The sequence below is a fragment of the Eleutherodactylus coqui genome, chromosome 5 (genome assembly GCF_035609145.1).
Source record: "Eleutherodactylus coqui strain aEleCoq1 chromosome 5, aEleCoq1.hap1, whole genome shotgun sequence".
In the NCBI taxonomy this organism is placed as follows: domain Eukaryota; kingdom Metazoa; phylum Chordata; class Amphibia; order Anura; family Eleutherodactylidae; genus Eleutherodactylus; species Eleutherodactylus coqui.
The window spans coordinates 45,322,529-45,586,143 of record NC_089841.1 but is presented as its reverse complement, the minus strand read 5'-3'; the positions used below and the strand labels follow the sequence as shown (position 1 = coordinate 45,586,143).

The window sequence follows — 263,615 nt, the reverse complement described above, 5'->3', positions numbered from 1 at the left end:
GATCTAATCAAAATGCTTACTTACACAGTGCTGATGGCGGGGGAATTGAAAACCAAGCAGGGAGATAACAGCTGGGAAAAGTCTGAAGCAGCTTGCCGCACCGCCGGGGAGACCATCGCGCCGGGGACACACACGCTGGCTGGGAGGTGAGTATTGCATTTTTTTTTAACCTAGTATATACTCGAGTATAGCTCGGCTTTTACTCGAGTCAATACGGTTTACCATTTTTTTGTGGTAAAACTTATTGACTCGGCTTATACTCGGGTCGGCCTATACTCGAGTATATACGGTAATTCAAATGAGAAATTAATAAATATAGAGTTATAATTTAGAAATGTTTGAAGAATAATTATACCAAAGCTAAAAAATATAATTTTCAGAACTGATAGAAAATGTAAATTGTATTTACAGAAAGGTGTGAAAAACACAAATATGATAACGTAGAAAATAGAGAAAATAGAAAATAGAGTGAAAGAGGCTTATAATTAAAATTCAAGCATTAGAAGAAAATAGTGTAAAAATAACAAAACATATAAATTGTTCTTGAAGGGATAGAACAAGAAAATTAACTATTTAAAATCTTAAAATATTTTTTTAAATGCATCCCATCTAGGTGATGTGTGTGTCCATATAGCGATTTCCTCTAATTACAGTAAGAGTATGTGGTGCAGAAATGCAGTCCCTCAATATAAATGGTAGTTATTATATCCCACAACATTGGGGGATTTAATTCCCCGGCCAAGAGGCGAGCAGCCCTATTGCAATATCCTAAAGAAAGACCGGAGGTTATTTGCCTCCAAGAAACTCACTTCTCGGCCTCCTCAGCACCCAAAAACGCAGCGATATTGCGGCATTAAAAAAAACCGCTAATGGGTAAAAGCCCTAAAGGTGTATTTTCATGGTTCAGAAAAGCTGCCGAATTTTTTCAGAGCAGCAAATCAATAGTAAATTTGCTTTCAATGTTAACCCCCTCTCTTGTCAAGGTGGAATCTGTTCTGAAGATACACAGAATAAACTGCCATGCTGTCGCACTATTGGTCAATGTATGCAGCAGTTTTTGTTTGCAGTGTGTGCATGCGATTTCTAATATCCCAACCACAATGCTTGTACTGTAAATGCTCTTCTGCTGTCGAAATTTCACAGCATTTTTATGTGATCATACCCTAAGGCTAGTTTCACACTGTCGAGGGCGATATCAGGCCGTGAATCACGGCCGCATATCCCCCTCGCCAGCCATGTGAAAGCCCCAGTGATGCGAGGCATTTTCTTTTAAAACAGCCTCACATCACTGCAGGGCTGAGGGGAATCCCCGCTGCAGCTGTCACAGCTGCAGCAGAGTTCTCCCATTGCTTTCATGGGGCTGGGGCTGCTGCCACCAGCCTCATTGAAAGCAATAGGTGATATCGCAGGAAGATAGAACATGCTGCAGTGTGTTTCCTGCATAGCATCGCATCCTGGCGCCATACAGGAAGACATCACTCATGTGTATGACCCCATTCAAATGAATGAGTTTCATTTGACGGGCATGTGAAACTGGCCTTATAGTTCATTGACATGCACCCAGATTAGGTGTTCTGTGCCTTAGGCAAGTTAAGCAAATTATACCTCTTGCCCCCTCTGTAACTCCCTGAATCAATTAAAAGCTACCTTAGGCGAGCTTCACACGACCGGATTCCTGTTACGTTCACACGGAGCAAATCGCACACACTGAAAGGTATTTACTTTCGCTTTTCCCTTCACACTCGCTAAAACGAACTGCGTATTCCGCGAGCAGAGGAAAAATTGCAGCATGCTCTATTTTGCTGCGGACTCCGCATGGACAGCCTCCGCAATTAACATTGTTTATAGGGCGTGGGTACCCATGTTATTGCTTTGCGACTGCGCAAGGAATACAAATATTTAAAAAAAATCTGTACTGTGCATGACCACCTGCGAGCCTCCACGGTCATCCACATTACAGATTTTGCAGGTACGCACTACATGTATATAGGCCATCCCTGTTGCAGGGGTATGCGGGAGAGGTCTAGTGGTACTTTGGCCACGGTCGCATGTGTACCTCCGGGTAGGAGTCCGGTAAGTGCCACCATGACAACTGACGACTCTACCCCCCCTAGCTCCTCAACTTGGGCCTCGTATCCCAAGTGGTCCTTTGGGACAACACACTCTCACACAGTTTAAATAAAGGAGGTCACAGTTCATCCTTCTAACTATACACTAATGGTCAGTAGTTGATTATAGGATACAGAAAGTAATGGCAGCATCCTCCCAGCAGGAAGATATGGTACCGGCTGTAGCTTGTCATGTGATTATCTGATGCATCATAGGAGTGTAAGCAAAGCATAGAAAAAGAGAGCAGTGAGCAATCTCAGCATGAAGATGGTGCCTGATAAGCATCATACAGGAGCCTGCACGGCATGGAAGTGAATGCGATATACTGTGCCTAGAAGACATCATGAGTGTGACAGACAGGGGGTGGGCAGGAGTGGAAAAATGTGTTTCGCTAGAGTGTCCCTTTAAGTGTTAAAAGAAAAAAATAGCTAACTCCTTAAAGATGTCATTCTCCCTAAACTATTATACTATTTTAGAGCTCTACCGATACGGGTGCCCAGATACATGCTGAAGACTCTCACAATCCACCTTATATAGACATAGACAAAAGGGAGGTTTAGGAGTTCCCAATTACTTAAAATACTAGCAGGTGGCCCAGGTGGCTCAGCTAGCTCTCTTGCACTCCACCTCTAACACCCCTCTTTGGGTATCCTTGGAAGCAATTGAAATACACCCCGTTACAACCGACTCCATTTTATGGATACCGCCCAAACATAGGCCTCCAATCACTAATCCCATCATTAGCCACTCTCTTCATATCTGGGACTCTATAAAGTATTTAGGGAAGCTAATATCTCCCCATCTACCTCTTATGCCACTTTTGAGAACCCTATGTTTCTGCCGGGAATGGAATCGTCCCAGTCGTTTGGGAATTGGACGAAGTCAGGCCTCATCAAACTGTATCATTTGCTTTCAATAAATGGACCCACTCCTTTTCCTATCCTGCAGGAACGATTTAACTTACCGCCTTCGGAAATATTCCGATACCTGCAGCTAAAACATTTTATATCCTCTTTCCTCAAAAACACGCGCTCTCCACTGGCCTTAACTCCATTTGAGAGATATTGTCCTAAATATCCGCACGCAAGAGGCCTTATTTCGCAGATTTACTCTGGATTGGTACATTCCTCCTATGGTACACAATTGCCGTACGTAACGCGCTGGGAAAAGGACTTCGGCGAAACGCTCTCTGAAGAAGACTGGACCCAGATATGGGCGTCTACTAACAGTAGCACCAGAAATATTTAAAATTTGTTCCGCTGGCACTTAACCCCAGATCGAGTAGCCCATGCAATATTCGGACGTTCTCCCAACTGTTTCCGTGGATGTTTAGTTTCGGTGGATATGCTCCACATCTGGTGGTCCTGTCCTCGGGCTAAGAGGCTATGGATTCGAGTTTACTCCTTCATATACTCAGTCACAGGCCACATCATACGCAAAAACCCTTGGCAGGCGCTGTTAAATAAACGCATAAACAATATCCCCCCTGACTCTAGGAAGGTAATCTCCTTCCTTTTTCTGGCCACAAAACAATTTATTGACCAATTGGTTGCGCAGTGAGGTTACTTTACTGGGGTTAAGCGCAGGATGGACTGGTATCTAATAAATGAAAAGCTGACCTTCATTCTAGCCAATAGGCACGAGAAATTTTTGAAAATTTGGTCCCCATGGCTAGATTACTCCTGCCCTTCGCGAAATAATAGATTCTTAACCTCCCTGTAAAAGAGAAGAATAATAACTGCCTACTAATTTACCAACCTATAGCCCGAGACTGTCCTCTGCAGTGTCCACCCCATGGGAAAAACTCTCCCTGTCTTAAAAGTCACCCCTCCCCCCTTTCCTATCTTTTCCTAATTCTTCCTGATTTCTCCCTAAATCCAGGCCGTTCGTATTCTGTTACTCTCAATTACCAGTCTAGCTTCAAGATTGGACCGGGACACTAAAGAGAAGACTACTCAAAATTTGCCTATGAGATGTCTTTTCTCCTCTCTTTCCCCCCAATCTATATCATTGCAAACTGCTTTTGTTACATATTAAGGATACTGTGATGCATTTCCGTTAAATGTTTATTACATTATTGTAAACTTTGAAAATCTCAAATAAAAATGTACAGTATTAAAAAAAGGTGTTAAAAAAATTAGTGATAAAATTGTACCCCTCTCTCCTGAGAGCACCATAAAAGTGCAGCCACTCTCTTGCTGGTCCTTCTCTGGTTCATGCTGTCTTAGAGGGTAGAGCCGATCCTCATTACCTTTTTACTTTAGCGGCTCCCAGCCACTCTGCTGAGCAGCTGATTGGCTGTGCTAAGCTCCACCCCTTCTGTCAGACAGGGAAGTGGAGTGACAAGAAGCTGGCCATGCCCAGAACTGGGTGCACAGCAGTGAAATCCAACACAGGAAGCACCAGACAGTACTAGTGCTGCTCAGTGCGGTTTGTGTAAAGGACTGCCCCTCCAAAGATTGAAGCCCCAAATTTCTCGGTGCCTCAGGTGCCCTATAAAAAGAATTAATGCTGCGCCACAGAGCAAGAGCGCAACCGCTTGTATAACAAGCAGAGGTGCTGCCAGGAGTGCAGTATGAGAGGTGCAACAGTCTGCAGGTAGCGCCAGAGCTGCAAGAGAGACCGCCCAGGGAGCTGTGCGAGAAGGTGCTGCTGTTGAATACTGAGGTGCAACAGACTGCTGAGAAGCTGCTGAAAGGTGCAATAGCCTGCAGAGGGCCAGAGTCTGCCAAGGAGGCTATTTATGGGGCATCCAGACTGCTACAGGGATCCAAGTAGACTAATGAATGTTCCTGATCCTGAACTAACCTGGGCCACTCAAAGTGCGTACTCTCACACAACATTCTGTAAGTGAGGCTGACTTCAAACTGACAATAGGTGTGCAAACCGTTAAACAATAAGCCTCTTGCTCTGGACTGGAACTGCACTATTGGCTTGAAGCTAAGAATTGAGGGATGCAAGCCTACACATTATCAAACATTGTGCTTCAAGTTGACTGTATTACTAGTAGAGGTGAGCGAGCATACTCGGAAAAGCACTACTCGCTCGAGTAATGTGCTTTATCCGAGTATCGCTGTGCTCGGGTCTGAAGATTCGGGTGCTGCTGCCGCTGACAGGTGAGCCGCAGCGGGGAGCAGGGGAGAGCGGGCGGGAGAGAGGGAGAGAAAGATCTTACCTCCATTCCTCCCCGCTCTCCCCTGCAGCTCCCCGCTCCGTGCCGGCACCCGAATCTTCAGACCCGAGCACAGCGATACTCGGATAAAGCAAATTACTCGAGCGAGTAGTGCTTTTCCGAGTACGCTCGCTCATCTCTAATTACTAGCAATAACCCCTTCAAGATCAGACTGCGCAATTTATATTGCTGATCTTACAGCATTATTGATTATGTTTCCTGTAGTATTGCTATCTTGCACTGTACATAAAGTATAGCTGAGGTTTTAGTTAGCATTAGGTAAATCTACAGTAATAGTTAAATTGCTTGTTATTATTACATTATTACAACTTTTCATTTCTTTATTTGCAAATGAATATTGTGTAGTTTTGTAACTCCTTCGGCTGCATCATAGCTTGAATCTGCATTACAATACCACCGCCTGCAACCGCCTGTATATTGAAGTAGTAATTTAGTAATGACAGCGATCAAGGAAGCAGTACATAGATATACATGCACAGATGTAGTCAGTTTAGCATGACTCACAACCTACTAAGATGACTCTCTGTACCACAGTTTATTTGCCCTCTCAATTGCTTTGTTATGATAGGATATGCTAACGAGCTTTCCAATGGCTTCAGATAAGAGAACTTGTCACAAAAAATTATCACAGCCAAGTTAAAGGAGATGTCTCGAGGCAGGAGTGGATTTTTTTTTTTTGCCCAGTCCCCCTAATTAAGCATACATTACTAAGCCCCCCTGTAAATGACTTTTCTAGCTGGTTTGTACTTACAGTTCCAGCATTTCAGCAACTTATAAAAATTTTCCCAAGATGGCCGCCGGCTCTTTTCCCGTCGCTTGCTGTAGCCCGACGTGCGCGCTCCCGAGACGCTACCAGCTGTGTCTCCCTGACAACCAGACGCCCCGCAGCCGCCGACCGGACCCCTGGAGTGAACACGGCCGACCAGTCACCCACCGCCAGGCAGCAGGTAACCGGCGCAGCCCCCCCCCCCCCGGCACAGCGACAGCCCCCCCATCGCAGCGACAGCCCCCCCGGCGCAGCGGCAGCCCCCCCCATCGCAGCTACAGCCCCCCCAGGCACAGCGACAGCCCCCCCATCACAGCGACAGCCCCCCCCATCGCAGCGACAGCCCCCCCATCACAGCGACAGCCCCCCCCATCGCAGCGACAGCCCCCCCATCACAGCGGCAGCCCCCCCATCGCAGCGACAGCCCCCCCATCACAGCGGCAGCCCCCCCCATCGCAGCGACAGCCCCCCCATCGCAGCGGCAGCCCCCCCCATTGCAGCGACAGCCCCCCATCACAGCGGCAGGCCCCCCCCCCATCGCAGCGACAGCCCCCCCATCGCAGCGACAGCCCCCCCATCGCAGCGACAGCCCCCCCGGCACAGCGACGACAGCCCCCCCCGCCCCCGGCGCAGCGGCAGCCCCCCCGGCCCATCACTTACCTGGACGGCAGGACGGCAGGACAGCTGGGCGGCTTCTCCGGACAGCTCGGCAGCCCTGCACCTTCCTCTAACAGAGGATGGTACAGAATGGCCGCTCCAGCGCGCTCCCGAGCAGTGACAGCTCGTCTGCGCATGCGCAGAAGAGCTGTAGCGTGGAGCACACTGAAGCGGCTCGTGCTGAAAGGAGAAGACCGGACTGCGCAAGCGCGTCTAAAAAAGCAAGCTGCCAGCGAATTTAGACGGAACCATGGAGATGAGGACGCTAGCAACGGAGCAGGTAAGTGAATAACTTCTGTAAGGCTCATATTTAATGCACGATGTATATTACAAAGTGCATTAATATGGCCATATAGAAGTGTATAACCCCACTTCGTTTCGCGAGACAACCCCTTTAAGGCCCATTTAGACACAACGACTTTCGCTTAATATTCACTCAAAAGCCATCTTTTGAGCGATAATCCTTGTGTGTAACTGTCCTGACATCATGCAGTTTTCGGTAAGCCGTCGCTCATCACTGTCTTTCAGGGATTCACAGCGGGATACAGCTGATACTATTGTTTCAGCTGTATCCTGCTCCCTGATGACAGGCTGGGTATGAAGAACAGAGCGGTGCAGCTGTGTTCTCCATACCTAGCACGGGGCGCTCCGTGCAGTAAACAGCTGGATGCAGAAGACAAGCGGGGGCAGCCTGCTTGTCTTCTGCATCCTCCGCTCAGAGCGCTCAGCTGTATAACAGCCAGGCGCTTGGAGCGGGGAACAGCTGGATGCAGAAGACAAGCAGGGACACCCCGCTTGTCTTCTGCATCTTCCGCTCGCAGCACAAAGTGATCTCTCAATGTTTGAGCAATTATTTTGCGCTGTAAATGACACAACAATTATCGCTCAAAAGACATCTTTTGAGCGATAATCGTTGTGTCTAAATGGGCCTTAAAATGTGATAACATCAGCGCATTAATTAATACAGTCAAACCTCTTGTTTAGTTGTCTTCTAGTTTTGCCAGTTTCCAGTTTCGCTGATTTTTCAAGCTAGAATTTCGCCTCCAGTTTCACTGGCTGCTTCTAGTTTCGCCGATTGGCTATGATTGGCTAAGAGGGCTGTCACTCAGCCGATTCAGCCAATCAGAGCAATGTCTTGCTGGGAGGCAGGGAATTAAATCCCCGTCACTAGCAATAGATGCTTTGCCGGCTTGACAAGCGCCTGGCAGCCGGCCAGAAGCTCCGAAAGCAGCGGTGGGGACCCAGACGGTCGACCTGAAAGGTGAATATTGATGCCACCTGCAGTTCTAAGTAACACCGCAGATAACTCACAGAGATAACTCTTAGGATAACAATGTCACCAGCAGTCCTATGTAACAGTACAGAGAACACACAGTGATAGCTCTTAGGACAGATAATGCAATAGATGTGACCTGCAGTCCTACGTAACACCGCAGATAACACACCGCTCTACACGAGGCTACTTTTTTTGTATTAAAAACCATATTTGTTCTTTATTAAATGTGGTTTGGTGTGTTTTTTTTTTGGAATGTTTAGAATGAATTAATTGGATTTACATTGATTCCTATGGAAATAATTACCTCGAGTTTAATTGGTTTCAAGTTTGGCCGATTGCTTTCAGACGGATTACCAATGAAACTAGAGGTTTGACTGTATATACACTATGTGGACATAAGTATTGGACCCCTATCAATCCTGCGCTGTCATGTGAAGGGGATATGCACATCGGATGTGTGAGCATTAGGTATAAAGGAGAGGATCACACATCATATCCCAGTGCAGAAACCATCCGGTGCCCCTAGGTGTAGAGCTGACAAACAGGGTCTGGTGGTGGGATGTCACCAGGTGTAGAGCTGACAACGGGGTCTGGTGGTGGGATGTCACCAGGTGTAGAGCCGACAACGGGGTCTGGTGGTGGGATATCACTAGGTATAGAGCTGACAATGGGGTCTGGTGGTGGGATGTCACCTAACAACCAATTGTAGTAACCCAGAGCATCCTACAGGGCAGTCCTTAGGTTAATAGGTCCTAGGGACCTCACTATGAGCCCTTAGAGGGAAATAGCAGGCACCCTTCAGTGCCCTTTTTATTGGCTGCCTGCAGCTAGTTTTTGGGTTGGTCAGCCCCTCCAGATTGTAGGATTTATGTTACTGGGGGAAATTGTCCAGGGGACTTAGAGAGAGGAGAAACTGAGAGAGCCCTGATGATTGGTGGAGTGGGAAGAGTCAGTGGAAGCTCAGGAAAAGAAGCTGGTGAGGAAAGGGAAAAAGAGAAGTGCATACAGGAGATAGTGAGGATGAAAAGAGCATGCTGAACAAGGGGGAGAAAAACCCACGCTGGGGAGTGCCAAAGCCCACAGCTTGGAGAGGAGAGTGCAGAAGCCCACACCGGGAGAGAAGAGTGCAGTAGCCCGCTGCAGGAACACAAGTCTTTTTCAACCCTGCCAGGAGGCATCTGATCCAGGGCAGACCCTCGGGAAAACTGGAAAGCAGTGAGTTAGCATTGTACTCAGTCATCCAGTCTAAGTAAACTGAGTGCCTTCAGATTTACTGTTCCACCATCTGACTTGTCTCTTCATTCCACCGAGGTACCATATTACATTAAGGCACTGGCGTCACGAAGCATCAAGACTAATTTCCTTAGCCAAAAACCCCATTACAGTCCAGTCTGCAGCTTGAACTACCCACATAGGCCGGGTAGCCATCACCATGACAAGGCAAGAATTGCCACCCCACTCAAGCTACTCCCCTCCAACTTCAGTTCGTTGCACAATCAGCACGGGACATCACAGCACTTTTGGACCTTCCAAAGTCCACAGGTGGCAATGTTATTGCATAATGGAAACCATCTGGTGTGTGCAGTGAAACCACATTCAGGGAGACTCGTAAACGGTTAGAACATGGACAATGAAGCCTTATACAAGCTGGGAAGGCATCACCATACATCCTCGCTCAGGAGTTCCCACAGGTCATTATAACATCCAGTAGTACCAGAACCATCCGTAGGGAACTACATGTGAAGGGTCACCATGGACGAGCGGCTGCACACAACATCACAACAGTGAATGCACAGAGCAGCCTGCGATGGGGCTTGGAGCGTCAGACTGTAAATGCATGGAAGCAAGTGTTGTGGACAGATAAATTACAGGCACCATCTTCCAATTGGATGGCCGCACTTTGGTGTGGTGATTGTCTAGAGAGCGGTTTCCACACAACTGCATCATCCCAACAGTGAAGTTTGGGGGAGGTTCTGTTGTGGTATGGGGGTGTTTCTGCTGGGAAGGACTAGGACCATTGGTTATAGAGAAGTCCACCCTCAACCACAATAGGTACAGAGACATTCCGGACAATGTGGCACTAACTACCCTGTGGTAAAACTTTGGTACAGCTCCGTGTCTCTACCAACCGAGCACCATGTTATACGGCAGGTAGGGTTGAGGTTTGGTTTGAGAAGCTGAACGTCTACAAACTTCATTGACCAGCCCAAAGTCCAGATCTCAATCCCTTCGAGCATCTTTGTGACAAACTAGAACACCGTATCCATGCACCCAACACGCCCATCATCCCCCGCATCACTATCTGAAGTTCTCTTCAAGGAATGGAGGCAAATCTCTCCATACATCTATGAGAATTTGTTGTAAATCAGCCTAGAAGGGTTACTGCAGTCATTGAGGCCAAAGGCGGCCCAACACCGGATGGAAAAATGTATTCTCAAATCTCAGGGCCCTAAAGGCTAAATCTCAATACTTTATACACATTTGCTATTGGCAAAGATATGCCACAGTTCACTTCCCGTTTTTGACAAAAACAAAATCCTCTATCCTATCCTTATCACCCGAAGATTGGTCGGATGTCATCGAATCCCCCCTCACAGTTTCCCCTGCTGCTAATAATAAATTAAAACATCTTTTTATCATACACCAAGCATATCTCACACCTAGTCGTTTAGTTAAGATGGGGAATACTCCTACGACTTCCTGTCACAATTGTCGCCAATCAGGAGCGAACTTTTGGCATCTAAAATGGGAATGCTCTTTTGTCAGCCTAGACCCTAAATTTATTTTATTTGGTTTGCTAGCAGAAGAACACTGGTCAAAATACGTATAGAGTTTTCATAAAGAGGTGTTATTTTCGGCACGTAAAACAGTGGTTATGCAATGGATGGCTGCTGAGCCACCTTCGGTATCACGTTGGATCCAGATGGTTAAGGGTGCATTCAGACGACTGTATATCGGCTGGGTATTCACGCCCAGCCGATATACGGCATCTCTCTCTGCAGGGGGAGGAGGCTGAAAGAGTCGGGAGCAGTGCACTGAGCTCCCGCCCCCTCTCTGCCTCCTCTCCACCCCCCTACACTATTTTTAATGATGAGAGGCGGGACGGGGCTAATTACTGGAATTTAGCCCTGCCCCCGTCCCACCTCCTCTCATTGCAAATAGTGCAGAGGGGCGAAGAGGGGGTGGAGAGAGGGCGAGAGCTTAGAGCACTGCTCCTGGCTCTTCCAGCCTCCTCCCCCTGCAGAGAGAGATGCTGTATAACGGCTGGCGTGAATACCCGGCCGATATACGGTTGTCTGAATGCACCCTAACACTGTAATTCCTACATCCGTAAACATAGATGTTGACATGCGTACATACGTCTATTGGCCATGATATATACAGGAGTGATCTGATGACATCATCACTCCACTGTACATGATGCACATGGTACAGTTATTCGGGGTCAGCTCAGGTCGCATCAATATACAGAGAAGCAGCGTCTTCAGTTATTTTCTGAAAAAGACCAAAAAAATAGAAGATCCTGTAAAGTTCTCTTAAGGAAACAAAGAAATGTATGAAATGTAGATCTCAGTGTGATATATCACTTCCATCCATGTCATCTCATAGCTGACTGTCACTTTAATGAGCGTCCCCGGGTACATTGTGATATAATCGCCACCTGCTGGCACCGTTACATGGACTTTGTCCTCGCTTCCAGTTACTTCATAAAAGACCCTTTTTTCCCACAATAGGATGACCTCATGCATTCCTTCATCATCCTCACGGACCCATGTCTCCCCCTAGAGCTCATTCATAGGCATTACACATTCTTCCATTCCTGCCTCTCATATGTGATATCACTAAGTGTTTCTGTGCAAGAATGGGGAGGGATACTGTTTCTCCTTATGGAGAGTATCAACTAGGTGTAAGGAGGCTTAAAGACCATGCAGTGCTCCTCTGGGACCTTTGGTATGCAAATTAGAGATGGTATAATGCCTCTGCAGCGCCACCTATTGGAAGCAGCTTTACTATACGTCAATAGACAGCCTTGTAACAGGCCTTGTAACATGAATTAGCATAGAAGCCAAACCAGAGACTTCTGAAGAAAAAGAGAAATAGTACCCACATCATGGGCCAAAGTATGAATTTGATTGACATCCTTTATTACACAATGTAACAATAAAACAGACAGAAGAAACATACATAAAAAGGAAAGCCAGTGTCCATATGTAGTGGCCCAAAGTTAGAGGCACTACAGCATAGAATGGTAGAATGGTAGAGTTGGAAGGGACCTCCAAGGTCATCGGGTCCAATCCCCTGCTCAGTACAGGATTCACTAAGTCGTCCCAGACAGATATCTGTCCAGCCTTTGTTTGAACACTTCCATTGAAGGAGAACTCACCATCTCCTGTGGTAACCTGTTCCACTCATTGATCCCCCTCATTGTCTAATATCTAATTTGTGTCTCCTCCCTTTCAGTTTCATCCCATTGCTTATAGTCTTTCCTTATGCAGATCAGAATAGGGCTGATCCCTCTGCACTGTGACAACCCTTCAGATATTTGTAGACAGCTATTAAGGCTCCTCTCAGCCTTCTTTTATGCAGGCTAAACATGACAGGATGCCTGGGCATGACACAGTTCCAAAGGTTTTTGGATGTGCCAGCAGTCCTGTATGTGGCAGGGAGGCAGGGAGGAAAGAGGTGCCACATGCAGGACCTCTGGCACATCCAAAAACCATTAGAATTGTGTCACCATCAGGCATCCTGTCATGTTTAATCCAGCCGAACTGACGAAGGGGGTTGACCCCGAAACGCGTATTCACTTGCTGATTCTTTATGTTGGTAAATAAAAAAGAAGTTCTTTCACTATCGCATCTTGGACCTTTAGCTATCAACTAGCATAGAGTGTTGCGCCTTCACCACCAGTATTTTACCACATTCTCTTTAGCTCCAGATTTGGTTGGGATCAAGTTGGTCGTAGGCCAGGAAAGACGGAGAAGGGTTGAGGAGAAGCAAGAGAGAGAGAGAGAGCACATTGTTTAAGACTCCACCACTGAATATAGGTTCCTCGAGAAAAGAGAGAAGTAGAGTGGATAGATATAAACTTTTGATGAGACCGTCTACAACTTCGTTAAATCTAATGTCAAGGTATTGCATGGAGATTTGTTCATTTTTCCCTGTTGGATTGTTGGACTACCTGTCTGAAGTAAACTGTGTGCCTTCAGTTTAGCTCCATTTCTCTGGACTTGACTCTTTATTTTATACATCACATCTCCTTATCATTAAAAAAGGCACTGGCGTCACATGACATTTTAGACTTCTCGGTGGTGTACCACCATTTTTCTTCGCTCTTAGGATTTTCATTGGAGCCTTCCGACCCGCTGCGTGCGTCATCATCCCTCCAGTCGGAGGAGTTACCACCATGACAAAGAATCGGTGCACCCGCTCGGGCTCCTCGGGCTGATGGCAGACCTCAGCAGGGGTTCGGGCCGGCTGCACATACAGGCAGTAAACATGGGTACAAATACACTCTTTGTCCAAATCCCGCCTCTAGAAGAAGTTGTCATTTTGCTGCAAAACTTGGCATGCAGTTACATCTCAGGCAGATTTGTAAATGATTAGAGTTGTGGCGTGATTAGATGATGCACGCACACAGTCCTCTTCCGTAGAACAGCGCTCCACGGAACGGTTACTCACCCAATCCTATGGACGCAGTTGGTGCTCCGTGGATGGGGGTCATAATGGTGGTCCCCTAGGCTTCAGGATACCTGATTTCAGAAACAATACGAGAAACCACGTAATCTTGTGGATATGATACCTTTTAATGGCTAACAAAAATACATGATGTAATAATAGCGAGCTTTCGTACCAACGCAGGGTTCTTCTTCAGGCTTATGGATTGGATCTGAAGAGGCATGGATATTTATACACACTTATAACATACATACTTATGACAAGGCACAGATATGGATGTGATTGGTTTGCACTTAAAAGGAATTCTGCAACAGCAAACAAACTTTTTTTGTCTAGGCACTGATAGCGGAGTGAAAGTTTTATGGTCCCTAAATTACTGTTGGAGGGGGGGGGGAGGTCAGCAGGCTAGATGCTACAAGAGGTACACTGACATTTTTATCTAAACACTGATAAGAGAGTGAAAGTTTATGGTCCCTGAATTACTGTTGATGGGGGTCTTATCTGTATAATGTCTCACAATTCCCATTCACGCATAAATCCTGGGGAATAATTTAACCCAGTATTCAGCGTGTCAAAGGTTGTTATCAATTTATATTCCCAAATTCTTCTGTGGTTTTGTGACTTGAAACCACCCTTCAATATCAAAACCCTCATATCTCCTATGTCATGTCCATGGTTAGAGAAGTGCTCAGCCACAGGTAATTCTCTTTTTCTGTGTTCAATCGTGTGGCGATGAGATCTCATCCTGGCTTTCAGTTTCTGTCCTGTTTCTCCAACATAAATACCCCCAACAGGACATTTACTGCACATGATCAGGTACACAACATTGGACGTAGAACATGTGAATGTCCCCGGGATCTTACAATCCTGCTGTGTGTTGGGGATCAGTGTTTAGCTAAAAATGTCAGTGTACCTCTTGTAGCATCTAGCCTGCTGACCTCCCCCCCCCCCTCCAACAGTAATTTAGGGACCATAAAACTTTCACTCCGCTATCAGTGCCTAGACAAAAAAAGTTTGTTTGCTGTTGCAGAATTCCTTTTAAGTGCGAACCAATCACATCCATATCTGTGCCTTGTCATAAGTATGTATGTTATAAGTGTGTATAAATATCCATGCCTCTTCAGATCCAATCCATAAGCCTGAAGAAGAACCCTGCGTTGGTTCGGAAGCTCGCTATTATTACATCATGTATTTTTGTTAGCCATTAAAAGGTATCATATCTACAAGATTACGTGGTTTCTCTTGCTGGGAACAATCTACTGGCTAACACGGTACCAGTGACGGATCTCAGTGCTGAAGAGTTGGCTGCTTACTTCAAAAAGAAAATAGACGACATCCGTCAGGAAATAACTTCCCAATCCCAGACTAGCCCTGACCCTAGTCCTGTCAGCACTGCATCTAGCTCCTGCTCACTGTCTGTACTCAGACCAGCGACAGAGGAAGAAGTCTCCAAATTGCTCTTCTCTGCTCGCCCCACCACCTGCGCTAGCGACCCTCTCCCCTCACACCTCCTCCGTTCCTTCTCCCCAGTGGTCATCTCCCATCTCACCACTATATTCAACCTCTCTCTGACCTCTGGCATCTTTCCCTCTTCTTTCAAACACGCCATCATATCCCCACTGCTAAAGAAACCGACTCTGGACGCGACTGATGCTGCCAACTACAGACCCATCTCAAACCTCCCCTTCATCTCCAAACTACTAGAACGCCTGGTTTACTCCCGCCTTGTAAGCTATTTATCAGAGAACTCTCTCCTAGACCCCCTACAGTCTGGCTTCCGACCTCAACACTCGACAGAAACTGCCCTTACTAGGGTATCCAATGACCTACTGACAGCCAAATCGAGGGGCGATTACTCCCTACTGATCCTCCTCGACCTTTCTGCAGCGTTTGACACTGTTGACCACAAACTCCTCCTCAGTATGCTACGCTCCATTGGCCTAAAGGACACTGCCCTCTCCTGGTTCTCCTCTTACCTATCTGACCGCTCTTTCAGTGTCTCCTTTGCTGGCTCTACCTCCCCTCCTCTTCCCCTTGCTGTTGGGGTCCCCCAGGGCTCGGTCCTTGGCCCCCTTCTCTTCTCTATCTACACAGCCCCTATTGGACAAACCATCAGGAGTTTTGGCCTCAAATACCACCTGTACGCTGATGACACCCAGCTATACACCTCTGCCCGTGACATCTCTGCACCCTTCCTCCAAAACATCACTAACTGTCTGTCCGCTGTCTCTAACACCATGTCCTCTCTCTACCTAAAACTAAACCTCTCTAAAACTGACTTACTGGTATTTCCACCCTCCACTAACCGACCTCATCCTGACATCTCCATCTCAGTGTGTGGCGCCACCATAACTCCTAGACAACACGCCCGCTGCCTTGGGGTCATATTTGACTCTGATCTCTCTTTTGCCCCCTACATCCAATCTCTTGCCCGAACATGTCAGCTGCACCTCAAGAACATCGCAAGAATCCGCTCTTTTCTCACTGTGGAGACGTTAAAAATGCTTATTGTCGCCCTCATCCACTCCCGGCTCGATTATTGCAACTCGTTGCTGATCGGCCTCCCCTGCACCAGACTCTACCCTCTCCAGTCCATCCTGAATGCGGCAGCCAGGCTCATCTACCTGTCCAGCCGCTACTCGGACGCCTCTGTCCTGTGCCGGTCACTGCACTGGCTGCCCGTTAAATACAGAATTCAATTCAAACTCGCTACCTTCATCCACAAAGCCCTCCACAGTGCAGCGCCCCCCTATATCGCCTCCCTCATCTCAATCCATCAACCAGCCCGGGCTCTCCGCTCTGCTAATGAAACCAGACTGAGCGCCCCTTTAATTCGAACTTCTCATTCCCGCCTCCAAGACTTCTCCAGAGCAGCACCGGTCCTCTGGAACGCACTACCAAAGGCTACCCGAGCAATCCAGGACTCGCAGAACTTCAGGCGTGCTCTAAAAACGCACCTCTTCAGGGAGGCATACCGCATTCCCTAAACAAACCTCTCTGTACTCCGCCTGATAACATGCTCCCTGACCTACTGACTGCAATCCCTGCTAGCCATCATAAACCGCTCCTGCAGTCACACCGTTTCTGCCGTCACACGGCTAAATGTCTGACCATTGTCTATGTGTATAGCATCGCTCACTCTCCACCTCGCCATACCGTGCACATCTCCAGCCCCTTTACCTTCTGTATCACCGCATTACTTGTAGTATGTAAGCTCGTTGGAGCAGGACCCTTACCCCTATTGTTTCCATCAACTGATTACTATATGTAACCGTGGTTCTGTAATGTTTGTATTTTGTCTTTCTGTATTCCCCCCTGTCTATGTAAGCGCTGCGGAATATGTTGGCGCTATACAAATAAAGATTATTATTATTATTATTACCAGATCTTTTTTTCATTATACCTAATGGAGGATACCAGAATGTACCGTACAAAAATGGAACTGAAACATCTTCTGAAGAAGTTGGCATAACTGGACAGCGACATTTTCTTTCTAACCAGATGCAAGAAGGAACATCTAATTCCCAAAGGACTCTGCCTAAAGAACCCAACTTTGCACACTTACAACACTCGTTATGCACAACGTCTTTGCTACAGGACTTCTGAGAGACTGCGGAATCACCTTATCCATGTCTTCTACAGCAACAAGAATAAGGCCCTTGTGGATATACAAACTTTAAGAAATACACTTACAGAGGACGTGAACCTGGAAATGCAACACTTTTACACAACACTACGATGCTGCCTTATCCAGAACAAGGAAAAGAAACTCCAGAGACTTTGACTCAAAGCAGGCCTGTACCCAAACACGGATCAGGAGCACCCCGAGTCTGGCAGGATGGAACAGGACCCCCAACGGGACACGGACAAAGGTAAAGTCAGCTGTGTTATCAATCTGTCATCTCACAACCCCAGTAAGGTGGAGCTCAGTGTCCTCTCCAGGTGACTTTCTTTCTGTCCCACTAAAAAACTTGACAAAACAGAACTTTGTAGTGACATGGAGGAATATTTCAGAAGACTAAGACTGAAAGAATTCTTTCATGATAAAGAGGACACAAGACTTTCAAGCACACAAACACAGGAGAAACTTGGGGCCAAAAAGAAGTCTGATTGGACGCCCCCTCCTGGCCGGAATCCCACTTTGGACAAATACATAGACTCCTTTAGGCATGCGGTGCAATCCACTATACTGGACAAGCATTAAAGTGAAGCATTTAATATCAATATGCAGGAAAGAAGGGCCATCCATGCACTTAAAAGCAACAAGGAAATCACGATTAAGCCTGCGGATAAAGGTGGTGCTATAGTCCTCATGAACACATCGGACTACAAAAAAGAAGCAAACAGACAGCTGACGGACACCAGATACTACACCAAACTGAATCAAGACCCGATTCAGAAATATGTGAGGAAATTGAGAAGGGTCATCAGAAGCCTGTCTGTGGGCTCCACAAAACTTCTGGACTTGATACCAGAGAACCCCAAGGTTGGAACATTCTACATGCTTCCAAAACTACACAAAGCTTGCAACCCAGGAAGGCCGATTATCTCAGGTGTGGGAACCTTCACTGAAGGAATCTCAGGATGGGTGGAAGGCATCCTCAAACCACTGGTGAGAAACACAACCAGCTACCTGCAAGACACCACAGACCTACTGAACAAACTGTCAACCGTAGGTCTCCCCCCCAATGGCACCATCCTGGCCACTATGGATGTGGAATCCTTGTATTCCAACATCCCACACGAGGATGGACTGACGGCCTGCCAGGCGCACCTTGAGGCCAATGGGGTCGCCTCTGATGCAGTGCTGCAACTCACAAGATTCATTCTCACACACAATTATTTCTCCTTTGGCAAAGAGATATTCCTGCAACTCACGGGGACTGCCATGGGCAGTAAAATGGCACCGCAATATGCCAACCTTTTTATGGCAAAACTGGAGAGTGACTTTCTGGCCTCCTGCCCCAGCAAACCATTGGCCTACTTCAGCTACATTGATGACATCATGATCATCTGGACCCACACCAAACAAGAATTAATAAAATTCCATGAAAGATTCAATGCATTCCACCCCACCATAAAACTGACATTAAGCTACATGCATACAGAAATCAACTTTTTGGACACCACCATAAAGATTTTAAACAACTCAATACAGACATCCCTATACCGAAAACCGATTGATCGGCCCACATACCTCAGATGGGACAGTTTGCATCCTAAACACATCAAAAAGTCCATTGTCTACAGCCAGGCCATCAGATACAACCGGATCTGCTCCAACCCAACAGACAGAGAGGAACATTTGTACCATCTTAAAAGAACATTTATAAATCAGGGCTACCATCCCACCTCAATTGATGACCAAATCACCAGAGCCACCAGGATACCCAGAAGTCAACTACTCCAATACAAGGAGAAGGAAAGAAACAATCGTGTGCCTCTAGTAGTGACCTACAATCCGCAACTAGAGGTACTAAGGAAAACCGCAAGAAAACTCCACCATACCCTGCACAAGGATGACCGTCTGGAAACCATATTCCCGGACCCTCCGCTTCTGTGTTACAGGCAACCTCCTAACTTGAGGAACTTTATAATCAGGAGTGCATTACCCTCTGACACACAAAAAGGAACTTATCCCTGTAATGTAAGGAGCTGTAAGACCTGCTCACATGTACTGACTGCGGACAGGATACGGATCCCCAACACACAGCAGGACTATAAGATCCCAGGGACATTCACATGTTCCTCGTCCAATGTTGTGTACCTGATCATGTGCAGTAAATGTCCTGTTGGGGGTCTTTATGTTGGAGAAACAGGACAGAAACTGAAAGCCAGGATGAGATCTCATCGCCACAGGATTGAACACAGAAAAAGAGAATTGCCTGTGGCTGAGCACTTCTCTGACCGTGGACATGACATAGGAGATATGAAAGTTTTGATATTGAAGGGTGGTTTCAAGTCACAAAACCACAGAAGAATTTGGGAATATAAATTGATAACAACCTTTGACATGCTGAATACTGGGTTAAATGGTTCCCCAGGGTTTATGCGTGAATGGGAAGTGTGAGACATTATACAGATAAGACCCCCATCAACAGTAATTCAGGGACCATAAACTTTCACTCCCTTATCAGTGTTTAGCTAAAAATGTCAGTGTACCTCTTGTAGCATCTAGCCTGCTGACCTCCCCCCCCCCCCCCCCCCGCTCCAACAGTAATTTAGGGACCATAAAACTTTCACTCCGCTATCAGTGCCTAGACAAAAAAAGTTTGTTTGCTGTTGCAGAATTCCTTTTAAGTGCAAACCAATTACATCCATATCTGTGCCTTGTTATAAGTAAAATGTGATTGTTCTCAGTAAGAGAAACGAAGTAATCTTGTAGATATGATACCTTTTAATGGCTAACAAAAATACATGATGTAATAATAGCAAGCTTTCGTACCAACGCAGGGGTACTTCTTCAGGCTAATGGATTGGATCTGAAGAGGCATGCATATTTATACACACTTATAACATACATACTTATGACAAGGCACAGATATGGATGTGATTGGTTCGCACTTAAAAGGAATTCTGCAACAGCAAACAAACTTTTTTTGTCTAGGCACTGATAGCAAAGTGAAAGTTTTATGGTCCCTAAATTACTGTTGGAGGGGGGAAGGTCATCAGGCTTGACTTTCTACAAGAGATACACAAATATTTTTAGCTAAGCACTGATAAGGGAGTGAAAGTTTATGGTCCCTGAATTACTGTTGATGGGGGTCTTATCTGTGCAATAAATATCTCACACTTCCCATTCACACATAAATCCTGGGGAATAATTTAACCCAGTATTCAGCGTGTCAAAGGTTGTTATCAATTTATATTCCCAAATTCTTCTGTGGTTTTGTGACTTGAAACCACCCTTCAATATCAAAACTCTCATATCTCCTATGTCATGTAAATTGATAACAATATAAATTGATATGTTATAAGTATGTATAAATATCCATGCCTCTTCAGATCCAATCCATAAGCCTGAAGAAGAACCCTGCGTTGGTTCGGAAGCTCGCTATTATTACATCATGTATTTTTGTTAGCCATTAAAAGGTATCATATCCACAAGATTACGTCGTTTCTCTTGCTGGGAACAATCTACTGGCTAACACGGTACCAGATCTTTTTTTCAGAAACAATGCAATCACTGGTGCTCTGATGGCGGCGAATTCTGCTATAAGCTGAGGTCTCCAGAGACCTACTGAAGACCGTCTACATTTTGGTAAGGCGCCAACAACAAACCAAAATGGTGCAGAACACCGCTACATATACTCAGCCTCAGGATGCCCATCTTGGTGCACATGTGACCACCACCACATGACCCCCTCTCCCTTCTAGCGCCACACATCCTGGCATGCAATATGAGCATACATCACTAAGTGGCAATCTGACATCAGGAATAAACCCATACGGGGCCCTGACATATCTAACTAGGCAAAACACGCAGGAAAAATTGCGCACAACACTTGTTCCCTCTTCAGGTGCAAGATACAGGAAACTGGTCATTTGCGCATGGCAGACAAACACGCCCTGATTTAAATGGCTTTTTAGCCCAAAGAAGACCACATGTGTTCTTTTTCCAGTGGAATTGCACATTTGCACATGCATTGAGCGTGCATTTGTGAACCTCCCATAGACTTCCATGCGCAGGAAAATAGAGTAAGTGCAACACCTCAGAGGTGTGACCCTGGGCACCTAGCTAATGTGCAGAGCTGGGAGGGATACGTGCTGTCTCGTCATGGTGGCACTTACCAGGCTCTGGTCCCTGAGGGATGCCACGCAGCCAAGGCCATAGCAGGATCGCAGACCAGCTTCGACACTCCTTTGGGAGGGAGTGTCAATAAAAGGGATAAGGGGAGTAGTAGTATATATCACTCGTGACGCCACCGTTCCCATACACCGATATTCTATGCGGTGGAGTAATAAACACAGAGACTTGTGTATAGTACCTCAGGTCCCTAGGAACGGTTAGGGCCTGGTATAACTTTTACTTGGCAATAAACTTGTATAACAGGTAATGCAGATACAATTCATTTTACGTACTGACAGGCTATAGCTCAGAGGTAGGGAGGATACACAGGATGAATACAGTTCTACAGTCCATGTTATCTGTATGTCACCGGTCCTGGATTGGGAGCACTCTGGAGAAGGAAGGGGGTTAGGGGTTACTCCGCATAGACTCTGAAAAACACTTAGGAAGGCTTAGCCAATATACACCCCGCACAGCAAACGCGTGGGTGTCTCATTTGAGTACCTCTGTGCGGTGATCCTAATTACAGACGGCCGCACAGGAAAAGCCTGTGGTGTGATTGGGTAGAGCGCTGTCTCTCTCTCTGTTGCTGGGACTAATTCCTTTCACAGCCACACTCCAAATGCTACGGGATGTCACTCTTCTTCCTCCACCTTCACCTACATGGAAACTGAAGGTCCTTCTATGCGGCTCTGTGTTAGCACTCTGTTGCAGGCAAGATGAAAGACCTCTTCTTGCTCTCAGACACTCACATTTATCACTGCACTTGTACCACATGACAAGGCAAACTGATACATTCAGCAGACAGAGGTGACAGGCAATGATTTTATTGAAGTTAACCCTTGAGACGCTGCAACTGTGCAACGTACATACAGAAAATGACATGACAACTTTGCACAGTGCATCCACAAAACATGTATGACATTTATGGAGGGGACCTGGATGGTGTTCTGGGCCACTACACAAGTCCTATTTTTTTTTTGCACGTGCACAAAACCGGTAAATGTGTATGTAATCATTGATATCAATGGGTTCTATTCTCTGCGTATTGCGTAGGCAAATTCTGCACATGCAAATACGCTGATGTGAAGGAGCCCTAAGACTCCTTTTAGACAGAGTTCTACATTGTTTCCATGAGCAAACGATAACAGAGTTCACTCAGTCAAATAAATAATTCGTAAATGCGTTTCCAATAGCGTTCGCATATCGTCCAGCCATTTAAGTTCACAGAACCAATGAGCCAAAAATGATTTTTATGTTTGTGTAAATGGAACAACGGCCGAGCAGCAAACAAATTCTCTTCAGTGTTCAATCATCGGCCGTGTTTACACTGAACGTTTAGCATTCAAATTCGCGCGATGCAACGATTTTTTGAATGATGTTAAAGGTCTCCAACCGCCGCGAGCTGAGAATGTGATTTATTAGGAAATGCTTGTTAACGTTTATTTATGACATTTTAGTCACATGCAGAATAAATACAGTCCCGCCCTGAGAACAGCCCTGTCTACTACCGCAGGAATGTTAGGTGGGAAGGGAACAGTCAGGGAGGCACTAATGACTACAGCCAAAAAAAGCAGAAGAGCGTTCTGTCTCGTATGATGCTGAGAATGGAGATAACGGCAAATACTGATAGAGTAGACACACTGAATGGCAGTCTAGTCTTGACCCCCTCTTGTAGTGTGTTGGACCTACATTAACCTTCAGAACCGCAGTGATTTGTCGTGGTGTAGATCCCACCAGGTGATTACATCGTTCTGCAGGTATATCGGCCCCTGCGGACAGGAAACTTCATGTAGTCACTGCAGATTAGATGGAGCTGCTGACATGTTCTGAGCAGCTGACAGGAAGGGGTCATCGATCCATGCTGCTTGTGCCAAATTCTGAGCTCCCATCAGCACGGGGCAACAGAAATCTGGATCCATCTGACCAGGAGATGTTTTTCCGCTGCACAGTGATACAATTTTTGCGCTCTTTTGCCCCCCTGGAGTCTCGTCTTTCTGTTCCTCTTACACAGAATGGCGCTGGAACTGCTCGTCTGCTGTTATAGCCCATCTGTGCTAAGAAACAGCAAGTTGGGTGATCAAACACGTTAGTTGGAGTACCAGCATTGTACTTGGCTGCTCCTGACTGTGCACTGTGTTTTCATCAGAACGATTACTGACACCCTCCTCTGACCCCTTTTGGTGACCAGCTGTTTCCATCCTCAGGGTCACCTTTCACAGGATGTTTCCCTTCATCGCACCATTCTTGGTATACACTCCACATAGTTATACGGGGAAAAAACATGCGGTTGGCAGTGACATTCTGACCCCGGTTAGTCTAGCACTGATGACCCGGCTTCGTTGGAAGTCGCTCAGATCGCTGGATTCCATCTAGTGTGGATTCACACTGAAACTGATCAACGGAAAAATGTGTCACATGATTTCATGCTGCACTTCAGGGTCACGAGGAGAATTTCCATACAGGAATGAGCCAATCTATATCATATTCATCTATATCTATCTATCTCTTTCATATCTATCTATCTATCTATTTATCTATCTATCTATCTATCCATCCAACCATCTCATATCTAGCTATCTATCTATGGCCGCCTGCAGACAGCCGGGTCGGATCCGACTGTGAGAATTCTCACAGCGGGACCCGAACGCCTGCAGAGAGCAGCACGGCACTCACGTGCTCCAGCTCTTTCATGTGCCGGCTGCCGGGCAGCCGGCGTATGCGCAGGCCAGAGCCGGAGGCCAGGGAGTGACATTTCTGTGCAGGGCTCGCAGAGCCCCGCACAGAAATAGAGCATGCCGCGGTTTGTTTTCTTTGCGTGCTTTCGCGCGGACAAACCGCGGCCGTCTTCAGCTGCCAGGGCTCAGCCACGTCCTGTCTGCGCTGTCACCGACTCTGCAATGCAATTCTTTGAGCAGGCGGTGAATTAAAATCCCCGCCTGCTGAAAGAGTTGCTTCTGATTGGCTGAGGTGCTCAGCCAATCACAGGCAGCTCTCACCTGTCACTCATTCAGGTTTTTAATTCCCCGACTGCTCAAAGAACTGCATTGCAGAGCCGGGGACAGCGCAGCAGGACGCGTCTGAGCCCTGGCAGCTGAAGAAAAGGTGAGTATGTGCTTTTTTTTATTTTTACACTAGTTTGCCTTTTTTTCAGGGGAGGGCTTATAATTAAAGCTCTTCCCTGAAAAACAATCACAGGATCCCCTACCATAGCTGTCAGCTGTCACAGCTGTGGTAGAGAATTCTTTATTCCCTGCAGAGATGAAGAATTCCTTTGCTGCATCTGTCACATCTGTGACAGGTGAAGCAGGGAATTCCTTATTCCCTTCAGGGATAAAGAAAACATCTGCCGCATGTGGCAGATGTGTTCTTCATCCCTGAAGGGGACATGGCAGCAGTGGACAGGTAAGTATATATAAATATATATAATTTTTTAACACTAATATGGTTGTTTTTCAGGGAAGGTCTTATGGTTAAAGCTCTTCCCTGAAAAACAATTAAGGGGTGCTGGCAGACCATTGCTTTTAATGGAGTCGCCTGTGATGCACGCATGTCCTATCTTTACAGGTGCGCGCCTGTAAAACACGGACATGTGCACACACCATAGGGAATGTATTGGCTGTAATAGACGCGTGTTTTTGTGCGTGCAAAAAAACACGCTCGTGTGAAGCTACCCTAACCAGCTAATTTATAGTCACAACAAGAAGAAACTTTATTTAGGTTATAAATTAGTGATAAGTAGGTGCAAGAGAGGAGAGAGTAGAAGGAAACTAATGGTCACCATGACGATCGCGGAATCCGCAATTCAAATCCGGTCGTGTGAGACCGGTCTAAGGGTTCACACCCACTGGTGTTTTATTCTCTTTTGCGCTGCGAGAGCAAGTAAAAACATTCGCCTCACAGTGCAAGAAAAACACTGTAATATCGCCAATGTCTTCAATGGGGCCAGTGGCAGCAGCGTTAGCCCCATTAAAAACATAGAGAGAATACTGCGGTCTTCTGCCACGGCTGTGGCAGAAGTCCTGCATGCTATCCCATTGCTTTTAATGGGGTCGGCGCTGCTGCCGGCTCCATTGAAAGCTGTGGTTTGTGGCAACCCCGGCAGCATGATTTGCGGGGAAGGGCTTGAAATATAAGCCCTTCCCTGAAAATCATCCTTGGCCAGATTTAAAAAAATTACTCACCTCTCCGCCACTCAGATGCGTCCTCCGGCTGGCTCCCCTGCACTGCTGTCCAGCACTTTCAGCAGCCGGGGATTTAAAAATCCTCACCTCCTGAAAGGGCTGTTCTGATTGGCTGAGTGCTGGACAGCAGTGCAGGAGAGCCAGCCGGAGGATGCATCTGAGCGACGGAGAGGTAAGTAAATTTTTTTTTTATCCAGCTAATGATGATTTTTCAGGGAAGGGCTTATATTTCAAGCTCTTCCCCGAAAATCATACTGCGGGGGTTGCCACAAACCACTGCTTTCAATGGGGCCAGCAGCAGCGCCGACCCCATTGAAAGCAATGGGATAGCATGCAGGACTTCTGCCACAGCTGTTACAACTGTGGCAGAGGGGTACTTGATCCCCGCGCTCCCTGCGGGGATGAAGGAAACTCCTGCCACAGCTTTCACAGCTGTGACAGCTGTGGCAGAAGTCTGCGGTATTCTCTCTATGTTTTCAATGGGGCTAGCGCTGCTGCCGCTCGCCCCATTAAAAACACTGGCGATATTACAGTGCTTTTTCTTTCACTGCGAGGCGAGTGTTTTCATTTGCTCTCGCAGTGCAAGAGAGAATAAAACACCACTGGGTGTGAGCCCTAAAGTTAATGAAGTTGGACCATTTTAACCAAAAATGATGATTCATTCAATCAAATTTAACAATAAACGATTGTTTTAGCTGGCCAATGAAAGACAAATTTTGCCACCCCTAAAGTGTCCAAAGCCTTTAATCCTTTTTCGATCCAAAAATCTGTGCATCAGAGGAAAAGACACCGGAGTCTAATATAAGGACCATCAATGTTTCACATTGTGTAAGAGCTGAATAGTGTATTTCTTTCAATGTCAATGTAAATTTTATTTCATGACCAGCACTGCCATCTGGTGGTTACTTCTAAATATTACATGTGTACTTATAAATTGACTTTCCATGTTACCATGTGTTAAAGTTAACCAGTCGCCGGCTATGAGCACCATAAACTAACTTATGATGCTCATCAGGCAGGATCCCCGGAATGTGGGAAGGTATTTTTTATAGCTGCCTCCTGATACTTGTGCTGTTACCCCAAAAGTCCGTGCATGGATGTGCATTCAGAGTGCAGACCATGTCATTGGACTGAAAGTTGAAGGCTATGTGTGCACGCGGTCATAAAGATCAATGGGAGCACTGCCACAGTCATTAGCTCTCAGTCCGATGACATGGTCTGTGTGCTAAGTGCACAGTCCGTGCAAGGACTTTCGGGGTAACAGCAGAGGCATTGGGGGGCAGGTAAGTATAAAAACTACCTCCCTGTACTCCTGGGATCTTGCCCTGTGTGCACCATAATTTAACTTATGTTGCTCATAGCCAATGACAGGTTCCCTTTAATGGGTTTTCTATTGACTATTAATAAAGCTTAATCTCTGTATTAATGAAATGTTCTAGAGCTTTCTAATACAATTTAATGATTCAGTTCCTCCCCTTGTTTCTGTTCAGAGGCAGTAGCCTTGTACATAATCAGTCCTGCTCTCAACTGAGAAGTGGATACAGTTGTATCCAGTCTAGACAATGCTCTGTGAGCTAAACAGCCCGGACTCCAGGCTGATACATTGTACATAGCTAGTCCTGTTCTCAGCTGAGCAGTAGATATAATTGTATCCTGTGTAGACAATGCTCTGTGAGCTAAACAGCCCGGACTCCAGACTGATACATTGTACATAGCTAGTCCTGCTCTCAGCTGACAAGTGGATACAATTGCATCTGGCGTGGACAATGCTCTGTGAGCTAAACAGCCCGAACTCCAGACTGATACAGTGTACATAGCTAGTCCTGCTCACAGTGGAGAAGTGGATAAAATTGTATCCAGTGTAGACAATGCTCTGTGAGCTAAACAGGCTGGACTCCAGACCGATACATTATACATAGCTAATCCTGCTCTCAGCTGAGAAGTGGATACAATTGTATCCAGTGTAGACAATGCTCTGTGAGTTACATACCCTGGACTCCAGATTAATACATTTTAGCAAATTAGCAGGGGAGATTTGTGCAGCTGCCGCTGATATGGTTTAGCTCATAGAGCATTGTCCAGACTGGACACAATCGTATCCACTTCTCAGTTGTGAGCAAGCCTAGCTATGTACAGTACAGGACTACGGCCTCTGAATAAAAACAGTGTTCTGATTAACTGACAGCAAGCATGTATGTTGAAAATGATATAGAACTGAAACATAAAGGAGAGAATTTCCTTGCACCAAAAAGTTGCAATTTTGGCACAAGCAACAGTTATTCAAGGACTGTAGAGCTGGATAGCACCATTAGTGTGGAGTACTGTGGCGTATGCTTGTCTGTTGGGGGTGAGCCCAGAACGACCCCTGCTGCAGCAGGGAAGACGGAGAGAGAGGGCCCAGTAGACAGCAGAGGGCCAGGGAGTTCTATGCTAGCATGGTAACAGCCCTGTGGTAAAGGAGGCCAATAGTAAGTGACCTCGAGAAAGAGCAAATCGCCTGTGTGCAAGAGGAAATGAGGTTGCCTTCTGTATAACCAGAAACGTTGCAGACCAGAGTGCCAGGTAAAAGCTGGATCCATAGAAGAAGAAAAGGCAGCTGGGAGAGCAGGGCTAGTGCAACAACCTGGCCTATGTGCCAGTCCCTGGCAGCACTGAGTAGCAGGAGTAGAGCTGCCCCTGGCTAGTTAAACATACATCTGCAGAAGACCCTGAACTGGAGGCACTACAGGTGTGTGACATCAGCCCCAAAGCAAGGTGGTCCCCATTCAAGTACTGAGCCAAGTACCCATATTACAGAAAGATGTTCATGGGTTGAAGTGGGAATCCAGCAGAGGGTTGTCCGTGTACCGGAGGGTTAAGTATTGATCACAGTGAGTGCAAGGCCTAGCAAACCAAGGGCATCTGGTGTAAGCAATCACGGATACTGAAATTCTTATGATACTGCCAAGTGGACTTACTAGAGACTAACTATATTTTAAGTTCTAGTATACACAGACTGTTAGTCCATCTAACTATAAGACTTGTTGGCAAACTGTGACTGTTTATTGATGCAACCTTGTAAAGTTTAGCTTCCCGTGGAGTGAAAGCATGTATATATGTAAAGTTTTGTCATTGCTTCTGCTTGCCTTATTTTAATACCAAAGGTAACAACCTGCATTCTCGTACTATTTTTCTACAATATAGAAAACTAGTAGACCAAGACAGCAGCCCCATTAGAGCCAATATGGTGGACAGGAAGCAGCTTTGTTTTCTGTCGAATATTTAAAGCAGGAGGATTGGGTCCAAAGTTGCCACCCCTCTCCCTGCCGCTGTGTTGCTCCCTGAAACAGGATGATGATGTCACATTCATGATGCACAGACGCAGTGGTCATCTGTTCATCAACGTCACTTCACCATTGAGACTATTGATTGGCTGCAGTGATCATGTCAGCAATGAATGTGACATCACCACTTACTGTTTAGTGGGGGACAGAGCAGGGGGACCGTGTCAACATAGAATGTGAATAGATTTCGGGGGCTAGTTTAGGTGTATGACCTGCGGTCTAATTAATTTTGGGGTCCAGTCTGGGGTGTGGATTGATCTATACTGATTGTCAAAAGTAATCCCTCTCCTAGAAGAAGTGGTCCGAATATAATGAAACTTTCTCTGTGTGATTGTAACATTGATTACAAGTTATTAAAATATCAGAGCAAAAGAAGAATTTATTGTGGAAAACTGACCCCCTGAAGGGAGACTCTAGTACCCTGTTGTACCACCTCTAGATTGGATACAAGATGTGGTACAGGCAGGCATGGAGGCTCTAGTACCCTGTTGTACCACCTCTAGATTGGATACAAGATGTGATATGGGCGACCATGGAGGCTCTAGTACCCTGTTGTACCGCCTCTAGATTGGATACAAGATGTGGTACAGGCAGGCATGGAGGCTCTAGTACCCTGTTGTACCACCTCTAGCTTGGATACAAGATGTAATACAGGAGGGCATGGAGGTTCTAGTGCCCTGTTGTACCACCTCTAGATTGGATACAAGATGTGATACAAGCAGATATGGAGGCTCTAGTACCCTGTTGTACCACCTCTAGCTTGAATACAAGATGTGATATGGAGGGCATGGAGGCTCTAGCACCCTGTTGTACCGCCTCTAGCTTGGATACAGGATGTGATACGGGCAGGCATGGAGGCTCTAGTACCCTGTTGTACCACCTCTAGCTTGAATACAAGATGTGATATGGAGGGTATGGAGGCTCTAGCACCCTGTTGTACCGCCTCTAGCTTGGATACAAGATGTGATACGGGCAGGCATGGAAGCTCTAGTACCCTGTTGTACCACCTCTAGCTTGAATACAAGATGTGATATGGGCAACCATGGAGGCTCTAGTACCCTGTTAGGCCACCTCTAGCTTGGATACAAGATGTGATACGGGCGGGCATGGAGGTATACAGGTTCTGTATGGTATCCTGTGGCATATCACTCTACATTAGATGCAATTGAATCTCTAGATCGTGAAAACTCGTAGGTTGTCAAGTTGGTGTCCCAGATGGTCCCATACGTGTTCTATTGGTGATAAATCTGGTGACCGGCAGCCACAGAAGTGTGACAATGTTGTGGGGGCTTCCTGTGACCCCCTTGTGTGTGCGGCTGAGCATTATCTTGTTGAATGCCTCTTGGAAGCCGCCATGAACACATGTGGCTGCAGGATGTCCTGAACATATCGCTGTGCTGTCATTGTCCCTTGTACCACTACTAGGCGATGGCCCCTCAGACCATCACACCAGCAGGGGGCAGTGTGCCGCTCCACAACAAAGGCAGGATTGAGGCGCTCACCCCGAGGTCTCCATACATGAACATGGACGTCATCAGTGCCCAAACTAAACCTGGATTTATTGCTGAAGACAGCCCAAGTCAACTCCGTAGCAGTCCAGCTTTTTCGTTCACTACACCACTGCAAACGGAAGCAATGGTGGGTGTCAAAGGCCGTACATGTAATGGGTGCCGTGAGACCAAATGTCCTTCAGACAAGCACATAGAAATTGTTTTGACAGACACAGGGTTGTAACGATGGCACCACCTGTCTCTAGATGGCGTTCAACAAAATAGTTGGAGCTTCTAGTTATTATTGGATGATCAGACAATCCTCTCTACTGGTGGTCTGTCGGGGGTCCTGAGCCTGGTCACCTTGTGTGTCCTCACACATCCACTGGTCCCAACACCCCCTAACAGTCTGGTCAGACGCTCCTCTTTACTGGTGGTCTGTCGGGGTCCTGAGCCCGGTCATCTCTGTGCCCTCACACATCCACTGGTCCCAACACCTCCTAACAGTCTGATCAGAATGGTTGGTGGGGGACAATTCATCGATACGACCATCCAGCTTCTCACATCCCAATAATGCGCCCCTCTCAGACTCTGGTAACGGGGTGAAATCTCTTCTTTGCGTCGTAGAGGCGTCTAGTGGCCAACAAGCTCTACATAAGTGGAAGAAGAGGCCACTACACACAAGGAGCTCCGAGAGCCTCTTATAGGCCAGGAGGGAACCACTTTTAGGGCCTCCAGTGACAAGACCGTTCATCTAATCACCATAACTCATCATTTGTATATCTGCCTGAGATGGAACCGCAGGACGGGATCTGCAGCAAAATGATCATTTCTTCTAGGGGAGGGAGTGTTTTCCTTGACAAAGAGTGTACATTACTCTCTATACTTTATACTGTTTCTATATCTCATCCATTCTACTAAAGTCAGCTGCAGAGATCTGTGATAGGAGACTCTGTAGTACAAACAACATAACGACGTGTCACCAGATGATTCAGCTAGTAGCATTTCAATTTTGTCTTCTAATGCGCCTCCCGACAGATCAGTAATCGTTAGTCCCTCGCTGCCATCTCCATAGGAACTATTGCATCAGATAGTGAGCACCGATGATTTATTTATCAGCAGAGCACAATGAAGTAAAAATATGTGATGTAACCAGCCGTCCCGGAGTGAATTCTGCGGACTTGACTAAGAAGTTTTGTTGTATTCCCTTTCTTCTCCACACCATGCTGACTGGGTTTCCATGGGAGCTTCATATTCTTTCTGCTTATACCACATCTTTTATCATTGTGAACTGCTGCAATATGTTTATTCACATGTGAGAACATTTCGGTCAGTGGAGCTGCCATCCTCTAGTTCTTGGTGGTCAGTGCAATATTCAGTGGACTGGTGTCCCAGTGGGCTGATCTGTAACCCCTGATGGCCAATTAATCTGATCTGTAACCCCTGATGGCTATGTGTTATGGTGTGTAATCCCTGGTGGCCAAGTGGTCTGCTCTGTAATTCCCAGTGGCCAATAATCTGATCTGTAATACCTGGTGGCCTAGTGGTCTGATCTGTAATTCCCAGTAGCCAATAATCTGATCTGTAATACTAGGTGGCCTAGTGGTCAGATCTATAATACCCGGTGGCCTAGTGGTCTGATCTGTAGTACGTGGTGGCCTAGTGGTCTGATCTGTAAACCCTCATGGCCCAGTAGTCTGATCTGTAATCCCTGCTGGTCTTGTGGAATGATATGTAATCCCTGGTGGTTTGATCTGTAATTAGTGGTCTGATGTGTAAACCCCGATGACCCAGTAGTCTGATCTGTAATCTCTGGTGGCAGGTGGCCTTGTAGTATGATGTGTAATCCCTGGTGGCCATGTGGTCTGATTTGTAATCCCTAGTAGCCTAGTGGTTTGATTTATAATCTCTGATGAACTCAGTAGTCTGATCTGTATTTTGTGTTGGCCCAGTGTTTGATCTGTCATCCCTTATTTGTTAGTGATTTGATTTGCAATGCTTGGTGGCCTAGTGGTCTGATCTGTAAATGCAGATGGCCCAATAGTCTGATCTGTAATCTCTGGTAGCAGGTGGATTTGTAGTATGATGTGTAATCTCTGGTGGCTCAGTGGTCTGATCTGTAATTTTTGATGGTGCATTGGTTTTATCTGTAAATCTTCAAGGCCCAATGGTTTGATCTGCAATCCCTGGTGGTCCAGTGGTTTGATCTGTAATCCCTGATTAGCCAGTTATTTGATTTGCAATCTATCATGAGCCAGTAGTTTGATTGATAATCTGTGTTGGCCTAGTGGACTGATCTGTAAATCCTGATGGCCCAGTGTTCTAATCTGTAATCCCTGATTAGCCAGTGATTTGATTTACAATCCCTTACAAACCAGTTGCTTGTGCAGTAAATCTTGGTGAACCAATGCTTTGATCAGTAATCCATGGTAGTCCAGTGGTCTACTTGATGGCCTAGTGGTCTATTCTGTAACCCCCCTTGGTTTTGTAGTTTATAGAGGAGTGATCCTTGGTGGAGCAGTACTCAAATTTGGAAACCCTGCTGGGCCAGTGGTTTGATCTATCTTTGGTGGTATAACAGTTTGATGTGTGTCCCTGGTGATCTAGTTTCTGATTTGTAGTTTCTTGAGGCCCATTGGCCAGAACTATAAACCTAAGTGGCCTAGTGGTCTGTAATGTAGTCCTTGGTGGTCTGCTGGTGGTTTTATCTGACTCATTCCTTGGGTCCTGATCAATGGTTCTTGATGGTAGGAACAATCATTTTAAATAATCATTAATCGATTCTGCAGATTTTAATGAGATTTACTAATAATGTAATGTGCTTGGAGGCTGCAGACATGTCAGATATCTGCCTTCTAGCACTAAACAATTTTCAATGATTACAGACACTCTCAGCTACCTGCAGCAGCCACCACTAGTGGGAGCTCATTGCATACAAATTTATATTACTGCCCCTAGGGGGAGCTCACTGCATATAGATTTATACAGCCAACTCTAGGGGGATCTCACCACACAACAATTTGTAAAGCCACTAGTAGAAGTAGTTCACTGCATACAGATATATAGACCTACCACAGGGCGGAGCTCACCGTATACAGATAGTCCCCTACTTGCAAACAGGTTCTGTTCCAGGAGCCTGTTCGCAAGTCCATTTGTTCGCAAGTCGAACAAATGGTTGTATGGAGCGGGATCGCGGGTGGATCCCGCTCCATGCAACGTCAGGTGCAGACTGTTCTTACAGCGGACACCCGGCGGCAGCAGTTCCGATGAGCCACACCGCTTGTCGAAACTGTTAACACTTTAAATACCGCTGTCAGAGTGCAGGCTGTTCTGACAGCGGTATTTAAAGTGTTAACAGTTCTGACGAGCGGCGCGGCTCGTGGGAACTGCTGCCGCCGGGTGCCCGCTGTATGAAACAGCCTGCACCCGGCGTTCAGGGGGCCCGTACAGCCTCCCGCGATGAGATCACGCGACACTGTGCAGTTGCTAGACAGCCGGGGACCTCCTGAAAGGCCTTAGTGCTGCCTATGCAGAGTGCCCATCAAGCGCACAGCTTGCTAGGCGCTCTGCATAGACAGCCCTAGGGCCTTTCAGAAGGCCCCCGGCTGCCTAGCAGCCGCGATGTGACCAGACAGGCTTCTATCAGGCTTGATAGAAGCCTGCCGGGTCCCTGCACAGTATGATGTAATGCCATAGCATTACATCATACTGTGCAGGACAGATAGTTCGTATCTTGCAAAGTTCGTAAATCGAACGTTCGCAAGTCGGGGACTATCTGTACAGATATACACAGCCACCACTATGGGGAGGTCCCTGTATTCAGATATACGCAGCCATCATGAAGAGGAGCTTACTGTATAAAGATTTATATAGCCACCACTAGGGAGTGTTCAATGTATACAGATTTATATAGTCTCCACTATGAGGAGCTTGCTGTATAAAGATTTATACAGCCACCACTAGGGGGAGCTCATTGTATACAGATTTATACACCACCACAGGTAGGTGCTGACTGCATACAAATCTATACTGCCACCACTAGGAGGAGCTCAGTGTATACAGATTTATGCAGTCACCACTATGAGGAGCTCGTTGTATACAGATTTATACAGGCACCTCCACGGGGGAGCTCACTGTATACAGATTTATACAGGCACCTCTAGGGGGGGGAGCGCACTGTGTGCAGATTTATACAGGCAACACTAGGGGGAGCGTACTGTATACAGATTTATACAGGCACCACTAGGGGGAGCTCATTGTATACAGATTTATACAGCCACCACTGGGGGGAGCTCATTGTATACAGATTTATATAGGCACCTCTAGGGGGGAAACGCACTGTGTGCAGATTTATACAGCCACCACTGGGGGGAGCGCACTGTATACAGATTTATTCAGCCACTACTAGGGGGAGCTCACTGCATAAAGATTTATATACCACGACTAGGAGGAGCTCATGGGGCACAGATTTATACCTGAACCACTAGGTGGTGCTAACTGAATACACTTTTTGAAAGCTCCCCTACTGCTCAGAAAATCACAGCACCTCTATATATTATGAAATTAATCTGGTCCAAGCTTTGCTAAGATGACTTTTCATTTCTGTGTAAACCCCACCCCAATAGGGATGCACTTACTGCTTGAACACATGGTTTTGGACTTAAAGGAGATGTCTCGAGGAAGCAGTTAATTTTTTTTTTTGCCCAGTCCCCCCCATTAAACATACATTACTAAGCCCCCCTGTAAATGACATTTCTAGCTGGTTCGTACTTACCGTTCCAGCGTTTCAGCAACTTATAAAAGTTTCCTCAAGATGGCCGCCGGCTCTTTCCCAGTCGCTCGCTGCAGCCCGACGTGCGCGCTCCCGAGACGCCGCCAGCTGTGTCTCCATGGCAACCGGACGCCCCGCAGCCGCCGACCAGACGCCCCGCAGCCGCCGACCAGACGCCCACCGCCAGGCAGCAGGTAACCGGCGCTAGCCCCCGGCTCCCCAGCGCTAGACCCTCAGCCCAGGTGAAGGCCCCGGAGCCCAGCGCTAGGTTCCGGAGCCCAGCGCTAGTTCCCCCGGCCTAGCGGCAGCCCCCCCCCGGCCTAGCGACAGCCCCCCCATCGCAGCGGCAGCCCCCCCCCCGGCCTAGCGACAGCCCCCCCATCGCAGCGGCAGCCCCCCCCGGCCTAGCGACAGCCCCCCCATCGCAGCGGCAGCCCCCCCCCGGCCTAGCGACAGCCCCCCCCATCGCAGCGACAGCCCCCCCGGCCTAGCGCTAGTTCCCCCATCACAGCGGCAGCCCCCCCGGCCTAGCGCTAGTTCCCCCATCACAGCGGCAGCCCCCCCCCCCCGGCCTAGCGACAGCCCCCCCATCGCAGCGGCAGCCCCCCCGGCCTAGCGCTAGTTCCCCCATCACAGCGGCAGCCCCCCCCGGCGCAGCGACAGCCCCCCCCCGGCGCAGCCCGGCGCAGCGACAGCCCCCCCGGCGCAGCCCGGCGCAGCGACAGCCCCCCCCCCCCCCGACCCATCACTTACCTGGGAGGCTTCTCGGGGCTGCTGGGCTGGGCTGGGCTTCTCCGCGGGGCAGCTCCAGTTTCTGCACCTTCCTCTAACAGAGGATGGTGCAGAATGGCCGCTTCAGCGCGCTCCCGAGCAGTGACAGCTCGTCTGCGCATGCGCAGAAGAGCTGTAGCGGGGAGCACACTGAAGCGGCTCGTGCTGAATGGAGAAGACCGGACTGCGCAAGCGCGTCTAAAAAAGCAAGCTGCCAGCGAATTTAGACGGAACCATGGAGACGAGGACGCTAGCAACGGAGCAGGTAAGTGGAATAACTTCTGTATGGCTCATATTTAATGCACAATGTACATTACAAAGTGCATTAATATGGCCATACAGAAGTGTATAACCCCACTTGGTTTCGCGAGACCACCCCTTTAAGGGGGTTTTCCAGGCAGCGCCAGTTGTCAGTGCCAGGGTACCCCGGGGTCAGAGCGGAGGGCACTGCTCCAACCCATGTAGTGGCTGGCACTCATAATTGCAGGCAAAGCTCTGATTGAAATTAATGGGAGCTGCTCTTGTGATTGTAGACTGGGGCCCCACGGATTTCAGTGGGAACTGCACCTGCAATTACGAGCGCTGGCCACTACACAGGGGTCGGAGCAGCAGCTTCTGCCTCGACCTGTATCCTGGCACTGCTGCCTTTAAACAACATGTCAGATACCAGTACATTTGGTGCAGTAATAGAGAGGCTTACGTCCTTTCTTTGCTATGAGGCACTATGATTTCTGCGCATGTTGCTGATTGATGGAGGTAATATTTGCTTATCATTACACTTGATGAGGTTTCCCCATGTTAATTCTCTATTTCCTGCCTGACGATCATCATGACTATCAAATCTCATATTAACAACGCCTAAAAAGGAGTGGAGTATAATAATTGTGTTATGTGGAAGAGCAAATCAGCGGCAAATAATAAAACCTCTCGTTTTAATAAATGTAATGTAATAAACTGTCGGCAGAGGGGAGCCGGCGGTGTCTGCAACCGCGGGTTATGTGACAACGAGATCAAGGGCTCATTGTGCAATGCAGTTATGGCCGAGGGCTATGTAACAATTCATATATCCAGTGTTCGCTCAGGACACAAAATACCTGTCAGGGCACGGAGCGTCCGAGGAGTCATGTGGAATAGGACAGGGTTATTACAAACGATCTTCCTGATGTGAACCCCTTATAACTCCTATTAATGACACTCAGATATCAATGGAAATAGAAACTCAAAAAGTTTTCTTGCACAACATCAAAAATGTTTTCCCCACCAGAGGTGTCAATGTGACCCCCTTTGTCACTGGACACACATGGAGCCTGCAGCCAAGGTCCTGCCATACATGTTGTAGCACATCACGACTGACTGATTGATGCAATGGCTTCTGTGATGCGTCCTCGCAGATCATGGTGAGTGGTAAGAGTGGCATCAGATCGCTGGATTCACCCATCTAATGTGGATTCACACTGAAACTAATCTATGGAAAACTTGTCATGTGATTTTATACTGCACCCTGGGCGGGAAGCACCAATTGTGAGATAGACGGGGGCTATAATAAATGGCCGGTAGGTAAAATAAATTGGCCAGTCAGTGTACATTATATACCTGCAAAGTGTATCTGCAGACAGTTCCATTGATGACCATTAGGTGGCGCAAAGTAGTAGGTCAAAATCAGACATCTTAAATATGTAGTTTGCTTCTGCTATTTTTCTGACCTTTCATTCATATAGCACCAACATATTCTGTAGCGCTGTACAGAGAACGCACCGCAGTCACAGAATAATTGACATACATGTACTTCATAATTTAGTGCTCTATCTCATGCCAAGTTCATGAGAAGCCAAAGGGGCACTCTAGGCAACACTGAGGGGAGGAGCGTGACACAAAGACTCTCTTTGGTGATTTTTGAACCCCTGTGTCATTCTCCACCTTCTCAGGCCTTCCTTAGGGTGTACTTGGAAGCATGTTGGGGGTTGTAGCTTTGCTACAGGTTGATACCACAAAAACAGGGGATTGTATAAATGTGCAGAAAAAGAGACATTTTGGAATTGCTTTGGGTGGGGTTCCTAGGCCAAGCAGTGACATGCCTTAAAGGTGTTTTCCAGGCAGCACTGGCTGCCAATGCCAGGTTACAACGGGGTTGGAGCAAAAGCCGCTGCTCCGACCCCTGTGTAGTGGTCAGCACTTGTAATTGCAGGTGCAGCTCTTATTGATTTCAAGCAGAGGAGGAGCAGAAGTATTACAGATATAAAGCAAAGATAAGTGAGCAATCTGAGTCAGCGTGCGAGCTGTATGCTAAGTGTGCTGTTTCTTAAGTGTGTGGCTTGGGATTAGTAAAATTCCTGAGTGCATTTCCCTGTTTTATTTGCATTTGTTTATTTGTGTTTTATATCAACTCATAATAATCTTTTAGTACATTGTGTTGAGGGTGAATATTGGAGGGTTATATTGTTACATTTAAAAGCACATATAGTCTGTGAGTTTCAGTCCTCATTGCTTTGCACAGGTGATTAATTAGGGGTGGCGTTACCCATTCAGGGTGTGATACATTGCAACTGTGGAACTTTTTGTGTCCTTTCCAAACAAAGAAGGAGCAGAAGTACTATGAATAAGTGCTATACAAAAGAAACATAAGTGTGCTGTATTCTAAGTGTGGCTGTCTTAAGTGTGCTGTTTCTTGAGTGTGTGACTTGAGATTAGTGACTTTGGATTCAAGGACTTTCCAAGAGTCACTTGTATTTAATGACTGCTTGTTTATTTGAATTTTTGCATAGATTACTATTATCTAATCTATCTGTGCAATCCACATTTATGGGCCATTTACACAGGATGATTATTGCTCAAAATTCACTCACAGGTTTTTATTGCTAACTTTCAGTCAGCTTACAAACCATCGCTGGATCACGGGCTTGTCATTCTGGGTAAAAGCTCTATACTCAGCGCTTCACATAAAAGGTGAAGCACTGAGCTAGAAGTCAGGAAGAAGCCAACAATCCAGTGATGAAGTCTGTCATTGTAAATGCTCTGAACGAGCGCTCACGACCTTCACAGTGACGTCACCACTCGTGCAGTTGTTTACCCGACTGTTGGCCCGTGTAAAATGGCCATTGGAATGTGCTCCATGATTGACAATACCGTCCAGTGTACATCTTGTGCCATGTATGCAGTCCTTGAACAGCTAATCGAGATTGCATACTGCTGTACGAAATGGATCCAAATACATGCCTTGCAACACTGAGATACATTGGCATCATGGAAAGGAGTTTGCTGCTCACTGAGTAGGCACTCGCTGGGGTAGATGTGGATGTGGATGCTAGCAGGGGAGTGCAGGATGAGCAGGTAGCTAGCTGGGTTACAGAAGGAGGGGTAGAGGGAAGAGAAGTAGGGAGGCTAGTCCTGAACTGTCACACCGCAACAGGTTTGCAAAGTTGGCAGATAAGAGGAATGCCATTATAGGATTAGCACTACTGGAGCATAATATGCCCTCTGACCGCCATGGGGATCTCTGATCAAGTAAGAAGGGGACTAGGAGTGCAGGACAGGCTAGACAGGTCCTAGTAGTGGGAGACTCAATTATTAGGGAGATACATTACAGATCAAGGTGAGAGATTACTGGGATGGGCTGGTGAGGACCCAGTGATTATGGTACACATTGGCACCAATGGCAAAGTTAGAGGTAGGTGGAAGGTTCTTAAAAACTATTTAAGGGAACTTGAATGTAAGCTTAGGGCAAGGACTTCCAAAGTAGTATTTTCTGAAGTGCTGCCTGTACCACGTGCCACACAAGAAAGGCATCATGAGATTAGGGAGGTAAACAAGTAGCTCCAGAGTTGGTGTAGGAAGGAGGGGTTTGGGTTCCTGTAGAACTGGGCTGACTTTGCTGTTGGCTACAGGCTAGAAGGTTGGAGGAGCATTTAAACTAGGGATTGTGGGGGAGAGATAGAGGGGAAGACAGTATAGACATTGACCTGGGACTAAATAGTGGAACTGGGGATGGAGTGCTGGGAGAGGTTAGTACAGTTAGCACTGGCAGAATAGTTAATAGGGATACAATTAATATAAAAAATAACCAAAAGCTTCTAAACTGTATGGTGACTAATACTAGAAGTCTGACCAATAAAGTAAACGAACTGGAAGTAATAATGTCTGAGGAAAACTATGTCATAGTGGGAGTAACTGAGACCTGGTTGGATCAAAGCTGTGACTGGGCGGTGAACTTACAGGGTTACAGTCTGTTCAAAAGGGATTGTAAAAACCGGAAAGGGGTTGGTCTTTATGTAAAATCCTCATAGGGGTTTTCTATAAAACACCAAAAATAAGCTACTGAAAATTTATTATTGAAGCAAATAGATGAAGCAGCAAATCATAATGAGGTGATTGTTATGGGGGCCTTTAACTATAAACAGGCAAGCTGAAAGCTGCAGGTCTCATAAAGGTAACAAGTTTCTGTTGATTACTAAAGATAATTACCTCACCCAACTTGTATAGAACCAGGCTTGGGGGACGGACATTTTTGACTTATTAACGAATATACCTGACAGAATAACAGAGGTGCAGGTTGGGGGTCACATGGGAAATATTGACCACAATCTAATAAATTTCCACTTGTCTTTCAAAAGGGAGTTTTATCAGGGAGCTACGAATGTACTAAATTTTAGGAAGGTAAAGATTTACCAGCTCAGAGATGCCCTAAACCATATTAAATGGGATAATGTCCTCAAAAACAAGAGTACAAGGAACCTTTTAAAAACATTTACTTACTATGAGAGGTTCCTACCTTACAGGAATAAAAAGGTTATGAATAGGAGGAAACCAATGTGGCTCAATAAAGATGTAAAGGAGCAATAAAGAGCAAAAAGAAAACATTTAAACTACTAAAACAAGAAGGCAGCAAAGAAGCACTAAAACCTATAAGAAAAAAAAATGTAAAAAGCAGATAAAAGCAGCAAAGATGGAGAAAGAGAGACTCGTTGCCAATGCGTGTAAAACTAACCCTAAACGGTTCTTCAACTACATAAATAGTAAAAAAGATTAATATGGAAAGTGCTGGCCCTTTAATAAATAATGTAGGAGAAAGTTCTCCGGTGTATTCACAGGTGAAAATGAAATGTCAGGTGAGATTCAGAGTGATAAAGTAAACTCTCCACTAAATGTCACTAATCTAACGGCTCATTCACATGGGCATATTGTCACCGCGTATTACACACGGGTATATCCCGCGGGTAATGCGCAGTCAATGGAGTCAATGAAAGTCAATGAACTTTCATTGTTTCATACACACCTGCAACACTGCGTATCGATATGCAAGAGAAAGAAATTGCAGAATGCTCTATTTCTCTGCGTACCATGCAGCGTGAGTCCTATACCTAGTATGGGCAGCGTATGATATGGTGTCTATACGCAATGCATTGCACATGGAACGCATTTTCACATGCATTCCTGCGCTGAACAAAGCGGGGAATTAAAAAAAAAAAGGTCACACTGCGCATATCCGCGTGTGAGTGGTGCATGGCCATTCGCAGTGCACTCGGAGCCTATATGCAGTCTCTGACTGCAGAGCGCATGCCTGTCATCTGTGACAGCTGCAGAATTCTTTCATCCCCGCAGGGGACATGGCAGCGGCAGACAGGTAAGCATATATATATTTATTTATTTTTTTTTTTTTTAACACTAAAATGGTTGCTTTTCAGGGAAGAGCTTATATTTAAAGCTCTTCCCTGAAAAACAATACAGGGGTGTCGGCAGACCATTGTCTTCAATAGAGCCACCAGTAGCAGCTGCGGCTCCATAGAAGGCAATGTGTGCATTCCCTATGGTGCACGTGTGTCCTATTTTTACAAGCGCACGCCTGTAAAATACGAACATGTGAACGCATTGGATGTAATATGGTATGCACGCACAAAAACACACTCGTGTGAGGCCACCCTAAGTCTTACTTTTATTGTGCGTAAAATGTTTGAAGGGTTTCTAAGAGATGCCATCCTGAAGTACTTCAAGGAAAATGGCTGTAAAACTCCGTATCAGCGCTTTTTTGTTTTTTTCACTTTTATTTTTAGCCCCTCACTTGCAAAAAAATCATAATTTTTTTAGTTATTTCAGTGATTGATTATATGAGGGCTTGTTGTTTTTTGCAGGATGAGTTGCATTTTTTTAATGTACCATATAATGAAATGAAAAACTTAAAAAAAAATTCTAAGTCGGGTGAAATGGCCAAAACAAAACTGCAATTTTGCCGTTTTTGGGAAGGTTTTCTTTTTATGGCATACATGATATTGCAAAAATGAGGTGATAACTTTATTCTGTGGATCAGTACAATTACAGTAATACCAAATGTATGTAGTTTTTTATGTTGTACTACCAATGAAAAAATTGTTTTGTGTCGCCACGCTTTGACCAACATAACTTTTTAATTTACCATTGATGGCATTGTGTGAGGGCTCGTTTATTGTGGGGTGACCAGTTGTTTTTATTGGTACCATATTTATGTACATTAGTTTTTTTGATCGCTTTTTATTCAATTTTTTTTCTAGGAGACGGGACCAAAAAGGTGCAAATCTGGCATTGTGTATTTTTTTCTGATACCATGGAAAATGCAAAATGTGCTATTTTAATAAATTGCACATTTACAGGTACGGCAATACAAATTTTTAATTTTTTGTTTTTGATATGGCAACTTGGAAGATTTTTTTTTTCAATTAAAATTTTTTAAAAATTTCCAATAATTTAAAAAACTTAGTCAATCTTATTTTTCCTTTTTTTTTTGACCCCATCGAGGACTTGAACTGGTGATCACTTGATCGCTTATGCAGTTTAATGCAATACTTCAGTGTTGCAGTATATCAGCATTTTATAGCCATCATATTAAGTAACAGGCAGGGCTTAGAAAAGTTTTCCTGGCAAAAATACTATTGATGGCACATGCTGTTAGCTCCATAATACACAGGGGGTCGGAGAGGAATCTGTGGAAGCTGCTGCTCCGACCCCTATGTAGGAGCCGACTGGGGTCTCATTAAAATTAATAGTAGTTGCACTTGCAGTTACAAGCACTGGCCCCTACATAGGAGTTGGAGCAGCGGCTTCAATACCAACCCCTCTGTATAGCGGTACTGACAGCATGCTCACCCCTCATCTGATCGTCCAGATTCAACTCTTGATGGCCTATCCTAAGGACATGTCATCAATAGTATCTGTACCTGGAAACCTCCTTTAATAGGTAAAATTCCATGGTAACTCTGAGGGCTTTCAAAAGGCCCCAGGCTACCATGGTAACTAAATGGCAGCCATTGATCTTGTTGCTGGAGAACAAACAGATGACAGAGGGTGGGGGTTAACTTCAGTGATCAGAATTATCTCTGATCCCAACAGTTGTGGCCAGGAGCTTAACGCCGATTCACTAAGGAAACAGTTAACCAAAGCATCTACACTGCATCTGTCCAAGCATTTTACATGTAAATACCAGTGTTCGGCACTAGAGGGCGACAGCTGTAACTATAATAATTCACACATTATATCTTTTCCCTGAGTCTTCGATGTAGTTTGGTTGTGACTTGTGTACCAATAAGTGCTATAAACAACCTACAGTGTGCAAATCATCCAACGTGATGCTTCTACATGATATTTGTAATAGATTCCTGAGTTTGGGTCAGGCTGGAATGCCCATCCGTATTATGGATGCATAAATGCGCCCATCATACGCTCGTGTGAAACAGGTCTTACTGCAGTCATCATTTGATTTCTATGCTTCTGCAAATATTTTATACTTTCCTACCAAACCTAATGGGACACCTGAGCAAGAATCAAAAGTAGTATTTATTTCCATATGTTACTACTTAGTGAGGCTCCTTCAGCCCCAATGACATCGGATACTCTCTGTGGCATACTTTATACTAACGTCTGATACACTTCAGCTGGTATTTCCCTCCATTCATCCTGCAAATGTCTGTAGAGTTTCCTGACCCGACATTTCAGTTCATCCTAAAGATGTTCAATAGGATTAAGGTCGGGACTCTGCATCCAATCCAATCGAGGTACATCCAAATCCTCAAACCAACGTAAAACAGCATTGGATGTGTGACAAGGCGCGTTGTCTTGTTGGGAGTATGGCCGACCAGTCCCAGAGTTTTGTCACATTGTTAGCGGCACATTGTTGCCTACAATGTCTGTGTACACCTCCGTGTTCATGGCTCTTGTCACTGCAACCAACGGATTGAGACCATGGTAAAACATCCGCAGACCATAATGGGACCTCTGCCATGCTTACCTGTCAGCACAACACACTCAGGCAAAATGTGTTCCCCATGGCCTTCCACACCAGGTACCGCCATCTGATGTGAAGATGCAGTAAGCGCTGTGGAATAAGGTGGCGTAATACAAATAAAGATCATTATTATAATGTGATTCATCACTCCATAGAATGTTCTTCTATTTCTCAGCTGTCCAATGACGACGCTCTTTGCGCCATTGTAGATGGGCCGATGCATTGCACTTCGTGATGGATAGCTTGCGTGCTTTGGCATAACCCATATATCCAATAGTGGGCAGTTCCCCGGGGTCTCCAGGGGTCTGCATCTTATGGAGCATGGTTTAGGACACGTGACATGCTAAGAAGACACAATCCATTCTACTGATAGAAATGCCCAAATACTTTTGTATATGGATGCTTGCTAAGCTGTGACTCTCCAGCTGTTGCAAAAGTACAACTCCTATCATGGCCTGACAGCCATGGGCTGTCAGAGAACGATAGGAGTTGTAGATTTACACCACTTGGAGGTCCCTGGATTGGGGGACTCATCATACTGTACATCATCCTGTACTATAAATGTAGGACCAGTAATCCCATCCATACAGCTGAGCGCATGTCTCCTGTCCATGGTACTGAATACAGTGAACGCTTATTATTACAGTATTTGCTCTTGGACACTGAAGAATTGTGTTTGCTATGACCCCTTCATCGGAAGATCGCTGTGGGTTGTGTTGACATTTGCACTATTTTTGCTCTTCTCTTTCATCATCCACCATCCAGTCTCTTGCTAGTCCACGCTAAGGTCCTCCTTTGCAACCATTTTCATTACTTCCGTACATCTAAAATACCACATTTGCAACTTTGCAAAGCTTGCATGGAACATCTCCTTCTGTTTTATGTATACAGCTCCTAGGCAGACCTATGTGTCTCCATGGTAACAGACTACAAACAGTCGCTGTGCGGTCTGATCCTGCGGCCATACTCCCTATATCTAGCTAACAGGCCAAATGTAAGTAAGCAAGTTGGTGAATGAATAGATAGCAGAGAGTATGACTGCAGGATTAAAGATTCATCCGTTAGCATGGACACTAGCAATGAGCACATTTTTCAAAGGTTGGGTTCGGTTGGTTTGCTGAACTTCGGAAAAAAGTTTGGTTTGGTCTGAATAAGTTCAAGCCCCCTATGGGGGTTTAAAAAATGATAAAATTAGTAAAATGAAGCTTTTTCAAATTACAAAAAAAAAAGGTAAAAACAAAACTCTTTTACATCAAAAAATAAAAAACTGGTATTGTCGCGTTTATAAAAGTCCAATTTATTAATATACCACTTTTTTAATCCCGCACAGTGAACGCAGTCAGAAAAAAGTATGCAATGCCAGAATTGCACTTTTTTGGTTGCCCCGAATCCCCGACTCATAAAAAAATGAGATAAAAAGCAATCAAACTGTTGCATGTACTCCAAAGCGGTATCATCACAAAATACAGGGTGCCCTGCACAAAACGAGCACTCGCATAACCCCATTGATGATAGAATAAAGAAATTATGGCGGTGACACACTATGGCAACAGAACGCAATCTTGTTTTTAAAGTGGATTTTTTTTAAAGTAGTACTACATTAAGAAAAAACTGTGTATGCTGAATATTGCCCAAATCGTACTAACCACACAGTAAGGATAACATGGCATGGAGCTGTGCCATTAACATCATAAAAGCAACCCCCCCCCCCCCCCCCCCTCCAAAAAAGGGCAATAGTGCTTTTTCTTTGGCATTCCTGCTCACTCAGAAATGTTCTAATACATTATATGGTATGTTCAATATCGCCACTGAAAATTACCACTGGTCCTGCCAAAATCGAGCCCTCATGTATCCATGGTTTCAGAAAAATAAAAGCTCTATGATTTTCTCAAAGTAGGGAGAAAAAAATGAAAAAGAGAGAACAAAAATGAGCTGCAATAAAAGGGGTCAAAGGGGTCTTCCAGAAAACTACTATTGATGACCTATCCTTAGGACCCTGACTGACCAGCTAATTGGGCGTATGCTGTCAGCACTGCGATTCACAGGGATCGGAGTGGAGGCTACTAGAGATGAGCAAGCATACTCGCTAAGGGCAATTGCTCGAGCGAGCATTGCCCTTAGCAAGTACCTGCCCGCTCGGAAGAAAGGTTCGGGTGTCGGCGCGGGGAAGCGGTGAGTTGCGGCTGTCAGCAGGGGGGAGCGGAGGGGAGAGGGAGAGAGAGATCTCCCCTCTGTTCCTTCCCGCACTCCCCCGCAGCTCCCTGCCAGCCACCGTCACCCGAACCTTTTCTCTCGAGCGGGCAGGTACTCGCTAAGAGCAATGCTCGCTCGAGCAATTGCCCTTTGCGAGTATGCTCACTCATCACTAGAGGCTACTGTTCCAACCCGTGTAGTGGCCAGCGCTTGTAACTGCAGATGCAGCTCCCATCTGGTATAAAAAAGCCAAAAGGCTTGTTCTTACCCCTTTGCGTGACCTTTGGTGGATGATTTTGGCGTCATTAGATTTGTGACATCCTTACCACCGCCGTAAAATCATAAAATATAAGTTTGATATATTGCATCCAGGGATTTTCACATGGAGGCTGAAAGAATCCCCTGTCGCACTGGACACAGCCGCGGCAGGGGATCGCGATGTTCTTCCATTGTTTTCAATGGGGCAGGGGCTGCTGACATTGAAAACAATGGGCGATATCACAAAAAGGCAAGAAAATGTTGCAAATGTGAATAAACCCATTTTATGGTCGTGTAGCGAACATCGGGTCAATCTAGTTGATTTAAATGAGTCCACAGCCTGCAGTTCAGGCACTGACCACTGCGGTCAGAGAGTGGCTTCCACTCAAAACCTATGTATTATGACACGGACAGCATGCGCCCGCTCCGCTGATCGTCTGGGGTCCCGAGGGGCGACCTCAGCCGATCAACTTTTGATGACCTATTCTATCAATGTATTTTGAGTGAAAAAACTCTGATTCACTCAAAGTCTAAAAAAAAAATTAATTGCAAGAAGTGCAAAAAGTAAACGCCAAAGTTAAGCCTGCAAAACAACTCACAGCAAAATAAACATGTAACACGTGTAAATATCATTGCGAATTTGTAGGCTGCTTCGTGATGTGTGATCTCGTTCATAGTCAGTGGCATCCTTGTCAGTCCAGGCCCGTGATGGCGAACCTATGACACGCGTGTCAGCACTGACACGCATAACCATAGTCGCTGACACGTGGCCGCTCACCCAGTTAATGAATACCGGCAGGGGCCATGACTCCCCTGCTGGTATTCACTAACCAGCACTACTAACAGCGCTGATCCCGGTGCACACTGTGATGTCAGTGTGCAGCCAGGATCCTCCTCCCCCCGTCCCCCGACGTCTCTTACCTGTTGGTTCCGCGGGAGCGTCCAGGGGAAGAGGCGTCCTGCAACACACTGACGTCACAGTGTATGCCGGAGATCATCGCTGCTGTAGGGCGCCAGGCACAGGAGGAGCAGAGCATCCACGAAACAAGTATGTGGGTCTCGTGGGGGGCAGTCACCGCTGGGGGGCCGCTGTAAGGGGGACAGGTAATGCTGGAGGGGGGCAGCTGTAAGGGGGGACAGGTAATGCTGGGGGGGCCGGCTGTAAGGGGGGCAGATACTGCTGGAGGGGGGCGCTGTTAGAGGGGCAGATACTGCTGAAGGGGACCGCTGTAATGGGGTGCAGATACTGCTGGGGGGGTCGCTGTAAGGGGGGCAGATACTGCTGGGGGGGGCGCTGTAAGGGGGGCAGATACTGCTGTGGGGGGCCCGCTGTAAGGTAGGGCAGGTAATGCTGGGGGGGCCCGCTGTAATGGGGGGGCAGATAATGCTGTGGGGGGTAGGTAATGCTGGGGAGCCGCTCTGGGTGGTGCTGTCGCTGCTGGGGGGCCGCTCTGGGTGGTGCTGTCGCTGTTGGGGGGGGGCTGCTCTGGGTGGTGCTGTCGCCGCTGGGGGGGCTACTCTGGGTGGTGCTGTCACCGCTGGGGGGGCTACTCTGGGTGGTGCTGTCGCTGCTGGGGGGGGGCTGCTCTGGGTGGTGCTGTCGCCGCTGGGGGCTCATCATTACTGAGATAAGTGAGGGGTAGGCTGGGATAGGTGAGGGCCTGTGCTATGGGTGTTTTGGGTTTATTAAATACAGTTATACATTACAATTATACATTTTTGTTATTTAAACTATAAATATCGCGAATTTATGGATTTTTTTTCTCGAAGTGACGCACCACCCGAGTTATGCTCCGTTTTTTGGCGAATTTTGACACACCGAGCTCAAAAGGTTGCCCATCACTGGTCCAGGTCGTGGGATGCCTACTGATGCCAAGAACAGCCCAGCATCGGCTTTGGTATCTGTGCCTATGCACCTCCCTCGCTATTGTAGCTCATTGGAATTACGGAAACCTACGAGCGCTCGATACCCTCCGCGAGAACGGCTCTAACACTGTGATGAATCTTCTCCTTGCTGAACATTGAAATCATTTAAAAGCATCTGCTGACACGCTGTATGAGTGTTTATATACATTTCTATTAGGGTATTTAGTGTGTAATGCTGCTATTATTACCGATAACTGCAGGCGCCGCGGTTGTAGCGCAGTTTGTCAAGCAGGATTGGATAATAGCTTGAGAATGCTATGACAGTTATCGCTTTATTTACACTACCAAATGTACAATTGTCTGGTTTTAAGTGCACTTACTGCACCGTTACTGCACCCACAATGCAGGTTAGGGTAATAAACACCGGCACACATTCTCCCCAAAGTAACATGTTGTATATTTATTTGATGGAAGTGGGCACGAAAGAAAAGAAAGTCACAAACAGAAAAGTGGAGGCGATTGCAAAATAGATCAAAGAGGTTGTTGAATCCAAAAAAAAACAATAGATGTCCTCCAACGGTAACAAACAAATGAGACTCATTATGGTTCAGTGCTTTAATCCTTCCAGTTTGTGCTGCTAGATATATAGTGAAGGCCAAGGTCTGAAAATTGTGCGAATTCATTTTTTCACATACCTTTATAAGTATTAGAACTTGTTGTTCTGATAGAGAGCTCCAGATCCCCTGCATCACTAAAGAGCTATATTATAAAAGTCTAGCTTCCTGCAGTCACCACTAGGGGGAGCTCAGGAGATTACTGTATACTATATATACTGTACATTGTACTCTATAATAACACAGTATACTGTAATCTCCTGTAAAGTCATAGAGTTACATGATAACATTCTATTACCTGCAGCTATCACTAGGGGGAGCTCAAGAGATTACTGTATATACATTGTACTCTATAATAACACAGTATACAGTAATCTCCTGTAGAGTCATAGAGTTACATGATAACATTCTACTACCTGTAGCCACCACTAGGGGGAGCTCAGGAGATTACTGTATACACATTGTACTCTATAATAACAGTTTTTTCCATAGAGTACAATGTACATACAGTATACAGTAATCTCATGAGCTCCCCCTAGTGGTGGCTGCAGGTAGTAGAATGTTATCATGTAACTCTATGACTATACAGCAGATTACTGTATATCCAACCATCTTTGCTAACCCCTTCCATGGTGGCCGTGTCGGCCTTGGCAAACCAGGTCCATGCCCTGACGAACCTGGTTCAGGACCTAACAACCCGTTTGCAGCAACAGGAATGGATGTTGTCTACGGCTCAGGTTCAGCCTCCCTCTGTTCTGGTGACAATTTCTGAGCCTTGGGCTATGCTGCCTGAATTCTTTGCTGGTGAGGGGAAACAGTTTTTTGCCTTCCGGGAAGACTGCAAGCTGTATTTTGATCTGCGACCCCACTCTTCTGGCACAGAGTACTAGAGGGTAGGAATCGTGATTTCCCAACTAAGAGGAGACCCTCAAAACTGGGCTTTCTCTTTACCCTCTGACTCTCCCACACAACAGTCTTTAGACGCCTTCTTTTCAGCTCTGGGTCTAATCTATGACGAGCCCAAATGGTCTGCCTAAGCTGTCTCTCAACTGTTGTCCTTGTGTCAGGGTAGGAAGGTGGCGGAGGACTACTGCTCCTAATTCAGATAGCACTGCACTGAGTCGGGGTGGAATGACTCAGCCCTCAAGGACTTGTTCTTGGCCGGCCTATCCGAAGGCCTCTAGGATCTGCTGATCGACCATCCTGAGCCTAATACCCTGGAGCAAGCAATGTCGCTAGCTATTCGAACTGGCCGTCGACTGAGGGCCAGATAATCCGTTAGGACCAGTCCGGTCTGCCCATCCACCTCCTCTGTAAACCAGACAACTTTACCTCCCTCCGCTAAACCCATGGAATTGGGAATGATGTCACCTAAACAGTGAAGGGAATACTGACTAAAGAAGAACCTTTGTTTGTATTGTGGAGAGTCTGGTCATCGGATCGCTATCTGCAGGAAGAAGCCTCGGCAGGAAAACGTCTGCTCCTAGTCAGTCGTCGAGAGGACTGTCTAGGAGTTAAGGTACTCCCAGTGGTGTCTAAGATGTTCCTGGCCTTCGCCTTAGACTTTCTTTCTTTCTTTCGTGCAGGGCAAGCCTTTGTTGATTCCGGGGCTGCAGCAAATTTTGTTAATTTTGATTTTGTGGCTCAGATTTCTGGTTCCTTAGTACGTTTAGATCCTCCGATTCAGGTTTCCGGGGTAGACTCCACTACTTTGCGTGCTGGTCTCATCAATCTAGCTACCCCAGAGTTAAAATTTACTGTAGGAGCCTTGCATACTGAGTCTTGCACCTTCCTCGTCATGAAAGACTTGTATGTGGACATAGTCTTAGGGCTACCTTGGTTAAGAGAACACAATCCCAATATTAATTGGGACACTCTGGATCTGGTCAAGTGGGGTCCCCAATGTACCAATCACATGTGTCCTGTGAACTTAGATATCTTTGTTTGTGAGGGTGTTGAGTTACTAGACTATATCTCTGAATTTTATGACGTTTTCTTTAAGCAGTGAAGTTTTGCCGCTCCATAGAGATTTTGACTGTAAGATTGATCTGGTCCCAGGTACCAAACTTCCTAAGGGTCGGATCTACAACATAACTGTCCCAGAGAGGGAGTCCATGAAGGACTATATTCAGGACAGTTTGGCCAAGGGGCACATCTGGCCCTCTGAGTCTCCTACTGGTGGAGGGTTTTTCTTCGTCGAGAAGAAGGACGGGGGTCTCAGGCCCTGTATTGATTACAGAGAGCTCAATAAGATAACCGTCAGAAACCAATACGCTTTTCCTCTCATCCCCGACCTCCTCAATCAGGTTTCCAGGGCCCAGTGGTTCTCTAAACTTGACCTGAGGGGAGTTTATAATCTAATCCATATACGGGAAGGGGATGAGTGGAATACAGCCTTTAATGCACCTCTTGGCCACTTCGAAAACCTTGTTATGCCTTTTAGGTTATGTAATGCCCCAGCTATTTTCCAAGGGTATAGGAATTCCATTTTCCAGGATATCATAGGCATGTTTGTTATGGTATACCTGGATGGCATCCTGATTTTCTCCTCTGACTAGGAGACAGACCGTGTCCATTTAGAAAACATGCTGACTCGCTTCAGGGCTAACAAATTGTTCACTAAATTTGAGAAATGTGTTTTCGGTGTCCAGAAAATATCATTCTTGGGGTACATCATTACACCATATAGTATTCAGATGGATGTGGTAAACATGAAAGCGATCACACAATGGGCTCAGCCAGTCACCTTAAAAGCTGTACAGCGCTTCCTTGGGTTCACTAACTACTATCGTAAATTTTTTAAGAACTTCTCTGTGATAGCTAAGCCTTTAACGGATCTCACTGGAAAGGGGGCTGATGTGAGTACCTGGTCTTCTGATGCTCTTGCGGCCGTCCTCATCCAGCCTGACCTATCCTGTCCGTTTCTGGTGGAGGTAGACGCCTACGAGTTCGGAGTTGGAGCGGTACTGTCTCAAGGTCCCTCCACACTCATGAACCTTAGACCCTGTGCCTACTTTTCCAATAAATTCTCGTTTACTGAACTTTGAGGAATGGAGGCACTTTCTGGAAGGAGTACTCCAACAGATCACTGTACTCGCAGACCATAAAAACCTCATTTATCTAGACTCTGCTAAGAGGTTGAATGCTCGACAAGCCCTCTGGGCCTTGTTCTTTTCACGGTTCAATTTTGTGGTGACTTACAGACCCGGCTCAAAAAATGTTAAGGCGGATGCCTTGTCTAGGAGTTTTGGTACCCCGGAACCTTCCGAGTCTGAGCCTGAGAGTATTCTCTTCCCCCAGGTGGTTCTCACTGCTGTCTCCTCCGACCTTTCACCTCTTATACACGCTGCTCAACAAATCAGCCCCTGAAGCCCTTCCGGAAGGCAAACTTTTTGTTCCTTTGTCATTGAAGTTGAAGATGTTAGAGGAGACATGTGGTTCAATCCTAGCTGGTCACCCCGGTATCAGGGGTACTCAGGAACTACTATCCAGGATTTATTGATGGCCTCATATGGCCAGGGATGTCCGGTCATTTGTGTCGGCATGCCCGGTTTGCGCCAGGGGGAAGAGTCTCAGGAGACGTCCTGAGGGTCCTCTTCTCCCTGTGCCCATTCTATGTAGGCCATGGTCCCATCTGTCCATGGACTGTATAACAGATCTGCTTCTCTCGCATGGGAACATGATCATTTGGATCATAGTTGATCGTTTTTCCAAGATGTCACATTTCGTTCCTCTATGCAAATTACCTGACGTCAAGCAACTAACTTTACTGTTTATCAGGGAGATTGTTCGGCTACATGGAATTCCGGAGGATATTATCTCGGATAGAGGAGTACAGTTTGTTGCTCGCTTCTGGCGAGCTTTCTGCAAAAACCTAAATGTTAACTTGTCTTTTTCTTCTGCATTCCATCCTGAGTCTAGTGGACAAACTGAATGCATGAATTAAGAATTAATCAACTACCTACGACTTTTTGTTTCTGATAATCAGTTTCAGTGGGCCCACTACTTACCTCTCGCCGAATTTACCATCAATAACCATCTTAATTCGTCTTCTCAAGTCTCACCATTTTTCTGTAATTATGGTTTACATTCTCTACTCCTTCTGCTTCTGACACTCTATTTGCTGATATTTCTACTGATAAACTGTGAACAGCTTGGGCCCAGGTTCCTAAGAACCTTCAGGGTTTCCAGGAGAAACTGCTTAGGCAGTCAAATAAAAGACGCACTATCTCTGAACCTTTTGTGGTTGGGGAGCAGGTTTTATTGTCTTCTAAGAATTTGAGACTTAAGGTTCTGTCCTTGAAACTTGCTCCTTGTTTTATTGGTCCATTTTCAATCTCTCAGGTTGTTAACCCGGTGGCATATAAATTATCCCTTCCTGGGTCTTGGAAGGTTCACAACATCTTCCACAAAAGTTTGCTAAAGAGATTTGTGACTCCGATTTTGCCCACCCCTGACCCGCCCTCTCCTACGCTGGTGGAAGGAGAATTAGAATATGAGGTGGAGAAAATCATTGACGCCAGATGGGTTTGGGGCTCGATTAATATCTGGTCAACTGGAGAGGATGTGGGTCCCTGCCAGGGATGTTCATGCGCCACGCTTGGTTCGACTCTTCCACAGGGCCTTCCCTCTCAAGCCCTCTCCTAATCGTGGAGGTCCGGTGTCCCCCTGTAGAAGGGGGGGTACTATCAGGACCGGCAGCTCTTGGGGTCTCCATGCCCGCACCGCCAGTCCTATCACCTGGGCTACGGGAATGCGGCGCAGAGAAGCCCCGGTCTTTGTGACCTCCCCGGCCGCCGTAATCCTGGACACCGGCTCCGAGTTGTTGCCGTCCAGCGTCGCGTCCCCGTTGCCATGACACCTGGGCACGCTTGCTCTGTCTCTGCCTGTCTTGGCAGGCGCCGGGGGCTGTTTCTCCCAGCGTCCTGTGATTGGGCCCTGATGCTGTCAGGCTCCCCACCCCAATCAGCTGCTGGGACGAGAGTTATGACAGCATTTAAACTGCTCAGTTTCCTTCTGACGTTGCCAGTGTATGTTTGGTCTCCAGCTACACCCGTGTTACCTTGAATTGATGCCCTATTTTGACTCTCTTGCTTTGGACTTGACTACGACTTCGCCTGACCCGTTGTAATGCGTTCTCTCCTGTTTTCGACCCGTATTGCCTGACCTGCTTTTGTGTTTGTTTGTTTTCCTGTATTTGTCTGTGACTGTCGTCCAGTTGTCGCCCTACGGCTTAGCCTAGGGGGGCAAGTAGGTAGGGACAGGGGTTGCGGGTAAGACTAGAGACTTCCACCTGCCCGGACTCCAATCGTGACAATATCTATATGCCTACGCTGTCTATCTCTCTATCACATATCTATTTGACTATCTATATCTATCTCATATCTATCTTTTTTTATCTATCTATCTAGCTCATATCTATCTCTCTATCTATATATAGCATATCTATCTACCTATTTATCTATAATCTATCGATCTAATATCTATCTATCCATCTCATATCTATTTATCTATAACATATCTATCTATCTATCTATCCATCCATCCATCTATTATTCTGCAGAAAATCTGCAGCATTTGCACTACATGTGATCATACTCTAAACGTCAGAAAGACCTTTTAATATAGACATACTTGCTAAGAAAATACATTGTATTACGCGTTCTTATTCTTATCTATCCATTCATTGCTTGCTACTTGCCTCAGATCTTAGCATCACATAGGAATTCTGCACAACTCCCTGTTTTGTAGACATACTGGAGATATCTTACTTCTGCATTGTGCAGCTAGATGTGGATCGCTGATACCATGGAGGGAGTGAAGTCTAAATCGGATTTTCTCTGTACCAAGGATATTCCCTCCAGTAGCAGAAGGAAACATGATATAAAATTGTTTTTACATGGATTAAGGGTGTGAAATAGAAGAAAGATTACTGTGGCAGCGCCCTTAATACAGACTGCGCCAGTAAGATGTCGAATAATTGTTGTTGTTGTTGTTAGCCGTTTAGTCGTTCACGACCCTTGGTGACCCTAAGGCCGAATGCAGACGGCCGGGTCGAATTCCGACTGCGAGATCCTCGCAGCGAGATATGACCCTGTGCCCCTGCAATATCGCAATTGATTTCCGCTCGTGGGCACAGAAATGCATTTTTCAATGCATGTCCTATGGGTTTTATTTGTTGTGGGATCCAGAGCTTTTGGCATAGATTTCCCAGCCTGGGCAATGTTTGAACCAAGGAAGATGAAGTCCTGCACGCATTCTATGTCGTCTTTAAATTCTTCCTTATATCCATACACAGACAGCTGTTTCGCAGTGTTTGCCCCTCATCAGTGTGCAGGAGGATTGGGGCTTGGCTAGTGAGAGGCCTATGACATGAGTGATGATACCCCTCCCGACCCATGTCATAGGCCTCTCATAGCCAAGCCACAATCCTACTGCACACTGATGAGGGGAAAACATCGCGAAACAGCTGTCTGTGTATGAATTCTGGCTTGATTTTCAATTCCGAATCATTGTTACAAAGACCTGTACAAAGGGTCGGACATTAATTTTTAGGAATGCTGCCATCCAATAGGTGGCGCTGCAGAGGTATTTTTTCATCTTCCTCATTTGCATATATTTCCCAAAGGAGCACGCATGGCTTTATAAGTCTCCTCACTCACCTTGGAGGTGCTATCCTTAAGGAGAGATGAGACCACTCCCAACTCAAGAAATATCCACACACAAAACGTATAAATAGTTTTGAATTTCTCTTAAAGGGATTGTCCCACCAAAAACATGTATCACCTATCCACATAATGGTGATAAACGTATGAACAGTGGGAGCAGGAACGTAGCTATAATGTGTGCAGAGGATGTGGTTGCACTCAGGCCCCAGTGCCTTAGAGGGCCCATTAGGTGTCTCTTCCCCATATAAAGAGGCCAGTTCTATGAATTAAGCATTGGAGGTCCTGTTACAAATTTTTCACTGGGAGTAAGCAGCATAAAGTTATGCCTCTGACTGGGGATCTAATGCTGAGATCTCGTGCAGGGATCACAAGAATGGTGCACCCTGAGTCCTCCTTGTCCATTGAGATAGCGGAACACTGAGCTTAATTCTATAGGAATTACTGGAGCAGTGGTCGCGCATGTGCACCATTGGGGAACTCGGGGAGTGCCATTCTCAAGATCCCTGGTGGTCTTAGCAATCAGACTGGCAGTGACCATACATTTATCACCTATGCTATGAATAGCTGATACATGTTTAACTCCTTAACCCCTTAAAGGAGATGTCTCGAGGCAGGAGTGAATTTTTTTTTTTGCCCAGTCCCCCTAATTAAGCACACATTACTAAGCCCCCCTGTAAATGACGTTTCTAGCTGGTTTGTACTTACCGTTCCAGCGTTTCAGCAACTTATAAAAATTTTCCCAAGATGGCCGCTGGCTCTTTTCCCTTCGCTTGCTGCAGCCCGACGTGCGCGCTCCCGAGACGCTACCAGCTGTGTCTCCATGACAACCAGACGCCCTGCAGCCGCCGACCGGACCCCTGGAGTGAACACGGCCGACCAGTCACCCACCGCCAGGCAGCAGGTAACCGGCGCAGCCCCCCCCCCCCCCGGCACAGCGGCAGCCCCCCCAAAGCAGCGGCAGCCCCCCCATCGCAGCGACAGCCCCCCCCATCGCAGCGACAGCCCCCCATCACAGCGGCAGCCCCCCCCCGGCGCAGCGGCAGCCCCCCCGGCCCATCACTTACCAGGACGGCGGGACAGCTGGGCGGCTTCTCCGGACAGCTCGGCAGCTCTGCACCTTCCTCTAACAGAGGATGGTACAGAATGGCCGCTCCAGCGCGCTCCCGAGCAGTGACAGCTCGTCTGCGCATGCGCAGAAGAGCTGTAGCGGGGAGCACACTGAAGCGGCTCGTGCTGAAAGGAGAAGACCGGACTGCGCAAGCGCGTCTAAAAAAGCAAGCTGCCAGCGAATTTAGACGGAACCATGGAGACGAGGACGCTAGCAACAGAGCAGGTAAGTGAATAACTTCTGTATGGCTCATATTTAATGCACGATGTATATTACAAAGTGCATTAATATGGCCATACAGAAGTGTATAACCCCACTTGATTTCGCGAGACAACCCCTTTAAGGTTGTGGCCCTTTTTTTAAATTTCCATGATCTCCTCCCCCCTTTCAAAACATCCTAACTCCTTTATTTATCAATCCTCGTAGCTGTCTGAGGGGTTTTTTTTTCCCCGGACGAGTTGTTTTTTTCAATGGTACTATGTAATGTACCAAATAATGTACTGAAAAATTTCTAATTAGAGTGAGATGCAATTTTGCAGTCCTTGAGGGGTCTTGTTTTTATGGCATACACACTGCAGCAAAACTGACATGATAACTTTATTCTATTGATCAGCGTGATTACAACAATACCAAATTTATTTAGTTTTTTTTTTTCTGTACTACTTTTAAAAAGTAGTACTAGGGGCCTTCAGAAGCCAGCATTTAAAGGGTTAACAGCAGCAATCAGGGTGAGCGCTGATTGTGCCTGTTGCCGGGAAGTGTCAGCTGTCAGAAAAAGCTGGCACCCCCTCCTGTATGTAGCAGGATTGGCTTGCACGCCATACAAACCCCGACACTCGTATGCCCAAAACTGCCAAGGGTTTAAAAGAGTTTTCTGATAACTTTAAAGATTTCTGGCACGGGAGGAGGTGACACAGATAAAGAAAAAAAAATACTTTCCTGCCACCACTTTAGTCCTCTGGTGACTAGTTTACTTATTCTGCAGCTGTCACAAGGGTTGTTTACCCATATGACCACTGTACAGCGCTTGAGAAGTTAACTTTCATAAAATCATAGACTGCCTGTGAATGTATCAGTCTGTCATGTCATGTGGTGTGAATGAGGGTATAAGTAGCAGTACATGAGAGCGGGAAAGGAGTTCGGTCTTTGATCTTATCTGCTACCTTAGGTCTACAACACAGAGCCACATGGAAGCACCTTCAGCTTCCTAGTGGTGAAGATGGAGGAAGAGGAGAGATATCCCATAGCGGATGAAAACTGGATGTGAGTGGAGTGAGTCCCAAGCCTAAGAGAGAGCACTCGTAAGTAATTCTGTGAGAGAGACCCAGTGCAGAGGTACTAATTTAAGTTTCCAAGTTTCCTAAGCGGCCGTCCAAATCCAGGATCCCCGTGTAGAAGTTCTTCAGTGTGGGTTGAAAATCCTAAAAGTCAATTAAATACTGCCAGAGTGTCTATGGAGTAACCACTACTCCTTTCCTTCTCCGGAGAGCTCCCTGTCCAGGAGCGGTACCTGACAGATAACGTGGACTGCAGGACTGGTTTCATCCTGTGTTTCCTCCCTGACCTCTGATCTTTTGAGTTACCTGCACTGTGAAGACTGTACCTCGTTTGTCCTGTAAAATTGTTGTCTACAGTTTTATTCAAGTAAAGTTTATACCGGGCCCTAACCGTTCCTAGGGACCTGAGGTACTCAGAATCTGTGTCTGTGATTACTCTCCGCCGTGTACAATATCGGTGTGTAGGAACGGTGGCGTCACCCGTGACAACTACTACCTCCATCCTCCTGTTTTTTGGCATTCCCTATCCTAGGGGTGTCTTTGGCGAGCTGCAGGTACACTCTGGCCTTGGCTGCATGTCATCCCTCTGGGAAAGGAGTCTGGTAAGTGCCGCCGTGACAAGCCAACACTTAACCCTCCCAGCTCCCCACGTAAGTCAGGTGTCCGGAGTATTCCTCTACTACCGTACCTCTGCTGATTTACTCCTGAAGGCACAATAGCGTCCATTACTTTCAGAACCAATAATTGACCACTGTCAAGTGCGTGGTTCCCATACCAAGCATTAATGGCTGACGTGGCTTTTGATTGAGACTGAACAGTGGAGACTGGCCACTTATGCTCTGCTCTCACCTTGGTCCCACCCCCTTTCCCATCCAGGCTGCCCATCATTTCTCCTGTCAGTGTACCATTAGGCTCTGCACTTATCATGGCTCTGCCCCCATTTGGTGTTCATATGAATTTTCCCATACTAGGATGAATTTCCACTGACTACCCGGACAGCAACTGCTTCATATCATTCCTGGACACCCCCTTTAAGCAGTTTTTTTTGTTTTTGATTCACTCCTGTCATCAACTTTTGTGGAATTAGTTGAATTTTTAATGACACTATTAAATGAATGGAAAGACTTTTGAAATTGTGTTAGTTGGGGTTAAATGGAGAAAACACAATTGTTAGGTTTGTTTTTACGGTGTTCACTTTTTAAGTCAGTACAAGTATGGTGATATCGAATTTATGTTGTCTTTTAAAAAGGAAATATTTTTTTAAACATTCTGACCACCGTAACTTTTTAAAAAAATATTCTGTCAATGGAGCTGAATGAGTTCTTGTGTGAGCGGTAGTTTTTGCTGGTACCATTTTTGGATACATACCAATTATTGATAACATTTTATTCAATTTTTAGAGGGAGACTCAGTGACCAAAAAAACCCCACTCAACTTTAGTATTGTGCATTTTTTCTTTTTATGGTGTTCACCATGTGGGATCAATAATGCGAAATTGTAATAGTTTTTAGTTTTATGGATGTGGTTATACCAATTGTGTATCTTTTTTATTTATTTAATTCTTCATGCAAAAATGGAAATGTTTTTATAACTTTTAATTTTTTTTAAATAATTTTTTTACATTTTGTTAAACCTATTTTTACGGAAGGGGGTTTGTCCCGCTAGGAGACTCAAACATGCAATCACTTGTACAATATACTGAAAGACTGTAATTCAGAGTTAGTAGGTTCAAATACATGGCAGGCCCCTGGGAACCCTTCCTAGACTCCAGGCAACCCATCCGCACCTTGCAATCAGATTGCATGGGGGCTCATGGGGTGATGGAGGGGTCCACCAGCTAACAGCTTTGAGCCCCTGTTCAGTATGCAGCGTCCAAGGAGCGGGCCCACAGCCGAGAAGATAGCAGGGTAGATTGAGGCTTTGTCACGGGGGTCTACCATCTCCTCATCTGGGGGTAACAGGGGATCCGACCAAGTTACTGCTGGGGGGGTTTCACCTAGCTTGCGGTTTACCTCAAGTCCATGTCACTCGTGATGCCACGTTCCGTCTTCTGCGGTGAATCCAGAAGTTAGAAAACAAGTAGCCCACACACAGGGATAACTTTCTGAGCAAAATCATAAAAGGGTAAGTAAAGCTTGTTTACTTCATTAAATGGTTACAGTCCAAAACTTTACAGAAGCCAGCAAGACACTGATGCAGACACAATAGTGTTGTGATATGGAGGAATCACAGGATGACAGACGAGTCCACAGTCCCAGTTATCTGTGGGGTTCTGCTCACGGCCACTCTCTTTCTCTCTCCAGCTCTCTACCAGTCAACACTCACAGTTGGAAGTAGCACTCAGCTCTGCATGGCAGCTCCTCTCACTCTCTCAGTCCTCCACATTAATAGCAAGAAGGCCAGGGTGAATAGGGCTCAGGGCACACATCTGGCCATCGCTCAGCCTCTTTCATCCTGGGGAACCTCATAGAATGAGAAACAGTTTCTCCTACTAACTACAAGTCTCTAACTTTCCCAGTCTCCAACCAACATGCAGACCTCTCCAGACTGCCTCTGGCTAACTCTCTCACTTAGCATCCTTGCATACACATATATGAAACATGATCACGTGACACACAACAAGATACATTTTCCAGACATAACTCAGACATTAACCCATTCAGTGCTGCAAGACACATCAAATTCACACACATGGAAGACACTGACAACATAGAGGCACGAGTCAAACACATGCATACTCATAGAGGGGCCCTGTTAACTCTGGGCCTCTACAAGTGTTGATAGTGGTATCTGAGTAATTAAATAGCTACAATCAGAGCTAGTTCTAATTGTCACCATTGTGTGTGGGTGGCACTAATTGCAAAACAACCAGGCTCGGCTTTTTCTGAGAGAAGTAACATTTTAAAAAATCCAGCATTTTGGAGTTTCATTTTTCTGGTGTTCACCGTGTGGTATAAATCACATAAAAACTTTATTCTGTTAGTTGTTGCGATTATGGGAGGGCAAAATTTATATAGCTTTTTAAAATATTTTACTGCTTTTGCACAATAAAAACAATTAAAAATAATACCTTTTGGTGTCAGTCCATTCAGAAAACCATAGCTTCTTTATTTTACCGTCCACATAGCTTTATGGGTTTGTTGTTTTTTTTTAGGATGGCTTGTTGCTGTCAATTGTATTTTTTATGGTGTTCACTGCATGGGATAAATAACCCGCTAATATTAAAAAAAAAAAATCATTTTTTTTACATAATAAAGCTTTTTGTAAGGGGAAAAGTGTTTTGTGTTTTTTCTTTTTTTCGTAACACTAACTTTTTTAACCCTGCTGTGAAACTTAACCACCCAATAATTCGATTGCTTACATAATACACTTCAACGCTTCTGTATTGCAGTGTATTATGGCTTTCGGAGTTCAAATGACAAGCAGCCGTGGGGTAACAGAGGGAGCCCCTAACTGTCTAACAACTCAGATGCCATTGTTGCTACTGAGATTGTGAGATAGAACCCCCTGAGCTAGGCCTTAGATTTGGCTGTGACAGTAGGATTTCCTACTGTCAAAGTTGCATCGCACCGCACAAAAATTGCGTTTTCGTGTGATGCGATGCAACAGGGAGGAAGGCTCCATAGGGAAATATGGGCTACAAAACCTCATGAGTCGCGTGTATATCGCCAGACCAGCGAGGTTTTTGTGTCTGGTTGTTGCATGCTACAAAACATCGGATGTGTGAAGGAACCCATAGGAAAGCAGGGGCTTCACATACATGGGATTTGTAGTATTGTAGCAATGCGACTTTGTCGCCCGTGTGAAGGAGGCCTTAGGGTTGGTCTATATGTGACAAAATTTTCCACCACAAATCCACTTACGAATTTCAGCGCAAATCTGTGGAAAATCTGCGGAAAATTACGCCTGTGTAACAGGATAGCCTTTTCCCATGTGTTTTTAGTGTAGGACATACAATATGCAAAATCCATGGAAATAGGACAGCACACAGATGGGTGCAACTCGGCCGAAGACTAGGTGCACACTGACCAAAAAAAAACTTTTTTGCAAAAATTGACCGTTCTTTTGTATGTAGCATTTCCATTTCCATTTTTCACACCCACAAAAAAAAGAAACACGCAGTTCTTTTTTTCTGCAGCTAAATGGTCAGCTCACAGATGACATCATGGATGGCATTTCATTGCTGTCCAATTTTTTTGTATCCCCATTGATTTAAAAGAGCGAGTCACGTCTACAAATCACATCTGAATAGTCCATGCCATGAGTGTGTCCCTGTAAAGGAACTGTTGCCACAATTACTAAGGTTGCTTATACATCTGCGTAACGGGTTACGTTTACCTGCTCCTTTATGGGAGCAGGTAAGTGGAATCCCCTTGTGAAATCGATCTGTCTTATTACGAAACCGAACAACGCCAAACAGACCCCAATGACTATAATGGGGTCTGTTCAATTTCTGTTCAGCTGACTGGCATTTTACTGGAAGGAAAAGTCCTGCATGCATTTTGTGCCGCATCTGGGCCGTCCAGTTCTTGGTAATGTCACTGTTGTGCCAAATGTAATCCACTTCTTGCTGATGTCTTCACTGTGCCTCATGGTATATATAACGCCTTTGAAATGTTTTGGCCCCCTTGTCCTGACTGATACCTTCCAGCAATCAGATCTCTTGATGTCTTGTAAGATCTTTACAGATCAACTAAGAAAAGGTCAGGAAAATCCGACTAGAAGAGCTGAACTTTATATGAGGCAGGGGGGGGGGGGGGGGGGGGGATAAGAATGCCTGTAAATAATGGCAGCAGCGTACTGACTACTACTTAACATGAGCTTAAATGTGATTGGCTATTTCTGAACACGACCACATCCCCAAATATAAGAGGGTGTTCACACTTAGGCCCCCTGCACACGGGCGGAAATTCTGCGGCGGGATTTCCTGCAGAATTTCCGCCCGTGGAAGCTGCCATAGGATTGTGTTAGAAAACGCAATCCTACACGACATACCCAGGAGCTTCTTCACACTATTACAGAAGGCAACAACAAGATATGTATGGGGAAACCGTCCAGCGCGAATCAGCCATAAGGTCCTCACTCGCCCACGGGCAGCAGAGGGAGCAGGCCTGCCAGACTTAGAACTTTACCATAAGGCAGCAATAGGGAAATGTATCCTAGACATACTCCATTACCCAGACACAAAAACATGGGTGACCTTAGAGACGGAAGAGAACAACCTAAACCTAGGGGGTGCATTCTGGATCCCGGGAAGGGTAGATTGGAGAGGACAAGGAGCCTCCCCCCTTGCCATAAATCTCCTGGGGGCTTGGAATCGAATAGCTAGGAGCAGAAAGCTAATGAACATACCGGGCCCACTAACCCCCCTTACCGGCAACCCCCAATTCCCGGCCACCCTAACAGTAACCAAACTGTCAATTCTACCAGGCACATTGGAGCCACGAGTCAGAGAGGTCTGGGGTTCAGGTGGTATGCGCACACTGGGTGAACTAGTCGGGCCCCATAGGCAAAAACCAGGCGCCTGGATGCAATACTTCCAGGTGAGGGACTACATAGGATCGCTAGGGAATCCTGGGGCACTGAGCTCGGAACTCACTCCACTCGAGAAGCTATGTGTGGGCTCTGACGCACCCCCTCACGTAATATCTCTGCTGTACGGGTTGCTGGCCGAAGCGAAAATAGGAGACACACGACCGCCATGGGAGTCAAGATGGGAGGAGACACTGAACGGGCAATTCTCCGGAGAGCTCTGGAGCAGGACATACCGGATGACCCACAAGATGTCCATCTCTGCCAAGGCACAGGAGCTCAATTACAAAATCGTCACGCAATGGTACAGAACCCCGGACAGGCTCCACAGAATTTTCCCAGAAGTCTCAAACACATGCTGGAGATGCTGCTCCGATGTGGGAGACATGCTGCACATCTGGTGGTCCTGCCCACTAATTGCGCCCCTTTGGGGAGATGTCGCCAGAGTATACGAGAGGGTCTGCAGATCTCCCATGGGCCTGAACCCCGAGGCTGCTCTCCTTTCCATGCTCCCTGGTTCGGTTTCTAGGATCAAAAAGAGCCTTATAGGCCATTTCATCATGGCCATGCGCCACATTATAGCCCGGCACTGGAGGCGTGGAGGGGAGATCCAGAGGTCCGCGTGGGTGGAGGAGGTCGAACATATTAGGTACATGGAGGACCTTCGGAACAGCGAAACTGTGCAGAACCAACCAGCAGCCGGGTCTCGAGATGCCTGGATGGCCTGGATAGATTTCAAAGGCTCCCCTTCGTTTCTCAAATGGTTGGCCGACGGATCTCTATAGACAGAGATGAAAACCCACCCACGTGATATCGGGGCCTCCTTCCAACTTACCTGCCTGTTTCCTTAATTTCTCTTCTCCCAGAAGCCATATACACTCGGCGATTTCACGAGACAGCCAAACCCTTCACCTCCGTCCCTTCCCCCCCTTTGTACCTAGTTCTCTTTCTCCCTCCCCTCTTTTCTTTCTCCTTTTCTTTATTTGTCCCCCAGCATTGTCTGGGGTATACCTATATATCGGTTTGTCCGGTTTTGTTTCGAATATAATGTTACCTACAAAATCTGTTTGCAACGCACATTGTTAAATTCCGCAGGGCTCAATGAAAATGCAGTGGCGGCGGTTCCTGGGTGGCGGGCGGTGCGGGCGACTCCCTCAGAAGCCCATCTGCTGATAGCGATAACTAAAAGTAAAGAGCATTGAGAGGAGGAATCCTCCATAGAAATTGGGGGGCTCAGACCCCGAGGTCCACACAACGACACCATTGTCTAGGTGGGGGCCCGCCTGACCAATAAATACTTTTTAAGATAAAGCTCTCGATACACAAAAAGGAAAAGTGGAGAGGCACGAACCCGCACTGGCCCGCGACCCGGACCGCGCCACAAGATAAGAGAACAACACCCTGCAGGTACAATAAGTATCCATTTTATTGAAATGTTGTATGGTTGGCATAGAAAATTAATAAACACATTTTGAAAGAAAACGCAATCCTATGCAGACGGCCGTGATTTGTTTGCGCGAAATCTCGCGGCATGCTCTATTTCTGTGCGGGGCTCACAGAGCCGGAGCCGCGGGAGCAGGTGAGTGCCGCGCTGGTCGCTGCAGGGGCTCGATCTGACCAGGCCGTCTGCAGGTGGCCTTAGGCAACCACATTATTTTACTTTGTTATTTTTATTTCTCCACCCTAAAATATTTACATTGTATTTTAATAAAATTGTACAGATAACGGGCCGCACTGAAGGTGTGAAATAAATCTGGAATTATTCATCTTGGTTGGATTTTGTTAACTTGACAAAAACCTGTTATTCTAATAGGGGTTTGTAGACTTTTTATATCCACTGTGGATAGATAGATAGATAGATAGATAGATAGATAGATAGATAGATAGATAGATAGATAGATAGATAGATAGATAGATAGATAGATAGATAGATATGAGGTAGATAGATAGATATGAGATAGATAGATAGATAGATAGATAGATAGATAGATAGATAGATAGATAGATAGATAGATAGATAGATAGATAGATAGATAGATAGATATGAGATAGATGTGAGATAGATAGATAGATAGATAGATAGATAGATAGATAGATAGATAGATAGATAGATAGATATGAGATAGATAGATAGATATGAGATAGATAGATAGATAGATAGATAGATAGATAGATAGATGGGATAGATAAATAAGAGATAGATATGAGATAGATAGATGGATAGATAGATAAGAGATAGATAGATATGAGAGGGGTAGATAGATATGAGATAGATAGATAGATAGATAGATAGATAGATATGAGATAGATAGATATGAGATAGATAGATATGAGATAGATAGATAGATAGATAGATAGATAGATAGATAGATAGATAGATAGATAGATAGATATGAGATAGATGTGAGATAGATAGATAGATATGAGATAGATAGATGGATAGATAGATAGATAGATAGATAGATAGATAGATAGATAGATAGATAGATAGATATGAGATCGATAGATAGATAGATAGATAGATAGATAGATAGATAGATAGATAGATAGATAGATAGATAGGAGATAGAATAGATATGAGATAGATAGAATAGATATGAGATAGATAGATAGATAGATAGATAGATAGATAGATAGATAGATAGATAGATAGATAGATAGATAGATAGATAGATATGAGATAGGATATAGATAGATATATAGATAGGAGATAGATAGATATGAGATAGGATATAGATAGATATATAGATAGGAGGTAGATAGATAGGAGATAGATAGATAGATAGATAGATAGATAGATAGATAGATAGATAGATAGATAGATAGATAGATAGATAGATAGATAGATAGATATGAGATAGATAGAATAGATATGAGATAGATAGATAGATATTAGGTAGATAGGTAGATAGATATTACACATTTATAAAGCACATACGTATTCCACAAAGTGGTACATCATATTATGTCCCCATTGGGGCTCACTAGGTTCCCAATTAGCGTATTTTTTGAGTGTGCAGGGGAACTGGAGTACATGGAGGAAACCCACACAAACACGTGGAGAACATGTAAACTCCAAACAGGTGTTGTCTTTGGTGGGATTTAAACCCAGGACTCCAGCACTACAAGGCAGCAGTACATGGGTGTACTTTTCGGTCCGTCTGCTGTCCATGCGTGTAACTGACTGCACACAGACCCATGAAAATCAAAGGGGCTGTTCACATATGCCTTTTTTTTTACACTGACTGATGTTTTGTGTAAAAACAATCACAGCATGTCCGATTCAGTTTATCTTCAAGGACCAGAGTCACCTGTCCAAGTCAATGGTTGCAAAAAAAACGGATCACACAGAGAGGAATCTGTGCGCTATTTTTCACTGATCACTGGCAATCAATTCTAGAAAAAAAATTCTACTTCAGTTATTTTTTTGTGCATTAGAAAAAAACAGATGAAACACGGATCAGACATGGATGTAAAAATGGCAACACATACGAATATCACATGGACATACGCATATTAAAATAGGTCCACGTTAAAATAAGTCCATTTTTTAACGCACCGAAATCAAACATGCTCTTCTTAGGCCTCATGTCCACGGGGAAATTCGTGCCCGCACAGATTCTCCATGCAGAATCCCGCAGCGGATCTCCCTGCTTTCTCGCAGACATGAGGCCTCAAAATCGATTATATTCACCTCTACGAACGCTGCGGGTCTCCCCTCCGTTGCGGCCGGATCTTCTTTCTTTGGCCCGGCAGATGTGCTCGGCACACCGGCAGCATACCGTGCGCATGCACCATACACATTTTAATTTTTTTTTAACTCCTGCTTTCCCGCGGTCCCGCAGCACGGATGCAGTGACGGCTGCAGATGTGTCGCGGGACCGGATGGCTTCCATAGGCTTCAATGGAAGCCGCGGGAGCCGTCCGTGCTGGAAAACCGCACAAAATGGAGCGTGCTGCAGGTGCTTTCCCGCATGTGCGATCCGCGTACCAAGGAAAAATGACATCTGCAGGTATTTAATTACCTGCAGGTGTCAAATGCATTCCTATGGGCGCTGGTCATGCATGCGGGACACCCACGCGGATTTCCTAATTTCATTTTCCCGTGGACATTGGGTCTTAATAAGGTCTTAGGGCTTAAAACACATGACTGTGATTTCCTCATGTTTTGCGGGTTTGGAAAATCACACCCGCAAAGCGAGACAAAACAAGACGGAGATTGAACAGTTTAAAGAAAAAATTTCCCGCTTCATGCACTAATACGCCCTGCAGCGGCGAGCGGATTTGCACCTGAGTCCATCTGTTTAAGCCCTAAAAGTATTAGGACCCTAAGGGCTTACTCACATGAGCGGTTTTTGGCTGCGTTTTACGCACATAATATGCGGTATGCAGCAAATAAGCATGTATAGGCTTCAAAAGATGAGCGTGGTTTTGCTTGTTTTTGCACGCAAGAAAATGCTGTCCCGCAAAACGTCTCATGAGTGTATGCACAAATACGCTCGCTGCAGTGCGCCGTATTTGCTCACAAAGGTTGGATGAGGTACATTTGCGCAAGTGTCTACACTTAGTACTGTACTTTTTACGCAAGCAGGGCCAGTTCACATTCGTGTGCCACACCTTTATCTGGAATAATGAGGGCCAAATTTGTTATTTTTTTTGCGGCAGAAATACTCCACCTAGGGGAAAGGGCCTTAAAAATGTTTAATGTTAAAGTTCTAATTTGCATGACTGTGCGGCGACTAAGCGGTCAGGTGACATGATCACGGACGCAACGTTACTGCGGCCTAGTTGTTTTCACAGAGGTTTTGTTCATACGCCTGGCGTATATACCAGTAAAGCTTCTGGCGCCTACAATAAATGTATCCATTAGCCCACATTCACCCAACGGAGGCAGAGAGCCCTACGAACTTTGGAACATTCGGATCTCTCAGGATTACACCGCCCGTGGGGCACACGGTATATCTTCATGGGTATTCCCAGTTTATGCTTCCTGTGAAGGTACATACATAGGCATACCGTCAGGAGTCGCTGGGGTCGCAGTGGCGACCCAGCCCCTCCGCTCAGGGGGCCCAGAGGCCGCCCTCCACCATATACATATGCACATTCAGAGCGGCCAGCCTGAGAGGAAGCAGAGAAGAGCAAGGAAGAGGAGGAGGGAGGCAGCCATACAGGCCAGCAGGGCACAGTGATGATGTCATCATGTGCTGCCCCTGCCTCCTGCTGAACGGAGGCTGCTGCGTCTGCCTGTCCTGCTGCTACCGCATGGAGAAGTGGTCTAGGCCACAGGGTATCTGTATATGTGTGTGTGTGTGTGTGTATATATATATATATATATATATATATATATATATATGTGTGTGTGTGTGTGTGTGTGTGTATCTATCTACCTTTCTCCTATCTCATATCATCTATATATATATATATATCATATCTTTCTCTCTATCTATCTCCTATCTATAACATATCCATCTATCTCATATCTAACTCCCATCTATCTCTTTATCTCATATCCATCTATCTATCTACTATCTCATATCTATCTGTCTATCTATGACTGGTAAAAGTTATATCTTCCTGTATTTCCTCTTTATAATTTCATACTTTACACACAATTAAAAAACGTATCAAAAGCACATGCAGTTTTTAATAGTTTATGCAGTTTCTTAATAACATACGTGGTCTTTAAACACCGCATGCAGGTTTTTTCATGTGCTTTTCTTAATTGTGGTTCTAAAGTACAAAAAAAATATGAACCACCCTAAGGCCACTCTCTCACATGTGTTCAGAAAATGCAGCTTGAAATCGTGGCATTTTTCACTGCAATTTCGTGCAGTGTTTTTGAACACATGGTACAGCGTTTGACAGCCCTTTTTAATGCACCCCATCATTGCAAGGAGGTGCGTTAAAAACCACGAAAACGCAAAAATAGAACAGACAGCTCTCGAAAATCACGGCGTTAGGAACACCGCATTCGAGCGCAGGTTTGAGTTACCCCATTAAAATCACCCTTTCACAGTGGTGACTTGAATTAAAAAATATAATTTTTATTTTGAACTTTTTAAAAATGCACATATAGGGGCACAACACATAAAACAACAAAAACAAAAAAAGTAAGTAAGGGGCGTGGTAAATACCATCCAACCACACCGTCACTAAAGATGGGCATCCAATTGTGCTGTGTGTGTGGGTGTTTGTGTGATCTGGTCACCGGCGACCACGAAGTTTTTTTGTCCTGCTTAAAGCCGGTAATGTATGAGGCAGGGGTATATTGGTACTTGGGGTTTGTAAGATAATCCCCAGTTGTTTTGGTCTTTTTTATTTATAAAGCCCACACACCGTAGATGGATGCAATTTTTAGTGATTTGAACGTTCGTTTCTTCACAATTCTTTTTTGCCCCCCCCCCCCTTTTTTTCAAAGGAGGGTAGAGGTACCTGACCAATTCCTAAATGGATAGTCGGAATTGGCCTTGGCCGTAGGGATCATCTCCCGAGGTTGCTAGATATGTATGATACCAACCTCCGGAGAGAGTCTCCCGGTTAGTATAGGACGGCCTCGCCTCTATAGATAAGGGTCGTAGTGTAAATACTTGACCCAAGCGTATTCGAATTTCCCTTTTTAGTATGCTGATTCTCGTATTTAATTGCTCGACGCGTTTCACCACTTCAATTCTCGTGGATCATCAGGAACATTATAAATCGGGATTGAGTAGAGACAGTATAGGTGATATCATGAGGTCACCAATAGACCAATTGATAAAGAAACGAATATCTTAATTTTTGGAGGGCCTGTTCATGCAGCAGGTTTCTCAAAGGATCGGGTCTAGCCTGGGTAGAAAGTTCGATACTCAAATTTCTCTTATTGACAAAAGCAATAATTTGAGATTTGCCAGAGATAGCGTATCCTAATGACCCAAATCAGCCTTGAATGCGAATGTCTGGCGTGGGGTGTTCAGGACTGATACGGGAATGTTCAAGCTGCTACTACTCACAGAAACATACCATAGGGATGCAGTATTATGCTGTGAGTAAAGTAGTATTGGAGCAATCCGTCTCTGTCCAGAGATTGGATAGCCGGTTCGTCCTATGCAATATGCATACTGGGACGCTAAGCCGGTATCGCAAGGGTTTTTGTGCCTGTGCTTATTCAGGACACATATCCCCAGGTGAGGAAAAGGAGAGAAGCACTAGCCCCCTGCTTCTCTATAGAGAACACCCCGTTCACCAATCTGCTGCTTCTTTGGCTATCACATAAACAGACTAGTGGTTTACTAGCCCGTTACGTGTAGGAGCTTATCTAACAGAACCCGCTCGAGTTTCTTTTCCCAGAGTGTCAGAATTGACAGAAGAAAAGGATGGATACAAGATGAAAATAACAAAAGTTGGTGTCCATAGCCCAGTGTAGTACCGTGGTTAGTGCAGTGCTCGGGACGCCATGCTAATAGCGCCAAAAAGCGGTGTGTATGAGAGAGTGGCCTGCGTGGCTACGAACGCATTTTCATGTAGTGCAGTAAATGCGTCATGTTAGGAAAGATTACACCAAGGGGCTAGATCATATATTGAAATTTGTTCTGCAGCTGTATGCCGCACGATCTAGGTATGGGTACAGGGTGTGGGGGTTGAGGCCCGGGGGGGGGGGAAACCCCGAGTTGAACTTTTGCACCCGGGCCCCTCAGCCTTTAGGTACGCCCCTGGGTACATAGTATGTATGTGGGTGTTTTGTGAGGGATATTCCTGGTTTATGCTTCTTGTGGGGGTTCATGGTATATATGTTGGTGTTTGTGAGGGGTATTCCCGGTTTATGCTTCCTCTGGGGGTACATAGTATATATGTTGGTGTTTTGTGAGGGGTATTCCCGTTTGTGCTTCCTCTGGGCGTACATAGTATATATGTTGGTGTTTTGTGATGGGTATTTCGGGTTTATGCTTCTTGTGGGGGTACATACCGGTAGTATATATGTTGGTGTTTTGTGAGGGGTATTCCCGGTTTATGCTTCTTGTGGGGGTACATACCGGTAGTATATATGTTGGTGTTTTGTGAGGGGTATTCCCGGTTTATGCTTCTTGTGGGGGTACATACCGGTAGTATATATGTTGGTGTTTTGTGAGGGGTATTCCCGGTTTATGCTTCTTGTGGGGGTACATACCGGTAGTATATATGTTGGTGTTTTGTGAGGGGTATTCCCGGTTTATGCTTCCTCAGGGGGTACATAGTATATATGTTGGTGTTTTGTGATGGGTATTCATTGGTTTATGCTTCCTCAGGGGGTACATAGTATATATGTTGGTGTTTTGTGAGGGGTATTCCCGGTTTATGCTTCCTCAGGGGGTACATAGTATATATGTTGGTGTTTTGTGAGGGGTATTCCCGGTTTATGCTTCTTGTGGGGGTACATTGTATATATGTTGGTGTTTGTGAGGGGTATTCCCGGTTTATGCTTCCTCAGGGGGTACATAGTATATATGTTGGTGTTTTGTGAGGGGTATTCACGGTTTATGCTTCCTGTGGGGTACATAGTATATATGTTGGTGTTTGTGAGGGGTATTCCCGGTTTATTCTTCTTGTGGGGGTACATTGTATATATGTTGGTGCTTGTGAGGGGTATTCCCGGTTTATGCTTCCTGTGGGGGTACATAGTATATATGTTGGTGTTTTGTGAGGGGTATTCCCGGTTTATGCTTCCTCAGGGGGTACATAGTATATATGTTGGTGTTTGGAGGGGTATTCACGGTTTATGCTTCCTCAGGGGGTACATAGTATATATGTTGGTGTTTTGTGAGGGGTATTCCCGGTTTATGCTTCCTCAGGGGGTACATAGTATATATGTTGGTGTTTGGAGGGGTATTCACGGTTTATGCTTCCTCAGGGGGTACATAGTATATATGTTGGTGTTTTGTGAGGGGTATTCACGGTTTATTCTTCTTTTGGGGGTACATAGTATATATGTTGGTGTTTGTGAGGGGTATTCCCAGTTTATGCTTCCTCAGGGGGTACATAGTATATATGTTGGTGTTTTGTGAGGGGTATTCACGGTTTATGCTTCCTGTGGGGGTACATAGTATATATGTTGGTGTTTGTGAGGGGTATTCACGGTTTATGCTTCCTGTGGGGGTACATAGTATATATGTTGGTGTTTTGTGAGGGGTATTCCCGGTTTATGCTTCCTCAGGGGGTACATAGTATATATGTTGGTGTTTGTGAGGGGTATTCACGGTTTATGCTTCCTCAGGGGGTACATAGTATATATGTTGGTGTTTTGTGAGGGGTATTCACGGTTTATGCTTCCTCGGGGGGTACATAGTATATATGTTGGTGTTTTGTGAGGGGTATTCCCGTTTGTGCTTCCTCTGGGCGTACATAGTATATATGTTGGTGTTTTGTGAGGGGTATTCCCGTTTGTGCTTCCTCTGGGCGTACATAGTATATATGTTGGTGTTTTGTGAGGGGTATTCCCGTTTGTGCTTCCTCAGGGGGTACATAGTATATATGTTGGTGTTTGTGAGGGGTATTCCCGGTTTATGCTTCCTCAGGGGGTACATAGTATATATGTTGGTGTTTGTGAGGGGTATTCCCAGTTTATGCTTCCTCAGGGGGTACATAGTATATATGTTGGTGTTTTGTGAGGGGTATTCACGGTTTATGCTTCCTCAGGGGGTACATAGTATATATGTGGGTATTTTTGTGAGGGGTATTCCCGATTTATGCTTCCTCAGGGGGTACATAGTATATATGTTGGTGTTTGTGAGGGGTATTCACGGTTTATGCTTCCTGTGGGGGTACATAGTATATATGTTGGTGTTTGTGAGGGGTATTCACGGTTTATGCTTCCTCAGGGGGTACATAGTATATATGTTGGTGTTTTGTGAGGGGTATTCACGGTTTATTCTTCTTGTGGAGGTATATAGTATATATGTTGGTGTTTGTGAGGGGTATTCCCGGTTTATTCTTCTTGTGGGGGTACATAGTATATATGTTGGTGTTTGTGAGGGGTATTCCCAGTTTATGCTTCCTCAGGGGGTACATAGTATATATGTTGGTGTTTTGTGAGGGGTATTCACGGTTTATGCTTCCTGTGGGGGTACATAGTATATATGTTGGTGTTTGTGAGGGGTATTCACGGTTTATGCTTCCTGTGGGGGTACATAGTATATATGTTGGTGTTTTGTGAGGGGTATTCCCGGTTTATGCTTCCTCAGGGGGTACATAGTATATATGTTGGTGTTTGTGAGGGGTATTCACGGTTTATGCTTCCTCAGGGGGTACATAGTATATATGTTGGTGTTTTGTGAGGGGTATTCACGGTTTATGCTTCCTCGGGGGGTACATAGTATATATGTTGGTGTTTTGTGAGGGGTATTCCCGTTTGTGCTTCCTCTGGGCGTACATAGTATATATGTTGGTGTTTTGTGAGGGGTATTCCCGTTTGTGCTTCCTCTGGGCGTACATAGTATATATGTTGGTGTTTTGTGAGGGGTATTCCCGTTTGTGCTTCCTCAGGGGGTACATAGTATATATGTTGGTGTTTGTGAGGGGTATTCCCGGTTTATGCTTCCTCAGGGGGTACATAGTATATATGTTGGTGTTTGTGAGGGGTATTCCCAGTTTATGCTTCCTCAGGGGGTACATAGTATATATGTTGGTGTTTTGTGAGGGGTATTCACGGTTTATGCTTCCTCAGGGGGTACATAGTATATATGTGGGTATTTTTGTGAGGGGTATTCCCGATTTATGCTTCCTCAGGGGGTACATAGTATATATGTTGGTGTTTGTGAGGGGTATTCACGGTTTATGCTTCCTGTGGGGGTACATAGTATATATGTTGGTGTTTGTGAGGGGTATTCACGGTTTATGCTTCCTCAGGGGGTACATAGTATATATGTTGGTGTTTTGTGAGGGGTATTCCCGTTTGTGCTTCCTCTGGGCGTACATAGTATATATGTTGGTGTTTTGTGATGGGTATTTCGGGTTTATGCTTCTTGTGGGGGTACATACCGGTAGTATATATGTTGGTGTTTTGTGAGGGGTATTCCCGGTTTATGCTTCTTGTGGGGGTACATACCGGTAGTATATATGTTGGTGTTTTGTGAGGGGTATTCCCGGTTTATGCTTCTTGTGGGGGTACATACCGGTAGTATATATGTTGGTGTTTTGTGAGGGGTATTCCCGGTTTATGCTTCTTGTGGGGGTACATACCGGTAGTATATATGTTGGTGTTTTGTGAGGGGTATTCCCGGTTTATGCTTCCTCAGGGGGTACATAGTATATATGTTGGTGTTTTGTGATGGGTATTCATTGGTTTATGCTTCCTCAGGGGGTACATAGTATATATGTTGGTGTTTTGTGAGGGGTATTCCCGGTTTATGCTTCCTCAGGGGGTACATAGTATATATGTTGGTGTTTTGTGAGGGGTATTCCCGGTTTATGCTTCTTGTGGGGGTACATTGTATATATGTTGGTGTTTGTGAGGGGTATTCCCGGTTTATGCTTCCTCAGGGGGTACATAGTATATATGTTGGTGTTTTGTGAGGGGTATTCACGGTTTATGCTTCCTGTGGGGTACATAGTATATATGTTGGTGTTTGTGAGGGGTATTCCCGGTTTATTCTTCTTGTGGGGGTACATTGTATATATGTTGGTGCTTGTGAGGGGTATTCCCGGTTTATGCTTCCTGTGGGGGTACATAGTATATATGTTGGTGTTTTGTGAGGGGTATTCCCGGTTTATGCTTCCTCAGGGGGTACATAGTATATATGTTGGTGTTTGGAGGGGTATTCACGGTTTATGCTTCCTCAGGGGGTACATAGTATATATGTTGGTGTTTTGTGAGGGGTATTCCCGGTTTATGCTTCCTCAGGGGGTACATAGTATATATGTTGGTGTTTGGAGGGGTATTCACGGTTTATGCTTCCTCAGGGGGTACATAGTATATATGTTGGTGTTTTGTGAGGGGTATTCCCGGTTTATTCTTCTTTTGGGGGTACATAGTATATATGTTGGTGTTTGTGAGGGGTATTCCCAGTTTATGCTTCCTCAGGGGGTACATAGTATATATGTTGGTGTTTTGTGAGGGGTATTCACGGTTTATGCTTCCTGTGGGGGTACATAGTATATATGTTGGTGTTTGTGAGGGGTATTCACGGTTTATGCTTCCTGTGGGGGTACATAGTATATATGTTGGTGTTTTGTGAGGGGTATTCCCGGTTTATGCTTCCTCAGGGGGTACATAGTATATATGTTGGTGTTTGTGAGGGGTATTCACGGTTTATGCTTCCTCAGGGGGTACATAGTATATATGTTGGTGTTTTGTGAGGGGTATTCACGGTTTATGCTTCCTCGGGGGGTACATAGTATATATGTTGGTGTTTTGTGAGGGGTATTCCCGTTTGTGCTTCCTCTGGGCGTACATAGTATATATGTTGGTGTTTTGTGAGGGGTATTCCCGTTTGTGCTTCCTCAGGGGGTACATAGTATATATGTTGGTGTTTGTGAGGGGTATTCCCGGTTTATGCTTCCTCAGGGGGTACATAGTATATATGTTGGTGTTTGTGAGGGGTATTCCCAGTTTATGCTTCCTCAGGGGGTACATAGTATATATGTTGGTGTTTTGTGAGGGGTATTCACGGTTTATGCTTCCTCAGGGGGTACATAGTATATATGTGGGTATTTTTGTGAGGGGTATTCCCGATTTATGCTTCCTCAGGGGGTACATAGTATATATGTTGGTGTTTGTGAGGGGTATTCACGGTTTATGCTTCCTGTGGGGGTACATAGTATATATGTTGGTGTTTGTGAGGGGTATTCACGGTTTATGCTTCCTCAGGGGGTACATAGTATATATGTTGGTGTTTTGTGAGGGGTATTCACGGTTTATTCTTCTTGTGGAGGTATATAGTATATATGTTGGTGTTTGTGAGGGGTATTCCCGGTTTATTCTTCTTGTGGGGGTACATAGTATATATGTTGGTGTTTGTGAGGGGTATTCCTGGTTTATGCTTCCTCTGGGGGTACATAGTATATATGTGGGTATTTTTGTGAGGGGTATTCCCGATTTATGCTTCCTCAGGGGGTATATATATATATATATAAATGCTGGTGTTTTTGTGAGGGGTCTTACTGAACATCCCTCAAACCGTAGTGGCAGTAAATAAATTGAGGCCGTTGCCCCTAGCAACCAAGGTGTCTCGGCTTTGGCGGGTCCGGCACTCGGCGGTTGCTATGGGTAACGCCTCATGAGGTAATCAGTCTGCGTAGATGAGCGGCGCAGCGGGCCGCGTTTCCCACACCGGAAGTGCCCGTGTGGTGCCGTCGTTGCGCCCTCGGCGGCTCTGTGTCACACACACCGGAAGTGGCGCTGGCTGCGCGGCGGTTTGGCGCCGGTGGAGGGAGTCCTTCGTGCGGCTGCACTTCCGGTCGGCATTTTGTTCTGTGTGAGGGAGAAGCGGATCCCGATTATCCCGGAGCGGCCGCCGCGCATTGACCGGACTCCTCCCCTCAGCCCCCAGCGTCCTCCTCTCCCTCCGAGCCGCGGTCAGAGCCCGTGTTCCCGGGGCGGGGGAACAGCGACGCCCGGTGTGAGGACGCGCGGAGGGCTGCGGCCTGACGGGAAGCCAGTCGTGTCCGGACAGAGCGCCCGGGCCGGGAGCGTACGTGTGTGTGGCGGCTGCTCGGACTGTGCTATTTCCCCCTTCCCTCTGTTGGTTCCCGGCGGCGGCTGCAGGCGGGAGGGAGGGGGGCCGGCCGGGGGAAGGAGGAGGAGGAGAAGGGATCGGCTCCTTCCCCGCTCCCCCTCTCTCTCTCTACATGTCCGGATTATCCTCACCAGGCCCGGAGTGACGGAGGATCGGCTCCCCCCAGCGGCCCGGACTGGAGGCCGCAGTCACAGCCTGCCGCTCAGGTAAACACTCTGCTGGGGAGGCTGGGCTGAGCGCGGGCGCCGTGTCAGGCGGACAGGGGGCGCTCGGGCCTCGGCTAGGCCTCTGCGGCTGCTGCCCGGGACGGATTACGGGACAGGCTGCGGGGGCGGCTGCTGACAGGCCGAGGCCTGGGGCTCCGGGAGATAGAGGTGACCTCCAGCCGCTGGCCCCGCCGGGGCACAAACTTCTGTGCCGCTCCATAGTGTCGCCGAGCGCCGGCTGGAAGATGGAGAGCTGCCGCCGGTGCGGAGCTGTAATAATAGTATAATGTGCGGAGCTGTAATACTACCGGTGCGGGGCTGTAATATTATTGTAGTAGGGCCAGTAGTAGCAGAGCTGGACTGTAATAGTATGTGTGGAGCTATAATACTACCGGTGTGGGGCTGTAATATTATAGGAGGACCAGTAGTAGCAGAGCTGGACTGTAATAGTATAATGTGCAGAGCTGTAATATTATAATAGTAGGGCCACTAGTAGCAGAGCTGGACTGTAATAACAGTATAATGGGCAGAGCTATAATACTACCGGTGCAGGGTTGTAATATTATTATAGTAGAGCCGCTAGTAGCAGAGCTGGACTGTAATAACAGTATAATGTGCGGAGCTGTAATATTATTGTAGTAGGGCCAGTAGTAGCAGAGCTGGACTGTAATAGTATAATGTGTGGAGCTATAATACTACCGGTGTGGGGCTGTAATATTATAGGAGGACCAGTAGTAGCAGAGCTGGACTGTAATAGTATAATGTGCAGAGCTGTAATATTATAATAGTAGGGCCACTAGTAGCAGAGCTGGACTGTAATAACAGTATAATGGGCAGAGCTATAATACTACCGGTGCAGGGCTGTAATATTATTATAGTAGAGCCGCTAGTAGCAGAGCTGGACTGTAATAACAGTATAATGTGCGGAGCTGTAATATTATTGTAGTAGGGCCAGTAGTAGCAGAGCTGGACTGTAATAGTATGTGTGGAGCTATAATACTACCGGTGTGGGGCTGTAATATAGGAGGGCCAGTAGTAGCAGAGCTGGACTGTAATAGTATAATGTGCGGTGCAGGGCTGTAATATTATAGTAGGGCCAGTAGTAGCAGAGCTGGACTGTAATAGTATAATGTGCGGAGCTGTAATATAATAGTAGGGCTACTAGTAGCAGAGCTGGACTGTAATAACAGTATAATGTGCGGAGCTATAATACTACCCGTGCGGAGCTGTAATAATATTATAGTAGGTCAAGTAGCAGAGCTGGATTGTAAAAACTGTATAATGTGCGAAGCTGGGCTGTAATATTATAGTAGGGCCAGTAGTAGCAGAGCTGGACTGTAATAGCAGTATAATGTGAGGAGCTGTAATAGTATAATATGCGGAGCTGGGCTGTAATATTACAGTAGGGCCAGTAGTAGCGGAGCTGGACTGTAATAACAGTATAATGTGCCAAGGTGCACTGTAAGTAATCTGTATAATAGTAACACAGTGCCAAGGTGGACTGTAATAATATCATAGTATGGCCAGTAGTAGCAGAGCTGCACTGTAATAGCAATATAATGTGCGGGGCTGGGCTGTAATACTAACAGTGTCCAGCTGGACTGTAATAACATTATAATGTGCAGCGCTGCACTGTAATAGTAACATAGTGCGAAGCTGGACTGTAATCAGAATATAATGTGCCGAGCTGCTTTGTAAGTAATCTATATAATAGTAAGTGTCCAGCTGGACTGTAATAATATAATAAGGCGAGTAGAAGCGGAGCTGGTCTGTAATAAGTATAATGTGCCGAGCTGCACTGTATTAGTGACATAGTACTAAACTGGACTGTAATAAGAGTATGTGCCAAGCTGCACTGTAAGTAATCTATATAATACGAACAGTGTCCAGCTTGATTGTAATATTATAGTAGGGCCAGTAGTAGTGAGGCTGGACTGTAATAGTAAACTATATCATCGTAACATAGTGCCCATCTGAACTGTAATAATAAAGTTGTAGGGCCAGTAGTGCAGAGCTGGACTGTAAAAATAATCTGTAATATTATAGTAGGGCCACTAGTGCGGAGCTGGATTATAATAATATAGTAGGGCCACTAGTGCGGAGCTGGATTATAATAATATAGTAGGGCCACTAGTGCGGAGCTGGATTATAATAATATAGTAGGGCCACTAGTAGCAGAGCTGGACTGTAATATTATAGTAGGGCCACTAGTGTGGAAATGGATTAGAATAATATGGTAGGGCCACTAGTGCCGAGCTGGATTAGAATAATATGGTAGGGCCACTAGTGCCGAGCTGGATTAGAATAATATGGTAGGGCCACTAGTGCCGAGCTGGATTAGAATAATATGGTAGGATATTATAGTAGGGCCACTAGTGTGGAAATGGATTAGAATAATATGGTAGGGCCACTAGTGCCGAGCTGGATTAGAATAATATGGTAGGGCCACTAGTGCCGAGCTGGATTAGAATAACATGGTAGGGTCACTAGTGCCGAGCTGGATTAGAATAACATGGTAGGGCCACTAGTGCCGAGCTGGATTAGAATAATATGGTAGGGTCACTAGTGCCGAGCTGGATTAGAATAACATGGTAGGGCCACTAGTGCCGAGCTGGATTAGAATAACATGGTAGGGTCACTAGTGCCGAGCTGGGTTAGAATAACATGGTAGGGTCACTAGTGCCGAGCTGGATTAGAATAACATGGTAGGGTCACTAGTGCCGAGCTGGATTAGAATAACATGGTAGGGTCACTAGAGCCGAGCTGGATTAGAATAACATGGTAGGGTCACTAGTGCCGAGCTGGATTAGAATAACATGGTAGGGCCACTAGTGCCGAGCTGGATTAGAATAACATGGTAGGGCCACTAGTGCCGAGCTGGATTAGAATAATATGGTAGGGCCACTAGTGCCGAGCTGGATTAGAATAATATGGTAGGGCCACTAGTGCCGAGCTGGATTAGAATAATATGGTAGGGCCACTAGTGCCGAGCTGGATTAGAATAATAATAATATGGTTGGGCCACTAGTGCCGAGCTGGATTAGAATAATAATAATATGGTAGGGCCACTAGTGCCGAGCTGGATTAGAATAATAATAATATGGTAGGGCCACTAGTGCCGAGCTGGATTAGAATAATATGGTGGGGGCCACTAGTGCCGAGCTGGATTAGAACAATATGGTGGGGCCACCAGTGCCGAGTTGAACTGTAATGATCTTGTAGGCCCCAGCTGGATTATAATATAGTAGGGCCACTATTGCGGAGCTGAACTGTAATAATATAGTAGGGCAAGCTGGATCATAGTAATATAGTAGGGCCACTAGTGGGGAGCTGGATTATAATTATATAGTAGGGCCACTAGTGGGGAGCTGGATTATAATTATATAGTAGGGCCACTAGTAGCCGAGCTGGATTAGAATAATATGGTAGGGCCACTAGTAGCCGAGCTGGATTAGAATAATATGGTAGGGCCACTAGTAGCCGAGCTGGATTAGAATAACATGGTAGGGCCACTAGTGCCGAGCTGGATTAGAATAACATGGTAGGGCCACTAGTGCCGAGCTGGATTAGAATAACATGGTAGGGCCACTAGTGCCGAGCTGGATTAGAATAACATGGTAGGGCCACTAGTGCCGAGCTGGATTAGAATAACATGGTAGGGTCACTAGTGCCGAGCTGGATTAGAATAACATGGTAGGGCCACTAGTGCCGAGCTGGATTAGAATAACATGGTAGGGTCACTAGTGCCGAGCTGGATTAGAATAACATGGTAGGGCCACTAGTGCCGAGCTGGATTAGAATAACATGGTAGGGCCACTAGTGCCGAGCTGGATTAGAATAACATGGTAGGGCCACTAGTGCCGAGCTGGATTAGAATAACATGGTAGGGCCACTAGTGCCGAGCTGGATTAGAATAACATGGCAGGGCCACTAGTGCCGAGCTGGACTGTAATGATATTGTAGGGCCCAGCTGGATTATAATATAGTAGGGCCATTAGTGCGGAGGTGAACTGTAATAATATAGTAGGGCCAAGATGGATCATAGTAATATATATAGTATACTATAGTAGGGTCACTAGTTTGGAGCTGGATTATAGTAATCTAGTAGGGCCACTAGTAGCAGAGCTGGACTGTAATATTATGGTAGGGACACTAGTGCCGAGCTGGATTAGAACAACATGATGGGGCCACTAGTGCCGAGCTGGATTAGAACAATATGGTGGGGCCACTAGTGCCGAGCTGGATTAGAACAATATGGTGGGGCCACTAGTGCCGAGCTGGATTAGAACAATATGGTGGGGCCACTAGTGCCGAGCTGGATTAGAACAATATGGTGGGGCCACTAGTGCCGAGCTGGATTAGAACAATATGGTGGGGCCACTAGTGCCGAGCTGGATTAGAACAATGGTGGGGCCACTAGTGCCGAGCTGGATTAGAACAATATGGTGGGGCCACTAGTGCCGAGCTGGATTAGAACAATATGGTGGGGCCACTAGTGCCGAGCTGGATTAGAACAATATGGTGGGGCCACTAGTGCCGAGCTGGATTAGAACAATATGGTGGGGGCCACTAGTGCCGAGCTGGATTAGAACAATATGGTGGGGCCGCCAGTGCCGAGTTGAACTGTAATGATCTTGTAGGCCCCAGCTGGATTATAATATAGTAGGGCCACTATTGCGGAGCTGAACTGTAATAATATAGTAGGGCAAGCTGGATCATAGTAATATAGTAGGGTCACTAGTGGGGAGCTGGATTATAATTATATAGTAGGGCCACTAGTGGGGAGCTGGATTATAATTATATAGTAGGGCCACTAGTGTGGAGCTGGATTATAATTATATAGTAGGGCCACTAGTGTGGAGCTGGATTATAATTATATAGTAGGGCCACTAGTGTGGAGCTGGATTATAATTATATAGTAGGGCCACTAGTGCCGAGCTAGACTGTAATAATATTGTAGGGCCACTAGTGCCGAGCTGGACTGTAATAATATTGTAGGGCCACTAGTGCCGAGCTGGATTAGAATAATATGGTAGGGCCACTAGTGCCGAGCTGGATTAGAATAATATGGTAGGGCCACTAGTGCCGAGCTGGATTAGAATAATATGGTAGGGCCACTAGTGCCGAGCTGGATTAGAATAATATGGTAGGGCCACTAGTGCCGAGCTGGATTAGAATAATATGGTAGGGCCACTAGTGCCGAGCTGGATTAGAATAATATGGTAGGGCCACTAGTGCCGAGCTGGATTAGAATAACATGGTAGGGCCACTAGTGCCGAGCTGGATTAGAATAACATGGTAGGGCCACTAGTGCCGAGCTGGATTAGAATAACATGGTAGGGTCACTAGTGCCGAGCTGGATTAGAATAACATGGTAGGGTCACTAGTGCCGAGCTGGATTAGAATAACATGGTAGGGTCACTAGTGCCGAGCTGGATTAGAATAACATGGTAGGGTCACTAGTGCCGAGCTGGATTAGAATAACATGGTAGGGTCACTAGTGCCGAGCTGGATTAGAATAACATGGTAGGGTCACTAGTGCCGAGCTGGATTAGAATAACATGGTAGGGTCACTAGTGCCGAGCTGGATTAGAATAACATGGTAGGGTCACTAGTGCCGAGCTGGATTAGAATAACATGGTAGGGTCACTAGTGCCGAGCTGGGTTAGAATAACATGGTAGGGTCACTAGTGCCGAGCTGGGTTAGAATAACATGGTAGGGTCACTAGTGCCGAGCTGGGTTAGAATAACATGGTAGGGTCACTAGTGCCGAGCTGGATTAGAATAACATGGTAGGGTCACTAGTGCCGAGCTGGATTAGAATAACATGGTAGGGTCACTAGTGCCGAGCTGGATTAGAATAACATGGTAGGGTCACTAGAGCCGAGCTGGATTAGAATAACATGGTAGGGTCACTAGTGCCGAGCTGGATTAGAATAACATGGTAGGGCCACTAGTGCCGAGCTGGATTAGAATAACATGGTAGGGCCACTAGTGCCGAGCTGGATTAGAATAACATGGTAGGGCCACTAGTGCCGAGCTGGATTAGAATAATATGGTAGGGCCACTAGTGCCGAGCTGGATTAGAATAATATGGTAGGGCCACTAGTGCCGAGCTGGATTAGAATAATATGGTAGGGCCACTAGTGCCGAGCTGGATTAGAATAATATGGTAGGGCCACTAGTGCCGAGCTGGATTAGAATAATAATAATATGGTAGGGCCACTAGTGCCGAGCTGGATTAGAATAATATGGTGGGGGCCACTAGTGCCGAGCTGGATTAGAACAATATGGTGGGGCCACTAGTGCCGAGCTGGATTAGAACAATATGGTGGGGCCACCAGTGCCGAGTTGAACTGTAATGATCTTGTAGGCCCCAGCTGGATTATAATATAGTAGGGCCACTATTGCGGAGCTGAACTGTAATAATATAGTAGGGCAAGCTGGATCATAGTAATATAGTAGGGCCACTAGTGGGGAGCTGGATTATAATTATATAGTAGGGCCACTAGTGGGGAGCTGGATTATAATTATATAGTAGGGCCACTAGTGGGGAGCTGGATTATAATTATATAGTAGGGCCACTAGTAGCCGAGCTGGATTAGAATAATATGGTAGGGCCACTAGTAGCCGAGCTGGATTAGAATAATATGGTAGGGCCACTAGTAGCCGAGCTGGATTAGAATAATATGGTAGGGCCACTAGTAGCCGAGCTGGATTAGAATAATAATATGGTAGGGCCACTAGTGCCGAGCTGGATTAGAATAATAATATGGTAGGGCCACTGGTGCCGAGCTGGATTAGAATAATAATATGGTAGGGCCACTGGTGCCGAGCTGGATTAGAATAATAATATGGTAGGGCCACTGGTGCCGAGCTGGATTAGAATAATAATATGGTAGGGCCACTGGTGCCGAGCTGGATTAGAATAATAATATGGTAGGGCCACTGGTGCCGAGCTGGATTAGAATAATAATATGGTAGGGCCACTGGTGCCGAGCTGGATTAGAATAATAATATGGTAGGGCCACTGGTGCCGAGCTGGATTAGAATAATAATATGGTAGGGCCACTGGTGCCGAGCTGGATTAGAATAATAATATGGTAGGGCCACTGGTGCCGAGCTGGATTAGAATAATAATATGGTAGGGCCACTGGTGCCGAGCTGGATTAGAATAATAATATGGTAGGGCCACTGGTGCCGAGCTGGATTAGAATAATAATATGGTAGGGCCACTGGTGCCGAGCTGGATTAGAATAATAATATGGTAGGGCCACTGGTGCCGAGCTGGATTAGAATAATAATATGGTAGGGCCACTGGTGCCGAGCTGGATTAGAATAATAATATGGTAGGGCCACTGGTGCCGAGCTGGATTAGAATAATAATATGGTAGGGCCACTGGTGCCGAGCTGGATTAGAATAATAATATGGTAGGGCCACTGGTGCCGAGCTGGATTAGAATAATAATATGGTAGGGCCACTGGTGCCGAGCTGGATTAGAATAATAATATGGTAGGGCCACTGGTGCCGAGCTGGATTAGAATAATAATATGGTAGGGCCACTGGTGCCGAGCTGGATTAGAATAATAATATGGTAGGGCCACTGGTGCCGAGCTGGATTAGAATAATAATATGGTAGGGCCACTGGTGCCGAGCTGGATTAGAATAATAATATGGTAGGGCCACTGGTGCCGAGCTGGATTAGAATAATAATATGGTAGGGCCACTGGTGCCGAGCTGGATTAGAATAATAATATGGTAGGGCCACTGGTGCCGAGCTGGATTAGAATAATAATATGGTAGGGCCACTGGTGCCGAGCTGGATTAGAATAATAATATGGTAGGGCCACTGGTGCCGAGCTGGATTAGAATAATAATATGGTAGGGCCACTGGTGCCGAGCTGGATTAGAATAATAATATGGTAGGGCCACTGGTGCCGAGCTGGATTAGAATAATAATATGGTAGGGCCACTGGTGCCGAGCTGGATTAGAATAATAATATGGTAGGGCCACTGGTGCCGAGCTGGATTAGAATAATAATATGGTAGGGCCACTGGTGCCGAGCTGGATTAGAATAATAATATGGTAGGGCCACTGGTGCCGAGCTGGATTAGAATAATAATATGGTAGGGCCACTGGTGCCGAGCTGGATTAGAATAATAATATGGTAGGGCCACTGGTGCCGAGCTGGATTAGAATAATAATATGGTAGGGCCACTGGTGCCGAGCTGGATTAGAATAATAATATGGTAGGGCCACTGGTGCCGAGCTGGATTAGAATAATAATATGGTAGGGCCACTGGTGCCGAGCTGGATTAGAATAATAATATGGTAGGGCCACTGGTGCCGAGCTGGATTAGAATAATAATATGGTAGGGCCACTGGTGCCGAGCTGGATTAGAATAATAATATGGTAGGGCCACTGGTGCCGAGCTGGATTAGAATAATAATATGGTAGGGCCACTGGTGCCGAGCTGGATTAGAATAATAATATGGTAGGGCCACTGGTGCCGAGCTGGATTAGAATAATAATATGGTAGGGCCACTGGTGCCGAGCTGGATTAGAATAATAATATGGTAGGGCCACTGGTGCCGAGCTGGATTAGAATAATAATATGGTAGGGCCACTGGTGCCGAGCTGGATTAGAATAATAATATGGTAGGGCCACTGGTGCCGAGCTGGATTAGAATAATAATATGGTAGGGCCACTGGTGCCGAGCTGGATTAGAATAATAATATGGTAGGGCCACTGGTGCCGAGCTGGATTAGAATAATAATATGGTAGGGCCACTGGTGCCGAGCTGGATTAGAATAATAATATGGTAGGGCCACTGGTGCCGAGCTGGATTAGAATAATAATATGGTAGGGCCACTGGTGCCGAGCTGGATTAGAATAATAATATGGTAGGGCCACTGGTGCCGAGCTGGATTAGAATAATAATATGGTAGGGCCACTGGTGCCGAGCTGGATTAGAATAATAATATGGTAGGGCCACTGGTGCCGAGCTGGATTAGAATAATAATATGGTAGGGCCACTGGTGCCGAGCTGGATTAGAATAATAATATGGTAGGGCCACTGGTGCCGAGCTGGATTAGAATAATAATATGGTAGGGCCACTGGTGCCGAGCTGGATTAGAATAATAATATGGTAGGGCCACTGGTGCCGAGCTGGATTAGAATAATAATATGGTAGGGCCACTGGTGCCGAGCTGGATTAGAATAATAATATGGTAGGGCCACTGGTGCCGAGCTGGATTAGAATAATAATATGGTAGGGCCACTGGTGCCGAGCTGGATTAGAATAATAATATGGTAGGGCCACTGGTGCCGAGCTGGATTAGAATAATAATATGGTAGGGCCACTGGTGCCGAGCTGGATTAGAATAATAATATGGTAGGGCCACTGGTGCCGAGCTGGATTAGAATAATAATATGGTAGGGCCACTGGTGCCGAGCTGGATTAGAATAATAATATGGTAGGGCCACTGGTGCCGAGCTGGATTAGAATAATAATATGGTAGGGCCACTGGTGCCGAGCTGGATTAGAATAATAATATGGTAGGGCCACTGGTGCCGAGCTGGATTAGAATAATAATATGGTAGGGCCACTGGTGCCGAGCTGGATTAGAATAATAATATGGTAGGGCCACTAGTAGCCGAGCTGGATTAGAATAATATGGTAGGGCCACTAGTAGCCGAGCTGGATTAGAATAATATGGTAGGGCCACTATTGGTGAGTCAGACTGTAGTAATTATATAGTAGAGCCACATTATTCTTCATATGCTGCAGAGTAATGGCAGTAATCTGTATAATATGATAGAACTTGCTGTACTTTAATATCACTACTATACATCTGGGCTGTAATATATTACAAGTGTTGGACAGTAATAAGAGTATAATATGCACTGGATTATATTATAATACAGTATAGTGTAACAATACTACAGGATTTCTGATACCCAGGGTCTGTAGAACAATAGTACTATAGTACTAATCTATATAGAAGTAATACAGTGCCACCAGAGCAGAGCTGGACTGCAATATAAGTGCTAGACTATAATAAAAGTATAATGTGCGGTCCGCAGATGGACTGGACTGACATGCTATACAGATAAAACATGATTACTGATACACTGGACCTGCAGATAAGTAGTAATAACCTATGTAGTGACACTAGTGCAAAGTTGGACTGTAATAATATACTCTAATACTTGGCTACCTACACCCAGGACCTGAGAAGTAGTAGTTGCCTATTATAGTGCTGCTAGTGCAGAGCTGGACTGGAATAGTTCTGGACTCCAATGAGAGTAAGGCCGGTTCACACAGGCGAATTTGGATTACGGATTCCGCGATCGCTGTTCGTGGTAAAACGTATGCATTGAAAGGCATGCCTTTTCGCTTTTTCATTCAGAGTCGCGGACACGAATTGTGTGTTCTGCGAGCGGAAGAAAAACCGCAGCATGCTCTAATCTGCTGTGGAATATGAGTGGATGGCCTCTATTGATGTCAATGGAGGCTGTCTGACCCGCAGCCAGACGTAATTAACATTGCATATGGGCTGTGGGCACCATCACTATGCGATGTAGCGGGAAATTCAAATAAACAAAAAAAAGACTACTTCGCATGACCGCTATGACAGGCCACGGACAGTCGCAATAAAGAAATAGCAGGAACGCAGGGTTGCAAGCCAGGTTCACAGCCGGAATCCAATCCACCCGTGTGAGCCCGGTCCTAATTGTTTGCAACTTGACTGTAATAATCTGCTATAATGCTACATGATTGCTGATAACCCAGGACCTGCAGAATAATAGTAATAACCTTGATGGTAATATAGTGCTGCTAGTGCAGACCTAGACTGCAATAAGAATAGTAATAACCTATATGATAAAACTATTAATGCCACAAGTGCAGAGACCGACTATAATAACAATATAATATTGCCGTTAGTGCTCAACTGTAATACTGTTAAGCCACTAGTGTGGAGCTGCACTGCAATAAGGATATACTACAATAATACCAAATAATACCTAATAACCACCTCTGTGAAGTCAGCACCCCATCTTTCAAAAAAGTTAATTTTTTTCATAAATTCTGGATGCACCCCAAAGAGTTCTAGAGTTCCCAATTAATTTAAAAAATAGTTCTAGCGAATTAGGCAGAAAAATCAACAAATGTATCTCTGCGGTGCTAACTTCCAAAAATGATATTACTAAATCAGCGAAAACTTTGTAAATATGGGTTCTAGAGCTTCGAGCAGTAAGAGTTTTTTTCAGAACTCTTGAGCTGCTACCCAGAACTCTTATAAAATTGCTGGTTTCCCCAAAAAGTTTTTACACATAATAAGGGCTCAGTCACACGGGTGCATCGGCGCCCGTATTACTGCAGCCAGCAGACAGCCGTACCTGAAGACGGACGTCGCTGCAGCGCCGGGAGGAAGAACATGTGACCGGCTTCATTGCCGGTCATGTGTTTTTTCATCAGCGCTGGAGAGAGACGTCCGTCTTCAGGTACGGCCATCTTCTATCTGTCAGTCACACGGGCGCGCCGGTGTACAGGTGCTGATGCACCTGTGTGACTGAGCCCTAACTGAAATTTTTTGATCCGGCATCTAAAAATCAGTGAGAACGTTGTAAATATGGGTTCTAGAGCTTCGAGCATTAAGAGTGTTTTTCAGAACTCTTGAAGTGCTACGCAGAACTGTTATAAAATCGCGGGATTTCCCCAAAAATTTATTTACACGTAACTGAAATTTTTCCATCCGGCATCTGAAAATCAGCGAGAATGTTGTAAATATGGGTTCTAGAACTTCGAGCATTAAGAGTGTTTTTTTTTTCAGAACTCTTGAGGTGGACTGTAATGATGATATAATGCCACAATAATAATACAATGTTACTAATGTCCAGGACTGGCAGAGTAGGAATGATAACCTATGTAATAGTACAACGAGTAGGAGGCTGGACTAAACCTCAACATCTGTAATAACATAGTAATAATTATTTATTAGAAATACTCAAGGAGCTGCAGAGTAGTAGTAATCTGTATCATGGTAATTATTATAGTGCCACTATTGCGAAGTCGAACTGTAATAAGAATATACTACTACAAGTGCTGGACTGTAATAAAAGTATAATGTGCGGAGAGGGTCTGTAATAAGAATAGTAGTAATAAACCATCCTATAGCGCCACTAGTGCGGAGCTGGAATGTAATAAGGAAATGGTATAATAATACAACATAATTACTAATACCCAGGTGCTGCAGACTTTTAGTAGTAATCTATATAATCCTATGATCTAGAACTAGTTGCCGTACAATACCACTAGTACAGATCTGGACTGTAATAGTATAATACAAGTGCTGGACTGTAATAGGAGTATAATGTGCGCGTCTGGTCTGTAATAGTATACCATAATACTACACGATTACTGATACCCAGGGACTGCAGAGTAATAGCACTTATAACCTATATAGTAGTAATACAGTACCACTAGTGCAGAGCTTTACTATAATAGTGCCACTAGTGCAGAGCTGGACTGTAATAAGAATATGCTACAGTAATAACACATAATTACTTATAGCCAGGAAATGTGGAGTAATAACTTATACTTGTGTAGAGCTGGACTATATAATGCCACAGTAATAATACGATGTTACTAATATCCAGAACAGGGTAGTATGACTATTATGAGGCTGCGCTAATACATTGAGATTTGTAATAACTCTAGTAATATAATAAATTGTTACAAATACCCAGGTGTTGCAAAGTAGTAACATTATATAATAGTAATATTATAGTCCTGCTAGTGCAGAACTAGACTGTAATAAGTATATTACAAGTGCTGAACTGTAATATATTGTAGTAATACTACATGAGTATTGATACTCAGGACCTGCAAAGTAATAGTAATAATCTATATAATAGTAATATAGTGCTTGTAGTGCGTTGCTGAACTGTATTAACAATATAATGGTGCTGTTAGAGCTTGACTATATTAATACTTTTGTGCCACTAGTGTGGAGCTGGACCGTAATAACATTACTATAATACATAATTACCAATAACCAGGATGTGTAGAGTAATAACCTGTATAATACTGTAGTGCTACTAGTTCTAGGCTTTCAGTTAATAATACTAGTCTGGATGTGAACCGTGACAATACTAGAATGCTGCTAGTTTGGAGTTGAAGTGTAATAGAATAATGTGATAAACTGTAATAATATACTGCTAGTGTGTAGCTAGAATGTAATAAGCATATACTACAATAATACATGATTACTGTAGCCATGATGTGCTGAGCCAAAGAAATAACCAACTGTATAATCCTATAGTGCTGCTAGTTCTAGCTCCAATAATAATTTAATACTTGTGCGGAGCTCCAGTGTTACATAATGCACAATAATACAACGTTGGGTATACCCAGGACTGTCTGAGTAGTAATGATAATATAGAGCCACTAGTGTGATGCTGGGCTAATACACTGACATCTGTAGTAAGCAGAGTAATAATAATTTGTCATTAATACCCAGGACTTGCGGAGTAATAGTATAGTTCCACTAGTGTGGACCTGACTGTAAATGGTATAATACCAGTGCGGAGCTGTAGGATCTGTAATAACCTATATAATAATGCTTATACACTTTTATTAATACTCAGGGCATGTAGTGTATTAAGGGTAATAACCTATATGATAGTATTATAGAGCCTCTAGTGCAGAGCCAGACTGTCGAAATCAGCATCTGTAGTAGCCTGTATAATCCACAGTTCATTTGAATTTTCTTTTTCCCGTGTCCAGCCAGGCTTTTCTATATATTTTTGCTGCTAGTTCCGAGCAATTCTGCTGCTCATACGCAATTTTCACTGTGTATGGGCTGCAGGACACATCCACCCATTGACTTCAATGGAGTCCATCTTCACGGAATCCGTGTTTAAAATTGAGCATGGTGTGATTTTTCTTCCACTCGCGGAATATGCCATTCATACCTGCTAGTGTGTAAATGAAAATTTGAAAATACATGTCTTTCAATGACCGTGTTTTACCATGAGTCTTCCACGGAATCTGCAGTAAAAATCCGTTTGCGTGAACCCGGCCTTATAGTGCTACTACTGTGTTTTCCCCCAAAATAATACACTGTCTTATATTAAGTTTTGCACCAAAAGAGGCGCGATGTCTTATTTTATTTGCCAAGCAGGTTCGGTCTGCATCCTGAATCATAAATCCCGCCTCCAGGAAGCGATGGCTCTGATTGGTTCTCGAGCGCTGCTCAGCCAATCAATACAGTGCTCGATAAACCAATGCGATGGCTGTGATTGGTTCATCGAGCTGCATTGATTGGCTGAGCTGTTGCTTCCTGGAGATGGGATTTATGCAGCGGCAGGATGTGGACCGAGCCTGCTAAGTAATGTATACCGTTTCTTTTTTTTCCTTTCCTTTTTTTAATGTAATGCAGCGAAGACTTATTTTGGGGGTAAATCTTATATTTGAAGAAAAATCAAAGTAGGTCTTATCTTTGGGGAAATGTGGTAATACCTGGGTCATGTAAAATAATAGTATTAACCTATACAATAATACTACAGTTCCACTAGTGCAGAGCTGAACTGTGAATATCATGCTGCTAATATGGAGTTGGACAGATAATCATGATCTTTATAATAATATAGCATTACTAACTTCCAGGGTGCATAGAGTAATTATAGGAATACAGTATTACTAATGTAGCACTGTTGTGGTAATCTGTATAATACTACATTAGTACTAATAGAGGACTTGCAGACCAATAGTGATAATGCAGCACAAACAAGTAACCTGCTCACCAGGAATAAAATACTCCACAGTAGAAATAAGGACATTCTGGACTAGGCGTTGTAGTAAAATCTTTCAATCCTTTTATTACTTGATCCATAAAATCAAGGAAACTGCTAATAATTCAGTAGTGTAGAACCAGACATACAGCCAGGATTCAAGGAGAGTTTTTGTCAACGCATTTCAGGCCACGTCCTTATTCCTGACCACCTACCACTTGGAACCAAGTTGATATTTCAAATGATATGGGGTGCATGCGACACATGCTTCCGATAGAGAATTTGACGAGGAATCCTAATCTGTGCTTAAAGATCAAGTGGCATTATTGCTGCCAAAGTTATTAAAAATTTTTCTATGCCGTGAAACATGATGATCCGCTACAAGATCTGCTTGATGTGCTCCCCATTGTTTCAGATCATCAAGGCTATTCTCCTCTGCCATTCATGATGTACTAAGAGCAAACCCTCAGCAGAAATGCTACACAGGCGTCCAGGATCTGCGTTGCATATGCGCCACACTCTGGATGTTCACTGGGTAAATCCTGGACTTGACTTCACCCCACAGGTAGAAGTCCAAGGGCATGAGATCCGGCGAGCACCGGGGTCACTCCATCGGGCTACAACTCCCAATTTACTTCCCAAGAGACTGCTGATCCAAAAACTCCGACATGACGTCCATAATGTAGGTGGGCACCATTCTGCTGGAAGGATGCTGGGAATGTGCCATCTCTGTTGCACAGTGACAGGAACACCTCGTCGCATAACAATTGCAGATACTTGGTAGCAGTAAGGTTACTGCTGATATAGAATGGGCCCCCTAATTTTGTACCCCACACCATGGCTTTCTGTACACCAATCATCTTGGAGGGATCTGTCCAGTGCGGGTTTGTGTCAGACCTGCAGCAAAGGTTTTTGTTTGTTTACCTCTTCGTTTACGTAGAAGTTTGCTTCATCACTGAACAGAACCATCGCTGTGAAATGTAGGTCCTGTTGCAATTGCCGTGACACCCATTCTGCAAATTAAACACGGTGATCAGGATCGTCCTCATTGAGATTATGTAGAAATTAGATCTTGTTCTTGTGACATTTGTGTGTAGCCAGTATGCACCCGATAGTGGTTAAACTCTCACCCCGCTCTCCTGTGACAGACCCCGGGTGCTATCGTGGACTTTTGCAGAAAGATGCAAGACTAGCCATTATTGTTGCTTTGTCTGTGCCAGTTTTGTTATTTATTGTTTTTGGCAGGTTAAACACACAACCTATTTTGTGAAATTTGGCAATCAATTTGCCAACTGGTCTGTTAGGGTGCCGATCATTGAAATCTGCTGCAGTGACTTGGGTACTGCGCTCCCTAAAGATCAGCACATTCTCTGTTCTCTCCTCGCGTGTTAATCTCACAGCCGTATCTGTGGCAAAGAGAAAATTGACAAACCGTTGGCAGGAATAAAGGTATGTCACATTTAAGAACAGATTTGGATTCCTCGTCAGATTCTCAGATACACATGTCACCTGCGTCCCTTCCCATTTTGAAAATGTCAAGTTGGTTCCAAGATGGCGGCTTTTGAACGAACCGCCGTGTTTGACACCGCCCCTCATACATTTGCCTTAGCAACATGCCACACACGATGGTGTTCCCAACCACCGTTTTCCATTTATTCAGTGGTCTCCAGTCCTTTAGACCACCCTGTACATTGTTGCTAGTTTGGTGCCTGACTGATAATCCATAGTGTAGAGTAATAGTATTAATAGGCTACATAAAAAAGTGGTTTTCCTAGTGCAAAGCTAGTCAAGTAATCCAGGATTCGAAAAGTAGTAATAACCTATATAATACTGCTAGATGCTAGTATTAATAGAAAGATACTAGTAGTAATAACCTATATAATAATGGTGCCCTACTGGAACACAGCTGGACTTGTACCGTAGGACCTGTAATAACCTATATCACAGTTACAAGTCTGGCTTTTTACTAGTATCTCGGCAGCAGTGATATTAAATGATGAGCTATATAATATTGTGCAATTAATCTGATAGGCTAGGTTGTACATAGAGATAGTAGTCATATTGAGCTTTATAGGAATATACAGCAGACTTTGTATATAGCAGCAATATAATCCACAGCCGTGATGTTACCCCGGAAGGTGCAAAATTATTATTATGATGGCTTTATTATATGTAATGAAGCTCCAGCTGGTTGATGCGTCATGAAGACCACAATGACACCATATATATAATGCTTTAGGCACCTGGTGTTGAGCAAAGAGGTGGATGATTGGTACCATAATTACACGTGTGTCCTATTTGTGTACAGGACGACTGCATGAAAAACTTGCTATAGACTGACTGGAACAGGTCCAGAAGTGGTGGAGTGGGTTGTTTACTAAAGATTTCCACCACTATAACGTGCAGAACAGTAGTGGGGACCTACGACTGGTACAACTTCTGGGGTAATCAGTACCTGCTGGGGTGAGAAATATGCTGCGCGCTATTGTGCTGTCTTAGCGGTCTGCGCTCCGCTAACGTTGTGCACTTCATTTACTACTGATGTGTTCAGCTTTGTTGGGGATAAACAGAAGATCAGGGCTGGATAAATCCCAGGAGCCAGGTGACCGCTGCACCTAAAAATCAGTGCCTGACACTTATTCTTTTTTGCCTATGGCCTCTTTTGCCAGTCACACAATATTGATGCTTGCCCCTGGAGTGGTCTAAACTGCCTCAGTGTTTTCAGTAACCTGTCCTAGTATCATTGGGTATTAGGTCAGCGTCGGACATGTTTCATGGAGCCTAGAAATCTGTTGCCTCTTCCTAACGTTTCATGAGTGCAGATATCCTATAGACCTGTGATATGTACATATTTAGGAATACTAAATACAGTCAGATGGGCCTTTTCACGGGAGGGTAATCTCCCAAATGAACATTCAATATCCATGTACTGTGAGCGTACAATCAGCGACAATAGTCCCATGTACATGCGGGCACCAACGGGGCGCTGAGCTATAATTCGCTCACTAGTCGTTTTTAGCTCCCCTAAAAAAATAGTCGTTAGTTCATAAAAAGTCATCTGTTGTGAACTCGCAATCATTCATATTTGAACAACTTGTGAGCGAATTTGCATGGAGTCCCCCCTCCCCAATAAACAAGAACGCAGAAAACGACTATTGAACAATCCTTGCAGGGTGTAAAAGCAAATGAATGGTGGTCGTTCCTGCGCTTCAACAACTTGTATGAGCGACTATTTGGGTGATAAGTTGCGGTGTGTAAAGGTACCTTAAGGCTGGGTTCACACAGGGTGGATTTGCCACGGACATCTTGCAGTTTTGCCGCAGCGAAAAACCGTGGGATTTCCGCGGGATAAGTGCAGATTTGCCGCATGCTTTTCCTTTGCGGCCGTCTCTCCCATAGAGCGGAGCGAGGCCGCAGCCCCCCCCCCAAAAATTGACATGCTGCATCCCGGGAATCTGCGCCGGCTTTGCCGTGACGGATAGTCCACCCAAATCTCGTCCACATGGCCGGCTAATCCTGGGTTTAGCGGCCGCAGGCGGATCTGCTGCAGCGAAATTCCGTGGCAAATCCGCCCCGTGTGAACCTAGCCTAAAAGGACTTTTATTTTTTTTCCACAAAATGAGAAACGGAATAAAATACTTATACTCTAAGAATATTTAACTACTGGAAACCTGATTCATGGCCCCCAAGATGGAGTGCACACCGCCAAATCCACATCAGATTTTTCTGGAGCAGATTACAATGTAAATCTGTGGCAGAAATCTGTGTTGATGCAGGTTTACATTTGTAGCAGCTGTGAATCTGCACACAGTTAGCCCAGTTTAAAGTGACCCTCCAGTTTTGGGGCAAAATTATTGTACAAGGTGGGGGGATATATTATATGCGCTTGTTCTTCTGTGCCGTCCATCCAATCCAACAGTTTCCAGTTTTGTTTTTCAGCCATCCAAGATGGCCACTGCAATTTTCTATCTAGTTAATGCACATTACTCTGCTTCGTCAGCCCTGGCCATTCAGAGCGTTTATAGTGCATTAGTTGTCTGATACTAGCAGTGCACTATGTGGATCAGGTAGGCTGAAGATTGCACTACCTATCTTGGACGAAACACATGCAGGTGATGTATGACCTGTCCTGGGACAGAATGTTGTCCCCAAACCAGAAGGTCGCTTTATTGGAGTGAATCCACATCAAGACGTGACATGTTGCTATTGTTTTTATCCGCAAAGCAGACTTTAAATCTGTGTAAAAGTCAGAGCCATATAAACTACACTGCGGATTCCTATTCAAGAGAATGGGACACTTGTTAGACTCTGCTCGTCAGATCCACTGCAAAATCCACCATGTGAACATGTCCTTAGGCCTCGTCCACATCTATGTTGTCGTTCTGCTTTTCTGTTCTGTCATGGGAACAGGAAAGCAGAATGCCAGCTGGAGACAGATGTGTGATGATGCAAGCGATCAGCCCCCGACAAGCCCTTCTGGATAACGGGGCCCGTCAGACCTACACTCTGCATTTTCCTGGACAATATTCCGTAGCACCACCGTACTAGTTTGTCCGGGATGTTATGCCAGATTTCTGATGAAGTTGTAATTCTGTGCTGTCCAAAATTCTGAATAGTTAGGGTTCATTCACATCAGCATTAGGGATTTCTCTTCTGGTTTAGGAGCAGAGAAAATGGATTTAAGCCTTTCATTTTCTCCACATTTACTTAAGTCAGTTTAAAAAAAAAAAAAAAGTGGTCCATTTTTTTTTCAATAGAACAAATTGCGCAGTCTACAGAGCTAGCTTTTCCGTTAATGCAGGTGACATGCAGTGTTTACACCACAAGGTTACATCCACCTGTTGATTTTTGACGCAGATTTCACCTAATTTGAGGAGGTGAAATCTGTGATAATTCCCAGCGTAATTGACTTGCCGCCGATTTACAACCTGCAGTGGTTTTTTGCAGCATGTGAATGAGGTTTCTTGAGATTTCCTCCGCACTTCTGATGGTGTAAAATGTTAGATTTTTCAAAGCCAATTTCACAGTAGAAAACTCATTGGGTATGACCATGCCCTAATAAAATTCTTTATAGGACACCAGCAAATGACACCCCAACTGGTTATCTAGGTGGGTGCAGGAAAATGTATTTATTTTTATTTGTTAGCTAGCATAGTCCACACACAAGTACAAATGTGGTCTATGATAATTCTGCAATGGCTTATTAAACCAGTTTATTGCGATTCATTGAGGTGAACAGGAGCTTTGCCTGCAATACCATGCCAGCTCACTGCAGTGTATGGTGCCATCTGTTTCCTGGTCTGAACAGGGTGACAGCTGGCTCAGCGGACCATGGCTGGTCAGCTAGATTGTCCACATTTAATTTAGAGTCAAAATAGTTACCAAATGTGGAATTTGCGCTGGGCATTTGCTGTGGAATGCCCACTGCAGACATTCTACAACTAATTCCGTCCTGCGTAGGCATACCCCAAGGGAATTTTGATGCAGATTCCATATGAAATTTGTGGCAGAGCTGCGTCAGCTATGTGTCCCATTCACTTGAATAGGAATCCTATGGTGCAGGCACTTTCCGTGGGTAAACGTAAAAATCATCATGCTGAAAAAAGCTAATTGTTACTACTTGATTTAGATTTCATGACAAATCCATGTTGGAAAATCCTCATGTGGATTTTGGCCATCAACTGGTCTAAATTGATGCAGGTCCATGGTTTAAACCGAAATCTGTAGCATCCACGCTTAATTTTTATTGAAAATGCCCATGTGAACATAGCCTTAGGGCCCTTTCACACAGGACAACTGTCGGATGCAGAAGCGCCCAACAGCTGCCCTAACGATAATCGTTCCTGTGATTTTCCATAGGAGTGATCATCGCGCAGTAAATCATCCCAGCCCACCTGCCTCCATTCACAGTAAACAGGCTGTCGTTCATAGATGAATGAGGGCCTGCTCACACAGGCAGATCGATGTTCAGATTGTGCAGGCATAAAAATCAAACAAATTATCGTGTGTCGTTCAGATCCTGCAGGAATTTTACTCTGAACGATTATCATTTAGGTGCCAGCGAGAATCTGAAAGAAAATCATTCAATGTGAAAAGTAACTTTAGGAATGTGGTTGTGAAGCGTGTTGGATCCACCAGAACTGGGTGACAAGTGCTCTTCATGATATGGCTTCCACCAGTAATTGATCAAGGGGTTGAATTGAGAATTTCCTGTTCTAATACTGCAGTATTGTGGGATGCTGTCTAGTGTTTGTTTTCTCCCTTGTACACAGATGTGGAGTTAGTTACAAAGTATCAGCTCTTGGATGTATCTGTGTTTTGGCATCATTGTTACTTTGCAGCTTGTTGTGTGTATGAGGTTATTTAAGCTCTGATGGCTGGTGAAGGCTGTACAGGAAGAGGATGTATATATATTGTATACATTACAGCTGTGTTTGTGATGGCTGGTCGGGGGTTTCACGCATACTGTATTCTCTGTATTTTGTCACACCATAAGCTTATGAAGTGTCGTTTCTGTATCCTTGTTGTTGCATGTTATTACTTGTTAACCCTTGCTGTTGACATTTAACGCATTTGTGCTGCTGTTTGGGGCCGGTCGCTTGTACTGGGCACCATACTATCTTCAGTTGGAAGCTCCCGGTCCAGCTATAGAGCAGCAGCAGGTCTCATTGTGTGCACCGCGGGCTGATAAATAAATCATGGCTAGCAGAGGGGACAGGGATTGTTTGGCCATCACAGGGACTCTCTTTTGGCTTGCGCTTTGGAAGTTTTCTCCGCCCACTCAGTTTGTTTTCCCGGGAATGTGCTCCTCGTCTTGTGCTCTAAACAAAGCTGAGGACACGCAGCAGCCTTGTATGTAGTTTACCTCTTTCTCTAGGTTTGAAATGGTCACAGCCTGACCTCCCCACTCCTCCCCTGTAACCCGGCCTCCCGTCTGTCTCTCTCTTCCCTCTAATCTGCTTGTCTTTTGTGCTGCCTGCTCCAGCTGGGAGCTCGCTCAGGCCTGAATATGCACCTTTAACTGCAGGCAGGAATAAAAAGGAAGCAGCTGCTGCTCAGCCCTCTTAACCCATCTGCTGCTAAACGCTTGAGAAGCAGTACTGTAGAGCTGTAGTTGTTCTGGCAACTAAGGGGTTATGGCGCTATTCACACCCATGTCCTTAGATCTGCCTGTCCCCTCCCTACCTCCCACCCTCCTGTGCATTCCCAGATCAGGTCCTGGCTGAGCTCCAAGTTGACGAAAACAGAATAAAAAAGGAAGCCCTGGGAAAGGAGAAGGCTGCCGCCCTCCTCCCCTCGGCATAGATGCCGCCGCCTCCTCCTCCTCCCCTGGAAACTGGCTGCTGTTTTCATCATCACGGGGCGACACAGGGATGTGATGTGTCGTGTGACGGGAGAAGCTTGCTTCCCTGTGTCCCCTTGTTATTTGCAATCACGTGAGCCTCGCACTGATGACTACAATCCCCCCGGCTCCACTCCTTGACGTCTTTTGTGCTCACCATGGATGTAAAGTGTGTGCTGCGTTCTGCCTTTCGTCTACTTATATGTGCGTTCCAACTTTTTGCCTCTTCCTACTTGTCTAGATTGTAGGTACTGTAGCTATTTTTCTTAAACAAGCCAAGACGCTTTGATTGTTTTAGCCACATGTAATGCATAAGAAAATATGAGGATATTGAAAACTAGTAGTGTTTATTCAGTTATAGCTGCGGCCTTTTTGCATCATTGTCAGAATGTAGTGACTGAGCAATCTGCGTCTTGCAGAAAAGTACAAAACACACTAATGTTCTGCTGAAGTGCATCCAAAAGGGTTCAGTTAACTTAGATGAAACTTAAAGCATCTTTTCCCCTTTTCTGCATTGTGTTATGAATCGTAGGTGGTGTTATGATAGGTGCTCAGTTTGTCCTTACAATATGTGGAGTGAGTGTGTGGGCTGCCTAAAGAAGTTCCTGTAGAGATCCAACGACTAGTCTCAATCTGTAGCATAACTATAATTCTATGCGGGAAGCTATAAATTCAAGTGTTTTTCTCATTTATTAAAGCAGGTTTTTTAATAATGCTAGGCAAATCGTTGTTAAAGGGGTTGTGTAATTATAAACGGTCAATAGTACATAGGGGTCTTTCACTCTGGTTCTCTGCCAATCAGTTAGGATCTATTTACACCAAACGATATATCCTTTGAATGAGTGAAGAGCTTTCGGGCAGCCTGTTTATACAGAGAGATACATCGTTGGCTCAATCAAACCAGGAATTGTTTTGTCGTTCTCATGCATTTATACAAAAGACGTGAACGATTGCTATTTCAACTGAACGATTAGTGAATGAGCCAACCGTGATTTTTATGCCTGCATAAAATAAAACCAAATGATTTATAGTTTTGTCATTTGATCATTGGCTGCGATTATACAGAACAAATTATCATTCATTTTTGCTCTTTTGAATGATTTTGTTGACTGATAATCGCTCCATTTAAAGGGACCTTTATTTTCCGGGCTGTTGAGCTTGTGCACTGAGCAGGAAGCAAACAGCTCTGTTCTCACTGCAGTGGTCAGGCTTGGTATTACATGTATTCACTTCAGTGGGAACTTAACCTCTGCAATACCAAGCCTGACTACTGCAGTGAGGATGAAGCTGTCTGCTTAGGCCACCTGCAGACAGCTGGGTCGGATCCGGCTGCAAAAATTCCAGCAGCGGGACCTGACCCAAGCGCCTGCAGAGAGCAGCGCGGGCACTCGCCTCTCCCGCGGCCCAGGCTCTTTCATGTGCCGGCTGCCAGTGAGTGAAGTTTCTATACGGGGCTCGCACGCCGCGGTTTGTTTGCCGTGCAAGATTTTGCACGGCCACACCGCAGCCGTCTGCATAAGATTGCGTTTGTTAACGCAATCCTATGGCAGCTTCCAGCGGCGGGAATCCCGCCACGGAATTTCCGCCCGTATGCAGGCGGCCTTACTGTTCAGTGCATGAGTGCACTGGCCCAGAGATCAACTCATCGGCAGGTATCCTGAGGATAGGCCAGCATTAGGTTTTCAAACCAGATAGCCCCTTTTAAACTTGTAAACTTTTTTCAAATACCCCTTTGGGATGCCTGTATACTCTGCTTTTGATCCTATGTAATCTGCAGATTGCTAGCACGCCAGAGTGTGCTGGCACTCGTAGTGAATTCTGAGTTAAAGGGGTTGTCCCACGAAAACAAATTATTCCCTATCCACAGAATAGAGAAGAATTTGTGTTTCAATTGTAGCCCAAGCACTGGGGACCACCACTAATCCTGAGCATGAGGATCTGGTGCTTGCTGTAATTCATGCATGCCACTTTTCTGTTCTTTTCATCAGGATCACTAGAGGTATCCAGGTTAAAGCATGGACCTTGATTCTCAGGAGGTGCCCACTGAACTGCAAGTTCTAGCTACTGTTGTTGCAACAACCCTTTTTAGAGGTGGTTCCTGCTCAGGACATTCCTCTGTTATGGTATGGTCCAACATTGCTCTAACTCCAATGCGGCTGCATCCCTGCCTACCCACGACAGCCAATGGCTGCAGGATCGTGTGTCTATTGGTGGCTGCTGGTGGGCAGAGTTGTGGCAGGGTTGCAGTTGGTGCAGCATCTGATTGTACCCGTAGCCAAAGTAGAGAGTGACTACAAAGTCTTCTTTCTCTGTATGATCTAGCACATCTGTGTGCAACACCCCAATATGGTTTTAATAGGAACTATGTAAGGGCTAATTCACATCTGCACTATGGGAGCAGGAAAACAGCACCCAGTGGCCAAACTGATCGGTCTTATGATGGAAATGAAAGAATGGACCCCATTGACCATCATGTGGTTCTTTCAGTTTCCGTCCGGTGTGCAGCGTCATATTGTCCTGCATTTTAATGGAATTCAGTGACAGATGTTCCGAATGAAACTTCTGATGCTGATTTGAACAGACCCTGATGCTTCGTTATCCCTGTGGCGGAGCCGCAGCAGAATTGAATTCTGACTTCCCCACAGGTTACAGCTGTTTTAACTCTTGATTTTAGCAGGTGCTGTTACTTTTGGCAGTCTGTGAGCTTTTCTGATAAAGTAGCCATTATTCCAGTACTGCTAAGGCTACACTGAGACCTTCCGTAGTGCTACTGCTGCGACCGCGGCAGGCCTCTAGATTGCTTACAACTTCATGTACTGTAGCTTGGTAATTAAAGATCGTTCTCAGTGTGGTACTAGTCTGTGAATGAAATTGGTTCTGAAGTCTGCGCTATTTTGGGTTTATTTCTCAATCCTTTAACCCTATTATACGTTGGAGAATACTAGAGAACAGCTTTGTGGTTCATGGAACATTATGGCTGTTTTGAATGTACGGAAGTTGAAATAACAATGCAATTAATAAAACCTGTTCTATTAGGATGTATTCATTTTGTGCTTGAGGTGCTGTTACAATGTCACTAGGGAAGCAGTACACGGCTGTATTGGTGTATTTGTGGTTTTTACCGCATCGAAAGCCACTGCAAACCAATGTGATGTTTCAACTGTGATTTTTGACTGCAATGCCCGCATATACTCAAGGAATGTTCACACAGCGTAATTTGGCATATATTCTGTGTCTGAGTATGTGTATGTGTTCAATTGATTTGTTAGGGAAAAGGTGTGTCTGTCTTAACGCTCCCCCCCCCCCCCCCATCCCATGTGAATTTAAAATGCGCATTGTGGAAAAAAGACTTTTTTTTCTCATTTTTCACATCAGATTTTGGCTTTACAATCAATGGAACTTTAAAATATACATCCGCAAGTTTGGGCGCCTAGTTTGACACGTATCGGTGTTTTAAAACCGAGAGTTCACAGAAACGTACGGACGCTGATTTATTTTTCCCCCCTCACAATGTCCAATTCGCCTTGTGAACAAACCTGTAGGCTGCCTTTGCACAGGCAGTAAATGCTACATAATTTTCGCAGGAATCTATACACCGCAGATTTTTTGGAAAAGCATGAAATTTGAAAAAGCTGTGGTGTTGACATCTAAAGCAGGTCTTTGTTTACCGTGCCTACCTACTATGGATTTTCTCCATAGCGATCAATGGGTAATATAAAATCTGCAAATGGAGTAATGTTGTTTTCTTGCTGCTTTTTTGCTATGAAAACTGAATCTGCTTTAAAAAAAACTGCCTTTGTTGATGTGACCTATGTGAAGGTAGCCTGAGGGTACCCACAGGCCTAGTCTTTTACTGTTTTTTGCATAAAAAAAGCCACCAGAAAAATAGTTTTTTGTTTTTCTTTTTTTTTTTTTCTTTAACTAATACCATTGGTTTTTCTTTGTTGGGTAAACTAAAAAAAAACAAAAAACTCCAGACAGAGCCTGCAGTGCTCTGCAAAAAAATGCTACAACCCCAAAAAACACAGCAAAAGTGAGAAAGACAGTATGAAAAACCACACTGTTAGGCCGCCTGCACACGAGCGGAAATCCCGCCGCGGGATTTCCGCCGCTGAAAGTCTGCATAGGAGTGCATTAAAATACGCACTCCTATGCAGACAGCCGCGGTTTGGCCGCGCGAAATCTCGCGCGGCAAACAAACCGCGGCATGTCCTAATTTTCTGCGGAGCACGCACTCACCCGGCCGCCGGCTCCGGTCTGCGCATGCGCCGCCTGCGCGGCAGCCGGCACATGAAAGAGCCGGGGCCGCCAGGCGCGGGTGAGTACGCGCTCGTCCCTGCAGGCGCTCGGGTCGGATCGCGCGGCGAGAATTCTCGCTGCCGGATCCGACCCGCTCGTCTGCAGGCGGCCTTAATAGGGTTTTACATATTTTACTACAGACCTTCAGAAAACGTCTGTCTGCAGCATTTTTTGCCATTTAAAAAAAGCCACTGTCAAAACAACTTGGTGGCATTTTTGTAAACCAGACGGTGTGAAACCAGCCTGAGGCCTATTTCACATGTTGGAATTTTGCCGCAGATTTCACACATGAAACTGCATCAGAATCAGCACCACTTTAGCGATGTAGTGAATGCTATGAACCTCTGCGACAAAGTTCAGACAGTGTGGATGTCTTTTACCTGCAGGTACTGAAATCCAGGAAAAAGAATTACATGCTGAAATTGGCATGGAAACCACATCAGGGAGCTGCATGCGGATTTGCCGGTGAATCCACATGAAAATTCACAGCAGAATTCGGAGATTCGACTTCTGTGGATTAAAATGTCAGATCCATGTTGGAATAGTCTGCGACTGAATCTGCCCTAAAGCCGTGTTCTCTGTTCTACACATTCCTATGATGTAGAAGTTTTGGCTTGTGCTAGCTTAACTTGCCGCAAGAGTTTGCCGTGTATTTTCCATCTCCACCTAATCATTAATACCCTAATGAATTCGTAATATCTTGATCCTTCTAAAATTTGTCCAACAAATATCCTCCCCCCCCCCCCCCCCCCCCCGATAATTTAACACTTGTGCTGCTATGTAGTATGGTTTCTTAAGAATTAAAAATGTGTTTCTATTTTTCGTAATGTAGTTTTCTTTTTTTCAGCAGTCGTGCCACAAAATCTCCTAGACTTGCGCCATAGTCATTAAATAGTTGCTATCCACTTGGAACAGGTTTTTGGCTGCAAAATCTGCATCTCTGGGTTTTGCTTTGGATTTGTCATGGATTTGACCCTGTAAATCTTGCAGCATAAAATTATATAAATGTTGTCAAAGTTATTCAGAGTGCTGTAAAAAAAATAAAAATATCCCACTTATCTCCACTTCTGGCGTTAGCGATCCAGCATTGATATCAGACACCAGGGACATGTGACTAACTGCAGCTGATCGCCATGTTGTTATAGCCGGTGACTAGCTGCAGCAGTCGCATATTCCGTTGTTGGACGTCATCGCTCTGCAGCTAGAAATGAAGGACAGCGTGTGTTGGTTGGAGGAGAGTATGGATGCTTTTAATTCTTTTCTCTTTATGATTTTCAAGAGCACTTTAAAGCGGTTGTCTCGCGCCGAAACTGTTTTTTTTCCCCCATAGGCCCCCCCGTTCGGCGCAGGACAACCCCAAGGGATGTGTTAAAAAAATTTTTTATATTACTTACCCGAATCCCCGCTCTGCGACGTCTTCCTCCTTCCTACTTCTTCCTTCACCAAGATGGCCGCCGGGATCTTCACCCACGATGCACCGCGGGTCTTCTCCCCTGGTGCACCGTGGGCTCTGTGCGGTCCATTGCCGATTCCAGCCTCCTGATTGGCTGGAATCGGCACACGTGACGGGGCAGAGCTACGATGACCAGCTCTCCGGCACGAGCGGCCCCATTCACCAGGAAGAAGACCGCACAGCGCAAGCGCATCTAAAAAAGCAAGAAGACCTCAGAATTAGACGGATCCATGGCGACGGGGACGCCAGCAACGGAGCAGGTAAGTGAATAACTTCTGTATGGCTCATATTTAAAGGGGTTGTCCCGCGCCGAAACGGGTTTTTTTTTTATAACTTCTGTATGGCTCATAATTAATGCACAATGTACATTACAAAGTGCATTATTATGGCCATACAGAAGTGTATAGACCCACTTGCTGCCGCGGGACAACCCCTTTAATGCACGATGTACATTACAAAGTGCATTAATATGGCCATACAGAAGTGTATAACCCCACTTGCTGCCGCGAGACAACCCCTTTAAGGAGCTATTTTTTTTGTTTTGTCAGATAAGCACTATTTGTTGAAATGTCCCATCTAGTCCCTTCCCAATTTGTACAGGAATATTACAGGAAGTTCGTCATGCAAATATACCCTATAAACCACTAAGGCCACTCTCATACAGGCGCTTGGCAAAACACAACAATTTTATTTCGTTTTTAGCTGCAGCGTGTCTTAGCGCACCCCATCATTGTGTGATAAGGTGCGCTAAATGCTGAAAAATAAATGGAGCAGACAGCGCTCGAAAATCACGGCGCTGGAAAGCACTGTCCAGCGCTGTGATCATGCGCGTGCCTGCGAGGCCCCATTGAAATCAATAGCATTATACCGCGATTACTGCGGCGGTCAAAACAAAAGTGCACATGTGAGAGTGGCCTAACAGTAGGCAAGCTTTGTGGAAATATGTGAGATCCTACCTCATTATTCCCAAGAAGTGCGCGGGAAGATGGGAAATGTCTGCCTTTACATATGATGTTTGGTTATTAATTTACATGCAGCAATCACCACTAACTGTAACCACCTCCTAAAAAATATATCTCTTGGTTTGTGAATGTTTGTCAGCGCTACAAGCATTAGTGAGACTGAACCTGTGGAGTTCTCTATACCAGCTATAGGTGAGTTATACTTTTATGAGCGCCGTAATTGTGGATCTTGCTGTCGCACCGCTATATTTGAAGATAGTGGATAATTTTGTCCCATTGCGTCGTCTCCTCCCCTGCCATCTGTTTAGCGGTTTATAATACAATTTAATTGTATTTGATTGTTAATAAAGATATATTTTTAGGAGGAGGTCTCTTTGAGTAGTCCTCGAGCCTCTAAGGTTGCTTTCACACATGATGGAAATGCTGCAGAATTTCCACTGGAGGAATCGCTATGGTAATTCTGCAGCATTTACAATACAAGCCAAGTGGAGAAGTTTTTTTTTTCTTTTTTTTTCTTTTTCTTAAATCGTCATATGATGCAGAAATTTTCTGCAGTGAATCCACAGGATTTTTACAAATTCTGCCGATTCTGAATCCACAGCATGTCTATCATGCAATTTTTGGCGCGTTGCTACAATGCTACAAATCGCTTGTATGAGAAGCCCATGCTTTCCTATGAGTTCCTTCACACATGCGATGTTTTGTAGCATGCATTAACCTGACACAAAAACCATGCGGGTCCGGCGATATGCCTGTGACTCATGAGGCTTTGTAGCCCATGTTTCCTTGTAGAGCCTTCCTCTCTGTTGCATCGCACAAAAATGCAATTTTTGTGTGGTGCGATGCAACTTTGACAGTAGGAAATCCTACTGTCAATGCTTCATCTAAGCCTTAGCTGCAGATTTTTTTTTAAAAAAAACACGTCTCCTCACAAGTTCTCCCCGCCGCAGCTTCTGCCCGGATCTCGACACTGCCCTCTGTATCATCTTCTGGCCGGGGGTTGAAAAATCCCCGCCTCCTCAAAGCACTGGCTGTGATTGGCTGACGCTTAGCCAATCACAGCCAGTGCTTGATGAATGGCTGTGATTGAACCACCACCTCCCATTGTAACCTGTTCCACTCTTTGATCACCCTCGCTGTCAGAAAGTTTTTTTTCTAATATCTAATTTGTGTCTCCTCCCTTTCAGTTTCATCCCATTGCTTCTAGTCTTTCCTTGTGCAAATGAGAATAGGGCTGATCCCTCTGCACTGTGACAGCCCTTCAGATATTGTAGACAGCTATTAAGTCTCCTCTCAGCCTTCTTTTTTGCAAGCTAAGCATTCCCAGATCCTTTAACCGTTCCTCATAGGACATGATTTGCAGACCGCTCACCATCTTGGTAACTCTTCTCTGAACTTGCTCCAGTTTGTCTGTCTTTTTTAAAGTAGAGTGCCCAGAACTAGACACAGTATTCCAGATGAGGTCTGACTAAGAAAGAGTCGAGGGGGATAATGACCTCACGTGATCTAGACTCTATGCTTCTCTTAATACATCCCAGAATTGTTTGCCTTTTTGGCTGCTGCATCACATTGTTGACTCATGTTCAGTTTATGATCTATTAGTAAACCCAAGTCTTTTCACATGTGCTGCTGCTTAGCTCAATTCCTCCCATTCTGTATGTGCTTTTTTCATTTTTCTTGCCCTGATGTAGAACTTTGCATTTCTCCTTGTTAAATACCATTATGTTAGTCGCTGCCCACTGTGCAAGCTTTTCTAGATCTTTTTGAATACTCTCTCTTCCCTAGTGTTAGCTATCCCTCCTATCTTTGTGTCGTCGGCAAATTTGATCAGTTTCCTATTAATTCCCTCCTCCAGATCGTTTTTAAAAAAGTTCATCAACGCTGGGCCTAGGACAGAGCCTTGTGATACCCCACTTGATACAGTCTTCCACTTGGATGTGCAGTCATTTATGAGCACTCTTTGAGTATGATCACTCAGCCAGTTGTGAATCCACCTAACAGTTGCCTTGTCAATCCCATATTTGGTCATTTTTTCAATAAATATAGTATGAGATACTTTGTCAAATGCTTTACTAAGGTCAAGATAAACTATATCCACCGCATTTTCCTGATCAACCTAGTCGGTGATACTGTCATAGAAGAAAATTTGTTACAAACCCATGCTGTCTCAGGTTAATTACTCCATTTTCATCCAAGTACTTGCAAACATGTTTAATAATTTGTTCAAAGATCTTTCCTGGTATAAAAGTCAGGCTCACAGGCCTGTAGTTTCCTGGATCCACCTTCTTCCCTTTTTTAAAGATAGGGACAACATTTGCCCTTTCTAATCTTCTGGGGCTTCTCCTGTTCTTTAGGAATTTTCAAAGATAATGCTGAGTGGTTCAGCAATTACCTCTGCTGCTTCCTTTAGTATCCTAGGGTGTAATTCATCTGGGCCTTGAAACTTGAATTCATTTAAGTTATCTAAGTGTTCCCTCACCGTCTCTCTGCTTACAGATAGCCTGCATTCTTTTATTCACCCAATAGCACAGGGAAGATCAGTTGATGTTCCATCTACTTTCTGAGAGAAAACAGATACAAAATAGGAATTTAAAAGTTCGGCCTTCTCAACATCATTCTTAAACAATTCACCATTTTCATCTTGTAAGCATCCAATAGCATTTTTTTCTTTAGCTGCAGCTTATTTTCATGCATTGTATTGCAGCGAGAAAACGCAGTGATGCGATATCCTCGTGGCAATGCCTTGTCGCCCGTATGAAGGAGGCCTTATGCTGCGAAATCGCTATAAAAACCGTGGCCAAATTTGCACCATTTATCTGTGGACTTGGCTGCTGTGGTTTTCGGGTGTAATGGCTGCATGTTTTCCATTGTTCTTCATCCTTTAAGACAGTGTTTCTCAACTCCAGTCCTCAGGACCCCCAACAGGTCATGTTTTTAAGATGGCCTATAGTAAGAACACTGGTAGCAATGTCTGAGGCACTGACAATAATTACATCATCTGTGCAATACTGAGGAAATCCTGAAGACATGGCCTGTTTTGGGGTCCTGAGGACTGGAGTTGAGAAACACTGCTTTAAGATTAGATGAATAGTGAGCATATTTAACCCTTGCTGACTCATTTGGGAGGTGTGCCAGACTGATAGAGTATTGGGCCTTTGCCTGGTCACAATCCATAAACTAGAGGGGTTTTGCCTTCATGATATGTGGTAGAACTCATGCTAAAACTCTGTTTCCTGTTTGTTGCCTATTCTGTGTTTAGGATGTATATGTGAATGGGCCGGAGCTGTAGCCCCCCTGCTCTTATTATTGTACAGTTCTTCAGTTGTATGAAATCCCTTCCTGTTCAGCAGTCTCAGATTGAGTAATAATGAGAAGTCGTGTGTTTAGTCTCCTGTAATGGTGTGGACTGATTCCTCTGCACATTACATGCAGTTGTTGCTGCAATGAGTCAGATGAGTTACTACTCGCAGCTGTATTTGTAGTGTGCCCTGGATGTTCAGTTCCTGCATCTTGTAGTCTCCATGTGCATCTGGAACATGGATTTCCCTCTGTTTCCTTTGCATTTGTCACGACAAGCCTTTACATGTCACCACTGCTTCTAAGATGTGAGCCCTATAGCTAATCAAGATTTTCTTGTCCACCTGTAACGAAGTGTATGTCCTATATTGGTAGAAAAGTTATGATCTTCAGTGTTTTTATTAGCGTTTCAATGCGGCATAAAGTGCCTGATGTACGATAAGTGTTTTTCATATTCATGGCCTAGACCAGATTATTATAGAGATTAACAGCAGAGTCATAAGTGTAAACGATCCGTGAGGAACAATAAAAATCATTTAGCGTTGATGAAAATGGTTCCATTATACCTTAAAAAGAAAAAGATTCTCATCTGTGTGATATTGTTGCATGTTAACTGGAAAATGTTCATTTTTTTTTTTTTTTTTTGCAATGTCCCTGTAGTGTTATACTACTGCTGCAATCACATACTTAAAACAAAACCTTCATAGATCTATGAATCCTGTGTCTTAGGCCCCCTGCACACGACGGGGTTTGAATTTCGGAATCCACGATAGTTTCCTATGCGGACGATCCGTGGCATTCCGCACCAATTCAAACCAATGGAGCATCCACATGGCCACTCACACAAGCAGATAGCGACTGTGATTTTCCGCAGCATCCTCCATTTTTGCGCTGATTCCGCACTGACTGCTTCCATTAAAGTGAATAGAAGCCGTTCGACCCCTGGCACTTCCGCAATTGACATTGCGGAAAAGTCGCAGAAAAGCAGAAGTGTAAAAATCAAATCTATACTGTGCATGTCCGGCAGCGAGCCGTGCTGACCATCCACAGTACAGAAGGAAAGGCAAAACTACAGGTACGCGTGGGAACATGGTTGGAATATGACCTGTTCGCGTGCCGGTGGCCTTACACTGGTAACAGATTTGGAAGTTGACTAATGGCTTTTAATGGTTCTGATGTTTGGTGGGGGTGGGGGTGGGGGTTGTTTGATTTCGTATGAAAGGAGCTTTCAGTGGTCACCAACTTTTTAAATAACTGTTATGCTTCTGTCATAACTAATGTAATTACTAGCTAAAGTTCAAATCACATTACATAAAATGGTGTACTGAAAATCTAAAGGTTCTGGCAGCTAGGAGTATCCCTTTTTTAGTTGGCTGTCCATTTGTTTTGTCTTGTGAAGTCCATGTCTAGTAACAAAGGTGGGTGTTCTCATGCTGCTCATAAAACTCTATGGAGGGGGAATGAGACAGAAGCAGAGACTTGTAGACTGAAAATAGTTTGAAGGGGGGGAAGTAAATGCTGCTTATTTATAATGCCTTTATTAATACTGAGATTAAATATTTCACTTTTTTACTTTTCATGTGCTGAAGATTTCTGCTGGGATTTTAGAGATCTAAAGTAATCGGCAATAGCAAATTCATAGAGGGCATAATTGTCTGCTTATTTCTCAGTCTTCTGAGTTGTTTTGCAGAGCTTCCCAAGTAGAATGTAGCAGACGTAATTCTGCCTCGCATGCTACTGTGGAAGTATACTGGCGGATCCACATGTGGTCAAAATACACAACAAAATTGCAAGTGAAATTACTGGTGCTTTTTTTCCCCTTCTTTCTGCTGCATGATTGTGTTGCGGTTTTCAGTGCAGAATTTCATGCAGTGTCTGTGATCAAATTCCACATCCAGAATCTGCAACATGTAGAAAATGTGGAGATTAAGGCCTCATGTCCACGGGGAAAATCAGGCCCGCTACGGATTCTCCATGGAGAATCCGTAGCGCGTCGCTCCTGCCCCGCGGACATGGGAGCTGAAAATAAGAATTACTCACCTCTCCGCACGCTCCGGATCTTCCCTTCTTCGCGGCCTGATCTTCTCTCCGTCGCGGCCGGATCTTCTTTCTTCGGCCCGGCAGATGTGCTCGGCACGTCGGCTGCGTGCCGCGTGCATGTGCCGGGCACATCCTCCGGGCCGAAGAAAGAAGTTTTCGGCCGCAAAGGAAGGAAGACCTGCATCGCCCGGAGCAGGTGAGTTTAATTCTGGAACGGGTCTCCTGCGGATCCGGACGGATTCCATAGGCTTCAATAGAAGCCTGCGGGATGTCCAGATTTTTTCCTGCACGCGGGACCCGCACCTGCAGGGAAAAATGACATCCGCAGGTATTTAACTACCCGCGGGTGTCTAATGCATCCCTATGGGGCACGGATCCACGTGCAGGAAAAGCGCTGCGGATTTAAATTGTTAACTTGCCCGTGGACATGAGGCCTTAAAGTCTGAGTTTTCAACATGTTTTCTATAACACAGCTGGTTCTGATTTCAGGTGGTCTTCCTCATTTTCCTGCTGTTTGCTTTCATGGAATGGCCGAATAGGAAACCTAGCAATCTGCCAGTAGTTCACTGTCCTATACTTCCTTGCCCTTCCCATTCTGCATTTTACTATCTCTGGTCCAATCATCAGGGGGCTGTATCTGAATGCCTACCCCTCTGCTGACACAGGGTGATCAGACATTTAGAAACGTCTTGGCCAAAAAACTAATAAATCCGTTGAGTGTATAATGTGCAAACAGATGCTGTAACAGCAGTAAAGGCAGAGACTATGGAGAACCTTATCACAGTGTCTACAGATCTGTCAGCCTGCTGCCTGTGAAGATGGCCCCTCCCCCCTTTGGTATGGAAATGTCCCAATGGCCTTGTTACTAAGGAAGCTCTGTACCTAAGGACAGATAGTGGGTTGCAGAGAAGCTGAAAGGGAGACCCCTAGTGGCAGCCATTTCAGATGAGATTTACAGTGGTAAAGCAACATTTTTAATGCAGTTATATTACAGAATTTCCAGCATGGTCTGTTTATACTAAACAATATATGGTTTGACTAAGCGAGCAATGTCAGAGTTCGTTCGGGCAGCCTGTTTATACAGGCAGATACATCATTGGCTCGTATGAGAAATCGTTCATTCAGTGTGTAAGGCCTCATGTCCATGGGCGGATCGGATTCCGCATGCGGCCGAAGACCGTGCTTACCTGTCTGGGTCGTCACTGCGGATTTGTGCGGAAGCGCCGCCCTCCGCACATGCACAGTAGAGTTTTTTCTTTTGTACATCCCCTGCTTTCCTGCCGACGGGCTGCAGATTGGATGGCTTCCATTGACTTCGGTGGAAGCCGTCCGTGCAGCAACTGCATCAAAATGGAGAATGTTGCAATTTGTTTTCTGGACCAGAAGGTTGGGAAACCGAATCTGCATGCTTTAATTAAGCTTCCGGACGCCCATGTCTACCTATGGGCGGCTTAAATTGCAGATCGTCCACAATTCATGTTTGCCCGTGGACATTGGGCCTAAGCGAATGAGGGTGACTAAACGATCCGTATTTAAACCAAATAATTAGTAAACGAGTTAAAGATTATTTTTATACCTGCATATAATGAACAAAAAGCTATTTTCATCATTTGATCGTTGGCTGCATTTACACTGACCGATTATCTTTAATTTTCGCTTGTTTGAACGATTTACTGAACAATAATTGTTCCGTGTAAAAGGGCCCTAACACAAGCTAGTAGATGAGCATAAGTTGTCTGAAAAGTTAGTGCACCTTTGAACTATGCATATGGTGAAAATTCCTCCCAACAGAAATACATAGTGTAAATTTCCATGACAGATTTTTCCACTATGGAAATTACGCCGTCTATGAATCCACTGTAAGCAAGGTAGACAGGAAGATCAGGGGGTGGTTGGTCCTAATTTTCCTTGCTTGCTGTTTCTTGAGTCAGTGGGAACTCATTAGCTCTGTATATATGCCAGTATACTCTTGGTTCTACATGGTTTTCAGGGAGTTCAAGTTCTCTATTGTTCAGTGTCCCAAGTATTTCCCTAAGTGCAAAAACTTGTCTTTTGGACTTCCTTATTTGCATTGGGCATCCAGCTGTTTTGTTGAGTGCTGGTTGTCAACTTTGTCGTCGTCTAGAATAGACTGTTTCCTTTAGATAGGTCATCAGTTGTTGATAGACGGGGATCTGTCACTCAGGACTCCCATTCAACAGCATCTCGTCTGACCTGCTGTTCGTTGCAGTGGGCCTCACCTTGTCATAAGCGGACAGGGGAGGCAGTGTCTGTGCTGGTTACACTCCCATTGAAATCAATGGGAGAGCCACACTGCTACAGCACTTCCTCCTCCTTTCCTGCTCAGGACTGGATGTGACGTCCCTCACCAGCAGAGAAGCAGGAAGTGCAGCAGCAGCAGCGCCGCTCTCCTATTGATTTCAGTGGGAGTGAAGTCAGTGCCTGTACTTCATGTGCGACTGCTTATGACAAAGTCCAGGCCGCTGCACAGGCAGCAGGCCGGACAATCAGCTGATAGACGGTGGATCCCTGTCCATCAACTACTGATGACCTATCTATAGCATAGGTCATCAGTAAAAAATAATGGGCAGACAACCCTTTTAATTATAGCAGAATAACCACATGCTTGCTTCTGCTTGGACAGGCTACATCATCAGTGGAAAAAATGGGCAGAAAACGCCTTTAACAAAATGTATACTAGGCCGACTGAACATGTTTATGGTAGAGTCGGGAGTCATTGGCTGAACAGCTATCTTTGAAAATCTGCTGTTGATTTTGGTGAAGATTTTTAAACATTTCACCTCATTTGAAGAGGAGAAAATCTGCAGCATAGATTGGCATGCAATGGATTTAATGCGAACCTATCAGCATCTGTGAGCCACATAAAATACATTATAGGACTCAAGGGTTAAGGAAGGAGTAGGGGGCGGCTATGTGAGCGCTCTCGAGCTCAATGAGGTGGGTGCTCGGTGGGAGTCCTGAGTGCCGGACCCCCACCAAACTGATAGGCCTCCAAGGCTGGCATGGCAGAATGCTTATCAAGCCGTCTCCGTGTGGTGGCTTGATAGACTGCCTGTCAGATTGCAGTATGATGTAATGCTATGACGTCGTCGGCAAAACCCCCCCCAAAAACGCCAGAAATGCACTTTTATGGTCACCCTGTCTCCAAGAAAAAAATGCAATAAAAACTGATCAAAAAGTCCTGTGTGTTCCAAAATGGTACCATCGCAAACTACAGGATGTCCTGCAAAAGATGAGCTCTCCTACAACTATATCGACAGAAAATAGAAAAAGCTATTGCGCGCAGAAGATGGCAGAAAATAATTTAAGAAAATTAAATATCTTTGGGAAAAAAATTACAAGTTTGGTATCATAGTAATCGTACCTATAGAGCAAACTTACCATGTCCTTTTTTTGTTGCAGTTTGTGCGCCGTAGAACCTAGACGCACCGAAAGATGGTGGAATTTCATCCCCCCCTCCCCCCCATTTCTCTCTACTTAGAATTTTTTTGAAGTTTTTCAGTACATTGTATGGTACATTAAATAGCATCATTGAAAAATACAACTCGTCCTGCATAACACAAGCCCTCATACAGCGACGTCAATGGATAAATAAAGGAGTTACGAATTTATTAAAAGGGGGGAGGAAAAATGAAAATAGAAATAAAACGGCTCCGTCACTAAGGGGTGAAAGGATGTTTCATATTTGTACTTGTATGCTGCAATCCCATCACACACAAAGCTGTGCTGGCGCTGAGTAGGTTTACGTATAATGTGTGTAATGCTGATCGACGCGTTTATGTGAGATGATGTACAGCAGACTAGTTTTGTAGAGACGGACGAACATATTAATAGTTTGCCCCCATACAGATGACCTTCTGCCATGTGTGAACAAGCCCTAATCGCCATGCTTTGTCAAACGGCTCTTGTCACAACGGGCTGATTCTCGGCCAGTGTACAAGTACCCTCGGGCCCAATTCATCCGGATGAGATGTTTGTCCATATTCAGTCTGTATTTTATTTTACTTGCTGAGTATGGACCATTTGAATTCAATCATATGTAAGACATTTTTAATGTAGACCAATGTCTTATGTAAGGAAAATCACAGGATCTCTTATTTTGGTTTGTATTCACAGACCAAAATCTGCCATTAAGATCTATGGGTGCATAAATAAATCACAGTAAATACACATTAGCATCCATATTCACTGTGTTTTTGCGCACCCTGTTTTCTGTGGGTTGTGAAAAACTGGCGTCACTTGGGTCGCTTTGTCGTTTTTGAACGCGTGAAAAATACAGTAAACACGGATGCAACACGGATTAAAAAAACGTACATACACACCAAATGCTCATTGAAAACAGGTTTTTTCATGGAACAGAATGGCATACACCCATAATAACGAGCCCTTAGCCACGGCTGCATCTCATCTGGCTTCGGCTAATCTTGCCTTCTACCCGCACTCGCATTACTGCTAGACCTCTGCTATTGTGGAGGGGTGACAAGGGGGCTGCTTGTAAGAAAGTCTCTTGTGGCGAATATTCCCAGTGTTTGGTCACCACTTGTAGTTTTACACTACTGTAGTTCCTCTTGTACTAGGCCGGATGGCCGAGCCGTCTCCTTGCTACATTTGTTATGTACTCTCGGTGTAGGTTTCTGACTGCTCTACAGGAACTCTTCTAGTACTTCTTGTACACTGAATCATGTCACTCATGAAATTCTGTAATACGTGTCTAGAAGACAAACAATGGTTAAACTGAGAGCTGGGTGAATCATGTTAACCTGTGTAGGTGTGGCGAGCTGCTTTGTTCTTGCATTTCAGCATGACATAAGACGAGACATGAAGTATTCTTATTGTTTGGCTTCCTTCACATAGACCTCTCTGGGTACTCTTTAATTTCACATCTAAAGATCTAAAGCTTGTTGAGATTATGTCACAGGAGAGTCTAAGAAAAAAAATCTTTGCGCATATATAAATAAAATGTTTGTGAGTGTGTAACTTTTTATTTTTATCAGTGTTCGTATGGTGTGTGCCTAATTGGGCAAGAACTTTTACCGAATTATCGACGAAAAAGCACACACCATTTCCACTACGTGTAAAGGTAATCTTAAAGGGAACTTGTCACGTCCTATAAGCAGCATAAACTAAGCTATAGTGCTTATAGGATAGGCGACATGGAGTCTTGGGGTGTACTTTTTATACTTGCCCTGCTCCTCGTTCCCACACTGTCATCCTGTCAGCAAGCTGAAAGACAATGATGAGTCTGATCAGGACCATGCGCTGAGTTCTCAGCGGGATACCGCTGATACTATTGTTTCAGCTGGTATCCCGCTCGGAGAGAACAGCAGACATATGCAGAAGACGAACGGTCCAGCTGTCTTCTGTATACCCTGCTCGGAGCGCTTAGCTGTATTCCAGCTGAGCGCTCTGTGAATACAGCAAGAGTAAGCAGAAGACAGCATTCCAGCTGTGTTCTGCATACCCAGCTTGGAGCACTTAGCTGTATACCAGCTGAGTGCTCCAAGAAGACAACAGCTATATGCAGAAGATAGTGGTCCCGCTTGTCTTCTGCATGCAGCGTGAGCCTTCATTTACACACTTATGCAAAGTGAATGCTCAAAACTGTCAAACTGCTGTTGGAGCGCATTTTGAGCGAACATCTTGCCGTGTAAATGCCCACAGCGATTATCGCTCAAAAGATTACTTTTGAGCGATAATCGTTATCTAAATAGGCCTTTAGAAATGCCCATCAGGTCCAGCCTACATACGGTTCTCGGATAATGTACGACAGTTTCTGGTGTAATTATACATAAAACAGTCAGTCTGGGGTGGCCACACCTCCGTCAGACAAGCCTTCGCCCTGTTATTTTTTTTTAAATAACTGGTCCTTCACAATAAAGAAATTGTGCAAATGCCCACTTGTTTAAAAGTTTGTGACTTTTTACTCCAGAAATGGGTAATAAAAGGTCTGGCAATGTGCCTCGATGTAGAAGTACAACACCTGACTCCATGTTTCGTGTCCTGTAAGCACCCCTAACTGCGCTTACTGTACTTAAAGGACTCGGCAGGTTCCCTTTTGAGAGCCATTACATAGCCCAATGATCAGGCAGGATCATCTGCAGGAATGTTTGCCTGATCATCGGCCATGAGCAGCTGCGGTCAACTGGTTGACAAAAGCTTGTTCATCGGCTGATTGTATATATTGTTCAATCGTAAAAATCATTGTCTGCAGCACATCTCCTGTGTGAATGGGTTATGTGCTGCCAACGAAGATGAAACTATCGGGGGCGAACTATTATGTACATTGTTCTTCCCCCATACATTCTGATTCAGCCTGCGTGAATTACAGGTAAACGAGCGCCAATTTCATTGATCGTTTCTTGTCATCCAAAGAGATCGATTTGTCTGAAAGGACTCTTATAAAAGACTAGAATTGTAGCGCAAATTAATGTATGAGAAGTAAATTCTAACTATCCCCTTGTAGTTATACAATTACAATATTACCAAAGTAAAGCATAAAAACCAGGCCTGGATTTTCCATGGGGTACGGGGTTTATGGTGCGGCACAAGTCCACCAGCGACTCTGTTCTGGCTCAGAAGCCCCCCACTCTATTTGATAAAACCCCTTTAATACTTCTAATGTACATTGTGGTCCTTGAATACAGTGCACAATGTGGTCCCATTGCAATGAATCCTAAAGCGTGAGTACAGTAATGTGAGGAGACGAGCCATATCTGTATACGCCGGATCCAGTGACGCAATTCGATGGCTGTGCATTTTGGCCTCTGCCATTGAAGTCAACGGGAACCCTGTAAACCTTCAGCTGCTTTCTGGAGGGGTCTGGACCGCTGAGCTCGCAGAAACAAGTGAACACACACAGTTAATTCTGTAGCTGGTAACAGATTGACCAATCATATGCAGTAAAACCTTTTTTTTATTTTAATAACCTGGGCTGTCTGCCAGGTACTTTAGGTAAAATTAGGGTGGAGAATAGTCCTCTAATTGCAGTGACGTGATGAGTAATTGTCTTGGGTTACGTAGGAGAGAATCCAGTGTTTGGCAATAAGTGGAAATGCAGTTTGGTTTTAGATTAGTTGGTGATGACAACGAAGTCATGCGCCATTTTACTGCATGAGCTCAGCCGTGTCGGATAGCTTTCTGTCGGAGGCGGACACGTGTTTACATTGGTGCGTTCTTATGCTTCTGTATCTGTAGTCAAGTGGTGGATTATTTATCTGTCAAAAACAAAAATTACGGACTTGCTGTGACTGTTACCTTTGTTACTTTTCCAAAAATGTTATACTGTTGGTCACAGCAGTGCAGCTGTAAAAGTGCGAAAAATCTTTCAAAAATAATGCAAATGCCTGTTCATTTTAAGGGGGTTTTCCAGTCTTAAAAATTGATCTATCCACAGGGTAAGTCTACAGCTGACTGGCGGTGGTCAGCAGGTAGGGACCTCAGCTGGATGTTTGCTGGGCCAGCTGTTGCCCTGTATGGAGCAGGAAACGGATAGCTCTGTACATTTTGCAGTGGCCCTGGTGGGGTACTGCAGGTACATGGAAGAGAATGTGAACTATGCCTGCAATACTTCAGGCCACTGCACAGCCAGCCTTTTAGCTCTGTTTTTGGGTCCATGGTGATTTATACCTTTTTTTTCTTTCTTTTAAAGTAGGCATAAAAAATCCATTAGGCCTCATGCACACGGGTGGATTTGATTTACAGAATACGTGATCGGCACCCACGCGGGAGATCAGCTGTGCTGTACTAGTTGCCCATAGGAAAGCATAGAGCTTCCTCAGCTCCACGCACACATGCGGATTTGATTTGTGAATACCGCGCGGATGGCCTCCATTGATTTCTATGGAAGCGAGCGATCCGCAGTTCAGTTGTGGATAAAGTGCGGATTTGTTGACAGATGCCTCTCTGGTTGCTTGGAGGAGGGGGAAGGCAGTCACTTTGGGATTGTGATTTTATTTTTTTTATTTTTCCCCGCGCGGAGAAACTATTGCATCCGCCGGCAAACATTTCAAAATAATTTCTTCACTGACTCACAGGTCTTATGTCTTCCGATGCGAAAATCCGCGTGTGCCGTGTGCATGAGGCCTTTCTTCAGGAAGTTTAGGGCTACGTAAATGCTGCAGATTTTCCGAGCACCAAATCCATGGCGCTTGGGCAGATCTCACACGAACGAGTCGGATTCTGCATGCACGAGCCTGCAGCAGAATCCGGCTCTGACTGTGGCCAGCGACCCTGCGTAACTATTTTTCCTGTACTGCAGTTGACCACGGACACTCGCTGTCGGTCATGCATAGTACAGATGAAGGGAAGAAAAAAAAATATGTATATATATTTGTGTGTGTGTATAATACAAATTATATTTCCTGCGCCGTCGCTAGGCGAAGGCTGCGGGTACCTGTGTCAATCCGAAATTCAACCTATCCGAAATACACAGGCTGATCTTTAATTTTTTTTTTTTTTTGCCCTTTAATGTGTGCTAATCAACAATAGCTTGATAATCAGCGCCGGTTACTGCCATTTACATGTGACAGATAATCGTTATGAGGGGATGAACGATTGTCCCCATACGGTTTACATTGGTTGGCATCACATCTTCCTGTTTACACGGTGAGCTGCTTACAAGTTTTTTTTCTCCACAGATCACGGGTGTGTTTACGTGGGCTCGTAGTCGGGAACGAATGGATGACATTTCACTTGCATGATCCTCGGCCCGTGTAAAAGCACCTTAATGTAGCTGAGAACAGGGTTGTTTTACAGACTACGTAGCATAGTGATGTTTTTCGCAAAATTTACCCCAGTATTTGTTAGAGTACCAGTATTGGCTTGGTTAAATTGCCGATTATCGAAACTAGAGAGTGATTTAGTGACTTTTACATAAACTATGGAGGTGACTGGGTTTAGTGGATAGGCAGAAAATACATTTGCGCTTGCAACTACATAATCATATAAATTACTATGCAATAAACATATTGATATAGGAAAAGCAATAAGTGTTTTCTTATGAGATTTGTATTGGAATGGTGAACTTTTCTAGGAGGGCCTTACTCTGGTGGTCTGGGTTTAGAAAAGATGGATCCACGGCCAAAAAAAAGATGTTTTTATCAAGCGACCCATTAAAATTACCTATTGCTGGAAATGCAGGGCAATGTGCAGACGTGTTAGTAGAGTAGTAAGAGCTGAGCAGACTGGTATTGGTTTCAGCTTGCTTGTTTCACTAGCTTTTTTTAACAGAGAAAATAGTGCTGCAGGCTGCGCTATTGGTTTCTGTTAAAAAAAAGAAACCTAGTGAAATGAAGCCAAACTGAAAGCTTTCCCTAGTGAGATGCCCGCTGCAAAGTTGTTGTTCTGCAGATAAGTGTCAGAGTATTAGAACTCATGCCCACAGCCGTAACGGGCTCCGCAAGCGGAATACTGCAGCGGCCGTGGCATATGACGTGGGCGTGGCGCGTATTAACACTATACTTCAGCGGAAGTATAGCGTGACCGCCGACTTCCGTTGACTACAATGGAAGCTGGCCGCGTGTATTCCCGCGACAAAAAGGACATGCCGCAGGTTATTTCACGCTGTGGAATTCTGCGCATAAACCTTCAGCTATTAGGTTCAGTAGAACCTAATGGCTGCGATGTAACGTCGTGGATTTCTTCCGCGTTTCACGCAGTGGAAATCTGCCCTTGGGCATTAGCCCTTAGGCTCCGTGGTCAGTGAGAAAAAGGCATTGTGACTAAAAACTACCCAACAAAATTTTTTTACAAAAATTCTTGCAATATTTCAAACACAAAAATGTTCTTTTTCTGATGACACATTCTCTTTTAAACTTCTTTGCTAATGAATTGGTAGTTGAGTTATCTTGGATCTGCGATAAATAAAATAGACAAGTATCTGACTCCGTTCTCACAGCATTAATCCGATTTGGATTTTTCCAATGCAGATTTAAATGAAAATGCTTGTGAGAACTCCAGATGGTTGATTTTTAAAGTGAATTTTAATTGGTTCGAAGCAACAGATCCACTGGCGGATTTAGTCTAGTCAGTGGGAGAGAATCTGTGGATTTTGTGATGCAAATTTCCCATCAAGAAGCAATGTGTTGCTAATTTTTTTGTGCTTCAGTTTCAAGTCTGCTAATGGGAAAAGTTCCCCGCCATATATATTATGGCATAGATTCTCATTAAAACCAGTGGGACACTTCAGGATGGGCATTCAGCTGCGGAATCAGCGCACATTCCATGTCAGATCTACAGTACAAAACGTTGTAAGAAAAAAACCCTACGGTCTTGTTCACATGACTTTTTGAAGTGTCATATCCATATTGGATTTTTCCTACATGGAATTGACCCTTCCCAATCCACTGTCTGACGTCTAAAGACGTTATGATTTAAGACTGTACAGCTCCGATGTTGGATGATGTCCGTCGGGGTTCTCTTAGGCCTCCTTCCCACGAACGGATTTACGCCGCGTAAATTCGCGGCAAAAATCCGCTGCGTGGCCCCCTGCTATTAGGTTCTATTGAACCTAATAGCACAATGCTCACGATGCGTAATTCCACCGCGGAATTACGCACCGCGATTTCTCCCGTCCTCACCCGCAGCATGCTCTATTTGCTGCGGGTGAGGACGGGCTGTACGCGCTGACGGCTTCCATTGCAGTCAATGGAAGCCGTCCGTTCACGCTATCTCCCGCTGTAACCAGCGGGAGATAGCGTGAAAAAACGCTTCCCCACCTACCGCCGCAGCGTCATATGACGTGGCCGCCGCGTCATATGACGCGGCCGGCGCGTCACGTGACGCGGTGGGCGTGTCACATGACGCGACGGCGGTGGGCGGGGAAGCGTTTTCACGCTATCTCCCGCAGGTAAGTATAGGGGCTCTGGGGGGCGCCGTGACGGGCTTCACTGCGTAATATTACGCGGCGGAGCCCGTCACGCTCGTGGGAAGGAGGCCTTACTGTATATTGCCAGCCTCTCTGCTGTTGGAGCCTATCCAATGTGTCACCTTAAGCAGTACTGGCTTTAGACAGCATATAGCACCATTGTATAACAGCAGAAACAAAGTAACCCCACTAGGAAAACCAAGATACAAATTGGATTGGAAAGGGTTAATCAGTGGCGGGATTTTGAGGGTCAGTCTATGGTTGTGAATTTTCATGTGGATCCGCATGTTGATTTAGCAGATCCACATATGGCCACCCAACGTGGTTTTTGTGTTCCTTTTGTCTATATACACTGGGAAATCCATATGCGGAAAAATCTGAACTACTGCCTGACTTTTCATGGCATGCAGTTTAATGCTAAAATAGCACAGAATCCACAACAAAATTATGCCATTTCAATGGGGCCTTAAAGGTCTTTTACATGAAACGTTTATTGTCCAGATTCTTTCAGGAATCTGAATGATAGTTCAGTGTAAATGCTGGCAGTGACTGACCGACAAATGATAATTCATTCACCTATGGTTCATTGTTCAGTTTCAGCAGATATACCAATGAAATGACGATCGGCCCGTATAAACCGGCAGCTGTTCATCTATGAACGACACTGAATGGAGGCGGTCCTATATGTAAGGGATCGCCCTACTCCACCTCCATTCACTGACCCATCCTCGCCTCTGTGTGATGACAGACTGGTAGTTAAGCACCTGACAGACATTCTGTGTTCAAGGGAATGTTTTTATCAGAAAATGACTTATTGTAGAAATTCCATTTTTGTGTTTAAACACATTTTAAGAATTTCAGTCACAATCTGCAGGAAAAAAAATTAAACAAGATAAAGTCCTGCATTTTTCACTTTGACTAGAGCCAAATGCACTTTGTAAAAAAAAAAAAAAAAAAGATTCCAGCCACTAGAAGTTGTTTTGCTGCAAAACTCGGCATGCAGTTACATCTCGGGTAGATATGCAATGAGTAGAGTTGTGGTGTGATTAGATGAACGTTCTTTTCACCTGAGGCTTGAGAGGGGCGCATTATTGGAATGCGAGAACGCGGATTTACGCATCAATAAATTGTCCCCCACCTGGGCCGTTCTGACCAATGGATACCTGAGGGCACACGAGGATACCGAGCTCAGGACGCCCTCGACAGACCATCAGTAGAGGGAATTATTCAACAAGCCTGGTCGCCAGATTTATTGCTAATAGAACATGTATGGAACCTTCTGGGACGCCAACTTCCATAGCCTACGTGTTTTCACGATCTAGAGGTTCAATTACAGCAAATATGGAGCGATATGCCGCAGGTTACCATACCATCTGGTTTGGGATTTAATTTATACGGCATTCAGTGTGCAAAATAAGTGCAATAACATTACTCTGTGGGTCAGCAGGATCCCAGCCATGCCAGGTTTATACAGTTGTTTTAGGTTTTGCTATTTTTATACACAAACACGTTTCTTTCCTTTTGATTAAGATTTGCGTTTGTCGCTGCACTCCAAGAGCCAGAGCATTTTTTTTAGTTTTCCACAGAGCTCCATGGGGGCTTGTTTTTTGTATGATTTAACTCTAGTCTCATTTATCCAATTTTTGGGAACATACACTTTTATTGTTTTTACCTGAAAGCTCTGCGGAATAAGTTGGCGCTATACAAATAACACGTCCCCCCCCCCCCCCCTCATGTTTTCTAGTGGCAAGACTAACCAAATCTTCAATTCTGGCATTTTTTATTTTTGCAGGCCAGTACAATTATGGTATGTCTTTTTTTTTTTTTTTTTTTGTCAACGGTGGTATGAGGTTTTTTTTTGGGGGGGGGGGGGGATGAATTCTACTTTTTGGTACTATTTGTTGTTCCATTTGACGTTTTGATCACTTTCTGTTTTGTTTTTTTGTAAGGCAAGCTATTTTCCCCATGCTTATGTATTTTATATTTTCATGGCGCTGGTTAAATAGTGTAATAACTGTTTCGCGCCCCCCCTCTGGTTCATTTTAATTTTAAAACATAGTAAAGGGGGGAAGTTAAGGTTTTGTGGTGTGTGTGTGTGTATATAATTTTTTTTTAAGACTTTTCATTTTTATTTTGGATTATTGTACCTCTGGGGGACTTGCATTATCGGCATCTTTTTTTCATTCTTCTGATACACTACTATACATTGGTATAATAGTGCATTAGAAAGCCTATGAGATCAGCCAGAGAAAGAGCCTCACAGACCACTGTATCTTTCAGACCCAGAGGTTATATCCAGACCTCCGGGTGCCATAGGAACCCATCACATCGCAGGGGCCGATGGGTGGCAGAGGAAGCCACCTCCCTCTGCCTGCCTTTTCGATACTGAGATGCCATTGACCATGGGTTAAACAGCATGAATCGAAGGTCTTTTCGGTTCCTGCTATTTAAGCAAGTGCCCGGCTGTCATCCGACAGCTGAGCACCCACAACAGGCTTTTAATGCAGCACCGTTTTTTGACGGTGCTACAGATTAAAGCCCCTTAACGGCCACCATCAAAAGACGTATGGGTGTCGTTAAGGAGCTAAAGGGCTTTTAGTCTGTCCTGTGTAGTCGTTGTGTGACATAGTGTGCAGAGCAGTGACAGCGGCTGTTGTATATTGTATACATTGACAAGTAAGTTGGCTTTAGGTGTTTCTAGAACAGAAGTGATCCACACTTGTCAGTAATTTTGTTATGGTGACAAGTGTTACTGACCATTGAGGTTCGTCGAGTCCATCTGGACGTTTTATTACACCTCTTTCAGATTTCGCTTAGTCCGCCTGTCCACGGCTGGGACGGAATATCGCTAGCGGTATTCCACCGCAGGAGGGGATGGGGAAGCACTCCAAGTTCTCCGTGATGAGCCTATATTAATGATAAGCTCACCGTGCAGAATCGTGGCATGCCACGATTTTAATCACGCGAGTGGAAAATCGCTATGATTCTCCCCTTGTGAGCAGTAGGCTGTGCTTTCCATAGTTCTCCTATGGAATGCGTGTCATGCGAGATCCGCGTGCGATTTATCGCCACGGATCACGCAATGACACCTCGCCCGTGGACAGCCAGCCTTAATCTCCATTTCTACTGACTTTTACACTGACAACAGTTGACTGAGAATATGTCTACATGACACTTTTGTAGTGCTATGAATTAATTTTACTGATTGATCTGCAGTCTTTAAAATTGCATTTTGCTGAATGCCTTGCTTTTGATTTCAAGAAGATTAATCCACAACCACAGACTTTATAGCTTGTTGTCTCAGTATAGTTTGACCCACACTGCTGTCCCAGAACATGGGGGTCCGCAGTCCTGGATACAGAAGATGGTGAGCTGCAGTTCAGGTTCTTCGTTGCTGCGCTGATTTCTTCCATCAGTACCTGTTCAGGCGTCTTAGTTGGCTGCAGATAGTCAATTAGTGACAGTAAGAGTCTGTGAGGAATGAAAGCAATTACATTAGTGTTCTTATCCCTTGTCCTCGTTTGACTGGATGCAACTGAAGTCTTATTTCTTACTGTTTTATACCATGCAGCGTTACACAAGGTGCAAAGTGAGCAACAACCTCAATAATAATAATAATCTTTATTTATATAGCGCCAACATATTCCGTAGCACTTACAAGACGGGAATAAAAACATAGCCACGGTTACACAAAGTAATCAGTTGATGGAAACAGTAGGGGTGAGGGTCCTGCTCCAACGAGCTTACATATTACAAATAATGGGGGGATGCAGAAGTTAAAGGGCTGGAGATGTGCGTGGTATGACGAGGTGGAGAGTGAGGGATGCTATACACAGACAATGGTCAGACATAAGCCGTGTGGTGGCTGAATCGGTATGACTGCAGATGCCGGTTGATTACAGCTAGCAGGGACTACAGTCTGTAGGACACGGAGCATGTTATCAGGCGGAGTACAGAGGGGTTTGGTTTAGGGGATGTGGTATGCCTCCCTGAAGAGGTGCGTTTTTAGGTCACACCTGATATTAAGCTCAAGCTTAATCATTGTATTGTATTCCTCTCCATGAGAGATTCAAATGGTTGTATGTAAGCAGTGAAAGGTTTCCCAGCTTGTACCAGAGTTAGAGCATAAAGTGCTGCCGTTGTCACACATCCTCTACCGCTGTAGCCTTATGCTGTTGCGCCGCCTCTCGTTGTCCCTCTCCGGCCCCTGCGTTGTCGCGCCGCCTCTCGTCGTCCTTCTCCGGCCCCACATTATCGCGCCGCCTCTCGTCCCCGTGTTGTCGCGCCGCCTCTCGGCGTCCCTCTCCAACCCCCGCGTTGTCGCGCCGCCTCTCGGCGTCCCTCTCCAACCCCCGCGTTGTCGCGCCGCCTCTCGTTGTCCCTCTCCGGCCCCGCGTTGTCGCGCCGCCTCTCGTTGTCCCTCTCCGGCCCCGCGTTGTCGCGCCGCCTCTCGTTGTCCCTCTCCGGCCCCGCGTTGTCGCGCCGCCTCTCGTTGTCCCTCTCCGGCCCCGCGTTGTCGCGCCGCCTCTCGTTGTCCCTCTCCGGCCCCGCGTTGTCGCGCCGCCTCTCGTCGTCCCTCTCCGGCCCCCGCGTTGTCGCGCCGCCTCTCGTCGTCCCTCTCCGGCCCTGCGTGAACTGTACAGAAAAAGGAACTGTCTTACACGTTGTAGTCTGGTTGGCACGCCCTTCTGTAATATGAAGCCAAAGCGCAGCAGCTTGTTTTTTGGTTGTTTTGTGTTTCGGAGTCGGCATGTGACGACATTGTTACTCAAACACTGAGCAGAATGGAACTTCTACAGGAGACATGTTAACCTTCATTAAGATGCACATGTAGCTGCAATGTGTTAACATGGTTTTATTGTTGGACCAGAGGAAAACCTATTGGATTATCTATATATCCTGAGTTATCACAGTGCCATCCCAAGGAGAAAAAAGGTGTTTAAAATGTTATGTTGGAACAAATGGCTGGTTTGCATGTATTGCTTTTTGCAACTGTTTTGGTGATATGTTTGTGTACAAGGCAGGTTGGGTTAGGAGCCTCCGTCACCGGTTCTGTTAACGCTGGATAAAGTAGCATAGCATGCTGCACCATTTCCGGTAAAGTAATGGACACCATGAGGGGAACACATCAGCACCCTGTTAGCCTGCCAAGCCCATTGGGGACCATCATGCCATTGTTTTTGTTTTTCTGTTCCTATAACAAAACGGAAATGTGAGAGCGAATGTTCAATTTCAATTTGAAAAGCGGACTGATTGTCATGTGTGTTCGTCTTGCATCCGTTTGCATTCCTTGTCCGTATCTCATCTATTTTCTTGCATGCAAAGTAAAATGGAAAGGATCAGATTTTTTTCTAGCATTGCTCTCAGCATTATTCTTCAAAGATGAGAGTACATCCATGCACATTTATTCCACCCCCTCACCCCCCACATCTGTTGACTTGCATGGGTGACTTTCAAAGGAAATCTGCATAGACCCATTGACTGAGTCCATTTGCAATGGGTTAAATGTGAAAATCATGCCCTTAGGACTTTGAGGGAAATATTTAATTGAAACTTTTACATAAGATGTACTGAAACCTACAACCAAATACAGCAGTAGAGAACCGTGACAAACTTGACACGTGTAACACCATCTGCATTATGTTGAGATATTATATATTACTTTTATAGTGAGTGGCGTTTCATCATCATTACATTAGTCTGGCCTGACTACTCCTGCAATCTGGAGCTGCGCAGGAGATGGCATCTTATGGGCAACCACTTGTAGCCCTTTATTATACTGAAAATGTGAGCGAGCCTCTTGGACGTACTGCAACTGGCACAATGACTTTTTAGGTGTTAAAAGATCAGATCGGCTCCATTAAGGCTCATTCACATGACCGTATGCTTGGGCTGTGTGTTGTCTATGTATTCCCCCTCTGACTCCACATTGGCCTTCTCTGTGATGCAATTATAGGGTGCCAATCGCTGCTATGGTATTTAAGGGCCTAGTGAAGATTCCCAGGCCTTAAAAGGAACCTGTCGGCAGTTTCTTTCTTTTCCCATATGAACTAATCACAGCATTCTAAGTATGAAGTATCCCTCTTTCCAACACTGTGTGTGTTATGACTGCGGACAAAAATGTATTTGAATTTTGGAACTTTGAAATTTTGTACTGCACAGCAAATGATGCAGAGCGGTCTGGTGGGCAGACTGGAAGTCTTTGCTAGCTCCATGTAAAGCTGGAAATCCCACCCCGATAGTCTCCTCAGATGAGGATGATGCCTAATAAGTCGACCATGCATCTCTAAACTCCCATGTCTGCACCCTGAGCTCGGATACTGGCATGTGCAGGTAAACTCTCCCTGCTGTGAGAAGAATCATGGAGCTTATCTGTGCATGCACCAACATCTTTGGGGCGTAAGATTTCAGAGAGATGGGTCGATGACATATTGGACGTCCTCCACTCGGGGGAGGCTAGTAGGGTGAGCTTTCTGGCTTGACATGGAGCTAGCAGAGGCTGTCCAGCTCGCTCACCGGACCGCTCTTCATCATTTACGTGCTGCACAGGAGATTTTGAACTTTCCAAAACTCGGATATGCTTTTGGCCGTGGTCCTAACACATACAGTGCTGGAAAGAGGGATGCTTCATGCTTATAAACTGCTGTTGGTTCATTCAGAAAAAAAGTGCTGACAAGGTTCTCTTTAACAGGCAAGCGTTAAAAATAAATATACTACCATACAAAGGTATTGCAGTAGATTGTAGAAGCAATCAAACGACTCTCAGTTGAAGTCTCCCATGGGGACTTACAAAAAATGTACTTAACTTTTAATTTTTTTTAAAATGTAAAAATATTAAAAGGTCAAGAACTCTACTTTTTCAGCCAAAAAAGTTTTTTTTTCATTTTTTTTCTAACGTTTTGTACTGACATAAGTATTTATACTCTTTAGTATTATACTTGAAATTTAGCTCTTAGGTCTGCCATTTTTCTTGATCATCCTTTTAGATGTTTTACACCTTCATTGGAGTCACCTGTGGTAAATTCAGTTGATTAGACACTAAGACATACCCCTATATAAGGTCTTGCAGCTCACAATGCATGTCGGAGCCAAAATGAAGCAATGAGAGGAAATTTCTGCACTGAAAGTTTCCAAGAGCCCACATTGGTCTCCATATTTCTTTCATGGAAGATGTTTGGAACAACCAGGACTCTTCCCAGAGGGGGAAAAAGTGTAGTCTGAAGACTTTCTGGAGCCACTGTAAATCAAACTTCATTTTCTAACTTTGGCGTCTAATTTACCAACATATGGACAAATTTACATTGTGAGTAGAAGTCCCGGTGTAATGTGTGTGGGCATTGGTACACGGAGAGATGCTGCGGTGTGTTCCAGGCACCCGCCATATCAAATGTCCGGAGAACATGCTGCATGTGTCTCTTGGCAACCAGTTCATTCATGTACCCGTCGGCTTCATTACGGCCTAGTGTTGTAAAGCCGGTAGTGACAGACATTTACAGACCTCTGTGAAGTCAGCACCCCATCTTTCAAAAAAGTTATTTTTTTTATGAGTTCTGGATGCACCCCAAAGAGTTCTAGAGTTCCCTATTAATTTTTAAAATAGTTTTAGCGAATTAGGCAAAAAAATCAACAAATGTATCTCTGCGGTGCTAACTTCCAAAAATGATATTAATAAATCAGCGAGAACTTTGTAAATATGGGTATTAGAGCTTCGAGCATTAAGAGTTTTCTTCAGAACTCTTGAGGTGCTACCCAGAACTCTTATAAAATCGCGGGATTTCCCCGAATTTTTTTTTACACATAATAACTGAAATTTTTTTGATCCGGCATCTAAAAATCAGCGAGAACTTTATAAATATTGGTTCTAGAGCTTCGAGCATTCAGAGTTTTCTTCAGAACTCTTGAGGTGCTACCCAGAACTCTTATAAAATCGCGGAATTTCCCCCAATTTTTTTTTACACATAATAACTGAAATTTTTCTGATCCGGCATTTAAAAATCATCGAGAACTTTGTAAATATTGGTTCTACAGCTTCGAGCATTAAGAGTTTTCTTCAGAACTCTTGAGGTGCTACCCAGAACTCTTATAAAATTGTGGGATTTCCCCCAAAAATTATTTACACATAATAACTGAAATTTTTGGATCCGGCATCTAAAAATCAGCGAGAACTTTGTAAATATTGGTTCTAGAGCTTTGAGCATTAAGAGTTTTCTTCAGAACTCTTGAGGTGCTACCCAGAACTCTTATAAAATCGCGGGATTTCCCAAAAAATTATTTACACATAATAACTGTAATATTTGGAGCCGGCATTTGAAAATAAGCGAGAACTTTGTAAATATGGGTTCTAGAGCTTCGAGCATTCAGAGTTTTCTTCAGAACTCTGGAGGTGCTACCCAGAACTCTTATAAAATCGCGGGATTTCCCCAAAATTTTTTACACATAACTGAAATTTTTGGATCCAGCATTTGAAAATCAGCGAGAACTTTGTAAATATGGGTTCTAGAGGTTTGAGCATTAAGAGTTTTCTTCAGAACTCTTGAGGTGCTACCCAGAACTCTTAGAAAATCGCAGGATTTCCCCCAAATTTTTTTTTACACATAACTGAAATTTTTCTGATCCGGCATCTAAAAGTCAGTGAGAACTTTATAAATATTGGTTCTAGAGCTTCGAGCATTAAGAGTTTTCTTCAGAACTCTGGAGGTGCTATCCAGAACTCTTATAAAATAGCAGGATTTCCCAAAAAATTATTTACACATAATAACTGAAATTTTTGGATCCGGCATCTAAAAATCAGCGAGAACTTTGTAAATATGGGTTCTAGAGCTTCGAGCATTAGGAGTTTTCTTCAGAACTGTTGAGGTGCTACCCAGAACTCTTATAAAATCGCGGCATTTGAAAAACAATATCGACTTTATATCAGATGTTGGTTGAGGAGGACACGCGCAATTGCGGGAAAGACATTGAAAGGAATTGGGAGCGAGAACTAGGTGGCGCCCCCAGAGGAGTCTTGGAAAAAAAATCATACATCCTGTCACATAAAATGTCGGTTTCTAGCAAGGTGCAGGAGTTAAACTACAAAATACTAACAAGATGGTACCAGACCCCAGTGAAACTAGCCAGGATATTCCCCCAGTATCCGGATAAATGTTGGAGATGCCAATCGGAAATAGGGTCATTTGTTCACCTCTGGTGGTCATGTCCTCTGATGCGCCCATTCTGGCAGGAGATCAACACTCTTTACTCCACAGTATGCAGAACTCAGGTCCAGTTTACGCCAGAAATAGTAGTACTGTCTATGTTCCCAGGATCAGTGGCACATTTGAAAAGCTCCCTACTCAGATTTTTTATACTGGCCATGCAACAGATAATCCCCAGAATATGGTAATCTACGACACCTCCCTCTAGAATAATGTGGTGGGAAGCTTTAGATCACCTGAAAGATATGGAAGAGCTCAGTGCCAGAGACGAACTAGGACATGAGAAATGTGCCTCTATCTGGATGATCTGGAACCAGTTTTGATTTTCTCCGGACCTAACCACATGGTTTCATTTCTTTCTTTTCTCCTTCTCTCTCATCTTATTTCACTTCTATGCCCACTGCATGTTTGCTTGATATAATCAGTTTTCTAAGGCTGGGTTCACACGGGGCGGATTTGCCGCGGAAATTCTGTGCAGAATTTCGCCGCGGCAAATCCGCATGCGGCCGCTAATCCCGGGATTAGCCAGCTTGTCGTCCACACGGGACGTCAAATCCGCTGCGGCTAAGCCAGCGCGGATTTGCCGACCGCGGCATGTTCATTTTTTTTCCCCCGCTGCGGGCGCGCTCGCCTCTATGGGAGCGCTGGCCTCAGCGGAAGAGCGGGCGGCCGGGCCGCTTCAAAGCTGCCGCGGGTTTTGCAGCGGCGGTACTCCTGGCGGAAATCTTGCGGTTTTTCGCTGCGGCCAAACCGCAAGATTTCCGAACCAATAGAACCAATATTTACAAAGTTCTCGCTGATTTTTAGATGCCGGATCAAAAAAAATTTCAGTTATGTCTAAATAAATTTTTGGGGAAATCCTGCGATTTTATAAGAGTTCTGGGTAGCACCTCAAGAGTTCTGAAGAAAACTCTTAATGCTCGAAGCTCTAGAACCAATATTTATAAAGTTCTCGCTGACTTTTAGATGCCGGATCAGAAAAATTTCAGTTATGTGTAAAAAAAAAAAAATTTTTGGGAAATCCTGCTATTTTATAAGAGTTCTGGGTAGCACCTCAAGAGTTCTGAAGAAAACTCTGAATGCTCGAAGCTCTAGAACCAATATTTACAAAGTTCTCGCTGAATTTTAGATGCCGGATCCAAAAATTTCAGTTATTATGTGTAAATAATTTTGGGGGAAATCCTGCGATTTTATAAGAGTTCTGGGTAGCACCTCAAGAGTTCTGAAGAAAACTCTTAATGCTCGAAACTCTAGAACCAATATTTACAAAGTTCTCGCTGATTTTCAAATGCCGGATCAAAAAAATTTCAGTTATGTGTAAAAAAAAATTTGGGGAAATCCTGCGATTTTATAAGAGTTCTGGGTAGCACCTCAAGAGTTCCGAAGAAAACTCTGAATGCTCGAAGCTGTAGAACCAATATTTACAAAGTTCTCGCTGATTTTCAAATGCCGGATCAAAAAAATTTCAGTTATTATGTGTAAATAATTTTTGGGGAAATCCTGCTATTTTATAAGAGTTCTGGGTAGCACCTCAAGAGATCTGAAGAAAACTCTTAATGCTCGAAGCTCTAGAACCAATATTTACAAAGTTCTCGCTGATTTTTAGATGCCGGCTCCAAATATTACAGTTATGTGTAAATAATTTTGGGGGAAATCCTGCGATTTTATAAGAGTTCTGGGTAGCACCTCAAGAGTTCTGAAGAAAACTCTTAATGCTCGAAGCTCTAGAACCCATATTTACAAAGTTCTCGCTGATTTATTAATATCATTTTTGGAAGTTAGCACCGCAGAGATACATTTGTTGATTTTTTTGCCTAATTCGCTAGAACTATTTTAAAAATTAATAGGGAACTCTAGAACTCTTTGGGGTGCATCCAGAACTCATAAAAAAAAATAACTTTTTTGAAAGATGGGGTACTGACTTCACAGAGGTCATTTACAGGCTCAGCTGCAGGTTCCCAGCGTTGTATACACTGGCGTCTCTAGCGGCTTCTTCACCGAGGTTCCTCCAGACAAGTCTTGTGTATATGCAAAACATGAAGATCTCTATGTTCTCACTGGGGCTTTCTCTGATATTGAGCTGGTTACCGCTCTGAAGAGGTCATGTCAGGCGCACGCTGCATTTGTACATTTCTGTAAAACTATTTGTACACTGGAAACACAAAAGTGGTTTTACAAGCAATGAACTTGGAAAAGTGACAGATTTAGGTAATGGAAACTGTATGTATGGTATGCATTAGAAGGGGAGCCAGGAGCATGTGCAATGAGGATTTCTAGAAATGCAGCGAGCAGGAAACGTGTGCATGGCCCAGAATGCAGAAGCACGAGCATTTCTGGATTGGTATAAACTTTTGCAGGACAGCCGCTTTATCTCCTACAGGACAGCATCATACGGGTGGTGCTTTTTACACAAGACGAGCTGTGAGGCAACAGATGCCAGACAGGTCGCCCCAATGATTATTGATACTGTGCTTTTACACAGCAAGGAGCATCACTGACCGAATGTTCATTCTGGCCCGCCTGTCTTCATTCATAGTAAGCAGGCAGTTATAAGTGACATATGTGGCAGTAAATTCAAGTTTTCTGTATGCAAGAACTGAACCACACACCAGAAATAAACAACTTCTGGTTCGTCGTTCAGTCGGTGCATGCATTTACACTGAACGAATCATTTAGGTTCTCGCTGGGTTGTGGGAATCAAACTATAAGTGTTTTGTGAAAAAGCACCTTGACTTATTAATGGGTGGGGGCCAACCTCTGGGGCGCTGCAATCCTTATAATGGAGGTCCTGTGTGTCTACAAATGAATGAAGCTGTGTTCACACATGCGCTGTATCTTTCCATTCACTTTAAAGGGACACTATCATCACCTTTAGGCCCTCATAATGTACGTTACGGGGATCAATGATGCGACCGTTTCGGGAGTGATATTGAATACTCGCTGGGCGCCCCGTTCCAGCGCTGTGTCCCTGCGAAGGGGCTCAAGGATGATGATGGTGTTTAAAGGTGCTACCAGAGATGGCTGAGTGCTCTCTGTATGTGGAGGGCAGTGCAAATGTGCTACTGTCACTTAGTTTAATCTGGGAGATACCAAACCCCAGTTCTCAGGATTGGTGGGAGTCCCAAAGGATAGGGGAAAACTTCTGGGTCAACCACTTTCAAAGGAGCCTTTTAGATTCAGCTTTAAGACGTTGTAGTCATTTGTGTCTAATTTAAGGGGTTGTCCCACATAGAATATGGCTTCTAGTTATATGCAGCTCATATTTATAGAAACAGATTTTAGTTTTTTTGTATTTACTTTACTCTTATTAAAGTTTACATCGAGATATTCCAGGATTCATGATAGAATGGTACCAACTATTATTTCTATTGCATAGCTTTTGCGTGTTTGTCTCGATAAATGTTTAAGGGGGCTATGTGGGGGCCCGGGCAGCTGCGGGCGGGGTCCTGGTCCTGGTTCTCTTTCTGATCCACTGGGTATGTGGTGAGAGCCCTGGTGTGGTGTATTGGCTGCTTTTGAAGCTGCTGAGTTTCCTCTGCTTGAGAGAATTGATTTATGGTAAGTTATAAAGGAGTGACTACATAGTGTAACTGCAGTTACTTGTTCATCCTCATCTGTCCGGCAGAGAAGACGCTGCAACCTCAGAAGCAGCCACCTGACCTCCACATGTCCTATAGAGTATTGTATAAAATACTGTACGTATCGATATTTATGTAGCTGGGTGCGTTTATAGGACTCTTTCCTGCTAACATAATGCAATTTTGAAAAAGCACCTAAATGAACATCGAGCTCAAGAGGCAGAAAAATCCACTTTAGTCCCAGAAGGTACTGCTGCGAATAAACTGAAGTACAGGCGAATTTCACACCACTTTAGTTGATTACTCTGTACAAGCAATAAATCTAGCGACCTCCTATAGTAACATCATGGTGTACATGTTCTGGTGGCTAAAAATGTGCCATTTCCATCTTGCATAAAAGGCTCCTATGGTTTAAGTTTTACTAGTGATTATACTAAACACTACACGAAAGGTTCTGTTCACACAGGCCGAATCTGCATGGATTAGAAATCCGCAGCTATGTGCTTGTATGTCCGTGGGTCCATATGTAGATTTAGCCTTTTCAAAGGGCAAATCCTGAATGCAGATTTCCATCGTAGATTTGGCCCAGAATCTGTCATGAAGTGACGTAGTATAGACTGAGGTACAAGTTACCATGAGAAGTAAACGCCCTATAAACAAACTACATTCACACAAAGCCGACTTTCTGCAACAGAAAACTTGCTGCAGATTTGGTGTGGATCTGCATCTGCACATAATCGTGCTGATAATTCGCAGCATAAATTGACATGCTGTGGATTTAAAACCCGTGCAGCAGTTCAATTTGCCCTGGGCGATTTATTTATTTTTTCCTCCCAGCAGCATATGGGCAAGAATTTGAGGAAATTATGCATGGAAAATCTGCAGGAAATCTGTCGCTGTATGAACGTGGCCTAAAGGCCTTATTCTCATGGCTGCGGAATCAGCGTACTAGAATATACTATTGAATGCTATGCAGATCCACACTGTAATTCCTAGACCCCCCCCCCCCCTAATACGTGTGCGATGTGTTGTGGTAAACGCCACAATTTTACCACAGAGTTTAGCATAGCTCATCATTGAGGTGTGCTAAACGGTCAAAAATAGAACAGACACCGCTCGAAAACTGCGGCGCTAGAAAGCGCTGCGATCGAGCGGCTGTCTGAGCGGTCTCATTCAAAACAATAAGAGTGTTAGGGCTCCTGCACACTTGCGTTTTTCTTGCGCGCTTTTTTTCATGCGATATTGCTGCATTTTCATGCGATTGTCAATGGGACTTTCTAATGTTAAAAACACATTGTAAGTTTGTGCTTTGCAATTTTTGTCCGATGCTTTTTTAACATTAGAAAGTCCCATTAACGATCCCGTGAAAAAAACACAGCGATGTCGCGTGAAAACGCGCAAAAAAAAAAAAAGCAAGTGTGCAGGAGCCCTTATTCCGTGATGGAGGCCTTAGGCTGCCTGTCCACGGACGTTGCAGTATCCCACATGGACGGCTTCCATTACAGTCAATGAAAGCCGTCAGAATCACGGCCCTTCCGCACTTCACATTGCACATTCCGCGGGAACGCAGGTGGTTAAAAAAAAAACAAGACTCTCATGCACATGTGCGCCAGCTGGCACTACTGCACACATCCGCAGTAGAGAAAAAGAGAAGACCTGGACAGGTAAGCAGGCTCCTCTGCTGCGGGCAGGGCAGAGTCCGCTGAGGGCTCCTGCATGTGGAATCAGACTCCCATGGACATGAGCCCTAAATGGGGAAAATTGGCTTCTACCTCATTGGGGTTTTTTAACCTTCATTTTGAGGGTTAATAGGCTGAACTGGATGGACATACCTCTTTTTTTTTCCGACCTTACATGCTATGATACTATGACTACACTATGACTAGGCCTAAATTTGCTTGACACACCAGTTCAGCCATGGATTAACCCTTTACAATCCACTGTCTGACCTCTGAAGACATTATGATTTAAGGCTGTACAGCTCCGATGTTGGAAGACATCCGTCAGGGTTCTCTTACTGTATATTACCAACCACTCTGCTGTAGGAGCCTATTCAACTTGTCATCTCATGCAGTACTGGCTTTAGCCAGCATATAGCGCCGTTGTATAACGGCAGGAAAAGAGTAAGTCCCCTAGGAAAACCAGGATACAAATTGGACTGGAAAGGGTTAAGCTGTTAAAATCACATCGGGAAAATCCAATGTGCATCTTGCCTTTAAAGCCTCCGAGAACATGCCCCAATTATTACATAGTTGGCGCCGTTATTGCACTCTGTGAATTCTGACTATCGCCATCGGGGGTTCATCATACATCAGCCTTCATATACAGGGCACAATGAACATGTATATAAATGCAGCTGTATTGGTGCGGGTGAGGAAACCCTGAGGTCTAACCAAACTTGTAGAAATGTGAGCAAATATGTACTTGTCTGTTTTGTGCTTGTTTGCTGCTATGTCAGTATATATGAATAACGCAGATTTTTTCTTTTTCTTTTTAGTGTATATGAGATGGGAAGTAATGACAGGTGGCACCTCCATTAAAATACCTGCATAGATTCCACCATCCTACAGCTTCAGGATGAATGGGGATATGCCTCATGTTCCCATTACGACTCTAGCGGGAATTGCTAGTCTCACAGACTGTAAGTACATGCTGCCTGTATCTGCATTTTGTCTTTCTCTTTTGTCTATTTTCTTTCACTTGTTATGTATCTGTAGCTCACCTGCAGTTCGCTAAACCAGAATGGCCAAGATTGTGTAGAAGTGAGAAACCAGAGGATGTCACCCTCTGCTTGTCTATGCATGACCATGACATGATGAAGAATTACTGTGTTTAGTGTGAGCCCATGGGAGATGAAAGCAACTCTCTCCACCCAATATGGCTTGTGTTGAAATAGAAATGCACTGAATGGTCACTTTATTAGAGCCCTGGGCCTTTCACGATTAACGCTTCCCTGGATGAAAATTATCCCTGTGACCCCGGACTGCGGCATAAAATCACGTGACAAGTTTTCTGTGGATCGGTTTCAGTGTGAATCCATATTAGATGGGAAAATCTAGCAATCGGAGCGACTTCCAACGACGCACGGTCATCGTTGCTAGACCGCGTGGGGTATTCTAATGTAGCGGTGTGGAGAGTATACAGAGAATGGCGTGATGGAGGAAGACATCCAGCAAAAAGGGGTCCTGTGGATGGATTTAAGCAGCTTACAAAAAGGGTTAAGGGAGGAGGTCAAATCGTTCTGACCAACAGGCGCTGCAGAAAAATCCACATGTTGCAGATGGATTTTCTCACAGATTAGGCCATAGATTACAACCTATGCTTTGCAAAGGTGAAATTCGCTCTGAAACGCAACAGCATTTCTGTCACATGAGCATGCTGCGAGTTTAATTAGAAATCACTGTTTGTTTTCTCTACTGCAAAGAAATAGTGTTTTCACACCTCATCCCCAGTATATGTATAGTACTACATATTGTGGTAGATTTGTGGTGTGGAATTTGCACTGCTAATCTGTGACCATTTTTCCATGTCTGGACCAGCCCTGATGTGCCATGCTAACGAGGTTTTGTCATACTGGTGAGACTTTAACTCCCTAAAGGTCCATTTAGACTGGACGAATGTCGGGCAAACTATGCCCGACACTCGTCTTCCCGCATATACTCACTCCTGTGCTGTTAACATTGGCTCGCTCACAGAACGGCCAGCAAGGAGGCGGCAGCAGACATCTCTCCTCTTGCTCCCCCCGCCCCTCTTCATTTACTTAACATAGCGGCCATTCAATACTGGACGGCTGCTGTTTACACTGAACAATCATCGTTCAGCTCATCGTCCATCCTTTATGCTGCATAAACTATGGTCGATGAGCCGATCGCTTAGTGTAAATAGCAGCCGTTCACTATTGAATGGCCGCTATGTTAAGGCAATAGAGAGGGATGGGGAAGAGCATCAGCTTGTCAGAAGCTAGCCGATGGTCTCTATGGCAGGGAGAGCTGGTGCTTGGCTGTCAAAGGATAGCCAGGCACTAGCTTTTACACAGCAGAGAATGGAGAAAACCTCAGATCTCTGCTGTTAACCCTTTACATGCCGCGGTCTATATGACTGCAGCATGTAAAGAGCTGTCACCATCGGACATCCGGAATGTGATCAGGGGGTCCTGATGGCTCTCTTTGGAAGTCCCCTAAAGAGACAAAAATTAAAAAAAAAAAAAATTAAAAAATAAAAACACACTTCTTCCTTTACTTTGTAAAAAATTAAAAACAAAATTACACATGTGGTATCCCTGCGTCGCAATGACACAGAGAAGGAAGTTAGTACATTATTTAATCCCTTAATGATGCGCCCCCCCTACTTCCCCCCCCCCCTTTCTTTTTTTTCCCTCCCCCCCCCTTCTTTTTTTTTTTCCTCCCCCCATTTAAAAAAATCATAACTCCTTTATTTATTCATCGATGTCGCTGTATGAGGGCTTGTTTTTTTTTTTGTGGGATGAGGTGAATTTTTCAGTGGTGCTGTTTAGGCCTCATGTCCACGGGGAAAATCAGGCCCGCTACGGATTCTCCATGGAGAATCTGCAGCGGGTCCCTCCTGCCCCGCGGACATGAGCGCTGAAAATAGGAATTTAAAAGAATTAACTCACCCGCAGCGGGCCGGGAAGGTCTTCTCTTCCTCACGGCCGGATCCTCTTTTTCGGCCGGCGGATGAACTCGTCACGCCGGCGGCACGTCGCTGGCACGTCGCCGACATGCCGGGCACATCCGCCGAGCCGAAGCAAGAAAGATCCGGCCGTGAGGAACAGAAGGCCTTCCCGGTCCGCTGCGGGTGAGTTAATTCTTTTAAATTCCTATTTTAGGTCTCCCGCGGATCCGGACGGCTTCCATAGGCTTCAATAGAAGCCTGCGGGAGCCGTCCCCGCAGGAGACCCGCACGAAAATGGAGCATGGTCCAGATTTTTTCATGCTCCATTTTTTTAAAAATCTCTTTTATTCCTTTTTCACAGTTTAAAAAAAAAAAAAAAAAAGGCGCGAAAAAGAAAACGATTATAATTTGGTTTTGGCATAATCGTACTGGCCTGTAGAATGACTTTAATATATTATTTATACTGCTTAGAGAATGCAGTGAAAAAAAAAAAAATTACAGATTATGATTATCTTGCCACTAGAAAAAATGGAATAAAAAGCGATTAAATTTTACATGTTCCTAAAAATTAGATAAATGAAGACTGGAGTTCATCCCGCAAAAAACAAGGCCTTCTAGAGCGCTGGCAATGGAAAAAAAAAATGAATGTCTCTTAGAATATAACACAAAAGCAAACCTTTAAGAAAAAAAGTTTTAAATGTACAAAAATAGAAAAACATAAAACTGTATAAACTCGGTATCGCCGGAATCGTGCTGGCTCAGAATAATTTTATCACATTATTTATTCTGCACGCTGAACGCCGTAAAAATGAAATCCAAAAAACAAATGGCAGAATTTATTTTTTCCCCCCCCAATCTTCCTACAAATTTTTCTACAAAAGTTATGCAATACATTATATATACCCACAAATGATGCCATCAAAAAGTACAACTTGTCCCGCAAAAAGCAAGCCCTCACATGGCCGTGTCAATGGAAAAATGAAAAAGTTATGGCTCTTGGAACGTGATAGGAAAGTTAGTTGAAATTAAATGATTGGCCCATTTATAAAACCTGCCCTGGTGGGCACGACAGGGGGGTAAGAAACCCGCCACTCAAAGGGTTAAACCACATTGCCGTAATTCAATTTTCCATAATGCGTTTTCCTTGCCTCCTTCCGCACCTTATGCCTTTTCCTTGGCTGTCCATTGCGGGCAGCTTCCAGCCCTGTCGGTGCGTTCTGACATCTGTCCCTGACTGCAGTTGGGTGGGTTGACAGAGGCAGTCACCCCTGAGCATGCACAGCAACCGTGTGCGCTGTTCTGCAAGTCCTGTATTACGGACGAGCAGCTGGATGTAATAAATATGGCTAAACTTGGTGTGGCTGCGTGTAGTTGGTCGGTGCTAGTTTCAGCAGTTGCATGCATGTTAAGGATGGTACAAGTGCTGGCTAGCATGTTTCCTGGAAGCTCTATAGGCGAGCCACAGCGCCAGTGGTGACAGCGGAAGTGACTCTTGTATACACAGAGACCTAGCGGTGGATGTAGCAGAAGCTTGAAGGACTTTATGACTTATTGCAAGATGCTAACGGGCAGCAGAAGTGTTAACACATACTGTGCAAATATAACCCCTATTTGCAGATTCCGTTGAGACAGAAAACCCTTTAAACACTTTGAAGTGACTGCTTTGTGCTTTTTTATTTTTTGTGTATTGTTTTTGCGCCACTTGTATTTTTTGCAGCATCTGGCCATTGCAATTTTGCAGCCGTGAAAACACATATTAAATCTTAAATGTTTAAGACTAATGCACTCATGGAGGCACCACAATGCCATTTATCAAAGCCAAATCATTTCATCTTCATAGCTGTGGTCTGTTCTTCAGGAACAAATTCATTGCTGTCTTGAGAAAGCGGCGGAGTTCTTATTAATGTGCTTCCTTTTTACTTTTCCAAGGTAATGAGCGCACTTCCTATTGTACACAGTTACTTAGGAGCAACTGCTGACTGCAGATGGTTCCATATAGTACTTGGACACTAGTTTGATCCAAGTGGCTTTTTTGGTAACCCCCTAATGATGTCACCCCCCCCCCCCCCCCTATTTGTTTTTCCTCTAAACTTTAAAAAAAATCCTAATTTTTATTTTCCAATGGACGTAGCTGTCTGAGGGTTTTTGGTGGGACGAGTTGTACTTTTCAATGATACGATTTAATGTACGAGAAGACTTTTAAAAAATTCTTAAGAGGCCCCAGGCTGCCGTAGCAACCAAATGGTACTTTGCGATCTCATCACAGGGGTGCTGATTAGGGCTAGTGAATTTAAATGCCATGGTCAGAATTGATGGGTAATTAACAGGGTAACACCCATGATCACTGTAGGCACTGTTCGCAGCTGAGCAGGTGGGTGTCATCTGTCAAAGGGATTGACTTCTGCTCCATATATAGCCCGTGTGCTCCGAATGTGAAGGGGTTAATGACCAAATGATAATACTAGTGCACTTCTATAAAACCTACTTATCTACCTTTGATAAAGTTGGTAGTAATCGTGTATAATCAGAGTGGTTATACGTGACTATAACCTTTGTGATGTTGCCTAACTTTTCCAGACTCCCGGATAGCGTCTTTGGTTATGCAGGGATGATCTGCTCAGTATTTTGCAACAGATTCCATTAAGCTGCTGAGATTTTCAGGGAAAAAGCAAAGCATTGGTAAATGCCCAGGAAAACGCTTGTGTTCTGTAGTGTCTGGCTGAAAAGCAGGCTGCTTTCCCAAACAATAGGGAGGCAGGAGGACAACTATAATGGACGGATAACAAGTTGATGCTATTTTGGCATCCGTTAGGCCCACAGGGGGTTGAACACCTTTGACATATACGCCAGGCGATCGTATTTTACTTGTTTCATCTGCTTTCTGTGCCAGTAGGCAGCATAGTAAAGCCTACATTTATCTGTTACATCCCTGCTTACAATGTAACCTGTGCTACAGGCCTAGAAATACTGGTAGACAAGTGTGCGCGCTATTAAATTACACCTTTTTAGTTGTAAAGTTTCACCTGATTGTCATTCTCTTCGACAGTATTGAACCAGCTGCCTCTTCCATCCCCTTTACCTGCTACAACTACAAAGAGCCTTCTCTTTAATGGACGGATACAAGAACAGGTGACCTGCCTTCTGGCGTGCAGGGATGAACCTCTGGTGTCACAGCTTGTCCATAGCCTCAATCAGGTGTCAACAGACCACATGTAAGTACAGGGATTTCTGCCATTATGTGTTATGTTTTTGTTTTTGTTTTTTTTTTTATTTAATGCTGCTTATTAGCCATGTGCCAACTTCAACCCTTTCACTGCCAAGTATGCATGAAATACATCCTGGTTATCAACCATAGATCTTACTAAATTGGCAGGCTCGTTCCTTTATGCCAGAGAGATTTCTACTAAAGGGGTGATATGATGAGCAGGTTCACATCTAATCATGTTTGTTGATTTTGTGACTCTGAGGTTTACTGGCATGGGGTCACGGCAATCTTAGTTTTCCATTTTGATATTTTTTTGGTCTGTGTCGCAGACGTGACATGTATGAGCTCTGCTTGTCTTTAGTCTCTGGAGGAGAAGTTGTATGTCTTTGACTTTGGTCAGGCTTTGAGCGGCAATTCTGAATTTTTATGCACCTTTTTTTTTTTTTTTAAACAAAGCCTTACAAATTGATACAAAATTGCATGATATTTTTCACGAATATAAAGTGCCATGTGTCTGGGGTTGTGATTTCATATTTTAATGCTTCAGTTTTTATCTTTGTGACTGACAAAAAAAATTGTCCTGCAGTGAAAGAGGTAAACAGATGGACCTAATTTAGATAAAAATGGACGATTGGGGGTATATTTTTACCAGAACAGTGCCACATGTGTTCGCTGGCTGTGTCTGGCATTGCAGTTCAGTCCTGTTCATTGTTTCCTTAGTATTCATGCAATATAAAAGTGTCTGAGGCATCATTTCCACTTAAGACCCATTAAAATGAGGATGTTGCTATGATTGTCTAATAGTGGATGTAAATCCAAGGGCAAATGTTTGGAAGGAAAGCCCCCAACCTTCCCCTGGGGATTCACATGCATATTATGGAGGCTTCTCAGCCAGTCAGCAGCTATGGACACTCCTGATCTCCTCTCGTCAGATGGAGTGATACAGTCTTAGACCGGGCTCAAATGGACGGATTTGAATTGCGGATTCCGTGATCAGTGTCCATGTGGACGATACGCAGGAATATGCGGGCATTGAAAGGCATGAACTTTTACAGGTTCGCTTAGATGTGCAGATAGGAATTGCGGATTCCGCAAGCAAAAGATAAATCGTGGCACGCTTTATTTTAGCGCGGATGGCCTACATTAAAGTCAGTGAATATGAGTGTTCTGTCGTCCATACACAATTAACTGCGTATGAGCCGCGGAATTGCTCACTGCTTCATAGTAATATAGCTAGAACAGCCAGAATTTCGGCTGGAGAGGAGCAAGAGCTCTTTCTTCCGCATAGACGATACGCAGTGCATACACGTACCTCTGCGCAAAATAACACTCGCATCCATGACCATTTGTAATTACTTACTGCGAACGATTGTAGGTCATCTGCATGCAGAATCAGACCTGTTCATGTGAGCCCGGTCTTATGTAGTTGCTGATTGACACTCTAAGGGCAGTTTAATGGGTGTAATTGTACTTACCCTAAAATATAGTTATACTAGCATTACACTTATTTAATTTAAAGGGGATTTCTGAGACTAAAGGTACACAAAACAACTGTCAGACGCAGTCTCGCGGACTATCATCTGGCTATCACTCCTGTACATTACACAGGTGCAATAGTCATTTAAGTGAATGGAGGCGGCGCAGGCTGAAAAACGTTCCGGACGCCCACCTCCATTCACAGTAAACAGAGTGATTGACAAGCCATGTAAACAAAAGCTGCTCAATCTTTGAGTGATTCCTGTTTACTGTTAATGGAGGCGGCTGGAACGCTCCCCAGCTGCGCCGCCTCCATTTACAGTAAACAGGAGTCGCTCAGAGATTGAGCAGCTCCTGTTTACACGGCCCGTCAGTCACTTGGTTCTTAGTAATTGCTTGTTTGAGCTACGGACGACTATCTGCAAAACTACCCTAATATATTGATGATCCATCCTCAGGATAGGCCGTCAATATCAGACCGATGGGGTTTGCCACTCGGGACCCTCGCCTCTTCTCAAGCCTGTAATGTCACGTTCATCAGGCACATGGCCTAAGAGCAGCTCCCTCCCATTCAAGTGAACGAGTTTGAGCTGCTATACCAGGCACAACCGCTATTAGATGTTCAGTATTAACTCTAGGGATAGCGCTCTGACGGAAAATATGCCAATTTACGGGAAATGACAAGAGTAGGACTTACCTGGTATGACAGAAATGCCAGACTGTACTCACTAGCGCCATCAATCCCGGGAGGCCTGAAGATAATCTACCCTTTAAATTCAAGTACCCTACAATGTACTGGGAATGTATCTTATTTATACTGGTGTTTACTAATTGCCAGCAAATTGTCTCCTTTTTCAAGCCATAACAAGTAAAGTCCTGCAATAAAGTCCTGAATTCTTCACCATAAAGTGTGGGTTTTATGTTTAACCCTTTAGATTTTAATGGATATGTGATGAGCAAACTTGGATTTGGGGGGTGATTTATTCTTTTATCTGCCTTCCAACCACCACTGTGGTTGCACCCCTGAGCGCTGTACTGTTTATATATTTTCCTTATACAGTGCTATACGATATTTGTCACTGTGTCTGGTATGTAGTGAAGTGGGTTCAGTGCTCAAGCCAGCGCTGCAGTCACTTGAAACAGCTACTTTGCAAGGGTCTCGAGCAGCAGATCCCCCCACTTTCAATTACTTAATCTTCTGACACTTCTTTGACACCCCAAGTGTAAAAGACAGGCACTCTTTTGCTGTAAGACAAATAACTGGGCAATATCATTGTCCACAACCTAAGTATCCAAGTACTGCGCTCAACCAAGGCACTTAATTTACCATAGAGTAATTGGAAGTTGTCGTGCGTGATGCAAACCAGTGCAGATTTCAGTGTATCTTTCTGCATGAATTGAGTTTATTTTGTCTATTTATTTCCTGTTTATTGCAGACATATCCCACAGCGGTAGACTATCATCCCTCACATCTGTCCCAGTCTTCATTGGGTCTAAAGTAAAAGAAAAGCATTGTGTTAGCAGAGAAGGGCACTTTTACATCATATTCCCTTAGGCCAGGTTTCTCATCTCTGTCAGACTTTGATCCTTGAGAGGACGGGGTCCTCTGTACACTTTGTAAATAAAGGCTGTATTCATACATTCAGTTTTTACACACAAGTTCTTTCCGAGTCTGAGATGGACAGTCCTTTTTTTTTTTTCCTTCTTTAAATCCCACGGATCCGCGGCACATCCACAGTGACAGCTGCGGGTGGTCCGCAGATTGGACAGCTTCCACTGACTTCAATGAAAGTTGTCTGCGCAGGATCCGCTGGAAAATAAAACATGCTGTGGTTTCTTCCCATGGGTGCGATCCGCATGCCGGGGAAAAAAAATCACATCCGCATGCCTTTCACCGCTTTGTGGGCACCCATGCATCCCTATGGGCAGCTTGATTTGCGGATCCCGCAAATCAAATCCGCCCGTGGACATTGGGCCTAAGGCTAATGCCCACAGACGGATTATAAGTCCGTCTATAAACATGCTGTGGTAAACGATTCTCACATGCTCACAAGTGGAATCAACTATGACTTTCCTCTCGCGGGGGAAGAATCGCAGCATGTTTTATTTTGTGCAGAAAATCACACGGACGGCTTCCATTGCAGTCAATGGAAGCCGTCCATCCCACGATACATCCCCGTGAGAATACGCGTCATGTACTGCGCATGCTCGCCGGGCAAGAGACTCGTGGCGGATCCGGAGAGGTGAGCAAAAAAAACCAAAAACCCGAATATAAATTTTTGGTATTGCAGTAATCGTACTGACTCTTAGAATGGTTATGTCATTTTTGTTGGTGTGTACTCTGTAGAAACAAGGTGCACTCAAAAATGGCAGAATTTTGTTTGTTTTCAATTTCACGCCACTTAGAATTTTTTAAAAGTTTTTCTGTACATTATATGGTACGCTGAACTAGTACTACTGAAAAATACAACTTGTCTCGCAAAAAACAACCCTCGGACAGCTACATCGATGGATACATAAGAGTTAGGATTTTTTAAAAGGGGGGAGGGAAAAACAAAAATGGGGGGAAAAAGGGCTGTGTCCTTTAGGGAGTTCAAGCATATACAGGATATTTGTTAGATTTGTAATTTTTGGGACCCTCCGTGATCCTGAGACTGGTTCAGCAGAATGTCCCATGTGAGTGCAGCGGGAGTCGACATGCTTGCTGTATTCACTTCTGTGTGACAAGTGGAGATTTATGTGCTTTTCAATCTCCCTCACAAATGAAGGGAGCGGCAGCAAAACGTCGACACCACTGCTCTATTCACATGGGACATTCATGGTTTACTGACATCTGTATCGGTGTGTGTGTGTGTGTGGGGGGGGGGGGGGGTGTTTAACTACTGTACATGGGTAATAATGCTCCTTTTACACTAAACAAGAACTGCACAATTCTCATTTGCACGAGTGAACGACTTGGTGACATCATGACCAGCGCGTTCGCACTTCTGCAGCCTGTTTAGACAGGCAGATTAATAGTTGAGAATCATTCACTTCTGGTTCAGTGTTTAACATTACTCAGTAAAACACTGAATGAATTCTGCTTTAACGGAGCGACAAGTGAATGCGCCAACAATGATTTTTAGTCCTGCACAAACGGAACGAAAAGCGAACAATTCTCATGAGTTAGTTTAGACAGAGCAATTATCTTTCACGTTAGTTTGAACAATGATCATTCCAACTAAACGCAAGTCATTAATAGAAAAGCCCCAACGTGTGTGGAAGTGCTATTATGCTGAGGGATTGTACTTAGCCAATGTCTAGACAATTATTAATCCCTTCCAGACTTCTTTTGGCGTTTTTCTGATAGATCTTTTTACATTTTGAAGTGGTAGTAAAGCAATTTGCTGCATTGGGATATTGCAGTCCCTTAACTATTACTCATCTGCTTTCTTTTAACAGAGAACTAAAAGATAACCTGGGAAGCGATGATCCTGAAGGCGACATACCAGTCCTGCTGCAGGCCACCTTGGCTAGAAATCCCAATGTTTTCAGGGAAAAAAGTATGCAGAGCAGATATGGTGGTAAGACCTAAATGGAATTAGTTTTATCTAATCTCTAACTTGTCTTGTTGAGAATTATGAAATTTAGGTTCCTGATCGGAGAGCTCTACTTTCTAGTACATGTATTTAATCACCTGTTTTATTTCAGTGCCAATCATATCTAGCTATAATCATTTTGTGACACCCCCCAACTGATCTATTTCAATATTCATGAAGCAATGAACGTGAAAGCGCTGATAACAAAATTGCTATAGTGGGATCCTTCTGTGTTATCAGGTTGCAGTTTGGAACATTTTAGGTCCCTTTACACAGGATAACTGTCGGGCGCATAAGGTTCTGACAGTCGTCCCAGGGACTACCACCTGACTGTCGCTGCTGTGCTTACAAAGATGCAAAAGTTGTTTAACGGACCTGGCCAGGTTTATGCCGCCCCACCCCCCTGCATTGTCTGTAAACAGGAGTCGCTCAAACATTGAGCAGCTCCTGTTAACACAGGCCGATTGTCGCTTGGTTTTTAGTTTTGCTAAAAAGCAAGACACTCTGACAAGTTAGCGATTTCTTGCTTGCTGCCTTGTCGACAGCTGCATGTGACAATTGTCGCCCAAATTCACTCTTTTCAGCGAGAATTTGGGCGATAATGGCCCCATTTTAAGGTACCTTTCGTGTGAACTAAATCAGTCAAATTTGTGTTTTGTTAAAGAGGTTTTCTCACTTTTTACTATTGATTGCCTAGCCTTAGGTCCTCAATAGCAGATAGATCAGAGATCCGCCACTTGGGGTCCCTGTTGATCACTTGGATCAGACATCTGCATTGGTGGTCAGAGCCGGAAGTGTAGTAGACTGCTTCACTCCCTTTGAAATCAATGGGAGCTAGGCAATCTATTACACTTCTGATCCTGAGCATGAATGCAGATGTTCGACCTTGCTGGTCAGGGCCAGAAGTGTAATATAAGATTTGACTCTTCTTGGTTTCAGTAGGAGTGTAGCCGTCTGTTACATTTTGGCTCTCATCCCAATGATTAAGAGATCAGCTGATCAATGGGATCCTGAGCAGTGGATCCCTGCCTATCTGCTATTAATGATTTATCCTGAAGCTAGGTCATCAGTAGAAACGAGAAACCCCTTCTAAGTCTCTTAAAGTGACCCTCAAGGCCTGGCCAAACAAAGATGGCCACACTGTTTCTCTTGAAGTTTAGTCGTCAGAACCAGGCAACTCGCTGATGTATGTGGGGCCACTCAACTGTTAAAACTGAAACTCAATGCCCCCAATCCTCTTTAACCCTATTAATGCCCCAGGTGATAAGCTGGCACCAAAGTTGTCTAGCTGCAGCTTAATTCCCTAAAAACACGAATGTTCGCAAAGCTGGGGGAAATCGTGGTTGGACAAGCAGGCCTACATTCTACAGTTGGTATATGTATAGGGGTGGGAGCCCTTTAATTACTCAGGTGTAAATTTCAAAGGAAATTTTTTTTGTCATGTCTTGTATAAATATCTTGTGAAGACCTAAATGTGTCTATTTAAACAAAGTACATTTTAAAGGGGTTTTCTGAACCTATGCAAATAAACCTGCAACTTTATAATAGCGTTGTGTTTTAGGTCCACACTATTTTTAAAAAATATGCTTGCTTTCAGTGAATAGAAACCTTCTTTGTATCCATAGAATAAAAATGTGTACCAACCAAATACTTCGCATTAGTTTTCTACAGTTGAGTCCAGTCTAGCTAGACTTTACTCTGTTAGGGTGAATGCACACGGGTAGATTTTAATTGCGGAAGTTCGGAGTGGGCGTCTGCCTGCCTCTGGATTCCGCAGCACATACCACCCGTAGTGTGCTATGCAAAACTGATTCTTCATGCACACGAGCGAAAACAAATTGCGGCTTCCGCTCGTGGATGAAAATTGCAGAATGCCTAATTTTTTTCCCGGATTCCGCACGGATGGCTTCCATTGTCAAGTCAAAGCAGTCCTATCCGTGGCCCTTCCGCAACTGACATTGTGGAAAGTTTGCTGATTCCACGTCATCGCTAGTCGATGATGCAGGAAAAGCAGGAGTTAAAAAAAAAAAAAAAAACAATCTGTACTGTGCAGTACAGATGAAGATTCAAGAGAGCAGGTACCTGCGGACTCCGCTGCCACCAGAGCTGGATTCCGCTTGTGGAATCCTGCTCTGCCCTGTGCATGCGGCCCTAGCTGAACAGTCTGGACTCCATCTTGAAATATTTTCCTCTGTGCGGTTAAAGTGAAAAAATCCAAACTGCACCTTTCAAGTATTTACTTCAGAAAATTGAGTAGTTCAGCCTTGAAGTATTAAAGCTGTAAAGAGTTTTGCCTATTGATATAAATAAAATTGTACAGCAAGCACTGATATTTAAAATGATGAGGGAATAAATATGTAGAACCCTCCACTATGTGATTATTAAAGGGTTTGTTCCTCTAAAGCTATCCACATTGCAGGAGATAACGTATCGATTCCTGGGGATTGAACCACTGGGACCTGCCCAGCCATCCGGAGCGTCGCTGAATGAAATGAGCGGCAGTTGCATGTACGCTGCCACTCCATTTATTTCAGTGGGACTGCTGGAGGTAACTGAGTTCACGTCCTCATCTGCCTCTCTGGCAGTCCCATTGAGAAGGTTGGAGCAACAGCTGCATGCGCAACCACTGCTCAGTCCATTGATGGACACTCTGGCTAATCTTTCTCGGGATCAGTGGGAAGTTAGTTGGTGGGACAACAACTTTGAAAAGATTTCTGGAAATCCTTTTTAAATGGGTTGTCGGATAAAAAGTTGTTTTTCAAACATATCCTCTAGTATGTAAAGATAATAAAGAGCTCGCGCTCGTTGCTTCCAGTTGACAGCTGCAGGTTTCCTCACTGGCGTCATGTTTGCAGGCTGTGCCATCCTGTCAGCAGACTGCTGCAGCCAATGACAGAGCTCAGTGATCATGGCTGATCCCCAGTCATTGGCTGCAGTGGCAGGTTTATGGGACGTCACAGGCTGACTGCATCCTGTAAACAAAACAACATAGTAGAGACCTGGACAGCAGCGGTGAACTTGCAGGGAGCGAGGAGTATGAGCTCTATATTACCTTTACACACCAGGGGACCCATTTGTGTAAAGGGCTAAACAAACAAAAAAAACACACATTTTAGCTTTGAAATCTCCTTTAAATTCATGCATTTTAGACCTTTGAAGCCTTGCTTAAAACGCCTGGGCCTGGGGAGGGTAAAATATTTAGGATTTTGTTGAAAGCGACTTATTTTTTTTTAAACCTTTTTGCCTCTGCACAGTGAGTTCTCACTTGTGATCTTGCAGGGATATGAGACTAATCATTGTACCCCACTTTAGCATTGTGTTAATAATCCCATACATTCATGTTCTTTTAAATGCTTTCTTGAAAGTAGCACCTCTATAAAGGTCTTTGATATGAATACAGAATTTTACCATGCTTGTACTGGTGTTTTTTATAAAATATATTTTGTTTCATTTGTGTGTGTCGTCCTTTGTGGTTTATGTAGTAGGACTTTAAGAAAACAGTTTGTAATATTCCTGGAATTTCTATTTGAACCCCTGCTGATCCTCTTCTGTGTTTCCTCCTCAGTGATGATGCCTCAGTACAAGCTTCCCCAGAATTCCATGCATGGCAGCCCAGCATCTTCCAATTATCAACCAACCACTATCTCTCATAGCCCTTCCAGGTAATGCGCAGTCCAGCAATTCTATTTATGGCATACGTTCCCAAGTGCATTATTCACATAGCTGCCGCTCGGATGAATAGTTGGAGAGCTGTTCTGTAGATGTGCACTCTTTGTTGCTCAGTGGGAGAGCCAACTTATCTTGGGTTTTTGACTATTGCAGACTTTATTATTTTTTTTTATTCATTCATGGATCAGAATTTGAGAATTTATAAAAATGTCTGCTGCTGGAGTCGCTCACCAGGCAGAATCATTCTCCACTCCTTAATGCCTAAGTGCCAAGATACTTGAGAGATTTTGTGCATGTGGTTGCTTAATGGCCCTAACTTTATTGGTTAGGCTAGCAAAAATATTTTGCAGTCTTTTTTTTTTTCTTTTTGACGACGCACATTTTTTAGAGAAATTGTATTTGGTTTAATTGTTTTAGGGGTGAAGTGTTCAAAGTGTGTGGAGAAGAAAAAATATTTTTTACATGTGCAAAACGGACACTAAAATAAAAAGTTAAACTATGTATAGGTTTGTTGAATGGAACAGCTGTGACAATGGGTTATTAGATTGGTGTTCGGCAGTGTTTTTTTTTTTTTTGTACTTTCTCATGTTTCCTCTTTGCATATAAAAATCACCCTTGTGAATATTCCCTCAATGTCTGTATGCTGTGAGATCCACAGAAATTGCATGTTAAAAGAACCAGTTTTAAATAAGTTAATTTACATGAGTTATCCCTCATAGCAGTACTGCGAGGTAGAAAAGTTGCAGGATGTGGTATTTTTGGGTGATTCTATTTAAGATCCTAATGGGAGCGCAAAAAAAAATTACATCACAGTTGAGTTTTTCGGACAGGTATTGCACTCGCCCACGTAAATACACCCTGAAACTTATTGTCATGAAAGACCTCAGAGAGAGCCTTCACACTGCCTCCCCCCTAAGACTGATGGTCAATGCTTATAAATTGCAGAAAGTCTCATTTTAGAGTGTTTTTTTGCACCAAAATCGCCCATTAGGCTGCTTGTCCACAGCCATGACGGAATATTGCTAGCGATATTCCACCGCGGAGGAGGAGGGTGGAGCATTGACAGGTCTCTTCGATGAGCCTAAAAGGCTCACCGCGGAAAATTGCAGCAAATTGCAGCCTGCTGCAAGTTTAATCATGTGAGCGCAGAGTCGCTATGCTTCTCCCCTCGTGGACGTCAGGTTGCGCTTTCCATAGTTAGCCTATGGAAAACGTTCACTGTGTTATTCGCGGCCAGATTATCGCCGCGGATAACGCAGTGACATATCGTCCGTGGACAGGCAGCCTTAAAGTCAGTGGGTGCTTGAAAAACTGGAATGCACTCGAGTGGCATGGCTGCAAAATAGAAGTCAGAAGTGGTTATGACCTGCTCCTTGATTGACTCAACTTTAAAGCAGTGACGCAAAAAGATGTTGCTGCATCAGAAGGTGTTAATAAATATCAGTCCATGTTTTCCAAACGCTGCTCTAATATTTTCAAAACTTCCAGCTTATTTTAAAAGGTAATGATTTTCTCCCTACATCTTTGCATTTACTTTAAAGCAATGCTGTGCACGTGTAGCCAGCTAATTGTCTGCTAAATGCTTTCACTGATGATCAGTTTTTATTTGATCGCTTAAGGGTAGGGACACGTTTGAGTTCATTTATCAGTTAAATATCAAGAGTTCTCCATATTTTATTTAATGGTGCTCTCACCATATGCCAGTTTATTCATGGGTACACGATTGGTTGTTGCTTTTAAAAAGGAGTTGAGTGATTAGTAATATAAGTGCTTTGTTTAATTGCCAAAAAAGATTGAAAAAACAACAAATGATCTCATGTTAGAAAAATACATAATAACAAAAATGTTTTCCCTTTCATTTCAGTCGATTTGTGCCACCTCAGACCAGTTCAACAAATCGATTTATTGGCCAGCAAAACAGTCCTGTTCCTAGTCCTTACGCTCCCCAAAGCCCTGCAGGATATATGCCATACCCTCACGCTGGAAGTTACACACATCAACAAATGCAACAAGGTAAATCAGAATGCGGTGTGCATTAAATCGGTTGTTCTATGTTTGAATGGGGGAGTGCGACCAATGGGCATGTGTGACAGTCATAGCTGTGATTTAAGGACACTCCAGAGCCCCAGTGGTTGGCACCCCGCTGATTCAGAAGTTATCCCCTATACTGTTGATGGGGGATAACTTTTAAACTTTGCACAATCCTTTTAAATGGCTGCAGATGAGTCATTGTAATAACCATGGTCTAAATAGTCTAAAGTGACACACTTCAAATCTTTAACTCTTTTCTTGACAGCTTCTGTTTCCAGCCCGATTGTGGCAGGTGGTCTGAGGAACCTGCACGAAAACAAAGTTTCTGGTCAATTGGCAGGAAACTCTGCAAACCACCATGCTGATAATTCTAGACACAACACTAGTGAGGACTATCTGCAGATGGTACATAGACTGGGCAGTGAGGTACGTACTTAACAAGTGAATAGTGTAGTCATCTGTCCTAGGATGCTATTAAGTGCAAGCATTGGCTCTAGTTGTGTTTTTGGCTCAAAGGCTGAATCTGCTTACTGACTGCTTTATCCTAGCACCAAAAGAAAAGTTATAAGCACTGCAAGTACTCCAATCCTCCTATAGCTGCTTGAAGTGTCAAAATATTTACAGAATGTACACTGAACTCTATTAGAACCCCTGACCCTTTTACTGTTGAAACTTACCTGTATGGAAATTAGATCTGTGACCCCGGAGTGCAGCATAAAATCATGTAGCAAAGGTCCAATGCACTGCTAGATGGGAGTCTCTATAAAGTGGTCATTCGGTGTGCATTGCACACTATAAGCACTATGTATACTTATACAACCTGCCTTATATTCATGCTGAACTGTGTTAACGTACCTCAGTAAACGGTTTTGTTTAGAATGTAGTATCAATCCTACAACTGAAGGGAAAGGGAATCCTTATCTAGTGGTCTGCCTCAGACTTTCATTCCTTTTTGAGTGCTCATTTCTTTAGACAGATTTTGTTTATGCATTTTTAATTTAACCCCTTTTTGTTCTTTTGTCACAGGATAGTGATTCTTCGATAAGGAACGCTGCCTCATTTTCCCTACGATCCCCACAATCGGTGTGCTCTCCCGCTGGAAGCGAAGGGACCCCGAAAGGTAAGTTTGTGCCTCTGACCTCCTTTTTCTATGTTCCATATATGTGGTATGTTTTAAGAATATACCAAACTTCTGAAACATTCTTAAGATTAACTACAGTAGTCAAAGCATCCAATTTGCAAGGCAGGTATATTGAGACCAATGAACTTTTTCTGTGCTGTGATGCTTTAACCCCTTAATGACACGGCCTATTTTGGGCTTAAGGACACAACAATTTTTGGCGGATTTTCTTCTCCGTTTATCAAAAGTCATAACTTTTTTATTTTTCCGTCGACGCGGCCGTATGAGGGCTTGTTTTTTGCGTGGCGAACTGTAGTTTTTATTGGTGCCACTTTTGGGTACATAGACTATATTGTAAAACTTTTTTTTTTTATTTTTAATGATAGGGAGAGAAAACGCATCAATTCTGCCATAGATTTTTTTATTTATTTTTTACAGCGTTAATCATGCAGCATAAATGAGACATTCCATTTTTTCTGCGGACCGGTACGGTTACAACGATACCAAAATTCTTACATTTTTTTTTAGGTTTTCCCACTTTTCTGCAATAAAAACCCTTTTTCTGGGTAATCTTTTTTTTTTTTTCTAAATTGCTGCATTCAAAGTCCTGTAACTTTTTTATTTTTTGATGTACGGCACTCTATGAGGGCTTATTTTTTGCGAGACGAGCTGTAGATTTTATTGGTACATACGGCTTTTTTGATCACTTTTATTGCGTTTTTAGTGAGGCAAAATGCTAAAAATTAGCGGTTTTTTAAGCGGTTTTTTCCGTGCACAGTCAAAAGCATGTGCAACTTATTGTACGCGTCGTTACGGACGCGACATTACCAAATATGTGGGATTTTATTTTTATTTTTTTACCTTTTTTTTATGCCAATCTGAGAAAAAGCATTAAAAAATGGGTTTTTTTTACATTTTTTTTACATTTTTTAAATTCTTTTTTTAATCTTTGTTTTTTTTTACACTGTTTGTGTCCCTCTGAGGGACTTTAACCACTGCCCTGATGATCGCTGGTATAAGGCATGGCAGAGCTACTGGTCTGCCATGCCTTATCGCTTGTACAGCGATTATAGGCATAGGCAATACAGGACGCCAGTGTCTGGCGTCCTGTTGCCATGGTGACAGGCCGGGCTCTCGCGATCACATCGCGAGTTCCGGCCGGAGACACAGAGGGAGCGCGGCTCCCTCTGTGAAGTCTCTCTCTGCCGCGATCTACTTAGATCGCGGCAGGGAAGGGGTTAACAGCGGGGGGAGGCATCTCCGATGACCCCCCGCTGTTGCAGCGGGACGCCGGCTGTGACTGACAGCCGGCTCCCGCTGCGGGATAGCGCGGGATCATATGTGATCCCGCGCTATCTCCAGGACGTAAGTTTACGCCCTGTTGCGGGAAGTACCAGGCTGCCAGGACGTAAACTTACGCCCTGCAGCGGGAAGGGGTTAAAGAGGCTTCCTGTCTCCCATTAAAAACTGAATTAAGTGATCAAAAATTCATATATAACCCAAAGTAGCATCAATAAGACTACAGACAGGACTATTTTATTTTTCTGTTGATGGGATAGTGTCACAGTATGGTGATAGAAAACAATCCTTTGATAGAAAGGGTTCTTAATTTTTTAAAAGTTGTAAACCTAAAAAAAATCTATAAAAATGGTAACGTCATAACCTGTAGAACCAAATTAACATGCTGTTTTTACTGCAACATGAAGGTTATAAAAGCAAAACCCCTGAAAAAGGATTGCACAACGCCCTTTTTACTCCACTAAAAATGTAAGCTTTCTAATATATTACATGCTATTTTAAATTATACCATTTAAAAATATCTCGTTCTGCAAAAAACAAGCCTTCATATGGTTCTGTCTGCATAAAGATCGTTATGGCCCTTGAACGGCGAGGATAAAAAACCTAAAAAATGGTTAATTCTTGTGTCTGGATAGTGGCAGCACCCAGTTGTCTAAAAATGACTGAGGAATGAGAGACATTCTATACTATATGAATTTCTATATATTTTTTAAACTTGTTACTCGAGTTACATCTGTGTATTCTCTTTTTAAGGGCTTGTACCAACAGCACAGCCCCGTGTTTGTATGTTGTATTAGGCCTGGCTTACACAAGCACGCACGCAGTAATGGACATTAAAAGGCAACTTCTTACCTCTCCGGATCCTCGGTCACGCTGGATCTTCTTTCTTCAGCACGGCGGATGCGTTGGGGCACGCCGACCAATGTGCCCAGCACATGCGCAGTGTCTCTCTCACTTTTTTTTAAATGCCTGCTTTGACAGTTGCAGGTGTGCCGCGGATGGGACGGCTTCCATTGACTTCAATGGAAACAGTCCTTGCAGGATCCGCAGAAAAATGGAACATGCTGCAATTTCTTCCCGCGCGTGCAACCAGCATGCCGAGGGAAAGAAAAAAAGATCACATCCGCATGCTAAAAAGCTGCTATGCGGATGCCCATGTATCCCTATGGGTGGCTTGATTTGTGGATCTCAAATTTTCCACAAATCAAATCCGCCCCGTGTGAGCCAGGCCTTAGCCATACAAGCATAATAGACCAAAGTTCCCCTACTCAGGACCACCTCCTATGACCCGGAACAGAGAGCTGATCCGTAGTGGTGGGGTTTTCTGCCATCCTGTCTTGGTATTACAGAACGACTATTCATATGACTTGCCATCCTGTAATACATTTCCCTACAAGGGCAATGCTTGGTTAGCCACAGCTTCCCTGGCAAAATCAGCTGATTGTCAGGTTTGTGTAGAGCAGGATGATTAGTTGTCCCACAACTTTTTTGAATTGAATGCTGTCATGGGGGTTTTGTAGCACAAAAACAGTAACAAATGCTCTGATATGTACAGTAGAAAATGCATTTTGCTTTGTGTCTTTGTAAGAGATCATCCCTGCATGGAGTATTGTTTCAGCAACGCTCGTTTCTTTTTGTTTATCCTCCTTTAGGATCAAGATCATTAATTCTTCAATCCCAGCCTCCTCCCTACACCTCTCCGCGAGATGCCCCTCCTGATATTTTGCTGGATTCACCTGACAGAAAGCAAAAAAAATTGAAAAAGTTAAAGATAAGCAAAGATGAGAAGGAGACAAGTGAAAAGTCAGCAATGTATGACATCATTAGTTCTCCCTCCAAGGACTCTACCAAACTCACATTAAGACTGTCACGTGTAAGATCTTCGGAAATGGACCAGCAAGGAGACATTCTCTCTGGCATGGAGAACAGTAACGTCTCAGAGGGTGACTCCTCTTTCAGTGTCCAGTATCCTGGGCACACATCAAAAACGCCAGTCACTCCGCAGGACATAAATCGCCCTTTGAACGCTGCTGCTTGTTTCCAAGAGCAGAATGAATTCTTGCAAGTGCCCGTCCTACAGCCCAACACATCTGCAACCGCAAAACCGTCTCAACCTCCTGTGGCTCAGTCACAAACCCAACAAACAGGAAACATAACGCCATATGACGAAGTTGAACTGGATGCTCTGGCAGAAATAGAAAGGATAGAACGGGAATCTGCCATCGAGAGGGAACGCTTTTCAAAAGAAGTCCAGGATAAAGGTAACATTAGAATGTAGTACTTGCTGATAACACTGGTCATTTTCAACAAGATCTGCATCAACTGGGAGTTGTTTTTTTTTATTTTTGTGGTATGTTTTTTTTTTTTTTACCTTTTGCTTTTTATGTTGGGATTTCACAGGCCATATTTTTTCCCATTGACCTAGCCATATGCGGTGTTTTTGACAGAACATGTATTTTTTATACCATTTTAATGTAACATTGAAAAATGTAAAAAGTAAGTTAGGCAGTTGTGTAACTTTTTGAAGGGGTTTTGCTTTTACAGCATTTGTTGCTGTAATAATGACATGTTAACTTTATTCTAGGTGCAGAAGAATTATGACGATATTGTGTTTATAGATTTCTTTTTTCCTCTATTTTTTTTTTAATCTAATTTTAAAAATAGCTTTTTGTTACTATATTGAGTCCAATAACATTTGTTTCCCTTCGATGGGGACTGCATGATGGTTTTGTCATTTGCATGGCGAGCTGTGTTTTTTGTTGCTACTGTTTTCGGGTACGTACAACTTTATCACTTATCTATTGATGACCTTTCCTCAGGGTAGTTCATACTTAGTGGGTTGATAGGGGTCTGCTGCTCGGGCTCCATTCCGATCAGGTGATTAGAGGGCCTGCTGTCGGTGTGGACAGTGTTGGAAACCGATATTGCTGCTCGTATTGTAGCAGCTCAGTTTGGTATTACATTGAATTCAGTGGGAGCTGTGCCTGCTGCAAAACCAAACCAGGTTGCTGCAATGTTGAAAGCACTATCTGCTTACAGCGCTGTCCTCACTGATATCCAGCCTGGGGATTGCTGATTGTTGTGGATCGCAAGCAACAAATCCCTGCCGATCATCTATTGATGACATATCCTGAGGATAGCTTACTAATAGTCCCGGACGATCTGTTTATTTTTATTGGGCATTGACATAACGCAATTCTGGCTTTGGTTTTTTTTGGATGAGGTAATAGCAAATTTGTTTTCGTTAAGATCATTTTGTAGGGAAAGTCGGGTCTTTAATTTGCGTTATTTTAATTTGTAAAATATTGTAAGTAAATTCCATCTGCTTAGGGGGACTTGTGCTTACGAACATCAGTGTTTGAGTGTGTATATATGTGTGTGTATGGATGCACGCACGCACATGGACGTTTTAGTGTCGGCATTGAATTTTTCCTGTAAAGTATCTTTTGCTGTACTTTTCAAAATTTTGATAATTTTCTAGTAATTGTTATGCTTCTGTGAGTTTTTAAATTCTTTGGTTCACAAGCTTGTGCCATCTTTTTTTCTTTTTTGCATAACGTTTCAATCTAATTTTCTTTGTTAACATCAGGGTTTTTTATATAGACTTGTGCAGGAGGTAATATGCAGTTGTGTTCCATCTTGGAAATGAGATTCATGGATAAGACTTCATTTATAATGCTTGTTGAATATCTTGAGTTCTTAAAGGGGTTGTCTCGCGAAAGCAAGTGGGGTTAAGCACTTCTGTATGGCCATATTAATGCACTTTGTAATATACATCGTGCATTAAATATGAGCCATACAGAAGTTATTCACTTACCTTCCTACGCGCTTGCGCAGAAGGGTCGGTCTGGCACGGGCGGCGTTCTGTCTCCGCCCCCTTCTACGCGTCATCGCGTAGCTCCCCCCCCCCCCCCCCCCCCCCCCTCCGTCACGTGTGCCGATTCCAGCCAATCAAGAGGCTGGAATCGGCACACGCGACAGGGCGGAGCTACGCGATGACGCGTAGAGGGGGCGGAGCCAGAACGCCGCTGCTGCCGGACAGACCCGAAGGCAGAAGACCCTTCTGCACAAGCGTGTCTAATCGGGCGATTAGACGCTGAAGTTAGACGGAGCCATGGAGACGGGGATTCCAGCGCAGGGAAGGTAAGTGAATAACTTCTGTATGGCTCATATTTAATGCACGATGTATATTACAAAGTGCATTAATATGGCCATACAGAAGTGCTTAACCCCACTTGCTTTTGCGAGACAACCCCTTTAAGTTTTAAAGGGCTCGTCCCATGAGCATAATGAGTTTTCCAGGGCTAAAATCTTGATAACCTGTTTTCAGGATTAATTTTCAATCAGTGGGGGAGTCTGCTGCCAGTCAGCTGTTCGAAGGGCTACAGCTTTTGCTCAGGCCAGTGATATGTTCATTCGTCACATGGCCTTTCAGCAGCTCTTCAGATGAAAAGGATTTAGCTGCTACACCAGGCACCGTAGATATGAAATTATGCCCTCTGCTTCAAACAGTAGATCTGTGAGATACCCAAGCATTAGACCCCTACTGATCGGATATTGAGGACTTAACCTGAAGAATGGGTCATGATATCCATCTCATTACGACATAACTAATGATCATTGTATGTATATTTGACTGCTGGGATCCCCACTAGTCCGGTGAATGGTGGTCTTGAGCATCCCAGAGTAAATGGAGCAATGCACTAGCTATCTACAATGGTCCTGTTTAAGTTGATGAATTGGTGGTGCATATGTCCGACCATCTTAATACCTTGAAGACCTGAGTGTTTCAGTCCAAAAGGATCAGACACTTTTAACCCATGTGGTGGTTTTATGGCCCTATTTTCTTTTCTTCCCTGGAATGAATTTTCTTTAATGACACGGCACCCATGGGTCTCATGCACAAAACAGCACCCTGCTTACTGCATTCTGTACATAGCATTCATTGAGAACCATGTAGCCTGTAAAAGAGAAGGCAGAAGTAGTTAAAAAACACTTCTGTCTTCTTCTGGTCCTCAGCTGATCTGACCTGCTAGATTTTAGGTGCTTTAATCTTGTGCCATAGTTTTACAAGGACCACCTGCGCCATATTTTTAGTTGCCATCAATGCTGTATTTAGGGGATAACTTAAAGGGTTGCCTGGTTGTCAGTTTTTTTTTTTTTTATATAAGTGTGTCTGCAAATGTGTTAAAATAACAAGTGGTGGTACTTAATCATCCTCTCCCTGGCAATCCAGCACTGCAGTCATCCCATTCTGTTTAGGAACAGTTACCACCTGACCCTTGCAGTCAGAGGCCACAACGGTCAGGTTCTGTTCTCCTGGCATCATGGTTTGCAGCATCTGAGTGGTGATGCCATGACCACTGCAGCCATCAGGTGGTAGCCCTTCCTAAACAAACACCTGGAAGACCTTGGGTCTGCTGCTGTGTATCGCTGGGGCAAAGGATGGGTAGGTACTGCTGGGTTGTTTGTTTTAACATATTTACAGCTATATGTAAAAAAAAAAAAAGTAAATCTTCGGCTATCCAGTCACCCCCTTTTAATGCTATTTGGACAAACCCTTTAAACTGACTCTTGTAGGTAAAGAAATAAAAATGTCCTATACCTCACAAACTAGGTTTTAACCCAATTTTTTTGTCAATTCTTAGATAAACCTTTGAAGAAAAGGAAGCAAGATTCCTATCCATTAGAAGCTGGAGGTGCTACTGGAGGAAACAGACCAGCTTCCCAGGAGACAAGTGCTACAGGAAATGGGTCACGACCAGCTTTAATGGTTAGCATTGATCTTCTGCATGCTGGCAGAGGGGACTCTCAGGCAACTGCAACTCAGGACTCAGACTTTGTAAAGAAATCTGAAGAAGCAAAACATTGTAATGATGGATTTGTTTCTGCACCTCCTGAGGATCCGATGGGAGTTCTTAGAAATATATCTGAAAACCATCCTGGGACACCAAGAAAGAGGTCAGAGTCAGAAACTGAGTTACCTGATAAATCCATTATGAGCACACCTGCTAAAAATGCAGCCGACCTTACGCAGGAGGAGTCGCTAAAAGAAGGCAAACCGTGTGACATCAAAGCGGAGCCTCCTGAGAATATCGAAGAACCTATGGTTTGCGGAGACAGCAAAGGCGAGACAAAGCATGAACTAAGCGAGCAGAGCTGTGAGGTCAACAAGACAGAGAGTAAAGCGGGAGACTTAATGGAAGATGTAAAGATCGAGGCACATCTTGGGGATTCTTCAAATGACTCCAAGCCGTGTGACATCCAGGAGGGAGTTAAACTAAATGAAAGTCTCACTGACTCTAATAAAGATGATGATAAACAGGAGCAGAGACAGCAGCCAAGTACTCCAAAGCAGCGTGGTGAAGGTAAATCGGACACTCCCAAACAAAAACCTGAGGTCAGGCCAGAGACCCCAAGGCAGAAAGGTGACTGTAAGCAGGAACAAGTCAAACAAAAGGCTGACGGCAAGACTGAGCCACCAAAACAGAAAGGTGATGGGCGGCCTGATACTCCCAAGCAGCGGGCAGATGGACGCCCTGATAATCCGAAACAAAAAAGCGATGGGCGCCCAGAAACGCCAAAGCATAAAAATGATGGTAGACCGGATACACCTAAGCAAAAGGGTGAAGGCCGACCTGATACACCTAGGCAGAAAAGTGGTGATCGGCAAGAAAGTCAGAGACGACAAAGCGACGAGCGTCCTATCTTGACTCGACAGAGAAGTGATGGTCGTTCTGAGACACCAAAACACAAACACGATAACAGAAAAGACCCCATCAGACTCTCCTCTGACAAGAAACCAGACTCATCCAAACATAAAACAGATTCTAAATCAGAGTCTCCTAGAGTCAGGTCCGAAAGTCGCTCGGATGGGACTAAGCAGAGAGTAGACGGGCGACCGGGTCATGACTCTTCAAAGCGAGATCCTGAAAATCCAAAACAAAAATCTGAAGACAAGGGAGATCCACCCAAGCTCAGGAAGCCGGAGTCACTAAGATCCTTCAACAAGGGCGAACAGGATTCTAAACATGGAAATAAGTCTGATCCTTCCAGAAAGGATAATTCTGAGCGAAAGCACAGACACGATTCTGACGAGTCCAGGGACAGAGTTTCGTCTGGGGAGCATAGATTAAGACCTGGAAGCCCAAGGATTAAATCTGACAGTAAACCAGATCCAAGCAAATCAAAGATGGATAAACCTGTATTAAGATCACCAAGTGGTAGAGATGACAAAAGGACCGATGGGAGTAAATCTAAGGTGGATGGGAATAAGTCACATGGGGACAACAAAGCGGGGTTCCCAAGTTACTTGTTGGGTGGGAGTCAGGGCACACTGAAAAACTTTGTCATTCCAAAACTCAAGCGGGATAAGGATGGCAACGTCACCCAGGAGACTAAGCGATCGGATCGTAAAGGGGAGCAGAGAGCGGATAAAGTGGGTTTTGTGGAAGACCTTAATAAAGGAGCTAAGCCAGTAGTGGTTCTTCAGAAATTGTCTTTGGATGAAGTACAAAAACTGATTAAGGAAAGAGAGGAAAAATCCAAGGGGGCTTTGAAGTCTAATAAGAGCAAGCCATCGAAATCCAGCAAAGGTAATGCCAGCGGGGTTTTTTTGGGCCCTTAATTATTTTCTTTTGTTTACATTCGTCTATAATAGTGTGTTTTGCTGACACATTTATACTTCTTTTTATACTCTTATATTGTTTGGTTGGCCTACACACTGGTATGCTGTATAATGCTTCAGTGTATATATTTTTTCATTTTTCCTGTTGTACAAAGAAATAAAATTAATTTGGAGATTAGTTTTCTGTTGCTGTCCCTGCAGGAGGGGGATAAGTGATTCTCCAGTCTATTGTGTGTCAGAAGATTGCATCGTGGGTGCTGTGAGCTTGGACACCCACCACCAGTCATTAGGACGAAGGGGCCCTTCGCTTCCAGTCTGACATGAGACAATGGTGCACACTTACTGTTGAAAATGTACCAGTTTTCTAGTGCAAATTGCACTAGAAAATGTCTTGCATACTTTGCTCCATATTTGCCATGAGTTTTACATACTTTTAGAGTATGTTCACATGTGGCAGATTTGATGTAGCAAATCAATACCAAATGACGCTTATTTTAATGCAGATTCACCATGGAATTCACTCCTTCAGTTAAGGCCCCCTATCCACGGCAGTTTATTCGCGAATCACGCCGGCCGACGCTTCCCATAGCATTGCTATGGAAAGCGCCGGCACCTGTCCACGAGCGGAAAATCATTGCGATTCTCCGCTCTCGACGGGCAATTTGCCGCATGCTGCGAATTGCCCCGATTCTCCGCGGTCAGCCTATCTATTAGATAGGGCTGACCGGCGGAGATTCACCGGCGGCAGCTCCCGCTGCGAATCTCCACGGGATACCGTATCGCTCGTGGACAGCCGGCCTAAAGGGGTGAAATCGGTTGCGTTTTTGCTGCAGGCTTTCTGTGGTGGAAAGTTTGCAGCAAATCTGCCTTCTGTGATCATGGTCCGTTTTTGTTGTGTTCACAAGAGTGTGGCTTAGATGTGACATTGTGTGCCTAAACTTTGGCACAATTGGTGTAAACTAAGACAACTAGGTGGTATAGAGTTAGGCAAGAGTGTTCCAAAGTTGTCATTCATCATCCAGCAGGAGCCACTATGATAAATCTGGCACATTTTAGGGCTGGCTATGTTTGTACTGTCAGACATTGAGGCACATTTTACTAATCCTGTCAAATAGATAGTGCAAACATAAACTAGGCAGTCCTAAAATGCTCCAGACTTGGCACAGTGGCTCATGCTGGATGAGAAACCAGGTGCATCTCGACACTTCTGTCTAACTTTTATACCACCTATTAGTTGGCTTAGTTTATGCTAGCTTTGCATCAAAATTTTGTAGCATTTTTGGTTAACGATGTTGCATTTAATCCATAATAAATGTGGTGCAAGGCATAGCAGAAAGGTGTGTTGTTTTTTTTTTGGGGGGGGGGGGGGGGGGGGTTGCCCACTTTGTTTTACCTCTTCAATACCAAGCATGGGCCACCAGGATGTTGTTTATAGTGTATGGACAGCCCAGAATTGAGCGTTTTTGGAAGTTCTGTATCCAGGATATTATAAATTCACAGGTGGTTTATTTGATAGAAGAAATTACTGCAACAGTCCCTGACATCCTAATAGGTTTGTAAAAACTGCTAAACCTGCTGCACCAACCCCATTCAGGTTTTCACAAGCTTTCCACCTGTAAACATGGTCTTGTATAGCATTTTGTGGCCCTTTTAAAAAAAAAATTAAAAAAAAAAGTTTGCCAAACCCAGATGCCAGTCTGTCAATGTTGCGGAGCAGCGCGTGAGTTCAGTATTACCACATGAACAGATTGCTGGTAGTAACTTTGGATTTTATCAGTAAAATGAATTACACCTGGCTCAGGTTGTGCTCAAAGTGTGTCATTGCACAGTAGTTTGCTACAGGGAAAGCGCGTATATAATATATATCTCCCACGGGTACAAGGAGACAATAAAATGAAGCCTGAATTTTCAATTACTGTTTTTAATTATTACACGAGAAATCTGATAAATTTGCGTAACTAGATGTTGGGATGGTGCTTAATCTCAAAATTTTTCAATGAGAGAAACAAGTGTCACAACCAGTGACAGGTTTCCTGGCTAGTTTTTTTCTTTGTAAGGCATGACACTGAATGACAAAAATAGATTTTAAAAACTGCGTTTTATTTGACAAACAAAATGCAGAACTTTTGGTTATACAGTGAATAAACTTGCTAAAAGCAAAATCCCTTTAAGGCCGGCTTCACACGACCAGGTCAGATTCCGAATGCGGGATCCCGCAGCAATTCCACCTGTGAAGCAGGACGGTCACCCTGTATACATGTGGTTTCTGCATTACATATGATCCTGGCGGTTGGTCGTGCGCAGGAGTTTTTTTTTTGTTTTATATTTCCCGCGCTGCCACTTGGCGATGACGCAGGTACACGTGCCCTAGACGCAATGTTAATTGCGTAAAGGCTGCGTGTCGGATGGCCTCCATTGAATGCAATGGAGGCCATCCATGGAGTCTGCAGCAAAATAAAAAATGCCTGGATTTTTCCTCTGTTCGCCGAATACGCAATTTGTATCAACGAGTGTGAGCGAAAGTACATGCCTCTCAATCTGTGCGATTTGGGCCGTTCTCACACGACTATTTGAATTGCTGATTCTGCGAGCGTATAATTGGTGGTAATAAGCAGATCAATCAAATGCATTGACTTACGCAGTTCCAATCATAATAGCATGTCGGAATTGGGTAATCCACGAGTGGAAAATAAAATGCAGTATGTTCTATTTTACTACGTATATCTGCGACAGAGCCCACTGTTTTCTATGGTCATGATATAACCACAGCCCATACACAATTGTTGGTAAGTGATGGCGCCAGAAATATTTAACTTTAAAAAAAAAAAAAGGTGAACAGAGCATGGCAGGCTGCGTGAGTACGAGGTCATGCACAGTAAAAGTTCGCTGCCGAACGCGGGGTTATGGCTAGGCTCACAGCTTTAATCTGCTGCAGGATTCCGCTCACGGCCTCGTGAGCTCGGCCTTAGGCTGGGTTCACACCAGTCATAAAAGCTCTGTTTGGATTTCAGTTTTCCTTCTTCATTATGGAAACGGGAAAACAAAATCTTCACCCAAATAAATCCCTGCTTTATAACAGAACCAAATGGACCCAGAGGACTATAATGGGGTCTGCCCAGCTTCTGTTATGCTTTCCTGCATTTTCCTGGACTAACTAGTGCAGCATGCTGTGCTTTTTCATCTGTGATCTTTGGAAGGATCTGTGCCAGAGGCAGTGAAGAGCTGTCTTCAAAATAATGTTGCAAAAAGATAGTGATAGTTGTAGTGATGCTAAAAAGCAAGTGAAGAGCAACAGCAGTCAGTTTTGCAGTGTAGAACACAGTGATGTTAGGGGCTGTATACGTCACATTTTAGTCTTCCGTTGAACATATAAAATTTTGTTAAAACCTATTGCTTGATTTACCTACAGACTATTACCCTCTCAAAAGTAGTTCAGAACTGCATGCATTTGACCTTTTTATTTTTTTTAACCTTTGCATGGTTTTTAAGGGGTAGAAAAACATGGCATATAAACTTTGTCCACTAAAAGTATGTTCAACCTATTTTTCTTTCACATTACAGCAGACTGGAAACGTAAAGCTGTGTAATGCATACGCTTTTTTGTTCTCAAATGCTTAAAGAAAGTGTTCAAGTTCAAAACGATTCAAAAAAGACTTGGTAGTAAAAAACGTAGGTTTAGGCCACCTGCAGACGGCCGGGTCGGATCCGGCTGCGAGAATTCTCGCAGAGGGACCTGGCCCGAGCGTCTGCAGAGAGCAGCGCGGGCACTCGCCTCTCCCGCCACCCCGCACAGAAATAGAGCATGCCGCGATTTGTTTGCCGCGCAAGATTTTGCGCAGCCGTCTGCATAGGATTGCGTTTGTTAACGCAATCCTATGGCAGCTTCCAGGGGCGGAAATTCTGCGGGAAATCCCGCCGTGGAATTTCCGCCCGTCTGCAGGTGGCCTTATGCAAAAAGCAAATGTAGGCTATACATTTAACGTATACACTGAAAAAATATACAGATATGCTTAAAGTGTAACAATTTTTTTTTCATTTAATTTTTTAAATAACTTTTGGTATGTCTAAAGTTTTGATCGTTGGGGAGCCGGATGCCAAGATCCCCACCGATTGCTAAAACGAATGGGGACAAGCGTTTCGGCTGTTTCCATCAGTGCTTGGAGCAGTTTGTGGAGTCTGTACACCGCTCAAGGTGACAGCCGAACAGTCACAGCACTCAGATGAGCGCTCCTGCCTGTTCATTTTAGCAATCCGTCACCATGAAATCAAGTTTTGAAAAAGTTTATACTTAAAAATTGCATAGGTCTGTATATGTGTCTGAGCTTTTTACATACATGCTAAACATACCTTAAAAATGTTGTGTGAGCAACCCCTTAAATGTAAGGTGATGGTTACATTGTGCTGTGCCAGCCAGAGCGCCTGTTTAAAACTATTCATATGCCTCATTCACGTGATTTGGCCAACATCGGACTGCTATACCTTTCCCCTTACATAACCTAAGAGACTGCGAGAGACATACACCTGTACAGTGGCATACGCAGAAGCCTTCCAAGGAGGAACATTCATGATGCGTATTTCTGAAGGAAGGCTGAAGTGTAATGTTAGCCTAACTGTTGCAGTCAGTGGTTCTAGCACAGCCCCCTTCCTTCAGTTTGGCTTGCCTGTAATCCAGTGTGCACCTGGAATTTCCCTTCCCTGTGAAGTCCCGATTAGTTGTTTATCAGGTTTTCACACCTGCTGCTTTTTAGGCATAACATGGGTATCTGGATTGAACAATTGGGTATTGATGAAATGTATTGTTCAGACCTTGTAAGGCCACGTTCACGGTGTTATTTCATTGTGGATTTGGTGCACCAAAATCTGCTACTGAATGCTATGGAAACACTATTTGGAATCCTCATCGTGGGAAAAAAATTGTCTTGTCAGTTCTTGATGCTTAAACCTCACTGGGCGGTCGCACACGGATTTTCCTTGTTGACTGGGGTGAAATGTGCGTGTGCATGAAAACTCTGATTCTCAGCCATGGATTAAAGTGTCAGATCCACACTGGAAAAATCCATCATGAGTCTGGCACTTGGAAGGCCGTGTGAACAACTCCTAATGCTACAGTGCGTGTCTGAGGTTTGTCGGGAAGATTTCTATTGGAAACCTCATCTATGTACTCTTGGCATCTGCCATGTGTGGTATAGTTTTTCTTACGATATGCCTCCACATTAATTAGTGCAGTCTGCTGTGCTATTTTTTGCAGTAAAAAAAAAAAAGGCGGCAAACTCTGATGGAACCAACCTGAAGAGAGATCAAATTGACTTTCATTGGGTGGATGGAAGTCTGTAGATGTGCGAGCTATCCCGGTGTATATGGTAAACGTACTATAGATGGTACATATAGATCTGATACTCCACAACACTCCATAGACTTTCCATTTGTTTGTAGGGAACCTGTCAGCAGGTTTGTGCTGTACAAACCATGAACTATGTGCAGACAACCACATTGCACCCGTGTATGTTGTAGTGTGAAACGCTGACATGACTCTAATATGGGTGAGTAAATGTGTCTGTTCACGGTCAGATTTTCCACCCACAAAATCTGGATGGAAAATTGGCAGCGTTTCCAGCCCCTTTGAATGTTCCATTAAAGAGGTTTTCGGGCAGTAAACTACTGATGACCTATCCCAAGGATAGGTCATCAGTAGTTGATGATGGGGTGTGCCGCTTGGGACCCCCACTGATCAGCTATCAGAAGAAGCAACAGAGCATGCACGAGCGCTGCAGCCTCTTAGATGTGGGATGTTATGGTCATTGTTCACATAACCAAAGAGCAGCTCGGTCCCACTGGTGTAACTATAGGATATGCAGTTGCACCCGGGCCCAGGAGCCTTTGGGGGCCCATAAGGCTTCTCCTCTCCATATAGGGTGCCCAGTACTATGAATAAAATATTATAGTTGGGGGCCCCATTACAGGTTTTGCATTCGGGCCAAGAAGCTTCACGTTACGCCTCTGCTTGGTCCCATTCTTGTGAATCGGAATGAGCTGCGGTGTGCCTGGTGTGAACAGAAGCTGCTGCAGTCACTTTACTCAGCTGGGCGGTGAAAGTCCAGAGCTCTGGATCTCTGTCAATCAAATATTAACGAACTATTCTGAGGAAGGGTCATCAATACTTATGTCCTGCAAAACCCCCTTAAAGGGGTTGTCTCGCGAAATCAAGTGGGGTTATACACTTCTGTATGGCCATATTAATGCACTTTGTAATATACATCGTGCATTAAATATGAGCCATACAGAAGTTATTCACTTACCTGCTCCGTTGCTAGCGTCCTCGTCGCCATGGTTCCGTCTAATTTCGGTGTCTTCTTGCTTTTTTAGACGCGCTTGCGCTGTGCGGTCTTCTCCCTTCAGCTCTGCTCGGCAGCATCAACGTTTTGGCTCCGCCCCCTTGTACGCGTCATCGCGTAGCTCCGCCCCATGATGTGTGCCGGTTCCAGCCTCCTGATTGGCTGGAATCGGCACGTGATGGGGGCGGAGTTACGCGATGACGCGTACAGGGGCGGAGCCAAAACGCCGATGCTGCCGAGCAGAGCCGAAGGGAGAAGACCGCACAGCGCAAGCGCGTCTAAAAAAGCAAGAAGACACCGAAATTAGACGGAACCATGGCGACGAGGACGCTAGCAACGGAGCAGGTAAGTGAATAACTTCTGTATGGCTCATATTTAATGCACGATGTATATTACAAAGTGCATTAATATGGCCATACAGAAGTGTATAACCCCACTTGATTTCGCGAGACAACCCCTTTAAATTATTTGAAGTTAGTTGGTCAAATTTAACATTTTTGCCAGCAAAGTGAATGTGAAAACTCATGTTCTTTCTGCACGCTGAGGAAATTTGATCTATAGTTTATCAAACCCTATAAAATTCGTACTATGCTAACTTTTGCTGCAAATTTAAAGGTGTTTGAGTAAAATCATAGACTCTTAAGCCTCCCTCACACAGGTGTTCGGCAAAGTACCGCGATTTTACTTCCACTAAATCATCCCAGACAGATGTCTGTCCAGTCTCTGTTTGAAGACTTCCATTGAAGGAGAACTCGCCACTTCCTGAGGCAACCTGTTCCGCTCATTGATCACCCTCCCTGTCAGTGTCTTCTAATATCTAATCTGTCTCGTCCCTTTCAGTTTCATCCCATTGCTTCTAGTCCTTCCTTGTGCAAATGAGAATAGAGCTTATCCCTCTGCACTGTGACAGCCCTTTAGATATTTGTAAACTGCTTTTAAGTCTCCTCTCAGCCTCCTTTTTTGCAAGCTAAACATTCTCAGATCCTTTAACCGTTCCTTATAGGACATGATTTGCTCACTATCCTGGTATTTCTTCTTTGAACTTGCTCCAATTTGTCTTTTTCAAATTGGGGTGGACACAGTATTCCAGATGAAGTCTGACTAAGGAAGAGTGAGTAGAGGGGGATAATTGCCTCACGTGATCTAGACTCTATGCGTCTCATAATACATCCCAGAATTGTGTTTGCTTTTTTGCTGCTGCGTCACACTGTTGACTCATGTTCAGTCATGTGATCTACTAGTATACCCAAGTCTTTTTCACATGTGCTGGCGTTTAGGCCATTTCTTCCCAATCTGTGTGGGTTTTCATTTTTCTTGCCCAGATGTAGTACTTTGCATTTCTCTTTGTTATATACCATTCTGTTAGTCACCGCCCACTGTTCAAGCTTGTCTAGATCTTTTTGAATCCTCTCTCTTCTCTAGTGTTAGCTATCCCCACTAGCTTTGTGTCGTCAGCAAATTTGATCAGTTTCCCTCAATTCCCTCCTCTGGATCATTTTATAAAAATGTTGAACACTGGGCCTAGGATAGGTCCTTCTTGTACCCCACTTGAGATATTTTTCCATCAGGTTATGCAGCCATTTATGACCACTCTTTGAGTATAATTATCTAACAGTTTCCTTGCCCATGTTTGATCATTTTTCAATAAGGATGGTATGAGATTATCAAATGCTTTACTAAATTTTGATTCGGTCATAGAAGGAAATTAGATTAGTCTGGCATGACTTGTTTATTACAAGCTGGTTCTGGTTAATTACTCCATTTTCATCGAATTACTTGCACACATGCTTTTTAATAATTTGTTCAAAGAGCTTTCCCAGTATAGAAGTCAGGCTCACAGGCCTGTAGTTTCCTGGATCCACCTTCTTCGCTTTTTTTGAAGATAGGGACAACATTTGCCCTTTTCCAATCTTCTGGGACTTCTCCTGTTCTCCAGAATTTCTCAAAGATTACAGTGAGTGGCTCAGCAATTACCTCTGCTGCTTCCTTCAGTATCTTAGGATGTGATTCATTTGGACCTTGAGACGTGAATTTAAGTTAGCTAATGGGCCATTTATGTGTAACAATTACCACTCAGGCTTGTATTCCAATCGTGTATCATCCCACTAAGTTTCCGTGATGCCTATGATATCATATTTCTCTTCCTGTGTTAGATCTAATTCTCCTTGTTTGTTTCCCATGCTTTGTGCATTTGTGTAGAAACATTTGTTTGTGATCGGCGTCTCTTGCTCCTCCACTTTCCTTCTGAATTGTTTGTCTTTGTTCTTTCTTTCCTCTTCTGTTAGCGAGGTTCTCAATAGTATTCATTAGCTGTATATTTTTGCCTGGCCTTTCACTTTCCATATTGTTCTAGTTTAAAGCTCTCCTAATGAGTGAAGCAAGGCACCTGCCAAATATATGCTTACCTGTTTTTGTAAGGTGCCAACCTGTCTCTAGCGAAGAGTCCATCGTATAAGTAATTCATTCCATGGTCTAGGAATCCAAATCTTTGCTGATGGCACCATCGGCATAGCCAATTGACCTCTAGAATCCTCTTCCATGTCCTTATTCCATGACCATCCACTGGGAGGATGAAGGACAAGACTACTTGTGCTTCTAGTTTCTTTAGTCTCTGCAGATAGTTGTATGGTCCTTTTTTTTTTTTTTTGCGGTGTCATTTGTCCCTACATGTATCAGTAGGAATGCATTGTTTGTTAGGCTGTCAAGACTCTTCAGTTCTACAGAGAACAGACACATCTTTGATTTGTGAACCTGGAAGACAGCACACCTCTTGTAAGGTTATGTCAGGTCTGCCGACAGCGGCCTCTGTTCCTCTCAATAGGGAATCCCCCACAACCAGCACTTTTTTAAATGGCTAGCCATGTTATAAAATAAGAAAATCCAATAGGTACCTCTATTCTTCCGCAGGAAGCAGCGGAGCTGCTCTGGTGAATCTCCTGCTGACAGTGCAAGCCGGAAGTTAAGTGACCACTGCATCCAATCGTAGGCCAAAGGGTCGTGTTCTGAGCTCCTGGCATCATGGTGGACAGGCAGTTGAGCCCTGATGCAAGAAGAATGAGAGGTGACACTATGGCCTCTGATTGGCTGTAGCAGTCACCTGACTTCCGGCCAGTGCTAACAGTGGGAGACTCGCTGGAGCCGCCCTACTGCTCTCCGGTAGAGAAGAAAGTTAAGTATTGATTCTTTTGTTGTGTTATAGCATGCGTGGCAATTAAAAAAAAAATAAAATGTATTTATACTCAGACAACTCCTTTCACTTAAAATCTGCAGCAGTCCTCCCACTAATTGAGCTTACTTGCCATGTTGGTATATTCCTGTAGTCCTCGAGTCACTCATGACTTTGTATGGCTGCTGTCTGGCTGTGTTTTGTTGTATCCTGAGGTTTACAGTAGGATTGACTGCTGATACGTCTTGCATTTGATGCCACTATCTAAAGTCAGCCACACACATTAAAGTAGGTTACTAATTGAACAAACGATCGTCTGGTGAACGTTGATTTTGCGGACGCAGTCATATATATTTTAATCCATATTGGCCGTCACAGTTCACATTGGCCATACATGTTCAATGACCGACCACCGGCCAAGTGATCTCTCTGGAAACTTTCCAACAAAAGATCTTTAGTCAGACTATCAAATTAAATTTTCAAATGTGCCCAACCTCTCTTGATGGAGTGGGACGACTGTCACGGCTTGGCTGAAATGATCCTCAGAAGAAATTTAGCAAACAATTATTTTGGTTGAAATCGTCCATTTTTTTAAAATCAATTTCACTCCAATGAACATTATATGGGTACCCTTAGGTTATGCCCATATGGGATTGATTTGCTGTGGATTGACCGCAGCAGAAAACCTACATCAAAAACTGCACCATTTGATGTGGATTTTGACAGATGTTAACACCTATTTTTGTGCATAATTCACCGCCTTATTAGAAGAGGTGGATTTTGCAGCATATCCGGTGCTATAATTGACATGCTGTGGATTTAAATTTCGCACCACATATCACTTTCCGCATGGGTTTTGTACAGATGTTTTCCGCGGCATTTACAAGATGCATTGAAAATCTTAGTCACCTTGCCTCTACTGTAAATGCTGCAGATTTTCCATGCAGGGGGTCCATACAGCAAATCTGCCCCATCTGGACACAACCTTAGGCACAATATCCATGGGCGAATCTGATTTGCGGAATCAAGCCGCCCGAAGGGATACATGGGCATTCGCAAATGAAATAAAGCATGCAGATTTGTTTGCAGACCTTTTGGTCTGGGAAAAAAAAGTCGCAGCATGCTCCATTACAGTGCGGATTCCGCATGGATCGCTTCCATTGAAATGAAAGCCGTCCGATCTGCAGCACGTCCGCAATTGAATTGCGGACAGCCCACGGATTATGCGGGAATGCAGGAGTTTAAAAAAAAAAAAAAAAAAAGAAACTCCATTGCGCGTGTGCGGTGACCGGCGCTTCTGCACACATCCGTAGGGAAGAAAATGAAGACCCAGACAGGTAAGTAGAAGACCTGCAGGGTCCTCGGCCGCGGGTAGGGTCGGATTCTGCTGCGGGGTCCCGCATGCGGAATCCGATCTGCCCGTGGACATGAGGCCTTAGGCAGCGTTGCTGCTAATGCTATTGTCGTCCTGATGATAATTCCCAGGCCGAACCAGCAGGTGCAGCTCAGCAGGTAGCTCTCTTATGAGTGTAACCAGCACTCTTGTAATAGCAGCCTAATGTTGACACCTTGGATATCTTAGAGACTCTGACCCACTGAGTCTGGGGATATAAGTCTTATACTTGCCTCCTATACTTGCCTCCTCTGTTGTTAACGCTGGAAGCTGCCGTGCGTGAGCGGTGTGCTTAGTAGTCCGTCCATTATAAAATTAGAGTGGGCGGACTACTTGGCGCTCCACTCAGTACATTGGGAAGCCGCTTCCAGTGCTGACAGCGGGGGAGGTAAGTATATCAATGACCTGCTTTGGCTTATCGGGTCACTTACCTTTAGCCCCATAAGCCCAGCATGTGGCAGGAGCCTGAATACCCCATATCCGCTCACCAAAATGGACCAGTATGAAATATGTATCTTTACTCGTATACAGAATAAGTCACCCATATTACCAGGAGCGGATACCGTTACGTTAAGGCCTCCTGCACACGGGTGAAAATTCCGCGGCAGGATTTCTTGCAGAATTTCCACGCGTGGACGCTGCCATAGGATTGCATTAGATAACGCAATCCTAGGCAGGCGGCTGCAATTTGCCCGTGCGAAAACACGCGGAAAACAAATCACAGCATGTTCTATTTCTGTGCGGGTCTCGCAGAGGCCCACACAGACATGTCACTTCCGGGCCGTAGGCTCCGCTCTGCGCATGCGCTGGCTGGACGGCAGCCAGCACATCACAGAGCTGGAGCCGCGGGAGGCGAGACCTGCGCTGGTCCCTGCAGGGGCACGGGTCAGGTCTTGCTGTGAGAATTCTCGCAGCAGGATCCGACCCGGCCGTCTGTAGGCGGCCTAAAGCCAAGCAAGAGGGAACCACACCCACACTTCACAGAGGAGAACTCCAAAGAGTAAGGTCTCTCTCCTGGGCGTGTGCCCCGCAGATTACATGCATAAAATATGCAGTACATATCAAATACCAATGTATATGAATATTTGTTGCCCATGTTAGTGCATATTACACGCTAAAAAATTTCATGCTGCAGGTTTTGTTTTCTCCCACATGTGTGAAATAAAACCCAGGTGTGAGTGAGTGGTCCGATAGAAATCAGTGGGCTTTTAGCACCACGTATTTTTCGCACACTGATAAAAGCCCATAATTCACATGTGAGAAAAAACACAGCATGTCCTATTTTGGTGTGATATGCACCAATATGGGCTATGAGAATTTACCATATGCAACAAATACGCACATACATATGTATTTGCTATGTACTGTGTATTTTATGTGTGAAAAATACATTGACCCATAGGTCTGTGAGGGAGCCCTTAGTACATGGGACACACAGGTCTGTGAGGGAGCCCTTAGTACACGGGACACACAGGTCTGTGAGGGAGCCCTTAGTATATGGGACACACAGGTCTGTGAGGGAGCCCTTAGTACACGGGACACATAGGTCTGTGAGTGAGCCCTTAGTACATGGGACACATAGGTCTGTGAGTGAGCCCTTAGTACATGGGACACACAGGTCTGAGTGAGCCCTTAGTACATGGGACACATAGGTCTGTGAGGGAGCCCTTAGTACATGGGACACATAGGTCTGTGAGTGAGCCCTTAGTACATGGGACACATAGGTCTGTGAGGGAGCCCTTAGTACATGGGACACACAGGTCTGTGAGGGAGCCCTTAGTACACGGGACACACAGGTCTGTGAGTGAGCCCTTAGTACACGGGACACACAGGTCTGTGGGGGAGCCCTTAGTACACGGGACACACAGGTCTGTGAGGGAGCCCTTAGTACATGGGGGACACAGGTCTGTGAGGGAGCCCTTAGTACACGGGACACACAGGTCTGTGAGGGAGCCCTTAGTACACGGGACACACAGGTTTGTGAGGGAGCCCTTAGTACACGGGACACACAGGTTTGTGAGGGAGCCGTTAGTACGTGGGACACACAGGTCTGTGAGGGAGCCCTTAGTACGTGGGACACACAGGTCTGTGAGGGAGCCCTTAGTACGTGGGACACACAGGTCTGTGAGGGAGCCCTTAGTACGTGGGACACACAGGTCTGTGAGGGAGCCCTTAGTACGTGGGACACACAGGTCTGTGAGGGAGCCCTTAGTACCTGGGACATACAGGTCTGTGAGGGAGCCCTTAGTACAGTGTTTCCCAACCCCAGTCCTCAAGGTACCCCAACAGGTCATGTTTTCTGGATTTCCTCAGTATTGCACAGGCGATGTATTTATTGTCGGTGCCTCAGACATTGCCACAGGTGTTCTTACTATAGGAGATCCCGAAAACATGACCTGTTGGCGTGCCTTGAGGACTGAAGTTGGGAAACACTGCTTTAGTATAGGGGACACACAGGTCTGTGAGTGAGCCCTTAGTACATGCAGATCAGCTGGAGGATCCATATGCTGCCTGTTGTACTAGAGTGTAATGCTGTGATTTAGAGATATATTAATCCTTTGTATAACTGGTACTGTATCGCCATACTCCGCTCTCTTTGCAGGGTATGCTCTATATGGTTATCCTACAGAACTAGACCCGCCTTCTGTTACTTTAGATATATTTGGCCCTTGCACTGTGCTAACGTAACTGGTTATTAACGTAACTGCTGATTAAGGATGAGATGGATATACTTGCGGTGCCTTTACACGGGCTGATAGATTCCTGCATCCAGCCGATTTGAGAGGTGCAGTGTAAATGCATGCCCCGACTGAACGACCAACAAGCAATCGCTGGCTTCACGTTCATCAGCCACTTTTCTGCCTGCAGAGAACTGAACAACAGATTGGGCCGTGTAAACAGGCAGTCGTTTATTTATGAATGACGACATGTTTACTGTGAATTGGAGTGGGTGGAACGATCCTGGCTCGTTCCGCTGCCTTTCATTGAGCGATGCTTGTTTCTTTGTAAAAGCACATGAACAGTTATTGCTGGGATGACCTGTCGGGTATCTGCCCCTTTTGCTCAGGAGCACCTGCTGGGCGTAAAGGGTACTTTTAAACGCGCCAATTCTCTTTTGCACGAGTGACGTCACTGCTAGCTCGTTCGCGTATACCGGCAGATACATGGTTGCTCGTTCACACCAGAATCCTTCATTTACGTTTTCTGTATAAGTGGCTGAGAGGAACTCAACGCGGGCCGTTTAACCAAACGATAAGTGAACGAGCCAACGATGGGTTTTATGCCATGAATGATTATTGGCGTTTAGTCGTTGGCTCGCGTGTAGACCAAATTATTGTTCACTTTTGCTCGGTTAAATGATATTTTTGAATGTTAATCGTTCCCTAATATCTTGGCTCTTGGTAATATACGGGTGTCTGCTCTATACTAAGAGAGCTAGCTATATATATTTAGTTTTGCTGCGGTCCATTATTTTGCCTGCAGTGCCTCCCTGTTGGGTCGGTAGGTGGTGTTAACCCATGATACCTCTATCAGCAGTATCCTCTTGGATTTCAGCATGTCCATCCTTCATTTCCCTAGTGAAGTCTCTGTAGTAGCCACTTACGGTTTCCATCCACCCTGCCCTGATCCATATTTACAAACAACATACTGGGGTTTCACATGCACTCAAACTAAGTTCTACTTGGCAGCAAAATAGCCATGTAGTGGGGCAGGTGCCCGCCTGATGCGTGCAGAACACGGCTCAGCCTCATCTGTGCCATCTAACAGGACCATGCGGCTGAACAGGGCAAGTGTAAAGCCCTCCTCCTGTACTGTCCATGTCCCATCCTCGGCTCTGTAGCTGCTGTCAGTGTCACCGCCGCTCATTCTAGTGTACAGCCTTGTCAGATGCAGCAGAGCTCACCTGATATCTCCATATGGCCGCTGCTTGCCTTCCCCTGCAAAGATCCGTCTCTGCTCGTCTAGAATGATCCACACGGAGACTAGCTGTAAAGGCGAGGAGTGATGACCACTAGGCGGCGCAGGCCGGCATATACAGCAGTTCAAAAGAGTTGTGGCCAGGACACAGTTAATCAAAACCGAAAGGGCTCCCCATCTAGCGTGCTGTCGCTGTTTATATTCCGCCTTTCACCACACGAGGGCGACATCCCGGGCAAAGCGGCAGCACGTGGAGCGGCGATCATAACAACAACACGCGCGGCCGGATGTGTGTGGGGGGAGGGGCGTGATATGCCAGGTGTCTGCACACGTGGCTTGCTGACGTCATTAGCGGCAGTGGGTGCCGCAGCGCTCTACAGTGCTGGCGATACGGGTGCGAACAGCGGCGAGTAGTAAAACCCTTGTATATTCTGAAGGCAGCACGCATTTCTAGGTCGGCTCCTCAGCACGAGGATTCCTTGCTGCAGGACTTCTATTTTTAAAACCTTTTTAAGTATCAGCCGTTTTTTTTCTTTACCGATTTCCAGGAGCCACAGATTAACCCTTTGTGACCAAGGCATGTGATGCCTAAATGTCCCCATCAGCATTTCACATTTTCTAAACACATTGTAAGGGTTACTAATTTTTATTTGAAGCTTTTTGTTGTGGCATAGATTGGACTTTCTTACGGTAGCGGCACAGGACAGGAGCGATTTCATTTTACAATGGGGGGAAAACTGACCGTTTTTGTTTTTTCAGTCTCTCTCCTTCAAAAACAGAGCAAAGATGCAGAAACCCTGAACTGACCCCAATACGTATGTGGCAGCAGCCATAGCTGTAGGAGGGCTTTTCTGCAGGGCGGGTTGCATTTTTTAGGGTTAGTTCACAAACGCATTACGGGATTCCATTTTTCTGCACCCCTGATGTAACTGCTCTGTCTTATGGAATCCAGCAGTCCCCCATTGACTATAATTGGGGGTCCGTTTTGATTTCTGGTATTTTGCCAGTTTTTATAGAGCAAACTAGAGCTGTTTGCAACAGAAATCTGCTAGAGAGGTTCTGATCGACCCTTATAGTGCTGGTCAAATGGGGGGGGGGGGGGGGGCAATGGGTTTTTAGGCGTTTGTCCTTACAACGTAAAATGAAATGTATACTTTTTTCCTTCTCTGGGTCAGTACTTTTTGGCAACACCAGACTTATATAGCTTTTTTTGTTTTACTAGTTTTTAACCCTTTAGTGATGAAGGTTTTGTGCACCTAAAGGTCCATTTAGACGCCAAGATTGTCGCTCAAAATTCATTTAAGTGATCAATAGTGAGCGATGGTTTTACTTTTAAAGACGACCGTTTAAACTTAACAATTATCGTTGGAAAATGAACGATAAACGATAATTGAACGATAGTTTTATTGAAAGGCGTGTGCATCAGTGAAGGTAAAAAATGAGGTAAAAATCCTTAAACGACTTAAGGATTTGCATTTAAACCAAACAATAAGCGAACTACAAAACAATGGATTTTAAGCGGACTGAAAGACAACGATGAACGAATTACTAACGAAAAGTGCGCGATGGGCGCGTTTACACGTAACGATTATCGCTCACTTTCGACACTTATAATGAATTTTGAGCGATAATCATTGCGTCTAAATGGGCCCTTAATGACCATTAATATTTTTATTTTATTGTCATCAGCATCTTTTATCATTCTTCTAATACATTACTATATTTCAGTATACTAGTTCATTAGAAAGCCTATAAAGCTGAGCCAGAGGCTGCTCCTCATAGGCCACCGTAGCTGGCAGACCCGAAGGCTATAGTCAAGCTTCCGGGTGCCGTAACAACCCATTTTCTTTCTTTTTGTGGTAAGACTTGTTTTTTTTACTGGTATTATAGGGCGTATACAAGTTTTCGGCTACTTTTCATTCCTGCTTTTGGCAGGTGGGAAGAACAGAATATGGCTGCTGTTGGCATTGTATTATAGACTAATTTTGTTTCAGTTATTTTATAGTTGGGGTCAATTTTTTTCTCAATAAAATGCATAAAAGTGTAAAAAATGTCTTCATTTTCTAAACCCTTTTTTTATTTGCCCAACTGTTGGTTTTAACACAATGTCAACATTTAACAGCTTCAGTGATACACTGCAATGCTTCTGGATTTCAGTCTACCTGTCCGTATTGGGCTAGGGCTACACAGCCACTTTTGGCTGCGACACTGGTCATGTGACCGAAGTTCACTGTGTAGCCCTGCAACCCACATTGCAGTAAAAAAAATGGCGAGGGTTGGGGTCACTTGTGACTCGCACTGCCAGCCGCTAACGTGAGTGCAGGGTTACAGAGCTATACAGCGTCTTTGGTTGCATGGCCCGTGTTACAGCCAGAAGTCGCCGTGTAGCCCGAGCTCTATACTGACTGCTTATGTCCTCACGCAAGGTGCTTTTAGACGGAACAGTTGTCATTAAAAAAAAAAATCATTCAAATGAGCAAAAGTGAACGTTTGGTTTAAATGCCAACAACGAACGAGAATCGTTTATTTTTCATTCGACCATTTTATGTAGGCATAAAAACCATCGTTGGCTCGTTCGCCCATCGTTGGCTTTGAACCGCACTCGTTGAGTTCCTCTCAGCCACTTATACAGCGAATGTAAAAGACTGACCGATTTTTGTTTGAACGAGCCAACGATGCATCTAAACAGGCTGAACGAGAGCAAACGTGACGACGTTCGTTCCTTCAAACGAGATTTGTTCGTCTAAAAGGACCCTTAGGAAGAGCCTAATAGGCTCTGGTACATGGCAGACGTGGAGGACCCCCTCCCTCTGTAAAACCACTTTGACAATTTGCTTAGAATTGATTGTGATATCTAAGGGGTTAAACTGACAGCAAATGGGGTGGGCGGGCGCTGCTGACAGTGATGAAACTATATGAGCATGCATTTGCCATACGTTGTGAATGGGTCTGGTAGATGGGCGCTGGTCTCATTGGTTTATGCTGGGGCCTTACTGTAAAGTGTAGGAACCTAGCAGAAATCGTCCAGACCTCCCAAGCAGAAGATTGGTGCATATGTATGCCGGCTCTCTGTGTGTATGTGCGCTGGGGAAGAGAAAATGTGTATTTACACTTAACCCTCTCAGCGCCATGAATTATTGATGCAGTTGGTGTTTCTGATTTGTCCGCTTTCCAGGCCGCAGACAACGGGCGCATCACAATATCAATAATTCATTAAAAAGATTAATTTATAAACTGAACAATTTTACATCTCGGCTCATTCTTATAGCAGTAGTTTGTAATGAGATGGAATAGAAAAAAAATAGTTTGGCGTAAAGAACTAGAACTATTAGTCAACTTTTGTCCTCAACAGGGCACCAAAGTTTGCTGTGTATCCCCACAACCTTGTACAGTCATTGAAGTCAATGGGGCTTAGGTGCAAGTCACAAGTTGTAAAAAAAAATTCAATAAAAAATGTCCTGTGGTCACAGCGCCCTGTGACTTGCACCATAGGCCAATTCACTAGTATGTGAGGTCGCAGGGCTACACAGCGATCTTGGGTCGTGCAACCTCTTTTGCGCCCAAAGATTGCTGTGTAGTCTAACCTAAAAATGTTGAGCTTCTGATGTATATAGATTACAGACCTTACCCAACTTAATGGGGTCCAGTTTTCTTCATGATCTGGGGTCCTGCTTTAGGCTGCCTGTCCATGGGCGTTGCGGTATCCTGCGGTGGGATACCACCGACCGGGAGCAGCAGCTGGCAGATAGATCTCCGCTGTCAGCCTATCTGACAGTCTGACCACGGCAAATCGCAGCATGCTGCGATTTGCCAGCCGCGGACGTAGAATTTCAATGATTCTCCGCTCGTGGACAGGGGGCTGCACTCTCCATAGCAACGCTGTGGAGAGCGTTCACTGCGTTTCACGCGGCCAGATTATTGCCGTGGGGAACGCAATTCAAACCCGCCCGTGGCCAGGCAGCCTTACTATATGTTGCAGGAAAGCTTTTGAGAGTTGTAGTAATGAAGCTGGAAATATGATGTGCAGTGGAGAAATGTGATGGCAGTCATGTTTCCTTATTGATAAATACGTGACCAACCTACGTGTATTTTTTTTTAAACCTGTGGGTTGTGATGTGCACAAGGGATCCCATTGTCTTCAATGACTGTGAGGTTGTAGGACTACAGTGATCGGCCCCTGTTGCAGCCAAAAGTTACTGTGTAGCCCTAGCCTGAGTCTTGCCGGTACAGCCAACCTGGCCATAGACATTAAAAGGGGATTTTCTGGGACTTTTCTATTGATGACGTATCATTAGTCTGCTGTAGGTCATCAGTACTGGCTTGACTGGGGTCTGGCACCTGCTTATCTGTTTCAGAAAGCTCATGGTATTTGGGTAAGTACTACAGCCTCTTCCTTGTATATCAGGCACAGTGCTGCTCATAGTGTTCATGCCTGGTATTGCTGCTCGGTTCCTTTCACTTAAATGGAACAAAGGTGCAGAAAGGCTATGTGACAGATGTTACAATCTAAAGGGGCTGTACCCCTCTCTTTCTGGCTCTTCAGGTGTGGGTGTTATGAGTTGGACCACCCTGATCTGATTTTTATGACCTAAAATAAGATTTGTGACTATGTAGCAGAGCTGAACTCTCCCATCATACCTTGTTGGCTCAGCGCCTGCACAACTTGCTCTATACCAGATCCACAAGATTGCATTCAAATCAATGTTTGCCCTGCTACTGTCATTCAATGGTTAAAATCAATCAATACCACTACCAAAAGTCTCATTGTAGTCCAAGGCTAAAACTGAACCTGACATCTACATTATGGGGCTCAAACTTGAGGGAACAGGGATTTCTGAGGCTGGACAGACATCCGTCTGGGATGATTTGGTGATCCTGCACTGAGCAGGGAGTTGGACCCGATGACCCTGGACGTCCCTTCCAACTTTTAAGATTCTGTGATTCTGGAGTGTTTGATACTCACCAGGTGCCCTGTTCCAGTGCTATGTCCCTGTGAACTTGCCGCACACAGCGTGTGCCTACAGGGACATTAAAAAAAATTTAAAAAAAAACTTTTTTGCCCACTTTCCCAGTTCACCATGCAAAAAGCAAGTCCTCATATGGCCATGGTGATGAAAAAATAAAGTTATGGTTATGGAGATGAAAATCCTCAAAAAATCATTGCGTCCTTTGGGCCATAATAGGCTGCGCCAGTAAGGTGTTAAGGATCCTTTTAAATGTCCCACTGAATTAGGATAGAATGATCATCTGGAGCTTTGAGAAGCTGCATCCCATGAACTAGTCAATGTTCATTCATCAGCTGATCGCATCTTTTGTGCAGCCAAGGATGAACGTGATTGTTGTGGGCAGCATAAGGTCCTGTGTAGACGGGGATGTGCTGCCAACAATTATGAAACCGCGTGTAGCGTGGACGGTTTTATGTGCGATCCTTCATCCTGCATGCAGTATGATTTGACCGATGTAAAGGCCAGTTAGATGAGTAGCAATCTCATTGATAGGCGTTTGTAATCGGGGTCAAACATTGAAAGCTGTGTAAAAGGTTCCTTTCTATCTGCATGTGTTATTCTCATGACAAGTCTTACAAAACCTCATTTATCACATGGTTATTGATCAGAGCCTTACATCAAACAGCTAAGATTAAGACTAATTTAGGTTTTAGATTAAAGGGATTTTCGCATCTTGCTAGGAGATGCCCCTGTTTTATCATTAGTGGAGGTCCGACTTGTCATACACTCACAGACTCTCGGAATGAAGGGGCCGCAGTGCTGGTGTAGTGTCCTATACATGACGACACTCCGATCACCAGGTTATGCAGGGAACTGCGGCCGCTCCCATTCACTTGGTGTTTTACTTTTCTGAAAGTGAACTGTCTGTAATGAGCCGCCATCTATATGAAAAAAATAAGATAGTGTTACGAGTGTGGTGATAACGTTATTCTTTGTCTTCGTGCAGGGGGCATTGACCAATCTGTTCTGAAAGAGCTTCCCCCTGAGTTGGTGGCAGAAATCGAGTCATCCATGCCAATCTGCGAGCGTGTGAAAATGAACAAAAGGAAGCGGAGCACCGTAAACGAGAAACCCAAGTATGCCGAGATTAGCTCAGACGATAACGACAGCGAGCCAGACTTTGAACGTAAGGGAATCACTCTGCTGTTTAAACACTTTCACATTGTGTAATGTAGAATTTCTAAAATGTGTCATCTATCCAAATATCCAGCTTCTAAGAAACGACACAAAAAGGATAAGACCGATCAGGAGTGGAAATTTGAAGAGCGAGAAAGGCGAAGTTCAGGGGATCACAGGCGGAGTGGGAATGATAACAGACGGAGCAGCCGCTATCGGGAACGCAGCCCTGAAGACTCTGATATGGAGGATTCTCCTCCACCAAGCCTCAGCGAAGGCAAGACAACATAGCTGATAAAATGGTCCAACTTGGAGTTTTGTTTGTCTTTTATGTGCTTTTAATTTGGTCATTCCTGAAAACACTTCAAAATTGTTGTTAATGGTAAAGCTGACAGTATTATTTATCATTTGTTACTTTTCTTTCTTCAGTTGCTCGGCGAATGAAGAAGAAAGAACGTCAGAAGAAAAGGAAAGCCTATGAGCCCAAGCTTACTCCAGAAGGTGAGAGATAACTGGCATATGTATGTTATTCCAATCCCTGTTAATATGAGATATTTAACCCCTTGAGTGGCGGGTTTCCTACCACCCTGTCGTGCCCACCAGGGCAGGTTTTTTAAAATGGTCTAATCATTGAATTTCAACTAATTTTGCAGTTGCGTCTCAAGAGCCATAACTTTTTCATTTTTCCATTGACATGGCCATATAAGGGCTTGTTTTTTGCGGGACAAGTTGTGCTTTTTTTAAATAGGAGGGAGGAAAAAAAGAAATGGGGAAAAAAGAAAAAAAGGGGCCATGTCATTAAGGGGTTAAATAATGTATTAACTTCCTTCTCTGGGTCATTACGACGCATGGATACCACATGTGTGATTGTATTTTTGATTTTTACAAAGTAAAGGGAGACAAGTGTTTTTATAATTTTTTTTTTTATAATTTTTTTACTTTTTTTATTTTTTTGTCCCTTTTAGGGGACTTCCACAGGGACCCATCAGGACCCCTGATCACATTCCGGGGGTCCAATGGTGACAGCCCTTTACATGCTGCAGTGACAGCCCTTTACATGCTGCAGTCACATAGACTGCAGCATGTAAAGGGTTAACACAGCAGAGATCGGAGGTTTTCTCTGATCTCTGCTGTAAGAGCTGGTACCTAGCTGTCCTCTGACAGCCAAGCACCAAGCTCTCCCTGCCACAGAGACCATCGGCTTGCTTCTGACAAGCCGATGGTCAATATGGCAACCTGTAAACAAAGCAGGAGATTGCCGACATATCGGCAATATCTTCTGCTGGTTTTTCAAAGCCCTTGCTTTGTTTTCTGTGGGTCTGTGCAGGCAGAGCACACTGTCACAGCTTGTGGCATTGTGCTCTGCAGCTCCCATAGTGATACATAGCCCGGAAATCTTTCGGGCTATGTCACTATGAGCAGTGAAGCTCGTCCCGGAAAATTTCCGGGCGTGCCACTCAAGGGGTTAAAGCCCCCACGCCCTAATACACATTAGACTATAGGTATCCAAATACTCACCAAATTCGATGGGACCGCATGGCTGTCCTATGTTTATGTGGGCCTCCTGCCTTCCCTGACAGGTGGTGATGTGGGAAAAAAGGAGCATTGAATTACAATGCCTGTCTCTTTTTTTTTTATTATGAATCCACTGGAGATAAGTTTCTGCCAGAGCAGTCTGACTGCAGCTTTCTCCACTGTTCCTTATGTAAAGCGGACTGAGTGTGTATGGTGGGAGCCGAGAAAAATAGCTGTTGGCCGAACAAACGGTCAGCTGACAACCCTTGCAGTGCTATGGGTGCCTTTTATATAGATCAGTCGTCAATAAGTTTTAACAAGTCCCTGTATCTTTTTCTACAGAAATGATGGACTCGTCCACATTTAAGAGGTTCTCGGCAGCGGTGGAAACTATATTGGAAAACTTGGAAGATATGGACTTCAGCAATTTTGGTAAAGTTTCAAATTTGATTTTTTTTCTCCCTCTATCCTGAATGACACTGGCTTTGTCTTTCCCTTCTCTATAGAGATGAGCGAACGTACTCGGTAAGGGCGATTTCGCAATCGAGCGCCGCGATTTTCGAGTACTTCACTAGTCGGGTGAAAAATACTCGGGTGCGCTGTGGGGCGGGGGGTTGCAGAGGGGAGTGGGGGGTAGCAGCGGGGAACAGGGGGGAGCCCTCTCTCTCTCCCTCTCCCCCCCCCCCCACTCCCCGCTGCAACCCCCCCGCTCACCCACAGCGCACCCGAGTACTTTTCACCCAAGTAGTGAAGTACTCGAAAATCGTGGTGCTCTATTACGAAATCGCCTTTACCGAGTACGTTCGCTCATCTCTACTTCTCTATAACATTGACTAAATGAACTTTAATTATCAAGGCACTTGCAAAATATTGTATTGGTGGTTGAATTTGCATTATTGTCCAGTATGTATCTTGAGGCTGTCCAGGCAGTTTCTGTCCTGCTTTTGTGCAAAAAATAAATGCTGGGTTTTTTTTGTTTTTTTTTTAACAAAAAATTGCATAGAAAATAACAAGGTACAATGAATATTTTTCTCTTTTGACTCCCTGTTTTTTTCTAGGTGATGACGAAGAGATTCCTGCAGATCTTTTGTTAGGGAAACACCAATTGAACGAGCTTGGCAGCGAGTCAGCAAAAATAAAAGCGATGGGCATCATGAATAAGGTAAGGAAGTGTTTTCACATGTGCATATTATGGTGTCCTTTCTGCCTTGTTAGGGTATAATTGCATATTTTATTTTTAATGCTTCAGATTTCTTCAGAAAAAATGGTGAAATTACTTGGTATTCTCGAGAAGAATATCCAGGATGGCTCCAAGCTTACCACCATGCTGAACCATGTAAGTGTGTATTTTATGTTTGCATAAGAAAGATAAGAATAAGCTACCTTACACAGCCATGCACATAAAGCAATGTTCACATCACGGCCTTTGCTGTGGCAAACCATACAAGAGTCATACTCTCCTCACCCTATCCTCTTCTGCTCCCAATCTGCTGACGCCCGGGCCCTTGCTGCTCTCCACTTTCTTCTGCAACAGCAATGGTATTTCGATGACAAGGACATATGACTACTGCAACTAAACTCTAGCCAAAGGGAGACTGTGATTGGCTGCAGTGGCAATGTGTACCTAATGCCGGTGATGTTATGACTACAGCAGGAAGCAGAGAGCAGCAGAACAGGTGAGGCAGGAGACCGGGTGAGCTGAGTATGCCATTTTTATGCTTTGCTACCACTTAACAGGATAAATAATACATATCTGATCACTGGGAGAGAACCCACGGCACAGTCTCTTTCCTTTTCCTCCTCACTGCACCTCCCCGCAGTGAGGAGCAGTTTGATTTGAACAGAGGACGAGATTGTATGCTGTCACTCTGCTCAAGTCTATGGGACTGCCGGAGATTGCTGAGCATTGCACTTTGCTTTTCTTCGGCACTCCCAAAAAACTTTGAATGAAGCAACAGTGCTGTTGCTTGGCTACCGCTCCATTCAAGCTTTTCCTCGCTGCGATGGGGAGTTGCAGGCAGGAGGAGACTGTTGACATGAGACCTTCATTATTTTAATAAATGACAGACCCAGAGTGGATAGGTGATAAAGGGTAATTCTGGGAATGCCCCTTTAAGATGATGGAAGAATATTTCTCCATTTTAGATTTACACCACATAGTCTTATGTATAATGAAGCCTGCAATAGCAAATAGATTATCCTGTCATCACCAGCAGCATCTTATCGAAAATGTATGCTACTGCATTTGATACACTAAATTCAACATGGCTGACTCATGTTTTTTAGAACAATGATACAGAAGATGAGGAAAAACTGTGGCGCGATCTGATCATGGAGCGAGTTACCAAATCTGCCGATGCCTGCTTGACAGCCATCAACATTATGACATCCCCCAGTATGCCTAAGGCAGTTTATATTGAGGATGTCATTGAGCGTATTCTTCAGTACACTAAATTTCATTTACAAAACACACTTTATCCACAGTATGATCCTGTCTATAGGGTCGACCCCCATGGAGGTGAGTTGTTGAGATGTGTTGTGTGTTGCAATGCTAGGTTTGTTACAGATGCAGCAGTTTTTAATGTCACACTTAAAGGGGTTGTCTCGCGGCAAGCATTAAAATTTTACATTCCCCCATTCCCCCTGTCACGTCCCTGGCATAAAATAGCAAATTAAAGCGGTTTTTAAACCGCTTGCTACTCACCGATCCGACGAAATAAGGAGTTATAAAAATCTTCTCCCTAAGATGGCCGCCGGTCCTTTCCCAGGGATGCACTGCGGTTTTCTCCCATGGTGCATCGCGGGTCTTCTCCCATGGTGCACCATGGGCTCTGTGCGTTCCATTGCCGATTCCAGCCTCCTGATTGGCTGGAATCGGCACACGGGGCGGAGCTACGATGACGACGCGGTGACCGGCACGAGCGGCCCCATTCACCAGGCAGAAGACCGCACAGCGCAAGCGCATCTAAAAAAGCAAGAAGCCAGCGAAATTAGACGGATCCATGGAGACGGGGACGCTAGCAACGGAGCAGGTAAGTGAATAAATTCTGTATGGCTCATATTTAATGCATGATGTATATTACAAAGTGCATTAATATGGCCATACAGAAGTCTATAACACCACTTGCTTTCGCGAGACCACCCCTTTAAGGCATTGAATAAACTGGCACATAACTTTTTCTTTTGCTGTTTTAATAGTTTTTGTACTGTTAGAATTGAACCCAACACCGATAACTTGCTGCAATAATTTATCCTACCACATCTGTCCAACATTCAATTGTGTGTGTGTGTGTGTGTGTATGTGTGTGTGTGTATGTGTGTATATATATGTTACTGTCGTGTTACCCTTAGCTCCCTTGCTGTAATGCTACAGTTCTGTATGTATTCAGATCTGTATACACAGTCATTTTCACTATTGAATTATGGGGAAAATAGACTTTAGTTATAGCTTCGAATTTTTAGTTTGGGCTTTGCTGCTTTCTGACGAATAATGTTGTACTGTTTCTATGCAGGGGGTCTAATGAGCTCAAAAGCAAAACGTGCAAAATGTTCAACCCACAAACAGAGGGTCATTGTTATGCTGTACAACAAAGTGTGTGACATCGTGGCCAGTCTGTCTGAACTCCTAGAGATACAACTGCTTACAGATACAACCATCCTGCAGGTAAAGGGCAATTTTGCTTGTATTGTTTGTAGTCCGTAACCTGACCTCTTGAAAGAGGTAGCATTTTGCGTTCAGCTTTTCTGTTCCATCATAAGAACAGAAAAACAGACAGCCGGATCAGTCTTATGACAGAAATGAACAGTGCTTGATGGCCCTCATTGACTGTAAGGGGGTCCGTCTGTTTACCCCCATACCCTCTGGCATCTTCCTAGATGAAATAACACAATATGCTGTGCTACTTGGTCCAGGATTTTATGCTGGATGTGCATCAGTGTCTTCATCACCGATTGTGCACCTAGCTGAATATGGAAAATTTACATCTTGCTGTGCGGTCACTGAAGTACTTTTCTACTTGATGTCATCTTTGTTTTCAACAGGTGTCTTCAATGGGGATTACGCCTTTCTTTGTTGAAAGTGTCAGCGAGTTGCAGCTGTGCGCCATCAAGCTGGTCACTGCGGTAAGAACCTTTATGATGTTTAACTAGCTTCACTTGCAGTGCAGATCATGTTTCTAGCTAACAGAGGAGTTTCAAAACTTAATAACCTCTACTTTTCACTTAAAGTAGCGTAACAGGACAACATCTCTTCAAGGGTGATCAAAGGTCTATCACCATCTTTCATTTTGTAGGCCTAGGTCCAAGAGAGACAGGCAAGTCATGTGCTATAGGTACACTCATGGAGGGACTCATCTGAGTTAGGTTGCCTTGTAGCAGGTCGGCTTACATAATTTGATCAGAATGTGTGCTAAGAACCTCAAATTTATATTTACAGTAAATATAACAGTGATGTAATATAAAATAAAGATATTACATGTCCACTCACATCTTGGGCTTTTTTTCACATTTCATTTTTGCAATGCATTGCCGATTCTGTTCTGACTTCCATCCTTCATGCATTGGGACAGAAACCGGGATGGAACAGAAACTGTAATATGTGAGCTGGAGACCTATTTGGGCTGTATTTCACTAGGTTTTCGCCTTATTAGTTTCTTTTTTCCCTTTACCCCAGACATTAAAGTACTGAGCTTTTCTGTCCAGTGGAAAAGATCGATAGGGATGCAACAAACAGGTCCCTGTCTTGCATATTTTCCAGTATGGCACCGTCAAGGTTCCGTCCACATGCAGATTTCTGAATGGAAGATGGAACCAGAGCTGGATCCAAAAAGCGCCGTGTGAAAAAGCTTTAGCGCTCGCATAATTCTGCTTTATCTGTGTGTCTGCGTTGCAGTCACAGTAGTTAACACTTGCCAATTGACTTATTTTGTGCTGTTTTTAAAGGCTCTCTTACAAGGGACTGACAGCAGCTGTTCAAATGAGCGCTGTTCAACAAGATCGGTGCTTGTTTAAATGGCCTTTACACATCATGATGCTGGCTGTACGGGGGATAAATAATTGTTCACCCACAATACAGTATTATGGTTGTTGGCAGCACATCCCATGTCAACAATGATGATCTTTTTGCTAAAGTAAAAATGACCCAATTGGCCAACAAATGAGCGTTTGCTCATTCATCAGCTGATTGGCAGCATATTTACACAATCCGGTGCTTAGGTCAACGCTCATCAGCCTGGGATCTTAATGTTCTATTTCACCGTCTTGTTGCGGTCCATATCCCCATGTTTGTAGATACATAGCTAATCTTCCTTTTGTATTTCTCACAGGTATTTTCCAGGTACGAAAAACACAGGCAGCTGATTTTAGAAGAGCTTTTCACCTCTCTTGCAAGACTGCCAACAAGTAAAAGAAGCCTAAGGAATTTTAGGTACGGTGTGTCTTACCTCACGATTATAGTTATGGCAAACCCCATGTTCCAAATAAAAATAAGCCCTTTGCCAGTAAGGTGCATCTTAATATGCTGGTATTTAGGATGACTTTTGTACTGCTACAGGTTAAACAGCAGCGATGATGACGGGGAAGCCATGTACATTCAAATGGTAACCGCCCTGGTCTTACAGCTTATACAATGTGTGGTGCACCTTCCATTTGATAAAGAGAATATAGAAGAGGAGTCGAACAAGAAAGTAAGACATACATCGGATATTACTGAAACCGCTTTGGGATCTAGTCGTGTGTCCCCCCACTCACTCTTATTAAATTTGCATCTTTGCTTCCAGATCGACCAAGATGTCTTTATCACCAACTCCTATGAGACCGCCATGCGGACTGCACAGAATTTTCTATCTATTTTTCTTAAAAAGTTAGTATGAAGGGCTTCATTTAAAAATGGGATGCACACTGCTGTTTGAAATTCACATGCATTATAACGACTTGGCCTTTCACATAGGTGCGGAAGTAAGCAGGGGGAGGAGGACTACAGGCCACTGTTTGAAAATTTCGTCCAAGATCTTCTGTCTACTGTGAACAAACCTGAGTGGCCGGCGGCTGAGCTCTTGTTGAGTTTGCTTGGTCGGCTTTTGGTAGGTTCTTTTTTTCTTTCATAATATATGCGAAGATATTAGATTACTCAATTATGACTTTTGCTTTTAAGAGCATCTTTTATTGATCTTATATTGACTGTGTTCAAAAGACAGATCATTTATAAAGATTTTGTTGGTTGTGTTAGGTGCATCAGTTTAGTAATAAGTCAACAGAAATGGCGCTACGTGTGGCTTCGTTGGACTACTTGGGTACAGTAGCAGCACGACTCAGGAAGGACGCAGTTACCAGCAAGATGGACCAAGGGTCGATAGACCGAATACTCAAGCAGGTGAGAATTTGATTTCAAGGCAGATAAAAGTTGAGCTTGTTTCTAATATAACTTGCATATATATTGCTGAAAATATTCTTTATGACATTTACAACGGGACTTTATTATAGAACATTGTGTCTGGTGTAGAATAATGGCTGCAATTGAGGTCATGCAGCCAGGGACTGGGGTCCTGGCTGTTGGACAGTCCGGTAGAAGCAGTATTTTACGGTTTTCTGCCTTTTTGTTCACTCTGTGCACAGCATTGATTTGAGCGTTATGAATGTAATTGACGCAATAGTGCAGCTGCCGTCTCCCTTGATCTCAGCAACCATGTGAGTGTCCTATGATAGGTCACATGACCATGCTGCTGGGTAGAACTACAACCCTTATAGGGACAGATAAGGCAACTCCAGTTTTAGTTAAAGTAAGTAAAAAAAAAAAAAAAAAGTTGCCAAAAAGTCTTTTCTGAACTTTTGTGGGAAAAATCATAAAATAAAATGTAAAGAAAAGTTGCAAAGTTAAGAGAAATGCCAGCCAATTATACAGTCTTAATGCAGTGACCCTAGATCTTAACTATTAGGTCATGTCATAAATCAAAATAAGCAGTGCACAGTGGCAGGGAAAAATAGTATATTTACCCAAAAATGGTACCAATAAAAACTACAATTTGCCACGCAAAAACAAGCCCTCATACGGCCATGTCGACGGAAAAATAAAAAAGTTATGGCTTTGGAAAAGTGGAGATGAAAATCCCTCCCAAAAATTGTTGCGTTCTTATGCCCAAATTAGCCCATGTCCTTAAGGGGTTATAACTCAAGTGCAAGTTAAGTCCTACCCACAGGATAGGGGAATAACTTGTTGATTGATGGGAATGTCACCATTGATACCCCCGCCAATCTCAAGAACAGGGGCCGGTGGATAGGGGATAATTTACAATTGTGGTAAAATCCCCTTAAAGGACCTACAGCAGTGTGTGTTATTAAGGAGTTGAGAGCAACACAACTTAGAAGTAATGCCCTCTAGTGGTAATTATAGTATGCAGTGCATGTCGAAATTAAATGCATGCATACTTATGTATTTCACCAGATTTGATTTCCATAAAAAATTTTTAGCATTCAGTACCACCATAGCAGTCAGTTTGTCATTGTCATGGTTAGTGTTTCTAATTATATATAATTTTCTAATCTATATCATTACAGGCCCCTGAAGGTGAAGATGAGATTCAGCAGCTCCAGAAGGCCCTATTGGATTACCTCGAGGAGAACACAGAGACTGATCCATCTTTAGTAGTAAGTGTTTTGTTTCATGGTCAATCTTGTCTTTTGTGCAGTAACTTTTCAGGGCTCAGGTTAAATGTTTTCTCTTTCATGTCATTGGGGAACAAGGTCTCTGTGTACCCTAGTGAACACATTGAGAAAGGGATTGTACAGTAAGTTAAAAAAAAAAAATTCTATTTTTTTCATCCATATCATTGGGAGGCACAGAGACCTTGCCATATCCCTCAATTAACATGACAAGAAATGAATTTAATGGTAACAGAAATCCTGTTTTGCCACACTATACCACATCCATTGCTGTCTCCTCTTCCTTAGTTCTCTCGGAAGTTTTATATAGCTCAATGGTTTCGTGACACTACAGTGGAGACAGAAAAAGCCATGAAATCCCAGAAGGATGAGGACTCTGAAGGAGGACACCACGCAAAAGAGATTGAATCCACAGGAGAGATCATGCAGCGAGCTGAGAAACGCAAAAAATTCCTCCGCAGCATCATTAAAACGGCACCATCACAGTTTAGCACTTTGAAGTAAGTCGCAAAAGTAGCTAAACGCTCTCTCTGGCTTCATTTGGTAATGGCATTGTAACTGGTTTTAATCTTGTTTTCCCTCTAGGTCAGGTTCAGACACCGTCGACTATGATGATGCTTGTTTAATTGTCCGATACTTGGCCTCTATGAGGCCGTTTGCCCAGAGTTTTGATATTTATTTGACCCAGGTAAATATGACCTAATGGAATCACGTCAGCAAAACTACAGCCGAAGCTTTGTACAACACTTTGTGCCTTTTTGTAACATCATTCCTGATGTAGTTAGAGGGTCTCTGCCATTGCTGATGGCTAACTGCATTTTTTTGTTCCAGATTCTGCGGGTACTAGGGGAGAATGCAATTGCTGTCCGAACGAAAGCCATGAAGTGTTTGTCTGAAGTTGTAGCTGTCGATCCCAGCATTCTCGCCAGGGTAAGATTTTGAGTGGTATTGCAGCAAATAATTGTTCATTTGTAGTACTGTATTTTGGTAATTTTTGCGTTTGCTCCTCTTGACAGCTGGATATGCAGCGAGGAGTTCACGGGAGGCTGATGGACAACTCAACCAGTGTGCGGGAAGCAGCCGTGGAATTGCTAGGACGTTTTGTGCTCTGCAGACCTCAGCTTGCTGAGCAGTATTATGAGATGCTTGTAGAGAGGATACTGGTAAGTGTGTGTCAGTTTTATTTTACACTTTGCACCACTATGAGGTCATAAGAACTCTTTAGAGGACTATATAAATAATGCATGCATTTTTCCTTTACTTGCTTAGTTAGTTCCCCTTTAACTGGGGTTGTCATATTCACCCCAGTTACAGGGGAAAATGAGGCCTCCTGAGATGAAGTACAGGCCTGATCTGGGTGCCCTAAGATCCAGCAGCACCTACAGCTCACTGGCACCACAAAGACTGCAGTAGTAAGTGACATTGTCACTGCTTAATCACTGAAGATACAGCACTCCTAATCCAGTGATCAGAAAGGCAGAGACCATAACATACCTTTGCCTCCTTTCTGGAGAGGTCCAGCCTGACAGCGAGCTCTCCTGTCTTGCAGCCGCGTGATTTAGAAATTTGTCTGCAGAATTATCTAGACCAGCCCGAAGTTTAAAAACGCCGTGAGACGCCCAGAAGTGATTAAAAGGATTTTTAGTCATATGAAAACTGCACTAAAATCTGCACATTCAGAATGTTTTGACTGTTTTAATTTTTATGCAGGACACTGGCATCAGTGTGAGAAAGAGGGTGATAAAGATCTTACGAGATATCTGCTTAGAGCAACCAACCTTTCCAAAAATTACAGAGATGTGCGTTAAAATGATTCGCAGAGTGAATGATGAAGAAGGCATTAAGGTAAGAATATGTTTTGGGTCAAACAGGTAAGATACCCCAGAATGATTATCGCTAAGACTCTCGCTGGATCGTGGGAATCTGAATGATAATTGTTCAGTGTAAATGCTGCCAATGAGCAATAATTCATATACTTAATCAAGTTTAAGTATATAAATAGTCAAGTTTGTGCAGGCATAAAAATCAAACAACGATCGACATGTGTAAACAGGCAGTCGTTCATCTATGAAACTATCTCCGGGCCGCTCTACCTCCATTCAGTTAGTGATCATTGCTCCTGGATAGCACAGAAGCAATTATAGCTGGGACAGTTGTCCTGGGTAAAGGGTCCCTGAGTTGAAGTTAGTTGGCACTAGTGTGATAATGTAGGTTTACGGAAATGCTTTATGTATGGACTTTAAATTTTATACTCCTGTCATTCGTTGTAAGATTCGAGTACAAAGCTTGAGGATATCTTCTTTGTTTGAATTAAGGGGCAATGTGTTGTGGCTTCATGCCGTAAAACGCAGCAGTTTTGTTCAATTATCTTCGATGAAAAGTTTTAAACTGGAAAACCTATAGTAATTTCCTTGGAAACTTCTGCTAATTGCATTGACTGTATGATAACCCTGTGACTTCTCACTACATAAGGTTCAAATGGTGCTTCACATTTCTTGTATTTTTTGCCACTAGAAATTGGTGAATGAGACATTCCAGAAACTCTGGTTCACACCAACACCCCAAAATGATAAAGTAGCGATGACCAGAAAAATCCTCAACATAACGGATGTGGTAAGCACTTCACTTCCAGAAGTTGTGCTTAGCAATAGCATTGTATGCATCACTAGAAGAAAACGCATATTGTTCATTAACCTGGACTATGATGGGGTTTTCCTTTTAGGTCGCCGCTTGCCGGGACACGGGATACGACTGGTTTGAACAACTGCTTCAAAACGTGAGCTTGAGAGCTGTTCAGATATTAGCAATGTGATTTGCTTCCAAAGGGAAACCTTTACATCCTGTTGTCTTTAATATTCCAGCTTTTAAAAATTGAAGAAGATGCCTCATACAAACCTGTGAAAAAAGCCTGTACTCAGCTGGTGGACAACCTGGTGGAGCACATACTCAAGTATGAGGAGTCCATGGCTGGTATGTAGACTCTCAACTTGTACTGATCTTAAAGGAGTTCTCCAGGAATTGAAAAATGTCCGCCACCTGAACAGCCTGTCAGAAACCCATTCTAGAATGTAAGTAAGGCGGCTTATTCAGCTTGACAGGAGTGAACAGTATGACATCAGGCTCTGCCTGTGGACCTGCAATCTAAAGCTGCATTGCCGACTGTTTCCCCCCCAATTCTTGGAGACCTCCTTTCACACATCAAGGAAAGTTAGCTTTCTTCATTTAGTAAGTTTTTCTTGTTAATTTTCTCTTTACTTCCTCACCACCACCCTCAAGATTCAGACAATAAAGGTGTGAACTCGGGACGCCTGGTTGCTTGCATCACCACTTTGTTCTTATTTAGTAAAATCAGGCCTCAGTTGATGGTAAAACACGCCATGACCATGCAGCCATACCTCACCACTAAATGTAGTGTAAGTATCCCGGATGTATATGATTACACAGACATCAGTCAGGCTCTATAAAGATGTGATCGATTTACCCCTTTGTCTTGGTCTCTTCAGACACAGAATGACTTTATGGTAATATGCAATGTAGCGAAAATTTTGGAGCTGGTTGTGCCGTTAATGGAGCATCCGAGTGAGACATTCCTTGCCACAATGGAGGAGGATCTCATGAAACTGATTATCAAATATGGCATGACGGTACGTTTCTGGAAATCACAACTCATTGGGTGTTTAATGTATGTATTTTTTTTATTCTACTTGTATTTCTGTAATGGTTAATGAACAAATTGCAGTGTACTGATAACAGGAAAGAGGAGTTGACTTGTACTTGAGACGTTATTACCGTAGTTTATGCTCGGCTGGTTATGCAGACGGCCTGTACCATTATAAAGGGCTAAAATCCCGTTCTTAGGGCTATCATTGGGTTGTTTTGCTTAAATTTCATACTGATCCCTTCACTTGTGTTTATTTCAGGTGGTACAACATTGTGTGAGCTGTCTTGGGGCCGTTGTCAACAAAGTCACACAGAATTATAAATTTGTTTGGGCCTGTTTTAATAGATACTATGGTAAGTTTATATTTTTGTCATGAAACACCTTCCATGATGTAGAAGTAAAAAAATACCATAATTCTGAATGTATACGTTCCAGCTGGAACTGCAGGTTCAGGGTCTTTTTGCCCAATTCCTAGAGCCAAAGCTTTCTTATTTTCGTCAGCAAAACTATTCAGAATTGTCTCAGCTTGGAACTGGTGACACCAATGGCATGTAAGGTAACACTCAATTATTGAGTAACTACGTTTCTTGTTTTTTTTAAATTAAAGGCCATAATGACCACATACCTGGTAAAAGTGTGGTTTAATCTTTCTATGTAAATGAATGGCGAGCAGTGTGGTAGGCATGCCAGGACTATGTCTGTTGTTAACAATGCCCTTCAATCCTTGGCCAATCTCTCTCTGATTGACGTGCGACATGGTTAACGTCTCCCATGAACAATCACATCGTCACGTCTTCCTGCGGGACTAAAAAACCCTAACCCTTAAAAGAAACAAAAAAAAAACGTTTAGTATAGCTCCTGCAACTAGGAGGCGGACACTAAGCAAAGGTAGAGTTGACTTCCAACTATACTCCTACTCTCGCTTCTCCGCCATATCAGTTGGTACACAAGCAGTAGGAGAGGAAAAGCCTAAAGGCTAACTGAATATGTAACAAAAAAACACAAGTAAATAAAGTAGTGAAGGGGAAAGCTCGGAACAGAGAATCAGCCGATTTTCCCTGAAACAATGGGTCGGTGCAGTGTCCTTCAATGAGCATCCGAGAAAAGGATTTTACGGTGAGTAATAAAAAATCCAGTTTTTCTCAGTTGTATGATTGTGGGACAAAGCACAGACCTTGGGACGTTCAAAAGCAGTGCTTAGGGAACTACTTCCGCCTGTCGCCTCATAAATTTTGTCTAGGCGACTGCCAAAGAGGCGATTTCCTGTAAAGGGAAAGCTGATGAGAAGTCTTTGGAGGTGATGTCTGCTGAGCAACACTTTAGCCACAAGGTGCTGTGAATTCCACAGTGCAGAGGAGCAAGCTAATAGCCTGGCTACATCCAGCGAGGTCTTGCAGAGGAGCTAGCCTGCTTGTGAAAGCTGAAGAGCCAGCTCTAACTCCTCTTGTGGGGCACCAGAGAGGATGACTCTGTCTAGGTGCTTTTGCCCATTTAGAAGTGGTCCTAGTAACCCAGGAAGAAGCGGCAAAGGGCCGACCTGGTCATCTATCGTGCTGGTCTTAAAGTGATGCATCTGCCAGACAGAATAGTGTGTTCAGACAGGCAAGACACTTGAGCATCCACCAATGGTGAAGAGCACCATCTTTTAACTGACTGCTCAGGGAATGGTTATAGAATGTCCAAACGCTTAGGCTTAAAGAAACATTTATCTGGGGCTGACCGCTCTTTGGCCACTACCACCTCAAATTCCGCATGAGTGGGGAACGTCTAGGACATCAGAAGAAAAAGTCTGCGGTGGCAGAGGATTCTTGGTCCTGCACATGGAGCGTCTATTTAACCTCCTCTGAGAATGTCTACAATGGCGGAGACTCATCTAAGAAAGAGTCATAATTCAACATTTTTCCTTTGAGTGGGAGCTGTCCGTAGAGGGGATTGTGGAGTGGGATGCTGCATGTGGGGGCGAGGCAGAGGACGGAGGTAAATGTTTCCTAGAATCCAACATTGTAGCTGTACGTGCAGAGAAAAAATTGCCTAACTGCAATGTGTGCACAGTGTAAAGCGATAGACTGAAAGCTACAGGTGAGCTAGGCTAACGAGTTATCACCTAGGGCAGATCTTACTGGGCTCCAAGAGGTCCCCCCCAACCTGTGCAATAGAACGACCACAGAGGAATGGTGCTCCAGATGAGAGGCACAGGAAACTGGAGGCGGGACTGACCGCTAGTCCCTCCCCCTCCCAAGAAAAGATCTCATACGGCTATGTCTACGATACAAATACAAGTTATGGCTCTTGCAACGCGATGATGAAGAATTGCTTGGTCCTTAAGTTGCAAAATGGGCTAGTCACAAAAAGGGTTAATGTCTTCATCCGGCTGCTACATGGCTATTGTCTCCTGTCTTATACATGTTCTGTTAAATTCGCTTTATGAGTAATACATTTTTAGTTCTGTGCTGTAATTTGCATTGTTTGTTGTTTGTCTTTCAGGTGCACTTATAAAGTTAAAAACGGAACATCAGGAAGACCCAAACAGCACAGTCCTGACCACCAACAAGCCGGCCCTCCTGCGCTCACTTTTTACCGTCGGAGCTCTCTGTCGACATTTTGATTTTGATCAAGAAGACTTCAAGGGTAGCAGCAAAGTGAGTGTCAGGAATCGCGGTATTAATGTCTCCTACTGGGGAACATCACTTCTAACGCTGCATATTTTTATTTATGTTGCAGGTCAACATTAAGGACAAAGTTTTGGAGTTGCTGTTATATTTTACAAAACATTCAGATGAGGAAGTGCAAACTAAAGCCATTATTGGTCTCGGTGAGTGTTTTATTGCTTTACTATTAAAGTGGGTTTTGGTTTCTTTTCTTAACCCTTTCATGACCAGGAATGTTTGGAGCCTTCATGCCCAAAGCAAATCTTTACCATCTGGAGGGTCGCGATCTAAAGGCTGATGTATTCACATGAACAATTTTTCCATCCCATTTTTGGACTGAAAGAATCAGACCAAAATTGGACAGAAATAAAGGATGATTTGAATGGTTTTATTTACACATGCAGTTTAAGTTTTTGTTTTTTTTAAATTTTAATTAGATGAACAGTTTGAGAGAAAAAACAAAACGCAACATCTCGTGTTTTGTAGTGGTTTTCGGACTGAAATCGCCCATTCAAGCCTATGGGAGCAGTTAAGAAACTGATTGCAATCAGTTTTTATCACATGCAACCATAAAAAAAAATTTGCAGAACCTTCAGTTACACAATTTGGCCCATAATGCGTTTATTTTTACCTGCATAAAAATCTGATGAAATATGGATAAAAATGCCACGGTAAAATCACAGTAATACAAAAAAACACAAAAAAATGTGTGGAAATGGCACAAAAAGTCAGTCTGTTTTTTTAAGAACTGAAAAATGACCTACCTACCCTAACAGTGAGTTGATGTTTTTTTTTATTTTATTTTGGCCTATCCCAATTTTTATTTTTGCTGGACATATGAGGCAGCTGCAGCCTCTGTACATGGACCACAGTAGTCCAATTATTATAAAAAGGCTTTTAGTGAATGCACAAAACAGATAATGTCAGGGTGGAACAGGCAAAAATTGGTGGCCAGGGTTAATTATTTTATTCTTGGGGTAATGTGTAACCTTTTCGCATGTTTTTACTTTTTTTAGGGTTTTCATTCATTCAACATCCAATTCTGATGTTTGAAGTGGAGGTGAAAAACTTGTATAACAATATTCTCTCGGACAAGAGCAGCTCGGTGAACCTAAAAATCCAAGTTCTGAAGAATCTCCAGACCTACCTACAAGAGGAAGACACTCGGATGCAGCAAGCCGACAGAGACTGTAAGTAGAGGAAAAGTCTAGTAACTAAAGACCTTACCAAGCATCAACAGTTTGTCCTCTACACACTTGTATTATGCTGGCCATGCAGCAAGAGGTTTTGGTGTCAGAATTGGAGTAGAGTTTGCTCTTCGTGTTACTACTGCTGTTTTTTTTTTGTGTTTTTTTTTTGCACAATTTGATATCGTTAGACTTGATCTGCCAATCTACTTTGTATTGTACAGGGTTAGTATTGGCTGAGACCTTTAATCTTCAGCTATTTCTTCTTATTCTGGTTCACAGGGAAAAAGGTTTCAAAGCAGGAAGACCTGAAAGAGATGGGAGATATTTCCTCAGGGATGAGCAGCTCCATTATGCAGCTTTACCTCAAACAGGTTTTGGAGTCGTTCTTTCACAAGCAGTCAAGTGTCCGGCACTTTGCTCTCAATGTCATCGCATTGACGCTAAACCAGGGTCTCATCCATCCTGTGCAGGTGTGCTAAAATCTAAATCCGTTTATTTAAAAAAAAATGTTTATTAGTTTTAAAGTTTTTAGAACATGTAGGCCAGAGTACGGCTAGTCTTTGTGGCATAAGTGCAATAAATGTATACAATGTGATATCTGAATATTTTTTTTTCTCCTCTTGCCCTTATTTTAGTGTGTGCCATATCTGGTTGCAATGGGGACAGACCCTGAGCCCTCCATGCGGAATAAAGCAGACCAGCAGCTGGTTGAAATAGATAAGAAATACACTGGATTCATCCATGTGAGTGCTAACCTGAGCAGTAGGCTCTTTTAGTGGTGACTGCTCATTTAAAGTGACTTACATTGTTCTTTTTGTCATTTGGCTTAGATGAAAGCGGTAGCTGGCATCAAGATGTCTTACCTGGTGCAGCAAGCAATTATTTCTGACGCCAAGCGCATCGTGCGTGGGTTCCGGCAAGACGAGTCCAACAGCGCTCTATGCTCCCACCTCTATTCTATGATTAGGGGGAACCGACAACACAGACGAGCATTCCTTATCTCGTTGCTCAACTTGTTTGACGATGCTGCGGTATGACTATTTACAAGTTTTAGACCCTATTAAAGGGGTTTTACCACTAAAGATGTTTGGCTCCTATCTGCAAGACAGGGGATACATGTCTGATTGCTGGTGGCTTTACTGCTGGAACTACTAGCGGTTCTGAGATCAGTGCACCTAAATGCCCTATGTGAATGGTTGCAGTGGTGTGCATGTGTACCACTGCTCCATCCTCTCTATGGGATGGAGAGAGATTGTCGAGCACAAGTTCCATAGAAGTGAAAGAAGTGGCGGTTCAGGTGCACCACCAGTCTTGAGATTTCAGAGGGTTCAAATGGGCAGAACCCTCAGCAATCAGAAATTTATCCCCCATCTAATTGATAGAGCATAAATGTCTTTAATTGGAAAACTCCTTTAAAAACATTAGAAGTGGGTAGAACAGCTGCCCCTTGTATCTGTAGAACATATTTACTAGACTATCATTCTGGATTGTCAGAGGAATAAAATGAAATTGGGAACCTGAAGTGTTTTTTTTTCTACCCTGTTTTGCAGAAAACGGAAGTGAATATGCTTGTGTATATAGCAGACAATCTAGCCGGTTTTCCATATCAAAGTCAGGAAGAGCCGCTGTTCATTATGCATCACATAGACATCACATTATCTGTCTCGGGTAGCAATCTCTTGCAGTCATTTAGAGAGGTAAGTGCATACTTGGTTGCATACTTCCGCATCACCTGACAAGCGGCACTGCGCTCACTAGAGGCTGCTGGGTAGTGTCTAAAAAGCTGTGTCACCACATTTACGCCCGTGGGAACATACCCTCAGGCTTCCTACACATGAACAAGTGTGAAATGTGGCTGTCAAACCGATATTGTACTTGTACTTGTGCATATGCGATGTGCCAGCAGATGCCAGGCGTTTTTCTGTAAACGCCTCCCCATCACTTCAGTGAGGTTGTGATCCTCCGTCGTGGTTTTTAGCAGCGTCGGAGGATCAGTAAGTGTCTCCCATTGTTTTAAATGGGAAATCGCAGTCGCGTGCACATTCAATGTGTTTTTTCTGTCCCATTGAAAACAATGGGCGGTGCGTTCTGAGGGAGCGCCCAAAGATAGGACATGCCGAGATTTTTTTCCACACCGGAATGCGGGAAAAAATCGCTCATGTATATGACCCCATTCAAAAGAATGGGGTTCATACGAGATTTGTGCATCTTGCCAAGCACAAATCTTGTGTCATTTTCACAGACCTGTGAAAGTGACCTCAAGCAGATAACACTGTAGATTCAGGGCCTGTGCTGCCTGCTCTCAGAATATGTTGGGTAAGTGGTTGTTGAACGGTTATCACCTTTAGTGACCACCAGTACCCCTTTTTGCGGCGGTCACTAAGTGGCTTTGTTCCAGGGCATTAGTCTTTCTATGGCGCATCAGAATAGGGCTGGCATGGGTATCTAGTGTGTGCTCCGCTGTCTGACACTCAGGCTCTAGCTCTAACAGCTGGAATCACAGGTAGCTCCGATCCTGGCAGTTTAACCCCTTACATGCTAACAGAGGGAGGGAGCTCCTTTGACACCCATTGGACTCCTACCATGTGATTGCAGGTTGCCAGTGGGTTGCTGTGGAACCTAGTGACCCAACAATGGCTTTCTGGCCATGTAATTTAGGGTGATCCAATTAGGCCCTGTCAGAAGCATGATGAGCAGCAGCAGAGAACAATTTTTGATTCTCCTTTTTAAACCAGTGTAAGGAACACTACTGTTCATGTTAACAACTCCCCTTTTTTTAATCAGAGAGCATATTTGCCCTCTGATTGTCACATACGAGGGTCTGTTTTTCTCAGACAAGGAGTGAAAAGATGAACACTTGGTCATCTAATCACCTCTCAATGTCGTTTAGCCCCATCGATGCATCTAAACATTTTTTTCCAGAAAGAAATTAAACACCCCCACCCCCTCATACATATGTTTTAAATGTTGAATAAAAAAACAACCACATAATTGGTATTGCCACATCTGTAACATTCCGTACTGTAAAATTACATTATTCATAGAAAAAAGGAAATTAGGGGTTTTCTGTTCATCTCACTTCCCCAAAAAGCAATCAAAAAGTTAAAACCTCAAAATGGTGTGAATGAAAACTACAAGACATCCTGCAAAAAAGCCCACATACAGCTGTGTCAACAGAAACATAAAAATGCTCTGGTCCTAGAAAGTTAATATTAGTAAAAAAAAGTAGTAAAACCTCCATAGATTTTGTGTTTGGAATCGTAATGACCCAAAGAATAGAGGTAACATATATACCACCTGGCGAGCACCCTAAAAATAAATCCCAGAAACAATAGCAAAAATGCTTTTTTTTCCTCTCCCATTCTCCCCCAGCCCTGCAAAAAATAAATGATTGAATATATGTAACCAAAATTGGTTCCTATAAAAAGTAAAACTTGTCCCCCAAAAGTACAAACAGTCATACAGCCACAGCGATGAAAAAATTACTGTTGGTAGACAAAAAGGGGAAATAATAAAAGGGGAAATAATATGCTTATTTTTGTGGCTAAAAAAAAACTCACTAAGGGGTTAAAAATACACTTAAGATTACAAAATTCTGCACCAAATGTTTTTACATTAGACATAAATTCAAAAACTGCAATTAAAAAGTGACCTTTTCCGGAGGGTTTTTCCAATTTTAGTGTGGCTGTTTATTTCAGTGTCTTTGTCATATAGTATGGAACTGATGTTATTGTTTGATACTAACTGCAGTTTTTTTTTGTACTTTTCAGTCAATGGTAAAAGGGGGAAAGAGCAAGAAAAAATCTAAGAAAGAGTCAGCCAATGAAGATAGTGATAGTGAAAGTGAGGAAGAGGTGGTGAAACCAAGGAGAACAAGACGGAGGGCCGCCTCAGAGTCGGATTCTGATGAAGACGATGATATAGATTATGTCCTGAACTGCCTGCCAGATGACGCTGCTCCGCTCATCGAGTTTGCAAACGCTTCACAAGGAATTCTCTTACTCCTAATGCTGAAGCAACATTTAAAAAACCTGTGTGGATTCTCTGATAGGTAAGTACTGAGACGAAGTTGCCCATTCTTCTGAACTCTACTAAGTATAGAGACCCTTATGTATCGTTCAGTCATGATCTATTCTAATATTTCTTTACATTTTTCCCTCCAGCAAAATTCAGAAGTATTCACCGTCTGAGTCTGCAAAGGTATACGATAAGGCTATAAACAGGAAATTGGGAGTTCATTTTCACCCTAAGCAAACCCTGGAATTCATTAAGAGGGATATGTCCAGCCGCAAGATTAATGATGACATCAAGAGGACGATTGCGAAACAATATTTGGATGTAAGTGTTCAGCAGCAATATTACATGGCTGCAAATCAACCGACTGTAACGCATGCCGATGAAAAGTATGTAGACATCACAGATGATCAGCTTTATGGGAACGAACGATCATTAAAGCGACCCTCAAGTCCTGGACAATTACAGATTGCTACACAAGCTTCTCTGACTACCTGATACAAACTGTGCATTAGTATGCATCATTAGTCTAAGATACTACACCTTCTGTGATTTCCCAGTGTTGTCTATGTGAGCAGCACTGGCTAGTCAGAGCAACTGATGTGTCTTAGACTACTAATGCACAGCGTACATCAGGTAGTCAGAAAAGAGGTGCAGCCATCTTTGTGTGTCCAGGATTGGACGATCCCCTTAATATGTTCGCTTATTCCCATAGCGCTGTCATTGGCCAGCTTTACATATTCCCGTTCAAATGAGGTGGTGTATAGGCAACCAGTGAGAATTTCTATGCTCCCATAAATGAGCAGATCAGCTGACAAATGATCGATTGCTCGTTTGTTGGCTTATTCTTGAGCATTTTATGCAGGCCAAGCTCTAGGGGAAAAAAATATGTATAAAACAATATGCCCATGTAAATGCGCCTTTACTCTATAATGCTCGTGTCACAGGCCGTACAAAAGACAAAGCCCAATGTTGCTGTGCTAATTTTAAAAAAAAAACAAAAACGTAGGTTCATTGGCACTGAAGGGGTTAACCCCTTCATTTAACAGTGCATAAATGTTCACCCTCCAGAAACCAGGTGATGTAGGATCAGAGCCCGCTCCGTACCCATTGAGTTACAGCTGTTTAATGCTCCCAAACCTGCCCTGGAATCAAGCCTATTAAGCCATGCTTATGGTTAAAAGTACTTTATACTGCAATATAGAGGCATTGCAGTATATTGTACTGGTGATCAAATGATTGTAAGTTCAAGTCCCCTATTGTTTAAAACTTAAAACATTCTAAAAAATTACCACCCCTCCCCTCTCTTTTTGCACTCAAGTGGATAAAAAGAACTTGGAAGCAACAATGAAATTATAAGTCTGAAGTATTTAATTTTCACTTTATTAGGTCGAATGTACACGGCAAGGTTAGATTCCGACTGCGAGATCTCGGAGCGGAATCGGACCCTGTCCCTCGGCGGTGACCCCCGACCCCCCCCCCCCCCCCCCCCCCCCCCCCCCGGAGCTGAATAAGTGATCCGTTCGGGGAGGGCAGAAAATTATATGGTGTAGCCAGAAGAAATGACTTCCCGAACCCAGGCGTCTGAGATGTGGGCGAGCCAAGTCTCCCTCATTGGGGAAAGTACCTTGGCATAGTTGTTTAGCCTATTCAGTAGTGGCTCTGCTGACTCGGGTAGAGGCGAAAACTGGCCTAAGTGCCGAACCCATTGCCTCAAAGAAAGCTTTGGCTAGTGTTTCCTTTTTCGTGTCACACACGTCTTGAAATATGAAGTGTTCGCCATAGGAAGGGTGGTGTGTTTCACCAAACGGGACACTGGGGGATCCCCTGCTGGTGAAGACGACAACTTCTTCAATAACTCCTTCGGAAAAGGATACATGAAGTCCAGACGCTTAGGTTTAGTGAAGCGATTATTGGGAAGGTTCCATTCCCTGGGCAAGACACCATCGAACTCTGCATGAGGAGGGAAGACCTTTGGAGAACACTTTGGGCGTCTGAAGCAAAAGTTTGCCGCTCATGTAGTAGGTGTCTAATCTGTTACTATCCACCATAGGGAAGAGTTTAGAGGCCTGTTCTTCGTCCAGATCGGAATCAGAGGGGGACTCGGACAGTTTGCCCTCTAAACTACTATTGTTTCTGAAAGAAGCGTGCCGCGGGAAGGCTCGGGCAGGATGACTATGCAGGGGATCTGAATGATTGCCTTGTGTGAGAAGGCCTAGTCCTCTTCTGTCAGACACATTTTGAAACTGACTGGGCTGGTAGTACGTTCGAGCCTGTCTAGAATGGCGATAGACGTCCCAGTAAGGTGGTCCGGAACTGCTTATAAGGTGGGAGCTTGCCCATTCTAGTTTGGCGGTCAGTGGGGGCTGGGTGGGAGGGGTGCCAGTAGTCTGTTCTACGGCCACCTGGCGCGATGGAATGTAGTTAGGACAAAACGGCTCAGGCTGCCTGTATGTACATTTAGTGTAGCCGAGAGCATGCATAGTATGTGGCTCTGGCTGACCTCTCTCTGGAGTCGGGTAGGGACCTAAAAAGGCAGAGCACAGTATTTTAATAGAATACTTCTGTATAGACCCTACTGCACGTAGTGGCTGGTCCGGAATTTAAAGTGCCGGTAAGGAATTTAAATCCCCGGATAGCCCCTTTAAATCAGACCTGTCAGGAGATGCGAAAGGTCCTCTTTAAAGCACTTCTTTAACAATGGTGTATGTCTATGGTCGGATGTGACTTGTTCCTTATCACAGATCTGTTCACTCCTCATCTTTACCTAATATGTTTTATATTCTATATTAATTTATGCCTGTGTTTTTTCTCTAGTTCAAGTTACTCATGGACCATTTAGACCCTGATGAAGAAGAGGAGGAGGGAGAAGTGTCCGCCAGCACAGATGCCCGAAACAAAGCCATTACCAATTTGCTGGGAGGCAACAGCCCTAAAAATAATGTGGCTGAGACGGAGGAAGAGGAAAGCGAAGGAGAGGAGAAAGCCGGGGGGACGTCAGGAGTAAGTAGCAGAATACTAACTTCTGGACTGTAGACTAGTGATGTGAGAATGTCTCCTGCACCCAGTGAAAGCAGCCACAGAGACGCATGGTGTCCTGCTCTTGTTCCTGGCTCCATTGCCTCTAGTGACCACTACACTGTGTGCGGGGTTACATGCTGCTGTACAGGCCGCCCGCCATGTGTCTTCTGTAGCAGCGAGCAAGCTCTGTGCATGTAGATTACTAATCCCGCATAGTATCTTGGTCGCAGTTTAATCTTTTGTGTTGTGTGTGATAGGCTGGGAGGGTATTTTGCATGCGATATAACATGTTTTAGCTTAATCCAAGCCTTTGGGATGCCTCGCTGCTCTTGTTTCCCGAGTGTATGAGTTTATTGGTCTTTAAAATGAACCCCCTGCTCTTTCCGCTTTGTCCTTCACACCTCTTGGTCTGTTGCTAGCTTCTTACCTCCTAAGCCTCCAAGCTCTTCCTTGCTTTCTTCGCCAGCAAACCGCTTGAAAAGCTCCTTCGTGTTATTTTCCTACTAATTTTGTTGTATGCATGGTCAGCAGACAAGGCTTTTATTTACCTCCAAATTACCTCTTACCTGGGTCTCTTATGATCAGTTTTAACCCTTTGTTGTTAGAAAAAGATGACACGTAGGACCACCCGTGTCAGGCTGGCTACTCTAACAACAGAGGAAGTTTACTTTACCACAGCACTGATCAGAATCCAGACTGGGGACGTTATCCTTTTTATTTTTCCCCCCCTTTTGGCTTTTTTTTTTGTTTGGTTTTTGTTCTGTTTTTTTGTTACTTCTGGTCTGTGACAGGCTTTTCCCTTCTTTTTTTAATAAGATAATGTGTGACACAAAGTGAACAGCCTGTTTCATACCCCTACGTTATAGAGTGATCATGTTGGCGTGTATGAGAGAACTCTTTATATCTTAACCTGTATCCAAAAGCATTTTAAACAAATGACTCCTATAATTGGCTAATAGTGCAATACTCTCCCCGTGTTGAAGGGACGTACATCATGATACAAAAATATGAGGTCCTTTCCTGCAGCAAACCGGTCCTTGTCTGAAATTCATCAGGCGTTGCATTAAAAAAAAAAAAAGGGGGGTTTGTAAAATGTCACAAAAAGCAAACCTTCAGAAAGCCTGATGTATGTCACTGTGCTTGTGTTATCGGAGGGATGAGATGTGAATATGGTTGTTTGGTCCCCTGTGCTGTGGTCTTTTTTTTGAGTCAGGGTTATTTCAATGAAGTCATTTTGCTGTGGGGGTAAGAAGCTAATTTTGTAGCTAGACTTAACCTTTTATACATCTTTTTTTGTAGAAAAGGTTTAGCGGAAAAGGCAAAAAAAAACGTAGAAATTGAGATTTATCCAAAGTAAAAGGTAATTTTAATTTAGATTTCCTCTTCTATTCTGTCCCTATTTTCTTGCTAATGATTTTTGTGACACATTATAGATTTTAATTGGTAAAAACCAAAAACAAATTTGGTGGTACACATTAAAGACCTGACACTCCCCCTAGGCGCACTGGTGATTATAAAAATGCATCCCACAGAACTGGATTGTGTGCGTGCTGGCAGAACTCACCACGGTGCCTGGGGATTTTTAGATTTCTTTGTTGTTGTTCTATCAGTAACTCCTGACATTTTTACAAGTTAAGTTTTTTTTTTGTTTTTGTTTTTTCTTTTCCCTTTTTGTTTTCTCCTCCCCTTTACCCACTATGTATGCAGTTAAGAAAATCAAAAAGGTTATCAGACTCTTCAGATCTATCAGGCCACATGAATGAGACGGTCGATGCCCAGGATGTTATCGCAATTTGTTGTCCAAAGTACAAGGATCGGCCACAGATTGCAAAAGTAGTTCAGAAAACCAGCCACGGGTTCAGCGTTCAGTGGATGGCGGGCTCCTACAGTGGCACTTGGGTTGAAGCCAAACGCCGTGACGGACGAAAGCTTGTGCCTTGGGTCGATACAATTAAAGAGTCGGACATCATTTACAAAAAAATAGCGCTAACGAGCGGAAATAAGCTGACTAATAAAGTTGTTCAGACTTTACGATCGCTGTATGCAGCCAAGGACGGGACTTCCAGCTAATAATTACATTTGTATATTTGCAGCCAAAATTTACAGGAAATAATAAAAAAAAAAAATACAAAAAACGAAAAAAAAGAACAGTCATAAACTTGAAATCTCAGCATTCTGGCAAAAAAATAAAAACACATACACACAAAAAACAAAAAATTTAAAGATCAGTTTTATGAAGCGTAAAGAGTGGAACTTGGGCCGCCTGAAGGAAATGTTTGGAAAACATTGTCGTGGGAGCTTCCTTCGCTGTTGTACAGCAGAAACTTCTCAGTTCATTTTTACTCCCACTGTATTATAGTTTAACAAAAAAATTTGTTTATATCTTGAAGAATACTTTCTGTTTAAAAAAAAAAGAGCGAAAAAAAATACAAAAAATAAACAAGTGAATGTTGAAAATTAGTCTGTTAATGTTCTTAATAAAGTGTTCTTGGAGTTTAACCTAGCAGCGGATGGCTTTCTTTAGCTTAGCCCGTTTTCCAGAAGAGCATAACGTTTTTTTTTTTGTTTTGTTTTTATTTCAACATATATTTTTTTTGGTTTTTTTTTTTTCAGGCTGTAAAATGGCAGAATGTTCTGAACACATAATTTATTCTTTTTGGGGAGGGGGAGGGGAGATTGCAGTATCTATGACCTTTTATCTGCAGGAGATTATTTTTAATTATTAGTTCTATTTTATTTTGTTTTTTTTTTCTTTTTTTTCCTTTTTGTAAATGTAGATTTTGATGTATTTGAGTTCAAACCCTGAAAAGTTTTAAAGCGCGAAAAAAAGGGATCCCGAGAATAACCCTGCTGGAGAAAAATACTGCAATAAATTTTTTTACTACTTTGTTACTTTGTCTGTTTTCCATTTCAATTTCTTAATGTAAATCTGTTTTCAATCCAGTGATATTACTACTTTGCCGTCTTCTTCTATGTAAAAGTTACACTTTTTTCCCCCTTTTTTTTTTTAACACCAGGCATAAATATTGTTAATACGAGTTTGTATAGGCTGAAATAACCGCTATCTTTATTTTCCTTTTTATTTTATTTCTTTTTAAAAGGGGCATAGACACAATTTTAACTCCCGGTTTTATTGTATCTTGAAATATCTAGTGTGATCTATATGAACTAGCACTGTGCCAAACATTTTCAAGGATGTTTGATAAAAAAAAATTTATTCCTTGTATGTTTCAATTTCTTTATTTTTTGTTATCTTACATTTTGACATGGAGGATTTTTTGACTGGGGGACAGTTGAAAAAAGTTTTCAGCAAATGAAGAAAGAAAAATGTAAACACAAAAAAGTTTCAAAATTGTACCAATGTCACCTTCTGTACAGGTTCAACTTCTTGTTTTTTTTTGTTTTTTTTTCATCAGTCACAATCTATATGGAAAAAAAATAATCTTAAAATCCTGCAGTTCTCACACTGACCACTAAGCCGAATAATAAACACTTCCTGTTCTGTAAAAAAAATGTCCACATTATCACCGCAAGCAGGATAACACTGAGAGGTGACTCTTGTATATAGGTAGGAGGGGTCCTTTTACATGGGACGACTGTCCAACACTTGAGCGCCTCAACGATCATCGCTGCTGTGCAAGTTTGCCCGTGCATTATGCAGTGAATAGAATCCATTGATTTCACAAATGATTTGTACATGCAAAAAGTACAGTAAATGCAGTTGCGCACACAAACGCAACGCCTAATGCGCATGTAAATGCACATGCACTTGTGTGAATCCGGACTAACGGAACAATCTGTCCGTGTAAAAAGGCCTTAATACAGGACCCACTGTTTACAAGAGATGGTGGTCACAGCTCCCCCCCACCCCACCTGCTAATGTCATAGATCATGCCCAGAACACTCACCCTTAGACCGCCTGCAAACGGCTGGTTCGGATCCTGCTGCGAGAATTCTCGAAGCAGGACCCGACCCGTGGCCCTACAGGGACCAGAGCGGCACTCTCCTCTCCCGCGGCTCAGGCTCTTTGATGTGCCGGCTGCCGGCCCGGGAGTGACATTTCTGTGCGGGCCTCCGCGAGCCCCGCACAGAAATAGAACATGCTACAATTTGTTTTTCGCATGAGATTTCATGTGGACAAATCGCGGCCGTCTGCCTAGGATTGCGTTTTCTAACGCAATCCTATGACCGCTTCCACGAGTGGGAATTTCCGCCCGTGTGCAGGGGGTCTTAGAATGGGCAGGAGGAGACTCATTGACATCTATCTTGGCCCATGAGGCCGTTGTAAAACATCTGCCTAAATGCTGTTAACTGCAGCTCAAGCAAGATGGCCGCCCCCATAATCATGTACAGACAATAGAATAAAAACCTCTACAATCAGAAAATAAAACCTCAGAAAAATTGGAAATGCTTCAATTTCTGGTTCTAAATAGTAAGAAATTATATATCAACAGAAATATTCCTTAAAGAGGAAAAAATCAATGTAAAAAAATGATTTTATATATAATCCTTTTTAAGGAATATTTCTGTTGAGTCGATGTCAGTTGTGGTTGAATATTGAGGATGCAAATAAAGTTACATGGCAAATTGGTCGGGAAAAATTTGTTTTGTGTGGGCTATTCTCTCTCTAATTTGGCTTCCTTGAACAAAAGTGCCGGCTTAGTGTTTAGCACTGCTGCCCCCACAGCGCTGGGGTCGCAGGTTCTAGGTCAGATTCAAACCCAGAACTCTCGCACTGCAAGGCGGCAGTGTTAAGCGAATACATCTGTCCTGTCTGCTTAAGGCCCCCTGTCCACGGCTGCATTGCTATGGAAAGCATCGGCACCTGTCCATGAGCGGAGAATCATTGCGATTCAGGGAGGAGGGTGTATAGCAAGCCTAGCATTCTGCCAGTAGTTCATGTTCTGACTTCCTTGCCCTTTCTTTCCATGTGGCTTGCACTGTCTCAGGTCCAATCAGCACGAAGGCAGTGTCTGAATACCTAACCATCTGTTTTCCTGGGATGATTGAGGCATTCAGAGACATTCTGGCAAAATGATAAGTAAACCCACTATGTGTGTGTGTAGTATACAGATACAAATAGATGCTGTAACAGCTTGCGGAGACTGGGAAGATCCTTATCACACTGTCTGCAGATCTGTCAGCCTGCAGCCTGAGAGTGCAGGGGAGCTATTTGTGAAGATGGCTCCTCCTGTTGCTATAGAAACGTCTGTGTCCTTGTTGCTAATGAAGCTCTGTATGTAAGGGTAGTGGATTGTAGAGAAGCTGGAAGGGAGACCTCTAGTGGCAGCCACTTCAGACATGATTTATAGTGGCATAATTTTTAATGCAAGTAGATTACAGAAATGATGAGACTAACACAAGCTCATAGATGAGCAGAAGTTGTCTGAAAACTTACTGCCCCTTTAACGGAGCTGAGCTACACTACCGCACACGGCCAGGTTTGGCAACTGTTTGGAAGGAAGCAGCCATGTTTTTTTGTGTGTTTTTTTTTTTTTTTTTTGAATCCTGCTCTCACAGCATGTGTCATTGGAAATTTTAAGATGTGTGCCTGCCCCTATGCTGCACATAAACCTGCAACAGCTGTTGGATGAATGATTGGGCATCTGATAGCCATTTCTCTCGCCTTACACGTACACATGAACATTCTCCTCAGCTGAGCATCCCTGTGTTTAAGGAGGTAAGCCACTACCAGAGCTGTCTACTGCTTGCTTACCAAATGGGGAGCTAAAGGATAAGGCATTGAAACTCTGCATCCCCTATACTCCTTTGCCTCAACATCTATTGGGGGAAATTTGAGCAGCCCCCACACATAGTCGTCCAGCACCGCTGAAGTAGGTGGGTTCAGACAACTAAGTGCTAATTTTGTTTTTTTGGGGTGGGGGGGGGGCTTTACCCTCCTATTGTATCCTGACTACGCTTCAACCCTAGTCATTATCTCAAGACACTTCCCAAACTCCTATAGTGCTCCAAAATCATAGTGCACGTTCCACGCAACGGCCCCACAACATTCCCTGCTACTTTGCCCATCATAAAATGTAGTCAAGATATTCGTGCCAGCACAGTTATAATGCGCTCCCTATTGACTGCCATGGATATACCTATATCAGGCCAGCTTCATGCCCCAAACTAGTTTCAAACACTCAACAATGCCCACTACATCCTTGCTCGTCCTATAATGCCTATATAAATGTGCCAGCCATAGTGCCCCTATAACGCCGCTCACTTATTGATGATCCTGGGCTACTCTCCAGTCTTCGCAGATCTGCTTGGGAGCATTTAAATGGCAGCTTCTTGAATTTAGTTTTCCTTTTGTAAGCCTAAGCAAGACTGAAGATGAGCTGGGTAGAAAGGTTGTCAGGTGTAGGAGCAATACCGCTACTGGACACTAGTTTTGGTGTGTTGATGGGTAATCAAAAGCCATGAGAGTCCTGGGAAGCTGCACATGTACTGCTGCACCACCTTGTACCCATAATAGATATAAACACTTATTTTAGCCTCTGTTACAGCTTGTGGAACTTTGAGGCGCCACCAAAGAGTTGACCAGCCGGTACTTTAGAAATTAGTTAAGACCCAACAGTCGCAAGAAATCCACACCTTGCAAGTTGCAACATGACCACATTCACTTGCGTTGCATATGATGTAGGCAGGGTAACATGTTTCATCTAGAGTTGTCATGTACAGTGGGTCTGGAAAGTCTTCAGACCCTTTTACTTTTGTTATCTTGTGCCCTTGTGCAAATTTTTTAAAAAATCCAGTTTTTCCCCATAATTCTGGACTCGGTACCCCATAACGACAAAGTGACAACACGTTGGTTCATACAAAGAAATTTTGACAAAGATTTCTAACATTTTGCATTGACATAAGTATTCACAACCCATAATCCGTACTTAGCTGAAGCCTCCAGTCGTCTTGGGTGTGATGCCACAAGGGTTACACACCTGGATTTGGGGATTTTCTGCAATTCTTCTTGAGCTCTGTCAGGTTGGATGGGGGGCCATCTGTGGACAGACATTTTCAGAGATGTTCGATTGGGTTCAAGTCAGCACTCTGGCTGGACCAACCAAGGACATTCACAGTTGTCCCTAAGCCCTGTGATGTCTTGGCTGAGTGCTTAGGGTCATTGTCTTGTTGGAAGGTGAACCTTCTGCCCAGTCTGAGATCACTTGTTCTCTGGGTCAGGTTATCATTAAGACTATCTCTGTACTTTCTCCATTCAGCTTTCCATCCACCCTGACCGGTCTCCCTGTTCCCCAGCATGATGCTGCCACCACCAGGTGTTACTATAGGGATGGTATTGGGCAGGTGATGAGCGGCACCTGGTTTCCTCCAGACGTAATGCTTAGAATTCAGACCAAAAAGGTTCCATCTTGATTCCATCAGACCAGAGAATCTTGTTTCTCACAGTCTGAGCCCTTTAGGTGATTTTTGGTAACTCCGGGCGGCTCTCGTGTCTTTTACTGAGGAGGCTTCTTTCTGCCCCTCTGCCATAAAGCCCATATTGGTGGAGGCTGCAGTAATGGTTGATCTTCTGGAAGTTTCTCTTATCTGCAAACATGGGATATTTGGAGCTCAGCCAGCATGACCATTGGATTCTTAGTCACCTCTCTTATCAAGGCCCTTATTACCCGATTTAGTTGGTGGGTCGGCAGCTCTGGGAAGAGTCCTGGTTGTTCCAACCATCTTCCATGTAAGAATTATGGAGGCCGCTGGGCTTTTTGGAACTTTCAGTGCAGCAGATATGCTTTTGTAGTTTCTCCTGATCTGTGCCTCCACACAATCCTCTCTCTGAGCTCTACAGGAAGTTCTTTTCCTCTCATGTCTTGGTTTTGGCTCCGATATGCATTGTGAACTGTTGTTATGGCGTACGGAGTGCAGAATGATGGGGAAACCTTTTTCCAGACCCCCACTGTAGCCCTTGTTTAACTCCATCTAGCCAGTTGTGCTGCTGCTTGTGCCATATAATTGACAGCAAAGCGCTACTGGCTGTAGGGAGAAGGTTGTACGCAGCAGAGCAGGTGCGATCAGTGAGCAGGTGAGGGAGGGGGCTTCACATCTGTCTCTGCAGAAGCGTACAGCACTACAGAGACGATGCCATGCTAGTACATTAGAATTTGGGTGGGCAGCAGTAACCCTAGACCTCACAGCAAGTATTACTGAGAAGAAAACCAGAAAAGTCTCAACAAGAAACATAGTAACATAGTACGTAAGGCCGAATGAAGACAATGTCCATCTAGTCCAGCCTGTCTATCCTACTGTGTTGATCCAGAGGAAGGCAAAAAAAACGCAAGGCCAGAAGCCAATTAGCCCTTTTGAGGGAAAAATTCCTTCCCGACTCCCTAATGGCAATCAGACTGTTCCCTGGATCAACCCCTAATAGTTCCTACCTGCCTGTAAACCAGGATTGACACTTAACCTAATATTTATATCCTGTAATATCCTTCTTCTCCATACAGGTAAACTTTATATCAGGGGTCTGAAAATAGATGAAGGAATGAAGATTGCACCCAGAAAATTAGCGCACGTTCTTTAACTCAACGTGACCACTAACAATATGTAAAAGTCAATTTACTGGTGTTTGTATAGCTTTCATTCTGGCTCTTTATCAGTCTCTTAACCTACTTCATCTGCAGTTGGAAAGCTTGGTGTTGCTGGAAGGGATTTGGCTGCTCAAGTCACGGGGTGCTTCAATAGCGGACAGAACCCAGATAGAAGGCCAAGTGCTGTACTATAGCCGGCTGTGCTACAGAGAGAGACTGTCGATATGCAGTGCAGTAGGAAGATGTCCCATTCCACCTGTTCAACTGCCACAGGTGGTGCTTAATGGGAAGGTTGGTGGACAGGGCCCATACACACTCAAAGTGAGATGAGCAGTGCAAGAGGTGGCAATATGGCTTGAGAGTTGCATGTAGGTATTGGGTATGTAGGAAATTACGCTGAACGGCACTTATAGATGTTAACCTTCTAAGAGAAGAACATTTTGTTATACTAAAGTAAAATTGCTTAGTTTTCCATTGATAAGGATAGGCAAATCCTCAGGTCCCTAACCGATCCACTTGTTAATGAGCAACTCCCGTGGTCCTTACCCCTAGGACGAATGCACACGGGCGTATTTGGGGGGGGGGGGGGGGGGGGGGGAGGAATATATCTTCTTTAAGCTATCTGTTGTTACTAGAGTCTTAACGGTTACAAATGTCTATTCCCCCAACCACGCACAGGTTTCCTTCAGTCTTCAGATCATGGACGCACTCTCGAAGTTTGCTTCAGGATCACGAATAATCCTGGGGGGAGACTTTAACCTATGCTTTGATCCTAAGCTGGATTCTGCGGTGGGTAGGTCCGGGGTCTCATTCTCACTTACACACAAACTCAGGAAGGCCTTGGTCTCACTATGTTTGGTAGATCTTTGGAGGCTTTACATCCAAAAACAAAAGACTACAGTTATCACTCGCTTACACATAACTGTTATAATGGTTTGGATTATCTTTTTGTATCACACTATGTCCTAGATTTGAACCCCTCTAGCTCAATGGGAATCTTTCTATGGTTGGACCACGCTCCGGTATTTAGGGCTTTACGGGGTTACTCGGGAGGGGGTGTGGGTCATTCCTGGCGTCTTAACGATAATCTCTTTAACGACCCACTGTGCCTAGAGGAGGTGAGATACACAATACACAACTTCATTACAGATCAGAAAGGGATTCCTCATCCCCGCCCATCCAGTGGGAGGCCCTGAGGTGTGTGATCAGGGGAACACTTTTTTCCCCACTGTTCAAAGACTAAAAAGCGAATGCGCTCAGGATTGCAGGATTTACTGACAAAACTGGGTAATCTTGAGCCCTCCAACAAAAGGGCGCCTTCGGATGCCCTTAGGCTGGATATTTCTGAGGCTCGAGGTAAGATCCTTTGCATCCTAGACCAACACTCACTCTGCACTACGAGCATGGCAACAAGTGCGGTCGGTGGTTGGCCAGGGTTCTCTATCCCAGACCTCTACTCCCTATATAGCTTTGCTAAACTCCCCATCCAAGGGACTAGTCCATTCCAATACTGACATACTAGAGAGCTTCAGAGTATATTACCAAGACCTCTGCAACATACGGGGAGGGGAAGAAGAGAGGGAGAGCAGGCCCAAGACACATTAGCAACAGACGAATACCTAAATGAGCACGCACCAGGGCCGCTCCCCGAGGGAGAGGCTGATTGTTTAGATGATGACATAATTGAACAAGAGTTTAAAGACTTAATCAAAGATCTAAAAATAGGTAAAGTCCGGGCCCAGACGGCTTTACACCACATTTCTATAAAAAATTTGAAGACCTGTTGTGCCCAATATCATTAAAATCATTTCATTCCAGCTCGGGGACCTGCCCTTCTCCATTACAGGCCCTACAGGCAATAAGTACGGTGATCCTGAAACCGGGAAGGATCACTCCCTTTACTCCAACTATCATCCCATATCCCTCCCAAACAGCAATACTAAATTGTTCTTAAAGATTTTGGCATCCCGTTTGAAGTCACTCGTCCCGATCCTGATCAACCGTGAACAAACTGGGTCGAGAGGCAAGGGATAATACTATCAGAACAATTTCCCTGATCTCACAGGCTCAACTCTCTGGAATCCCCATTATGCTTGCTGTCTCCCATGGGAACTGCTTGGCGGTACTGTTTACAAAGAACTGGGAGATACCGGTGACATTTTCCCTGCTAGATCTGGCTCAAGACTACAAATGTAAATGAGTTTTCAGATGGTGATGTAATAAGTTTGTTTATTGAAAACTCAATAAAACCCTTCCACTCGTGGGGTAGAAATCACAGGATGTCCTATCTCAGTGCGAGCCTTGCATGCCCACGTCACCGCCGCTGTTCCAGCCGGCACATCCATAGTGCAGAGAGAAGACGCCAGACAGGTAAGCAGGAGGTCACTGCAGGGGCACAGGGTTGCATCCCGCTGAGAAATCTCACAGTCGGAATCCTACCCGTCCGTCTGCATTCGGCCTTAAGCCACATTAAAACAGCAGTATTACAGTCAGTATTTTGCATTTGTATTTGTAAGCCAAAACCAGGACCCACTATAATGGAAAGATTTGGACCACCGCTGCATTTTGGACCCACTCTTTATTTCGGCTTACAAATACTGACCAGAAGAGGTGGTTTCTCCAGCATAAACTGCAATTGAAATTGACACACTTCAAACTTAAATTCCGCACCGCTTGTCAATTTCCGCATGGGTTTTGTGCAGACTTTTTCTGCTGCGTGTGGATGAGATTTTGAAGGTCATATCCACTTTGCTGCCGCTGTAAGTGCTGTAGAATGTCCGTGCTGACCATCAAAATAAAGTTTGATGTTTGAAAATGAAGTTGGTGTGTGTGACCTCAGTGCAGGAACTGACCTATCGCAAAAACACCACTCAGTCCGCAGCAGAAAATTGTCACGTTAAAACAAAATTGATATACGGAATCCGCAGAAAAGTCCACAACGCTCAGTAACTCTCACCATCTGCAGGAAAGCAACAGAAATTGCACTGCAGAACTCCCGCAACTCAGACATCCTGTGTGAAGGTAGCCTTAGGCTGGTTTCACATGAGGGTAAGTGCGTTTGTGCGATGGGAATTGCGTTTTTGCATGCGCCTGTGCGTGTTTTAGGGTTTATTCAGACGACCGCGTGTGCAAAAAAAACTCACTGCAGCACAATGTATTTGCAGATAAATGAGGACCCTTGCACTCATGTCTATGCATATTACTGTATTTTTTGCGCACACAGGGCCAGTTTACACGTGTGTGTGTGAGACACCCTATCTGTGTATTAAAGGCTATAATGAAATCCAGATGTGTTCCATTCCCAGCATTTTGCTCAGTGTTTCATGCTTCGTCTTGTGTATTTTCGCACCTCTCATAGACTTTTGTGGGGTCTCCGCAAAACAGAAAAATACAGCAGGTCCTGCTTCTTTCCACACTCGCGAGAATGAACCCACTGAAATCAATGGGTTCTATTCCCTATGTTTTGCGCACACAAAATAATGTCATGTGAACGAACCCATTAAATTGAATGGGTTCTATTCACATGCGTTCGTGCTCATAAGCCCTTAGAGTGAATATCATAAAGTAGGTTTGGATCCACAACGTTAATTTTTGCACATGACTTTCCAATATTAAGGTTATGTTCTGCGATTTTGGTTGGCCTTGAAGTGTAAGCAGAAGGTACTGGTAATCTATATGACGGGCCTTCCCATTGGGTTCAGTTTCAAAGCTAGTGAGGAGTATGTACAATACTGGAGTTGACTATAGTACAAGGGCAGCGAGTGAGGACTGGACTGGTAATGCTGTTCAAACTGGGGAGATTTGAGAAGTTCAGATGTATTGGGGTCTATTTGTACTGCAATAAGGTCAGGAGGATTCAGGGGGAAGGTCACTATTTCTAATGGGACTACTATGGGCATCACTTTTACAACTGCAGCCACCATACTGTCACAATTAGGGCTCGTTAACACAGGCGTAAGCACGTTTTGGTCATGCAAATACTTTGCTTATTTGTGTCATTTTTAAGGCAGCCATAAGGCTGATGTGGACCTCGGTGAAAATAACTTTGACACCCCTGATCTAGACGATGGTAAGGGGATTCTAGCTCATCTTTCGTGTTCTGAAAGAAGGACTGCAAAATAATGTCTTGAAAGTTATGAAAATCTGAAACTACTTTGGGTAGAAAAGATGGAAGAATCATTACTACCCTATCCTCCAAATAGTAGTGTAAGGGACAAAACCAAATAAGACTTGAGGTTTGCTGACTCTGCATGCAGTAGTAATGGCAAGAAGAGATGCCAATTTGAAGTAAATAAACTGAGACGGTAGATAAAGTCTCAAAGGGAGGATTGGACAATGCACATAACACTAGGCTGAGATCCCAAGGAGGAAAGCGAAGTCTTCTCTAGGCCTAATTCTATTCACTGCAGAAAGGAAACATCTGATCCGAGGGTGGATGGCTAGTTTAAAGTCTAAAGAACTTCAAGCAAAAACTTTGACCATGAAAGTGCTAGGTTTAAAGCCCCTAAAAAGCTCTACCTGCAGAAAATCAAGAATTAAAGCTATGTTAGGAGATTCTAGCGAAAATCTAACAAAGGCTCTTCATTATCTTAAGTAGATATCAGATGTCTCTTGTTTCCTACCAGCTAACATAGTCTGAATTACAGGATTAGATAAACCTCTGTTCTGAAGAATTATCCTTTCGGCAGTCAGGTGGAGGCGCTGGACCTCTAGATGCAGAAACAGGCCCTGGGACAACAGATTCGCCAAAGCAAGAAGAATCCAGGGCTAGTCTACCAACATACTCCTCAGGCTTGTGAACCAGGGGCTCCTTGGCCAGAACCAAGCTATCACAATTACTAGGGCCTTGTCTTGTTTGATTTTATTTAGGACCCTAAGACTCAAGCATAGAGGAGGAAAGGCATACCCCTTCTTCCCTTCCCAAGACTCAGAGAACGCATTCAACCTGGACAGGAGATCTGATGGTTTGAGAGAATAAAATCTTTTTGTCGTGCAATTCAATGTGTAGGCAAACAAGTCTATTGGTGACATCCCCCATTTCGCTACTATCATCCAAAAATTTTTATGGTTCAGGTACCACTCCAACTGACTCAAACTGACTCTGCTCGGAAAGTACGGCAATCTGATTGTTCTGTTCTTTTTAAGTGGACCACAGTGAGAGAAGATTGTCCTCTGCTGGGGTAAATATTTCTTCGGTCAAATTCATCAGCAGTTGAGATCTGATTCCTCCCTGGTGATTGATATATGACACTGCCGTGGTGGTGTCTGAGAATATCCTGACATCCTTGTTCCAAATCTGGGAAAGGTAAGGCCTGAAAGATTGGCAGTAGTTCCTTGTAATTTGAAGAGTGTGGAATTAGACGTGGTAGCATTTTCCCTTGCTGAAAGGTCCCCAACCCTATGGACTGGCATCCGTAGTTGGACCAATCAGGTGTTGTGCCACGGAACTCCTTTTGCTAGATTGAAGGGAATGCTCCACCCGATCAAGGAATGTCTGGCAATCAAAGAAATGGAAATTTTCTGAAGAAGGGATTAGCGCATGATGTTCCAAGACCTAACTTGAACCTGCTGACGACTGGGATGCATGGTGTCATCAAGCCTAGAACAGACATAGCCTCCCTTAGTGCAGAGAGGACTTAAAAAGGCTCATGGACAATGAACTTTCTCCTGAGGAAGAAGGGACACTTGGGAAGAGGAGTTTAATAAAATCTCTTTTTTGAGGCAATGTTCCCCTTTCCATGTCTTCAACCATAAGGCTCTTCTGATTGAATCAGGAACAGCAGAGGCTCTAGCAGATAGTCTGATCGCATCAACTGAGGCGTCAGCCAGAAAATCAACCATCAAACACAAGGAAAGAAGATAAAATTTGCTCTCTGGGGGTTTCGTCTTTGATTCTCTATTCTAATTGACCCAAACACACTTTTAACAAATAGGCCACACATGTAGCAGCAAAATTGGGCCTGAAAGGCGAAGCAGAACCCTCCCAAGACGACTTCTTTAAATATGTATAATTTTTACGATCAAGGACATCAGGATGGGAACCGAGAGCCTCCAATGGAGAATTCTTTCTAACCATTTTGGCCACAGGAGCATCAATATTAAGGGGTTTATTTCATGCTAAAGAATCTTCCTCAGTTAACAGATATTTCCTTTTAATAAATCTAGGGATGAAAAACTTTCTATCAGGATTCCTCCACTCATTTGTGATTTTGTTTTTTTTAAAGATTTTTATTTACTGGAAAAGAGCATTGAGACTTGAGGCCTAAACCTTCAAACATAGCATCCTCAACGGATCTCCATTCTCTGATGTCTATCGTGGCCCCTACTGCTTTGACTAAACAGTCACAGTCATCAATGGCAAATAAAGGTTTTCCACAATTAGCCTGTTCATCTGAAGAAGAAGAAGAAAAAAGCAACTCTCTCTCCTCCTGATCAGAATCTCCTTCCACGAAGGAATCAGACCAGCCTGAGTTAGGTGTCAGATGCCATACTCTTACGGGCACCTTTTAAGTTGGTTTAATAGATTATGCCTTGATCTCCAATATTAATCGCTGAGAGACACATATAATTAGACACATACATAGGGTAGGCGATCCATTATAACAATATTCCTTTCTTTGTCTGACGGCTTAATGACCACACTCTGGTCCCACTCAAGATCCAACAAAGATCGTAATTCCTCTCTTGTCAAGTTGTTACCTCCGAGGATAATTGTCATTACACGGTTTGCTCAAATCACCACGGACCATAGTTTTAAAAATATCAATGTACGGGCATTCAGTCGGTGGGGGGGGAGCTGGTATTGTTAGATTTTACATTAGTGTTGGGTCCTCATCTAAACCTCTCTGACCTCCTAGAGGTCCTCTAATAACCTGAGATCAGAAACGTCATCCTCATTAATACCCAGTGTCTTACATTGATTCCTGTCATGGGTACTTAACAATTTGTGCCATCTTAACTTCATTGTGAACAGGACTAAGTCTTTGATCCGGATAAAGAGATCGAACCTGACCGTAGGCACAAATGATAGACTGATAGACCCTTTGTGAGCAAACTGTGATCACTTTGTATGAGGTGTCTGCTTGACAAATTGACAATCTGCATCTCATCCGAACGATCTGTTGGACTCTTCAAGAGTAAATCCATTATTTCAGATGGTTTATTGGAATCCGGCTGCTAGAAAGTGCGTTGTCACTTATCAGTTATGAGCGCAGATCAATATCGGCTGAAGGATGCAAACAAGTTGTTGTTCCTTCTTTTCCCTCAGTAGATATTGGCAAATTCATGGTCCTAAAAAAAGAGGTATTGATTGGCGAGAGTCCTTCCCTACCCCGTGTTCTAGGTCCACCCCCTCCCCTAGCGCGACCTGTAAGAAGTTGTTGGGGAGGAGTTCTAGATATTTCAATACCAGAATGCTCACAGTCCAAGGAACTTAAATCTCTGTCTGATCTTTGATTGGACCTAACGCCATACACCCTGTTGTCGCTAAAGTCTTGCCGCTCTCTATTAAATCGATATGGTTTTCTCTCTTTTTTTTTTTTTATATATGCTGTCAATTTCTCAATATTAAGTTTTAGAGTTTTCTCTGTTTTTCTTTTCAAAATTAGCCTCAAATGAAAACTTGCAAAAACTTCAACAGCTTCTAAACAGGGTTTAATTACGTTCTCTCTTCATCCAAAAGGAGAGGAATAAGTCTGATAAGTTTTTGGTAGCCTCCTTCTCCCATTTCTGCATGAATGCTGAGGAACGCCCTCTAGCGATGGGTAAAAGGGCAATCCTCAGACCACGGGGTACAATTTTATGTTCAAGATAGTTATTTAACCCTTGCACCTCGCACCAGGATCTCACATAGTCTTTCTATATATTTGTCAGTACTTTAAATGGATGCAAACTTAGTCCGAGCGTGAAACTCTTTATTAGAAAATACTGGTTTGGCCTCATCAACCCAGGACTCTCGATCCAGAGATCCTGAGAGAAAACCTGCCGTTAATATTGAAAAAAAAGCACTGATCACTGAGGGCAGAAAAGATTCTTAATGGTAAGTAACAACCCGCTCGCTGAAAAAGAATCTAAAACTTAACTTTTATTAAATGTGAAAAAGTTGAGCAGATACTATAAATAATACTACATAAATAACGCAGGATCGTGTACCTACAGGCAAATATACAATACCGCAGGCAAACTATCCCCCTATGAGGAGGGCTCGGACAAAGATTGACGCCGCCTGCTGCAGTAATCACCACCGGCAGCAGGTGCTGTCAACCTTTGTACAAGCCTTCCTCATAGGGGGATAGTTTGCCTGCGGTATTGTATACTTGCCTGCAGGTACACAATCTTGGATTATTTATGTAGTATTGTTTTTGGTATCTTCTCCGTTTTTACAGATTCAATAAAAGTTACATTTTAGATTCTTTTTCCGGGAGGGGGTCATCTCTAACAATAGACTGAGACAGAGATGATTATTCCCCCAAAACATTATCAATACAATTTTGAGGGTGAAGGAAGACCATCCCGGTGCTTCAGCCCGGCAGTCCCAGGCTCTAGAAAAAGAAAATCCTCAATATATAAAAATTCCCCATGGTAGGGGCTTACCACCGTGATCTAGAAGGCTACCGGACTAGTTGGTCTTGATCTGTCCTTTACAAGGCGTCCTGGACCTTCTCCACCTTCCGACATCATGGAGGAAAAGTAGCCCAAAATAGCAGCGGCTTGCTCATGTTGTAATGGGAGGCTGTAGACACCGAACAAGCCAAATCATCACAGACTGAAGGGTCCTGAGGCGGAGTATAGTAATGAAAAGTGTGTATTACATCTCCACAGGGAGTCACTTTCCAGAAAAAAAAAGTCATCCCAGAAAGCCAGCACCACTTAATATAAATATATACTGTATGTATACAAAATCATTGTCAAAAACAATCCCTCCCCTAGAAGGAATAGTCGGAATCGAACGTAACGTTCTCTGTGTGATTCTAACGTGGATATAAGGGCTCATGCCCACGACGGTTGTTGGATACACCCATGGATTTATGCTGCGGGAGTACTGCGGTGGTAAACAAAATGCGCGTTTTTCCGTGGTCTCCATTAATACTACATTAATGGAGACCTTCTGCTGCGTAAATCTGCGGAGAATAGAACATGCGTTTTGTTTTTTTTACCGCACGCAAAAATCCGCTGTAAAATTCTGCATGTCGGCATTGGCTGGCAGAAAAGCTATTAGGTTCAATAGAATCTAATAGCTGCAGGTATGGAAGCTCTAGTACCCTTTTTTCCCGCCTCCAGTTCGGAAACAAGATGTGATATGGGGGGCATGGAGGCTCTAGTACCCTGTTGTACCACCTCTAGCTTGGATACAAGATTTGATACAAGCAGGCATGGAGGCTGTAGCACCCTGTTTTACTGCCTCCAGATTGGATACAAAATGTGATACGGGGCATGGAGGCTCTAGTACCCTGTTGTACTGCCTCTAGCTTGGATACAAAATGTGATATGGGGCATGGAGGCTCTAGTACCCTGTTGTAACGCCTCTAGCTTGGATACAAGATGTGATATGGGCAGGCATGGAGGCTCTAGTACCCTGTTGTACTGCCTCTATCCTAGATACAAGATATGATACTGGCAGGCATAGAGGCTCTAGTACCCTCTAGCTTCTATACAAGATATGATATGGGTGGGCATAAAGGCTCTAGTACCCTGTTGACCAGCCTCCAGCTTGGATACAAGATGTGATATGGGTGGGCACGGAGGCTCTAGTACCCTGTTTTCCTGCCTCCAGCTCAGAAACGAGATGTGGGGGACATGGGGGCTCTAGTATGCGATGGCCTTAATAGTAAGTTTTCAGTTTCTTCTGTTGCTTTTGGTGACCTATAGAAAACCCCTATCAGGATTTTGTTATTTTTTTTCTCCCTGTATTTCTACCCATAGAGATTCCACCTGTTCATCTCCTACCCCTATATCCTTCCGTAGCCTCGGTATTAAGTACGATTTAACGTACAGACATACCCCTCCCCCTTTCTGGTTTCCACAGTCTCTTCTGAAGAGATTATATCCTTGTAAATTCACCACCCAATCACACTTATCATCAAGCCATGTTTCCGTTATTCCGACTATATCATAGTTTTCATCAGTCGTTCTCACTTCAAGCTCACCCACTTTACCGATCAGACTTCTTGCATTCATAGCCATATAATTTATATGGTTGTTTTTGTTCTTTAAATTTATTTTGTTACTAATGGTACTAATATGGAGCCTTGTTTGGCGCAGAGTTTAAGCTCTCACTCACAACCTGAAGGTTGCAAGTTCAAACCCTGAATGGTTCAGGTAGCCGGCTCAAGGTCAATTCAGCCTCCCATCCTTCTGAGGTCAGTAAAATGAGCACCTAGCTTGGTGGGGGGTAATAAATAAAAAAATTACCTGAAAATGCTGACTACCCCCCTATTTCTCTCCCCCCCCCCCCCATTAAGATGCAGCCCGTCCCTACGGTAGAGCCTGTAACCGACAGCAAAGTCAGCCCAGTTCTCCAGGAACCCAAATCCCTCCTTCTTACACCAACTCCACAGCCACTTGTTTACCTCCCTAAGATCCTGCTGCCTTTCTAGTGTGGCCTTAGGTGCAGGTAGTATTTCTGGGAAAACTACCTTGGAGGCCGTCGGCCTAAGTTTGGACCCTAAGTCCCTGAAATCGTTTTTGAGGGCCCTCTATTGACCTCTAATTTATTTATTTGTGCCAACGTGCACCATGACCGCTGGATCCTCACCAGCCCCTCCCAGTAATCTGTCAATCCGATCCGCGATGTGTCAAACTCAAGGGCCAGGAAGACAACACACCGTTCGACGATTCCAGACTTTATGGCAGATTGCCCTATCTGTCCCCCTTATAATTGAGTCCCCCACCACTAGGACCTGTCTAGCCTGCCCTGCGCTCCCCGTCCCCGTCTCACTGGAGCAGTCATCTCCCTGGCGTTTAGAGGGCATGTCGTGCTGGCTCTGTAATGGCATCCCCCTCATCTGCCAAAGTTGCAGACTTGTTGGGTTGTGCCAGTTCAGGACTAGCCTTCCTGGTTCTCTTCCCTTTACGCCTCCTTCTATCTGTCCTCCAGCTAGCTGCCTGCTCCCCTTGCTCCCTCTGCTCTTCCGTACTACCATCCGCCCCCGCCTCTACCCCAGCGAGTGCCTGCTCAGTGAGCAGCAAACTCCTTTCCATGACGTCAAGGGCTCTCAGTGTTGCCAGTTGCCCATTTAGATCCAGGATTTGGGCTTCCACATGTGCGATGTGCATGCATCTTGCACAATAGTATGCACCCTCGATCGGCTGATCAAGGACCGCATACATTGCACAAGTAGCACACTGGATGACATTGCCAGGCATGGAGATCATCCTAATGGGGATCCATAATTTACTTGTGGTAGTAGCAAAGTTAAGATAGACTTGCTCACACTCCAAACGCGCCTCCGCCCGTGCACAACCGCTCACACTTTTTATTTTTTTAAATTGAATAACGCTCACACTCTCTCTCAATCACCCAGACACACAGAAAAGACTTATCTGCTCCTTTCAGCAGCTCCTCCGCAACGCCGGTGACGTCACCTGCAGTCTCACCGTCAGGACCTCTCTCCCAACGGCCGCGCTTTCTGTCCTCCTGTGGCTCTGGGACCCACTTCTCTGTTTCTGCCCACTGAACCTTCAGCGGGCAATCCCTCAGCTGCTCCGGCGGTGTCCTAGTGCTGGCACCGGCTCCTGCGACGCTCCGATGTGCCTTTCTGCCCTGCTCCTGGCTAGCCTCTGGCGCCTGTTTCTGGTGGGCATAGAGGCTGTAGTACCCTGATTTCCCGCTTCCAGCTTGGAAACAAGATTTGATTAGAGGGGGGGGAATGAAGGCTCTAGTACCCTATTGTGCTGCCTCCAGCTAGGATACAAGAGGTGATACGAGTATGGAGGCATATAGCTTCTATATGGTATCCTGCGGCATATTCCTCCACATTTGCTATAACTAAGCCTCTAGATCTTGCAAACCTGTAGGCTGTTGAAGTTGGCATCCCAGATCGTCCCATACATGTTCTATTGGTGACAAATCTGGTGACTGGGCAGCCACCGAAGTGTGACAGTAATACTAAAGAAAAAAAGCTGCTTTTGCGCTCGTCGGGATAAAAAGATGAGAAAAATGTAAATATATTAATTTTATTTACATAAATACGAGCAACGCGTTTCGACGAGTACAATCGTCTTTTTCAAGCTCAGAAAAAACTTAACATGTAAGTTTTTTCTGAGCTTGAAAAAGACGATTGTACTCGTCGAAACGCGTTGCTCGTATTTATGTAAATAAAATTAATATATTTACATTTTTCTCATCTTTTTATCCCGACGAGCGCAAAAGCAGCTTTTTTTCTTTAGTATTGCCGTCTAACAAGCGCCGGCTAGGTGCTTGTGTGCTGTATATACTTTTGCTGCTCTCCGTCGTGCTGCGGATGTGGGAATAAAAGAACTTGTTCAAGGCCTTTCTGGACATCGGTGCCGACGGGGTTTATCAGGCTGATTTCCCCGTCAGGCACCAGGTGAGTTAACATTGGCTCATTAACGTTTTATTGTCTTCTTTTATCACCGGGCGCGTCTCTGACTTATTCTTTGGAAGTGTGACAGTGTTGTGGGGGTTTCTTTTGACCTCCTTGTGTGTGCGGCCGAGCATTATCCTGCTGGCTCTTGGAAGCCACCATGAGAGGAACACAAGTGGCTGCAGGATATCCTGAACATATCACTGAGCTGTCATCGTCCCTCGTATCACTACTAGGGGGGGGGGGGGGGGGGACCGACTGTCGTATGTGATGGCCCACCAGACCATCATAGCAACAGGGGGAAGTGTACCGCTCCATAGCTAAGGCAGGATTGAGGCTCTCACCCGCGGTCTCCAGCCACGAACACTGCCGTCGTCAGCACCCAAACTAAACCTGGATTTGTTGCTGGAGACAGTCTGGTTCCACTCCATAGTAGTCCAGTTTCACCGTTCACCACTGCAGATGGAGGAGACAGTGGGTGTCAAGGAAGTACATCTCATGGGTGTCATGAGATCAAATATCCTTCAGCCAAGCACATACATAGTTCCAACACAGTGACCTGCAAGGATGGCGCCACCTGTCTCTGGATGGTGGACAACAACAAAACTGTTGGAGCTGCTCATGGTTGTGTGACGATCAGACGCTCCTCTCTACTGAGGGGGATCTGTCGGGGTAGGGGGTCCTGAGCCCGGTCACCTTGTGTGCCCTAACTCTATGGGATGAAGATGAGCAAAGACAGGCACCTCAAAGAAGTTCCAAGTCAGATGGGAGCTCCTACCACTAGGGGGATCTCTGGGGGTAAATGGATCTCCAGCACTAGACTCCAGGACTTCTTCAAGAAAGACTAAAGTTCCCAGGAACTCCATAATAGCCAACCCAAAGGAGCCCTGTAGCTGGAGGTATGTCCCTATTATCCATTATGAAATCCCAGGAACCTATGCTGCTGGACAGGAAACCTGCACTGAGGCAGGGAGAGGAGTGTCCCACTTTCATCTTCTCAGATTTCTTGGCCAGTGGTGGGAAGTCCTCCTGGAGCGAGAGGGTAATGCATTTCGTGAGAAAGGACAATATTCTGCAGACAGAAGTATCGAACGCCCTTTAGATGACTATTGCAGCAGCTCCTGTTGGGTCAGGAAAAGTCTGTGCTTGTCCACCCTTGGTGAGAAGAGCGGGAGGTACAGTACCTAGTAAGCTTATTGGGGGATCCGGTACAACAAACTGCAGCTGTACACTTTACCTTGTCCTCTACCCTCAGTGCCAGAGTTTTGTATGTTTAATATGGCTACTCTGGGGAAGGTCATCTATAGTACATATTGGGGTCAGCTAGAGAACGGCAGGCTAGAGCTATAGAGGCATATTGCAACTCTTGAGTTTGGGCAGGTGTATTGGCTGTGTAATATTAGAAGGGTTTAGGAACCAGGTGATGACCATGTAAAGGGAGAAGAAACAACCAGCAAACAGTGGAGATCCCATAGAAGACTTAGTCCCAGGGTCAGAGCATTTTGTCGTGGCTGCAGGCATTAGATCTAAAGTGGGCATAAATAGATATGGTACAAGTTTACCACCGGCCATAAGTAGGTCTATGAAAGGGGTTTTCGGCATTGTACTAGCCATTATTGTTAGAAGGGTTCTTTAACAATAAGTTTATTACCCTACTTAAGGGGCAGGAAGTCTTCCAATTCCTTGTACTGACACCATAGGGGAATTGAATATGGCGGCCACTGAGACAAATGCATTGTGCCAGGTCCATCAGAGGGGCTTGCTCATTGTAGTTGCTCTCCATTCCTGCTAATTGGGTTAGAAAGTTATTGGAGTTCACAGCGCCCTCCTCTGGTGGTCCCTCTAAGACTTATAACAATAAATGCGCGGACATCTCTCAAATAAAGGATGTTCATATCACAGAGATGACATCAGGCAGCATCTGCCTAAGGGGCTAACCACACTGTTTTATGTAAAGACTTCAGAAACGTGTTACCGCCCTGACCGCAGGTCTCCGGACCTGAGCACAATACGCATGTAGGGTGGTCAGAGTTCGGGTATGGAGGCCTGTGGTCAGGCCAGAACACACTTCCAAAGTCCTAATGTAAAACAGCTGTTGCAGAAGACAGTGTGGTTAGCCCCTTGGCGCTCAGCTCGCATGTATGGCATAGGTCTCCTACTTTCAAGCAGCCTAAATGCAGGAGGCAACCGCTAAAATAGAGCAGAGAGCTGGCAGTATTATGTGGAGTGCATGCAGGGAGTGGGCAGGGCAGGAAGTCCAAGGTGCAACCTCAATAGCTGCAGAGCAGGAAGTGACTTCAGAGGAGGGAGGTGTCTTTTTGCCCACCGCTGCGCAGTCCAGTAATATACTAGCAGTAGTTGTTCTCTTATATGGTGTGCGGATATTTAGTGTAGAGAGCAGCGTAAAGACTTTCATTCGAAGGGAATGGAGTGAATGACCCCGATATATTACATGAACCCGGTATATTATGACCCTAGTAGATGTATTTTACATACAGTACCATTGCTATGTCAGTGAATGGAAACATGCATATAGTACACACGTCAAACATAAGCCCCAAATCCGGACCTCCAGGCACTCCACTCACCCAGCCTGCAGCTCCGATCCAGCGGCGGCTGTGCAGAGTCTGTGGCTGTTGACCTCTTCCCCCTGACGTCAGCAGGCAGATTCGGCAGAGGCTGCCACACTGCTGCTGCAGGCTAGGTGATTGAAATGCCTGTGGGGATGCTGCCTTACCGGAGGCCAATAGGGGCAGGGGAGGGGGTTACTATAACTATCACAATGGGGGTCACTGTTACTACACAGTGTTGCAATTACAATCGGCCCTTTAAAGACAACCAATAAGGCTGATGTGCCCCTCGGTGAAAATGAATTTGACACCCCTAATATAGTATAAAGAATTTGGATAGTGAGGAATATTGCACATTCTCAGTAGGCTTTGAAATGGTGAGGCATGAAAGTGCAAAGAATGAATATGGTGTAAATACAATAGGAAAACCTTTATGAATTGATAGTTGAAGAGAGACTATCAGCTGAACCATGGTGTCCACACTGCAGGCATGATATAGAGCAGGAGGAGCCGAGCAGATGGATATACAGTTTTAAGGGGAAAGATTCAGTAAACCTTGTATTTTTATTCATTTCTATATCTGCTCATTCTGAGTTAAAGAGTCTGGTGGGCGGAGCTATCAGTGATGGACAGCTGTGTATGGCTGTACATACAATCACTGATAGCTCCGCCCACTGGACTCCTCAGCTCAGAATAAGCAGAACGATAAAGCGATACAATATATATATATATATAGACAAATCCTGCTCTGTAACATCCTGCTTGCAGTTTGGATAGCATGTCTGAGATGACAAACTCCCTTTAAGATTTTATTTTCCAGCCACACGGTTAATTATTAGTCCAATTGGATTTAAATGGGTACGGATGAGCATCGCGGCCACTTCTCAGGCCAGTGATATCCCGTTCATCGGTCACACGACCCGAGATCAGCTCAGTGCCATTCAAGTGAATGGGCTGCTGTACTAGTCACAGCCGCTATACAATGTACAGCACGATGCCTGGCATGGACTGAAGTGGAAGCGGCGCTCACTCAAGACAAGGATCCTGTGCGGGGGACCCCCCCCCAACAATTAACTCTTGATAGTTTAGTCCCGGAAACATATATTTCTGATCCATACATGCTGGTCTAATGATGTTCAATATATGAATTTGTGCGCTGCTGAAGGACAGACGTCATTCTGTACAATATTCTGCTTTATTCCATCTTTACAAGACATAGAAATCTCCTAGAAAGAACTAAATATAAATTAATAAAAAATCTGGTTAGAAAAATAAAACATTTAATGAACTTTATAAAACGTCACATTTATACAGAAGACAAACTCTTTGTTGCTTCCTGGTCCAACCGCAGACGTATCCGTAACTAACGAGGTGCAGCGGGACACAAGGACCCTTCTATGAACTTCTGCACTAGACGCTACATGATGCCTCCACTTGGCCTGGACTGTTCCTTTAAGGCTCTTCCGATCTACAAGAAGGAGCTGCGGGGACACAAACTGCAGGTTGCTGGTTTTCCTCCCAGGCTAGATTTCAGTACTGCCAACGCTGGCCACCATGTCTTCTATTGCCCTCCAATCCAGCTTGCTGAGGATACTACCAGTGCTTTCTGAAGAATTGTCCGGGTTCAGGTTTTGGGAATCTGCTCCTCCATTTATTAAAGACCCCTATGCAGAAGGAGGAAAAAAACAAATAGGGGGGGAGGTGATAAAAAGAAATGTGATTAAATTAGAACAATCCTGAGACACAATTTTGCAGGTCTAATTTTATCTGGACAGCTTGCAATGCAGAAGTGCACCAGCAGGAGGCGCTCAATGCTCTTTATGCAAGTGCCACAAACTGTAGAGCTCCTGCTGCACCCCCATCTCAGGTGTGACAAAACAAGAGACCATAATATACTCCTGCTGCAGCTTCACTGCCGCCTTAAAACTGCAAGGATCGTTGGATTGGAAGGGTATTTAGGGTAGAATGGTTGCTCTTTAGGGGCTCTTGCCCCTCTCAGGTGTATATGCAACGCGATCATTTATTATTGATTCCACGCAAACAGTTTTGTGTCTACAGGTCTAATGCAGTTATGTGCGTCTCCATGGGGACAACAAACCATGAATAGTCTGCTGTTGTATTCCTGCTTCTAAGTAGGTTATTACGATTTGGGGAAGGGGGATGAACGCAGGATCAGACCAGAGGGGGGACGAACGCAGGATCAGACCAGAGGGGGGACGAACGCAGGATCAGACCAGAGGGGGGGACGAACGCAGGATCAGACCAGAGGGGGGGACGAACGCAGGATCAGACCAGAGGGGGGGACGAACGCAGGATAAGACCAGAGGGGGGGACGAACGCAGGATCAGACCAGAGGGGGGGACGAACGCAGGATCAGACCAGAGGGGGGGACGAACGCAGGATCAGACCAGAGGGGGGGACGAACGCAGGATCAGACCAGAGGGGGGGACGAACGCAGGATCAGACCAGAGGGGGGGACGAACGCAGGATCAGACCAGAGGGGGGGACGAACGCAGGATCAGACCAGAGGGGGGGACGAACGCAGGATCAGACCAGAGGGGGGGACGAACGCAGGATCAGACCAGAGGGGGGGACGAACGCAGGATCAGACCAGAGGGGGGGACGAACGCAGGATCAGACCAGAGGGGGGGCCGAACGCAGGATCAGACCAGAGGGGGGGACGAACGCAGGATCAGACCAGAGGGGGGGACGAACGCAGGATCAGACCAGAGGGGGGGACGAACGCAGGATCAGACCAGAGGGGGGACGAACGCAGGATCAGACCAGAGGGGGGACGAACGCAGGATCAGACCAGAGGGGGGGACGAACGCAGGATCAGACCAGAGGGGGGGACGAACGCAGGATCAGACCAGAGGGGGGGACGAACGCAGGATCAGACCAGAGGGGGGACGGGCGAGACTGCAGGATCAGACCGGAGGGGGGGTGGACTGCAGGATCAGACCAGAGGGGGGGGGGGGACTGTAGGAGCAGACCAGGGGGGGGGGGGGACTGTAGGATCAGACCAGAGGGGGGGGGGGACGGACGGACGCAGGATCAGACCAGAGGGGGGGGGGGACGGACGGACGCAGGATCAGACCAGAGGGGGGGGGGGACTGCAGGATCAGACCGGGGGGGGGGGACGGACGCAGGATCAGACCAGAGGGGGGGGGGACGGACAGACGCAGGATCAGACCAGAGGGGGGGGGGGGGACTGCAGGATCAGACCGGGGGGGATGACGACTGCAGGATCAGACCGGGGGGGGGGGGGGCTGCAGGATCAGACGGGGGGGGGCTGCAGGATCAGACCGGGGGGGGGGGCTGCAGGATCAGACCGGGGGGGGGGGGGGACGACTGCAGGATCAGACCAGGGGGGGGGGAACTGCAGGATCAGACCAGGGGGGGGGGGGACTGCAGGATCAGACCGGGGGGGAGGGGGGGGACTGCAGGATCAGACCGGGGGGGGGGGGGACTGCAGGATCAGACCAGAGGGGGGGGGGGGGTGGACTGCAGGATCAGACCAGAGGGGGGGGGGTGGACTGCAGGATCAGACCAGGGGGGACGGGACGGACTGCAGGATCAGACCAGAGAAGGGGGGGACGAACGGACGCAGGATCAGACGAGAGGGGGGGGGGGACGGACGCAGGATCAGACCAAAGGGGGGGGGGGGAGGCAGGATCAGACGAGAGGGGGGGGGGACTGCAGGATCAGACCGGGGGGGGGGGGGGGCGACTGCAGGATCAGACCAGAGGGGGGGGGGGGAACTGCAGGATCAGACCAGGGGGGGGGGGGTGGAACTGCAGGATCAGACCAGAGGGGGGGGGACTGCAGGATCAGACCAGAGGGGGGGGGGGGGGACTGCAGGATCAGACCAGAGGGGGGGGGGAACTGCAGGATCAGACCAGAGGGGGGGGGGGGGGAACTGCAGGATCAGACCAGAGGGGGGGGGGGGGAACTGCAGGATCAGACCAGAGGGGGGGGGGGAACTGCAGGATCAGACCAGAGGGGGGGGGGAACTGCAGGATCAGACCAGAGGGGGGGGGGGAACTGCAGGATCAGACCAGGGGGGGGGGGACGAACTGCAGGATCAGACCAGGGGGGGGGGGGGACGACTGCAGGATCAGACCAGGGGGGGGGGGGACGACTGCAGGATCAGACCAGGGGGGGGGGACGCAGGATCAGACCGGGGGGGGGGGACGCAGGATCAGACCGGGGGGGGGGGGGGGGGGCTGCAGGATCAGACCGGGGGGGGGGGCTGCAGGATCAGACCAGGGGGGGGGGCTGCAGGATCAGACCAGGGGGGGGGGCTGCAGGATCAGACCGGGGGGGGGGGGGGACTGCAGGATCAGACCGGGGGGGGGGGGGGACTGCAGTATCAGACCGGGGGGGGGGGGGACTGCAGGATCAGACCGGGGGGGGGGGGACTGCAGGATCAGACCAGATGGGGGTTAACAAATGGAAAGGACAAAAGTTAACAACTCAGTATTGGGCACCGCAGAATACAAATCATATATGGTCTCTGCCGGTAAAGCAATAATGATGGAGCCCTTGGGGCAGGTGGTGGCACACTTATACCCTGGCGCTAGAGCCAGCCTGGTTCTATGTGCTACCTGCGGCTTGCTCAGCTACATCATGCATTTTGCTGCAGTCTCCCTGAGTAGCCTGCGTGGGGAACTCTTCTCAGGGTGAGCAGAGAGGACCCCAGCCTGCTATACGGAGTATGATGAGGTGCCACTCCAATGTAAAGTTTAGACAAGAGCCATTCAATGCCACACACAGCCTGGTGCCTGCATTAGAACTGAGGTGCTCATTCACTAGACTGCTCCGTCTACAGTTATTACATTAGACCTCTAAAGGGAGAAGGTCCATTGTGCCCCCCTCTGGTACCAGAGAACAGGTGCGACTGTAGTCTGTGTTTCCCTTTAGCTTCTCATTACTTCTAAGTGCTCGCTTTTCACTCCTTGAGGCTTTTTCTCCCCCTGCTGGTGGCTGATGATATTGCAGCCATGTGTATTTTTATATTTATGTGCCGTCTTGTACCTCAGACAGGATGGAGTTTCTTCTGCTGCTGTTTAGTATCTTGTTGATTTCATCAGGTATTTCCCAAGGACTCATGATGTCCCTCTCATAGTCGTCTTCTAACTGAAATTCTCCATGTGGTGACAAGGGGCTGGTTCCTTTACTGCTCCTATCTGTCCAAGGAAAGACAAAACTCTGATTGTACCATCAGACATAATTTATAATCCCTAGTAGAAAATCACACATTACATTTAGAAAGAAAGACTCTGGAGTATTATACTCCAGAGCTGCACTCACTATTCTGCTGTTGGGGGGAAGTCACTGTGTACATACATTACTTATCCTGTACTGATCCTGAGTTCCATCCTGTATTATACTCCAGAGCTGCACTCACTATTCTGCTGGTGGAGTCACCATGTGCATACATTACTTATCCTGTACTGACTCTTGAGTGACAGCCTGTATTATACTCCAGAGCTGCATTCACTATTCTGCTGGTGGAGTCACTGTGTACATTACTTATCCTGTACTGATCCTGAGTTACATCCTGTATTATACTCCAGAGCTGCACTCACTATTCTGCTGGTGGAGTCACTGTGTACATACATTACTTATCCTGTACTGATCCTGAGTTATATTCTGTATTATACCCCAGAGCTGCACTCACTATTCTGCTGGTGGAGTCACTGTGTACATTACTTATCCTGTACTGCTCCTGAGTTACATCCTGTATTATACTCCAGAGCTGCACTCACTATTCTGCTGGTGGAGTCACTGTGTACATACATTACTTATCCTGTACTGATCCTGAGTTACATCCTGTATTATACCCCAGAGCTGCACTCACTATTCTGCTGGTGGAGTCACTGTGTACATTACTTATCCTGTACTGATCCTGAGTTACATCCTGTATTATACTCCAGAGCTGCACTCACTATTCTGCTGATGGAGTCACTGTGTACATACATTACTTATCCTGTATTGATCCTGAGTTACATCCTGTATTATACCCCAGAGCTGCACTCACTATTCTGCTGGTGGAGTCACCATGTGCATACATTACTTATCCTGTACTGACTCTGAGTGACAGCCTGTATTATACTCCAGAGCTGCATTCACTATTCTGCTGGTGGAGTCACTGTGTACATACATTACTTATCCTGTACTGATCCTGAGTTACATCCTGTATTATACTCCAGAGCTGTACTCACTATTCTGCTGGTGGAGTCACTGTGTACATACATTACTTATCCTGTACTGCTCCTGAGTTACATCCTGTATTATACTCCAGAGCTGCACTCACTATTCTACTGATGGAGTCGCTGTGTACATACATTACTTATCCTGTACTGATCCTGAGTTACATCCTGTATTATACCCCAGAGCTGCACTCACTATTCTGCTGGTGGAGTCACCATGTGCATACATTACTTATCCTGTACTGACTCTGAGTGACAGCCTGTATTATACTCCAGAGCTGCATTCACTATTCTGCTGGTGGAGTCACCATGTGCATACATTACTTATCCTGTACTGACTCTGAGTGACAGCCTGTATTATACTCCAGAGCTGCATTCACTATTCTGCTGGTGGAGTCACTGTGTACATACATTACTTATCCTGTACTGCTCCTGAGTTACATCCTGTATTATACTCCAGAGCTGTACTCACTATTCTGCTGGTGGAGTCACTGTGTACATACATTACTTATCCTGTACTGCTCCTGAGTTACATCCTGTATTATACCCCAGAGCTGCACTCACTATTCTGGTGGTGGAGTCACTGTGTACATTACTTATCCTGTACTGATCCTGAGTGACAGCCTGTATTATACTCCAGAGCTGCATTCACTATTCTGCTGGTGGAGTCACTGTGTACATACATTACTTATCCTGTACTGATCCTGAGTTACATCCTGTATTATACTCCAGAGCTGTACTCACTATTCTGCTGGTGGAGTCACTGTGTACATACATTACTTATCCTGTACTGCTCCTGAGTTACATCCTGTATTATACTCCAGAGCTGCACTCACTATTCTACTGATGGAGTCGCTGTGTACATACATTACTTATCCTGTACTGATCCTGAGTTACATCCTGTATTATACCCCAGAGCTGCACTCACTATTCTGCTGGTGGAGTCACCATGTGCATACATTACTTATCCTGTACTGACTCTGAGTGACAGCCTGTATTATACTCCAGAGCTGCATTCACTATTCTGCTGGTGGAGTCACCATGTGCATACATTACTTATCCTGTACTGACTCTGAGTGACAGCCTGTATTATACTCCAGAGCTGCATTCACTATTCTGCTGGTGGAGTCACTGTGTACATACATTACTTATCCTGTACTGCTCCTGAGTTACATCCTGTATTATACTCCAGAGCTGTACTCACTATTCTGCTGGTGGAGTCACTGTGTACATACATTACTTATCCTGTACTGCTCCTGAGTTACATCCTGTATTATACTCCAGAGCTGCACTCACTATTCTGCTGGTGGAGTCACTGTGTACATACATTACTTATCCTGTACTGATCCTGAGTTACATCCTGTATTATACCCCAGAGCTGCACTCACTATTCTGGTGGTGGAGTCACTGTGTACATTACTTATCCTGTACTGATCCTGAGTGACAGCCTGTATTATACTCCAGAGCTGCATTCACTATTCTGCTGGTGGAGTCACTGTGTACATACATTACTTATCCTGTACTGCTCCTGAGTTACATCCTGTATTATACTCCAGAGCTGTACTCACTATTCTGCTGGTGGAGTCACTGTGTACATACATTACTTATCCTGTACTGCTCCTGAGTTACATCCTGTATTATACTCCAGAGCTGCACTCACTATTCTGCTGGTGGAGTCACTGTGTACATACATTACTTATCCTGTACTGATCCTGAGTTACATCCTGTATTATACCCCAGAGCTGCACTCACTATTCTGGTGGTGGAGTCACTGTGTACATTACTTATCCTGTACTGATCCTGAGTTCCATCCTGTATTATACTCCAGAGCTGCACTCACTATTCTGCTGGTGGAGTCACCATGTGCATACATTACTTATCCTGTACTGACTCTTGAGTGACAGCCTGTATTATACTCCAGAGCTGCATTCACTATTCTGCTGGTGGAGTCGCTGTGTACATACATTACTTATCCTGTACTGATCCTGAGTTACATCCTGTATTATATTCCAGAGCTGCACTCACTATTCTGCTGGTGGAGTCACTGTGTACATTACTTATCCTGTACTGATCCTGAGTTACATCCTGTATTATACCCCAGAGCTGCACTCACTATTCTGCTGGTGGAGTCACCATGTGCATACATTACTTATCCTGTACTGACTCTGAGTGACAGCCTGTATTATACTCCAGAGCTGCATTCACTATTCTGCTGGTGGAGTCACTGTGTACATACATTACTTATCCTGTACTGATCCTGAGTTACATCCTGTATTATACCCGAGCTGCACTCACTATTCTGCTGGTGGAGTCACTGTGTACATACATTACTTATCCTGTACTGATCCTGAGTTATATTCTGTATTATACCCCAGAGCTGCACTCACTATTCTGCTGGTGGAGTCACTGTGTACATTACTTATCCTGTACTGCTCCTGAGTTACATCCTGTATTATACTCCAGAGCTGCACTCACTATTCTGCTGGTGGAGTCACTGTGTACATACATTACTTATCCTGTACTGATCCTGAGTTACATCCTGTATTATACCCCAGAGCTGCACTCACTATTCTGCTGGTGGAGTCACTGTGTACATTACTTATCCTGTACTGATCCTGAGTTACATCCTGTATTATACTCCAGAGCTGCATTCACTATTCTGCTGGTGGAGTCACTGTGTACATACATTACTTATCCTGTACTGATCCTGAGTTACATCCTGTATTATACTCCAGAGCTGTACTCACTATTCTGCTGGTGGAGTCACTGTGTACATACATTACTTATCCTGTACTGCTCCTGAGTTACATCCTGTATTATACTCCAGAGCTGCACTCACTATTCTACTGATGGAGTCGCTGTGTACATACATTACTTATCCTGTACTGCTCCTGAGTTACATCCTGTATTATACTCCAGAGCTGCACTCACTATTCTGCTGGTGGAGTCACTGTGTACATACATTACTTATCCTGTACTGATCCTGAGTTACATCCTGTATTATACCCCAGAGCTGCACTCACTATTCTGGTGGTGGAGTCACTGTGTACATTACTTATCCTGTACTGATCCTGAGTTACATCCTGTATTATACTCCAGAGCTGCACTCACTATTCTGCTGGTGGAGTCACTGTGTACATACATTACTTATCCTGTACTGATCCTGAGTTACATCCTGTATTATACTCCAGAGCTGTACTCACTATTCTGCTAATAAAGGATTAGGGTATAATCTTGGGTACATCATTAGTTTTTGCATTAACGACAGTAAACGCTCGTTCCCTTTATTAACCCTTACCATGTCTTGGCGTTTGCTTTTCTGTGGCCTTAACAGGCTTCGTATTTTTACTATGTCCATTTAACCTGTTCCTGGCCGCCAGCATCCCCCGACGTGTGATTTGAGAAAGGCGATCACTAGGGAGGGATGGATCTAGGCAGACATTGAAAAAGGATGAGAATGTGGACGTCCATAGAGGTTTACAAGGGCAGAGCGACCGTGTGGCCATTTCCCATGGATGACACAACATGATCCCCGGCGGGGGCCTCTTACCGAACTTTCTGTGGACAGAATAGCTGGGGGCGCTGCGGGTCCTCATTCCGGGTTCCCAGTTGCTTTTCGGAAGCACATATGTTGCTGTTCCTGTCGGAGAAGAGAAGTGTATACAGTATATACTGTGATGTCCTCAATAGCGCCCTCTTCTACATGAGCCACCTCCAACCTGCAATTCGCAAGCCATTGCAAAACTACCACTCGCTGTCTGGGCATACTGGGAGTTGTAGTTGCTCCCCCACCAAAAACACTTGAGTGCTTCTCATGTACAGTAGATAGAGGGCGCTGCATCCATAGGTCCTGTGTCAAATGAGGTCCTTGGTGGTTCTGCAGAGCTTTTGTACTAAGGTGCAGACTGCGCCCGCGCCTCTAGAGGGGGCTGCACTGTACTGTACACGAGGCTTACACTGCGCCTCAGATGGCACCCCGATGAACTGCAAGCATGGCTGTTTAAGAGAGGGCCGTGTATGCACAGAGGTCTCTTATCTGCCACTGAAAACATAGCAAACTTAGTGCCAGATAGCGCTCCACGAGGATTTGCCTATAAATCCCTGCCCCATGCTTGACCACCAGAGATAACCCTACATTGTGCTAGGCAACCAGGAATCTGCCCCTTAATCCCTTCCATATCCTACCTGGGATCTGCCCATTTACTAATTCCCTATCCCATACCACCTGAAATCTGCCCATTAATCCCTTCCATACCCCAGACCACCAGGGATCTCCCTATTAACACTTTCCCTATACTAGACCACCATAAGTATTCCTTCACTGGTCTACACCACCAGGGATCTGCTATTTAATGAATTCTTTACTCCGCATCACTGGGGATCGGCTTATTAACCCATTCCCTACCCTGGACCACCAGGGATCTACCCATTAACCCTTTATCTAAGCTACCTGGGAACTGCCCATTATCTAACTCCTTACCTTAGACCACCAGGGATCTCCCCGTTAATACAATCCCTATACTAGACCACCATAATTATTCCTTCACTAATCTACGCCACCAGGGATTTGCCTATTAACCCCTTCTCTACCCTAGGCCACCGAAGATCATTGGCATTGATTGCAGATATTGAGCAGCGCTCCCATTGTGTTCCTCCACCTATAGACTTCGCAGATTGACGCCTCCAAGTCAAATACACAAACCCCAGTCTGTTCACCATATAATTACATACAGATGTAGCAGAGCTGTACTTTACATTTTGCACAAGTAAACAGATGATACACAATCACCGCCAAAGAGTTAAATGACAACTTCAGCTCTGCTTCATCTGCATGCTTTGATAAGATGTAAAACTTCCATCCATAAATGATCCTGTGGAGACATTCCTACCCCTCATCGGTGTCCGGGCAGCGGCAGACGTGGGCCTTGGCTGTGAATTACCGCCTCTGGAGGATGTTCTGCGCCTCTCTTGGCTGGCAGACAGACTGCGCACCGCGCTGCGAGCTCTGGAACAACAAGGTATCCTATTAAACTCTTACTGACTGATGACCGCCACTTTCACCGCCCAACCTATTCGCTACTGCACAAAACCTGCAGTTGTATTGCTAATAGTGGGGGAACAGAAAGTGAAATGGCCCTCACACATCACAGCGCCACCTAATGTCAGACATTTTAAACAAGTCTTGTAACAACGACTGGGAATTCTAAGCCAAAGGCAGAATACCATACACAGACAGCTGTTTCGGGTCGATTGCCCCTCATCAGTGTGCAGTAGGTTTCTGGCTTGGCTAGTGAGAGGCCTGTAGATGTGGGTCGGAAGGGTATTGTTTCTCCTTAGGGAGAGCACCTAGAAGGTGAGTAAGGAGACTTATAAGGTCATGCATGCTCCTCTGGGAAATATGCAAATAGAAAGGGGCAATCACCCCTAAACAGCTGTCTGTGTATGGTTATTTTGGCTTTGGCTCACGATTCCCAGAATAAGGCTTGCTTAAAAAAATATGCAGAAATACTGCCTTCCAATGGGTGCTATTCTTTCATATTTCTATTTGCATATATTTCCCAGAGACTTATGGGATGCCCGACACTCGTCCCCGCACATACTCGCTGCGGTGCTGCTGCACGGGAGCTAGTATCGTTAGCTCTCAGCGGGGAGGCTGCAGGAGATTTCTCTCCTCTCGCTCCCCCGCCCCTCTCCATTGAGATAACACAGCAGCCGTTCAGAGCAATCAGCTCATCGTCCAGGATGTTATGCAGCATAAAGGATGGACGATGAGCTGATCGCTGATCATTCAGTGTAATAGCAGTCGTTCAGTACTGAACCGCCGCTATGTTATGTCAATGGAGAGGGGAGAGGGAGTGCATGGAAATTTCCTGCAGCCGTCCCACCCCCGCCCCCTGCTGGCCGCTCTGTGAGCGAGCCAGTGATACTTGCTCCTGTGCAGGAGCAAGGGAGCGCGGACACACAGGGACGAGTGTCGGGTATTGTTTGCCCGTGTAAACCCAGCATTATAAGTCTCCTCGCACCTTCTAGGTAACAATACCCTTCCAGACCCCGTCACTGCCAGTTACTTGTGTTTGCTTGGTTTCGACATCACAGCTCATTGCTGCACGGCTTTTGCCAATTTGCCTCCTGGGCAGATAACTTACCTTTTTGGAGGGGCCTGGTGTCTGGAGACGGAGGCTCGGGACGTGCTGGGGCGGGAACTTGCAGAGGGAACCTGCTTGGTTTCCGACAACATTTCCTGCATGAGACCAATGGCATCCGACACCCGATGGCTGTGATGCTCCCACAGTAGGGACCTGCAAGTCAGAGAGCAGACAAGCCGTGAATACGGGAGCCCTGGCAGGCAGTCGTTCACCTCCAGAGTGCACTACGTTGCCAATTATTGCACCCCCTGCATTATTTTCAGCCTCGAGCGCTGCTTTGGACCACCCAATATCCTGATCCGCATGCTCTGGGGCTTGGCCTTGGTATATAAAGTTGAAGGTTGGACTTACCGGTCTCTGTCATCCTTCCCTTGCTGCATATCCAAGATGGTTGCTGATGTGCTCTGAAGGAATAGAAAAAAGGAAAACTCCAATAAAAAAGGTTATATAAGAGCGACTACATGCCACCCAAATCCGAAATGATAAGTGATGGGGGTGATCAGCGTCGCCAGACCCCTATTAATCAGATACAAACAGCACAATAATGAACGCACCCTTCCCTCTGTCTGTCTCTAGCTCACTTCCCCGGCCCGATATCCAAGGTGGTGCGGCTGCTACCCCTCTGCTGCCATAAAACTGGGAACTGGCTGGGGTTGTGGACAACGTGCAATCCTTTTGGGGGGCTTTCATATTAAAATATTATATGGAGATGTGATGTACAGCCAGACAGCAGCTGCTTCCAGCGTTCCTGAGGAGCGTTAAGGTCTATTTACACACACAGATGAACGCTCAAAATTCGTCAGAAACTGACGTTTTGAGCGATCATTTTGCATTAGCTACTAATGGGATCAATGGGGGTATTTAGAGAACAGCAGGTGGTCTGGTCTCTAAATACATCGCTGTTGTTAACAGCTGTTGAAGAATGTTATCAGCGCTGCCCGTGGAGAACACAGCGCGCAATCCGTCTTATCTTAACGTCTTGAAGGATGAGGGTTTCATGCGGGCCTGAAGTTAGCAATGGACGAAAAGCACACGGTAAGTGTAAGATGGGCGCTCATTTATTAATTCTCAGCAATAATCGTTGTGTGTAAAAGGGCCTTTAGTCTATTCTTCATGGACGATGGCCTCCAGGTCACTAACATTCTTATGTTTGTGTCCTACAACCACCTTCACATCCCACCAAAGATTTTCTAGGTGACTGTGACGGCCACTCTAGGATCTTTCAGGACTTCTGAATCCAAGCCTCGGTGGACCTTGAGGTTTGCTTGGGATCATCGTCCTGTTGGAAGGCCCAATGTTGCCTAAACTTCAGCATCCTCACAGAAGGCATGGCGATTTCTCCTAGAATTTCCTGATGCGTGATTGACTCCATCTTGTCCTCCACACGCTGCAGGTTTCCAGTACCAGAGGAAGCAGAGCAGCCCCAGAGCATCACCGAGCCACCATCATGCTTCACTATAGCATTACCGAGCCACCGCCATGCTTCACTGTAGCATCACCGAGCCACCGCCATGCTTCACTATAGCATTACCGAGCCACCGCCATGTTTCACTGTAGCATCACCGAGCCACCATCATGCTTCACTATAGCATTACCGAGCCACCGCCATGCTTCACTGTAGCATCACCGAGCCACCATCATGCTTCACTATAGCATTACCGAGCCACCGCCATGCCTGACTGTAGCATTACCGCACTACCACCATGCTTCACTGTAGCAGCACCGAGCCACCACCATGCTTCACTATAGCATTACCGAGCCACCGCCATGCTTCACTGTAGCATCACCGAGCCACCATCATGCTTCACTGTAGCATCACCGAGCCACCATCATGCTTCACTATAGCATTACCGAGCCACCGCCATGCCTGACTGTAGCATTACCGCACTACCACCACGCTTCACTGTAGCATCACTGAGCGCCCACCATGCTTCACTACTGCATCACCAAGCTACTGCCAGGCTTTACAGTAGCATCACCGAGCCACCGCCACAATCACTGTAGCATCACTGAGCCACTGCCATGCTTCACTGTAGCATCACCAATCTACCGCCGTGCATCATTGACCCACAGCCACGTCTCCCTTCATACATACCCCAATGCTGCAGGATGTAACCGTAAATTTTTCTGCGTTACAGGGTTAAATTATTATTATTTTTTTGCAAACAGCTGAAAGTTTGTAAATTTGGCCCATAAACCTAATTTGTTGTGGCGGTTGAATACATTGATTGCAACGTAAGCATAGCTGTCCAGGTAGGTAATTGGTACGATGCTCACTGAGGCATAATGTTGTCAGCAGGGTGGCTGCCAGCTAGTAAGTGTTTACAGCGCTGTCAGTGTGACCCAGCTCTGCATGAATCATTTATAGAGGAAGCTCAGAGATGTAGGACAGGCAGCGAACAACAAGTCCCAGCAGTGGATAATGCACATACGGCACCCTGCTGCGGCTGGAACGGCCTGTGCTCCTGTTCCCGCAGCTCCTGCAGCCTCCTCCGGTGTTCGGCCAGACGCTCCCTCTGCTTTTTCTTCATCCACCGCAGCAGATCCGCCCGCTCTTTTGGGGTCCTCTTGGAGGTGTCCCGGCCCCTCGCCCTGTGGAGACAAAGTTATATAGCTAAAGTGAAGCAAGTATTGCACTATTACAGTAAGATCAGCGGGCCGACACCTTCATACCTGGACAGTTTCTCCGCCTGAGCAGGAGTGAGCCCGAGTTCGGGGGCGGAAACCCCTCCAACCAGGAGATCGCCCAGAATGTCGGCGATATCACTAAGGCCGGTCATCTGTAGAGGGTCCTGGATGTTGCGGCTGGAGAGAAGAGGGTCAACGTGAGGGTTCCTATAGGCAGCCTGCGCATGGAGGCTTCTACATGGCGGATCTGTTGTCGTACAATGCAAGGGAACGGGCTTTCTGCTGCAGAAAGAAGTCTGCGCCAATCCTAGGAGACGCTGCCGGTTTTCTACTCCCCAGCATGCACTACAGGTGAGCATTAGGAGTTTTGCAGCACAAGACGTTCTGCACACACAGGGGGGACCAGAGCGGCGAGAGGGCAGGAAACACGTAACCGGCTCCTACCTTTCATCCATGTTCTTCCACGGACTCCGAGCTGAAACAAGAAGAGAGATCATGTGACTGCGGCGCAGGAATTAACGAGGACTCGGTATGTGATGAATGAGACTATTCGCGGAGCTCCTCACTGCCGGAGGCAAGAAACACAATGATCACACGGACGCCTCGTAGCGCTGACACTAAGAACCAGCGAGGAGGCTCCCAACGGCGGGCGAGCGCTGCATGCCTGATGACTTCTCACAGTGTCAGCGGGCGGCTCAGAATACACAGCCAGGCAGGAAGTTTGCGCTAATTTTTTAGCTACAAGTGAGAAAAGATTTGAAACCCACCCACAGGCAGAGTAATGCAAACTGTTGCAGTTTTAACAGCAGGGGGCGCCATAATCAGTGTTACAGCAGGCGGCGCCGCAACCAGTGTGTTACAGCAGGGGGCACCATAGCGAGGATACAACAGCAGGAGGCGCCATAACAAGGATATAACAGCAGGGGCGCCATAACTAGGATATAACAGCAGAGGGCACCATAACCAGTGTGTTACAGCAGGGGGTGTCCATAACCAGGGTACAACAGCAGGCGGCGCCATAACAAGGATACAACAGCAGGGGGCACCATCACAAGTGTGTAACAGCAGGCGGCGCCATAACAAGGCTATAACAGCAGGGGGCGCCCCATTAGTGCTGGAGTAATAGAATTCCCGGACTACGGCCCGCTGGGTGAGGGTTCTGTATCTGCACTGTAAGGCAGTGAGGGACACACATAATAAGCAGGTACCTGCAGCGAGATCTCTGACACCTCTGGAAGATATTCGCACCACTGGGGGGCGCTCACGTGAGCCGATTCCCTCGGGGCTCATTAGGTTGTACTCATCTTCCTCTGTTAAGTCTTCTAATTGTAGATCGCTGAACACTGAAAAACATTTCCTCCGTCAGCAGAGAACTCGCCGGCCGCCATGTAAAGCTGCAGAGCCTCGTCTTCCATGGATTGCTATATCATTACCAATTCCTTGCGCTTTCAAGATCTCTGCTTGCTGTCAGTCTTGTTTCATGTGGTTAATCTGCAGGGCAGATCCTGTGATGGACGCACAGAGGTACACGGCCGGTTAGTCCAGTGCTGTGCCTCGGTGCGTCCATCACATGACCAGGACTGACTGCATGAAACAAGAGTGACAGCAAGCAGAGATCTTGAAAACTGGAAAAAATGATACAGGAGGCATATTGGAAGACAATGTCACTTTTCATTCTTCCATAATAATGCATTCATCAGCATAGTGACATAGTCAGCGCTGCGCTGTACCTCTCCGTGGGGCTCCGGCGCCTCCAGGGGGAACAGATTCCGGTCCTTGAACTCCAGATGTTAAAGTCTCCAACGTGTTCACCAGCTGCAAGAGAAAGGAGACGCAGAACATCAGTGGATGATTGCAGATCAGCGAGGACCTAATAACGGACAACAAGGAGGTTTAACCCCTTCATATATTCACATCACGTGGTTGCGGGGTTTGTATAGAGCGGGATCAGAGGCCGATCACATGGTCTGACAGCCGACACTCACCGCAACACCAACCATTAACGTTCACGCCGATAGCAGCTATAAACTCTTTAAATGCTGCTGTTAATTTGCCCAAATCGGATTTTAGGGTTCCAAATGCCCCCCCTCACCCCTGCAATCAGATGGCGAGATGCCGCTTGGTTGCCATGGCTGATTGCCTATTGAGCCATGCCTGTGGCACATCTTGATAGGCTGCCTTTCAGAAAATAGCATGATGCAATACCGTTGTATTGCATTATATGGCATTCTTAAAGGCAGTCTATAATGCAACCGTGGTATTGCATTATACTCTATTAGCGATCACACATTTGCAAGTTCAAGTCCCCTATGGGGAATAAACCAAAAATGTGAAAAGGAGCTAAAAAAGTTTTATTAATTATGATACAAAATAAAAGGTAATAAAGTTTTTTTTTTAAAAAAAAAAAACAAACAACTCTTTCCCCATATTTAATTAAAAAAAAAGGGGGGAAAAAAGCATATTTGGCATCGCTGCATCCGTGAAAGTCAGAAAAAAATAAAAATGGCAGAACTGCGCCTTTTCGGTCTCTGTGTCTCCAAAAAAGAAAAAAAAAATAATAATAATAAAAACTGATAAATACTCCAAAAGTGGTACCAATAGAGACTACAGGCCGTCCCGCCACAATGAGCCCTGCACAACTAAGTCGAAGGAAAAATAAAAAAAAGTTATGTCTGTCAGAAGATGGCGGCAAAAAATAAAATGTTTTTCCAAAGCAAAACGGAAAAACGATATAAATCTGGTGTCATATGTGCGGCTCCCAACAAGCAGCGGCTCTTGCCCATGTATTGCTTGGATGACCGCTCATCTGATTTCCCGCCATGTAATGCAGGGGATGTGTGTAACCGGTAATATCGTCCCCTCGTATTACACATATCTGCCCACTCTTACCAGCCTTGTGTTGTCAAAGTCGTGCTCCATGCCATCCGCCATGTCCTGCAGTGCCTGTAGCTGCATGTCCATCTCCATCAGTCTAGACGTGGCCTCGTTGGTCCGGGTGCGAGGGGTCCGCACTTTTGGGGCAGGTGCCAAATCTGCAGCCAGAACATGATATGTGATCCTGTCTGCAGCACCGAGGGCCAAGAGCCCCGATTGTGGCCCCTCCAGTACATCTGGTGAGAAGAGCGGACAAGGATAATGTCACATGAAATACCGCAGACACCCTTTTACTCCCTTGCAGTGTACAAAAGGGGCAGTTATATAGCATACAGTCACTGGTGTAACAGAACAGCAAGGCTCAGGGCCAAAGGTTAAAACAAAGCCTTCTATTTCTAAAGCAGTATCTTACTAGTTTCAAGATCTCTGCTTGCTACAAGTGAAAAGAAAAAATATCTTTCCCATACCAAGGCAGAAAGAACTGAGGGTTTGTTACAATTGTATCCAGTGTAGACAATGCTCTGTGAGCTAAACACATCAGCAGCTGCACAAATCTCTTTGCCAGTTTGCTACAATGTATCAGTCTGAAGTCCGTTGTCTACACTGGATACGCCTGTATCCACTTCTCAGTTGAGATCAGGACTAGCTATGTACAATGTATCAGTCTGGAGTCGGGGTTGTTGAGCTCACAGAGCATTGTCTATACTGGATACAATTGTATCCACTTCTCAGCTGAGAGCAGGACTAGCTATGTACAATGTATCAGTCTGGAGTCTGGGCTGTTTAGCTCACAGAGCATTGTCTACACTGGACACCCAACTGTATCCACTTCTCAGCTGAGAGCAGGACTAGCTATGTACAATGTATCAGTCTGGAGTCGTGGGTTGTTGAGCTCACAGAGCATTATCTAGATTGGATACAACTGCAACAAACTAAGCTGTGTGAAGTATACGTCATACGGCAGGCCTCGCGCATGGATATGTTGCAGGATCTGCATGGAATCCATGCCATTTAGGGAATTTATTCATATGGAAGGGACTCCGCTCTCTAGTCCGTACAGTATCAATTTTTTTTCTGCATACTTAAAAAATTTAAAAAGTTGTGAGGTCACTCTTTGACGCAGATTTCGCACAGAATGTTATCAGGTTTTTCCTCGTGGAGCCCAACCCTCCTGCAGTTGCAGCAAATATGCAACAGAAATCCCCACTGAAACACGTATTGAAAATCTAGCAGAGTTACTGGAATCCAATTACTTCGTAATGAAAAGTTCTGTCGCTTCTGAAAAAAAAAACGAAAGAAAACAAAGACGTTACCTCTCCGCTGCAGGTCTCCAGGGGGCGGCACATCGGTTACAGACGCCGCCATGTAATGGAGATCAGCCGACGACGGAACATCCTGACTGGCGGAGTCCGAAAATTCTTCTGTGTCTATGTGATGCCCAAACTGTAGCAATAAGGAAGAAGAAAAGAGTCATGTCTACGATCTCCGTACAGCCGCTGGGATAAGCAGAACCAGGACCCAGCAGTCACCCACAGGTCTACGGAGAATTGCCATTCCCTTCCATTAACATAATGCGTCGCCAGCGAGTCACAGGCCTCCTTTCACCTCCGTACACAACACTCACCGCACAGCTCTGAGACGCAATACCAGGATAGACATCTTCATCATTGCACTCACGGCAGACACTCCGAACATCCCGGTAATGAAGAATGGCCTGAGCATGGCAGAGATGCAATGGTGATCAGGTAAGTGCGGTTGTGTGCTGAGCATGCTCAGACTGCAGTAATGAATAAGCCTGATATTAGGGAATTGCTATGTAAGCGATTACTTAATATTTTCTCAAAGTTTAAATACACTCGCTTGGAAGATCTCACAGTTCACACTCTGCCTTGATTTTTGGGTATTCACGCTGCCCCAACATATATTAACTGCCAGGACAGCTCTGCTAATTCGCTGCCCCATATCCCTCCCAGCAGCCAACTGCAAGCATTAAAAAAGGAGTTTTCTGCTTCTACCAATTTCTTCTTGCTGGAAGGGTTCCCTGAAATGAAGCCGATTGCACAAAACCCATCAGCAAGTTTCCTTGCAGCGCCACCACAGGAGACATGAAGAATTACACAGTATCCATTGTAATCAGTGGGCTTTCCATGTAATGAACGGACATGTTTGGTCCTCCAGAAAGAGACTTTGTAGCCACTTTATGTTGTGGGTGACTGAAGGAGGTCGTGGACAAGGGATTCCAGTCACTGAGCCGGATGTCCGAATATTTCAAAATGGGTGTTCATAATATGAAATCCCCTTTAAAGGGGTCAACTTAGAAGGGATAGGAAATAGGTGTCTGATCAGTGGGGGTCTAACTGCTGAGCTCTCCCCCGATTCGGAGAACAGGGGTCCCAGGACGGAAGTAGTGGCAGTGTCATGTGCAGCACCGCCTGGTGGAAATAGTCAGTACAAACCCATCAGGTCTCCTGTGAAGGCGATTAGTTATGGGTCCGATTGTGGGACAACGCGTTCTGACGCGGATTTCAACGAGCCGAAGATCTGCATCTGCAAGATACCCGTGCGACTTTTGCAACACGGAATCCGCGTTAAGAACTAACCCGTCACTTCCTTTTTGCCACGCATGGATTTTAAGTCCGCATGCGGAAAAATCAGCAATGTATATATTACAATTTTTTAGATTTCATCACGGATTCTGCGATATGTGAACCTATTCTTATAATGAGTTGTCTGGAGTTAGAAACAGCGCCACATCTGTCCATGGGCGGTATCTGGCATTGAAGTGAATGGGGATGAGTTGCAATACCTAACACAACCATGAGAGGTGCCATTTGAGGGGAAAAAAAAAACCAACAAGCTTTTCTTTTGATTTTAGGACAACCCCTTTTAATATGGAACCTATCAGGTCCTACGAGCCCCGTAAGCCAAGTTTATGGGCTCATATGACAGGTGCCGCAAGGGTCTGGGGCATGCTTTCTATACTCGCCTGGCATCCCACTCCTTCACCAATCGGGCTCCTCTCTGCTTTCAGTGTGCGCACCCCTACCTTTGTCTATGGGTGCGTGAGCGCACGGAAAGCAGACATGTATCTTCCCATTGCATTGTGGGGACTTCGTAGGCGAATAGCAAGCCTGGCGAGTATAAAAAGCTAAACCTGGACTCCATGGCAGCGGTTCTACAAGCCTATAAACGGAGCTTATGGTGCTCATAGGACCTGCCAGGATCCCTTTAATGAGCCGCGCCTTAAGACTTCTGATCCCCACAGAAAAGATACATTTATTCTATCTCGTTACATGAAGCAGAAGGACCGCGCCTGACACTTCTCACCTCGCTCTGCGGCTTCTCTGGAGGACGATCATCCGGATATAGCAGATTTAGGTATAACTCTGGAGGCATCGGCTCTTGTATGTCGGGGGGCGGCAGGTCTGTGTAGGGAGAATACAGAACCGATGAATACATGAAGACTCACAGAACTCCACGTCACGCTGTGCCTGGAAGGATCTAACGGAAACCAGTCACCAGTCTTTGGCTATTAGACCTCCGGCAGGCGCTCTTACTAACAGCATTAGCCACAGTCTGAGCCCCAAAACCTACTTTTATCACAGCTGCCATGTATGTAAATCCCCCGGTTGGAGTCATCTGGGTAGCATGGGTCCCAAGTCACTAAGTTATGCAAGTTCCCGCTCCCAATCCTGGATGACTGACAGCTCCCCGGCTCTCGACATCAGTGCTGGCTGTGCTGAAATGTCACATATGCTCCGCCAATCATCTAGGGCTGGGATAGCTCAGGGACTCCGGACCTGTATAGTGTAACCCAAACGACTCCACAAATGGCGGAATTTACACACGGGGGGGGGGCTGTGATTAAATACGTTTTTGGGCTCAAACAGATTACAGTGATTCTAACAGAAACGAGTCACTAAAGTGTTAATAAGTAGAAGAGCGCCTGTTGTGGGGTAATAGCCAAATAACTGGTAACAGGCGTTGGGCCAGAATTATCTGCCATCCACAGAATTAAAAAAAAAGTAATAAAAGTTAAAAAAAACAAAACCCTTTTGCCATATTTGTAATAAAAGAATCTAAATATTAATAAAAATACATATTTGGTATTGCAGCGTCCATAAAAATCTGATCTATCAAAGCAGCACATTATTTACCGCGCACGGTGAGTGTCATCAGAAAAAAAAAACAAAAAGAACGCCAAATTTTTTGGTCACCCTGTCTGAAATAAAAAAAATGCAATAAAAAGCGATCAAAAAGTCGTATGTATATACAAAATGGTACTAATGCAAACTACAGGACGTCCTGCTAAAAATGAGCCCTCGCTCAACTGTGTCGACGTAAAAATTAAAAATCTATTGCGTACAGAAGATGGCGGCAAAAAAAATTAAATACCTATGAAAAAAAAATACAAGTAGTACAGCAAATAAAAAAACAAACAAACAAAAAAAAAACACTACATAAGTTTGGTATCGTAGTAATCGCACTGACCCACAGAATAAAGTTAGCAGGTCATTTTTGTTGCCGTTTGTGCGCTGTAGAACCTAGACGCACTGAAAGATGGCGGAATTTCATTTTTCTCCCCATTTCTCTCTACTTAGAATTTTTTTGCAGTTTTTCAGTACGTTCTATGGTACATTAAATAGCACCATTGAAAAACACAACTCGTCCCGCAAAAAACAACAAGCCCTCATACAGCGACGTCGATGGATAAATAAAGGAGTTACGATTTTTTTAAAGGGGGGAGAAAAAAGCAGTAAGGGGTTAAACAGCAATCATTGTCCCTCTCAGCTACTTATACAGCGCATGTGAACGACTGAACGATTCTGGTCGGAACGGGCCGACGATGTATCTGCCTGTATAAACGGCCTGCATGAGAGCGAACGAGCTAGCGGTGACGTCACTCGCTCGTGCAAACGAGAATCGGCTCATCTAAAAGGACTTTAAAGAGAACAAACCTGGAGAGGAACGCGGCGCGGCTGCAGGGGAGCGAGGAGAGTCTGCGGAGTGTCTAAGAGGCTTACGTGACTCATCAGGTCCTACGGAGAGAGGAAGAGACGGATTATTATAGGATCCACAGAGACGTCAGCAGCCGTCATATAACTACCACCCCCTTTACTAGTCGTCACATGATCCACCTTAAAGGGATATTCCAGTCTGAGGGCCCTATTACACGGTGTGATAATCAGTGGATCGCGGGAATCTGTACAATAAATACTGCTAGCGACGGAACGGAGAACAATAATCACACCAGGATCGGCCGTGTAAACCGGCATCTATGAACCACGGCCTGTCTACTGTGAATGAGGCGGCTGGAAGAGATCTCCGTCCCGCTCCGCCTCCATTGACTGCGCGACGATCAGCACAGGAGCCATTATCGCTGGGAGGACTGTGGCTTCTGCACCCAACAATCATCCCATCGTAAAAGACCCCAACATATTTATCCCCCCCAGACACGGTCTACGGCAGGACCCCCACCGATCAAACACTCATCACCCATCAGCCTGGAGCAGCACTGCGGACGGGGCGAAATCTGCACAGAATGCCTCAGGATTTACAGGCAGACGGCGCTGAAGCCGAAAATCATGGCGAAAGCAGCGATCAAACCTGGAGCAGGAAGAATGGCGGCCGGGGGATTACGAGGAAACTCTTCCAACTCCGTACGTTTGTCTTCAATGTTTTTGGAAGCTACAGCGAGAGAAGAAAGGAAGGAGCAAAGCGAGATCAGGAGCAAGAAGAGAGCCCCAAGTATCAGACCCTTCACGACATGCAATGCAAAGAACTGCCCCCCCACCATAAGTCACCAGTAGATACTATGTAAGTGGGAAAACTGTGAGACAGCCAATACGGCGGAAGTCACCGGCTTTCTCAGAGCACCACACACGTGACCCCGCGTTACCAGCATCAGTGTTGGTGCTCGCGTCCCGGATATCCGGAGGTCTCTTCTTCGTGGACGCCATAAAATGTAGTTCTGCGGTAGAAGAGATCTGAGTCTCGGGGATTCGATGCGACAACATGGAATCAAAGGAGCCTGAAATGAAGTAAATGTAGATCCAACATTACATTACTGCCCCCCATTCTTTACACTGCCCAGCTGCTCACTGTATTGTGGATTTAGTTCCAGGCGGTGTAACAGACTCTGACGATGTGTAGCTTATCTACAGAGTGCAGGCTGTCACAAAACGCTAAGCGTCGCATAAAGTGGTCCCCATTGTGCTACACCGGGTAATAACTGGGGGCGCAGACAACACTTACCGACCGGAAGGACAAAGTCATTTCCATCTTCTAGATCCTGCTTGTCGTGACGTACAATCTGCGATTGAAAAAGCAGCATGACATGAATTATGGAGGTCGTCTGCATCCTGTAACATTGTAGCTTATGGCCAATTAAAGGTAAAGTCTGGACATCTCCTTTAACCCCTTCCTGATACCTGTCGTACACGTGCAGTAGATGCCAGGTATCCCTGTATAGAGGAGGCTTGGGAGCTGAGCACACTCTATGTGCGACTGGTCTTTAAATGACAGCAATATTTAAAGGGGTTGTGCCATAAGTAACAAGTTATTCCCAGGATAGGGGAGAACTTGCTGATCGGTGGGGGTCTCACTGATGAGACCTCGCCGATCTCCAGAACTGGACCCCCTTGTCCGGCTCCGCTTGTCACTGTGAGGGTCGCTTCCTCCTCCTCTATTGGCGACCCTTGTTAACTTATAGGACTGGAAATACAACTAGTGTATTCCATATACCCTGAGATTAGGGGCACGAGGGGGGGGGGCGTACCTCAGACCGTGTGACCTCATCGAGATTGTTAGGAGCAATGATCGAGTCTTCTGGACGAAACGTAACAGACACCTTTTTCTCCGTCTTCTCACTTTTTTCCTTCAAAGTGCGTCGGTTTTTTCTAAGGAAAAGTAAAACCCATAATTAAACCAATATTAAAGGGGGTCTCCGCTTTGGACAGTCTCTATTTGCTGGAAGGGTCATTTGACAATCAGCTAAACACACAGTCTTTCCCTGCTGGGGCCCCCAGCAATTAGCTGTAATCTGTGGAGGAACCTGGCACATGTTCAATTTCCCTGCAGCTCCCCCACAGGGGAAATACAGTATTACAGTGTCCACAAATATGAATAGGATGTCTGAGTAATATAAGACATGGCGGGTTCTTCAGTGTGAGAGACTTTCTTTATAACCATTGCGGACTAGAGATGGAGATCCCAAACAGAGGACACCTCTATTAACTCAGAAATCACTAACAGGGGTATGGAAACGGGTCTCTAAACTGGACATCCCCTTTAACACTTACAAAGAGTAATGTCACTTAGGCTATCTAAGCATCTTAAGAGGGTTTTTTCAGGCTAACACTGAAACACTTGGGATAGGTCATCAATAGCAGACTGGGGGGGGTCCATCACTCAGGACCCTCACCGATCAGCTGATGAGACGTTGCTGTGTCTGACGCAGCGGCACGGTTTGCTATTACTACAATGAAAGTCAGCAGAAAATCCAACCAGGCGATAGACAGCAATCCGGTCACCCGCAGCTACATCTGATCCGGGGCCCCCAGTGATGGACACCTGCTACTCAGCTCTTGATGACCCATCTTAACTATAGGTCATCAATAGTTTTAGTCTGGAAAAACCCTTTAAGGGTTGTAGCTTAGTGTAACCAGTTTATGAACTGGCAGAAGTGACTCTTAAAGGGAGTGTTTGGCTTAGCAACCCATTTTCATACGTTAGAGAATCCTAAATTAACAGAACAGGCTCCTCCTCTATAGGAGAGCGGTTATAAAGAGCCTCTCTTACTTTGGAGGACCTGAGTGCGTAATACCTCATTTTCCCTTTAGGAGTGCTGTAAGGAAACTGAATACTTACTACCAGGTTTCCGCCGCAGATTACAGCTGATCGCTGGGGGTGTCAGCAGGGGAACACTTTGCAATCAGCTTATTGTCAACAGAAGGTGTACAACCCTTTTAACCCTTTCCAATCCATTTCCCCTCCCCTCAATTCTCCCTAGCTCCAATTTATCCGATTGCCCATTCGACATTCTTCCTTCACCCTCCTGATCTTTGACAGCCGAGATCAGGAGGGTGACGGAGGTCACATGATCGCCGGGCGGAATGCGGAAGTGTTACTTCCGCATTCTCTCTGCATTACATAGCGCTAATTGAGCGCTATGTAATGTCTAAAGGAATAGGCAGAAGAGGTTAAAAACCCTTTCTGCCTTCTTCTCGGAGGTCCTCAATAAGGACCAGTGCAGGAGTGTATCTGCACCCGATGTGTCTAACGAGGGGGTGCAGATGCACTCCTGCAATGCAGTTGCGGACCTGTTCCAACATTGGAGCTGTAGAGGGAGCTTATGATGTTGGAACAGGTCAGGCATTGGAGTGGAAAGGTTTAACACAGGTGACAGACATCTTCCAACCGTACCTACAGAGCAGCTGTGGTCAAGCACAGAGCCTAAGGACTAAGGTACCATTTACATTCGCAAGTCCCCCACCCCGAAGTATTGTTTCTAGTATTGGTGGCCAAGCATGCGCAGTAATGTAGATAGTCGTCCTACTCACTTCAGCAGAATTGCTGTGAACGTGCTTTCGGCCATGCATGCGCATTATGAACCAGCTACCACTATGTAGTCGCATTGAGCTTTGCGCCAAGCATGTATATTGACACTGCGGCGCTTGTGATGAACACAGTTTACTGAGAGATGCCAACAGAGGATTGTGGGAAATGTAGTCTTTGGCAGGGATGGTGGCCATATTGAAAGTGTCATTGTGATGCAGGCTGGACGGCGGCAGGAATAGAGGATCGGCACAGCACGGTAACGGCAGGTCCATGTGACGTGTCAGACATACATATGGCTTTGGAGAACACAAAGCAATACACAAATTTGAAACGTCTGTCTACTTGTTGGAGTATTTCTTTAACCCTTTCCAATCCACTGTCTGACGTCTGAAGACATTCTGATTGAAGCCTGTACAGCTACGATATCGGAAGACGTCCGGCAGGGTGTTCTTACTGTATATTACTGGCCGCTCTGTTGTCAGGGGCCTCTCCAGCATATCCCATACCGCAGTACTGGCTCTAGCCAGCAGATGGCGCCATTGTATAATGACAGAAAGAGAAAGTCCCCTAGGAAACCCGGAATTCAAATTTGGATTGCAAAGGGTTAATATATGTGACAGAACATGTATGAGGATAGTATGTGTGTCTGATACATACATGTACACGTCCTACATGACTGCTACAGGAGCCCATCTACTACATTGTGCCCACGGTATGCACCTTTTGATACTATCCCCCGGTGCCACATCTTCAGAGGGCTGGATGTTCACTCTCAAACGCGGGGGATTCTCTCCAGAGTCTTGTCTCTGCGCTGTCTGAAAAAGTCACAGAAAATGTATTCAAATAGCAAATAAACCCGTTCTAAACCTGTTCCCCAAAAACCAGGGTGATAAATAACTTTGGTGATAAATACAGAAGGCAAAGCCAAACCGCAGTCATTGTAACTCTATGGCAATATAGTAGATTACTGTACACTGTTATTATAGAGTACAATGTGTATACAGTAATCTCCTGAGCTCCCCCTAGTGGTGGCTGCAGGCAGTAGAATGTTATCATGTAACTCTATGACTATACAGGAGATTACTGTATACTGTGTTATTATAGAGTACAATGTGTATACAGTAATCTCCTGAGCTCCCTCTAGTGGTGGCTGCAGGTAGTAGAATGTTACCATGTAACTGACTATACAGGAGATTACTGTATACTGTGCTATTATAGAGTACAATGTATATACAGTAATTTCCTGAGCTCCCCCTAGTGGTGGCTGCAGGTAGTAGAGTGTTATCATGTAACTCTATGACTATACAGGAGATTACTGTATACTGTGTTATTATAGAGTACAATGTATATACAGTAATCTCCTGAGCTCCCTCTAGTGGTGGCTGTAGGTAGTAGAATGTTATCATGTAACTCTGACTATACAGGAAATTACTGTATACTGTTTTATAGAGTACAATGTATATACAGGAATCTCCTGAGCTCCCCCTAGTGGTGGCTGCAGGCAGTAGAATGTTATGTAACACTATGATCGTACAGGAGATTACTGTATACGTTATTACAGAGTACAATGTATATATAGTAATCTCCTGAGCTCCCCCTACTGGTAGCTGCAGGTAGTTGAATGCTATCATGTAACTATGACTATACAGGAAATTACAGTATACTGTGTTATTATAGAGTACAATCTATATACAGTAATCTCCTGTGCTCCCCCTAGTGGTGGCTGTAGGTAGTAGAAGGTTATCATGTAACTATGACTATACAGGAGATTACTGTATACTGTGTCATTATAGAGTACAATGTATATACAGTATTCTCCTGAGCTCCCCCTAGTGGTGGCTGTAGGTAGTAGAATGTTATCATGTAACTCTATGACTATACAGGAGATTACTGTATACTGTATTATAGAGTACAATGTATATACAGTAATCTCCTGAGCTCCCCCTAGTGGTGGCTGCAGGTAGCAGAGTGTTATCATGTAACTATGACTATACAGGAGATTACTGTATACTATGTCATTATAGAGTACAATGTATATACAGTATTCTCCTGAGCTCCCCCTAGTGGTGGCTGCAGGTAGTAGAATGTTATCATGTAACTGTGACTATACAGTAATCTCTGTTCTCTTTTTGTAAACCCAATTAAATCAATGATCAATGATAAAAAAATGATAAATATCTATTTCCATTTTAATTCGGTTTCACTGCTCCAAAAATGAAACAGAGTAACAGAAGTCTGACTGGAAGCCCCAGTGTAGGTGTCGGTCAGCCCTTACCTGTAAGTTGGTCCTCAGTAATATCGGCTTCATGGACAGGTCTTTCGGGAGAACTAATAATGGCGTTTGCAGGCTGGGGTTGTGGACGGGTGGGATGTAGAGCGCAGGGTCCGAGCGCAGGTGCAGCAGAGGGATGCCCGCCTTACTCTGCTCTCTTCCAATGAAGTTCATTAGCAGTGGTTGGTGAATGTGACCGGCTGTGTATGAACTGGACTGATGGGACGCAGGATGTATTGAGCGACCTCCGCTCACAGGTTCTGCCCATTTTTGGGTACTTTTCGGATCACTGACTGCTGAAGGCGGTGTTATATTAGCGGACACAGGGGCGGGCATCCTCTGGGCAAAGCTCGGTGCTGCCCATGCCTCTCTCACGTTCAGCGCTAGGATCTGGGGCTCTGGCTGCAGTTTAAGTAGAGGAAATCCATTTTGGCTCTTCATGACTGGAGGTCTGATTATTAGAGTTGGTGTTTTTGGTGGTCCTGATGGAGGCGTTATTAAGGGCAGACCCCGGTGAGCAGCAGTGCCTAATAATCCCAGAACCGTGGGGATCTTTCCTTCAGCGTTACCACGACTGGGAGGAATGCTGAGCTCCGGAGGATTCTGCACAGAGAATATGAGAAAAAGCAGTCAACCACACAACTAGAAGCTTGGCACTAAGTAAGTGCACCCCAGCCACCATAAGTACAAGGGACAGTAATGCAGGTGTATTCTGCCCTTGTGGTCTATATGGATGCTAGTACTCCAATGGATCATAAGGGGGGGGCATCCACTGTTGGCAGTGCCCGTCACCAGGTAGCTGGATTGGCACTGACTAGCACTTGCAAGGGAACAGTTTGGACTTGAGACTCTTTAGGTCCCATGAATCCACAGACCGTTATAATACTGCCTAGTACATGACGTCTTAGTGATAGCAGTGAACCACCACAGAATGGCGCTCTGGACCGCAGGGACGACATACCTGCAGATTCTCCTTGTTCCTCTGCTCATTGGCGGCCGTCTCCTCAGCTGTGGTGACCGAGCTCTCAGTTGGCGCTACCTCCGCATCCCGCTGTGCGTCTGCCGCAGGTCCAGCAGCAGCTTTTGCCGCCGAGGGTGAATTAATGACCTGCAGTGTAGGGGGTTCGCCCATCGGGTTCATCACTGGATTCCTTCCCATTTGTGAAGTTTGCTCCAAGATGTGCTGCAGCGCTGGCATAGCGGCGAACGACGAGCCCACCACTTGCATCAGACTCATGAAGTTGATTTGCTGCAGCTGGGGAAGAAATAGATAAGAAATAGTTACTTCAGCGTGCTTTCTCTATAAACAGCAGATTATTCCATTTAGGGTACGGGCCAATTACAGGGTGATCGCCAGGGGTCCCTGAGGTTGGCCACAGCGGTCACACAATGCCAACCTACACAGTCCAAACTAATTGCATCTAGAGAGGGGAACGCATTGCATGATGGGAGTCTGTAAAGCTACACGCTGGTCCTTATACATTAATAGATGTGGCAGCGATGATCAACAAGATTTGTGTTCATCTACTTGGCCTTCACACAAGGCAATTAACACTTTTTTGGGGGAGACAAAATTGGTCTTATGACTGTCCATTCTCCATAGAGTTGGCAGCACATCCTCCATCCACATGGGGGAAGAAGTGTCACCGACAGCCAGGATTTATTTTTTATGCCGCTGACATTGATGATTTTTTTGGTGCTACATGGCAGCCGCGATCGCCTGCCAAAGGATCGTTTTTCAGATAATCGAAGACATCTTCATACCGCCTTCTGATCAAGCAAGTGAACGTTCCTTGTGATTGTGTAAAAGCCCCTTTGGAAACAATTTACCTGAAGGAGCCGAAACATTTCATCTTGAAGAAGCTGCCGGACGGCTTCGGAGGTGTTGACGGGTTGCAGATTTTGGTTTCCGTCATGATTGGTGGATTCTGGCAGATTAGTGGAGGGAGCAGGAGGTGGAAGGAAAGTTGCTGCACTGGAGACAGACTGGGGGGCCGGGGAACTACAGCTGGCAGACACTGGGGGGTCACCGAGCCTGGGAATAAAGACAAAACACTGAACATTTTGCAAAGAAATCCTCCTCCGTAGCTGTGAATCCCCAACATACATCCCGTCAGAGCTCACCTGTATACTCCATGTGCAGTCATCAGTGTATACAGACTGCGGACACGTTACATGTGCCTGTATACCACATGGATGTATCACACCAGCTGATATTAATTCTCCTCTCCCTCTGATACGATCCCGCCCGCATACTTCAGTCAACGGCTGTTTGTTTTTCATCTCCAGAGCAACCGATGTGACTCTGTGGGCACGGGGCTCCGCTTCCTGACGCCTAACTATGTGCACACAAAAGCTTAAAGCGACCCTTTGGTCCCGGAACTGGGTGGGGGGGGGGTGGGGTGGGGGTGGGGAGTATATTACTTACAGTTGTTCTCTGCCGTCCCTCCGATCCACCGGTTCTGCTGGTAGCCGCCCAAAA

At 44.9% G+C, this 263,615-nt stretch overlaps 2 protein-coding genes across 4 annotated transcripts in view; one reads left to right on the top strand and one right to left on the bottom strand.

The window, feature by feature from the left end:
• The first annotated feature begins 77,143 nt into the window (after window positions 1–77,143).
• Window positions 77,144–211,673, top strand: NIPBL (NIPBL cohesin loading factor). 2 transcript variants are annotated; one of them, XM_066602418.1, is made up of 48 exons: window positions 77,144–77,657; window positions 138,009–138,152; window positions 143,190–143,355; window positions 148,266–148,387; window positions 151,968–152,064; window positions 153,936–154,084; window positions 154,368–154,528; window positions 155,129–155,222; window positions 158,174–158,782; window positions 162,170–164,116; window positions 184,910–185,089; window positions 185,174–185,356; window positions 185,509–185,580; window positions 186,937–187,026; window positions 187,653–187,756; window positions 187,844–187,930; window positions 188,881–189,112; window positions 190,107–190,258; window positions 190,636–190,716; window positions 191,919–192,019; window positions 192,146–192,278; window positions 192,372–192,454; window positions 192,542–192,674; window positions 192,821–192,964; window positions 194,146–194,235; window positions 194,539–194,750; window positions 194,836–194,938; window positions 195,082–195,180; window positions 195,267–195,413; window positions 195,961–196,095; window positions 196,765–196,863; window positions 196,973–197,026; window positions 197,112–197,220; window positions 197,527–197,663; window positions 197,754–197,894; window positions 198,171–198,264; window positions 200,396–200,550; window positions 200,633–200,723; window positions 201,576–201,749; window positions 202,029–202,219; window positions 202,385–202,492; window positions 202,580–202,780; window positions 203,300–203,446; window positions 205,520–205,800; window positions 205,913–206,087; window positions 208,581–208,766; window positions 210,084–210,144; window positions 210,492–210,628. In XM_066602418.1, exons 2-47 carry the CDS (start codon window positions 138,089–138,091, stop codon window positions 210,123–210,125), a joined length of 8,355 nt encoding a protein of 2,784 aa, XP_066458515.1. In that variant the 5' UTR covers window positions 77,144–77,657; window positions 138,009–138,088; the 3' UTR covers window positions 210,126–210,144; window positions 210,492–210,628. The 2 variants fall into 2 exon arrangements, with proteins under 2 accessions (XP_066458515.1, XP_066458514.1); XM_066602417.1 differs by lacking the exon at window positions 210,084–210,144 and having other exon boundaries at window positions 77,145–77,657; window positions 210,492–211,673.
• Window positions 211,674–233,615: 21,942 nt separating this feature from the next.
• CPLANE1 (ciliogenesis and planar polarity effector complex subunit 1) overlaps window positions 233,616–263,615 on the bottom strand; it is a 70,107-nt gene continuing 40,107 nt past the window's right edge. Inside the window, exons 31-54 of one of the 2 annotated variants that reach the window (XM_066602415.1) lie at window positions 262,964–263,168; window positions 262,095–262,388; window positions 261,137–261,736; window positions 259,582–259,676; window positions 257,081–257,201; window positions 256,558–256,615; window positions 256,202–256,333; window positions 255,910–255,990; window positions 255,261–255,341; window positions 253,630–253,727; window positions 251,616–251,745; window positions 250,318–250,538; window positions 249,159–249,243; window positions 248,637–248,771; window positions 247,873–247,903; window positions 247,474–247,605; window positions 247,233–247,392; window positions 245,152–245,204; window positions 244,801–244,953; window positions 243,544–243,659; window positions 242,205–242,294; window positions 241,953–242,084; window positions 237,477–237,628; window positions 233,616–234,103 (exon numbers count right to left, since the gene is read on the bottom strand). In XM_066602415.1, coding sequence (XP_066458512.1) covers window positions 233,963–234,103; window positions 237,477–237,628; window positions 241,953–242,084; window positions 242,205–242,294; window positions 243,544–243,659; window positions 244,801–244,953; window positions 245,152–245,204; window positions 247,233–247,392; window positions 247,474–247,605; window positions 247,873–247,903; window positions 248,637–248,771; window positions 249,159–249,243; window positions 250,318–250,538; window positions 251,616–251,745; window positions 253,630–253,727; window positions 255,261–255,341; window positions 255,910–255,990; window positions 256,202–256,333; window positions 256,558–256,615; window positions 257,081–257,201; window positions 259,582–259,676; window positions 261,137–261,736; window positions 262,095–262,388; window positions 262,964–263,168 — 3,496 coding nt within the window. In that variant the 3' untranslated portion in view covers window positions 233,616–233,962. The remainder of the gene's footprint in view (window positions 234,104–237,476; window positions 237,629–241,952; window positions 242,085–242,204; window positions 242,295–243,543; window positions 243,660–244,800; window positions 244,954–245,151; window positions 245,205–247,232; window positions 247,393–247,473; window positions 247,606–247,872; window positions 247,904–248,636; window positions 248,772–249,158; window positions 249,244–250,317; window positions 250,539–251,615; window positions 251,746–253,629; window positions 253,728–255,260; window positions 255,342–255,909; window positions 255,991–256,201; window positions 256,334–256,557; window positions 256,616–257,080; window positions 257,202–259,581; window positions 259,677–261,136; window positions 261,737–262,094; window positions 262,389–262,963; window positions 263,169–263,615) is intronic. The other variant, XM_066602416.1, reaches the window with a different exon arrangement.

Bases quoted from the DNA above. Each gene is read 5' to 3' on its own strand.
- NIPBL (XM_066602417.1), top strand. From the start codon at position 138,089: ATGAATGGGGATATGCCTCATGTTCCCATTACGACTCTAGCGGGAATT. The intron at 195,414-195,960 runs GTAAGTGTGTGT...ATTTTTATGCAG, and splicing joins TGCTTGTAGAGAGGATACTG to GACACTGGCATCAGTGTGAG. The intron at 200,551-200,632 runs GTGAGTGTCAGG...TTTATGTTGCAG, and splicing joins ACTTCAAGGGTAGCAGCAAA to GTCAACATTAAGGACAAAGT.